Source organism: Pocillopora damicornis, chromosome 4, assembly GCF_964200805.1.
Source record: "Pocillopora damicornis chromosome 4, jaPocDami1.2, whole genome shotgun sequence".
In the NCBI taxonomy this organism is placed as follows: domain Eukaryota; kingdom Metazoa; phylum Cnidaria; class Anthozoa; order Scleractinia; family Pocilloporidae; genus Pocillopora; species Pocillopora damicornis.
Genome location: NC_142673.1, coordinates 16,658,579 through 16,942,248, shown reverse-complemented (window position 1 = coordinate 16,942,248; position 283,670 = coordinate 16,658,579). Strand labels below are relative to the sequence as shown.

General features: G+C 38.1%; 23 protein-coding genes and 4 long non-coding RNA genes across 40 annotated transcripts in view; 15 read left to right on the top strand and 12 right to left on the bottom strand.

Annotated features, from left to right (window-relative positions):
* LOC113672124 (ankyrin repeat and EF-hand domain-containing protein 1) overlaps positions 1-3,102 on the bottom strand; it is a 17,194-nt gene extending 14,092 nt beyond the window's left edge. For both annotated transcript variants that reach the window (XM_027188403.2, XM_027188404.2), the window contains exons 1-3: positions 2,739-3,102; positions 799-993; positions 48-157 (exon numbers count right to left, since the gene is read on the bottom strand). In XM_027188403.2, the coding sequence (XP_027044204.2) occupies positions 48-157; positions 799-993; positions 2,739-2,877 (444 nt within the window). In that variant the 5' untranslated portion in view covers positions 2,878-3,102. The remainder of the gene's footprint in view (positions 1-47; positions 158-798; positions 994-2,738) is intronic.
* Positions 3,103-3,188: 86 nt separating this feature from the next.
* Positions 3,189-20,175, top strand: LOC113672126 (peptidyl-prolyl cis-trans isomerase-like 1). The gene is made up of 8 exons (XM_027188405.2): positions 3,189-3,254; positions 3,546-3,611; positions 6,479-6,526; positions 15,392-15,453; positions 16,078-16,149; positions 17,167-17,228; positions 17,806-17,890; positions 18,702-20,175. The coding sequence occupies exons 1-8, from the start codon at positions 3,213-3,215 to the stop codon at positions 18,754-18,756; spliced, it is 492 nt and encodes a 163-aa protein (XP_027044206.2). The 5' UTR covers positions 3,189-3,212; the 3' UTR covers positions 18,757-20,175.
* LOC113672127 (uncharacterized) lies at positions 3,549-8,720 on the bottom strand. 2 transcript variants are annotated; one of them, XM_089205193.1, is made up of 4 exons: positions 8,017-8,720; positions 7,104-7,437; positions 6,352-6,411; positions 3,549-4,327 (listed from the first exon to the last, which is right to left on the bottom strand). In XM_089205193.1, exons 1-3 carry the CDS (start codon positions 8,575-8,577, stop codon positions 6,377-6,379), a joined length of 930 nt encoding a protein of 309 aa, XP_089061319.1. In that variant the 5' UTR covers positions 8,578-8,720; the 3' UTR covers positions 3,549-4,327; positions 6,352-6,376. The 2 variants fall into 2 exon arrangements, with proteins under 2 accessions (XP_089061319.1, XP_089061318.1); XM_089205192.1 differs by lacking the exon at positions 3,549-4,327 and having other exon boundaries at positions 6,301-6,411.
* Positions 9,311-11,361, top strand: LOC149047029 (uncharacterized). Its single transcript, XM_089205191.1, has one exon. The coding sequence runs from the start codon at positions 9,493-9,495 to the stop codon at positions 10,879-10,881; it is 1,389 nt and encodes a 462-aa protein (XP_089061317.1). The 5' UTR covers positions 9,311-9,492; the 3' UTR covers positions 10,882-11,361.
* A 1,107-nt stretch (positions 20,176-21,282) lies between the features above and the next one.
* Positions 21,283-27,652, bottom strand: LOC113672132 (molecular chaperone MKKS). Of its 2 annotated transcripts, XM_089205190.1 has the most exons (9): positions 27,454-27,641; positions 27,229-27,320; positions 26,557-26,736; positions 25,966-26,197; positions 25,121-25,534; positions 24,234-24,388; positions 23,423-23,679; positions 22,843-23,079; positions 21,283-22,204 (listed from the first exon to the last, which is right to left on the bottom strand). In XM_089205190.1, exons 1-9 carry the CDS (start codon positions 27,499-27,501, stop codon positions 22,176-22,178), a joined length of 1,644 nt encoding a protein of 547 aa, XP_089061316.1. In that variant the 5' UTR covers positions 27,502-27,641; the 3' UTR covers positions 21,283-22,175. The 2 variants fall into 2 exon arrangements, with proteins under 2 accessions (XP_089061316.1, XP_027044214.2); XM_027188413.2 differs by lacking the exon at positions 21,283-22,204 and having other exon boundaries at positions 22,605-23,079; positions 27,454-27,652.
* A 25-nt stretch (positions 27,653-27,677) lies between these two features.
* On the top strand, positions 27,678-29,960 carry LOC113672138 (small ribosomal subunit protein bS16m). The gene is made up of 4 exons (XM_027188417.2): positions 27,678-27,848; positions 28,001-28,071; positions 28,231-28,288; positions 29,377-29,960. Exons 1-4 carry the CDS (start codon positions 27,726-27,728, stop codon positions 29,524-29,526), a joined length of 402 nt encoding a protein of 133 aa, XP_027044218.1. The 5' UTR covers positions 27,678-27,725; the 3' UTR covers positions 29,527-29,960.
* LOC113672137 (ethylmalonyl-CoA decarboxylase) lies at positions 29,847-33,640 on the bottom strand. The gene is made up of 4 exons (XM_027188416.2): positions 33,072-33,640; positions 32,127-32,345; positions 30,879-31,009; positions 29,847-30,366 (listed from the first exon to the last, which is right to left on the bottom strand). Exons 1-4 carry the CDS (start codon positions 33,546-33,548, stop codon positions 30,294-30,296), a joined length of 900 nt encoding a protein of 299 aa, XP_027044217.2. The 5' UTR covers positions 33,549-33,640; the 3' UTR covers positions 29,847-30,293.
* Positions 33,641-40,381: 6,741 nt separating this feature from the next.
* On the top strand, positions 40,382-46,704 carry LOC113672140 (uncharacterized). The gene is made up of 6 exons (XM_089203751.1): positions 40,382-40,827; positions 43,007-43,124; positions 43,633-43,764; positions 44,686-44,926; positions 45,335-45,380; positions 46,167-46,704. The coding sequence occupies exons 1-6, from the start codon at positions 40,471-40,473 to the stop codon at positions 46,500-46,502; spliced, it is 1,230 nt and encodes a 409-aa protein (XP_089059877.1). The 5' UTR covers positions 40,382-40,470; the 3' UTR covers positions 46,503-46,704.
* A 13,458-nt stretch (positions 46,705-60,162) lies between these two features.
* LOC149047028 (tetratricopeptide repeat protein 28-like) lies at positions 60,163-63,890 on the top strand. Its single transcript, XM_089205189.1, has 2 exons — positions 60,163-62,070; positions 62,580-63,890. The coding sequence occupies exons 1-2, from the start codon at positions 60,341-60,343 to the stop codon at positions 62,635-62,637; spliced, it is 1,788 nt and encodes a 595-aa protein (XP_089061315.1). The 5' UTR covers positions 60,163-60,340; the 3' UTR covers positions 62,638-63,890.
* Positions 63,891-65,220: 1,330 nt separating this feature from the next.
* On the top strand, positions 65,221-66,403 carry LOC149047027 (ATP-dependent DNA helicase PIF1-like). The gene is made up of 2 exons (XM_089204214.1): positions 65,221-65,399; positions 65,671-66,403. The coding sequence occupies exons 1-2, from the start codon at positions 65,221-65,223 to the stop codon at positions 66,401-66,403; spliced, it is 912 nt and encodes a 303-aa protein (XP_089060340.1).
* A 1,058-nt stretch (positions 66,404-67,461) lies between these two features.
* LOC149047026 (uncharacterized) lies at positions 67,462-70,946 on the top strand. Its single transcript, XR_016186241.1, has 2 exons — positions 67,462-67,702; positions 70,520-70,946. It is a non-coding gene; the product is annotated as an uncharacterized LOC149047026 (long non-coding RNA).
* A 1,258-nt stretch (positions 70,947-72,204) lies between these two features.
* On the top strand, positions 72,205-74,158 carry LOC113671206 (uncharacterized). The gene is made up of 3 exons (XR_016186244.1): positions 72,205-72,312; positions 73,280-73,317; positions 73,418-74,158. It is a non-coding gene; the product is annotated as an uncharacterized LOC113671206 (long non-coding RNA).
* Positions 74,148-80,520, bottom strand: LOC113671205 (uncharacterized). Of its 2 annotated transcripts, XR_016186242.1 has the most exons (7): positions 80,276-80,520; positions 78,196-78,283; positions 76,988-77,281; positions 75,218-75,270; positions 74,722-74,780; positions 74,565-74,626; positions 74,148-74,307 (listed from the first exon to the last, which is right to left on the bottom strand). It is a non-coding gene; the product is annotated as an uncharacterized LOC113671205 (long non-coding RNA). The 2 variants fall into 2 exon arrangements; XR_016186243.1 differs by lacking the exon at positions 78,196-78,283 and having other exon boundaries at positions 80,276-80,518.
* A 998-nt stretch (positions 80,521-81,518) lies between these two features.
* On the bottom strand, positions 81,519-100,098 carry LOC113671202 (uncharacterized). The gene is made up of 23 exons (XM_027187418.2): positions 99,603-100,098; positions 97,332-97,424; positions 96,480-96,693; positions 95,804-95,968; positions 95,404-95,513; positions 94,836-94,964; positions 94,074-94,170; positions 93,141-93,262; positions 92,012-92,321; positions 91,397-91,646; positions 90,490-90,785; positions 89,932-90,183; positions 89,299-89,359; positions 88,910-89,187; positions 87,967-88,524; positions 87,251-87,502; positions 86,527-86,643; positions 85,749-85,892; positions 85,274-85,360; positions 84,837-85,079; positions 84,364-84,606; positions 83,290-83,981; positions 81,519-83,214 (listed from the first exon to the last, which is right to left on the bottom strand). Exons 1-23 carry the CDS (start codon positions 99,758-99,760, stop codon positions 83,118-83,120), a joined length of 4,968 nt encoding a protein of 1,655 aa, XP_027043219.2. The 5' UTR covers positions 99,761-100,098; the 3' UTR covers positions 81,519-83,117.
* A 1,225-nt stretch (positions 100,099-101,323) lies between these two features.
* Positions 101,324-115,529, bottom strand: LOC113671203 (protein-associating with the carboxyl-terminal domain of ezrin). The gene is made up of 16 exons (XM_089205188.1): positions 115,021-115,529; positions 113,486-113,671; positions 112,393-112,509; positions 111,633-111,689; positions 110,504-110,603; positions 110,023-110,084; positions 109,032-109,075; positions 108,514-108,591; positions 108,032-108,171; positions 107,157-107,220; positions 106,241-106,376; positions 104,939-105,079; positions 104,599-104,626; positions 103,778-104,154; positions 102,649-103,107; positions 101,324-102,064 (listed from the first exon to the last, which is right to left on the bottom strand). Exons 1-16 carry the CDS (start codon positions 115,204-115,206, stop codon positions 102,023-102,025), a joined length of 2,217 nt encoding a protein of 738 aa, XP_089061314.1. The 5' UTR covers positions 115,207-115,529; the 3' UTR covers positions 101,324-102,022.
* Positions 115,530-119,892: 4,363 nt separating this feature from the next.
* On the bottom strand, positions 119,893-134,897 carry LOC113671201 (ATP-dependent DNA helicase Q5). Of its 3 annotated transcripts, none has more exons than XM_027187417.2 (23): positions 133,743-134,897; positions 131,900-132,458; positions 131,608-131,701; positions 131,002-131,098; positions 130,276-130,387; positions 129,711-129,818; positions 129,444-129,498; positions 128,599-128,681; positions 128,398-128,446; positions 127,643-127,830; positions 127,008-127,116; positions 126,184-126,223; positions 125,769-125,830; positions 125,499-125,581; positions 124,875-124,974; positions 124,374-124,493; positions 123,726-123,785; positions 123,064-123,117; positions 122,564-122,613; positions 121,967-122,108; positions 121,358-121,792; positions 120,722-120,794; positions 119,893-120,204 (listed from the first exon to the last, which is right to left on the bottom strand). In XM_027187417.2, the coding sequence occupies exons 1-23, from the start codon at positions 133,840-133,842 to the stop codon at positions 120,092-120,094; spliced, it is 2,886 nt and encodes a 961-aa protein (XP_027043218.2). In that variant the 5' UTR covers positions 133,843-134,897; the 3' UTR covers positions 119,893-120,091. The 3 variants fall into 3 exon arrangements, with proteins under 3 accessions (XP_027043218.2, XP_089060064.1, XP_089060065.1); XM_089203938.1 differs by having other exon boundaries at positions 131,002-131,099; positions 131,615-131,701; positions 133,743-133,966; XM_089203939.1 differs by having other exon boundaries at positions 133,630-133,831.
* LOC113671198 (proline and serine-rich protein 1) lies at positions 133,879-135,842 on the top strand. The gene has a single exon (XM_027187415.2). It carries the CDS (start codon positions 134,263-134,265, stop codon positions 135,052-135,054), a length of 792 nt encoding a protein of 263 aa, XP_027043216.2. The 5' UTR covers positions 133,879-134,262; the 3' UTR covers positions 135,055-135,842.
* Positions 135,843-136,798: 956 nt separating this feature from the next.
* LOC113671200 (V-type proton ATPase subunit G) lies at positions 136,799-140,986 on the bottom strand. The gene is made up of 3 exons (XM_027187416.2): positions 140,834-140,986; positions 139,748-139,848; positions 136,799-137,558 (listed from the first exon to the last, which is right to left on the bottom strand). Exons 1-3 carry the CDS (start codon positions 140,913-140,915, stop codon positions 137,391-137,393), a joined length of 351 nt encoding a protein of 116 aa, XP_027043217.1. The 5' UTR covers positions 140,916-140,986; the 3' UTR covers positions 136,799-137,390.
* A 1,589-nt stretch (positions 140,987-142,575) lies between these two features.
* Positions 142,576-144,240, bottom strand: LOC113671204 (uncharacterized). Its single transcript, XM_027187421.2, has one exon. It carries the CDS (start codon positions 144,099-144,101, stop codon positions 143,148-143,150), a length of 954 nt encoding a protein of 317 aa, XP_027043222.2. The 5' UTR covers positions 144,102-144,240; the 3' UTR covers positions 142,576-143,147.
* Positions 144,241-145,485: 1,245 nt separating this feature from the next.
* On the bottom strand, positions 145,486-169,935 carry LOC113671207 (A disintegrin and metalloproteinase with thrombospondin motifs 6). 5 transcript variants are annotated; one of them, XM_089203931.1, is made up of 38 exons: positions 169,778-169,916; positions 169,479-169,583; positions 169,235-169,340; positions 167,474-167,552; positions 166,778-167,115; positions 165,687-165,876; positions 165,438-165,616; positions 164,488-164,574; positions 163,980-164,104; positions 163,419-163,462; positions 162,833-162,938; positions 161,714-161,842; positions 161,087-161,246; positions 160,358-160,459; positions 159,838-159,989; positions 159,603-159,666; positions 159,253-159,361; positions 158,521-158,645; positions 157,426-157,738; positions 156,884-157,013; positions 156,117-156,321; positions 155,725-155,887; positions 155,311-155,449; positions 154,488-154,732; positions 153,765-153,921; positions 152,923-153,110; positions 152,020-152,109; positions 151,459-151,545; positions 151,083-151,130; positions 150,714-150,770; positions 150,429-150,569; positions 150,050-150,097; positions 149,756-149,809; positions 149,417-149,473; positions 148,411-148,467; positions 147,938-148,015; positions 147,627-147,770; positions 145,486-147,315 (listed from the first exon to the last, which is right to left on the bottom strand). In XM_089203931.1, the coding sequence occupies exons 3-38, from the start codon at positions 169,319-169,321 to the stop codon at positions 147,173-147,175; spliced, it is 4,620 nt and encodes a 1,539-aa protein (XP_089060057.1). In that variant the 5' UTR covers positions 169,322-169,340; positions 169,479-169,583; positions 169,778-169,916; the 3' UTR covers positions 145,486-147,172. The 5 variants fall into 5 exon arrangements, with proteins under 5 accessions (XP_089060057.1, XP_089060056.1, XP_089060058.1 ...); XM_089203930.1 differs by lacking the exon at positions 169,479-169,583 and having other exon boundaries at positions 169,778-169,935; XM_089203932.1 differs by lacking the exon at positions 169,479-169,583 and having other exon boundaries at positions 162,833-162,939; positions 163,429-163,462; positions 169,778-169,934.
* A 1,309-nt stretch (positions 169,936-171,244) lies between these two features.
* Positions 171,245-181,663, top strand: LOC113673196 (uncharacterized). Of its 2 annotated transcripts, none has more exons than XM_089203936.1 (8): positions 171,245-171,665; positions 172,394-172,440; positions 176,310-177,076; positions 177,884-178,096; positions 178,436-179,066; positions 179,610-180,042; positions 180,637-180,701; positions 180,965-181,663. In XM_089203936.1, exons 3-8 carry the CDS (start codon positions 176,378-176,380, stop codon positions 180,994-180,996), a joined length of 2,073 nt encoding a protein of 690 aa, XP_089060062.1. In that variant the 5' UTR covers positions 171,245-171,665; positions 172,394-172,440; positions 176,310-176,377; the 3' UTR covers positions 180,997-181,663. The 2 variants fall into 2 exon arrangements, with proteins under 2 accessions (XP_089060062.1, XP_089060063.1); XM_089203937.1 differs by lacking the exon at positions 171,245-171,665 and adding an exon at positions 172,184-172,311.
* A 5,014-nt stretch (positions 181,664-186,677) lies between these two features.
* LOC113673195 (transmembrane GTPase Marf-like) lies at positions 186,678-202,353 on the top strand. 2 transcript variants are annotated; one of them, XM_089203929.1, is made up of 8 exons: positions 186,678-186,923; positions 187,455-187,499; positions 191,505-191,551; positions 196,676-197,387; positions 197,881-198,096; positions 198,585-199,247; positions 199,662-200,107; positions 201,009-202,353. In XM_089203929.1, the coding sequence occupies exons 4-6, from the start codon at positions 196,686-196,688 to the stop codon at positions 198,639-198,641; spliced, it is 975 nt and encodes a 324-aa protein (XP_089060055.1). In that variant the 5' UTR covers positions 186,678-186,923; positions 187,455-187,499; positions 191,505-191,551; positions 196,676-196,685; the 3' UTR covers positions 198,642-199,247; positions 199,662-200,107; positions 201,009-202,353. The 2 variants fall into 2 exon arrangements, with proteins under 2 accessions (XP_089060055.1, XP_089060054.1); XM_089203928.1 differs by lacking the exons at positions 198,585-199,247; positions 199,662-200,107; positions 201,009-202,353 and having other exon boundaries at positions 197,881-198,309.
* Positions 202,354-204,954: 2,601 nt separating this feature from the next.
* On the bottom strand, positions 204,955-207,861 carry LOC149047025 (uncharacterized). The gene is made up of 3 exons (XR_016185877.1): positions 207,558-207,861; positions 206,788-206,837; positions 204,955-205,593 (listed from the first exon to the last, which is right to left on the bottom strand). It is a non-coding gene; the product is annotated as an uncharacterized LOC149047025 (long non-coding RNA).
* Positions 207,862-217,973: 10,112 nt separating this feature from the next.
* Positions 217,974-228,088, top strand: LOC149047024 (mitofusin-1-like). Its single transcript, XM_089203927.1, has 6 exons — positions 217,974-218,020; positions 222,390-223,149; positions 223,845-224,057; positions 224,478-225,106; positions 225,819-226,209; positions 226,756-228,088. The coding sequence occupies exons 2-4, from the start codon at positions 222,451-222,453 to the stop codon at positions 224,829-224,831; spliced, it is 1,266 nt and encodes a 421-aa protein (XP_089060053.1). The 5' UTR covers positions 217,974-218,020; positions 222,390-222,450; the 3' UTR covers positions 224,832-225,106; positions 225,819-226,209; positions 226,756-228,088.
* Positions 228,089-242,724: 14,636 nt separating this feature from the next.
* LOC149047023 (uncharacterized) lies at positions 242,725-249,807 on the top strand. The gene is made up of 4 exons (XM_089203926.1): positions 242,725-242,849; positions 246,909-247,016; positions 247,725-247,994; positions 249,010-249,807. Exons 2-4 carry the CDS (start codon positions 246,938-246,940, stop codon positions 249,669-249,671), a joined length of 1,011 nt encoding a protein of 336 aa, XP_089060052.1. The 5' UTR covers positions 242,725-242,849; positions 246,909-246,937; the 3' UTR covers positions 249,672-249,807.
* Positions 249,808-269,629: 19,822 nt separating this feature from the next.
* LOC149047022 (uncharacterized) lies at positions 269,630-272,160 on the top strand. The gene is made up of 2 exons (XM_089204212.1): positions 269,630-269,948; positions 271,342-272,160. The coding sequence occupies exons 1-2, from the start codon at positions 269,630-269,632 to the stop codon at positions 271,965-271,967; spliced, it is 945 nt and encodes a 314-aa protein (XP_089060338.1). The 3' UTR covers positions 271,968-272,160.
* A 9,783-nt stretch (positions 272,161-281,943) lies between these two features.
* Positions 281,944-283,670, top strand: part of LOC113683154 (uncharacterized) — a 9,581-nt gene continuing 7,854 nt past the window's right edge. Inside the window, exon 1 of one of the 2 annotated variants that reach the window (XM_027200365.2) lies at positions 281,944-282,096. The gene's annotated coding sequence lies outside the window, so the exon portion shown is untranslated. The remainder of the gene's footprint in view (positions 282,097-283,670) is intronic. The other variant, XM_089203925.1, reaches the window with a different exon arrangement.

The window sequence follows — 283,670 nt, the reverse complement described above, 5'->3', positions numbered from 1 at the left end:
ACCCACAAGCACACCACTTCCTTTATACAAGTAGCATAATTGCTTACCACATAATTAACACTTGCACCATGTTTCAGTGCAATCTGGAGACACTCTATATGACGTTTGGTTGGCTGGATACAATAAAACAAGATTCCTTTACCTTCAATATCCCTCACTAAAAGAAAAAAAAAAGACTTTGAAAGTGTACAAGCATGTAGGTACCACTGCACTCTGGGGCAAAAATTAACAAATAAATTCCATGTTGCCATTTGTCTGTTCAGTAATAGATCACAAATGACATCAATATGTGGCAAAAACAAAAAAGTGGCACATGAGGTGCAGCCAAGACTTTATGATTAATCCTGGTTTTGCCATCATGACTGTTGCTGCTTTTCAAAAATAGGATACTGAACAAATTTGTAAGTGGCCCTTCCTCTTAGCACAGCAGTGCTCTCCTTTTCAGGCAGTAACAGATAATATTTACCACCTGTAGTACCTCTTATTACGGTTTTAAATTGCTTGGAATTCTTGAACATTTAACTTGTAAAAGGATTGCTTTACTGGTTTGAAAATTTATTTTAACCTGTCATATTTTATATTTTAGCTGGTTTCTGTGACAATTTACAACCTGTTTCCATTCCAAGTGCTATGAAAACAAATGGAAGAGCCTAGAACACAACACTTAAAACCCACACTGGGATTGAATCTAAGTACTGGTACATTGGAAAGAGTGCGGTGTAACCCTTATCACAAAAAAAGTCAACTGGCATTATGCTAATTCTGTTAGGTAAATAAAAAATCATAAATTTTCCTTACATGTCAAATCTGTATCTGCCTCTGTTAAGAGAGTCAAGGCCTGTGTGTGGCCAAACTCTGCTGCCCTCATGGCAGGAGTACGTCCCTTTAAGTCCACCATGTTGGGGCTTGCACCCAGACTAAGAAGAAATGAAATCATCTTCTCATTGTTTTTACATGCTGCCAGGTGAAGCCCTGTCTCTCCATTTTCAGGTTCTACAATTTGAACAAACAAACAAGGTTCAACAAAAAAAATTTCCAAGCCAATAATGAATTGCAAGCTTCTTGACTTAAGTGTAGTTTTGAGGAGGTATCAGATTCACTTAGACAAAGGACTTAAATTCTATAAAACTTCTGCCTAAGAATCTCTCTACATTGGCCAATTAAATAATTAATATTTATCACCTCAGTAAATAAAACTAAATTATTTTAGTGGAAGTGAGCTGGATTGAACATCCAGCCATTAGGTAGCTGGTCACTCTGGTCTATTGTAAGATTGTTCCAAGTCAGATAATTCCATAACAGGGTAACATTATTATCAACTGAGTTGATAACATAAAATTAATTGGCCACAATAAAGAGTTTAAAAGCTGATGTTTTAGGCATTAGCCCTTTGTCAGAGCTCAAAATGTCACCTTTTAAATTATTTACTGAGGCCAATTTAAGTTATTAACTCAGTTGATAATACTAAATTACCCTGTTATACTTTACCAGCAATGCAGCACCACAAACGTTAACCCACTTTATTTATATCATCACTGGTTATGTCATTCATTTAACCCTTTAGCACTCATGAGTGACCAAGACAGAATTTCCCCTTACAATATCAATACAATATCAACCAGACAAGTGATGAGAATAATTTGAGGATAATTAATTGATTCAATATTAAATTCTCTGAACTAACATTATAAGAATTGTATGGTTGACAGTAAGGAGAATTACAAACTTGATCTGGAAGTTAAAGGGTTAAACTGATGGATAGATGCACAGATTTCATAGAGAATTGGGCAGCAGAAAGAGTATAGTGTAACACAACAAAACTGTGCACTTTACGAGTATACCCCTTCCTCTAGAGCTATTTTTCCTGTAAAATCTGCAGAATTCTTTGATATTCACCACCTTATAACACCTGACTAAATCATGCTGTGAGAGAATAAGAGCTAACTCAAGATAGTAAGTTTGGTTGATGTCAAAATTCACTGAAATAACTAAAACTTTATATAAATGATATAATCTTCACATGATATACATGAAGACTCTGCACTGATTAGATTTCCATAATTATTAAAGAGTGCTATCAGTTTTCTTATTTTCTGACAGGTGAAAAAAAAAACTGACTCTGAATGATATGGCTTTCCCTATCACAGTGGCACATTGATGATGAACCTACCATTATGGCATGTAAAAGTCAGTGAACCATAACCTTATGCCTCAAATATCCATGTTTGCCAAAAAGAGCCCCACTAAACAGTAAACAACAGCCTGACCCCGGGTTACAAAATATTGCAAGCCTCTTACAATATAGGTTACATGGGAGGGGCGTATTTAATCTTATCCAATTTATTGTCTATCAGTAGTGATAACTTTATACATTCAACCTCATGAACATCGCATTGTGCACTGCAAAGTTAGCGACGTAAATTCATATGTATGTATATGTTTCAAAGTATTTTAAGAACATGCACATGAATTTAAAATTCGCCCTTATCGGAATTGCTACTCAGGCAGACCTCAAGTTTGAATGCGTCTTCTCTTAAACACATTTGAAATTTAATTCTGACTTGAAGTTACTAAACAATTTCCGATAAAACTTTATGGTGTTGTTTATTAAATTTCGCGCCTTCTTATCATCATCAAATTGTTATGTTACATAATTTGCTATGGCGACTGACAAGTACGAGTCGAATTTCCGAAACAGCCACTAAGTATTACCGACAACGAAATCTCTCTGCACTTACCAGAGTAGTTGATCAGATAGGGAACCCCGTGAGTTGTTAGTTTTTCAATCTGGTCCACATCCTCGAGTCGGACAGACTGAAGTAACTTTAGAACTTGAAGTTGTTCTAAACGGTCCTGTGCTATTGGCATTGTCCTCATTCGCCAAAATGCAGGAATTTTAGGTCCACTCTCCTTCGTTTCAAGGCTCAAATATCAATAGATTCCTTATCATTTATGAGTACTCTGCATGCTGTGGAAAATTCAACACGAAATAGATAAATTTTTGAAGTTAAAAGGTCATCTTCCTGCTGAATATTGGACCAAACATAACTTGTCTCGCGTGTCGTTGTTAGGGAATCTCGAGGTTGGAGATAAGTTGATTCTGATTGGCCAATGCCAAGGTCCGCTGGTGAAGGGAACCTGGGAGTGAATGCTAAATACGTCCATATTTTTTACTTACCCAAAATTCCTTTCAATCTCTTAGTCTTTCCAAAATGGCGGCAAATCCATCTCACGTTTGTTTGGAAACTTCCATGGTAAGTTCCTTTGCCCGAGTAGGAGACCCAAAATTTATGTAGAATTTACTACTTTTTCAGCTTCTTTTAAAGTGTTGTCTTCTTATGAACTCTGTTTAACACTGCCTAAAAGAACGGAATTGTGTCAAATTCGCTAATTCCGAATGAAAGAACGTGGTCTTTATCACCGAGTCAGTGACAGACTAAGAAGAGTTCTCTTTTCTGGATCGAAAGCTATAATCTCACAGTATTCATGCAAAAACTCCGAGGAACCCTCATTTTTTTAATATCTTTTATGATTTCTTGTTTCAGGGTGAGATTGAATGTGAACTTTATTGGAAGCAATCACCAAGAACATGTAAAAATTTTGCCGAACTGGTGAGTTCCCGTGCCTCTTATAATATAAATTAATGTCAAGTACAAGTTAACTAACGCGAAATTAATGCTCTTTGATATGTACGAAAGTCACATCTGTGCTTTCCAGCTCCCACGCAATTGAAAAAGTGTTCTGATTGTAATTCACTAGAATCAGCTAAGGTCCCCGTTTGTAACCAGTGGTTACGTTCTGAATGCAAAACCAAGAGTGAATGCTTATTTCATAGCTTTTGTCATCGCTGAACATGCTGTTCTTGAAAACTGGTTCATTCATCTCGCCATTTATACAAAAACTGATAAGTTCTAATCACTTAATTTAACAGTGTTGTGTTACAGTATAATTACCTGTCACAACTATATCTTGTTCTGAATCGTATGCAAATTTTTAAGAGAAACAGGATTTGCTTTTTGTTTCGATATTTCTCAAATCATCAATCGATTATCACCAAATTGCTCTTAAAAGGGAATGGAAAAATTAAATGCAGGAGACATGAAGTTCAAGTTTGTTTAAGACTCGCCAGTGTGTACAATTAGGCAAAACAAATCATTCCGAGCGACGCAAAATGAAACTGTTTACATTCTGGTGCATAAACACTGAAGCAGGCACCGATTGCAATGAATAAAACAGAACATCATTCACAATCTTAAACAGTATATTTTCCTTCTGATCCTTATCGAAGGTGATTGAGGTAGGTTCGCAGTTTTGAAGAAACCATCACCTGCAATGCAAACACCAAATTGTTTACATTCTGTGACATAAACATCTGATGGAACATTGATTTCAATGAATAAATTAGGAAGCATATAAGTGAGTATTTGTTTCGTTACTTGCTCAGTGAGACACATGTTTCGATGTCTTGAGTAAGTGACATTTTCCTTTCCAGCTGATTCATCAACAACTCAAATAAAGCAAATCTACTGCTACTGCTACTGCTTGTTATTCAATAAATTCACCAAGCGACACAACATGCATGAGTGTAACATGATAGCTTTTTTCATTATGTAAATTTTCCATTGTTTACTTGCTGCTTTTTCAAACCTAAAAGTTCTTCGTTTCACACAATGATGTAATACAAAGGAAACTTATAGCACTGAATAACAAAGACACATGAGTCACCCATTTTTACTACTGACACAGTAGCTATGAATGAGAAAACTCCTGTCTATTGGTAATTTGCACTAACAGTGGAAGAACTTGTATCTATATGAAAAAAAATATATATATATATATATATATATATACACATACATATATACATATACATATTTAATAAATAGAGAAGCCTTGACTGTGCTCTGTTCTGTTATAAAGCATGCAGGAAGCAGCTAGAGCACGAAAGAAGTGTAGTGAGAAACACTCGACTACGTCTCGTGTTTCTCCCCACTTCTTGAGTGCTCTAGCCGCTTCCTAAGTGCTTTATAACAGAACAGAGCGCAGTCAAGGCTTCTCTATTTGTTTTATAATAAAGAATCTGTTAAATTTCCCAAGAATTACTTTCAATTTTCAAAACAAACTTTATTTCCAAAGTGAACAACAGTGTTGTCAGCATGCTCTATACTCTCATAGAGCATGCTACAATAGGCCAATCAGAATCCCTGTTAAAATAGTTCAAATAATCTTATTGGCTCTACAAGACAAAAGCTGTCAAAAGTGTCAAACCATCAAAGTTCAAAAACCATCAAAGTTCAAAAACCATTAAAGTTCACAATCTGAGATAGTTTACAAACTAAAATAGTTTGGTAAGTCAAATTTAACGCTTTTGCTTGAAGTTTTTAATACAGAATCCTCAAGTGAAATGTTCAGTGAACTTCAGCTGAATTATGGCTCATAAAAAACGCAAGTTTTTTCACATGACAAGGTAGAAAACAAACTGTTCAAGGCAAGTGTTTTTTGAATGACCGACAGCCGAATTCACCGGAACATTTGCTCAGACACCGTCATGATTAGTATGAATTTTAACAGTTATGTCAGTTTGGTTATATTTTTCATCATTTCTGTTTTGTTCTATTTTGTTTTTGAACTCTGAACTTTATATACTATTCGAGTGTTTGCTTTGTTTGATTTTTATTACCGTACTTAAGCTTGCAATCTAACTGAGCGTGAAAATCTTTGAAACTCGGAATGTCTATTTTGTTTTTCCTTTAAGGATTTTCATATCTGCTCACGTTTTAATAACGTAAATTACGGCGCCTGGTATGTTTACAAACCTTTGTTTGGTTCTTCTGTTGCTACCTGCCGGCTCACTTGTTCTGAAATTTCACTTTCAATTATCGGAAAAAAGCTAAAAAGAAGTCCCGGAAAAGGTCAAACATAGAATAATTTGGCAGATGGTGTGACAGTTTTAGCTCAGTTCTATGCTCTATACTCTCATAGAGCACGCCCTTTCAACCAATGACAGTGTGCGTTATATCCGAACTTTATTATAAATATATATAGTGAAGTGAAAGCCCAATTCTTGGCAAGTACCCCCATACCTGCTGCTCTTCCCCGATTAATGATAAGATAGAGGATTTTTTTAGACTTTTCACAGGTGTGGGTCAAAGAAAAAATTCTGAGTCCCCATGAGGAATTGAACCTCAGACCTTTAGATTCTGCACTCTGATGCTTTACCACTGAGCCATAGAGACTCTATGGTGACCAAGGCTCATTACCAACTTTATATCACATGTCCTGGATACTGATAAGATGATATTTATTCTGTCACACTGTCATTTGCTGTTAACAATAGGGTCTGCAAATTACCTCTCTGATTATACTCCATGCTCTTTCACACATGCTCACTTTGCACACTTCCTTGATTAACTATAAAATGGAAAAAGAGTTGTGGACAATTTATGATGACGCATCTGCCATGTTATTTATATTGCAGGCTCAGAGAGGATATTATAATAACTGCAAGTTTCACAGAATTATAAAGGTATGTTTTAGTACTTTATGTGTTGTCTAATAGGATAATTTGCAATATCAGAATGACTGTGAAAGAGAAGAGTGGAAATTATACCATAAGGTGGTATTCAGTGAAATTACAGATCTTTTAAAGATGCAAACTATCGCTAGAAAGAAAGCCACAGGTTGTAAGCTCCCCTTCCTGAGTATGAAGTGTAACGGAAATATACTTTGTATGTCATGACTGAAGATGGAAGCACTCAATGCGAAAAATTTGCAGAGTTATTTATCTCTCCCTTTGATCCATTAAACATACTCTGCTCTGTGGGGTACTGAGATTAGCAAATAAAGAAGCCTTGTCTGTTCCTTCTGTTCTAAAGCACAAATAATCAGCTAGGGCGTGAATGAGGCGTAAAGGAATACATAACCTAGATGAAAATTTTTTCCTTCTTCTTAAGTGCACCAGTCAGAAATATCTGTTAATCTTTACATACAGAACCTGACTGTTGCATTTCTTTGTCAAAGTCGTATATTCTTTAATGCAGAGTAGTCTAATTTAAAAACAAACAAAAAAAATTATGTTTGTACACAGAGTGCATATTTGGTACCTTCCTTTAAAAAATCAGCTTGTTCTACATCGGAGTTGATGGTCTGTACCAATTCCATCCAGCATTCTTTAAACGACGTCATCTTAATTCGGGTACCTCTGCTTGTGAGTATGCGAACTGAATCTTTCTTCTGAACCAGTTCCACGATCTTTTGAATGTTTTCAGTCTTCACCCTTGCGGCCCTGGTAAGTTCGACTACCTCCTTCCAGAAAGTAACAGCTCGGAGGATGAATACCACCATACTTTTAACGTCACCCAGTTCATTGTGGCGTTCTTTTCGTTGTCTTTCCAGCTGTTCCACTTCCTTAGAAATCCTCCGCATGTCTTCCTCAGCCTAATGAAAGAGATTTCTTTCATGTAGCATAAACACGCATCAAAATCAACACACCTCCTTCCAGTACGTATCAAATGTAGGTTGCACTTTGTAGTACTACCTGTGCGCCTTCCTTAACCTCAAGTGAACCCCAGGTGAACCGTTTTATTGCGATGTGTAGCGCCCTTTAACGCCGATCATTACGTTGAAAATTCGTTATCTGTTCGTATTTATTTCGTCATTTTTTCCAGATCAGTTTACTACGTCTTCTATGATATGTTTTTACCCCTGAAACTCACGATTTTTCGTTCACCAATCGCTTACCACTTTTCTCAAGCGTGTGGTATATAGCTGCTTCATTTTGCTACTGTTTTTTTTATTTTTCGTAAACAGATTGTGGGCACAAGCATTAAAAGCTGTACATTCTCTGTATTCAAGGGGCGTTCAGGAAATTTATCTGCAAGCTTCATGTACGATCGTAAAACCTTCAAAACTGCTAAAGATGTGCAATAAGGGAAACATCGAATGAAGACAAACATACTTTACTGTCTCTGCATTTTATTAAGAGAACATACTTGCCATCGTTAATTTGCAACTTACCTGACGAATTCCAGAATTGGCCCGTTCAATCTCCCTTTCGGCTTCCTCCGCATCCCTTTCATGACGGGCCATTTCTCTCGAGGCAGCTCTTGCCTTCCCATTATTTTCTTCAATTATTTCGCGCACTGCAAGGTACTGACCATAAATAGGCACCCACCAATACGTCCTAAATTCTTCGTCCTTTTTTTCAGCTTCCCTCTTTTCCCTCTCTGCTTCTTGATACTTTACTTTAGCCTCTCGCTTACTTTGGATGTAATGATTCTTCATGTTCGTTAGTGAAGATTTCTTTGCTTCTAATTCTTTTTTCCTTTTTTCGTGTTGTTTCTGTTCCTGATATAATTCGTTTATCTGTCGAGTAATGGCCTCCACTTGTCTCTTGTGTTCATCTTCAGCTTCTTTTAGCCGATCACAATACACAGATGCCTGTTGTTGCACTAACAAGCCATCTTTTCCAAGTGATTTCAACATAACCTCGGAGCTGCGAATATCGCCCGTTTTCACTGCTTTCAGTACTAATTCTATGGTGTTAAAACACTTTTCGCTGACTAAAACGAGTGCCATGAAGAGTAAGCTGTTTAAAAGATGTATATACGTGGCGTTGAATAAGCTGATATTGTGAGAAAGAATTAACAGTGATCTTTGCGTTCAGACATTATTAAAAGTATTTCACTAGCAAAAGAAAGCTATTCATTTGTTTCCAAGAATTTCAATCAACGCTGTAGGTTGTCGTATTTCCCAAATTTGGTAATAAAGGAAATCGTTTGACACGGAGTAGTTACAACAACATGACCATTTAAGGCAAAACATGTAGAACCTGAGAAAGGATGGCAATCATATCTTATCTTTTAATATCAAAAAGATGCCAACACGAAAAGGATTTATTGTGTTTCGACGAATGAAGGTTTGGCCTAAATTGGCTCGTCTTGAAAATAACAATGTTTATGTTTGTAACCACTAAGATATTGATCACTGGAATGGGTTAGCAAGACAGAACAATTCATGTCTTTCTAAGAAAAATAAAACTTCTCCCCGGAGATAACGAATGGGTGATTTGTACCCTGAGGTGTTTACGGTGGGTTGTTTATTCCCGGAAAGAGAAGCTTATTCTACTTTTATTCTTGTCACTGCTTTCATCGGCAAATGAAAATACAAAGTTAAAAGACCGGAGATTTCTTTCTCAAGGAGTTAACGGTTAGCTACGTTTGGATCGCGTAGAAAATCTTATGGGCAGAGTGCCAAAACAGATAAATGTGGAGACGACGTGGCAAAGTTACTAAATTTAGTAACTAAATTTAGTCATCTAAGAGTCCATTGACCAATCCAAACAAGACACGTTGCCACAACGATTCATAAGTTTCTAAGAAAAATAGGAAGTCTTAATTGTTAGCATCATACACCTATAAAATTGCAACGCATCTCATCGTGCGGTATCAATTTTGCTTTCTGATTAGCTGCATACTCAACGTAGGTAAAGAAATGGCTCTTGCTCCCGAGATAGAAGTGGAAATTAACGGAGAAATCTTCGATATTGTTACCCTTCCAAATCCAAAAAGTGTGCTGGTGAGGAAGGCTAAAGAAAATTTCCTTGGTACCCTCGATCTTGCTAGCCTCGTGGATGACCTAGGGAAACTTGGAAACTTTATCCGTGTGGCGTACAATGGTGTAGCAGGTAACACTGAGATACAGATTAAAGTACAGAAAGTTGGCTATAAGATCACAAACCTGGCTGACCAGTCTGCCGTCACTGTGCACAACTTTAAGCGTGCTTCGCAAGATGTACTTCAGGAGCTCCAAGGCACCTATCAGTACTTGCTGGATGGATTGGAAGAGATGGCGCTGGAAACTCTCTCTGTATTGAATGACGTGGCGAAAGAGATGGCTACGGCGGCAGAGAAGCTGCGCGATGACTTTGAAAAGGCAACAAATGATGTAATTGATGCCTTGAAAGATACCCAGAGAGTAAAGGGCACTCAGGAGGAAAAGAAGAGAGATCTTCTGAAAGATAGAGAAAAATTTGAGATGGACAAACAGAAAGCGCAGGAGCTACAGAAGAGTGCGCTCGAAGCTGAAGAAAGGGCGAATGTTCTTTACACCGAGGCTCAAAAAAGAGAAGACAAAGCGATGGATAAGCAGGGAAGTTTGTTCGCAGCATTGACAGATGGTTTGACAAGTATGGTTGGTGCTGCTAAGGAAGGAATACAAGGAAATTTTGAAAAGGCGGTGGAAAAACTGGAGAAGTTGGGTGACCAATCAGGATACAAAGAAGCTATGAAGATGGCAAACGAAGAAAAGATGAAACACTTGGATGAACTGCAGAAGCAACGAGACAAGCGTCGAGAAGCCCTACTTCAGTGCATAGAATTCACAGAGAAGATAAAGAGTTGCCAGAATGATGACGCTCTAGCAGATTCCGCCATCGAAGCCTTGCACGGTTCCATTGGTGCTCTTAAATCTCTCTCAACCACTATGATGAGTGCAGCCATGTTCTGGCGTCAGATGCAGAGCCACTGCGAGGCTTTAGCGAAAGAAGACGTGCGTCGGAAGGTAGAAACAGCCATGAAGCTCCCTGAAGAAAAACGACAGCAAGTTTGGACTTCAAAGGGATTCAAAGTATCAGCCGTGCAGTTCTATTCTAAGTGGGTTGCTCTTGATGACGTGTGCGAAGTGTACATGCTACAGATCAAGGAAACCAGACAAGATCTTTACTCCTACCTGACAGAAAACCCTACCATCGAAGAGGCGAAAAAGAATGTGCGTGAGCTAGCCGACACGTTTGCTGCCGATTTGAAGGCAGCGCAGGAGAAGTTGGCAGAGAAGGAAAAGAAGGCGCTGGAAGAGAGGAAATCGCTTGAGGACTCTGAATAGAGGTGACCTAACAAGCGTCTTTACTTATTGTAGCAGTTATTTGATGAGCTTATTAGCGAGCGTAGCGATGCTTGATCAGACTTGTGGGTTAGAAATGTTTCGTGCACTTTCTCACCGAAGCGTGCCTACTATACAAAAACTATAAAATTAACAAAGCTTGTATGTGTTAATGAAGTTGAACTGACAAGGCAAATGTTTTGTCTTTGTATTCGGAACTTCGGAACTTTACATCATTGCCTACTGTAGTTTTAGTAGAGTTCATGCTCAAAGTTGTCGTGGTCAGTTTACTCAGTAGTTCCTTTCATTGGTGTACGTGTTACAGGATTGAATGGCCCTTCTTTAATATTAGCTTTTCCTGGAATCCACTCTAAGTGACTCCAGTTTAACCTTATACAACAAGTATGAAGCTTTTCCATTTACATGCGTTTATGAAGATCTTAGCACTAAATTTAATGGAATTAAAGTCCTTCGAACAAAGAATCTATTTTAGTCCATGGTCTCCCACATACGAGCAAGAAAGCGTTGTTACTTTCAGATGTACGTTCATTGTGTTTCATTGTAGTAGCAAGGCTGTGCTCTAGCGGCGCCCGGTCGCCTCAGGCGACTAACATTTGGTCTCGGGCGACTGAAAAAGAAAAGCGGTCGCCCGTCCGGGCGCATAGATTTCGGCTTGTGTGAAAACTCGAAACGAAACCAGCAAACATATAGAAACGGAGCGGAACGGAACGAAACAAAAAGAAACTCCATCGTGCTCCCCGGCTCCCGCTAGCCCGAAAAGCAGTTTCAACAGTGGAGCGCGTGATTAATAAAACGAAACCGTCCTTGATGCAAATTTGTGTTTATTTAATTAGCTTCGTCCGTGGCATGCAAGATGTTTATCAGCACCATATTTGGCGACTTGCTCTCAATTGTGATCATTCGATCAAAATTTGACGAAAATGAAACTTTAATATAAGAACCCTTTTGTTTCGAAACCTATTTTAGTGATCTTCAAAGAAATTTTCTCAGCGGTTTTAACATGTATGTAGTTAATTTATAACAGGATTTCATGATATCACAAGTTCGCCAAAATAGAGTACGTGACTGCTAAATATAGTAACTCGCTCCGCCGCCCGTGCCCGGTGAAGTGAATATTGAACGAGAGAGATTAAAGATGAAACTGTTTGGCAATTCTGCGGATTCCCTGGAACTGTAAGAAGTATACAACGCTACTCTTTCAAAACGTCACGGATTAGTAAAGTTTGTCATTTAGCAATGGTTTCCTCGGCCGGAAGTCGCACATTGCAAATAGTAAGTTGCAATGACGAAGGCTTCCCGATTCACTGTAACTTTCTCTAATGAGAGCTAGATAAACTTTGAAGTCCATCCATGAATCAAAATCTTTGAATAAGGATTTTTTTATTGTTAATTATTAACTGATTCAACTATAAAATGGATTATTAATTAATCAATCAATTAATTATTAATCAATCAATTAATTATTAATCAATTAATTATTAATCAATCAATTAATTATTAATCAATCAATTAATTATTAATTAATTATTAATTAATTAATTATTAATCAATCGATTAATTATTAATTAATCAATTGATTATTAATTAATCGATTAATTATTAATTAATTAATTAATCGATTCGGGCGACCAACATGGAAGGCTGGACGACCTACTTGTCATGGTTAGGTGCCCGAAGGGCGCCCTGAAAATTTTCCTAGAGCACAGCCTTGAGTAGAATTGATGCTGAACATTACGGCGCAGCAGTAAACAGAAAATAAGAATTGATGCAAGAAAGTTCATCGGCTACAAACAACCGATTGTACTAAAATATTTTAAGAGTATAGCAGAATATGGTACTTATCCTGGCCGAGCTCCATCCAAATTTTAGACACTGACCTCAGTAAACCGCCAAAGATCCAGTCTATATAGTGTTTTGTTCCTCCAAGGATAGCCATTTCACTTGACACGACACAGTGCCTTAGTTTACGCATTTGGCGTTTTCAAAGCAAAGCGGTTCCTTGAGTAATTGAATATTTTCAGTGGGCACTTACGCTTTTAAAAAAGCGTGATGTCCACTGAAATTACATGGACGTTTTCATTAATTCAACCGGAGAGTTTTTACCGCAGGCTTTCCTCATAAAAGAACTTCATTTTAGCCTTGAAAGCTGTTAACAGTGCGTGCTAGGAATTTGTCCTGACAATGGACCGCTTATTTTTCCTTAGAAATCAGGAAATAAAGGTGATCTTCCACTGGGTCGATACAAGAGCTAGCGGTAGTCTAGACAGGGGCAAGGGTCTGGAGTTTGATTTTATGCTATCCGAGTGAATTGCAGAAAGTGCAGACAATAACTACTCTGGATATGTCATTTAACCGTGATTTTGTTCCTAGAAGTCCTCAACTTCTTTTAAGTAATTTTTTATCACGAGCTCGCGCTAGGATTCTTATTAAGAAGGTTTATTTGAGAAACAGCCTCCAAAAGGTCCGGCATCTTTTCTTTAGCCCGACCACATTACACCAGTTATATTTGAAAACAATGTTTTCACACTTAAGACAAATAAAAGTTCTCAATTCGTACTGGAAAATTGACGAATGTTTTCTATTCGCACCACAAGGAGCCCCTGGATGCAAAGAGCATTTTGCGATTGAGTGTCACATAACCGAAACCAAAGTAATAAAGGGGGGTAAGTTTCCAAAGAAACTGTGGTGCTGCGTCGGTGGGAGAGTATATCAGGGTTGTAATGTTATAAAATGAGTTGATATCGTAAATTTGCCACCGTACAGAGTTTTAAAGCTGACATTTCGAGCATTAGCCCTTCGTCAGAGCGCAAGCGGTGTGCATTGTATTATGGTACCTTAATTTTAAACATGGCAGAGAAAGCAGCAGAAATCGGAAGCTTTTGACTGAACATTCCAGAAAAGTTAGGCCATTCCTTTTTTCTTTCACTATAGGGAAATGTAATTTGATCTGTTCTGAATGTGCAAAAGTATTTTTTGTACGTATTTGTCTCGTATTCTCAAGGACAAACGCAATCACTGTTTTCTAGTATGTAATTTGACACCGGTTTTTCGAGAAGGTCTAATTTGATGTATTTCTTAGTTTGGAGCCTTTCAAAGATTTGGATGGCCGCTTTGATCCTTCATCAACAGCTCTGACCGAACGCTCTCAAACGCTCTCGCATTAAGTGCTAGTGTTAGAGACCGATTATTGCCGAGAAAAGGCCTGTTGTTGCTTTACACAGCGTCACCTTTGTATACTCATTTGTGTTGTAAATCTACTTTCCTTAGTGAAAAGAAATTTACTGACGGCGAGTGTTGTATAGTAAATCTACTATCTTGATCATTGAATGAAGGACAGTTGAATTACAGCGATAAAAGGAGTCACTTGACCAGTGAATAACTCCACAATGCACATGGCGACACGCCGGGTAAGCCGGAAAGCAGAAGGCAGTCGATTGTTTTAAGCTGTTGATAGGCTTCTGCGACTTCTGCCATTCGCTTGCACTTTTAATCTTCTGACCTGAAAGCTTAGCTGTTATAAGGATATCTTTTAATGACTTTCGTTTGCGATGTTGTAGTAAATGTTAGGTTTAAGGTGTCATTTCCCCATCAGTATGTTCTTAAGGTTTGGAAAAGCCAGATGAGATTGTGTTACAATAGTTAATATTTTCATTTGTGCGTGCTATTTTTTTTGTTTTCAAGTATGCTGTCTCTCGCGCAGAACATAACTCCAGAGATACGTTTCTCGTCAGCGGAGATTGAAATTGTTTATACCTTGGTGTTGCTCTTTGTAAGGGTGAGATTAGCGATGCAAAACCTGCTGCATCAAGGTAGCTGTTCTAGCGATTTTTTTTGTATTACCAAGCCAAGAAGAGAGCTAGATGCAGACTTAACACACGTAAATAAAGTTGAAAAGGCTTCATTGAGTTATTTCTTGGCGATTGATAACTAATATTTCCAAAGTCCGAGACCATTACGTGATGTCATTGTTTCATGTGTAGCATACAAGAGATACGTGGATGACTCACTGACTATCATGCCAGACAAAACATCAGCAGTCAATTCCCTTGAGATTTTAAACCAGTGCCATTCCTTTCTTAAATTTACCATAGAGATGGAGAGTAATGACATGCTTCCTATTTCGGGCACCCAGCTGCTTAATAATCACACACAAGTTGAGACTAAAGTATACATTAAACCCACCAATACTGGCCTCCTGCTGCATTACAAGAGCCATGTAGACAACCAATCCAAATGCAGGTTTAAGACAGCAGAAGCTGTTGATTAAAAGTGCCTATAAGGTAGTTCTTTCTACTGTTTTGTGACAACTAATCAAGTAAATAGGTTAACTTGATGTCTTTTATGAGGAGACTCGTATTGACAAGTATTGTAGCTATTGATTGCTGCGTACTACATTTTGATACCAGTCCTGGTAAACAATTACCCCAAGTAACTATCTAATAACATTCTTTGTAAATTTGTTTGAGGGTCACCACTAAATTCTATTTGACAGGATTTCATGATTCAAACAGGAGACCCCACAGGAACTGGTCGTGGAGGAGCTTCTGTGTATGGGTGAGTCTGGTCACTTTATAAGCTTTTTAAATCTACCATGCATTATATTTGTTTTCAATAGTTGTGGTCTGATAAGGTACCATAACTCTTTTGAAGAGTTCTTTAAATAATATTGACAATAATATTGTTTTTGACAATCTTGTTTGAAATTTATAAAAGTCAGAGGACTACAAGCTAGAATGCTTCTTGGAACACCAAGTTCCATTTGTCAGGACTGGCCAGATTTACTGTTCTATTTATAGCTATAGATGGACCTGTCAGCTTTAAAAACTTTCCTTCTATTTGCTATGCATGCCAAGCATTTTTTGGAATGCTATGAGCCAACTAAAGAAAGGCTACAGTGTACAATGTAAAGATTTAAATAAGAAATTGCTGATTGTTTTGACAATATACCAGCTGTACAAATTTAATTTATATTCTTGTGGAAAGTGAAGCTTCACTTTTCATTCATACTGCCAAGAACTGGTTTTCAGAGGACAACTACAATTTACTTTCAGGAGCCCAAATCACCATTACAATGGAGACCCTTTTCTTCTCATTTTTACAGCCTACTTTTCAACACTTCTTGATATCACCTGCTACATTTTCAAGTGTATTGATTTGTTTAACACATATTGTACACAGGCCTGCATTTGAAGATGAAATTACAAGAGATTTAAAACACACAGGAGCAGGAATCCTTTCAATGGCAAACAGGTAAACATGCTCCATTGAGTTAATATTAGCAAATGTGATATCTAGTCACTAAAATTTCATTGGTTTCATTTGTACAAGAAACAATAGGGTAGAAAGAGAGAGGTTACCTTTTATTACTTTTGATCACCTTGCCAAATACTTATAGTAGTATTTACCCTTAAGGATAATCATGATTTGAAGGTTAAAAGCAAACACTTTTCAAGCAAAAGAATAATCAGCTATCAAGAACACATCAGACAGGAAAGGTAATGAATCCCATCTAAACAACATGTTGGCTGATACATTATTAAATGGGTCGGTAGGATTGGCTGACTGCCCTTGAATGCTTTGCCACCTAGTTTCCCAATGAGAAGCGTCAGTTGTGTCAGTGACTCTTATTACATTTAGCTAAGCTTTTGAAAGAGGATCAAGTTACAGTGGGTCTCTTTTTCCATAAACTTCTCACTCATTAGTATAGTATACTTTTGTTACTACTATGCTTTTGTTGCATGTTGTTTATTGCTTGTTAGCAATCAATAACTCTCTCAAAAGAATGCCTTGAATGAGAATGTACTCACCTAAAGTATCAAAAAAAAAATGAATCACATGTTGAAGGAGGTATACAGTTTTATTTTGTTGAATATAGAGTCAAATGATTGATCAATAGCTTTTCGAAACATGACAGCGAAACTTTAAATCAGTCTTTTTAATGATTGAACTTCATTTTTTCTAAAAAACTGTTTTTTCCAAAATTTGAGCCTCTAGACTTGGTGATAAACTGGTGTTTATGGTATTTCAATTCTTCCTGCTTGGCCTCAGTTGGCTGTTGGTGGTGTGTTCAGCTGATGTGTCCTTGGTGTTTTTGGCATTTCATTCCTTCCCATTTGATTTTGTTAGTGTGTCACTGGTGTTTTGGCCGAAGTGTCAGTCAACACATTGGCTAAGGTGTCAGTAAAGATTGGATTCATTACCTTACCTTATCAGACTATGAAAATGGTGTTTCATTCACTGAGTCTTCTGTTATATTGATGTATGTAGTGGTCCAAACACAAATGGAAGCCAGTTTTTCATTACCTTAGCTCCAACACAGTGGCTAGATGGTAAGGAACTTTCTTTCTTTTTTCATACACAAGATAACCACCGATGGAATGAACTAAATAAATGTAGCATACAGCATATTCTTTCTCAACTAAGCAATTTATTTTCTCTTCCATGTCTGACTGATAAAGCTCAGAATTCTTACAAAATTAATGCTTGGCTCAAATCTGACATCAGATCAATAGTTCGATCTGCATTTTTGTTTGAGTTTAATCTATCACATGCTTAGTCTTTTTAGGGATAGGTTTATTAATTTCAGTTTTATTATTTAATCATTTAAACTTTGATTTGATGTTAGTTATGTAAAGTGCAATTGAATATATTCACTTCGAGATATGCACCATATTTACACACTGTATTTCCTCTTATAAGTGCCTGCACTCTAATTAGCACCCTCCCAAACAAGCATCTCCCTCGAATAATCCCACCCTCCTTCTTTCCTCCTCAGCCTCACTGTGACTTTTTTAAGAAGTAGGGATACAAAGTTGCATTTCTCATGATGAGCACTGCTCCTTATTTATTCATGTTACCAATTTTTATGAGAGTACATGTAATAGACAATGATGCAATTTTCTGCAGGTAAACATACAATATTTGGCCGTATTAGCCATGGGATCAGTGTTGTGCGGAGGATTGGACTAGTGGAGACAGACCCTGGTGATAGGTATGCGTGAAATCAGAGCATTTATTTTTCACACAGTCATACATAAAACTTTGATCAAACTGATTAGAAATGAAAACTTTGGCCTCCAACTCCAATTTTTAACTTCATACATATGATAGGTAAATACATTAAACATTGAATCTTTCCTCTCGTTTTAACTGAATCTTACATTTTAAGAGTTTTGATTAAATTTTTATTTTACTGACAATGCCTGGCATTCTTCTATATGTTTCTAGTTGATATATTTTTTCATAAGATAAAATTAGCTGTTTCTGTGGCACACCAGAACTGTAAAGCATTCACACCCAGTGTCCAAATAAATTATATTCCCTACCTTATTGTTATAATTGTGCACAACAAAATTTGACATCCAGCCAACTTTTTGAAGTGCTCAGCTACACTTGTGAGGCAGTGTTGAGAGTCATTATCACAAGCCATATACCATGGTTACCATGGTGGGGAGGGGGGATAAAAGAGTTGACCCTTTAACTCCCAAGATCTCATTAGTAATTCTCCTTACTGTCAGCTATGTAGTTCTTGTGATGTTAGTTTAGAGAATTTGGTATTGGATCAACTAACAATCCCCTAGTTAAGATTTTTCTTTAATCTCGTCACTTGTCTGCTTGATATTGTAATGATATATTAAGGAGAAATTCTGTCTTGGGTCACTCATGGGAGTTAAAAGGTTAAATGTTCTTTATCATTTTTTATTAATGCCCATTTCTTTCCCTTTTCCTATAATTTTTTTTTTTTGTATTTTGATCTTTTGCAGTGTGCATGATTTAACATGTTTATTTTGTCCTTCTTTCAGGCCACTTCATGATATTTACATTTTAAATGGGAAAGCAGCACCAAAATCCACATGAGACATAACAGCTATTTTATCAAGTCCATTGAACCATCCATCAGTATGCAAAATAAGAACTACATACCTGTCAGACTGTTTCTATGTCGATGTAAGGAGATCTATAAATAACATCATGTCAAACTGTCATATATTGATATGTAGATGTTGTTATTTGTAACACGAGCTGAACATCCATTTTAGAACATTAAAAGTTGTCAATAGTGTACCTTATTTTGTAAAAGTAGGGATCAACTTTAAACAGTTCATTTTTTATTAGTTTTCCAAAACACATACTTTGTAATAGATAAATTCTGTCTCGTAAGATGTTTGTTTTTTTGTTTTTTTAAGTTAATTTCCATGTATTTCCAAATTATAATGATGATATACTATATCTGAGAGGTTTGGTGTCATGTTTTCTTTCACTTTTCAATACCTGCAGTAAGCTTTTGATCGAATCCTAACTGTACTTAGCTTACTAAATCTTAGCAAATTAATGTAATTTTCTGATGGAGTGAAAAATGTTTCTCCATTCAAATATCAGATTACTTCACCCTTTAACTCCTAGGATCTCATTAGTAATTCTTCTTACTGTCTGCTGGGTAGTTCTTGTAACATCAGTTTGGAGAATTTGGTATTGGATCAACTAATACTCCCTTAATTTATTCTCATCACTTGTCTGTTTGATACTGTAAAGAGAAATTCTGTCTTGGTCATTCATGGGAGTTACAGGGTTAATAATGATTAGGAACTTCTTTTGTTCCATGATGCTCTTGTGTGACAGGGTTACAAAAATGTTGATTATTGTGTTGACAGTTCGAACCTGTTTCAGCCTCTGGACAGGTGAAGTACCCATTGTTCTTTGCTTGTCCTATTTTTAAATAGCCACCAATAACCAGGAGCCCGATACTAGTTCAATAAAAATCCTCATAGAAAAGTAGACATTAATTGACTCGTAAAATTTGAAGCCAAAACCTTAATTGTATTTGAACTTTGAAATACAATGTGAGAAGTCTTCTCTATAAGCCTTAAGTGAAAAATAGTTGGGTTTTGGGAATGCTATTTTCCCTGATGACGGACTGGTGTAATTTGCTGTCTCACCATTGACTGAAAGTATAGAATGTGCTCTATTTTCCTATGCCAAAACCTGTAACTGGATTTTGATTAATATTTCCGAGTGATAAGTTGTGTTAGGCAGGTTGGAAAAGTCCAGGTAAAAGAGGTGTGGACTCAAGACCTGGCTTGTGCCCAATTTATGTAATATTCTGGGGCACCATACTTGCCAGTAACAAACTGCTGTGAAAATCTGGTTAAAAGCTGAGGACTATCTGTGACGGATCAGAATGACATCTTGAATAAATACCATTGGTGTTCAAATCAGGCCCTCTTGATTTAGCTTAAATTATTGCTTGTAAAATAAAGAAGAGAGAGGAAGATGAAATGCTCTGGCTGATAATGCTGAGGAAATGGTTTCAGTTTATACAGTCCTGTCATCCCCTCAATGAATAAAAAATTTTTTAACTACATACACATGTACTTATAAGCCTGTAGTAAGTTTTGTTTTAAATTGCTGTCCATTTTTAAACCTTACAGGTGCATTTGATATCTGGTCTGGTGTTCACCAAAAGTGGATGACAACCCATAAGAAAATAATGACCTACCTTCTGAGGCTCTCATTGAGTCTTCAATCCTTGCAGTATCCCTTCTTTTAAATAAGTCCCCTCTCTCTCTCTCTTAGGTACTTTCCTAAACCTTTTGTCATAAGTTTTGGAAAAATTATTATGCCTACATTACTCAGTTAAAACACAGCAAAACCTAACATTAGTGACCCCAGTAATAAAAGATTGTCTGAAATGTTACAATTATGACTTTTTTAAACCCAGGTTTATGCTTAACATGAAAAAATAAGTGACTTTCCCAGTTCCCAAACCAAGTTAATTATCAGAGCTGATCTCTTACTTTTATTCAATTTAAATGCTTGATATCTAACTCTTAGAGAAGAGAAAATCAAGGAGATTGTGACCAGATTTACATTTGCTGATATTTGAGTCAATACGTTTGATGGGTGAGCAGCTGAGTATTCGTTTTGCTCCAGTAGAGCATGGAACAGTAGTTTCATCGAAAGAAGAAAAACTCACGGTGATTTGCATAACATATTATCATAGCTGCATTAAAAAGTAACTGTGGGAAGTGAGAAGTATTTTAACTGAAATCCGAACCAACCGCTGAGCCGTCAAATTGAATACAGTAATTACTCCTGAACCCCTTAAGGCATAGGATGATAATGTTAAACGAAAGCCAAAAAAAAACACCAAAAAACAAGCGCATGCAGTTAAGTTTTACGTCTTTGACTTCTATCATTCCCTTCTGTCTAGTTTATTCCGACTACAGGAATGAAGGATCGATACTGGTATATCTCAATTCATCGCTACATCCTAAAGATCATGACCTAAATCTACTTAACATCATGCACTGTCAATCTCATTCAAAAAAGTTCTCGAGAAGCCACCGTTCATTGAAATCTCTAAGTAACTACTTTTGAAAGTGATACATGAATTTATAATTTATTTCATGTCCCTTTTTGTTTACGCTAATTACAGAGTTTCATTCCTGAGGGAAGGCGAAAACTCCATAGTGACTAGACGCACTTCATATCACTTCGGGGTTACCCAATCGATAGTTCGTTCTTTTTAACTGCTCCATGGGCATGTCTGAAACAAATAGATCGTTCAAGACCAAAACGAATTGTTGCGACCAAGAGTATACAACCTGGAGTACTGTAATTGAAACTTGAACGGCGAAACAAGACAGTATCGAATTGAAAAGCCATCCACAGTGTCGTCCAATATAACGGAGAATCTTCAAATGTGAAGCATCTACGGACGTGTTTCCTTCGCTGGTTAAGAGATCCACACGGCTATGATAATCAAAATTATCAAAAAGTTCCTGTAGTACAAAGCAATGAGAGCAACTGCGATCATAAATCCGATCACAAGAGCCAATTTTAAAAACTGTCGAGGACGAATGTTCAATTCCCCGTTCTCCGTGGTCGACACTTGACTGTTGCATCGCCTCGTCATGTGTTATCCGCGTCAAAAGTATTACATTTAGCTCTGTGATAAATTATTTTAAGGCTTTCCTAAGCTTCTTCACTAATTCACCACGACCATGATGCATAAATAACGCACAAATATTTGTACAACCGCCAAATAAAACTCAACAGCTGTCGTATGCTACGAAAAGAAAAGATCAACCGGAAGTTAAGGTTATCCGCTGACCAACGATTGTGCCATTCCAACACGAACTTCCGGTGTCGTCATATGGAATGCCTCTTATTTAAAAACCCGTAGTTCTTCCTCCACGCACGTCTCTACCTTCAGATGAAGGACAGGTAGTGGGGAAGATAATCTTGTGTCTCGTTTCCTCTGCTCTTTGAGTGTTTTAAATGCTTCCAAATATAGAGAAAATTTCTTTGTAAAAAAATGAAACATAATCACAAGAGTAGAAAGTTAATAAATTTTAACGGTAACTATTTTAAAATAAATATCTAAAAACCTTAAATGTTGAATTTTAGTTGATTATCTTTACATTGTGTCTGTTGGGATGTGTTATGTTATCATCTGTAACTCTTTAGCTCCCAATATCTGATTGTTAATCCTCTGCTCTGGCTGCTAAACATTTCCTTGTAGATTAGTTACAAGAATTTGGTGTTAGATCAAGATAACCACTTCTACTTGATAAGTCTGAGTATTCTCATTACCTGTTTGCTAGATAATGTATGGATATTATAGAGAGAAGTAACACATTAATCACTACTGGAAGTTAAGGGTTAAATGGTAAGACAACAGCATTAAGCAAACTACTCAGTTGTGCTAGGTTTAGATTCTATATTGTAAATTTTGTTTTTATCTTCATGTCATCATGTTACCACCAAATTACTATTGTAATATTTAAACCACATTACTATTTACTATACATTGAATTCTTAGTATAGCATTAGCAGTTTCAAATGCAATTCTGTATGAATTTATCTTCATTGAGTAAATATCCACAACAACATTCTCAAATAGTTTGTTACTATTTCCAGTGCAACACTCGTCCCCAGAACCAAATGAGGTATTTGTGATCATTTCTCCCATCACGCTCCACTCCAATGAATGGTCATGTGACACCAATCCACACATGCAGTAAGGCATGCTGGGTTTCAGTTCCAGTGCTCCAGGAGAAAGACTCCAATGATGGTGATTGGCTGAGTCAGTAATCTCAATCCCACCATCATGTTCTAGGCACTTGGCTAAGGATTCCAAGCAGAGGGCTACATTGTTGATACCAGAAATTATCTGACCTAAGAAACAACATTTCTAGAGTTAAGAGAACACTTGCAAAGATACAATTTAAAAATTCTGCAATGTTATGAACTAATATTTAAAATGAATTTTCATCATGATGAAACTTGAATGCACCTTAAAGGAAAACCTAAGGCAGAAATGTGGGAGATTAGAAAAACTTTTTGAACAATTTACATGATTGTATATCTGTAATAATCAAAACACATCACTGTCCCAAAAAATAACAAGTATTCTTCAACAAGCCATTTTCATACTAAGAAATTTGAGTGGATAAAGTGGTTGCTGCAGATCTCCAATAGAATGACTTACCAAACTATGTAACAATGTCAAACTTTTTACCTTTAGAGCAGCCAAGATCTCTGGATTTCTCTGAACTACAGTTTTTCCCATACATTCTTAGCACTGATGCTAAGTGTGTGTCCAGACAGCCAGCACCAGGAAAGACATATGGTTGTTTAAGTGTCTCATGTAATGCAATGATGGATGCTTGGCAAACTGTCTTGAGCTCTTCAAGGGAAGTTTCATCTGGCGCACACAGCACAAGAGTGCACACGGGAGATGATTTTAATGATGGTTGAGGAAACAGATGAATGTAGCTGTGCACAAAGAAATCACATTACTGAAAGCCAACATTTTTTAATTTCTCTCGATAGAAAGTGAGCATCATGTGTACAATTGTTGTAGATTATGGTTTATGAGCATTTTTTTTAAGATGAGTCATTTGAATAAAAAGTAAAAACCTGCTTAATTTGTTGTCTAATTGATAGCTGAAGGCCAAGCAAAGACTTGGTAACAGAAAAAAAGGCATGCAGGGTTGTTAAAATAAGTTGGCAACTGGTGCATTTCTCAGAAAAACTGCTCTAAAAAACATGCCAGTTATATCAAATGCTTGTGGCTCAATTTTCATCATGGAGCCATGACATTCTGCAGCCTACTTTGTATCACAGTCTGCTTACTCAAAATCTTTTTGACAACCCTGGCCAAGTGAAGCCATATCAAGATCCACAAGAAATTAAACAGATGGTAATGATGGCAGCAGGATGATGAGAAATAAACTTAAGCATGACATACTAATATTACTAATAATGATGATGTTAGTGGTTCACTTCCAGTCCATACATGTCGTGACAGAGGATAAACTCAAACAGACCTCTTGTTATTTAACACCATATGTTCAATCCTCTCCAGTAGTCCAAAGTTTGACACAGGAATGTCCATGGTGAAAGTGCTCAAGAGTACAGCCCCAGTCAGTCTCTGTACAGCCGTAATGTGAACAATCGAGACACGATCAATCACCAAAGCACCCTTAAAAAATTCAAACAAGGACAAAATTGAGTTACACTTGATGACTTTGTGTTACATCAAGCCAATCCCGCAGTATTGTGACCTACACTTTAAAATAGAAATGAAAAAGAGTTTTGAAACTCTTTTAGCGTAAATTCTCACCCGTAAATTCTCATAAATTAGCACCCCTCATTCAATAGGCACCTCTACTAACATATCAAATTTTTAAGAAGAACCCTTTTTCTAGCAACCCCCCTCTCTCTTTCCCCTGATTTTCTTTTTCTTTTTTTTTTTCTTCTGTAATCATGTTTGCCACACTCTTTAAGAGTATAATTATATTGCAGTTTATAATTTGCACATATCACCATAATTTCTCAGTTTGTGAACATGCTAGAGTTTGGAATTAAGGTAACTGTGAGCACTAGCTGTGCTATGTGACCACAACTTATGGATAAGCTTTGTAACACACTCTCAGTCTGTGCTGTTGTTAGTATACAGATTTCATATTGCAGAAAAAAAAAACCTTTTGTCTGGCCAAGATTTGGAAAAAATTAAACAAGCACCACCCTTAAATAAATGCTGATATCTCTTGAGGTTATTTCAAGTATTTAAAGTAATTCATTACCAGTGCTTAAGCTTCACAAGCCTCAGCAAGTAAAAAAAAAACAGAAAATTTATATATCAATGAATACTCATCCACAAAGTTCAAATCAAAACTTTGTTTTCACTCAAGACTAAAGAAAAAATGCAAACCTTATCTCGCAAATATTGCTTGACTGCAGGATGTACACACTTCTGGCAAGCAATAACAGCCACCCCAGTACTAATCAACCAATCAGCAACCTTTAGCATTTGACGCACAGTTGCACTTTCTATGTTAGCATCATGCCTAAACATTGTTGCCTCTGTCTTCACACTATCACTGAACCATTCATCAGTGTCTCCTGCCATTGATACATTGTATAAAGCAACCTTGGCAGCAGGGCTTACAAGGGTCTTGTTTTGTCGAAAGGTAGGAATATCAGGGGCTTGTAAAAGGACACCTAGTAAAATTTTGGATTCATTCACAGGATCTCCCTCACAAGTTACTATTTGGACTGGAAGAGGTGCCAAAGGTGAACAGGAAGAATCTTTACATGTCTTACTTGGCAAAGATTGGAGAAAAGCCTAAAATCAAAACATGACAGATAAATGTAAATACAAAAATAAATTTCATTAACAATCATCCTTTTGAATCTGTTCTAACTATGTCAATCATTTGGTGCATGGAAAAATATTCTTTTTATTTGTCAGGTTGTGTAACTGATGATAAACTTCAGTATAAACATGTAGCCTGGCTGCAGAGTACATGCAGTTCTTTCCTGAATGCAATATATCAAGTAGCTTTCTTCATGCCTCAGTACTAGAGGTACATAATCCTACAGTACTGTATCTTTCTATCCTATAGGTGATTTCCTTAATAAAATATTGACTATAGGCTTCCACTAGGAAGTATAACTACAATTGACAATTATTAATAAAATTAATCCATATCAATCAGTTTATTGTTGTGCTACAAAAAGTACTGTACATGAAGAAAGACTTATCAACTATCCTACCTTGATCAGTAACACACTGATATATTGCTTTTCTGATTCACTAAGATGACAAGCAGATTTGGTTCCAATAATACTGTTCACAACAGACATCATGCTTTTCATGTGTCCAATATCCATCTTCATTTTCCAGTGACATGATTCAAGGTGATCAGACAAGACTTCCAGAGAATGTTCAAAGATCTGTGTCACTAGCACTCTTGGAATTTGCATGTCAATGGCTGATTGTATCAAGCTAATAAAATTGAGTTAATTTGAAAAAGATTGCATTAAAAAATGTAAATTGTACAGTAAATATAACCATATGAGGTAAATATACTAGCCTGCAGTCAGCATGACCTGATAAATGACAAGGGCTTAACCTTCAACTCCCATAAGTGACCAAGACAGAATTTCTTCTTACTATATCTATACAATATCATGTAGACAAGTGATGAGAATTAAGAAAAGTAGCAATTATGGAATTACCAATTGATCCAATACTTCATTCTCCGAACTAACATAATAAGAATTGTTTGGCAGACAGTAAGGAGAATTACTTATGAGATCTTAAAATGTGATCTTTTTGCTGTAGATTTTAAGCCAGAGAGTTACCTTAACATAAGCAATGCTGTCCTCAAACCACCATCATTATAGGCATCTAGATGCCCTCTTACAGCAGAGAGAATCAACCTTGATATAGGATGTGACAACCCAGACAAACTATGAAGAATTTTGCTCGATGTTGATGTTACAGTAACATGACCACCTCCAGATGTCTGAAAGAACTTTAGTCTGTAAAGGTGATGTACAGAATTCATTATTGATGATAAATACCAAAGTAATAAGCAAAGTTGGAGAAAACATCAACATAACAACATTTTTCAAGCTCCACCTTAAAAAATATATTTTCTAAATCATGGACTGGGAACTGTGGACCAGATGCAGAACATGAACCACATTTTGATGTTACAGAATTAAAAGCTTAAGCATTGTGCAGATCACAAAAGAGGAATCTAGAAACAAAAACAACATTGTTGATTTTCTTAATATCTCATTCCCAAAAAGTATGTTTAAGGACGGTACTAAATGGTAGTCCACGTAGTCCACAGTCCCAAGTTCCTTGTCCACACTTTGTACTTTTCAATGACCCAAAAAAGCACTCAGCTGAGCCGAGCTGGGTAGATGTTTAAGGGTAAATCACTCGCATTTGATTAAAAGAACTTTGGCAGAAATGCTAAATAGTTGACTTTCCAGACACAAATGCAATGTGAAAAAAACAACAACCTGCCAGAAGGTCCAAGAGATGATTTCACTAAATCCTCTAAAGTATGCAGCAAATTTCTTATTTTTGAATCATCCAGAGGCTGCACCAAAACCTAGTTAAAATAAAAAAAACACTAAATTCTATAAGAGTAAGCTTAATGATCTAAAGAACTCTTAAAAATCAACTCTACATACTGCAAATTAAACAACTGGCATCATGATGATGCATGCCATACAGTGGAATACCTGAGAAGTCTTCGAAGAAATTCTCGAAGAATTACTTTTATCCCCCATCAAGAACTTGAAACGCACAGTTATCTCTGAATTTCATCGCTCCTTTCATGACATTGAAGTAAATTTACCTACATCTCTACAACAGACGTTCGAAGTGTCACATCCGCCGCCATATTGTTTTCTCCGTTTGGAAAGAGTCTGGGTTCTACTCCTACCAGATCCTACGCGTTTACTTAAGGAAAGCCTGGTAGATTTCTTGTAATCGGCCATCTTTCCCGCTGAACATGAAGAAGCTTAAAACTATCGTTACGTTGCGTTTCGCTCTTTATGGCTGCAAGAACAGACCTTTCTTTCATATTGTGGCAACGAACAGGAAACGACCCCGAAACTATGGAGCTCTTGAGCAGGTATATATCGTACTTTAGTTAAAAGGAAAAAAGTTCCTTGAAGACGGAGAAAATTAGATGGTTGTGTGTCGATGTACATGCCTGGATTGGAACTGTTGTCGGTGCAATTTTGTATTTGTGCTTTCATTGAAATGTGGAAATCATATTCCTAGGTGGGAACTTATGATCCTTTGCCAAACACTCGAAATGAAAAGCTAGTGAGCCTAAATATGGACAGAATAAGGTAAGGTCTATAAAAATGCGCTGAATTTTTATTTAATATTATTGATCCATATCAGTAGCTTATAAGCTTTTGTCTATACCCTCTCCATACCTTTCAAGTAGTGAGTACACCTGAAATTTCAATGTGATCGTGATATCCTCTTTAATGCATTTTTTTCAGATACTGGTTATCAGTTGGAGCTAGACCTTCCCGACCAGTGGCCATTTTATTAGGCCTGGTAAGTTGATGACAAATTTTGGCTTGAAATAAGTTCTTCCCCCTTGAGGCAGGTTTTTCCTGGGTACATAATTCTTGGCCACAGCACTCCTGTATTTAGCCCAAATGGGCATGTGACCAAATTGGGGTATATTATTCTGGGGCTTGAGTCTTGGGTAAGGATATTGCATGATAGTGGTTGCATAGTTATCTCTTTTCTGTAAGAGATATATTTTTTTTATCACTAGAATATAAATTCGTATCCACAGGCAGACATGTAATGTTCTGTGTATTATTATACTGATACTGATATATCAATCTAAAACAATTTTAAACACTTTTTAAGAGGACTGAATACATACTAGATCACCTGCATGTAAACTCAGCTCACACAACTTCAACTTTCACATGAGAATAAAACAAGCACTCTTTGAAAAATATTTACCCTTCTTTGTGCAAAAAGTTGAATTCATCATGGAAATATTGATAAATGAAAAAAATTCTCATTGAAAAGTAAAATCACCATGATACAGTAAATGGTTTAAGTGTGGGGGAAACATTTTATAGTGAAGTCTGATTGTCTGAGTGAGTGTAGTCCTGGGAAGTACTCTTGTTAGTAGTGGTGACTGTCATTTCAACAACCTGAGTGAAAGTCATCATCAGAGTCTGTTGAATAGTTGATGTAAGTCACATGTACTAAGTCCAGTTTGTGTAAACCAATTGGTCATTCTAGCTCTGATGCAATGGGCTGCAAGACTCAAGTGGCGTTAGTCAATCGTTATTGGTCTGTTTCAATCTGTTGGCCCCTTTACCGATGGATCAGTAAATCTGGTTACCATGATGTGCTACTTATTTATATGTATTAGTTCAGTATTTTCCCTTATACAGTGACGACATCATTTTTTTTGAAAAAGAGAAATTCCTGTATTTCATCTATATCTGTATAATAATACTTCTTAGCATGTTGTGCACCATTTTGTTCTGAACTAGAAGCCTTTGAAAAGGTGTGGACTTATCACCCAAACTATCACTGACATTAACTCAATAGTACAATTAAATGTCAACAGAGTATTTTAACTTATCAGAAACAAACTAATTTCTCTTCATAAGGCTGGAATTCTTCCACCTCATCCTCGCAGCCTGGTTACAGCAGCAAGGAACCGTGAGGCTCTTGCCGTGGGAGCTCTAACCTTAGATGCTTTGGATGAGGCAGAAAAAGATGAAGAAGCTGAAGATACTGAAAAAGGCACTGAGAGTTAAATTGGTATCAAAAAAGAATTGCAAAAAGACAGATTCCTGAAAAATGTTTCCAAGTGCTGTCAAGTTTTCTCAAAGTGATATCAGGAGCTGTATCATCACATGTAGGACTGAAGAGAATCATTTCCTCTGGTCATGATGTCGTGATGGGTGGAAGCAAACATCAGCATCAAAATGCTTTACTTCTTGCACTTATTGTTGCTTCATCAGTCTAACTAGACATCCTCAGATTTTTTATTTTCAATTACAACTGGGAATCATCGAGTTAGACTCATGTGAGTACATGAACATATTAGTAAACTACAATGGAAGCATCAAAGGTGTTACAGCTATGGTTATTTTAATCCTGTAAAATAAATACATTCTTTTTGCAAATTGGAAGAAGTTATTTTGACCTAAGTTTGTAAGAGGACAAATAAAAGGCTTCAAAATACAAACATTTGTCTAAATCAGTTGCTCACCTTATAGTTCAATTTAATTTTACGCACTGGTATATTATAATTATAGTAACATTATGGTATGTGTATTTTTAATTTTATAGAACTTACTGATGTGTACATTTTTAGTGATACGCATGGAGGTTTTGCAGGAAGTCTGACATGTTTGGACATTAATCAGAACAAAAGCTTCTGATGTATATGCTTGAGTTACATACACTCTTTATCTCTCTCTCACTCTTCAAAGTGAAGGGACGAACACACCTTTGAAATAAAACTACTTTTGATAACAATTTAATTGGATTTAAATTACTTCATTTACAAAACATTATGCTATTTGTGTTTTCTTGAATTTTCCAAAGCTTTCCTATTAGCTTCTGCTCCAAATAATGTTGAAAAAATTGATCTGCAATAAAATGAAATACTAACATTAATATTATTACCATCTGGGAAAATTCCATTATGATAATCCTAATATTATCATTATTATACTATTCAGCACCTAATGGTATTGAATAACGGAATTTCTACATGAATAGTCATGTACAGTCAAACCTGGCATTCCCACAGGGTGACTGCTTAATGTCAGGTTCCACAGAATTGAAGTTTTCCATTTTATGCCATAACTGTGCACCCAATGTACAAAAATGTGCTCAGAAATACAACTAGCATTAATTGCGATAGATATCTTGGATTAAGGGGACTTGAAAGCTTGTTCTTAGTAAACACCTGTTGAGATTTTACTTGTTAATTTATTTGGTAGTTATAAAGTACAACCACCGACATTAGCTGGTGACTGTAATATGATGTTCTTATTCCTTGGTACATGTGACTGTGAGTGGAAATGATTCTGTTTTGACTATCACTTCCTTATAATAACAATCATGTCAACTTGCACACATTGACATAGAAACCTACCTCTCAATGTCCAGTTCATCTTTAAGCCTTGAGTTGTCTCCTATTGATACAACATTCTTAATAGCTCTCAGAACTGAAGTGTCTGCTGCTAGGAACTCTGACAACCAGTTGCAACTTCCAGTAACCACATCCTATAAGAAAAGAACTTGTAATTAACTATGATTTTTTAATTTGTAGGATATAAAAATGCAACAAATTTATTTTTTTATTCAACTAACAATGCTTAAATGAACTCAAGCTTCTTCAGCAAGAGGATGAAAACAAATACTGTACTTCTACAGATTTAGGTTCTGTGGGTGGAATGGCACAGTTAGTATACCACAGCATACCTTTGGTTTAAGGTTCCCCAACAATTTCATGGTAGTTCTTTGTTCTTGTGACTTTTTATAGAGGTAGTTTTTCAACAAAGTGATGGGTTCAAAATTACAAAAAAAGGATTGTTCTATACAATTCTATGCTGAATGTTGGGCTACCACTCCACTGACTAAACCTGAGATCTGCTCTTAAACTGATCATTTTTTTAAGATGCAATATCAAGAGAAATAATAACATGAGAAAACATGGGATCACTACATTAGAATTATCACTTGATCATCCATTAGGTAGCTCAAATAAAATTAAAATTTGCAATGCTGGTTTTCATGGCTGACGGAAAAACTATGTGCAAGGGCAAGATCCAACAACAAACTCTATCTTTGTGTGATGCCAAGTTTGAGAATCAAGTCTGTACCACAGTAGGGGGGGGGGGGGGAGGTGAGCCTCTCCCCACAGTATCCATTTGCATGATCCCAAACAACAGGTACCTCCCACATTTTGATTACAGTAAAACTGTCAAATGTCAAGTGTGAGCTATGAGATCAATATTGGCTGGCTGTCTGTCAGTTTATTGTCTGCACAACATTTCACAGGAAAACAATTAATAGACAACTGCTACCATACAAAATAACCACACAAACATTGAAATGTTCATAGGATATGTAAATGGAAACTAAAACAGACAAAAAACATTATACAGTTTTAAAACACCTTGACTTGCTGGCTTGTGAGTGTGTTTACAACTCTTGTGAGACAACTTGGTTTGATTCTGACAGCCCTAACATACTCAACCTTGCCATAACAATGTGTACACATACCAGATCATTTAATTGCTGTGTTAATCATTACAAGATCTTAAATATCAAGATAAAAGTAAGGTTATTAATAAAATGAAACATATATAATATCGGTAGAGAAAGTATCAGTAATTACCTTTGTATTTGGTAGCTCACCATCAACCAGTCCCAGTTGAAGTGCATGTGGAAGGGTAACCTTTTCTCCTCTTCCCAGTAGCTGCAGTGCTTTCTGTTTCCCTAGTAACCTGACAAGCCTTGCACCACCACCCCACCCTGGTGACAAACCCATCTTGACCTGAACAAACCTGATCTCTGCATCCTGTGACATGAGTCTGAAGTCACATGCTAATGATAACTGGTGAAGGAAGAAGATAAGATTTGCTTGACACCAAATTATCAACAAGAAGAACAATGCAGTCTGGTCAGCAAAGCACTAAACAATTCATGATCCTCTTTACCTAAGTTACATCCATTAGTCATACCCTAGAAAGAAACGTCATCAGATGATCCGTTCGTCTCGCCTATGGGAGATAGTTTCATTCTTTGTACCAACCAAAAAACAAACAAATAACTTGTGGCAAAATAGTTTCTTATTAGGGTCTCCGAATATGTTTTTGGATGATATTTAATCAGTACTCAGGAGTGGAGGGGGGCAGGGGGCTGGAGCCCGGGAGAAATGGGATCGGGAGAGGGCGGGAAGTGGGAGCAGAAATCAAAAGGCACTCGTTTGCTGTTTATTACTGCTCGTCACCCAATCAAAACCAGTTCCCAGCAAAGTTTTTTTTTAACTTCCTTTTAACGTCCACCGAGACGTAAAATAAAATTTGACAAGTGAGAAAACGTAATTTTTTTTTCAGGCAGAAAAGAAAAAACCGCAAAATACTGGTGAAATTGGAGTCGTTTGTGTGATAGGTTATGAATGAATTTGTCAGTGTCTCGCGAGCAGTAACAGTCGAAATTCTCCCGCGAACAAAGTGCGGTCTGCGCGGTGTACACAGTCTGCGTTGCCTGCACGATCTGCGTTCAGCGTTTTGGTATGACTGCCCTTAAGCTACCCTCTTTATGCATTTAAACTACTTACCTCAGCTCCTCCACCAAACGCTTTTCCTCCAATAGCTGCCACGCTGACAAGAGGAAGTCTTCCCAGGCGACTCAGAGTTCTTTGCATAAAAGCACACATTAATTGTCCTTCTTCTGGGGTATTGATCGCCTTTATTACACTCAAATCAGCCCCTGAACAAAAAGACCCTTCACTGCCATGCAAAACAACAGCTTTTCCATGCTGCCATTGCTCAAGTTCGTCAACTACTTCTGCAAGTTTAACCATCATGTACCCTGTAAGTGCATTTTTTCTTGTAGGATTGGTAAGAGATATCACTGCAACTCCTTTGTTATTCCCTGTTAGCTTGGATAGAGTCACATCACCGGTCCCTAGCACTCTAAATTTCTCTCGTACCTCAGTTTCGTCAAAGAAATTGTCTCCGATTCTTGGCGCAGAGCAAAGTAACCTTGTAAAATTATTCCTAGCGACTCTAATTCTTGGGAAATGAAAATGCATGATTCTTCAATATCATTCAATCACGATCGGCGAAAATTAGTCAAAAGACACAAATTTCAGCCGCCATATTGGCCGAGGTAGGAGTCAGGAGCCTGAAAAAGTCATACCTAGTTCTCCTCCTCATAGATGCCCTCCACAGGACTGAAATAGAGGAGGATTTTCCTTATACTCTAATTTTTTTAGAGAAAAATGCGACATGCACTCGGTTGGACTTGACATCTCAGTTTTGCCCAATTAATGTTCCGAGTTCAGTAGCTCCCAGCCACTTTGATTCACGGAAGCATATAACTCCTATATGCTCCTTTTTGCCACTATGAAGTCCTCGATACCGCCACCTCCTTTCTATCGCCCCTTAACAAGCTTCGATTTTTCTCAGAGTTTTCAAGGAAAAACATACAATAAAATATTTACACCTGTAATCTACAATTCGGACCATTGTATTTTCAAGTCTAGACGAAAATGAGTTTAATAAACATCGTTACAAGTCCAGGTTACAGGTGTCCGACTTGAAATTATAGGTGTTAAAGATGGCAAGTATCAAGTTTGTTAAAACGTTTACACGCGGGATACTAGGATCGACTTTCGCTATTCACAATTGAACTACATACACTTGCTCTATATATAGTACGGTCACTGACGATAAAATTTTATTATTCTTCTTAAATCATCGATACTTATTACATTTGCTTGAGTTACAATGAAAGTTTGACTTTTTTAAAGCAATTGTTAATACTATTTACACAAACATGATAAGAGAACCGTCTAATCATTCAGAAATGATCCATTTTCCATAACGTGGCTATTTTGGATTTAATTAAATTAATTTAATTAAATTTCGCCTAATTTAAAAAAATTAGGCATCCTAAAGTCTTGAAAGAAAATCTTTCTTGTAAACTTTGTCTTTCACAGTTAGTAAAGAAGATCTATTTGACCTACGTAAACTGTTAAGACATTTTAGATTAAATATTTATGATTGATTGAAATAAATCAATTTTTATCAATTCACTTAGGTAAATATCTCAGTACAGTGTCATTTACATTTGCACTAAACGTCACGAACTCAGTGTTCTCACATGACTCCACATTCAATCGAATTTCACTCTGTACGACAATGCGTTTCGCCGCAGCATAACTTTTTCACCTGGGTCAGTATTGTTTGAAGGTGACATTTTCTGTGCTTACCACATCATGACTACTTTAAGCGATGGTACGCTTCCATGACAAATATTTTCAAACTAAGGGAATAAATCAGTAAATCAATTAGGAAGGAAAAGAAAACCAGCATTGATTTTGGTAGACTATCTCGCTGATGTTATCTTACAAAGTCACTGGATTCCATAACACTTAAATTTTTCCTTAGATATGGTAGCCCTTTTCGTCGATATTCATTATCTCGTCAGTACCTGTATCTCAAAACCCCAGCTGTTTAACTGGTAGGTTTGTCTTTTCAATGAGGAGACCACTATTTTTAAGCCAGTTTCTTTCACCTGTAAAAAAGTTACAAACTTTCTCTTTTTTTGGACAGGTGTTGTTCATTCCGCTTGTGCCAATTCATAGGACTATCTGGATCAAGAGCTGCTCCGCCCCAATAGTTCTATTGCATTATGTGACACCCAGAAAGCATCATGCATTGTAGAATCGAGGCACTCGTACTTGATAAACTGCTCATTCTGTTGGGAAATGTTGATGAGACTCACTAGCTGAGAGATGTTCGCTCCTTTGTAGTATATGTTGCGAGAGTAGGATCCCCCGGCTTCATATGCGTCTACCAATGTCCTGTTCTCGCTGTCGTGACTCATGTCAGATGTGACGTGAAAGGTAGCAATCCTCGTTCACCATCAGGATCAATCAGACAGATTCCACTTGTTGTCTTGGGTTAAAGCTTCTTTAAGTCACTGCAAGATTTTGATAAAATTGTGAAAAGAAATGAAACGTTAGAGTGAGAAATCGGCCAAGTTGTATGAGGAATTTTTTTGTATGAGAAAGATATCGATTCAGCTATCTAAACTCTCAAAGCTCCTCCACTTTCGAGCGTACGTGGGTATCATAAAAATGCCACGGAAACATATCCCTGGATGGGGAATTATGTGTTATGAATTAGTTGGAGGGGCCACAGTAAACCCAATCTCGTAAGAACAAATTCGAGCTTCAGTGTAACTCTCACCTGATATTCAGATGGCGCACCACTCCAGAATGTCATTTCTATTGAATCATGTGAAATCCAAAAGCCATCTTCCAATGTAGATCCTCTGAACTCGTTCTTGATGAACTGCTCACAGTGCAGGGACACGTTGATGAGGCTCACTAGTTAAGAAATGAGGATAGATTCCGTGGGTTCATATCCGTTCACCAAAGTCCTGTTTTCGCTGTCGTGTCTTATGACAGTCACGCCGATTTCATTTTTTATCATTCATGTCTTTGTCGGGTGAGCCAATGTTCACAGATACACAAGAACTTTCCAGATAACACTCGTATCTACAGTCACCGTGGGCTCAATTCCCATGGTTAAATTTATTTCTTTAACAATGTGTTCTTGAAGAATGCATCCTCCTAAAGGCCTATTTACACGGTACGACTTTGTCGCATGCGACAAGCTTACGACAGGCTTACGACACGAATTGTTTCGTGTAAATCAAACCTACAACTCGCTTACGACTCTTAAGTCATGTCGTAAGCCTGTCGTAAGCTTGTCGCATGCGACAAAGTCGTGCCGTGTAAATAGGCCTTAATGTTTTCACCTCCCAATTCGCAAACCACAGATTTTGGAAACCAAATCCTGCAACGAAACGAAATGCGTAAAACCCAGGCTAAAATTTAAAAAAACCCTAAGCTACTTAACGTAAGCGTAACGACCGCAACGTGCTCAAAGTTTACCCAGTGAGCGTCAGCTGGTTTTATCATGCAAATTTGAGATAGAAATTTGATATTTCATCCAAATTCTTATCAGTCCTTATTTATGTGGCTGCTTTTTGCCTCAGAGCTGCTTTTCCCGTTTACTTTTTACTGACTACTGTGAGTGAGTACCTTTGATCAACCATGTTATACGTGTCTCAGTTATTTATAACTGAAACAGTTATTCCCTAACCAGCAGATTCATACTAACCTGGTAAAAGATCACCTGTCATGGCTTATATGCGAAACTACTACAAAAAAATAGTCATCTATATTTCGTAGCTGAAGTCGATCAAAAAAGAAGGCAATTGACGAAGAGTATTCATCACAAACTTTCGAGCACTTTAAGTCTTTAAGAGTAACCCATCAAGACAAGGCAAAAACTGCCTGTCGACATTCTTGTGAGAGGCATGTACATCTTCCTTTCATGCCTAACTCACTTTTAATTGAACTGGTGTTCTGGTTTTATTTTGAGGGCCGAGTGAGATCGCCCACACGTTTCCATTTCACTCTTGAAAATGACGGCGCGTCTTGAGTTAGGAGTAGGTCTTATTCTTAACCAAAATACCTTGCCATTGTACTAAAGCTTTGTAAATGGGCAGTCAGCGATGTAAATGAAATTCGTTTCCGCCTTGCACTGAGAGGATTGGCTGACATTAGTCAATAACACAATTTTGGCGGCATGTAGATCTCCTTTCCTGTTTCGAGAAATTACTCGTATAGCTCGTTAGCCTGTTGTTAAGTTTGGTCTCTAATGTACTTAAGCTTGCAAAGAAGTCTAATATCACGAGGGGAAAGATTTGCTTTTCCGTGACAGAGTGATGACCATTATCCCGCGCTTATTTTCTTACCAGTAATTATTACATAAAACGGACCCTCGAAACCAAGCTGAGTTCGGGATTAAAATTTTCCACAAAAACAGACTGATGTTGGACCTCATTTATCGAAGAAACATATTTGGCGCTTACGCACAAGTAGACTCACATACAATGTGGTGTCGTGAAATGCAGCTTTACGAAATTCGCAAAACCGTACTGAGCCAGGGATCAACTGAATTAACGAAATTTGTATAGGTAATGACATGATTTTCAGTGCAATCTGGGATAAATCAGCGCGCATAAATTTTTCAAAGGTTAACCGAATTAGCCTGTAGGGCGAGTGAAATTTGTAGTCTATTAAAAATATGATAATCATGCGATTACTAGTAATAATATACACGCAAAAATGTCGAGCTTTTTCGTCAAGAATTCGTTTCAAACTTTTACAACCTCTTCGAGAATAATTGAGCGTTTGTATTCTTTCTCTGTTAGGTATCGGTCGACAGCAGTAACCATTACATGAAAGCCATCAAGCTTGTAGTCTTCCCCGTCTTTCGTAAGAACAGTTGCCTAAAATTCCTCGAGAATTTTTATCCAGGGCCTCCGATTCATACTTTCATATCCGTTTTTGGAAGCCAGACTGTGTTTTTCCTATTTCTCTCTCTTTCCTATATTGTTTCGTAATGAGAGGGTCAATACTCAGCCTGACAAATTCTCAGTGTCTTATGTCAACTACATATGCCGATACGTCTTTCCTAGCATGTAACAATAGTCACAAACTCACATAAACCAGTAAAACAATGATCGTCTCATAAAAGCCCAGTGAGATCAGAGATTGCCGGTATTGCTGAAACTTTTCTCAGAATATGCTTTCAGTCAACCAGAAGTTTGCTCTTAGTAATCGTGTTCTCTGTTCACGAAATTAAAGAAGAAGAGGAGGCAGAACGTGAGGAACAATTTTACTGAAACAAGACGTAAAAATTGCAGAAGCTGAAGAATATAATACCACTATCACCTCTTTTCACAGAGGTAGGATTATTTCATTTGTGTCTTCAGGAACACCTCCCATCTCACGGATGTCTAAAACTGCACATATTACCGCTATCCTTAGGGCAACACTCTCCTGTGCCACCAAAACCCAATGCCGATCTGACTCCAAACAAAATACTAAGAATAAAAGACAAAATTGCAGCTCCAACGTTGAGAAAAGCTGAAGAACTCATTTTGGAGAAGATAATTGGCCGTGTATTTGAAAAAAGTATGCAAAACACCGTCGCTCGATTATCTCTTTAAACAGGAAGGCTTAATATTAAAACAGGTGCCATAAAATTAGTTTTGAGAAAGAATGCAAATTACAGCGTATTATGATAGCCACCGTCAGATAAAACAGTTGTGCCATCCAGTGTCCTTAGTAAATTAGAGATCGCAGACGTCACGAAACGTGGCTTATGTTAACTGAATTATAGGGAAAGTTTTCTTTCAATACAATTTTACTTAAAATACAATTACAATGTTACGCCTGCATTAATTTTCTGAAGAATTTAAGATGTCGTGATAAAACATGCAGGCTGAGTCAATAAACACACATGGTATTATCAACTTGCGATCTTTTCGTCTAGTTGCGAAATATGTTTTTCCCAAGGTCTGTTGAATTTGGTAACAAAGGGAGATTTCTAGAGGTGAATGTAAAGTATCGTGTTTACTTAAAAGGGTAAGCACTCCCGCATCATTGCATCAATGATCTGCGTTACTGTTCTAACGAGAAGACCCCAAACAAGCGTTGATTCTTCTAAGTATTCATAAAGAGTAGTGTACTCTAGAAAGCAAATTATTTTAAGCATGTGCTTTCATTTTCAATGAATCATTGAATGGATTGATCAATTGATTGCCCGCGCTCGGTTCATACGTCTGCTATGTCGAATTTAATTTATTTAAGTGTGACAGAAATGCGACTGTTGATTCAAACGTCGCTCTTTCACCGCTCTTAATTCAGAACTGAAACAGTGCTTAGCAGTAACTGCAAGAGGAGAGGTGGAGTATGTTGTTACCTTTTTATTGAATATTTTCACTTGTTAAACGATTTTTTATTCTAGTGTTGGGAGACATGTGCTTCCCACAAGGCATAGCAGTCTTAGAGCGAACACGAGGAGAATGAGTCGCCATGTTTGCTGTTGTTTTTCATTAGTTCGACCGCGGATTTCCAAAAGCTCCCTCATAATGTAAGTTCTTTAGTTGAAAAAAAAGGACAATTCAGTGTTTGAAATTCCCAGGTTTACTAATCGCTTGTATATTTTCCATTTAGCGAATCGTGCAAAGGTTAAGAAGTGTATGTGGATCTGACCTGATCTCGATTGTTGGGGTTTGTGAATAAATTGTGGATTTGCGACTACAGAGTACCATTACAGCGGACGAAAATGCGCAAGGGCTCTTTATTTTGCAAAACATTCTTCACAGGTACAAGACAAGTACAGCTAAAAATGCAGCAATATGTGCAGCAATATGGGAAGGAAAGAAGAATTATACTTAGTTGTATGAGACAAAAAAGAAAAAACTTAAGTTTATGGAAAGAATCCTTTCTCTTCAAGTTGACTTAAAATACACCTTAAAATGTTGCTAGTGTACAGGGCTACCATGAATCACGATTAGACTGCATACACTTGCCCAAACGTCTCGGAAGTTTTCTACAAGATGACAGGCAATTTGATGGGAAAGATTTGCTTTTCCAACACGAGGTGATGATCTTAATTAGGCGATAATTTTACATCCAACCCTGCAATTTGGAATAAATACGCAAGCATGGGTAGTTTTTTTTTCAAAACTGTGACATTGCGCAAACCCTTACGGTGCGTGTAAATGTCGAGAAATCGGGGAGTGCTTGTTTCTTCTTAAGGGCACAAGAAATAAGCTCAAAAGATTTCTGAGAGTGTGCAACTTTGTATTCTCAATCTCAATTTCCGCGCTGTTGGAGTTTAATTAATGTTCTCTCGAACAATCGACACTTTTGGTTAATTGAAAATCGGCATGTTTTTCATTCCACACTGTAGTATTGGCAATCAATTACGAATTTACATTGCAAAGCGTTAATTGCGTGGGCGAGTATAACCGAACGTCTCCGCAAATTTTCCCTAAGTAAATCGACCAATGAAAACATCGCAAGTGGTCGTGTGTAAACTCTTGGCGGAAGCCTTCAACAAACATTGAAGGTTGAGGCGATGGAACCTGTAAACGCTCCTCCATTTATTCTTTTTCGAGGATTGTTGCTCTACGCAGTTTTCATCACCGCAATAGAGTCATCCACTGTTTCTCGATCAGCATACTTCACAACGTTGACAAATAAGCAGCTTAAAGGCTTTGTGGTAAAACGGTTTGAGTCTCCTGGTCAAATTTGGTGCAGTCAGTCTTGTTTGAAAAACACCTGGTGTACTTCAACAAACTTCAAACTTGCTCCTAAAATTTCTAAATCTGATGGCAAAGGAACTTTCGAACTAAACAAGCACAATGGCTCTGTTGTCAAAGAAAACATGCATTTGCAGTTCGAGGAAGGTGCCAGTTTCTCAATGCCTCTTAAGGTAACAAGCAGCCTAAAATGCCTCATTTGGCTTTAAAGGGCTCCTTAAGATTAAGTTGATAAAACTGCAGTTTAATTAACATTTACGTTGTAAGTTGGCGTTTAATTTTGAAATTAACCTGCCGTCTTCATATCGCTAATATTTCATTTTTAAAATGAATTGACTCATTTGGGCTAAAGTCTTTGGCGCCACATTGCTTTTTAGCAATTTTCAGAATTGTAAGGCTGGAAAGTGAAAATTTATGATCACAGCACTATAATTGAAGTTGAGCAAAAACCTAACTTCGATGTGAGAAATAGATGTCTTGAATTTCCTCAAATTATGGGCGCATATGATTGGAAAAAATGACTGCTCTTGAACAAAAAAAACCCAGAGCATAGCTACTTTATAAAAGCGCTAGTCGGCACTTTTCATCGATTTACCAGCCTAATAACTAGTACGAGGTGTTGGGAGAACACGAGTATTACTGTAAATCATGATTTAAAAGGGATTGTTGTGCTAACATATCCCTTGTGCGATATCGTCGCTAAAATGATAAAAGGCTCGATTTATTGCCAACTAGCCAACAGGTGCTCTTCACGGCAAAGTGTGTTAGAGAAAATTAGCATACATTTTTAAGACTACTACGCTTCTCAACGCTTTTTTTCGTTTTTGATGTGCTAACAATGAATCTCCTTTACAGAGAAATTATTTACGCTAGATTTCTGCATTATTCTTGAGTATTCTGAATTACGAGCAGCTGGCATCAGACAAAATTGAATCCTTGATTTCGTGTATGCCACGATCTTAATACAGTCGAAGTGCGAGCAATAAAAATTTAACTTTCCGTTTTTTTTTCTGTTGTTAAGTTTTAATCAGAGCTGGTATTTTTTTGAAAGCGAAATGAATGTATGCCTTGAATAATGACATGAATTGACAAACAACGAGGAAAAGACAAGAGAGCAAAAATTAGTCACCATTTCTTAGACGAAGGGCAAACCTCACCTTGACTAAGGTAATGCCGGCTTATATGAATCATCAGTTATACAAATATTTCTGTTCATAAACTTCATTCACCATGATCAGAACCACAGCTTTTTTCTTACTTCTGGAAACATGCTAAATATTTCGCTCAGGAATTAAAGCACGGAGAAAATAAAGCTATCAGACGCCGCAAAGACTGATTAATTTCAGCATAAGCCGAAGAAAGAAGACATTGACCTGCCTCTGTTAGTCTTGACAAAATATGTTTCTGGCGTGTAAAAATTCGTTTAACAAAATCTATGGTCTTATCGGCTACTGTTCAGTCTACGTGCTAGCTTTTTGAATTCTCATGAAAAATCTTTCGGACCGAAGGTAACATATACTGTGCAGGTCTCAGAAGCTATTTTTTCTTGAGGAGTCTAATTTAACAAAATTGTAATTTGTGCCGGCGACGGGTTAAGCAAACGGGTTAGTTGTTTTTGTTTGTTTGTTTTTTATTTAAGTTCTGCCAAAACAGATGATAAATTTTGGCACATAAGGCTTGCGGCATCAAAACAGCTATTCAGTGAAAGGCGAGCTCAATTTTCTTTTTGAAAGTGGTATCAGTGCATTATGGAGATCTTCTCTAATTTCATTTCTATACTGATATGAAATGGATGGATGTGTAGATGGGTGATTGGATGGATCAGAAGTGACCCATTAGATGAAAGGATGGATGTTTCAAAGAAAACACTTAACTTTCCAGTAGTCTTTAGAATCTGTCAGTCGGTTAAACAAGAGGAACGCATAAAACTTTAAATGCCCTGTTTCGAAGCTGACGTTAGCCCTCCATCTTTCGCTCTGACGAGGGGCTAACGCTCGAAACGTCAGCTTTCAACTCTTGGGAGGCCAAGTTACGTCATCTACTCAGTTGATAATATTGAATTACCTTGTTATACTCTCCTACAGAAGCAGCACTTCAGTTTCTTTAGAAACTTACCCTCTTTATATAATTTTAAATGCATTATTCTTTGTTACAGGCTAAATAACGGCAGAAATCGACTATTACATTTTCATTGATACGGCAATAATTTTTGGTCCGAAATATTACATCGAGCTCGAATCATTAAGTCCAAGAAAAAAGCTGAGCACTTCTTTGGAATAATTCCAAAGTACATTCATATTCGTGTTCTGAACAGTTTTTTTACGCGTATTGTCTGTCACTGCTTCTTGTTAGGGCTGCCAAATAACCGACAGTTGTAAAAATGGAGGTGCTTGCGTGTATGACGAGAAGAAACAAACTTATTCATGCAAGTGCAAGCCCCTTTGGACCGGAGAAACTTGTGCTGAGCTGGGTAAGAACAACTTTGAACAGTAGAATGCAGGTGGTCAAGTTCTTTCGGTCAAGTCAAATACAACGCAAAATATTTGTCTCCGAGACTTGAAAACAAACAGATAAAAAAAAACAGAAAAACGAAACGAAACAAAACGGAGCTTTTTAAGAGAGAAGTTAAATAGAAAACTGACAAGAATGGAAAAGATATGAGGGATTCAAAATTTATCTGTGTATGTATAATTTTTTATTTGAAATAAATCGCAAAATGTCCAACATTTCATATTTTTTTAAGTTAACAAAATCAGCAGATCTAAGTTTGATATTTATTGAAAAATGACCGATCACAAAGCGTTTTGTACATGGCATAGCGGAAAAATGACTGAGCGTCAGCGGAGTCAAATCGGCCCCACGCCTTTCATGTAAGGGTCCACAATTTTTCTATATTCCTTTTGCATTAACGTTGCCTAGGACGTTTAGCAAAATAGCGTTGACGAAAATTCTAAACGTTATCTTATACTCCCAAAAAGTTACTTGTGACAGCCATCCCTGCAAAAACAATGCAACTTGCACAGATGGAGTCGACGGATATAACTGCAGCTGTGCACCAGGATTTTACGGGACACAGTGTGAAAAGATTGAAGGTCTGTCTTGTTCATCAGGTTTGTAGAGACATGTATCGTATTTTGATGACATGTTCTGAGAGCGCAAGCTTCCTTCTACAAAGCGAAGTGTCGTGGAGATGGGCGTGACCATTCAACATTTTAGAAAGTTTTAGATTGGACATTAATTATAGGTTATACTGTAGCTGTGCATCAGGGTTTCATGGAACACAGTGTGAAAAGATCGTAGTTTGTCGTGTTCAACAGCTTTGTAGAGACGTGAAAGATAATTCATATGATCTACACGAAAATCATCTGTATGGATCCCTGGAGTTCAGCAACAGGCTTTGGTGGTTTTTTGCAACATATGTGCTTTTGGCAATCAGACTAAACAGAGTTACTACAAACAACTGCATGTCATTCAACAAATTATGCATCTACTATACATGTGCCTAAAATGTAATTTATAACTTTAAAATGGTTGATCACAGTAGTATAGTTAATAATATATCACCTGCCGAAAAGCAACAATTGCTCTTAGGCCTTGTCAATCTAAGGTAGTTTTTGGGCTAAGTGGTATTCCTCTTGTATTCTGCATAGCCATAAGTTTCAAAGGCTCCTAAGTGTTTTTCTTTTTCGGTTGAAGCCAATTTTTTTACTGGATCTCTTATACCCCCCTTTTCGCTCATTGCGTTGAAACACGGGTGCATGGCGACCATTTATGCCGAGAGTTCCGCTGGAAACCTAAAATAATTTATGCAGATGTCAGAATATTTATTGGCAAGATGTCCTAATATTTGCTTGTGGACTGTTTGAAATCTAGTCTCTTGAGGTATTAATTATCAATAACAATGGTTGACGAACGATATATACAAGGTACTCAATCCTGGACCGTTTCTTCTGAATTGATTCATGAATTCTCTTTAGAGAACGTAGGAAGGGGCACTTCCGCTTTATAAATCATTCATTTTTTCCCCACAGCTTACCTGATTATTTTTAAACAGTCTACCACCGAAAGTTATGCCATCAAAGCAAATGCCATTTCATCTAATCTCACGGAATTTACGGTGTGCCTTTTTGTTAAAAGGAAGGATATAAATTCAAGTCATTACCAGTGTGTCTACAGCTATGCAGAAGCTTCTGGTTATGATATTGGAAATGCCATATATGTCTGTTTGAATACTCCAAATATTGAGATCAATGTGGATAACCGCGGATACAGGTAAATGATGTATCAAACCCAACTTCTGACAATGGAATTGAGAAAATTCCAACTCTCCGCGGAACTCTCTTTGACTTTTTCCGGGGCGCTTAGCATTGTAATGAAGCAATTTCTGTGGAACTAAAGGATGGATGGAAAACGCAGTGCCATATTATGATAGAACGAATTAACGAGAACAGCCAACGAAAATGCTCGGGAAATGCAGGAGAATTTTGATAAAAATATACTGGCTTTTATCGAAGTCAGAAAACTATAACTGTAATGTGGATAAAACAGTGCATGCTTTGGTAAGGGGTATCATCGAGAAAGAAACCAAAACAAAAAACAATGATTATTTCAGCCATTCTAAAGCATGATGTTCTTCCTCAATCAACGTAATTGATTGATGTCTTTGATCATTTTTTGAAGTGGTACAAACACCGGAGTCAAGATCAATGACACTATGTGGTATCACATCTGTGTTAAGGGGTAAGTTTCTAAAGAAACTGTGGTGCTGCGTCGGTGGGAGAGTATAGCAGGTAATTTAGTGTTAACAACTGGGTTGAAAACGTAAATTAGCCACCGTAAAGAGTAAAAAAGCTGACGTTTCGAGCGTTAGCCCTTCGTCAGAGCAATTAGAGGAATTGTGGGTTGTGTGTGGATTTATATGTAGAAAGTGGAGCTACGTCATTGGTGGGAATATGGTGATATCGGGACCCAAAAGATCCATTAAGATCATTGATCACTTTACGTGTACCTCCGCCAATGTTATTTACTGCATAACTTGCACTTATTGCAATAAGTTATACATCGGCGAGACAGGAAGACGACTGGGTGACCGATTCCGAGAACACCTTCGCGATGTGGAAATAAATGACAAGGACGCATCCAAGCCAGTCGCTAGACACTTTAATCTTCCTTATCATTCTAAACAGCATATGGCAGTTTGCGGCCTTTCCTTACATCTAGGCAGTTCGGAAAGCCGTAAAACACTAGAACAAAAATTTATATTTCAAATCGGCACCCTTAATCCCCACGGAATCAACGAGCGCTTTTCATTCAACTAATTTATTCCTGTTTTTTCGTCACCATATTCCCACCAATGACGTAGCTCCACTTTCTACATATAAATCCACACACAACCCACAATTCCTCTAATCGCTCTGACGAAGGGCTAACGCTCGAAACGTCAGCTTTTTTACTCTTTACGGTGGCTAATTTACGTTTTCAACCCAGTTGTTAACACTAAATTACCTATCACATCTGTGTTACCTGGAGAAGCACAAACGGCGCCTGGCAGTTTTATCTGGATGGACAACTCCAAAGCAATGGAACAGGCTTGAAAGAAAATCACCAGATTCCAGCTGGCGGAACAGTTGTCATTGGACAAGATCAAGATACAGTTGGAGGGGGCTTCCAAACCGCTGATAGTTTTGGACCAGGTGAGGTTACAGAAGTTAATCTTTGGAGCAGAGTCTTATCAGCGAGTGATATTGCAGCACAGTATGCAAACTGTCACATAACCAAAGTCGGCCTGATGCACTGGTGGGAACAATTCAAAGATGGCGTTTCAGGTGTGACAGTAGTCAAGCCGTGAATGGCGAAATCATTGACTTTTTGCGCGTAGCAGAGTCCAAGAGTTATTGTGAGAATTCATGTTCTTTATAGGACAACAGCAATAATACCTCTTCACTCCTTTATAATTGTTAAGCTAATTTAGATTGATATTTATGATGCGTATTACTAATTAGGTTACTGCAGCTAACTCATCAGAAGTAAATCAGAATAAACTAATGCTGGAACCACGCTCTGTATCATCCTTGACTACCTTAAGCCAAGTGATGCCTTTATGATCTATTATTTCCAACTCCGACACCCTATTAGGCGTATTTCTGAGAATATCGAGAGTCAATGGACACTCAAAAAAACAACAAATGTTTTTGTATTTTACCAAAAAAATCTTTTGGAATAGTGGAAAGGGTTGACTCACCTCGTCTAGATCTATTCCCGATCTTTCCTCGCCCATAGCTCCCGCTCATATCGAAAAACTGGAAAAATTATTGACTGCCAGTATTCTGCAATTGTCTCAAGTTTTTTTTAAATGAATGTATTAAGTTTTCTTTGTTTATTTAGCAATGTTATGTGTTTATTCATGCCGCTTCTATTTTGAGTCAATTTATGTCGGCTTGCCTTCAGTCTGAAGTTAAGGTTTAAACATCTGTTAAATAAGGGGAGTCCCTTTTTTTATACAATACGGTATTTTCTCCCACGAAGTTTACAGGTGGGCTGCTCTTTGATTTACTCGACCCAGTATTTCCTGGTCACACTTAACATATGGTAGGTAAGCAATAGCTCTTCAACAATCTCGTTCCCACATTGTCCCACGGGCCTCTTCCCTTCTGCCTATTCTTTCGCTGGCTCCACGGGGAGAACCTACATGTAGCCGTATCCTACTCCCCAAGGTGAAACGGAAGCAAGGGAACACTCGCTTCCATTTCACTGTTTGTGTGTGCGTGTGCGTGTGCGTGTGCGTGTGCGTGTGCGTGTGCGTGTGCGTGTGCGCGTGTGCGTGCGTGTGCTTGTGCGTGTGTGTGGGTGTGTATCAGACAATTTGTGTAACTGATGTTTTCCATTTGTAAAGAAAAAGAGTACAACTTTAAAAAGCACCAAAATATCGCATTACTTTACCTTAACTTAAGAAAAAAGATAACTCAAAAATGCTCAATTTTTTAATCGAGCTCTACAGGAACGCTCGAGTCGAAAAATGCAAGCCGTCTTTTCTCTCTTTTGGTCACCAAACCTGCACCATGGTCCCAAGCGTTCCTAGCGGAGATGCTAGAGTCTGGGGATGAGAATCGCGAGCCTCCCTCAGTAAGTTTGCCTCTGTCCCTGATATTACACTATTTTTTTCTGCTCAAATATCTGGGGGGTGGTACAAATTTTTGCCTGATTACATGGAGTTATTAACATAATTTAAAATGACAGCTGTCGCCCCAGGATAAAATGATATGGCTGGTTTTTCCCTCTTTTAGCTCCATCCTTGATGAAATCTCTTATTATGTCTTGATCACGTTTACATGATAGATGTGGTAGCCTGCCTTGGCTGGTGGCTCGGTCTGTCGGGTAGGGTTACCCTATCAGCCAAGGTCGCAATGTGCCATGTAAACGTCTCAAGGAGGGTAACCCTCCTAGCCAGGGTCGCGTTCATGTTACATTTAAAAGCGCGCCAACAACCTCACCCCGGTATCCTGAGGTTGTAAAAATTGTTCGTAAACGCAAGCTTTTCGAGCACGGCTAGGCCTACCTGGAGTACCCCACTTTCATGCAAACAAGCCCTTAAAAGGAAGACGATATGACTCCTTGAATGGCGTGACGCAACAGACAGCTGGTAACTGCGTGACTTTGATCTTCACTCCCAGGTTTTGGCATGAGAGAAGTTCTTGCCACGCATTTGTGGCCTGAAGGAGAAAGAAATCCGGGAAATTTTGGTGTACTTCTCCCTAATTGGAATGTAAGGTACCATAATGATTCGATTTAGCGCCCTCTTTCCAATAAGCACTCCCTCTCTAAGAGAGCCCCCTTCGAGTCTGTTTTGCCAGTAAGCGCCCCTGTTCTAATAAGCGCCCTTATTGAGTAAGCACCCTTATTCCAATAAGCGCCCCTTTTCTGTTTCAGTAATAGCACTGCTAGAGTGCTTGTACACTGAGATCAACCGTGGTACATCTTCCTTTAATTGCTCACGTGAAGCTTCACGACAAAAAAGTGGTCTTCCTCTCAGTCTCTCAACTATTATGTCGCTGTTAGTGCTCAGTTTCTTAAAACGAAAGATCCTGTCTTAAAATTTTGCAACAATTGCTCGGCAAGTCGTTCTAGCAAGGAAGGGCCCACGGACAATAAGTGAGTTTTCCAGTCTTTTTGATCCCCAGCCCAATAAACATCAAAGCTTTTTTTCACATTCTGCTGATTCTCAAAAAAGAGATAAGCACCTTGTCCCCGTGAGGAGAGCGTCCTGTTTCGAATAAGCGCCTTCCCTTCAACTACTAAAAGTAAAGAAGCGCCCGTGGTGCTTAATCGAATCATTACGGTTGTACAAAAGCTAACTCTTATGATAAATTGTTGAATGGGAGAAGGATGATGAACTTTTTTTCATGCAGTAGGGAGCTCATCACTCAAAGAGAAGCCACCTCTCATTAATGATGCAGTAACAGCGTCGAAATTCGTGAAACGTATGCCAGGAATCTGGTATTAGGACCCTACTCAGACCTCTGGCGGGCTTAGCCGCTCACACAACAGTGTGAATAAGACCTTGCTCGCAGGCCAGGTTCGAAACGAGCACCTCTCAAAAATCGTCGACACTCGTTGGTAAAGTTCTGTACTTAAAAATTGTTGATGTAATCACCGGCGCTCTTCTTGGTCCAGGTCAGGACGATGAAATGTGTATCAGAGGACCAACAATTATGAAAGGTTGTATTTGATTATAAGCGAACCAAAGTACGCGCCAGAAAGCTACGTATTCAAGGCCAGGTTACCCGTGACTTCCGATGCCACACCTGTTTTCTCTAAACTGAAAAGCCGCGGGCTTATTCACTCAGGTTTCCATCTTAGCGTGAGGATCAGCATAAAAATTTCAAAACAGTCAGTGCTTTGAGAGGGGTTGGGGGAGGGGAAGGGGGGGGGGGGGGGTTGGAGGGTGGAGGGAAAAATATCTTTAGCACAATAAAGTTTTATTCTTAAACTCGCCGTAAAACTAGCCGGAAACTGTTGTATTTTGATCTCAAAAGCGAATTCATTACTTGCGCATACTTTATTTTGCTCTTTATATTCTTTTTGGAAAGCATACCAGTCAGTTTCACGAAGTTCGTCGCTGTGTCCTGATCGGGTAAAAGTGACTAAGACAAATGACTAAGTTTACCGATTCAATGACGAAACCTGACGAGAGTTTAGCAATCGTGAACGACTACTTCCGAAAACCGTACGAAAATTGGTTCTTTTCTGTCTCGGCAAAAGCGGTAAAACTCCTCTTGGAGGAAAATCGCTGTACGCGTGTCCTCGCTATTTGTCCCCGAGCGGTTGCCGTCCCCCGGCCAAACGTTGGGCTAATGTCGAAGTAAATTTGTATATTCGCTTAATCTCTGTCTCGGCAAAAGCGGTATAATTTCCTTTAGTGGAAAATCGTTCTTTGGGGCGCGTCTTCGCTTTTTGTCTTTAAGCGTCTGTATGAAATGACAATTTCTCCCTGGTTACCTGAATAATCCTGAAGCTACCGGCCAAATGGTAGATACGGACAGATGGGAGCACAAGGGTGATACGAGACATAATGGGCATTTATCGTGGACAGGTTGAAAGAACTTATCAAGTACAACGCATTTCAGATACGGTTTTAATCCTAGTCCATCTTGCAAACTTTTTGCCATCTTGCGACCTCGCTTTAGGTCTAACATCCTAAAGTGGAGAGGAGTTTGTGTCTGAGAAGGAACCAAAAATACTTTGTGTTTTTTCGCGTGAAGTTTTAGATGAGGAACGCCTGAGTATGAGTAGAATTTTGGTTCGGAGAGCCGCTCGTTTTCAGCTAAAACAAAAAAGAAATTTAGATTTTAAATATAATTATACTGTTTACTTGATCATCAAACTAAAATATCTCTAAAATTGCACGATGAACAGTGACGTCGTCAAATAACTGTCTTTGTCTCCTTCACACCAGCATTTATATGAGAAACATTCTCTCTCCATATCGAAGTAAACGTATTTGAATAGGGAATGCAACAGACTTGATATGTCGACTTTGCAGGGGACATTTTCTTCGATGAGAATTTCAGACTAAGAAGCGTTAAAACTTTCATCATTCAGCGTTCCATTCGTAATTTCCATGCATTTCCACGTATTTCCTGGGTATATTTATATACGTCAACATACTCGAAAGGTGATTCACCTGTAGCCCGCCACGGTATTACTTTGAAGCGATATCTGACATGGAACTCAGACGTTTTTCCTGGCCAAAGCTTGCAAAAAAACATCCCCATCGTCTCTTTATTTCAAAATGATTCTTCATCCTGTCAGCGTCTTTTTACGAAATTACTTTTTTCTACTAACGGCCTCCGGCCAAAAGTTATTTCGTAAAAAGACGCTTCAAACGGCCCAAGGATGCTTTAAAATATCACAGATGCGTCGATTTACATTCCATTTGACTTCATTGAGATATTCAGACCGACATGTAATTTAGACAGGCAATTTTCAGAGCTTTATTCATTACCCTCATAGATTTTGTTTGTCTCACGTCAACAATTATTAACCACGAATACATAGTGTGGTATGCCCGTGTTCGAACACTCTACCAATGAGCTATGGGATATTCGTGGCTGGCTATGGTGGACCTCAATGAATAAGCTTTTTGACTTGATTTTCTCTGGAAAGGAGGGAACAAGCAGCAAACACAAGCATGCATTCCGAATTAAAAATAGCACAACTTTTTGTGTTGCTTGTAATGGCAAAGTTAGTCATAAAATTCATCGAGAGAAAAACTATATTCTTTAATCCTCAAGATCAAATTAGAAATTCTCCCTTATAGTCTATTAAATCAGTTGAGAGAACTTGGCGTTCTATCAATTGAACGCTTTGGCTGAAAAGCTTGGCTTTTTTCTGTATCTGTTTATTGGATATTATAAACGAATTGATATTGTATTGCATGAGAAATTACTAGTTAATTTTCAAGAATTGAAGCGAATATATCTGATAAATATATAAAAAAAATATTGTTGATGTTATTTGCGCCCGCTGCAGCACTAAAGAGGACAAGCCTGCAGGCTTACAGATCTTTAATCGCATTAAGCGTTGCGTAAAACGACGCAGTAAAACGAGATTCTTCTCCTCTTGGCAACGCAGTGTAAACATAGGCATGCAACGCATGCAAGCGTTTTGTGGGTTGGGATGGGCCACCAAATAATTGACGTTTGCATTCTTGTACCAGAAAAAAATAATTACTTTTCTTTTGCAGTCTATTGTCTTTGTTGTCTAAATAATTGTAAGCAAAAATAAACTGCATTGGTGCAACACTCACTGTTGTCTCCTTCAGAGCCATCGTTTGGTCTCGTCACGCAACACGTTCTCTCTCCTCCCGTTGCGTGACGAGAGCGAACAAAGGCTACGAGCGACGATACGCTAGCATGCGAGACCTCATTATTGGCATTTGGCCACGAGCGCTTCTTCGCCCGCGCGAATGTATGAGGTCCTCAGGAACATAAGCCAGCGAGAGGTCTGTCCGGGCTTTGGTACCGATAATTAGTGCCAGTTTCCCCGCGAACCTCTTCCCGACTTGTCTTACAATGAATACTCAATCTCGGCCCCTCGGGGATGGGCTGAGATTCACCACACGTCTGTAACCTTAAAATAGACACATGCTACTGATTCTAATTCTAAATTTGGCTGCTTCACTATACAAAGCAATAAAGCGTTCAGAGTTAGAGTCGAGGTAAGTACGATATTTAATTGTTAACCTGCTGATGTGTTAATGTGACCTCACATCAGTATTCCAATTCATATTTCAGCGCCTTTATAATCAGAGCTGCTGTTACATAGACCATTATTATAATGATTAATATTCTTACACAGCATGAATTGCCATAGAAGGACGTCGTTTTTAATAAACTCCATCCTTTTTCAAAATTTTCTTTGTATCCCTTGGGTAAAGAATATCTGACGCATTAACATCGGTACTCCTACCGTGTTGAGTCAAATTCGTTTCATTCATACCTTTCCATCAGTTCTTAACAATCAAGCCGCTTGTGTGAATTTAATCAAATAGACATGCCCAATCTGTGCCCTAACCGCCATGAGAAGTTTACAAATGCTAATATGATTTACACAGTACGTTTTACGCGGGGAGTCAGTTATCTTCGGCAAAACAAGTTTTAAGATTCAGAAAGATGATAACCGTTTTGATGTTCCCAATGTAAACAATGGGTGAAGTAAGGCCATTCGAAATTGAAATTTTTTTTATGAATATGTTCGTCAAATGAGCAGAAATTCTTCTCATAAAATCTCCGTTGGGCCCGGCTCTTCTAATGTTGTCTCCTTGGCCGTCCTAAGTAGCTTAACTTTTTCTAGTGTCAGTTGTAACGCAGGTTATGATATAAATCACACAGTATTGCTAAATTTCAAATGAATTCAAGGCGGGGAAATCTAGTCTGTTTGATAATTTAACCTTGTGCGCTTAATTTATGGCGAAGATGGTGAGCGATTGATTTTCAAGTTCCTAAACGGCCTTTATTTTTTGTTCTGTAGAAATCGAGCTCAATCTTTACACTTGGTAACCGTTTGTCCCTCTTCGGTTCATCAATTTTTTATTCAGCCATTTTACTTGTATTTTAAGAAGGTTTCACGTCTTTCTTACAATAGCTATTATTCGCATTTATCTTTGTTTTGCAGGGGAAGTCGTATTTCGGTTTCTTGCTTTTGGTTTCATCAGTCATACGACTAGAATATCAAACAATACAAGCTTCTTGTGTAAAAAGGTTAGTAGTAAAAAAATAAATTTAGAAACAATCTTTCCCGCTTTACAAAACTGAAATGTTTTGCACGGGACATTCAAAGACAAAGTATTTAACCTCCAAATAGTCTTAGATTTCGGCAAAGATTTGTTGCTTAAAACTTAACTTAAACCGAACATAGTCTGCAAAATAAAATGATGAACTCAATGTTAGGACTTTAACTTTCATGATCTTACAAAGTCTCCTTTGCAAATGTAACAAATATCTCAGTAAATAATTTTAGAGAATGAAGTGTTGCGTCAATTTGATACCGTTTTTTTTGTTCTGTAGAAATCGAGCTCAATCTTTATACTTGGTAACTGTTTGTCCCTCTTCAGTTCATCCATTTTTTATTCAGCCATTTTACTTGTATTTTACAGAAGCTTTCTCACGTCTTTCTAAGAATAGCTATTCGCATTTATCTTTGTTTTGCAGGGGAAGTCGTATTTCGGTTTCTTGCTTTTGGTTTCATCAGTCATACGACTAGAATATCAAACAATACAAGCTTCTTGTGTAAAAGGTTAGTAGTAAAAAAATAAATTTAGAAACAATCTTTCCCGCTTTACAAAACTGAAATGTTTTGCGCTGGACACTCAAAGACAGAGGATTTAACCTCCAAATAGTCTTAGATTTTGGCAAAGATTTGTTGCTTAAAACTTAACTTAAACCGAACATAGTCTGCAAAATAAAATGATGAACTCAATGTTAGGACTTTAACTTTCATGATCTTACTAAGTCTCCTTTGCAAATGTAACAAATATCTCAGTAAATAATTTTAGAGAATGAAGTGTTGCGTCAATTTGATACCGTCCAGCTGATAAGTTTCTTTATTCTCCAAAACTGTTGGCTGAAGAATATATTGAAGGGGGAAATTGCACGTTAAACAATTCTTTGGTGTCATAGTCTGGGAGTGAAAGTGTCAAAGCAGATACGCGATGAATGAACCGGAAAATCAGATTTTCAAATCTGAAATCTTTAAAAAAAAAAACATGAAGATGTCATGTTTTTTATTTAAATTACGGGAAAGTTAGTAAGCGATGTAGTTCTGTTTTAGGTTTTCTAAACGATTCTTTGTTTCACCGATGAAGCTGTTACATTTTTTCCACTCTTTTCAGATTGTCATTCATCTCTGTTTTGCAAGGAAAGCGTTATTTCAGTTTTTTACCCTCGGCTGCCTCAGTCATTCGATCAGAACACGAAACAAAATAAAACTCCTTGTTCAAGAGTAAAGCAGCAAAAATAAAGAACATATCTGCCTACAGTCCCATCTCTCTCTCTTTTTTTTATTGAAAAAATTCCTTCGGTGCCTGCTCAAATCAGGCGTAACAAAAATTGAATTCAAGGACAGAGATTTTTGATGTGGAAAGAAAAGCGCTTCAAAGTTTACAACGACGCTATGGGCGAAACAGAAAGTTATATTGATATCTGTCACACCAAGAGATTATCAACTGCAGTTTGTAGTTTCTTGTCTTAGACCGATCAAACTCAGAAACCTTGTTCTCACACGAGCTGCTTGCATTTATCTTTGTTTCTCGCCACTTTTGGTCTCATCGCCCAAACAAAGCGTGTTTATTTTTTGAAAGGGTTACCAGCAAAAAAAACTAAATTTATAGTAATAATTATTCTTTTCCTGATTCGAAAAAATATATTTCTGGTTTAAATATAGCAAAATCAGTGATAAGAAAGAGTTGTAATTCCAAACAATCTAGTAATATTTGTGGAGAGCTTCCAAATTGGAATCAATTTTTGATTTGGATAACAAAATATTAAAGGTCTGCATCATCTTTACCTTTCAAATTTATGATCTCATCAGGAATTCTTCCTTCTAACTCCCTCACATTACCTTGCTTGCTCGCGCAGAATTGTGTGACACATCTGGGATATTTACGGGTGCAAGGGCGCTAAATTTAAAAGACCGAAACGACAAATGGCATGACACAGTAAAGAAAAATGGCCGCAATAGGCAAAGGTCCCCTTGCATTTAGTTTTTTTCACAGCTTAACTATATAAAATATCGAAAGGGTTGCATATGGTTTTCAAAGAAAAGATTTTCATAATAAAATAACAACCATTTTTTGACTCGGTACCATCTCTTTAACCTTTATCAATTTTGTGCTCAACTTAACCTACTCAGGGTAAATTTTAATATGGGAAATAGATTTATGATAACTTTCAGGCCGAATTTCTCCTAAATGAAGATATCAGCACGTTGGGTTGCATATGGATATGTTTTCTTAAAAAGTAAAAAGGGCTCATGCAACATATGAAGGGAATCCGATGTCTGGAAATAGTATCAAATCTAGCATTTCTGGAACATTCATTTTCTCTCTTTGATTCTTCACCGTCCGAAGGGCCTTTGGGAGTTGAACTGATTCATTTTGAACCTCGCGCGTGCATATTAATTACTCTAAGCTCCGCCTCTATGAACAATGACAATGTTTCGCCTCGTTATTTACTTATTTAAGCACGAAATCAGTAATGGCTGTGAAATGGCGGTATATTTTTGAAAGTTAAAACATGATAAGAACTTTTACATCGAGTCAAATAAAAAATATCGTCGCACACGAATCTGCAAACGCTTTGTGAACAGTGCGGCCGGCCTTAAATTAGTGTGCTATTGTTAACTCTATCGCACCTTGGGGACTGACATCACGCACCAAACCGTTTGATTGACAGAAGCTGAAATCTGCAGTGCGACTCAAGTATTCCCAAAGCTAAATTTGTTGACCAATCACAGCTGATAAGTTCTAGACATGCAAATTGTATCCGCTCGTTGATAAACTGGGCACTGTAAATACATGTCGCGAAAGACAATAGCATTCTGCGCGGGAGAATTTAATGTTGTATAAAGAAAAAACCCTCAGCTTATAAGCATTCTCGTCGCTTGTTCACTGAATAATATGTTGATTGTGGAAAGAGAAGCAACATATTCCTCACTTCTGTAACTTGATGGCTTTACAAATCGAGCAAAGCAAAATTAAATCCACCAAACTCTTATCAACGATATGTGAGCTCCAATATTTTTTGAGATATCTTATGGGCAAGCTGCAATGCAGGTTCCATCCTTATTAGGTTTATAATGATTACTTTTTTAACCGATAATTTTCCTATTTAATCTTACAGTAGCTCTTCGCATTCTTCATTACTTTGCAGAGAAAGTTTATTACATCAGTTTTGTGGTTTTGGTCTCTCACTATCTGAAGATATTTTAGATTTCACTGAAGGTGAACGGCCAATAATTTATTTCATAAACATTATGAGTTAACATGGATGGAAACTTGCTACTCATAGAGATAACACCCTCTGAATGATGAGTCTGTTTAGTCTCAGCATTGCTATATGGTATATTGATATTGTAAGGAGAAACAACAAGTTCATCACTTCTGTGATGATTAAAACTATTGAAGAAATGTAAAATGGTTTCCGTGTTTACATAGCCTGATGTAAACACTTGGGAGGTTAGGAGAACACGAGATAAGCGTAGGAAACCACGACGCGAAGCGGAGTGGTTTCCGGCTTATCGAGTGTTCACCCAACCTCCCAAGTGTTTACATCAGGCTATGTAAACACGGAAACCATTTTACATTTCTTTTATAAAATAACTAATGAAAGAGGAACGAAAACCGTGTTTACATACGCTCATGTAAAATGGTTTTATGGCCAATCAGAGCGCGCGTACTATTTGAATTATTTTATAATGTAAGATCTTATATGTTATTTAATGAATCTTATAGGCAACTTAGGAAACAATCTCTCTTCCATCTTAGGTTTTTTTTTTCTTATTCTGATGATTTCTTCTCACCAACCGTGCGAGTAAAATGTTATTACATCAGTTATTTGCATTTACGTTTGTTTGCCTTGGAAATTCTCATTTCATTTCATTTTCTTATTTTTGTTTTCATTAGTCACGCTATCAGGCACCAATGTAAAAGGCATGTTCTGTTTTGAAAAGGTGAGCTGTTCGTTTTCTTTAATTTCTGCATTTGTATTGCCACCTTAGTTTCATTTTTTATGAATGAAATTGACTTTATTTTACGAAACAAAAAATTTGGAGAAGTTGGCATAACAGTTACTGAAGTAACGCGTACGTAATTGAATGAAATAGAAAGATTTTCCTTCGTCTGAATAACAAGCATTTTGTAAGCGGTTGAAACGTTGGGTATAATTTTTGCTCTTTTCCCAAATTTATGCGGTATTAAATCAAATAATAGTTTTTTTCAAATAATTGATGGGCAGTTAACCATTGGCAACGCTTACATGTTCTAATTTCTTCATCTCAAATTAATTAAGCGAGTTCCTAAGACTGACATGCCGGCTTGATCTCTGTGGGACAAACGGTTAGAAATACCAACACGAATCTTATACAAATATCTTCATCTGGGCTCAACTGAACAGTTTTATACTTCGTTTAGTTGGAGAATGTGATTTTTTTTGTTAGATTTATGTCCATCAAATTTTTCCACCACACAACGAAACCAGATCTATGTCATGCACAGGTAGCCCAAGTTCCAGCTGTGAGATGATAATCTTGCGCAATAACAGTCATGGCGGAATTATTAGAGTTTGTATGGGAATATTTACCACCGCTTTAAGTAATAAAAAAATACGTCAAACTCTCAATAAAAAATACCTCAACTTACTTCCACAGCGTATCGCTTGTTATCTGACCGCTTTCTTTGACGAAAAGAACCTATTTTAGTGAGTTTTCCATTTCGAGGTTTTCTACCTACATAAGAAAACCTCGAAATGAACAACTCACTAAAATGGGTTCTTTTCATCAAAGTAAAGATAACAAGTGATACGTTGTGGAAGTAAGGTGAGGTATTTTTATTGAGAATTTAACGTATTTTTATATTCCTTGGAGCGGTTGTAAATATTCCCATTCAAACACTTGTAATTCACGACTGTTATTGCGCAAGATGATCATCTCACAGCTGGAGCTTGGGGCCGCCTGTGCGTCACGTAGATGGATATCTCCAGATAGATCAAGATATATTGATTTGCCTCGATTTTGAAACATATAACAACGGAAATCAGAGCTTAGTTAGTCCCTGGTTTTTGAAGGGCAGCAGAGTGAGGATCCTGATCTTGTTTCACGTACAAACTTTTGGGAAAATTCCCTGGTCATGTTTAAAAACTCGAACATTTCTCAGTGTTACTTTTTTTTAAGCTTCCTCTTTTTGCTGATTCTATCTTACGACAACAAATAGGAGAGAGCCGTTATGAGTGACGCTGCAAAAATCCTAAAATCAGTCCAGATAGGTTTAAACGTCGTCATATTTCTTCTGAACACTGATCGTGGCCTACGAGCGACTGAGTTATGTAATGAATGTGTGATCCTACTTCACAACCTTGACTCTGGTAGTCACCTTGAAATCTCCGATGTACTATTCAATGCGTACTACGCCATCTCTGGTTACACAGATGCAGAAGGACATGCCACCAAACTTCTTGACAAATTTAACCATGCTTGGACACTAATCATGGAAGTAGGAGACATATGTAACACACAAAGCCGGTTTGTAGAGGCAAAGCAACTCTTTAAAGCCGCACTCACTATCATAAAAACAATTGGTCACAAAAGAAAAGAAGCACAAGCTCATGGAAGACTCGGAAATGTCTGTACTAGCCTTGGAGAATATCAGAATGCTAAAGAATATCACGAGAAAGCACTTGCCATCGCGATAGAAATTGGCGACAGAGAAGGAGAAGGAACAACATACGGGAACCTTGGAAATGTGTTTAATCCCTTGGCGAATATCAGAATGCTAAAGAATATCACGAGAAAGCAATTGCCATCGCGATAGAAATTGGCGACAGAGAAGTAGAAGGAAGAACATACGGGAACCTCGGAAGTGTGTTTGATTCCCTTGGCGAATATCAGAATGCTAAAGAATATCACGAGAAAGCAATTGCCATCGCGATAGAAATTGGCGACAGAGAAGGAGAAGGAACAACATACGGGAACCTCGGAAATGTGTTTCATTCCCTTGGCGAATATCAGAATGCTAAAGAATATCACGAGAAAGCACTTGCCATCGCGATAGAAATTGGCGACAGAAAAGGAGAAGAAACAACATACGGGAACCTCGGAAATGTGTTTGATTCCCTTGGCGAATATCAGAATGCTAAAGAATATCACGAGAAAGCACTTGCCATCGCGATAGAAATTGGCGACAGAAAAGGAGAAGGAACAACATACGGGAACCTCGGAAATGTGTTTGATTCCCTTGGCGAATATCAGAATGCTAAAGAATATAACGAGAAAGCACTTGCCATCGCGATAGAAATTGGCGACAGAAAAGGAGAAGGAACAAGATACGGGAACCTCGGAAATGTGTTTGATTCCCTTGGCGAATATCAGAATGCTAAAGAATATCACGAGAAAGCACTTGCCATCGCGATAGAAACTGGCGACAGAAAAGGAGAAGGAACAACATACGGGAACCTCGGAAATGTGTTTGATTCCCTTGGCGAATATCAGAATGCTAAAGAATATCACGAGAAAGCACTTGCCATCGCGATAGAAATTGGCGACAGAAAAGGAGAAGGAACAACATACGGGAACCTCGGAAGTGTGTTTAAAACCCTTGGCGAATATCAGAATGCTAAAGAATATCACGAGAAAGCAATTGCCATCGCGATAGAAATTGGCGACAGAAAAGGAGAAGGAATAACATACGGGAACCTCGCAAATGTGTTTGATTCCCTTGGCGAATATCAGAATGCTAAAGAATATCACGAGAAAGCACTTGCCATCGCGATAGAAATTGGCGACAGAAGAAGAGAAGGTTTAGCACACTTAAAACTTGGAGTGGTGTACTGCATTCTTAATAAAAATCGGCAAGCTAAAGAACATTTGGATAAAGCAGTCGGCGTCAGTATTGCAATTGGTGACAGAGAACTGGAAGCAATGGGTATTGTAAATTTGGCAAGTGTCTCTGATTCTGTAAATGACAGTCAGAAGGCAAAAGAACTTTTTGAGAAGGCACTTACAATCAGCAGAGAATGTGGCAATAGAATGCACGAAGTACATCTATACCTACGTGTTGGAAGTCTATCCCAATCGTTTGGTGAATATGATAAGGCAGCATATTATTTACAGAAAGCTTGTTCCATAAGCAGAGAAACTGGAGACAAAATGGCTGAGTTTCAAAGTCTTCTCCTTATTTCAGTGTTAAAGATATCACAGTCCGAGGTTGTGGAGGCAATGGAATATCTCCTCCAAGGCATTGAAAAATGTGAACAAATCAGAACTCTCCAGAAAGGAAACAGTGGATTTAAAATTTCTCTGTTAGAGAAACACACTTTTCCCTACAAGTTACTCACTGGCCTCCTTTGCTGCACTGGAAACTTTCGAGTTGCTCTCTATGTTGAGGAGCTGGGACGAGCAAGAGTCCTCGCAGAACTCATGGTAGACAAGTACTCCGCCGAAAGTCTCATCTCAGCTGATCCACGATCACGGTTTGAAAACATCGCGAGAAGGGAAAGTAACTGTGTTCTTTTGTACATTTCGTATGAAGATCGGCAAGTTCTTCTCTGGGTGTTGAAAGCAAATGGAGACATTTTCTTTCGAAGAACAGACGAAGTGAAAATAGACACTCTTATTGCTGCGCAAGTTTGCGAAGTGGAGGGAGTTTTCAAAAAGAGCGCCGAATGCTTTGGTGTTTTACCCCAAGGGAACTGCGAAGACCGATCGCTGAATGACAACGTGACGACATCTCTTCATGAAGAGAGCCAAGCAAATTCGCGAGGTGACGAAACCGAAGATACCGGAAGAAGTCATCATTTGTGCTACGAATGGATCGTCGCACCTGTGGTAGATTTACTCACAGAGCCTGAAATCATCATTGTACCGGATCGTTTTTTGTACCGAGTCCCATTTGCTGCCTTGCGTGATGAACAAGCCGGCAAGTATTTATCCGAGAAGTACAGAATACGCATCGTCCCTTCACTGACAACTATCCGGCTCATTCAACAGTGTCCAGCAGACTATCACAGTCAAACTGGCGGACTGGTTGTGGGTGATCCTTCGGTTGGCAAAGTGCAATATAATGGACGTCTTATTGACATTACACCATTGTTTTATGCAAGTAAGGAAGCAGAGATGGTTGGTAAACTGCTGGGTGTTCAGCCTATATTGGGAAGTCGCGCAACAAAGCAGGCGGTTCTTCAAGCAATACCTTCAGTGAGTCTGATACATCTTGCCGCACATGGAAATCCTGAAAGAGGAGAGATTGCCCTCTCTCCTCAATGTACTATTAACAGTACTCCACAAGAGGAAGACTACCTCCTGACAATGTCCGACATTGAAGGAGTTCAAGTGCGAGCTAGACTGGTAGTACTCAGCTGTTGTCACAGTGGGCGTGGATTGATTAAAAAAGAAGGAGTTATTGGAATCGCTCGAGCATTCCTAGCATCTGGTGCACGTTCAGTGTTGGTAGCATCGTGGGCTATAGAAGACAAAGCAACGGCGAAGCTCATGAAACATTTCTATAAACACCTTGTGCGTGGAGAAAGTGCCAGTGAATCTCTTCACCAGGCCGTTCAATGGTTGAGAAGTAATGGATTTTCCAAACCTTCCCAATGGGCTCCGTTTGTGTTGATGGGGGATAACGTGACATTTGATTTTATGAAAAAAGGGTAAGTCTGATTAGAATGAGCAATTTTCTACGATAAACCGATTAGCACACTTAACTTATTCACTTTACTCAGTTGCCGTAATTTTTTTGTTTTTTTTTTTGTTTTTGTCTTTCATCCATAAAATGCCAGGAAAAAGAACTTGATTTTATCTAGCGCTCGGAGCCAGAATTTTTTCACAGAAGGCTTTCTAAAATTGGCTTTGAATTAGCGTTTCTTTTGTATGCAATATACTCGGAAATAATTAGTCAAAGTCGATGCGATACTACATAAACGTTATGACGATGAAGGTAACTTGAGAAGCTGAAAAATTAACTTTATTTGTGAAAAATCAACAAAAATAACAATAAATCGACAATCTTAAAGTCACTTTCGTATCAAGCATGGTATGTTTGACAAGTTTAGACAATCATAGCCAATGGAATTGAAGAAGAAAGTAATTTCTCTGATTGGAAATCTGTTTCGTTTACTTTAAAGCTGAAATAGTGACAAATTTATGATGCTTTTTTTAGGAAAGAAGGACTCGAGGAGGACAACAACGAGGCGGAGAAGAAACAGAGTGACTACTGATCCTACACAAAGATTCTTCTTCCTAAACATTGTCGTTCAATGGACACTGGTATTACTTTGCGAAGACATTTTAAATTTTTTTTCAGTCAAGTAGTAGATTTTGTGTGCTTTTGTGATGATGATGATAATGAAACCTGCAACTAAGTCGTTTGATCTATTAAGTATGCTATCAATAGGGATCTACAATAAATTGGGATGGGAAAACTGAACGCAGGAAATTAGCTTAATGTATGAAAATGTGAGGATGTGGCAAAGTTTCGTCAGAACTCAAAGTTAATCCATGATTTAAATCATTATAATTCTGTCTTCAATTCTCCCGCTGCACGCGCACGTGATTATTAGAGAGTGATTAAGACTTTTCACAGGTGCAGGAAGTGATAACATAACAAACTAATAGAAAATGGAACAAAAAGAAACGAGATACTGAAGAAACAATCAAATAGAAAAGAGGAGGTAGTAATGTAAAAATCAGACAGAGAAGAGAAAAATGGTTGAGAAATACCGAAAAAATCAAACATTATTGCGAGGTAATAACGCCAAACAGAAGGGTGCAAACAGTTCGTAGGATATGCACGTGAAAATCAGCCAGAATAAACCCTTTAACTCCCAAGACCTCATTAGTAATTCTCCCTATTGTCTGCCATAAAATACTCATGATTTCAATTTGGAGAATTTGGTATTGGATCAACTTGTAGTTCTCTAATTGAGTTTTCTTCTTTATTCTCCTCACTTGTCTGCTTGATTCTGTGTTGATATTGTAAGGAGAAATTCTGTCTTGGTCACTCATGGGAGTTAAAGGGTTAAGGAAAAGAACAGAGGGCTAGATTCAAATATGGGAAACAAATTTAAGTTGAAACAAACAATAAGGTAGATATTAACTTGGAAATCAAACATAGACGAGAAAAGTATTGTGCAAGATTTGAATGGAATATTTAATCGGAGGAGAGAACGAGCTATGCACAAGATTCAACTAAACAAAAATACCAAACATAGCAGAGAAAAAAAAACAGTGCTCAATATTATCGCAACAAACAAAGTTAAAAGAAGAAACAGTGGACTGGACAAAAAGTAAAATCATAGGCATGCAATGCATGCAAGAGTTAATTTTTTGGCTGGGTGAGTTGAGGTGGGACACTGTGTAACTGATGTTTTCATTTTTGTAAAAGAAAAAAAGCCTCAACCTCAAAAAGAACAAAAATAACGCATTAGTTTAGTTAAAAGAAAGGAAAAAAAGTGCTTATTTTTCTGAAATAAATTCACACGTAGTTATTTCGTGGTCCATTGTCTACGTGGTCTGAGTTATTAGAAACAAAAATAAACTTACTTTAGCTTAAGAGGGAGGGGGAGATAGAGGGGGAGAGAAAATTTATTTTTATTAACCAATTTTTTCGGTCCATACAACTTGATTATAGGGGAACTTTTTAGTTCCTCTATTTTGCCCCAACTTCAATACTGTTCCTAATAATATACATGAAAAAATTACTCAGTTCTGATTGGTTAAGATAAACGCAGTTTTCAGTTAATTCAGTGCAAAGAAGTAACAAACCAGAATTCCGATTGGTCAATAATCAAAGAAACTCACAGATAGTCAAACAAATGCGAGCCTCGGATGTCGCAACATTTGGATATGCTGAAAATTTGCGAGCGAAACAATGGCTCGCGTTTCAAGTAGGTTTTCTTTCGCCAGCGCAACAACAATAAAGCAGCTGAAAAACAGCTCTAACAACGAAAACACTGTAAAACGCACTACTCTTTGGTTATCGGTTTGGAAAAAGTGGTGTTTAGAGAGGAGAATTGCCGAGGAAATTGAAAATTACATGCAGACCCGGCTTAACACTTTGCCCGAGCGGCTCTACGCCGAAATTGAAAGCAAACATGATTAAACAAAAAGTGATTCGGACACAAACTGAGCAATTCCTTGAACTGTTTAGCCGAACTTTGAACAATTTGTGCCCTAACGATGTGAAAATATCATTTTATATTACTGTTTTGATCGTACGCGGTTGTTTTGACCGAACGCACGGTTTGAATAAATTATTTTTTCACTTGGTGCGCGCGCTTTGCTTCTCCACAATAATGATAAGTTATCTGGTATTTTTTCATGTATGTTATTAATACGTAATCACATGATTTTTCTCGTGCAGTTTGGAATAAATAAGCACTCACTTAGTGAGTGACCAATTCACTTCTACGCATTGACAAACATTGGCAGTCGAATCCCTTGGAAGGAATCTAAATGTCCAGATTCATTCTCTGATGAGACTAAGAGCACATTTGAAAGTTCGGAGTGTCCGACGTATCTCTAGCCTTCTTCTCAGATAACGCTCAGGTCCAAACGTTCCCTTAAAATGAAATAATACAAAGTTTATGTTCTTGAGCATAACTATGTTTTGCGCCCGACTCAGAGTCATTTTAGCCCTTTCCGTTAGGCGAAGGTTATAATGACTCTGAGAAGGGCCCGAAACCATAATCATGCTTCAGAACATAAATTGCTTTACTATCATTTATACTTTTGGAGGGTATTGGGGAAATAAAAACCGAAACAATGGGGGAAAAGTCAGAAGGGTGGAGAGGGGATTCTGGATGGAGTGGGTCAATAGTATTCTGGCCATCCCCGCCCCCTCCTCTGCTCTGCAGGCTAGTAAGAATGGCAGAGCGTTACAAGGCATTGCAAAGAAAGGCTATACATGGGAAAGCCCACGAAAGAAGAACTGGGGTATGCAAGCTTCCACAGTTCGCTGCGCAGATGAATCAATCCAGGGGTATTCAGGTGAGATTCTTTGAATAATCTGGAGGCCCAAATCACCGGAATAGACCGAAGTTAGGACGATAGAATATGGAATTATTTGTGACATTCTTGCTAAATTTAGCCGGTTTTTAGACCCCGACAAAGAGGACTGGAGACTGCTTACCCTTTGCATGTGATTGGTCGATGTCTTGGGACACCAAAGTTTAAAGGTGAAAGAGACGACTGATTCCTTTCGATTAAAGCCTCCATTTCTTTCAAACATTTTTAAACTTTTATTTCGATAGATTGATGGAAGCTAGTGAGTTAGAATGCTGTTTGACAGTGGAAAACCTCAATTCCAATGGTGTGGTCACGAAACGGCCAACCTTCAAGAGTATTACAGTTGTCTTGGGTCGAGATGAATTTCGCGACATCGTCAGTAGTCAATCTCCGTTGGGAAAGACCTTTCTTTTGAAGGAATTAACCATTCACAAACGGTTTTTACAAGAAGGGAAGGCTACCATTAAACCTCTAACACAGAAGATTCAAATAATGTTTCGAAATTGTCCACCGAATCAGCTCGCGACGTTTTTAAAATGTCTGTCATTGAAACTTGCTCAAAGTAAACAAAATGGAATTGCAAGTAACAGAAGACGGCTTCTCAGTGATAAAGCGCGGTCGTTTGAAAACATAAGCCCTCTTACAGATAAGGATTTCACAGTGGGCTGCAAGAAAAGACCTCTGCAAGATAAGAACGTTGTGACACCGAAGCTATTTAAAACTACAGGTAAAGAAAGCGATTCGAATTGTGGAGACGACGAACACAGTGGACCGGCAAGAAGACGTCTCAGCTCTTTTCATATGAATCTTATACCTGAACAAATGGCAGTGATAAACACCATAAGAGCTGGAAAGAGTGTGTTTTTTACTGGTAGTGCAAGAACTGGCAAGTTATATCTCTTGAAACGTTTGATAACAATGTTACCACCACAGAGTACCTTTATAACTGGAAGTAGCAGCAACCGCTTGTCACATTGATGGGACTACACTTCATGTGTGTGTGTGCGCGTGCGCGTGTGTGTGTGGGGGAAGGGGGGGGAAGGGGGGGGAAGGGGGGGGGGAAGGAGTACGGCAACGCGTAGGCTACTGGGAACAAGGTTGACCCTTCACATGTTATTATAATTTGTTTCCATTGTCCGGGTGGCCTTATAGGAGTGTAAATAAATTGCACACTTCACCATAATGAACCACAACAAAAGCAAGATTGGTATTAGAAATAATCTGCGGTGTATGTCACTAAGAACATGTGAAATAGATATAATATCATACGTTAGGGACTGAACAAAGTGCAGCAGTATCTTGGCTATGACAGTGGAAGCCAAACCTGTGCTCCCAGCGACGTACAAAGAAATTATTCATAGCCTCGGCTTTGTCATGAATGCATGATCAACAATAATTTTACCTGGAGCATTTCAGTTTAGTGGACCAATACTACTACGTCTCTTTTTGTGAGTGGTTTTTTTTTTTAATTTACCAAAGTCCTTGCTATTTCTTGTTTTTCTGAACTCTTGCTTCTGATTCTGTTATAAGTTTAGTAACTTCATTCCTCAGTTTGCGATTAGTTTTCAGCTGGAATGACAAGCAGCGTAAAGGCTGTGATCAATCCAGAACTGCGAAATATCCTTCTGAATGAAGGTCTAATGCCGGGATTTCGGCTCTTACTTGGTGTAGAAGACACAGTATACGTCACACTATTGTTTTCATTGTTTTCTTATTCCCAGATGTGATGAAATTCTATTGTGACGTATACTGCGTCTTCTACACCAAATAAGAACCAGGATTTCAATAACATTCGTAGACACTGAATTTATGACGGTGAGACAACTCATTTCTTTTCCACGCTCGATTACGTTCAAATCTACAAAGGGAGCACTTTTCTGTGATTTTTATACCTGTTTTTTTCTCCTTCGGGCACTCGAATAAAGAACAATGGCTAAAAAATTTAATCTTATTTGGTGCTTGGAAGGTCTTCACGCGTGTTGCCGCGCATTTGCGCGTGTAGCATGACTCACTTTGGGTCACAAACGAAAAAACACTGGGATCTAGCAAAAAGTGAACACAAGATGGCGGCCTTTTTGAGTTACAGCGCCAGTTGAAGATGGAAAGAACTGCCCAGTCTGGTACCACAACAGGAGCAAAAATGGCAGTTAATCGATCTCGTACCTTCCATTTTATGTTACCTGCTGTTTATGGTGCTTGTATGGAAAATGTGACTTGCAAAGCGGCTGGAAAACTTTCCAAAGGAGACCACGTGAGACAGTCAGTCAAATACCAGAGGTGAGGAAGTGCTTGACGGGCACATTGAATCGTTTATCTTTGCTTCTTCTTATTTTAAGCTGCGAAGCAAGCCTGTGATCCTGTCGGATTATTCTGAAATTCTGATCGTTTTATACACAGTTTTACGGGATATTCAAATACTGTACTCCGCCAAGGAGCCGAGTTTGCTTTAAAAGGTTCTTAACCACAAAACAAAACACCAAACAATGTTTGGGACAAAGACAGCCTTTTAAATTACAAATCACTAATTTACTGATGCTTTCTCAAATACACAACTCCTATATGATACAACCAAGCTAATAACAAAATAATACTTAAACATAAGATTAACCCTTAAACTCTCATGAGTGACCAAACCAGAATTTCCCTTACAATATCAATACAATATCAACCAGATAAGTGATGAGAATGGAGAAAAATATCAATATGGGGATAATAAGCTGATCCAATACTAAATTCTCTGAACTAACATTATAAGAGTTGTAAGGTTGACAGTAAGGAGAATTACAAATTTGATCTGGGAGTTAAAGGGTTAAACAAACTGAAAAGATAAAAAATTAAAGACTGTCTGTTGGAAAACTCAGACAGATACTAAGATCAGCAAGATGAGTTACTGGGAGAAGTGGGAGGGGAGCAAAATAGCTTCTAAGAATGCAAAAGCGGTTTATGTATATGTGCAAGTTGAGAAATAGAAAAACTGATCTTATTTACTGAGAACTGGTAATCACTAAAGTATCTATCACTGTTGCTGTGCTTTCACTTAGAGTAGGAAACTTAACTATCAGGACAAGTATGCCGATGTTAAATTACTTGTCAGGGCGTGAAATTAATTTTTTTTACTGATAGCCACTTGGCTCCTAAATTTTCAAAGTGGTAGCCAATTCAAAATAAGTTGGTCGCCATTTTCAAAGACAAACAAAACCTTTTGTTTTTTTTACGCTGTCAGCGTGCTAAATAGACCCTCTAAAATTAGGTTAGAAAAAGATCTTTCATATTACAAAGTGGACATTAGGAATGATGATATACAACTCTCAAGCTCACCTAAATCCAAGATGGTGTCATGTTATTGATTGAGATGCATGTGCTGTGTTTTGGAAACAAACTTAACGAGGAAGTTTGCTGCGGATTTATCTTTGCAAATCTTTTTAATTCACTATATCTCCAGATAAGGTTATGATGAAGCATTCTAGGTGCCAATTTGGCGACTAATTTTCAGGATTTGGTCGCCAAAGTGAAAAATTTAGTCACATTGGCACCCTGCTTGTACAATTAGTAGGCTAGCTTGATCACAAATATGTTGGAAGACTGTCCTGTGAACCAATTTACTCTGTCTTCAACCCTCTAACTCCCATGAGCGACCAAGACAGCTTTCTCCCTACAAAATCAATACAATATCAACCAGATAAGTGATGAGAATAAAGAAAAATATCAATTTGGGGATGATTGGTTGATCCAATACTAAATTCTCTGAACTAACATCTATAAGAATTGTGATCGACAGTAAGGAGAATTACAAATTTGATTTGGAAGTTAAAAGGTAGAGGCACATTACAAGTATGCTGATTTTCAATTAGTACTGACTAGGCTAGCTTGATTACAGTTATGTTGGAAGACTGCTTGTGTATCAATTTAGTATGTTTGTTATTTAGAAGCACATCACCCAGTAGTAGGCAATTTTCCCCTTAAATTTAGAAAGTGGCACTTTTTTAACAATTGAGTTATTTTCATCCATGCCTCTGAGTACTTTGTCCAGTTTTTTAATGGGGCTGAACTCAATTCTTGATAGGTTTTGAGTTTTATGTGATCTGTTAAGGCATTATTTGAGAAAAAATTGCACCTACATGTAGTCTTAGGTGAACTTTAGTCCTGGTTGCTGAGGCATTTCTTCTTCCCCTGGATGGGATGCTTCTCCATCCCAAAGTTACCCTCAGGAATTTTGTCAGCTTTCCCTGACAGATCTCTTGTACTTACTTGTACTCCTGGGTGGGGGGAGGCACTGTGAGAGGAAATATCCTGCCTGAGAACACAACATTGACTCAGCTAAGATGTGAACTGGGACCTCTCCACCCCTAGTCCAGGGTGTTAACACTTAAGCCATCTCATCTGCTCATAATTATAGGGATCACATCAAGAATTTTATGATGAGATTTGCCTTTTGCTGATGCTGATGTACAGTGTATTGTCGGAAATATTGTCATACTTTGGTCTTAAGTTATTCAATGTGAGTGATATCGGCTAAAACATTATTCTTCCTCACCTTGTTGCAATAGCTGGTTATCCATAGTTGTTATGAGATGGTCGATGTCACTCACTTTTCACCTCCACTGTGGTGAAAAATAATTCTTTAAAATTTAATGAGAGCTATAAAAGTTTATGAGGAGACATTGACTGTTACAATTGCAAGGCAGAGGTTTTACTGCACAAAGGAGGTACATTTATCTGCTATAGGCTAATACAACTTATATTCAGAGTTGCAAAAAGTGGCAGAATACAGTTCAAACAAAGAAACATGAATAACTATTCAGGAGTTTATTGTGCTACAAATGGTGTTGGTTTTCTTTTCCAGCTCTTGAGATAAACAAGTCATTCTTGATTCTTATTAATAAAAGCAAAATATGTTTGCTGTATGATAAATCAAGCTTTAGTGATTAAGATGACTAGATGTAATGGCTCCGTAGTTCCCTTGTTGGGTTTTTGTGAAAAACCAAACAAAAGAACTCTGCCAATATTCAGCATGTTAACTAAATGAGTTGATGGTTTCAAACAATACAAAATGACACCCTAACTCAATGGATTCTACTTGATTTTTTTTCGCAGGTATCTCTGACCCCTTGGAGAAGGAGGCAATAGAAAAATGTCCACCTTGGAAGGCAAAAAAAAAATTGGGGAACCATTAGAGCACTGCCTCCCACCACATTTACCTCTTTTATGGATCTTGATTTGTGTACAAGAGATGGAGGACAAATAGCTGATCAACAATGGAGTTGCCTTTACCCATAAAGTGTCATTCATGGTCTTGATCTGGTAGGCTAAGAGTCTGTCTGACAAAAAACAAAAGAGAAAAGTGTGAAAACTATTTTGGAACTTGGACTGTCTTGTTGCACTAGACAGATTTTGAACTTTGCTTAAGAGACCAGTGACTAACAGCTGACCCACAGTGTAGGTGGCTTCACCCATGAAGTCTCTTCCTTAGTCTTGATCTGTGAATTGCTAAGACTTGGTCCACAAAAAGCAAGGTGAAGAGTGTGAAAACTATTTTGGAAACTGGACTGTCTTGCTGTGCTGAACAGATCTTGAACTGTGTACAAGAGATGGGTGACTAATAGCTGACCAGCAATGGGGTCGGCTTCATCCATGAAGTCTCTTCCTCAGTCTTGATCTGTGATGCTTAGACTTGGTCCACCAAAAAATGAAGAGAAGAGTGTGAAAACTGTTTTGGAAACTGGACTTTCTTGTTGTGCTGAATGGATCCTGACTTATGTATCAGAGATGGGTGACCAATAGCTGACCCACAATTTGTGGAGTTGGCTTTACACATTAAGTCTCCTCTCAGTCTTGGTCTGTGATGCTAAGACCTGGTCCACCAAAAAACAAGGAGAAGGGTGTGAATATAATTTTACTGTCTTGCTGTGCTGAACGGATCTTGACTTGCGTATCAGAGATGGGTGACTAACAGCTGACCCACAATGTGGAGTCAGCTTGACCCAGTAAGTCTTCTTGCAGTCTTGATCTGTGATGCTAGGACTTGGTCCTACAAAAAACAAGGAGAAGAGTGTGAAAATAATTTTGGAAACTGGACTGTCTTGCTGTGCGGAATGGATCCTGACTTGTGTATCAGAGACGGGTGACCAATAGCTGACCCACAGTGTGGAGTCGGTTTAACCCATGAAGTCTCTTCCTCAGTCTTGATCTGTGATGCTAAGACTTGGTCCACTTAAAAAAAACCATGAGAAGAGTGTGAAAACTATTCCAGAAACTGGACTGTATCTGTGCTGAATAGGTATTGAATTGTGTACCAGAGACGGGACACTAATAGCTGACCCTAACTTGGTCCACCAAATAGCAAAGAGAGAAAGTTTTTTCAGAAACTGGGCTGTCCTGCTGTGGCGAATGGATCTTAAACAGTCTACCAGAGATGGGTGACTTATAGCTGACCCACAATATAGTCTGATTGCCGTGTTAAGCCACTTCCTCAGTCGTAATCGGAATGGGACTTTTATACAGGTATCTTGCTACGTTTCTTTCTAGGGATTTTTTTGAAATCTGAATTAAATTCTTGTTCAACATTACAATGTCCAAAAATCAAGAAAAAAGACGTATGATGTTTGAGATGAATAGTTTTAAGGAGAAGTTCTTTTTTCATGCACATTGAACAGCCATCTTAATGACGCAAAATATCCTTCACAGAGACTAAAGGTTTTGCTACAACACAACGAGTATCGTCAATTCGAAAGTATCCAAAACTATCAAATATTGAGTTATCATTTATCTTTTCAATTCCGGACCCCAGGACTAAGTACATGATTACTCTTTGCGTGTAGAGTGAGGTTCAGATATCCTGTTGGGTTGTACTGGTCAATGAAGTAGAAGGGAAGTGTATCTCCCCAGTGGTAAGTTCATCGTTATTCTACAGAATATAGCAACTTTCATTGCAATGTGTCCGAAGTAATCTAGGCTTGTGCAGGTTTAATTTACTCCACCGCATTAGTGAGTGGTTGAAAACCCTTGAATCACTTTCTTCAACGTCAGGATGAAAACCCATAATCAGTATTATAATATGACCCATTAAGGCCCGCGCGCGCAATCCAGTAGAAAACCATAATGAAAGCTGACTAGTGTAGGACCGGACGGGTGGACTCTGATCTGTCTGGAAAAAAGCTATCCGGCTCAGCACTCCACGGCTTTTTTTGCAAAAAAATTTAAGTAAAACAGAAAAGAGTAAGAAAAGTTGCGTTTTTCGATGAATTGAGTTTCTTGTTCTGACTCGAATAAAAAAAGGAAAGTTTGATTGTTGATTATTTTTTGTGGTTGTCCCGCATGCGCCCGTCTATCGCGTCCTATCAAGGTTGAAAGGCAATTTCGAAATTTTCAACAGTCCTGTGGTCATATACTTATTGACTGAGTTTGGTCGGGCTGGACGAAAAAATATTTGGCTGTCGCTGCGCTTAGTTCATACGTCACGACTACGAGCCATATATTTTCCCATTCGGTCCTCCTACTCAGTCAATGAGTACATATTATTGTTTCCCCGATCTAGAGTAGAGTTGTGTTCATTTACTTTATTATTTCACACCATTTTAACTTGTAAAGGAACCGAAACGCACCACGGTATCATATTTTAAAACGGGGCAAAAATAAACGGAAAAAATACGGACGGAAAGCGCATCAGATTTTAGTATTTGTTGGTCACAAACAACACTGAAATGTTTTCGTTTGTGTTATTTCACTTTTCACTTAGTATTGGTGTGTACTTTAAAATAAATTTGAATCACATTTTCAATTGTAAATTATTTTAAATCGGATCCAGTAGAGTTGTAATTTTTTAACATCTCGCACTTTTATTTCTAAAATTACAAGATAGAAAGGTCAAGGAGACAAGGAAACTCAACATTCTGGTGAGTATGACCGTTGTGGTATAGTTGAACGGAAAATGAAGCCCTCTCCTATACTATTGTGGAAGCTAGTAATTCGTTCACATTTCTCTCTATTTCACAGGTGCCTCTGCTCCCTCTATGAAAGAAGCCTACGAAAATTTTAATCTTGGAAATAGTTATAAATTAGGATACTATTACCCTCTACCAACTTCGTCCTTGTGGTGCACTTAGTTAACGTAAAGTACGTATGAGCATCCATGTCTTATTTCGGGAAAAAAAAAGTCTTTTAGCGGGAAAGGTTTGTATGGCTGATTTGAAGCTCTCTCCTTCTTACTTTGTAGATGTCATACGAAATGACCATTTCGAGCAAGTGACTAAGAAGAAATGTCAATCTTGGAATGGACGAGAAATCGTGGGTTGACCCGCCATCGTCCCCCACCACACCCGCCTCATATAGACCGTTGTTTTGTAACTTGAAACAATTTCGTCCTTATGGTAAAACTACATCTTTTAGAACACATGCGTGTTGTAAGACGCATGTTTTTACGTTATGTCGTACCACAATGTTAAACTTGTCTCAAATTGCAAAACAACTGTCTATAAGAGGTGGGTGTGGTGGGGGACGGTGGCGGATCGACCCCCGATTTTTCGTCCATTCCAAGATTGACCTTTCTCTTAAGTAATTGCTTGAAATGGTCATTGCACCATGACACCCACTAAATAAGGCAGGGTTTCAAATGAGCCATAAAATCCTATCCTTGGTCTTTTGAAGTCGACATGTTTCACAACATCTTTTGGGTTCTCAAGTTCACTGTGTGAAATTTAAAGTTATACCAAGGAGAATAAATAAATACATTACAAATCGCTTTATTCTTTTACATTCCGATGCCCTAAACTGCACCTTTTACGAAACCAGATTCACTGTGATTTACAAGTGTAACAGGCGAGATAACAACAACCATTATTTTTCCTCTCTTGGCCCTATTTGGTAACTTGTAATCTTTGCAATATCTGGAAGAGGTAAAGTGGAGCAAGGTATAAATAACAATTCGCCACTTCTGGTTCGAGTCAAAATAATTAATTGCTGGACGACATTGGAAATATTTGGAGATGCAAATTTCCGAACGTGGAATACAACAGATCTGACACCAAATTTTCGTAACTTAATGACAAAAGGAAATGTGTAGCAGCTAGAAGGGAGAATTAACAATCAGATCTTGAGAGTTAAAGGGTTAAGAGGCTTCAAAAGTTAGACAAATTATACTCACCAACGTGTGAAGTATTCTCCTCTCCCTTGCGTTTCCTTTTAAACTTATAATCTTTGAGGTGTCTGAAAGACGAAGAGAACGCGTGAAGAAGAATTTACCCACCATATCTAGACATGCAGATTTAATGCCCACGGTAAAGAATCATTATAACACTCACCAAATATATTTCACTTTGGTCTCCCATGAGTTTGATCCAAACTTGACCTTATTTATGCTCTGAAAGATGAAAATTACGCTTCTTCACTTAATCTAAAATAAATTTAAGAATACATGTGAAACACCTTTCTTCTGCTTATTTGACGAACCAAAAAAAAAAAAAGACGCAACCGTCACTGAAAACCGGCCATCGTGTATAGGTCTTTAAAGCCATAATAACTGCAGCTAGAATAAAATCAAGTAAATTAGAACCTAACTCTCTCTTTGCAATATTAAATAATCAGATATTCATTCCTATTATCACAAACATGCAAAATAAACACAGAAATCTGTAAATGGCAAACGTAGGAAATAGTCCGTCTTCCTCTATGGTTTAAGTCTATAGTAATCACAAACATTTATCTTCAGTACAACTAGGAACTTAGAGATCAAATCTCTTTAACATGTATGGGATAACATGCCTCTTAACTCAAAACAAAATCAAATTAAAGTCATACTTGATCTTCCATCCGATCTGATTCCTTCAGTTCTCCAACGTTTCCTCCCAAATCTGAAATAAAACAAAAGAAAATGAGGCCAAAACCTTTATTCCTACAATATTCATCTTCAAATAAAGGAACCAAAGTCAGTAGGTAACAAACTGCAACGAGCCTAAAGTAACAGATACAACACTCTGAAAAAGGTGGGAAAATAATTTAACATAAATTTGTGTATAACATAACCACTTGGCATACCCCAATTCTGTGGAACCTGTAATAGGCGGTCATTCTCCGTGGGTGATTGCTTAATACAGGTTTGACTAATCAGATAGATAGATAGATAGATAGATAGATAGATAATCTTTATTTACCCACGAACAATTCATCAGCCATAAAAACATTCAAATATATAAACATACATAAAATGGATAGCATACTATAAAAACTATACTTAAAGCACAAATTTAGCTAAAGCTGCTTTCCACGAATGCCTTGCCTGAGCGTACTTCTTTAATTCAACGATTAAATATCCCAAGGGACTCTGCTTGTCTTATGTAACAAGGAAGTCTGTTCCAAAGAGTAGCGCCACTATAGCTAAAGCTATAGACATGTGTCGGTCAGTCCATCCATCAATTAGTAAGCCATTCAAACAAAGGGGGTAAGTTTCTAAAGAAACTGTGGTGTTACGTGGGTGAGAGAGTCTAACAGGGTAATTTGGTTTATCAACTGAGTTGATTATCTGCAAATTGGCCACCGTGAAGAGTTTCAAAGCTGGCGTTTCGAGCGTTAACCCTTCGTCAGAGCGAATTGCAGCCATTTAGCCATTTAGTCTATCAGTTCGTCAGTTTGGTAACCAGCTAGCTTGTCAGTTGTATTGAGAAGCAGCCAACTAGCTAATCAGACAGTCAATCAATCAGCCGCCAGGTCAGTCAGCAAGTTGCCAGTCGGCCAGTCGGTCAGTCAGTCACCCATTTGGTCAGACAGTCAGCTGCTGGCTGGTACACGTAGTCAGTCAAGCTGTCAATTGGTGACTTGGTTACTTAGTGTACAAACCTTGCAATCTGTCTGTCAGTTGGGTATACCAATTGAAAAACCAGTTAGTGGGTAACACAAATTAGCAAGTCAGTGGGTCAGTCAGTAGGTTAAACACACACCCAACACACAATTCCTCCATTTGTGCTGATGAAGAGCTAATGCTTGAAACATCAACTTTGAAACTCTACGGTGGTCAATTCATGTTATCAACTCGGCTGACAACTCTAAATTACCCTGTTATACTCTCCCACAGATGTAGTACCACAGTTTCTTTAGAAACTTACCCACTTCAGTCAGTAGGATAGTTTGTTAATCAATCAGTCAATCAGCCAGCTAGGAATCCAGGCAAACAGAAAGTCAGTAAGTTGACCAGTTAGGAATTCAGTTAGGCAGGCAGTCAAGAAGCTAGCTATCCAGCCGGCTAATCAATTGATCGGTGAGTACGTCAATCAGCCTGCCATCCACTCAGGATACTGGTTGGTTAGGCAGTATGACAGCAAGTCAGTCTGTCAGTCACTCAGCCAGTCAGTAGATCAGTCATTCAGAGTCCCTCATCCAGAGAGCTATTGGCCTGTCAACCAGTCAATCTACCAATTAGTCAACCAGTCAAAAAGCAAACTAGCTAGCCAGCTGCAAGACAACAAGCCATTCAGTCAGTGAAGTAGTCAAGGAACCAGCTGCCAACAAGCCATCCTGTCAGGTTGTCTGTACGTCAGTCAGTTAGGTCATATAGTCAATCAGTGACTTAGTTACCTTCTGGAAAATCTGCAGCCATGAAGTTTTCCTGTCTGTTGTCAGTCACTGGGTATGTCTTTCACACCAACCAGTCAGTTTTTCAAATGGGTTAGCCAGCTAGAAGAAAACTAAGCCTAGTATTATACACAATGTAAATTAACATGATATTTAAGATGGACTGCATTACTAAGCACCCTGGACTGGAAAGTAAAACAGCAACTGCTAGGATGACAGCCACATCCAGATTACTGGGGCTCTAGTCCACATTGTCTCTCAGTTTCAAAACCATATCCCTGTAAATTAAACCATCACCTGTAAATAATAAGTTAAATATTAATACTTACACTTATAACTATTTGACTATTGAAGAGGTAGGTCAAAACCATATGGATGCCAGGATGAAATAAGAAAAATGAAGCTCTCTGTCAAGTGAAAGACATATCATGTATTCATTACATTCAAAATGTGTAATTCTGCAAGGCCTGTTTAACTGAGGGCTTGCAAATACATAGATGTAGCTATTTAAATAAGTTTTTTCATCAAATGACCTTGAAGTGTCTTGTACCATAGGAAGTTAAAAGTAAAACAAGCTGAGGAGCAAGTACAATACACTACATTTTACTTGACTGGTTTGGGAAGAATCTTATTGGAACTGATTTTATTACTATTTATAAAGAGCATTTACTTTTAAACAAATATAATGCAAAAGGAACATTTCCCTTTAGACAGGGTTTTTCATTGACTGGTCATTTATGGCAAATTAGTAATTTGTAACTATTATTCAGTAGCAAATTTAGATGTTTCTCATGTTTGCATGTCAAGAAGTTGTTTTCACTTTATATAACGCCGTTCTCTCAGGACAATTTTATTTTGAATTATATGGGTACCCTCATTTTACCCTTATCACTTACAATATACCACACAGGTGAATAGTGCTTATCACACTCTGATTGCCTAGTTCGGTAGTGGTTGGTACATGCCATTAAACTCTAAGCAACCTTAGAGACAGAAGTGCACATCAAAAGTTTATTTTCTAACCATTTTTTGGTTTATTAACACAAATAATTTCATGTCTTCTATTGTGGTTTAAACTAAAATAGTTATTATTGAATGTAAAGTCGGACAAGATTAGGACAAATTCACATCCCTTCCATTTTAAGTGTTGATCTCAAAATTGATTTGTCAAGTTACTGACTGGGCATACTTTAACACAATTTAAGACTTACATGTACACAATCTGGTGAAAATAGTACAATGGCTACATATGCCTCTTCAGATTCACATCTCATCAGACATCAACAGACCTAGACCTGCCTAAAAACAGAAAAAAAACCTTTAATATAATTTTTCAACAAATGGAACTAAATTTGATCCAATTGATGTAAAAATTGCTTTACTCAGAAATAAAGAGACATGGTGCTAAGTTAGACCAAATAAAAGTGACCAAAGAAAACCTTGATTGATTGTGATTAAGAGTGCCTCTCTCTAGGGGCTGTAAGATCACCTGAATATTCTGAATAAGCATTGACCATAGAAAAAGAACCCTTTCCCTGTAATTCTACCTGTTTGTCTCACCTAACTGATTGAAAACAAGCATTATTGACCAACCTAAGCAGTTTTAAGGAAAATGAGGGACTGATACATTTAAATTCTTTATGAATAGAGAGGACCTGATATATACACAGATAATAGAGTTTAAACTTTTGACAGCAGCAAAGAAGTTAAGTGGGTGATATCAGCCTTTATTTGTTCCAAATATGGGTTTTGTTTGCAAATTGACTAATGGTATTAAAAAAATTATTGATAATTTATTAGTGAATTAAAAAAATTAATAATTGTTGATCATGAAGCAATTACCATCCCTTGTAAAACCTTGTAGCTTTTAAATAAAAGTCTGCTTTATTTTGTGAATAGTTGGTTTTGGCTGGAACACTGAGGTACACCAATAAATCATTAAAACAAATTATTTGCACAAGGTAAGGTCTTAAAAGACTGCTTTACTGTATTCTTCCACAAGTTTGATTTGTTGCTCATACTGTGTCTTTATCTGTAAGCTCTGTTTTCAGTTTCTCCTTCTAATGGGTAACACATATTTGCAAAATACTAATACAAATTGTAGTGAGCAGTTCTCCAGGCACATCGCTATGATATTGGTGTATCATTCCCGTTAGTTTTTGTGTTATGGCATTTAGGGAAATGATAAAAAAATCACTTTCATGTCTAGGAAACTTTCCTACTAGGATGGTTGCATGGACACAAAATTTTATATAAAACTATAGTCACCATCAAGACAGGAGGGTAAATTTTTTTTTTCGTCAAGTTCAGAATCAAAAGTCTTGTGAACAAAATAAATTCATCGAACCCTCTATGCCTCTTCCTTACAGTGATGTTTTCTAAGATTTTGAAATCCTTAGATCAAGGGACAATGACCTGAAAACTACCCACAACACCATTCAAGGTTGTTGCATGGACCTAAAAGCTTTTTTCAACAAACTTTCTACAAACAGCTGTACTTAGAGGACTTTTAAGCAACATCCCTACAAAGCCCCATACTACACAATTCTTGGATAAAGAGAACAATAGATCACCTTTGGGACTGTGGCTTTGCTTTAGAATAGTATGGTGTAACACAGCAATCTTTCTGGCCCTGGTTGTTCGAAGATTGGATAGAGCTATCCATTGGATAAATCTCTATCTGGCAGATAATGCTATCACTTTTGCTATCACTTATCTGCTGGATAGCAATTAATCTGTTGAATAATGCTATCCGCCCTTTATACAACTGGGCCCTGAACTATAATTTTAGGAGCTGGACAATTTAGTGATAGCAAATTTGATACCTGGTGTTCAAAACCACTACTACAGGTGATGCCAGCCAGAAGCAAAGTATAGAACTACTTATCACCTAGAAGTGAATTCTGATAGATTTAAGGGCGGTCCAGGTGTCCATGAGTTAAGAATGTGTTTGCAAATAGGGTTATTTTTAAATATAATCATTAGCCTTTTTACTACTTGTTTATTTCTCACATAACTTTGGACTAACATTTTTTCATAAATTGTGAATGTCACTTAAGATAATTTTTTTTTTTATCTTGGGAGGAATAAAATTATCATTATTATTATTTCATTATTATTTTAAGGCCAGGTGTTTCTTTGAATTTTAAGTTTTGAGATGTATGCACATGTTTAGAGAACATCAAGACAATTTGTCACAAGCTTTCCAAACCAGTAGGAATCATACAAAAGATAGTAGAGATAATGTGGGAACGACATGTAAAAAATGAACGGTTTGAACGTTTTTCTTACCTTCAATTTGACACGCTGCTTGACTGTTTACATAATTTTCATCACGAACATCAGCTCCATTTCTGTTTTTTTTTTTAGCCACTGTAGACACGTTTTTGGAATAAAACACCCCAAAAGGGAGAGAGAAACGTGTTTTTCTCGCCAAGTAGTACTAAAGGAATTACTTCGGTCAGGTTTGCCGTCAAAGGTTAACGTTCAAGTTTGTCTTCCAAGCCGCCATATTGGATTTGTCTATTTGTTCCCAGAGCTCCTCCGGAGGGCCGGACTGTGTGTCAAGGAAGTTTGGGGCAAATGCGCATGGTTCCTTGATCTCTCTAACATTGCACAGATCTTGGGAGCACCAGGTGCCTCTCTACTGAATCTCTCTTTTTAAACGGTAGAAAGAGATCATTGGCTTCTCGGTAATAAGCAAGGTTCGGACATCATATTCCACTGCAGTGATAAGTGACTGCAATGGTACTAAGTTCATGTACATGGTCAGCTGAAACACTGAGAGAGGTAGGTTTCGTGCAGGATTCGGGGACATTTCATTTTGACATTATTCTCTCACGTATTACTCTTTGCTTTCATCTTTTTTCGTTTGTTCCAATACTTTGCCTTCATGCTGGTTCCCTCTTCAGTCTCTACTTCCATCTTAGCGCATTCCAGTTAAATTCCTGTTTCTTGTACAATGAAGAGGTCCCCATCTAGGTCTGCCACTTGATCTATTTCCTTTTTTCCATTTCCTGTTTGATGTTTCGAGCATTTCAGAGTTCTTTTCAATAGAGAAGAACAATTTATTCCATTTCCAATTCCGTTCTCCAATCGTCAGCTTTAAGCTTCGAGCGGGCATTTTATAACTGAATTTGTAACAGGATGGTAAAACAATTTCAACCCCACCCAACAATTCAAAGAAGACACCATTTAAAGAGGTCCTTACTCGATTTTAGATTCGCGATCATAAATTACAATCACTCTAATGGTGAGACACCAAACTTGTTTAATGACATAACGTAAGATGTTAGCTTAAAAAACGCTCAGCTCTCTCGATAGTATGCATGGCTGGTTCGATTTGTTTAAGAATAGGAGGCAGGTTTTCGGTGACAACGCGGCCCCCATGAGTGCGAGGTATTCAACAAGCTTCGCGTGCCTCACATATCGTTTGCGCATGCTCCCTCAACCTACGTCATTTCGGTTTTTCCCCAATATCATGTTATCGGACACTGTGGCTCTCAAGACGCCATATATTAAAAATACAAAGGCACAAAATCATCCACATTTTAATAAATTTCAATTACATCTACGTCTGTCATAATCTATGAATCAACTAAAACAGATCACTTACGCGAAAATTACCACAGAAATATCTTATATATCAAAATATTATGCATAAAAATATATTACATTTCTTTGGCTTCATTTTCTTAACGCTGAAGATGGCGTCTTCGTTTTGTACGAGAAACCATACATGACTTGTAGACCCACACTGAGGGCTAAAGTGGACGAGTAAACCTAGGGTGGCTCAAAATGGTTCTTTGATAGAGCGATGCTACACAGTTTTACGAGTTTCTTTGTAAAATGATTGTCAAAATCTGTTTAATTATTTCTCACCAAGAAATAATCACTAACATGCAAGGTTATTAAAGCAACTGTAAGCCTCTGAGCAACGCACTCGATTGCAGGTCTCCACCAATTCACTGCCTTCCTTTTTATATTATTGAATTGCAATCAAAAAGTAAGATCATCCTTCTGAAGAGTTCTAAAAACAATTCCAAGGAAGGTGAAGAGCCACTTCATTGTTGGCCAATTAGGCTTGCTCTGAACCAACCACAAAGGTTTTCTGAGCCACCCTAAAGAACTGCGTCATTAGTACAGAAAGTTACCTTTAATAACATGTAAACCCCGAAAAAATCATTTGATGAAAACAAATATCACCGAGGTAATAGCACGGCAAAAGAGAACGAAGATGACGCACATTAGAGTGCATTGTATTGAGTAAAACAACAGTCAATTGGAGGAAAGGAAAATAATACAACGAGCCAACGAGAACTCAAAGTAACAAAAACTAAATTGATTTACGCGCGGGAAACCGCGTGGAGCCAAGTCTCGATTGGTTTTAATTTTCCTTTAATCTAATTGGTTGAGAAAAGGACGCAGGCTTTCTGGACAAATCACCCAATGAAGTAAAGCAAAACCAAAACAATCTCGGAATACTTTCCACACTCTCAAAATTACTCTACCACAGACTGCAATTTGCAAATTAAGAGCCATAAAATCTAGGCTACACTAGTTAGGATGGCTAAATGAACCGTAACGCGCGTCTTTCGAAGAAAACACTTAATAGGATTTTTCAATCATAAAGGCACCATATAAATACTTGACTGGAGAAGAACGAAAACCTCAAAGAACTTGCATGACCGGGAGCGAATACGCAATATGTGAACTTCGCACACACTTTCCGAATAAAAATATCTATTCGCGTGAATGTGATTGAAACTAAGATTAAAAACAGTTTTGTTGTACGTATGAACGGCGATCGAGTGGTGAATGAGATGTGGCATATTTACACCGCAAGAACACGTCAGAGTAATAACCATACTTATTCAGTTGATCAAGAAGCAATTCGGTGCAAAATGTCGTTCAACTCCCTGAAAGTTGGTCAACGCTTATGATGATATCAAAAGTGGCAATCCTGATAAAATATGTAGGTTAGACCTTATTTCCGTATAATTCGATTTTAACCCTTTTAGAAATTCCAGGAAGAAATTGATATGTACTAACTTTAAATAACTACTTCCGCAATGGGAATGTATTAGGAGAGACACACCCATCAGATCCTGGAAGTTAAACGGTATCGGCGCTCTCAAGAAACAACATTCTGTTGCATTTCCAGTAGCTGTTGGTCTATGTTCTTTCTTCTTGCTTCATTGAGAGCCAAGCGTTGTTGAAGACTGGCGCGACTACAAGAAAACAGAAATCAGCGATGATATTAGACAGAAATCAAAAAAGAAATGTCAGTCGCACATATAACTCACCATTTATCAGGGTCCAGAGAATCACTATCGCTTCCCCTATCACGTGACATACCCAGCGACGCTTTCTTCTTCTCTAATTGTTCATGAAGATTTTCGTACAATCCGCTGACCTGCCCGCCGTCGCCATCAATTACACTAGTATCTTTCTCAGCAGTTCTGTCACGCTCTTCCTTTTGAGGTGGAGACGGTTGCGTGGTATTAAGGTCAGCGGCAGATAGAGTGACGTCACCGGCTTGTGACGTAGAGTTATTGAGAAGCAGAGGTAAACTATCTCGAGCCATTTCCATGTTTGCTTGTTTAAGAAGTCCCTCGAGAGTTTCTAAGCTTGACTGTACCGATCTACTCTGGTCGTGAGGAAAAGAGTACGGCTTCTGACTGTGTGAGTGATGTTGGCTCACAAGAATACCTGGCATTTGAGGATGAGCGTGGTTTTCCATCATGTCTTGAGTATCCAGATGGCTGAAAGTCACTAGTGTACTGTTGCTTGACACGTTATTAAGGTTTTGGTCCGAGTTACTTTTCTTCATACCGCTGGCCGAAGACTTTGACACAGTTCTCGGTGAGGTTAAATGACGCATGTGCGACGCGTTTCTAGTTCCTCTCGGAGTAATTCGGCCTGTTCCGTCAAGACGAACACTCGTACCGAACGTAGCTCTCTCATAGCCGGACACTTTGGCCTCCAGACGAGCGATCTGTGGTGTGAAAAGACGACAGATGTCAGAAAATCCACAACCATAAAATAAATATTTGATCTTGAGGAAATAGCGATGAATTGGAAAGAGTGTGGTTGATAAGTAAATCCTCACATTAAGCTGTAATAAAAGGCTTTCAGGGTTCAACGAGGCTTCAAAACATACAGCGGTTAGGCGCTGCTATCAACTGATTAAAAAGCCAAATAAGAGGGAGCGAGGAAAAGTTTAGTAGGTTTTTTGTTCCCAAAGAGGAGTTTGATCACAAATAATGGTGGAATGGACATTTGCTATGCCCTTGGAGTTTATATTCGGCGAGTACTCCACCTCAGGTACAGCGTTTACTCAATTACATTTTCAACTAAAGACCGAGCATTAAAAATACCTCTGCATCTTTTATAACAAGCATCTCACTCGTCGCCTTCGCATCTTCTTGGTACAACACAAGCTGAGATGCCAAGCTTCTGTTGTCCTCTATTAAAGTTCCGTTTTGTTCTTGTGCTCGAGCTAAATCTTGGGCGTGTCTTCTTTCCTGATCTTGAAGTCTCTGAATTTCTATACGGTGAGCTGCATCGCTTTCATCTTTCTGTGCGAGTGCTTTGGCGTGGTCTTCCTGAAGGCGTTGTACCTTCCACAAAGAAATTCGAGAAAAAAGAACATTATAATCATGAAAGTAACGACGTTGCGTTTAATGAAGTAACCTCCACAAGTAAACTGGTACTTAAGAGCTCTGCATTACTGAGGAACATAAACAAAATTACATGGTAAATAATATGATCCCGTAAAACTTATTGCAGAGACGAACTGTCAGCCGTTATTTAAAATAACGGGCCCAAAGTACTATTATATTTTTTTTACCTCTTGATCCTGGGTGGCCTCTTTTAACTCGTGCTGTTGATGTGCTTTTCTCATTTCCTGCACACACCTTGCCTCAGCCTGAGCTTCCCGCACCTGAGCCGCTCCAAGTTCCTTTGCAAGTCTTGTACAATCCGACTCCTTCGTGTTCAAGAGTGCATGCGCGTCATCAAGTTCACGAATAAGCTCTTGTTCCGTCCTCTGACACTTCAAAAGATCGCGGCGAGCTTCCATCAGTTCTGCGTGCTATGGAAGTAAAAATTTAATTAAAGCTAAATTCTTCTTTAGAAAAGTATCTTTTAAAATTTCTCTCCTTGAACATGGAATTCAAATAACAAATGGCTCCTAATAGGGCTACTTCTCCAGGTTTAAAGAGATCTGTGGAAAAATGTATGAAAAATCTTCCTAAAATTGACTCGACAAAGTCAGATAGCAATTACCGTGTTTTGCAGCTGCTCACGAGCCAAGCGTAATTCTTGACTTGTCTCTTCTGAATCCTCACGTCTCTTTTTCCACTTCGAAAGTTCCTGACAACCAAAACAAAAAGTTGGTCTCACTTGTATCAATAGTGACAAAAAGAAACAGAGATTCTTAGTCGACATTATTTTCCCATTGGCTCGAAAAATTGCGCGACTTACTGCAAACAATAAGAATAAAACTGTTCCTCCCTCAACTACTTAGAAGCAAACTGTTAATCAATCTTGACAAACTTTCGCGCGTTCTAGCGACGCGATTGGCAGTGGTTGCATATTTAGGTGTCAATTCTCCCGCCTTAAACGACTTTGGACAATTTTTCTTTGTAGCGACTAACCACTAGCTCCGTGGCAAGTTTCTGTTTGCAATTCTGATTAACTGATTACCAACATTGTTGAACTGCCATGTAAATTACAGAAAAAACAACGATGCAGCACTTACTCTCTCAAACTCAGCCACTTGAGTAGCGCGTTTCTTTAACTCTTGCTGCTGATGTTTTACAGTCTTCTCTAAATGTTCGATTCTGGTTTTCCTTTGCCTCTCTTGCTCCTGATTTTGATCCCGTTTAGCTCTAAGCTCGGCAATCTGCAATAGTAAACGATATAATCGAAAAAAACGGCAACTTTCTTGGTGTAAATCATGTAGATTATTACCTAGGATTGTATCTCTGGACAAACAACAATGTGACTTAATTCCTTGGAATAAAACCTTCAATGCTGCAAAATACTTTATATTACGCCAGTAATGCATCACGCCACGGAGTACACAATATATAAAAAAGTTAACATTTTCTCGTCACTGGGATGACTGATCTTATTTCAACAACTACATTCAATATGTCTGTACGAGAGCTAGGGAACTGAGTCGAATACATGAGCCTACTGGGGTTCTTCCCAAGAAAAAAGGCTTAAAACACAACTACATTAACAACAGTAACAACTGTCGTGGCTCGACTTGTGAGGTTGGACTTTGCTTTTCTTATTCTAAATTTCCACAACAGATAACGAGTTCGTACAATTTCCCAGGTAGTTTACTAGTAAGCTTCCTCTCTATGCATAAGACAGAGTGTAGGATACATTAGTATTTGTGTATGACTGAGAATGTTTTTTGGTTGCAACCAAAAGATTCCAAACTCATTTCGAGCAAATAATTTACTGGCAATAACAACTTAAGGGTAACACAGTTGAAGAAAGTGACGCATGTCTTCAGGGTTAATTACCTCAACAGCTCTCTCGCTAAGTTCATATCGAGCCTGGTTTAACGCATGCTCTAAAGTGATGACCTTCTGTTGGAGTTCACTCTTGTGTTCCTTCATGGTCATATCAAGCTGGGTAACCTGGAAAGTACAGTGAAAAACGTGAAGCTTTGTCTTAATTAGAGACAAAGAAAACTGCTGGTACAGTGGTTGACATCAAATTCAGGATATGGAGTAGAAGAGGAGGGACGAGAATGTTTTTATCCCTACAAAGGCGAGTTTCAGTTTATGTCAAATCGTTCTCCATTATTGTAACTCGATGTCAAATCAATAGTTCATTATACATCTGCCAGAGGAAAGAAGTACAGTGCTAGTACAGTGGTTGACATCAAATTTGTGTGTAGAGTACAAGAGGAGAGATGAGAATGCTTTCATCCCTACAAAGGCGAGCTTCAGTTCATGTCAAATCATCCTCAAATTAGAAGTCGATGTCAAATCAATAGTTCATGTTGCATCCGCCAGAGAAAAGAGGTACCTGCCGTCACGTATTTGCGGACCTCTTTGAAACAATTTTGTTATCTTGTAAACATAAAAAGGTCATAGAACTCATTTGCGCTTGAAAAAAATTTTATCCGTTTTCTGCTTTAAAATGATTGTCACAAGAATCATTGACGGCAGCACGAAAAGAACTCGCAGTACTTGCTCTGAACCTCTGAGTCTTATGTTAATGTGACGTTCAGTGACTCACCTGAGCGGCTTTCTGCTTTAGTTCCCATTGTCTCTCCTTGAGCGCTTTGTCGAGTTCAACGACTTTATTCTCCTTCTCTTTCAAGTTCTTATCTTTCTGTTGTAGTTCTTCCATGCTCTCGTTCAACATTCTGTCCAGTTCTTCGACTTTCTTTTCTTTTTCTTGAACTTCTTTTTGACTTGTCTGCAACACCTCTTGGAGCGATTTCAGTTGGGATATTGTGTCCTGTAATTCGGTCTGAATTTTGTTCACCTAAATGACAATTGCAAAAGATGTTAGTCTGCGAGGGAGACGTATAATCACGACGACGTGAACAATGACTAAGAGTGTACTCCCCGAGAACTAACTGGGCTTGCTTACGTCATAGGTACGATTATAGCACCAGCACTTGACCGATCAGAAAACGGGAAAATACTACAAGGTGGATATGGATACTCAAAGTAATTACGTGTTACGGTCCACGTGTACATACACATAAACACACGAGTGACTAAGTCGCCACTGTGTTTAGTTTGACGCACTGTATGACTGTTTTATAGGATGACGCGGGTTTTGCGACTAATCACAGAGTGGTAAAACAAAACTTAAACAACGCGCTATAGATACCGCATTGTATGTCACAATCTCAATGAACCTCAGTGTTTACTTCACGTATTTTCACTTCTAAGAGTCTTCAGCATCCAACAGAAGTTACAACAAATCCATCGAAATATTACCTCGTTATCCAGTTCCGCATTATGTTCCGTCGTTTCCGAAAATTCTCCCTCCACCTGACGCAACCTCTCCTCCAACTCCCCGTTTTTCTTTGTCATCTCGGACAGTTGCTTTCGCGTTTCCTTAAGAGCTTGCTCCAGCGTCTGTGCTTGCGCGGTCTTCTTGTCACACTGGCTTCGGGACTGTTGCAGAAGCTGCTCCAACTCCACAATACTCGCTGAGCTGTGTTTCATGTCTTTATGAACTTCTCTCAGAGTCGAGTTAAGTTCGTTAATTTGCCGAGTTCTTTCGTCAATATCTTCTTTGGCTCCTTGGAGTTTCTGATGTAAGTCGCTCGATTCCAATTGCGATGTGTTTCGTTCCCGAGCAACTTCTTCTTCTAAGATGGCGACTTGTTGTTGCAGGTGAGAGCGCGATTCCTCCAAATCACGTATTCTCTCTTGATCTCTTTGTAGCGCGTTTTGCTGATCGGCAACCATACGTTCTAGCTGAACATTCTGTTCGTTTTTTTTATGGACGTCTGACAGTGTCTGCTGCAATGCTTTTTCCAGCTTGGATATCTAAATAGGACAGACAACATTAAAGTAAAATCAGATGCAGGGGTCTTGGGCTGACCGCACTGATCTTCATATTGTGAGAACTGGGTTCTAGCTTGCAGGTAGCTGTCATTAATTTAATTAAAAGCTTGGGGCCTGGGTCAAAGCAAGCCGGTGAGAGGTCTGCAAGGGATCTGGCACTGATTACGGTTATTGTTGAGCTTGTTACAATTAGTTCTGTCCTAAATAAATTCCAAGAGACTCAAAGAAGCTGCAGGCAAAGAAGAAAATTCCCTGCGATTTTTGCAGGGCTATAGCGAAAGCGTTTCCCTAGGAACCTTGCTACGAATCTATGGAATAGTACACATCTATCATAAATAGCTAACTTAGTACTCCTCTTGAATCTCACCTCTAGTCCCTTCTCTTCCAACTCCTGTTCATGTGCACTGCGAGCTTCTTTTAACTGCTCCACGTACATCTCGATTTCCTTGTGACATTCTGCCAACGACACTTCCATCTTTCTGACCTGCTGTGTGGCCTTATCAGCCTGTTCTTCCAGTTTTTCCAGTTTCTGACTGTGCTGGACAGACTGAGTGTCCCGTACTTCGATCTCTTTCTTCTGTTCCTGTAGAGCTCGCTCCATTTGATCGCCGAGTGACTTTTTTAGAGTCAGTTCTTGGCGGGAGGCTAGAGACGTGACAAAAAACACATTATCACAAAGGAAATCCGATAATAGATTCTGCGACATATAATGTGAAATCAATGTAGAATTGAAGCGAGCGCTCATCGATATCGTACCTGCCAAGGAAGTCTCAAGATGAGCTAAGACAGCATTTTTCTCCTCAAATGATCTCTGCAACTGAAGAAAAAAACACTTTTCTTTTGAATACACACAATTTTATTGCAATGTCAGCGAGAAAGCATGAATCTACGACTGAAAAAGAAATATCTTTTTCAGACAGTCTTTCTTCCCAGCTTTAACATATGACTAGCGAAAAAACGAAATTTTACTTTAAACAACCACGTAGTTCCGAGCCTAGCTGCACTATGCATTGTCAGAAAAAATGCAGTAACATTATAGGCACTTTCACTCTATCTGGACTGAATCCTGTGCTTCTGGGGGTTTTCGTCGTGACAAACTAATTCCTTAAAAATGACTGCTTCTAACATAATAATTTCAAAATTTTGCGACTCTTCCACGATCAAAAGAAAGTATCTTTGGACATATAAATATAAAAAAAGAAACAACACAGTTGCAGAGTTATGCCTCTCATAATAGGAATCCTTTTCATTCATTGTCGCATTTTCCCCTAGATAACAATAAGGCACTAACATTAACGCCACATCAAAAGGACAAGTTCGAGAGCTTTCTCCCAAAATATTTTGCGATCCGTAGCTATAACTATGATGCATTGCTCATCTTCGTCTTACCTCCTCTATCTGCCTTTGCAGTTCGTGACACTGTTCACCGTGTAACGCTTTCACTCTGTCTACGAGTGCGGCAGATTCCTTCAGTTCGATGTCCTTTGCTTCCAGGGATCCTTCCAGTTCCCCGATACGCCGAGTCTTAGATTCCAGCTCCTCTTGAATCTCCCTTAATTTAGCTTCATGTAAGCTCGATTCAGATGTCCTGTCAGTTAGCTGTCTCTCGACGGTGCTAAAGCGTGACGTAGCTTGTCGAACCTTGTTAAGATTAAAGATATAAAAGAGACAATTAGGGAGCGAGACTCAAGATCATAAGTGCTATCTTGTCTTATGCAGGGGACCGGAGGCTAGAATCTCATTCAGAAGGAAGAGCAAAAAAGCAAAGAAATAAAAGAAACAAAAGTAAGCTATGATTTTGGAAGACATAAACAACTTTTCCAGCGTTATAAGGCCTCATCAGAAGGGAAAAGCTAACGTGATGGCCTTAGGTTCCCTCATAGAAAGCCTTAATGGGTATTCTGTGCCTTTAATAAGAGGGCAATGACGACAGAGTCACTCTACTACCTCACGCTGTAGAATTCCATTTTCTGAAATCTTTGCTTCCAGTTCGTTCTGTAAATCAACCACTTTAAGATTTCTTTGACCGAGCTTGCTCTCCAGAGACGCAATCTGCGCCATTTTGTCCGCCAGTCGCTCTTCCAGTTGAATGGCTTGAGCCGAGTACCGCGCCACTTCATCCTCTAAGCGCGAGATGATCTGTTCAAGTTCCTGTTGCTTACGATCACCAATACGACTCCGTTCCACAATGGCCGACAACTCGGTTCTCAAACCATCCATAACACCACCATCACCAGCTAAACCTGACAATGAAACAGACGAAAATGCACCATGAACACGAGGACAAACGTTCCCGATTGCCATGAAACTTCCTAGCATAGTTCTCAGAATTAATTTATAAAAGCGTTCAATCATGATTTCAATCTGTGCTTCCAGGCTAGGGAGTTTGTTCGGACGATGCGAATTTGGCCAACAAGCTCCTAACTTGCGCACAAAAGGAGGCAGGCTTCAAATACAAGGTAGGTGCTTCCTCTCTGAAAAGTCCGTCTTGTCTGCTCATTTTGAACTCCACTTCAAATATCGATAGTTAATATCGATAGTTAGGAGTGCTTGAGGCCAAGGGATTCTGCAAGTTGTCGCGTTCTTATTTCACGTCGTGTCTGCTCAAAATGATATGACTACTGCATGATCTTCATCCCACCTCCAACCAATATTGACCCAGTAACTCCCACAAATGATTAACAAGTAACTTCTCCCTAAAATATCCATACATTATCCAGCAAACAGGTCATGAGAATACTCAAACTTACCAGGCAGAAGTTGTTTTCTTACTCTAACACCAAATTCTCGTAACTAACTTACAAGGAATTGTGTAGTAGCTAGAGGGGAGAATTAATAGTCAGATCTTGCTCACCCGCTATGTGCTTCTGCTGAGCGGCCGCCCGTGCTACAGCAGTAGCCTGTAGTTTTTGTATCTCAGCTTCTTTCATTGCCAGTTTCAGTTTCAGATCGGCTATCACCGCTCTCGCTGTTCCCCCGCTGCCCGTCACGTGATCGCGTTCGTTGTCTACGTCATCTTGTATGTAACTACCCATGTTGCGAGGACTGATGCTATGGTAACCGTTCATTGTCTGGGTACTGCTACAAATGCCACTGTCACTGGTCTGAGAACAGAAGAGTAAGCGAACATTTAAGACAAAAGGCGATCTGTTTTGTGTATTTGTATAGAGACTAGGCAGGCACGTCTCAACGGAAAAGGATTGCAAAAATTTCTACAGAAATTTCAAGGAAAGTATTGGCCATGTCAAACAAAAAAGCAGCTCGAGCAAACGAAATGGCTTACGGGGAAAAAGGCTGGCCTCTTGCTACAAGTTTGGTAAATTTGGAATGACTCTACTTCAACCAAAATAACGAATCGAAGCAGTAAATCTTCGGTTCAATTATCAGAGCGAGCAAAAACTTGCCTCGTTCACGCAATGCTGGCGTTGTTACGGTACAAGTTTACAATAAACCTCTCAGAAATACTCACAGAGGGCGTGGCAGTCACATGCTCTTTCATGCTCTGTTCCTGAACCTGATGAACTAATCCTTCTAATCGGGCCATGTGAAGTTTTGTTTCTTCGATCTCTCGCTGGTACTGGATGATTTTCTCCTTTTGTTTCTCCACTGTGTTGTGTAGTTCTCCTTGGTCTTTCAACAAAAGCTCGTTTTTTCTAAGTTCGTTTTCAATTCTTCCAATTTTTTGGCTCTGACGCGAGATAGTGGCACGTAAACTGGTATTCTCGTGTTGCATAGACGTCTGACTGTCTTCCTTGGCTGTCCCTTCGGCTTGGAGAAGTCTACGTCAAAAAAGATTAAAGTATACCATAGAAAGCTACCTCCTAACGGATCTTATGTATATAAGCGACGTGATGTAAACTGTATTTCATACGTCAGTTTCGGTGCTCAATGCCATGCGAGTTCGATACCCACACCAACAAGTTTTATGTAGTTTCTACCCAGTGAAATAAGCTATTTCTCTTCGCTTCCATCCCAACTTGCGTCCGAGATGATGAGAATACGGGACCGCCGGGCAGTTTTTATATGAGTGTAGTGAAATTACACTCGCAGTGGCCAATCAAGGCGCAAGGAATCACAGAAGGAGGAGGGCAATGAAAACTCAAGAATAACAATTTAATTCTGGCTTCATGCACGAGTAAACGCGATCGAAATAGTCACGATTGCTGTTTGCTTTTCACTTGCTTGGTTCGATTTCAAGACAATTACCCAACGTTACGATGAAAAACCAATTAATGCAACCCAATTCAAACAATGTGGTCAAAAAAAGGATTTCATGGAAAAGAAAAACAATAAAAAAGATTCGAAAAAATTTATTTCTTTTAGTCTTAAAAAATCGGACACCCTTGACAGTAAAAATGACAGATCCGTGCCCCTGTTGACGATTCAACATGAAAATTGGAAGTAGTTTTGGGGTTGTAAATTCCAATTTAAAAATCTTAAGGTTGTATATTTACTGTGTCTTACAAGGGACTGATAACTATGTTTGCACCTCCTTTTCTTCTTTCTAAACTCATTCACATATACATGTGCGTACTGCCATTAGAATATAGTTAAAGACAAACGAACTGCATTTAATTATTGATTTTGACGCATCTTACCTTATTTCTTCCTGTAGGTCTGTTATTTGCGCCTGTAAAGTGGCTTCTCTGTCCAGCAGATCATCTCTTTCTCGCTGGGATTGGGAACTAACGTCTTTCCAGTGTCTCTCACGGTCTGAATGCTGCAACCAAAGAGACAATAACGTAACTAAGTTGATTAGAAACTAAACGGTTTCCACGAATCCTCTCTGATTATCTAACTGTCAGTCACAGAGGAGCCCAAAACAGTCCGTTGCTCTCATCCGGACGACAACACTACACAATGAACTGTTAATTCTTGGTTCAAACCATTTAATGAAATGTATAATTTCTGTTTCATCTTATGTGCGTGTAACTGACACATCGAACAAATAAATTAAGAAACAACAAATAGAATGCTTTCGAAATTTAGTTATACCACAAATAATCCAGCTCAACGCTGAAAAGATGATTGAAAAAAAAAAATGAATATGTATTAAGAAATTTTAAAATAGTTTCAAGTCTGATTTGTTTTCAAATAGAGGAAAGAAGATGAGGTGTGCAGACGAGACTGACTAGTACATGCTACTGCCTCCAGGTGAAGAGGGTGCTGCTGTCTATTGCAGGTTTCCACAAAATTTCACCGAGTACCCATAACATTTTGCTAAGGACACTGTGTGATTGGTTAGTAAACTTGCACCACCCTCTCAACCAATCAAGTGCAAAACTGAACCAGTTACGACTTGGTCACTCGCGTTTTCCCGCTCTTTAGGGATTTGGCGCGCTTTTACTTAAAGTTCCCATTGGTCCCTTGTTAGATATCATTTGCTCTAATTGGTCGCTGTGACTACTTTGGGGCCTGGCCTTACAAATGCCAATCAAAAAGTGCTCCAGCTTCACAAGGTGAGTACCAGTCCTGAAAATGATTTAATTCAAGCGATGTTGAATAAGTTACTCTAACTCCATGCAGGTTACCTGTTTTCTTAATGATTTTATCGTGGTATCCTGTTCTGTGAGTTTGTCTGAAAGCTCTTCAACATTTCTTAAAGCTTCTTCAAGCTGATCCTCCAATCTATTGACAAATGATTACAGAATTTAAACAAAATTATCAGGCGTGCACCAAATGACAGAAAACTTATGCCCTAACATCAGTATGCATATTCTCCTTACTTCTCTCTCCACATTTCCTAGGGTGCTGACAAGGAGAATCTGTTTAATAATCAGGAGCTCTCTAAGTTCATGATCATTTCCTTTATTATCATGACTTACACGTTTGATTCAAGAGTGATATTGTAAGGAGAAATAAGATCTTAGTCACTTACAATGCAATGGGAGTCTAAGGGTTAACTGAGAATCTGAGAAAGGAAGATCACAGTTTGTCTAAGAAACTGTGTCAGCAAAGAACTTGGTAGTTCTCAGGTACACAGAACCCATTTATTAATAGCAAGTCGAGGCATTGTGTACGTATTGTTTATTTTATTTTGTCACTATTTTTTTACATTATTTGGTGATATCACCATCTGCAGGTGTGGAGAAGAAACTGAACAACAGCTTAACTACTTAGACCGTGATCAGGCAGTACCACTATTTGGTACTACGATCGTTTCAATGACCTTGCAAGAACATGGACTGAAACATTTTGTACAGGAGATAAGAGGACAATGGAAAGCCTGAGGGGTTAAAAACTCTTTGGAAAAAAAAAAGTAACAGACAAAATTTGCTTTGATTCTTGCTTACCTCTTCCTTAATTTTGCTTCTTCTCTGAGTTCATTTTCAGCTGCAGTTGCTGATTCAAGAACACTTCTAAGTTCTTCTGTCTTTGACTGAAGCTCTTCCCTGCATTCTTGCATGGTTTGTTCTGCAAATCTGTAGAATACAAGAAAGTACCCATTGAAAGACAGCCACAATTAAAATTTTTGTTCAGAGATGAAACATACTTTAGCTGTCTAAAGAATTAAAAAAAAAATGTAATTAAAAAACAATTGTTTTCAGAATGTCTCTTACTCTGTTTGCCCGTGCTTGAAGAGGGGAAAGGGGAAAATTGATGGTTGTAGGAAACATTGCCCAGGTAAAAGTGAAGCTTCAAACTGATTGATACATCGTAGTGGTTTGTTATATACTTAGCTGCACTTGAGGTAACCTCCCCTACAATCAGGTAGCTTTGTAGATGTTGTTTCCCTTACTAGCAGTTTCCTTTTGGCTTAACCTAACATTCCCTTAAGATTCCCTGTAAATCAGGGCTAGGGATGTTAAAGTTGGCTGATAATAAATCATAACCAATGTGCTCAAAAAGACAGTGTTCTACCTCACAGCATCCTCCTGTGAAGCCAGGTCCGACTCTAAACTCACAATCCTGTCTTCCATAGGAGGGAATCTTTTCCTTTCAACGTCTAACTCTTGGCTTAGAATCTTTACCTGAAAAACAACAACAACAAAAAAAATCAAGTTTCCACACATATGTGTGTTTCTATAACTTCAGAAGGACTGTAAAAGAAGCAAAATGGTGAAAAATCTTTATTTGCAGGAGTTTGACCAGTTGGCCATTTACAGATTGCAGCTACTGAGTTGAGTTCAATGCAACTGAGAACAAATCCAGTGGGTTGTAGGGTGGAAAACTCTAAGACAGGAGGACCACAAGATTACTAGTCCTGCAGGGCTCTAAACATTGGGCAATGCTGCCGTCATTTTATCATGTGCTAACTTGCCTTGTTTCTTGCCTGATGTAGGTCATAGCTGAGATTTTCAAGTTCTGTCATAATCTTGTGGTTCTGGTTGACAAGTTGGGAGTTTTCCTCGCGCTGTTTAGAAAGTTTTTTAATCATGGTATCATGGTCATAGTCACTTGCACTACCAAATGACCGGCTATCAAGCTGCAACAAGATTTTAAGATATTTGTAAATAAATAAGATAAAAAAAAGAGTAAAATAAAATTAACTGCCCGTCATTGATTCTTTGAGGATAATGCATCCCTAGAGCAAAAATGTCTGTTGATGATGAAGCTACAGCTCATATTATCGTGAAGTGATTACAGTGACCTAAAACTGGAATAGTAAACTTTCTGTTATCTTCACTTTAGGCTGTGCACTTGGGCACTGAGAGCTGTGTCTGTGCTTGTCCACAAGCCTATACTGAGGAAACTGCTCTCAAGTAACAAAGTTAATCTTTTCACCCTAAACATCTGGTTAACATCAGTTCTTCACATCATATACCATACAGTCTTTCCAAACTCAGTGTTGACAGAAACAATATCCCCCACTTTATGTTTCCTTCATCCTTATCACCTTTCTAGTTGAAAATGTATTGATATTGCATTATTGTGAAAGTGTTAAAAAAACCCACAACATTTTGTAAAAATTTAACTGAATAATACACTTGGTATACCTCTTGGTCTCTTGGTGACAAGTGAGTTGATACATTTCTGAGGTCTGTGTATGATGACCTCAAGGGCTGGGAGTTAGTTATCAATGGAGTCCCTCTGCGACCCTTGGACAAAAGATTTGGCTCAGAGCCAGCTGGGGTAAGGTCAGCTAAGGTCAACACTTGACCCACAGCACTCTCTGGTGAGGATGAAAAGCTTCTTCTCTGGCCATTTAGACTGAAAAAAATGGACACTTTCTCTACACAAGAGCCAAGATTTGCAGTTACAAATAATCTGTCTATGTTATACTTTTGGTCGCTTTCTATGCAACAGGCAATTTCAACTTAAAGAATTTAGTCTTCAGAAAATTTTTAAGCTCACATATAGCTTTCTGTTTTAATCTTCATCATCATTATAGCACTCTTTTATCTTTACATTTATTCTTTACCAAATGGGTGATTGTCCATCCTTGTAAATTGTTATGTCAAGGTTTTGTTATATTCAAAGGTAATTCTTAATCCTAGCAATCACTGTAACTACTTTTGACATAGGTTCTGTGATATACATGTATTAAATATTAGAACATCATTGGTCCTTCATAATCGCCTTACTAGACAAGAAATTTATTCATCAACATGCTAGTAGATTTGCCAGAGTTGTGCAACAGTTTGATTCCTAAATGCTTATTAACTGCCTTTAAACCCTCTACAGTTTAACATCTGTAAGCACATTCTCCGTACTGTTCTTAACGAAGGTGCTGACAGTAAGGATTTGATTAACAATCAAGAGCTTCTCCAGTTAGTAATCCTTTAGTCTCATGACCTTAATGTGGATACAGGAGTGATATTGTGATATAGGCTAACGAGGCCACTTACCCAAGCTCTTCAGCATTGGCACGAAAGTTTCGATCTTTTGTTTCAGCTCTTGTTTCATAAGAAATTTGCTTCTGAGGAGGTTGTCGTGATTTGCTGCAAAAGGCAAAAAAATTGATTGACTAAGCAGTTTTTCCATAAACAACCCCCTCATACAGTTGAGTGCTAAGTTGCCAGGCCTTTTATAGGGAGTTAGGCTGAAGTTGACCTTGTTCTTGTTATAATGGAGAATAGTTAAACATAAATAGATTCCATGTTGCTCTATCTATCATGATGTCAGTATCATTCAACTTATTATAAGAAAGACAATAGCTAACATTTTAATGCAGTTTTAAATGCAATTTAACAGAGTTGACAATAAAGAGCATCTGCATTCTCTATGAGTCAGTGGTTTTTTTGCACATGCACATGTATGTGTTGGAATTCTACATGTACTTTCTTTGAGGTGTTCTTGCCTGTGCTTTGAGTGTGAACTTGCAGCATTGTGGCAGCTCATTGTCCAGGCAGTTTTCCCCACCCCTTCCCTCCCTCTTTCCACTGTTTATTTAGTGTGATGGGTGCCTGTTTCCCTTTCCTGTATGGGGGCTCATGGCTGGGTTGCCAGAATCTGCCAACCATGGGAGAAATCTCCATCTAGGAGTTGGCTGCCAATAGAGGATGCTCCTGGATGTATTAGGCACCCAACCTTCACTTAAAGCGATGCAGTTGTTAAACAGAGTAAATCATGTGAGATACCAACCAAGGTTTAGATCATGGCAAGTTTATATTAACTATACCTCACTGAAGAAATAGGGTTTAGTATGCAAATTGCAGTGTCACAACTGGGCCTTATAACTACAATAGCTGTATTCAAAACTGACAAACTTCTCCTTTGAATGGTACACATACTGAAATCTACTTGTGGTATATTCCAAATTCATGTCTTTCTCTTACCTAGAAATGAGCTCAAACATGAATAAACTCACATCATTATCTAACCTGGGCAGAAAATACTCACTGATAGTAAATAGATTCCTGAGCTATTATCATAAAGAAATCAATGTCACTTCTTGACAAACACTTCCATTTATTTAGATAAGACAGTAAAAATTAGCCTTCAAAATTCAGTTGTCAACAAGATCCAGTGCTACTCTTGACAACATAAAATTCCCTGTTAGTATGTTAATCGCTTTGAAAGAGTGCAGTGGATCACAAAAATTAACCCTTTAACCTAATCTTTCCAAAAAAAAATATATATACGATTTTGATCAAGGTAGACGTGTCTAAATTAAATAACAATTACATGTTTGGGTGCACCTTAACAAGACCATTTAACCTCTGGAGAAATATTTCAAAAGCGGACATATTCAAAACATTAGTCAGAGCTGTGAAATGCATTGATCCTTTTGAAGGACCATGAAATGTTCATGTCTGTGTGATCAGCGATGACTTAGAGAAGAAGACAAATACTTTACTATGATAACAGCGAACATCAAAATTTGTTGATTAAACAATTATCACCCTGACTGTTTTGCACAGCTTATCTTCAGAGGTAATCCGAAGTCTTTAAGATAAATCTACGGAAATTTCCTCCGTAAGATTGGAAAATTGCAACACCTTGTCGAAAAAATCAAATTCTAAGTAATCAAAGGAAAACATAGTACACTTTCGAGCTTTGTCAATACTTCGTACCCTTGGTTACGACACACCAACTTCGGAACGCGGACAACATGTGCATTGTCTCGTGTTAGTATTTCACTACGACACGAATTTTCTATTCAGTCCTCTTGTTGTTTTGTCTGTCAAACACAGCAACTAAAATACCGCCATTACCTTAATTTAGTCAGAATCCAAGATCCTTGATCAAAATAAAATCAAAACGCGTGTAACGTGATTGTTTACACGGCATTGATTAGGAGTAGAAACTTCTAAAGCTCTTGTAAATAAGCGACTACCACTCTCGCACGAATCAACAATTAGGAATGGCATCGAATGTTATTTCCTTTTAAAAGAGCTACATAGTAATACATAAATTTTAGAGACACAGTAAGACTAAAAAATTTCCCTTCCATCAAATTCTAGTACAAATGACTCCTAATGATCGCGAACGAAGGCCCATAAGTGATAAACTCACGATTGTGATTCACTGCAGGACGTCCAATCGCAAAATGAGAATTAACTGTTTGGAAATGATCGTATGGATGAACAAAAGGAGCTTACTGAGCTGCTACTGTAACTTCATTTTATCTATTCCTTATAGGGGTGAGTGCGAAGTAAATAAATGAAAATTCTTACCCGTTTGTCGCATGTGGTGGATTCAAACTTTGCAGTGACTGTTCGGTCTGGAGCAATCTTCGTCTCAAATCATAGCAATCTCGCATCAAAGGATCATCTTCAACGCCAGATCTAGCACTGGTGCTGACACTACTGCTCACACTCGACCTCCGACTCATCTTTCAAGATTTCCTCTCCACAATTACATACTGTAAACTTAATTTATTGCTGAACGCTTTCAGAGGTGACGAGATCGCAATGGACGCGAATCGCGTTCTTTTGGTCTTTAGCGTATCATTAACTCGACACACCGTGGCAAATCAAATTTAAATTAGAGTCATTTCCCCCACTGTACTGATACTGACCAGTTTTTAACCAGTAATAAAGAAATAAGAGCGTTTTCGACTCCAGTGAAGTTTCCCTTGTTGCTCCTACGGCGCTGATAGAGGTTAAAATTTGAAATTTGTTCCGAGTCTCTGTTGACATATGCAACGAAAAACCGCCGCGGCAGTTGAACGACTTTCAGTTTCCCGTGATTTCTGTACACCAATCAAAACGCCGCATTCTGGCGAACGGGCCAATCAGCTAAGAGCGAGCACAAAGCTCCATGGTTCATTAAGCAGGTACAAAACGACGCGGGTCGCTATTATAGCAGGCTATTGAACATCTTTTTAGCACAGTCGCAAATTAAAACGGCGTCGAAATCTCCAATGTACGATATAATGAAGTTGGAGAAACCATAGCCGTCATTTACGGTTTTCAACATTGCTATGTTTCCTTCCTTGGCTTGATTTTGGCGAAATAAGTCAACCACTTTTCACTCAAAAGGAAAGTTACTCGAAAAATTATGCTTAAGTATAGTAGGTTTTCGCTGTTTCTAAGATAATTAAGGCGACTGTGTTGTTTAAAGTAAAAGATGAAATCTACTTTTAAATATAAACACAGGATGTGATAATTTGCATATTATAAGAAATAATAATTTCTAAAGATAAAGGTGCCAAGACATAAATGGCAAGGGTAAAATTTGTGGTAACAGTTGTCCTGTTCCCATAGCAAAAGGTCTCTCTTAATATGTTCTTTATATTTCAAACGTCGCTAATACTTAACCTGTTTTTAGTTAACAATGCAGCCTTTGTCTTTCCCCAGCTAAAAAGTCAAACGGTGAAAAACCCACCCACGCAACAATTTAGCTCCTCGGAAGCCGGAACAATGATCGTGACTTTAATTTATTTTATATTGTACCAACGTAACTCCTTGAGGAATAGCTGAGTTCGTGGAGGAGTACAATGGCGACTGGAGACTTAAATATTTGAAAAATGTGGCCTCCATTGAACACTTCTTAAATGGTGCTTCTTAGGGCGCAACTCAGAAAATAGGTCTGAGTCACTTGAATCAGGGGTTTTTCATCACTCCTGGTGTTTCTGCCTCTAAGAATTGGAATTGAGATAGAAATTTGCACAAGGCAGGGGATACGAACAAACTTTAGCCTTGGAAAAATCGAATTCTCAGTCCTCTCCTTATGAATCATAAGAAATATCTTTGCAACAGCTATAATTACAGAATGATACAAATTTAAATGAGGGGTGAAGACGGTCAACAATATGGAAGAGTAAACAAGCAACTATCTTCCACAAGGAAATCTGAGACTACACCATTCCCGTGTTTGCTTTGTCTAAATGGAAATGGTATCAAGGTGTCATGTTACTATGAATAAGTAAAATTACAAAATATAATACGTGTGTGTCGATAAACAATATTTCATTTATTCATCTCACTCGAACGTATTACCTTTAAAAATACTATAACACTTTCGCCAAATAACTTTATAAAATATGCAATGGTCTTTATTTATTCATTTTATTTCTCGATAATTCGATAAAATTTCTGTTTGCAAATTCAATAAAACCTATAGCAGAGGAAAATAGATTTGAAAAAGGAATTAAATTAACAGTCACCGCGAAGAATGACACATTGATAAAATGGTAAAAGGTGTACATATCGGAAAAATTAAGGATTGCGAGTCCTTTTTTTTCTTGCGGTCGATATTAACAAGGGCCACACTTTCACTTATCTACACAAGAAAAGGAGTTGTTTCAAAAACGATGCTTTTCAAAACACTCCTTTCTCTAAGCTGTTTTCAAAAGGCCCCGTTTTCATGAGCCTTTTTGGATCCTTTTTGTTTGGATGTTCGGCAAAAACGCATAAAAAGGATGTGTTTTGAAACAAAATCGCCTCGGTGTAGATGGGACCCACAGCTCTTTCGTTGTGATTTTGAATGATCACAGTACTGCGTTTTTATTTGAAAACAAACAATTTTGATGCATTTTCTTCAACCTTCCACCTAAGAGAATTGGGAGAATGTCAAATTGATCAATCGTTTGTTGAAAAAACCTACGACCTGATCAAGGGGAGATTGAAATAAATTTTAAAAGAACTCCTCGCTAATCAAAACCATCCCATTCATCACCCCAGCCACTTTCCACCTGAAAAAAAGAAAGAAAAGAGAGTCTCATTTTAACACTGAAACAAATAATTGTTATGATGCTTTAACCATACCACAGGAGACGTAACTTGACTTCTAATGACAAGATTGCCAAAGCGCGAGATGAAAGGCTAAGGAAGGGCGCTAAGGCAGGTGTACGGCAGTCATAACGTTAAGGTTCTTAGAGAGAGAGAAACAAAAAATATCCGCGATTAATCTGGACTTAGTTTTCGAAGGATTTAAAAGAAGCATATTCGTTAATTCCTAGACCAAGTTGTTATCCCTTATCTTAAGTCCTAGAAAATCACTTTTCTATGGTACACCAGTTTGTTCGCGTTGATAGCAGAGGAAAAAAATTGAGAGTAAAAACCCTGTTGACAGGCAAATCAAGTCGATGTTTTCTTTCTTTTCCTCCTAGCCCCGGTGGTTCGAATGATGGCTAACGCTATTCCGCAACTAAACAGAAACAACGAAGAGCGCTGTCCGCCCTTTGAAGAACTGGGCCCTGAACTAAAGTATTCACAGGTTATCCACTCATTCTCAAATACGAGCCCGTGCACAGGCCACCCAATCTCTAAGCCATACCTGTGACGTATCTTCCACCATCGCCAATTTAGAACTTAGTCCTGCGCCTTGGGATTTTCCGGGTTGAACATCTGAATTTTTCTCCTTAAAAGTCACTGACGGCTCCATATCAGCGAAGTAATCGGGCTCTCTTGAGCGAACTTCTATTCGCGTGATTTCAAATTCACTACCCAGTCTCTCTTCACTTCGCCGTCTTGATTTCGAAGACTTATCTGTTTTAGTTGAAGATTTTTTAGAACAAAGTTTTAATGCGTTCGAGTGCGTTGGCGCACTAGATTTCGATGGATAGCTCTCTTTATTGCGAGAGAGAGAGGAAGGTTCGTTTGATTTCCCCGCTTGCAGGGAGATATTAACATCAACATTGTTCATTTCTAATTTGTCCTGTTCGCTGGTAACACTCTGATCATCACTCCAGTAGTTCACACCATGCTCAGCAGTTGCTTGGCTTGAACGACTGCTCTAGAAAAAAAAAAATGGCAAAAATTAATAGTCGATGAAAATCCTTCATTATCATCTCTGTGCAACTACTGGTACTGTTCTTATATGAATATAAAACTTGCTTAAACCAATTCAGAAAATGATTGATGAGTTCCATCTACATTCTACAATATGAAAGATGATGTTATTCGGTAAACGACAAAGCACACTCGAAAAAGAACTCGGGGTGTTGCCATCAAGAGCCATACCTACAACCATCCGACCTACCAATTAGTAATTTGGATGCTCTACCACTAAGCTATAGGAGGTAAGGTCAATTGTGACGGTGATAAACTTCCTGCATACAGCTAGGGTAGGAATGTCAACACGCAGTGTAATGCTTTTGCGCAAACATGGTGTGAATTACAACTGGTAAATTTCTCTTATAGCTCGAAAATGCGAAGCAAAATGAAAAGGTTCACTTACGGGAGGAGCGAAAACAAGATTAAGCCTCCAAAAAACGACACAGTTACAAAGTATTTGGGGATAAGCCTTACTAATAAGGGCCTTTTTTAAATACATGTTCGACAGTCTTAAACATGTTAGTTTTTTTCTTTTATGGCTTTGATCCGTGAAGTTGTCTCTAAAAATACAAAGTCGGTGCTCTTCTAACGGTATAAAATGAAAGTAACTTCTATTCATGTTCCCTTACCGTTACGTCTGACCGCGGGGAGCTTGGGGACTCATCAAGTTCTTCCCATTGTTCAAATTCTCCCTGATCAGGGTCCCCTTGTGGGACAACTAAATCTGTAAATCTCTTAGGAGACGACTGTTTAGCTATTCTTTGTTTCTCTCGTTCCAATCTGCGCTGTTCCATCTCTTTTTTCCTCTCCTCTTTCCTCTTCTCCAGTTCTTGTCTCCGTTTTTCCCTTTCCTGTTTTCGAATTTGGTCGTTAGTATTACGTGTGGATGTCTCTACAGTTACGTCTGATTCTGGGCTCAACTTGTTCTCAAAGTCGATGACTCCACTGACATTTGTGGGACCAATGTTGCTAATCTTCTTTTCCTTCATGACATTATTTGTAGATACTGAAAAGCAAGTGAAGGCTGCTGGTCGTTTTTTTTCGTCTAGGGGGATGGGGAAGATGGGGGGCAGTCGATTTTCCAAAATTCCCCCTTTAGACTCCGTTGGTGACGACCGATTTCCCCCCCCCCCTTCTTCTCTCTCTGAAAACCATGTGATCTCCCCAAAATCCTCCGGACCCCCCATCTTCCCCCCTGAAAACCATGTGATCTCCCCAAAATCCACCGAACCCCCCCCCCCCGCATCTTCCCCTCCTGAAAACCATGTGATCTCCTCCCGACCACCCCCCATGCGGTAAATAATTACTGGTCCATAAGGACAAAAACCGAAAATGGTTATGATCATGACTGAAACATCATGATGAGAAAACGAAGAAAAAAGAGCTTAAAGCTGAAATAGGCGTACGTTATTTAGACAGGAGACAATATGCCTGGATTACAGGAACTTACTGGTAGGCATGCTCTCAGAACTGTTAAACTGAAAAGAAAAACAAAACACGAAACGTCAAAGACTGACAATAACTATAGTAAATCTCCTCCCCCTCTCTCCACCTCTCTATTACTTCGTGGTTGTTACAAACAATTATACAGATTGCTAAAAGACACTGCTGTTCCCAAGCAAGCGTAGGGACTTCAGCTGCTGATCCCAAGCGAGCGTAGGGACTTCAGCTGCTGTTCCCAAGCGAGCGTAGGGACTTCAGCTGCTGTTCCCAAGCGAGCGAAAGGGACTTCAGCTGCTGTTCCCAAGCGAGCGTAGGGACTTCCCGTTTTCATTCCAGTTGGTTTATACCTTCGGTCTCCCTTCGATGAAGTGCTTTTTTCTCTCTCCACCGACAACAACATTCGCTCCTAACACGGGTACCATGACCGATAGGGCAGAAAATGTAGCCGCAACTATTCTATCATCTGTTTCTCGCAAACCAATCAACATCTGCGGGAAAAAAATTTTAAAAAATCAAAATTGTGGTTCAACAAAGAAACAACACTATGTTACAGTTTTGATAGAAACGCGATTTTCTGTTATAGGAAGAAAAGGCAGGGAGAAAAGAAAGAGCATTTTGGTATACAATGAAACACCACCTTACGACGGTCTCATAACCCGTATGACTCCTCCAAACTGTTTCGATTTTCTCCCTTTCTGTTGCTATACTTATCCTTGTAAATTAGTTGGGACAATTTAGTTTTACTTCAAGACCACACCCTCGAGCAGATAATTTAGTCCAGCTTCGTCCTCTTTTTGCTGATTACCACATTGACGTTGTAACGAGAAGTACCTTGCTACTCATCTTTAAGTTATTGACCCCCCCCCCCCAACCTCATTCTTATAGTTTTCGTGTCCCAAACGACTTGAGAGGCGCGTCACATTCTAAGTCTAAAAGCCCATTAAAAGAGTAAATCCTGCTTTTGATCTGCTTATGATCAAATATTCATGGCCTTAAGGTCGTCGTATTCGCATAATGGTGCGAAATTTGGCTTCTCGTTCAAACAAGCTGTAGCCTGCGTAGCTACAATTTTTCTCGTGTGCGCGCTTGAAAGCGTTGAGCAGCAAAACGTAGAACACGAGAGGCGATAACGCGAGAACTTTGCGATCCGCTGCCAGTTTTACGTTTTCCCGTTCTTATATTCTATCATCTATCGGGAGGTTTCGCCTCATTGCAAGTTCGCCCCTACCACCTTTGCGAGCTCGCCTTCTGTATCAAAGGAAGTTCGCCCCTACACCTTAACTTGCTGAAAGATTCGGGGGCAAAATGGTAAAGGTCGGGGCGAAACTGTTTTACTTTAGGGGGCGAACTGGCAAGGTGGTTGGCGTTTGGGTAACCTGAATGCGATTGTAACCGAACTCCTGCTTTGACGTAAATGCTTTTCGTGCGTCGGCATTTTGAGGAAAGCAAAACATATCTTCCAGGTAGCAAAACTTCACTAAGGCAGCTCCAACAGCTGTCAGCTATATCGCTATACGAATTTCAAGCAAGCGAAAGGAATAGTGAGAGGCGTCTCAAGGATATCTGGTGTACCGTGTTCAGAATTTGATACTAAACTCCGGCACAGTGTCTTTCAGTAGCCATAAATCTCTACTGCAGTAAAACCATACCTGAGGTAGAATGAAATTTTCCAGAGCTTCTTCCTCAAAAGAGGTGGCATAGAGACCAAAATATTTGAGAAGAATCATCCGGACATGTCCGTCCCTGATGGACCATAGAGTCATTAAAATGGGAATACAGTGTTCCCTAAAAGGAGATAACAAGTTAAAGCAATTTTTAATTAAGTGTAGAAAGTAATCTTGGATTCGGTTTGTTTTGCTTACCTTTGCTCTCTGATCGGCCCAGAAAACTCGAACCTTTCTCTCAGCCAATCTAATTCAAGACTAAGCCAAATCATTTCTTGATGACTAGAGATTTCCCGCGTCTCACGCGGCTTACTTGGTTTGCGTTAGTTCTCATCTGTTTTCCGGTTTTTTTTTTTAACGGCCGTTAGGGTAACCTCAGTTTGGGTTTTACGGCACTAAATCGAAAAGCACTCTATTAGCAAAATGTCTCTGTTTGCCACAGTGAGTACTGCACACCAGGAGTATATTTCACCTTTTCACTTAAACACAATCTGACTGCTTGGATTTTTTTAAAGAGAAATCAAGAAAATCTGCCAACAAATATTTTTAGGAAAACAAAGATTTTGAGGAAGCCTCAAAGCCCCAACGACCTTCTCAAGTTAAATTAGCAAAATGGCTTGGAAATATGAAAGACAAATATTAAATGAAAAACATATAAATGTTACTTATTCATGTTGCTCTATGTCCTTTGAAAAGACTTTGGAAAACTCAAGAAACTGAAAAGTGCATAAAAAGCTTTATAGATCCTTAACTTCTAGAAGAATTCTGAAAATTAAGAATTCCTCCTTACGTTGGAAAAACCCGTCGTTGAAACGAGGTACACAGAATACAAGCTAAAACCCACTACATTTTGACAGTTTGGGTGGTCCGTGGTAGCCCCACAGAAAGGAGAAATTATTACCTGAACAGCTCGTCTGGGAGAACTGGGGAGAGGTTGCTTGACTGGTAATCAGCATCATTACCATCTGGAGGTAAATGGATTATTCAGCATTTAAAATTGATTACCACAAATAAAAAATTCCTGATATTGGAAGAGTTAAGGAAATCCTCCAATACGAGCAAATAGACGGAAGAGCACTCTTCAACAATACAGGCCTCAGTCAAACGAGGACCTCCCTCGCATAAAAGCGCTACACAAAGTTTTAAGTAAACCTTCATTGCCTTGTGCATTATCACTTCTGGGATGGTTTCTGTATGATGAGCACGGGATTATCTTACATTTGAGGATAGATAAAACAAGAGGGAGGCACTTCAGACATACTAAATAAACCGCAAGGAGGGAAAAAACATAGCTACAGATGACAAGGAATGACGCAGATTGTAGGACTCGATCCGTGATACGGCGAGAACAAGAACAAGGAATATAAATGACAACCTGTGTGAAAGGCAAATTGTGGTATATAGCAACGATATTATAAATAGTGAGTTTTGTCCTGTATCTGATGAGATAAAACGTTTTCCTCAGTTCTTTCATGAACCACTGAATTATTCCAACAGAACAGAATAGAACAGTTGGAATAATTCAGCTGGAATTCCGTTGGATCAATTTATTTTACGGTGACTTATAAGTCACCGTAAAATAAACATAAAAAAACTCAGTTGGTATTTTCCAACAGAGTTTCTCTCAGCTGTCAATTTAGTAAATTCTTGCAGATTTTATCTGTGATTTTCCGTGAGCAAAGTTAGGTTAACTTCCACTTGCAACATTGCGTTTCACCAAAAAAACCCCGCTGTAAACGACGATGGGTGCGTTTTGGGTAATAAACAACACTTTACCTTTGATAGGAGTCAGGAGATGAGGGAGGAAATTTTTCTCTGCACTAGGGTCAGCCAGAACAAATCTCGACATCAATCTCGGAAGCATTCGCTTGGCAACAAGCCTTGGTGGAATTGTTGTCAACTTGTAGGCAAGAGAACTGAAACGAACACACCCTTCGTTAAATAACCTACCATGCCAAAACCCTGAACACTTACAGCTAGGGGTGAGGCTGAGAGAAAGATTTAATTGGGGAGGGGGGGGGGAAGAAGGCTTTCAATCCTGCCTTTTCCCCACACATCCCACTTCGCGTCTGTACTAAATAGTAAGTGATTCGTGACTGAATAAAAAGGTAACATAGCTGGCAGTGAGAACACTCACACGTGTAACAGCTAGAGGGGAGAATTAACACAAAGGGCAAACTCCGGGAAACAGGTCACCCCATGGGTTTTAAGGGTTAAACTTTACCTCCCGTAATGAAACTTATAGGTAACTTCCATACCTGAAGAATTTTTCTTTCTCGACATCAGTTTTAATGGTTATTTGGTTAAGAAATGTCATTATCTCCAGAAAGCCGCTCCTAATAATATTAAAAATGCCCTATAATTAAAATCTCACAAATTACAAATTATGCAATTTAAAATGATTGATTTTCATGTTGAAGGGATATACATTTCTCTAAGGTAGGCTGTGGTCGGGGACTAAAATTAAATAAAATTCATCAAAGTCTTTTTAAGATAGAAAAGGTGAAGATCATTATTGCCTTCACTGAAAATCATTTTAAAAAACGGTGTGGTGTAAATTTTTAGTTTAATTTGAGGCATCAAAATTTTGAAAAACTTTCTCAAAGTCTTGTTACTTTCCTAGGACATTGACTAAGAACTCTTGGTCATTTTTTATCAAATTGAGAACGTTTTCTCCACCTCTGCCATCTATCAGGGAATGTATGAACCTTTTTATTCCTTTGCTATGAAGTTCCTAACCAAAATTTCAGATAGAATAAGATTAGCTTTGACAAACCTGAAGAATTCATCACCAAGAAGACTGGAAAACTGAGGCCGCATCTGGAACATATATCAAGAATGCAAGTGAACATTAATACACGAACTGCATACATAAACACATAAAATATGTAACTGCTTGGAGGAAACCGTGATTGAGATGGAGATGACTCAACTTGTGTATGCACAAGGTAAGCAACTTTTAGCCTACAGACCCACATAATAAACTAGAATAATTTTTACTGATTATTAAAACAATTTAAAATGTCTGAAGCTCACAAACAAAGAAGTTGTCATGCCACCTTAACAAGATAGTTTTAGAAACACAAGCAAAACAAGATAAGCTTGAAGACTTGATACAGTTTTTGCTCACAATCATCAAATACAAAGGTGACATTTGTTTCTGTTGTTGGCCTCAAATGGTTCAAATTACGTAATTCATAATGTGGTTGTATCATCAGCTAATGACTGCATGGACCATGATAAAAATCATATTGTGTAGAGTGGTTGTAAAAAAAGTATGACTGTCACAGCTGACTAAGTGGAGCAAATATCACAGTGGGTATTTATTCAATAAAAAAGGGGAGCAAATATCACAGTGGGCATTTATTTAATAAAAAAAAGTGGAGAAAATATCACAATGGCTATTTATTTTAATAGTAAAAAAATCTGTGTATGGCGTGTAAAACTACATAAATGCCGCAATAAGCAGAAAAAGTAGTTAGTATGTCTCCCATTTGTAGGTGGTTGTCAATTCTCCACTCAACATAAAAAACAGATTTACCTATTTCCCCTCAAGAAGTTAGTAACAATTTTGTCAACACCAGGAAAAAGAAAAAAAATTATGAATTTAAAAGTAGAAGAGCCACTCAATGTAGCAGTTTCATTAAATTCCTACACGATGTTGATGCAGTATTGTTTAAATCCATAAAATTAAAATGAATGGAAACCCTCTAATTAAAACCAACAATAAAATGTATCCAGAGCATTAAAAAAATATAGATATGTACCTGAGGGTTCTCATGAAGAAATAAACTCTGCATCTTTTCTCCAAAATTTTCACCTGCATCTCCTTAGGGGAGATAAATTAAAGACATTCATTGAGTGCAAAAACAAATAAATGTGAAAAGGAATGGTCTGTTTTGAGGTTAGACGGAAATCACATGTTGAATGAACAAACTTATGCTAGTGCTGCAGTTGGTTAAAAAAACCATTGGCAACTTTTCATGGCCTGAATTTGTTGGAAAAAAAAGACCTGGGAATCAAAATTTGTATAAAAAAACTGATTCAATATTTTCAGGACTTAGAGTGGAATAAAGGTTCACACGATACATGTATCACAGGTGTTAATTAACTGACTTCAGTATTCCATGTGACTAGATCAGATCATAGTTATCGACTAATGGAATAAATATTTTCCTTTCCTTAGTTCAACATTATAAAATTGCAATTTTTCAATATTGTCAATTTGAAGGAAACATAAATAGTTACCTAAATCTGTACGAGTGTCCAAGATGTCACTGACAAACATACCAAAGCCATATGCATCAAGGGCATGACCTGTCTTAAGACTAACATTTACTCGACCATCCTGACAAGAGAGACAGTAAATCAAGAAGTTTTAGTAGAGATACTAGTAAAGAAAGTTTGGGGGTTATGGTGGTGATTGCTAATTGATCAGTGATGTTGTTGACACCATAATAACCTTTAAACTCCCAGAAGTGATTAACATGCAACTTCTCCCTATAATATCCATACATCATCCAGCAAACAGATAATGAGAATACTCAAACATATTAGGTAAAGGTTTTTATCTTGATCTAACACCAAATTCAAGGAAATTTATAGCAGCTAGAAGGGAGAATCAACAATCAGATCTTGGGATTTTAACCCTTTAACCCCTAAGAGTGACTGGCATCTAATTTCTCCATACCATAACACCCCTGAATCAAAAATTAAGGTTGCAAGAATGAGGAAAATGATCATCAACTACAGAAGCTCTTGATTGTTGGAAAAATTCTACTTGTTAGCCCCTTAGGAAGTGTATAGAAAACAGAATGGAGAATATGCATCCTGATTCATTTCATCTTTCCACCGCAGTGCAAATATGTGAATTTTCATATATCTAAAATCTTCATTCACTCGGATGTTTATTTGGACCCAATTCATTGACCAGCTCCCAGTTGGCTTGTTAGCTCAATTGGTAGAGCGCTGCACCGGTATCGCAGAGGTCATGGGTTCAAATCCCGTACGGGCCTGAAATTTTTTTTTCAGGTCCTATTTACAACTACTAGTTTCAGTAGTGTTCTTAGCTGCGAGGATCTCCTAATTTCATCTTTCCACCGCAGTGCAAATATGTGAATTTTCATATATCTAAAATCTTCATGCATCCTGGTGTTAGGATGTAAAGGGTTAAAGGTTAGAGCACTGAGGTGACTTAGGTCTTCATTGCCAAAAAAAGTAAGCTATTTACTTAGCAGTCATGAACAGATGTTGCAGTATTGCTGGCCTTGCTGATACAGGAATAATTCCTAGCTTCTAATGCTAGGCAGTGTACAGTCATAGTTTCAAGAGACAACACCCTATTGGTAAAATACAAGTTACTTGAAGCAGGAATAACCTTTTCTTCAGGAGAAATAGACTTGGTGTCCCTTTGTGCTCTTGTTCCTGACAAAAACTTGAGAGACAAGAAACACACTACATCAATTTTGCAATAAAATTATTCACGATATGTTAAATAACTATACACAGATTGGAGAATGAATTACAAACCAATTAAGTTAGAGGGGTAAACTAAAAACAAAGCTATATATTCTAGTACACATTTAGTTCTTAACTTATGTAGATAGGATCTTCATTTAACACTTTTGATCATGTCAATTTATCCCACCTGTTGCCCTGAATGTCTTTTGTGGTTGGTCAATTTATCCTAGCTGTTACCCCAAATGTCTTTAGAACCACTACAGCACTTTCTTAATTAATTTATGCAAAATCATCTTGCTTATAGAAAATACTAAGTGAGGGACAGAAAGAGTCAATGAACAAACCAGAACAAATTAAGAGATAACTGGATTATTGAAATTTGCCTTCATATCCATCACAAATAAAACTATGGATTAACGAGCTGTTTCATTGAAAGATTATAAAAGTTGACCATTTTTTTCCTCCATTATTAATAAAAGTAAATTCAATTTTGACATAGGAAAATTTTAGACAGTACTACATTGCCATAATTTACAATTTCACATACATGTTACTGCTAGAAGTGTAATTATACATCTTTTAAACTTTTCTAGAAAGAAGAAATGCCATCTCTCTCTCATGAGATGTAAATTAATCTACAGACATAATGTTACAAAAAAAATTTCACATAATTTTACCTCATTTGTCAATTCAGAAAATCTGCAGACATGTTCCATTCCACCAAGTCTCCATCCCCAGTCATTATCACTTACATACACAGACGACATGCAGACATTGTTGTGTGACAGACCACCCTTAAAATTTCAAGAATAGAATGTTGCAAACTATCATAGGATATGCATCTGCACAGAGTTATATTGTGAGGCTAAATCCTTAATACTAACAATGCTCTCACTGCCTAAGGAGCGATACTCATGGTTGCTTCTTGTTAACAAAACTGGAATGAGCTTTGACAGGGTGAGCTTGTGAGACCTTACCTTACACAATTGTCCAGTTCATACCAGGCAAAGTTGCCCTCTGAACTATACACAATAGCATCTTATTTTAATTACAAAATGTCTGTTGAAGACATGGAGAGCCAACCTGCCACACACTTATTAAAACACCCACTTTTATAAACATTTGTAAAAGGGTAGGTCCCAAATAATTATTTTCCGCTTGAGCAAGCAAGTTACACATGTTGAAAATTTTCTGAGGAATCCTTGCCTAATTTTAGTATGTAGTATTTGTGGGGCTAACTTCTCACTAACCTAAGCTACATGTACTAGGGAGAAAGGGCAGTGCCTCAAGATTAGATATTTTTCTGACAAACCTTTTTGACCAGAAGTTTTCAGCCGAGAACACTGATATTTGTATTGTGATGTTCTGCTACCCATAAAATTAGTTAGCATCATGAAAGGAAGGTTTATTTTGCTAGCAAAACAGTTTATGTGTTAGGGTGCAGTTTCATTCTTAGGTTTGTTTTTGTGCGAATTAAGTGTGTGACTTTAGTGTGACTTCAGTATATATAGAGTTTGCCAAGTGAATATATTAGTTTGGCAGTTGTGTTAAGTTGCAACTGGTTATAACAGTTTTCTTAGTCCTTGGAAATGGCAAGATATAACAATCAGTTTGAAAAAGAGGAAAGTGACATTTCAACTACTGCCAATGTTTGAACTAAGGATTAACATCAATCAAATAATACTAAAACAATCTCAACACAGGTACTAAAAATAAGAACTTAAAACAGATCACTCACTGGCAAAAGCATGAAATAACTCTTGGACTTACCCTCTCGTGCAAAAATACTAGAGCTTCAACAACATTATAGAGTCCAGCAATTATCTCCATTGTGTCTAAACTCTTTATAACAGATTCTAAAGGCCTGACTGGTTCTGTCACCATACAAAACTCTTCTGAGTTATCATAGGACCAATGGTGTTTAAGAATGGCTGGATGTTTAAGAGTTTTGAGACACTGAAAAAGAGACATTAAGTCATGCATGTAAAAATGATTATCTCTTTCCTCTTTCGCCAGTGAAACTATTGTATTGTGATGATAAGAAAAAAATTATGTAATGATTTATCCTTAATCATTTTTAATCATTTATCATGAATTAGTAATGATATCAGGGGTTTTAATAACTCATAAGCAGCTGTGGATAGCATGGTAAGCACCCATGCCAGGAAATGGCATAGTAAGCTAATACCAATCACAAGAGCCTGCTCTCCAGCAAAACAGATGGCGCTAAGGTAGACCACTGGTAACCTTCTCTTAATGAAACCCCTTGATATCATTACAAAATTGACCCATTGACAGTGGTTTAACATCATCTGTACTCTTGTTGACATGGATATTCATCACAGTAGTCAAAATGTTGTGGAATCACAAGATGCAGCTGATTCAGTGCTCAACAAAAATTTTGACCACAGTGTAAGAAATATCATTGTCAATAAGAGTAAACACCACTCTAAACCACTGTCTATTTGTTTTTTACTACAATATCTATGTCAGATAAACAGTCATTCATGTTTGAGAGTTGTTAACCCTTTAACTCCCATGAGTGACCAAGACAGAATCTCTCCTTACTATATCAATACTGTATCAACCAAATAAGTGATGAGAATAAAGAAAAATATCAATCTGGGGATAATTAGTCAATTCAATACTAAATTCTCTGAACTTATACTATGAGAATGGTATGGTTGAGAGTAAGGAGAATTACAAATTTGATCTGGGAGTAAAAGGGTGAAAGGCATTGCATGACAGGTTTGTGCCAGCAGTACTGTCTGTAGTCTTATTGACAACAGCAAACTCACCAATCAGATTGCAACATTACTGCCCATTGGGTTAAAATTCCTTTTTGGCTCTGGGCACAAGATATTTCTTTTTACAGGTTAGATTAGTTGGCATTTCCTGTACAACTACATTGCACAATGACTGATTTTTTTGTAACAATAAATTGTTTGAAGCAGGGAATGACAGTGCATCATGTAGTTGATCATCCAGCATGGGTGAGGGAAGTCCTGAAATAGACTGTTGTCACTATACTATGTAAGATACTGATGTTTCTGCCCACAACATCAAAGGAACATATCATCAAAGTCAATTGCCTGACTGTAACCTGACTTGATTTTGATGACGACTTATAAGGTTTTGCAAATTTCAATCACGAAAATTAACGACAGTTGCTTTCAGAGTTACCCTCACAAGGATGATCAGACTTTCAGTGGACGTACATCATTAACGAACGTTGTTTTTTCAGGCAAAACCTCTAAGGCTGACGTGACATGACGTGACTCATTACCCAGTATAATCTGCCTTACCTGTGCAGCTTTAGAAATCCTTTCATAATCCCTATTCTTTTCCTTCCCTTTCTTCTCATGGACAAAAACAGTAACTTTGAGGCCATCTTGACTCCTTCTCGCTGTGTAAATACTCCATTCTTTGCTATTACATTCGACAGGTTCATCCAGCTCGTAATCCTTTTCAACACTACATTCTGATCCCATGGCAAGCCAATCGCACCATAAATGATTCAACCCAACACAAAGTAGATGTTCTTATCTTTTTGCCAGTGGATAATGTAAGACGAACCATTCATTAGTGAGCGTGACGTACGTCGAATGACACGTGAAAAGAAAAACTTCTCAAAACACCACGACGAACAGCTATTTTTTTAAACTTTCAAATGTTCAAGGATAAACTTCTTGGATGAAAAACGGAAGACTTCACTTTGCCATCGTGGAAACGGAAAAACATAAGATTTGAGAGGGCTCCTTACAACCTAAAGTCAGCAGCCATGTTTGGGAATATGCGCTCTACATATGTCAGCGGTCTATGCGTACTTTCTTCGTATCTCGGGGGTGGGGGGGACTCGTTTGTGTTGCTTTAAGTTATGATCTTTAACTGGTTCGTGTTAACGTCACTAAGATGACAAAGATCATGATGAAAAAGCCTTAGATCTAATAAGTTATGCAAACCATTAGAAGACGAAGGAAGTAGATGATAGGTAAATTTGTACATGTACCGTAACTGAGAATCTGTAGGCTGAAGAGAAGTGTGCTGATCACAATACAAAACATAGGGAAGCATAATTATTCCGGGCCTGCTAAATTATACTTACATTCGTGATGTCCGTTGTTAGTACTCAGGCTACATACCTGCTAAATTTTGTCGCAAATTTACGAGACATGCAAGCATTCTTTTCATCAAAGCCGACTTGAGGGTCCAAAATAGACTTCAATCCCGCATCCCGCAGCTATTCTTCATCCCGCCATTCCACTGCAATGAACATTTTTATCCCGATCCCGAACCCCCCGGATTAAACCCGAGTTTCTTTAGCTCACCACCAACTGATTACGTACTCTCGTCATGGAGAAAGGCAAGGACTTGCTGAACGCATACTTAACGCACATTTAAGCCTGGATAAACATTGCGCAAGGAAAAGCAAAAACAAGAAAAAAATTCCATCGTTTGATAGGGAAAAAAATTGTGTACTTCTTGGTACAACCTGATCGATTCGTAAACTCTGCAAAAGACGATTTCAATATAATATATGGTTAACATAACATAAACCTTCACTCATATCTGTAAACTAAGATCAACAGTTTAAAATGTTTTTGTGAAAAGTTCATAAAGTTCTGCTGTTATCCTCAACTCCCTTCTGTCGTTTTCCTTCTTCGTGTAAAGATCTTGGAGTTTAGGAGTCATAAAAAACATTTTCCCGAGTAAGAAGAACATAAAATCCCAATTGTTCGTTCTTGCTTTCTTTTCTTCAATTCAGTACCTCCCCCCCCCCCCCCCCCCCCAACCCTGAACTAAGACTAGAAGTATGATTGTGTTAACTTAAACAGTACATATGCAGCTACTGCATTAAAAACCAGGAAACAGCCAATCTTCAAATGGCGACAAACACGACCAGTTAATGTGTTCCGCTCAGCGTTTCTAGCCGGCGGTTCAGGCAATTTCTCGTCTGCCGCACTTTTCTCTTCTCTGACTTCCACTCTCTTTCGTTTACCCGTTATTTCTTGGATGGCAAAATACAAGTTGGCTCGGAAGACGGCATCTCTTTTTATTAGCTCTCTTTTGGCTTGAGCTTTCAGTTGAATTCTTTCAACTTCTTGTTTCGCCCGCTGGCACATCTCCTCGACTTTTTCCAAGTCGTCAAAGTACTTGTCTGAGCGCTGCTTGAGTTCGCGGAATTCTCTTTCACATTTGCCAACAAAACTTTTGTCTTTATAAGAAAGATTCCGCGAAGATTCCATTCTGCTTTTAATCGAAGTTGAAGCCATTTTTCGTTATGGAAACTTGCAATTATTCAAAACGATTTTTCTTCAAAAAACTGGCAGCTTAAAGGCTGCTGATAGAAAGTTGTCTCCTTTGCGTACGCTAACTTTTCAACAACTAACGTAACAACGGATTTATTTTCTTTGTTGTCATAGCGCGCGCTTTTACAGGAGGAAACGCTCGCGCTCACGCTTAACTGCATGCTTTTTGCGTACTGCATAGGAAGCGGCGGTTTTCATGGTCAGCGCGCTAGTCTTCTGAAGGCCTTGGTTAAAACTCTCATCAGATCATAGCAACGGATCTTATCGCTCGGAAGTTGATTCGCCGTGAAGTCGATTCACATGAAATGATTGTGACAGAGTACTACGGTTTTATTATATCAGATGACGCGTCCCTCCCCGCTCGCGCAATCCCATCGAAAATCACAGTGAAAGCTGACGTGTGTAGGGCCGGACGGGTTACGTGAACTACGGCCCCTTCACTGGAAAAAAAATAGCTCGGAGCTTAATTCATCTGTCAGCTTTCCGTATTTAGTGTGTCCGCTTCTTTACCCAAATAGAGTATTACCTTGTGAGGTAAATAAAAAAGTAATAATTCGATTAAAGAAATAAAACTTTGAATTTTCACCGAAGTTCGCTTTGAATTGTAAGTTTAACTTTTTAAAACCTTACAAGCTCTTAATCCATGACTTACGCAAGAAACAGCGGGCGAGACGATCATGAACCTTGGGGGTGGGGAAGAGGAGGAATAGCACTACTACTGAAAACAAGATAAGCATTGGTAATTAAGTTGAACGATCATGCTCCTGTTCAAATTTAATTTTTGTGGCATTTGAAAATTTATACGTAGAGTAGTCGCCTGAGGAATTTAAAAACTTTACTTACAGCCCACTCTCAGAAGTGAAATTTTAAGGACGTTAACGGGCCCTCCTCCAACAGGGAAATATAAACAATCAAATCTTGCCATTTTGAACAATGTGATAATATCCAACACATCCAAAGCCTAAAAAAATCCTTTTGAACAAGTGGCATTTAGCACAGCAACAACCATTGTTAAGAGAAATCTTCAAAGAACCGCTGATAACATCATAAAGAAAGGGGCGTTTACTCAGACGTACTAATGAGAGCAAAATTATTACGAAGGCGGGAAAATCGGACATAATAAGGGTCGTGTAAACACTTGTAACTGTTACGGAGAAAACTCGACGTACTACGGAGTCATTTGGGCCTGTCAACCCCAGTTTACACGGTAGCATCAATTAAGCCTGTTTCTAAAGCAGATAATACTTTCTGAAGTCTCTGAAGCCCGGGGTGACGCGTAACTTTGGCTTAATTATGATCCCGCCTATGCTCGTCTTATTCCCTATCCCGCCTCCGAAACGGAGCACATCCCGGTCTCTCCCTCCAATTTTCATACCGCATCTCTCGTATCCCATATCCCGCCTCGATTTTAAGCCTCATCCCCCATCCCGCCAAACCTATGTTGGACCCTCAGACTTTGTACAGTCGACTCAAACCGAAAATGTCCCGAAGAGTTCCGTCCCAGACTCGTCTACAGTCGGGACTTCAGGACCCACGGCAGTAAGGGGAAGGGTGAGGATCTAACCTATGTTAGACCCTCAGACTTTGCGCAATCGACTCAAACCGAAAATGTCCCGAAGAGTTCCGTCCCTTACTCGTCTACAGTCGGGACTTCAGGAACTAGGGCAGTGAGGGGAAGGGTGAGGATGGTTCTTCTCTATCTCTGCTCGATAGGTGTGGGTCGCCCAAAGGCTTTCAGGTTTGTAAAGGTTCTATAAGAAAATTAAAGTATGTCTTTCAACTCCCAACGAATAATATAGAAAAGGAAGTAATAAAAATAAATAAAAGAAATGGCAATTTGGTAATGAACACTTCACCAGGTGGCTCTTCTTGTTCACTGTTTCCAGACTGAACTGGAACTTAAAATGTTGGTTTTTGTGGACGGATGAAAACTGGAGGACCCGGAGAAAAACCCTTAGAGCAAGGAAGAGAATCAGTAACAAACAAAACCCACATGTGACGCCATGTCCGGCCAAAGTGGCGGAAGTAATTTAGTATTATCAACTGAGTTGATAACGTAAACTGGCCACCGTAAAGAATTTAAAAGCTGACGTTTCGAGCGTTAACCCTTCCTCAATCGCTGTGACGACGGGCTAACGTTGGAAACGTCAGCTTTTAAATTCTTTACGGTGGCCAATTTACGTTATCAACTCAGTTGGTAATGCTAAATTACCTTGATATTTTCTCCCACCGACGCAGAACCGCAGTTTCTCTAGAAAGTTACCCACTTTATTCAAAGTGGCGGAAGGCGAGCTCTCTCACCATTGCTTCATCCCCGCCGGCTCCAGAAATCCAAACATATCACGTTTTTCGAGAAATTTTTGCGGTAAAGCCAATTTGAGGACCTGCAGGATGTATATTAGACGGAATCTAAGTAAATCAGCTCGGCGAAAAAACGCTTGACGGCAACAGTTTTATAAAGAGAGGTTACTCAGTCTTGGGGCTCTTTCTCATGTTACGCACTCAGGTAGACACCCCGAAATCTAAAGGTATTCTATGAAGCAATAATTTGCGCTCCATCGCCAGTGAAGTGCTCGCATATAATTATTTTTGTCCCGTTTTGGGTCTCCAGGTGATTATATCTATTTTAGCAATTTTCTTGCATGCCTACATGGGCGTCACTTTACCAGATGAGAAGATTACGTTCTGTCTTTTTTTGTGAGTCGTATAAACGACTTTTCCGAAATCGCTCATACGTTCATTTTACTTTTTTCTAGTATTTCGTGGGAAGAAGCAAAAGGCGGAGATTGGAGTTTTTTTTCCGGGTATTTGACATCGTCACTTTGACCTTCCATAAAAAGTGAAACGGAACACACTCACTACACTCGATCAGTATGTCAATCTCCACTTTATCAATTCTTATAATTCAATAATTTTACTTATAATTTTCATATAAATAATGAGTTTGACTTAAATTGTCATATTCAGTGTTTAACACAACCATTGCAATAACAAAAAATATTTCCACATTCCTTCGACAGAAGAAATATCTGATGAATGAAGATTCTTCAAATTAACTTCCTAATCATTATGCCTTGCCAGATTCTTCAGCTCGGACGTATTTCTCCCAGTCACTTTCCTTTTCAAATTTCTTGCAAACCTCAAACAACTTCTTTACTGTCGTCTTAACTTCTTGTTTTCCTTTAAAGAGAGAAGCACGTAAAGTATTACATGCAGCACGACTAAGTAACGCTGTGAGGTGTCATTCTTCAAGTAAGACATACAGTCGACTCCTGATAACTTGAACCTTCAAGGGAAACTGAAAAAGGTTCGAGTTACCGAAGTTAAATTGCAGTAAATGTATGACAGAAATCCAAAGGAAATCGTTTTTGGTTCGAGTCAGCGCGAGGTTCGAGTTCGAGGGACTCGACTGTACTTTGTAACTTTTCTTTGGCTCTTGTTAAAGGAGCACTGGCACTAGTGGCGCATGATGAGAAATTTAAACTGCATTTTCAAGTCGTCGTGAGCAATCTGTGTCAATCTTATGCATTCTACAACACTTTTCTTTATACCTCTTTGGTGCTTTGCTACTCAAGAAAACTATCGTTCAAAGAGAAACTTCTAAACCCACGCAACCATTCAAGGCTTCAAGGGAAGAGTTGAAATAAGGAAGGACCTGTTAATTGACACTATGCAGAAAATGCCGGTAGGCACTTACTTGAAGAAGAAGACGCTTTGCCAGATCCCATGAGTCTGTGAGTGATGCAGCGAGCCAAAAACTTAAACAAGGCCTGTTATAATTTAAATCGTAAGATACAATAGTGAAAACATTAATGTGTTGGAAACTACAGCCAATAGTGCTGCTCTAAACATGAAAAGCCTTCTGCAAGATTGCTCTCTAGCAGTTGCTATTCAACAGAGTGGGGCAGGCAGAAAAGTCAAAAGATGGTATATACAGTTTAAGTCAGTCATTGGAGCGAAGGACAGGTTTAAAATAACTAAAAAAAAAATATCCGGCAAAGTTTAAGATCGCATTCAAATTTCGAGACAAGCTGACTGTTGGATGATTTGAAGAAGTAGTAACGATAGTTTGCAGGTTACAGTGAATCCATTAAGGAGAACTAGTAGGTTAAGAAATATTCTCAACTATCGTTAACTTAGAAGTCATTATAAATAGCAAGAACGCTGAAAAGGTTTTATAAAAATAACAAACTAAGTGCTTTCCATTTTTCGGCGTGGCAAAGAAAAAAGAAAACTCACGTCGGTGGCTTTGAGAGAGAATTGGCTTTTCTGTCTTAACCCCAGTTCCCTCGCGGTTCCACTAAATACATTCAGGAGTAATGCTGGAACTTACCTTGGAGGTAATAGAGCCTTGTTTGAGGTACGGAGACAAGTACTTAACAACCACATTCGCAACATCCTTTACACCCACAGAGTCTCCTGGTGAGACATTACCATGGATACCAAGTGGCGAGCCATCACTAGACCCTTTCTGATGAACGCCTTCGTTAGAGGCCGTAGTGTTTGTCTTTAACGAAGGACGTATGTTCAGCAGAAGCTTGTCCTTGGGTGAACAACTTTCAAGCATTTGCCATGGAACTGAATTTGTATCATTAAGCTTGAACGAGGCACTTTTGCTGACGCGTTTCAAAGGCTTCAACTCCGACGCTTTGCTGAAGAAGACGTCACTGGAAGTCGCAGCATTTTCAGTTTTACTACGATGTTCTGAATGATTATCTTCTAACCTGGTTTTCTTACGAAGAGGTGAATCTTCCAACCACCAAAAGCCCTTTTCAAAGATAAATGGTAAACAGAAAAACACTAACAAAATTAGCTATTTACATGATTAATTGATGGCCTGAATTTCAAGCAGTCAGAGGGAAAAACCCTCTACTTTCCAAACCGAAAAGGGCAACCAACTGTTCACCAATGTTTAAACAAGGCAAGGGAGAGGAGCACCAACCTCTGACGCAACTTGTTTGTGATTTTTACGCTTTTTAGCTGACTTTCTTGCACCTTTTCCTACGTATCGTGATTTTGGTGGCTCTTGCTCGGGCGGCTGCTGCGGTTGCTGCAAGGGTTCTTCTTTGACTTCACTATTACCACTGTATTCAAAATAAACAACTGAATATAAAAATAAACGAATGACATTATGACAATTCCGTGTCATCAGTTTCAAATTCAAGTTAAGGTACACTATACGCATTCGTTGAAGTGCGAAAGACGCGCGAAAGACGTACAAAAGACGCAAATGACTAAAATGCAATGTGACGCGCAGAAATACTTTGTTTCTCTCTAACGGAGTTAGACTGAGTGTCAAGTTTGGGTATCGTCCTTAAGGAAGAAAATTTTGTACATTAAAAAAATTAGTATGGTGAGTTGTTCACGGTGACCAGTGGTGATGATTTCACTAGGATCGTTTCTGTTTAGTGATTGTGGGTGTCCCGCTGGTGTGTCTCAACAACAAAATGCCTTTTGTTTTTCTAATTCATTTGCATGAAGTTGATAGAAACCGTATGGTCGCTACAATCTAACTAACTACAATAAGTCTTAACTCTACCCGATTTCGAAGAAGTACTTTATTGTTGGAATCACTCTACGAATGGGAGCCTACAAGACACAACATCAAAACATAAATAAAAGAATAAAATAAGAGCAAATATAGACCATTAGTACAATTGATCCGGAGATTATAAAGATGCATGCGCCCTGATTGGTCGAGGATTTCGTCATACCTCGATATAATCACCTCGCGCGTTCCTCGCGCGAGATGATCATAGCAGGAGCGCTAAATTTCAAAATGGCTGCCTCGCGTTTTGTCAGTGTTACCAGGAAGCGATGAACGCGATGGAAGAAAATTCCATTTCAAAGAGCACAAAAAAATGCTACTGGGTTTGGCGGAACACTTTACAAAAGAAAGATATGAAGTTCTCTCTGACTGAACTAAATAAAACTGCTAAGACTCAACAATATTCACTGAGCTTTTGACGAATAATTGTTAATTGGTTTGCCTGATTATCGCTTCCTTGGCATCAAAGGAGCCATTGGTTGGAGAATTACCTTAACTGGTTGTTTGGATTCAGCCGGCTCTTTTGTTATGGTATCCCTTGATTTCTATGTGCAGAGAGAGATACAAACAATTTCAAAGTGAAACAAAAATAATTCCGTCAAATCTTTTTAAACGGATTTTTAATTGTTCCAACAAATCGGCCAGAGATGAAAAAACGAAAGAAAAAAAAAAGAAAAAAAAAAAGGAGAGAGACTGTCTTGACTTACAGGTTGGCGGCCAGGTTACAAAGAAAAATTTTACATGGCGGTGACCATAGAATTTTTTTTGTTTTGCATATTTGAAAGCAATTTTTGAGTGATATAGAAGAAGTAAAATTAAACAGTTACTAGGGCACTTTTACCGCTTAAATTTAACCTAAAAAAAACCATTAAGACGTTAGTCGTGCTAAAACAAAACCAATTTCCGTTGTAAATAGTGTCATTATTGCAGCTGCAGTAGACATGGAGTACTGCCAGTTAGAAAGAGACCTAGCGTATAGTTAGAAAGAATAATAATGAATCAAGCGGTGACGGATTTTCGTGCTTTAATTAGACAAGCCTGTTGTGACAACGCCAATACTGAAGCACTAATTCTTGAAATGACGGTCTCAGAATTATTTTATGAATAATGCCGACGAAGAAAGAAAGAAATACGCGATGGAAACTCCACCTACCATCAACTGTAGTGCAGACACAAATGAAGTGCATCCCATGTTGTCCCTCTTCTCTGTTTCCTGGAACAGTGAAAATTTATTTGAGCGGAGAGTAACACTTATACAAAATGGTCGTAATGGAGACCTTCAGATTTTACGACGAGTACAAGTAGGATTTTCCACGCAAAAGCATCTTTTGTCCTGGAAAGTGCGATCACTGTCCTTAGCAGGAGCGAAAACAGTATACAACACAAAAAAGATATGGTGAACCCGCGGTTTTATTTTTTTCCGACCAAGAAAGGGCTCCATTGCCTCCTGATTAACGCGCCAAGTTTTTTGCTTAAAAAGACAAAAATGATGCTTCCTAAGGTGTTATTCTTCCCTATAAAATGTTGCGACAACTTTACAAATGGGGTATAAAGTGGTCCGAAATTGCATTGGTTTTTGCCTTTATCTTTTCTGTCCGCTACCATCTCAGTTGCAATATTAAAACCAATCGCGATTTGATAATCCTGATTTCCAGCACTTCAGGCGGTTTGTTTCATCGTTTGTTTGAGATCGCATTGGCTCCTTGTCATACGTTCATCGTTCTGATTGGCTGTTCCTGTTGTTTTGTTTGTGGTTTAAGAGATGACTCCTATCGGACGAAGTAGTAACACAGACACATACCTCGTCGAAGTCTCCGTTTTTTTCATCCATGACTGAAGTTGAAGATGTTGTGCTGTTCGAGTAGGCTCCATCCCAAACAAAAACGCTGCCATTACTTGAACTAGACTTCACCTCGCTCACCTAAATTAAGTTAAACCAACAATCATAGTAAATGTAACCGCTACAGTGATAGGACATTTGGTGACTATAAAATGGAAGAGAAAGGACTCTAAGTCATTCGTAATACGACCATAAGCAATACTAAATGAATAAAAACATATTGCTTACATTGAAAAGGAATTCAGCCACAAAAGTGTTGGATTTGTACATCGATATGGCCAAGTACGGTGCAACAGTATGGCTGATGCTGAGTTACTTAACCAACTTGTTTTTTTTTTTTTTTTTTAATATCGAACGCATCTAACTCCAAATATGGCAAAAGAAAGATCAAGTTTGGATAAGAAAGGGAAATGACTACCGAAACTGAAATGGCCACGATTTAAGAACATTAATTCATGGTACCTTTTTAAGCATGGTAGTTTTGTATCCGATATCAGTCTTGCTATTCTTGAAGATAGTATGTTCAATGTCAACCAGAGTGGACTCCATCTCAAACAACAACCTTAAGAGGACAAAAATAAAAGGGAAAAAGTTAAGCATATCAATATCTCGTCTTCGTCGCAGTTGCTGTTCGGGTTCTCGGCCCAAAAAACGGCTGTGACTGTCATTGTGTTTCTCGATTGTACTGCACAGAAAGCGCAGTGAAAGCAAGCTGCCATTTTTGTCACTCATAGAGCTGTCACCAGAAGTCAAGGAAACTTCGTCGTCTTCTTTGCGCAACCGGTTTGATGCAACAAGAAACGCTGGGACATAAATGTTTGTCGTTTTTTACTTTTTCGATTAATTTTTTTCAGCATCAGGTAAGTTGTAAGAGAAAATCCTTCTCGCAGACTTGCGCAATTTTTCCTTTCCTTTGTCGACATGTGAGGTAATTGACGCAATACAACTCGACGCCATCTTAACTTACAAGCTTAGTGCACAAAGTGATATGGTTAGGACAAGTTTTGAAACTCTAAGGCTGTTACCCATGCAAGACTACAAGTTTGTTTAGTAACAGAACAAATTCGTGATCGTATTTTGGCATACCTTGCAGAATTTTCCATTTTGGCACATTGATTTATATTTGCTTTCATTGCTTCGTCCAACAGACCGAAACAATGTTCTCTCACCTGAAACAAAAGTAGGGATATAGTGAGTGCATACAAAGGGTTAACAATTTCTTGGTCAAAAGAGCTCATCTGCCTCAAAAGCTGACGGCCACACTGCTTCCCGACATGGAGAGAGCAGAGCCGGAAGAAGCTTTTTTGAGACAAGTTCTACACGATGATGAGATTTACCCAGACTTTACAATCCTACCTGGACGGAGAGCTTTGGAATATGTGAGTAATTTGTCGCTTCTTTGAGACGACAGTCAGAACCTATTGCAAACGAAAAACGAAAAAAATATGGTTGGTACTGCAAGGGCATGACCAGGATATTTTAATAGAGGGTCTTTGATTAGCGCCCTTCCGTCAGTCAGGTCTGCCATATTTTTTGGTGCTTTGTCGCAAGCACGCAACAACCGAACTCAAATCGCAAGCATCCATGATTGAAATTCTTCTTGAAAGGTACAGATCCAGCTTAACAAAGGTATTCCCATGAATGCGAGATTTTTACGATTCCATCTGAGAAATAACTGCAATCCTGCATTTTCTGCGAAAATAGCTCTGGTTTGCTTTTTTATTAGGAAACTACGATCTTTTAACTCCAAAGAATTTATTATTAAACTTACTAGGTGATTGGTGACTGATCGAAGAGAACTGAGGCTGTCCCTGCACAAGTAAAGAAGAGAGATTAAGAATGAATTTTGATGCTGAACTTTGCACTTACTAAAAATAGCTGAATACTACATGTTACTCAATTAAGTAAAGCGCTGAACACTTAATTACACAACTGTGAGTCTGAGGCTGTAATTTTTCTCTTCTTTGGAGATTAAGACAGCTAGTATTTATTTAGCGACGAAGCTAAACTAACAATACAGTGGAGGTAAAAACAAGGAGACGCCAGGTTTTGCTAGAAAAAAATCTTTACCTCAAAAGAAATAAGAACTTCCAAACGAGAGTTAAGACTTTGCGAGAAACTACGTCTTTCCTCGAATGATAAGTTAAGGCAAGTGCTATCATTGTGGAACGTTGACTGCGCATAGAAGAACGTTTTCAAGTATTGTACCACCATATTTCAACCTTTCAGGCCAGATTGGTCTAGATTGCTGTGCTCTGTTTTGCTCCTGGATTATTTGGATTTTGCTCCACTTTGCCTTGTGATTGATTGGTCAAGAAAACTCGCGTCACCCTCTCAAATAACCAAATGCAAAACTTAATCCAATCGCGACCTGGTTACTTTCGTTTTTCCGCAACTCAGACAATTGGCTTGTATTTACTTTTAGCTCCCTCTGTCACCTTGTGAGTAATTCCTTTGCTCTGATTGACCGCTGTGAGTACATTGGTTTTCGCTTTACACACGCAATTGAAAAGCGTTCTTAAAGCGCACAAGTTTTTTTGTTGAAAAGTATCTTTCGTGTTGGTAACGTAACTGCGTCTTCATCGTTAACATTACCCTGCGACGTTTCCTGAACTCATCCGCGATCAATTTACATCGGAAAGCACGTTCCTCCTCACTGGCTCCTGCACCGCTATCATCATCATTGTCTTCGTCTTCAAATACCCTGGAAATTTCAAGCATCAAGATATCACAGGACTATTCGAGCGCGCTCCGTAACAGCGAAGAAGAAACAGAACAATACGTTACTCCCTCTCAACTCAGCACCACTGCCTTACCAGTGACAAAAGATAAATCTACCCCGGCGACAGATAGAAATAATTAGATTTTTAAACGGCGTAAGCTACCGGTTGTTATTTTCAGCAAGTACTCTTTTTCGCACGATGAAACACCATAAATCGTCTCAAAGAAATCACTGGTAAAGCATCTACGGTCATTTTTCTTAAGAACACTAATAAGCCATTAGAACCCAGCGTGTTTACCATCTCAAAAGGCCTCAACCATTTTGCTCCAGAGCCAACAATAAAGTTGCGTCTATTGAAACAGCGGACTACACTTCGTTTGAATATACATTAATTTCTCTAAGGCCTATGAAAGTTTCATTTTGAATTTTTCTTAAAATGTTACCGTAACTACTGTTTGGACTTAGAAGAGTTCAAACCTCATGTATTATATATGTTATATATTCTTACTTTCTGTCGTATCCCCACTTTCCTCCTCCATAAAGCTCATCATCTTCTCCGCTCGACAGACCGTAAGCAATGTACGTTCTTCCAGCGGTCACGTTCCTGTTGCGAACTGCTATAACTCCGCGGCGCCAGTGATCCACAAGATTGTCTACTGCATCAGGATCTTTACAGTAGTCACAGCCTTTGGGACACTGTAAATAAAGAGACGAGGAACTCCATTTTGAAAAAGGGTAACATGGCAAGGGTTAAGCATGGTTTTCCATACGCTACAGGCCCACCATGATCGCTTTGGTTTCGCTTTAAAAAGCTCTGTGATGGTTTCGTAACTCACGTGACCCCTCAACCAATCAAACGGAAGAGTAAAACTAGTCGCGACTTTGTCATTTGCGCTTTCCCGCGCTTGAGCTTTATTATGAATTCTCTTTGGTTCTGATTGGCTGTTGGGCTCTGGTGTAAACACGCTTAATCAAACCGCGCTCTACGTTGACTAGCTCATGAACGCCTAGTCGCACACAATACTTTGAAGAAATGTAACATCCTTCTCAACGATACTCCACACTAACTTTGAGATGCCGAGATCCATTGGTTGATTCTCGGCCACCTACACTCACAAATCCGAGAGGGGTGAGCATCCACCAGATTCTCCTCTTAATAACTGCGTATTTTAATGAGCATCAAGTACGTTTCGAAAAACAAACAAAGAAATAAACAAACGAACAAAACAAACAAAACACTTAGTACGCTGTACTTAGACGAACCTTTGGTTTGCTGTCTCCAAAATAAGACGCAATCGTTGCGTGTCTACAGCTGGAATATAAAGGCAATGAACATTTTAAATCAAATTCTTACACCGTAAAAAAAAAAATACTAACCATTGTTATGAACTTTCTCTCGGTCAGAGATGTTGAGAGTTAACAAGCACTAACGCAGAGGAACCACTAAAATATCATTGTCCCTACCTGGGTTGTTCGCAATATTTTATAATTGCCTCGTAACTAGACTGGACTGCTTCATCCTTCCTTCCACTAGACAAAGCGCTTTGCTACAAGAAAACAAACTGCCATTTAGAAAAGTTTACCTTGCGCCCCACGTACTGAAAAAGCTATGTTATTAAGTCATGTTGCGCAAAGTATCGAATTTGGTTGGACTCGTGCAGAATGACATGTAGTATGGACAGAGGGAACTACTCTTGGCCTATTCCAGATGTTTGTAGCATACTGATTTCTCGGGCAATTGAGCAAGACACTTTACCCTTACATTACCTCTATCTTACAAGGAGAACAAATGGGAAACAGTAAACTAATGGCAAATCGTAACGGAAACAGCTTGTGATAGACAAGGAACCCATCCAGAAAGAGTATTTACCCTCCTAGTTGCATTATTTTTTTCAAAAGATAATTGTTGGCCAAAAGGTTTTTTCAGAAAGTCGTTCTTCACAATGACCATGTGCAAACATGAGATAAGCTTTGGCAATGTGTAGAACCCTTAGCCCTTGCACAAATCTAAACGCATCTAATCCACAATTTATTAAATGCGTGAATAGCGAGCCTGATAATTACAGTGTGCCTCCGTGTAATGTTTAATAAATGCTGACATACTCCTCCAATTGTGGATTATAAAAAATAACCTTTCAAACAAGGAAATCTTCAATCACCATCAAATTTTAAGGAATATGTACATCACTTTCCAACTTCAAAACAACAAGCACAATGAAGTTTGAAAGTTTTCAATTGCGGGCAGAACTACAATTACAGGTTGTACTTTGGGAACATTTTTGTCCCATTAATCTTATTTAAACCTCTACCTTCTTTTCCTTGATTCCTTTTTTAATGAGAAAAAATACTTGATCCCTTTCAAGCCTGAAATCAGGGGCAAAAATAAATGAAATTCCAATAGATTTCCTTCTAACAATCACTACCAGTTCTTCTGAGAGAGTTACTTTATCGATAAGAATATCATGAAATGCTGTCAATAGTACAAAAGGTGATAGGCAATTAACAGTAGAGGTAAGACAAAATTATAAAGATTTTCATTGACCACACAGGAAACATCACAAATCACTCTGACTCACTTGGAATAATACAATCTGCAGAAGGAAGGTTTTCCATCCCTTCCAGCTCTACCTGACTCTTGGTAGTACCCCTCCATTGACTGTGGCAATGTCCAGTGCACAACAAATCTGGAATAGTGACAAAAAGACAAAAAGTTGATGAGCTGTAACTGAAAACAGGAAGGTGTCTCTTAGTAGAGAAGAAAAAATTACAAACAATAAAACAATTTACAACGAGAAAAGGCAATGCCCCAGGTGCATGGTAATAAAAAAATGATCAAGGCATGTCATCTTAATGTATTCATGTAAGGTAAGACAAAATTGTTGCTAAACATGTTTACAAAATTATGCATTTTCTGTAGTTATGTTTACCACTAAAATATGAAAACCTTATAACCACTGTCTCACTGTCCAAATTTCAAGTAACCTTCAATGGTACCTTCTCCCCTTTCCTACAAGCTTCCAGTCAGAATATCATCTCTAGACATTTAAGAAAACAAAATTTAAAAAAACCTGTGATGGCCACTTAGAATTAAGGCTAATAGCATATATAACCAATACACTTGTCTAGAAAAAGATTATTTACCTCACAGAGGATTTGTCAACTCCCATACCAAAACTTATAGTAGCCACAATAACTGAAACTTTTCCATCCATCCACTCCTGCTGGACCTCATCTCGTTTAGCTGGTTTCAAACCTGTGTCAAACACTTGCATTACAATCTGTGCCAGTGCCAAAGATCATGCTTTATAGAAACATACTCAGGAAATTTTAGAAATAAAAAAGAATCTGAATTGAAGTGAAAGATGGGGAAACAAACCCATGCAATGCTACATTGATTGCACCCATCAAGGGCTCTGTTAACCAAAGGGCGAAGAATTATCCAACAGATAAATGGCTATCCAACAGATGAGCTAGTGTTAACAAAACACACTGCCCTATCAACCCACCAAAGATTTATTCATATACTCATACTGGTAAACTATCAGTGAAACCTAATGAAATTCTGAGGGTAACATTCTTAAACAAGCATCCAATCCAAGGAGAGAAACAATAGTCCAAGTCACCTCACTCACTATGGAAACTGAGATACACTCCAGCCATGCAAGCCACTCAGCCTGTGTGCAAGAGTTTTAGGCCTCCAACCCAATAACAGCGATATAGAATTAAAGTATTTCTGGCATTAAGGATGACAGCTGGTTAGGGAGAATGACGTGTGTGCTCATTTAGGTTGTTTGGCATGTACCTCAGAATCAATAAAAATTTACTAATACTCTATTTTACACTTATAACAAACTGGTACAGCCATACCTGCATGATAAGCTTTTGCAGAGAGTCCCTTTCTACTCAGCCTTGAAGCCACTTCTTGACAGGCATCACGAGTACGACAGTAAATAATACCACTACCCTAAAGGATAAAGTGAATAAATGGAAGAGGAGATTAGATATCAGATTTGACAAGCTCCTAGAGAAGAGAGGCAGGGCTTACTTATTTCCAAGGTCACAGATAGACAACTTAATAGGGTGGAGGATGGCTAATCAAAATTCTCTGGGAGCCTAAATGGGATTCATTAATTATTTTCAAAATTGCCACCCATATTGAACCATACACACTACACATTTCAGGCTTTCATCAAAAACACAGAGTGTATAAATCAAAAACCTATACAGGCTTTCAAATAAAAAATACAATTTGTACTGTGATGCCACTAAAAACCCAAATTAATAGCAATAAGTCTATAACTTTTTTTTTCATTGTTTTGTGGGAAAAGGGAGGAGGGTGTGGCAGGAGTAGAATTACTATAGAGAGAGGCCCATTGGAGAGTAGAGGATTAAAAGAAAGAGTACATTCAGTCTGAAAAGTTTCACCACATTAGTTTGAAGGAGAAATGTGTAATAACATTACTTGGAAATCACCTTTAACCCATCTCCACTGTTGTCCTGTTCTGATAATGCTGACTCAACAAAACCTTTTAGGTCAGCATATGGATCATCAAGAAGTTCTTTGAAACTTTAAATGCAAAAAAAAAAACTTATTAGAAGAAACAGCCATTGCACAATTAATATCCTAAAGCACAAATGTATCAGAAATAATTCAGTTAGAAAGAGATTTGATATGGAAACTTTCTTTTAGCTAAAAGGAAAAGTTGTAACTTTTTAAATTTACAAGGATCAGACCTCTTAAATTCCAACGGTCGGTTCTACATACCAAACATCATAAAATAAATTTGGCCGAAAACAAGAAGTCTTGAAAATTGCTGTGGGTTTGTGGAGCTGGAGAGAGGAGAGCACATCTTCTTGAACATGAGGTGTAGCAGTTGCTGTGAGGGCAATCCAATGTACATCACTAAACTGTCCTCGCAATGAACCAAGCTTCAGGTAATCAGGCCTGAAGTCATGTCCCCACTGTGACACACAATGTGCTTCATCCACAACAAAGTATGACAAAAGCTTCCTCTTGTGCAGAGAGCTTAACACTTTCTGAAATCCAGGTGTTGCTGCAAGTTCGGGAGTGATGTACAAAAGCTTGATCAAAGGCTTCAGTTTATAAATTTCTGAATACACCTTCTTTCTCTCAGTAGCTGAAAGTTTTGAGTTAAGTGTTTCAGCTTTGATAGAGAGTGATTTTAAGTGTGATACTTGATCCTGAATCAGGGCAATCAGAGGAGAAAAGACAACTGTTATTCCCTCAGCCACAACTGCTGGAAGTTGATAGCAAAGTGACTTTCCTGATCCAGTAGGCATGGACACAAATACATCTTGTTTTCCTGTTTGAAAAAAGATATTTTTTACAATGAAGTCCAAAAATGGAAATTTCCAATTTAATTCTACATGAACAACTTCCACTCAAATGTATCTATTTGGCCAAAAATAACCATTTGAAAAAAAAATTATCAAAATACATGATCTCTTCCTTTGATTCTTTGTAGAATATTGCAGTCATTATTATTTAGAGCCAGTGTGAGATTTTTTGTACTTGTGTAGAGGCTAAAAAATAAATTTCTCAATAAATTTCTCTTGTTACAAAAATTCTGCATGCTATAGCATATAAAGAAAATTGTCCTGGTAACCTCTGTCCTTGTAATTTAATCCTTAATGTGTTCTAACAGTAGAGCATGCCAGTGATTTTAAGTTGCCATTGGTCTTTGATTTGCATCTGATTAGTTGAGAGGGTTGGGAAAGTTTTCTAGACCAATTACAGGGCCTTGTAATTTAAACCTAACCCAATCCTTGATTACTCTGGACTCATAACTGAAATAAAACATTTGTTTGCACAGGTCGATACACTATATATGTTGCAGAATTATCTGGCCCCAGTCTTAAGAATGACATAATAATATAATTTAGTATATACCACACAATTGAATAATTTACTTTCTAGTTCAGAAGTGAATAGCAAGTACTATTAACTTCTGAACAGCTGATAAGACAAAGTCGTGTGTAAAGAGTTTAATTTCCTACCATTTTCTTGTATATTGAAAGAAATATGGTAATTTTTTGGTATCTGTGTGATGTATACTAAAACAATAATGTGAATGTCGGTGTGAGTGGTGGATATTTAATTCACCACGTCACCTCTCGGTATTAATCCACCACTATTCACCTCCTCTTTGGCGAATGATTGTTAAATATAGCATTGCATAAATCCCAATGCTTCATAAATTTAAACGAATTAACATGCACAGATACTGACAGACAGAAAATTTTACATCTCCAAGTATAAGATATAATGACAAATGATCAGATTTCTATAGGTGTAATCATGCAAAAATTAATCTCCGAAATGAACGAGTCTTCAGCGAGAATTTGAAACCTGTCTTCTACACAAACTTTCTAAAATTTTTAAATGCCACTCAGTTAATTATTGCATACTCCTGCTGTTACAGAAGCTGCCAGATGACAACAAATTTGTCATTTGGAATTAAGTATGATACAGACCTGATCACTTCGGAGTCTTGCTAATTTAAGAATGTTTTAAATTTATCTTCAATAAATAATATCACGGGCTTTTTAAAATTAATATGATAGACTTGTCTATAAAAGTGGCTTGCCTTCACAAACACATTCTATCGCTTCTTTTTGGAGTTTTGATTTGAAATCACTATGCTTAAAAACAGTCTTCAAACATTTCGCCAGAGCTTGAGTTTCCATACTGTCCCAGCAACAAGTTCCACATACTAGAGTTTCATGATATAATCACAGTCGAGCCATTACACGTCCAACCATGTTTTTAAATCTTCGTTTGACTTTCGGTTTCCGATTAATTTACGAAGAGGAACCCAAGCGATGACGAAGAAGTGACACAATACAAGGCCCCACGCTCTTGACCTGAGTTTACAAGGCGCGGCCAAAATAGCATGCGTTGGTATGGTTTGTAACTTATTGTGAGTGTTTCAGCTGCGTATGTGCTAAAAGTAGATGATGATGTAAGCATATTTTACGCGAATCTGATAAGATTGTTCTATCAAGCTACTATATAGAACGGATTCCACAGCGTAGATTGATAAATCTCTCACAGTACCGCTGTTTATTTGCTCCAGTTCTAAAGTTAGGTTCTTAAGATATCGTGAGATGGATCCTACATCTTTTGGAATGGTGAAAGGAGAGGTTCAACGCCTTCCTTTCAAAGACGATAAAGTGAAAGCAATTGCTTATGCTCAAGGATATTTCTACGCAGAGCAAGTCGGAGAACTGATGAGAGAGTTCGGTTTTGACGATGATCGCCTTAAAGGACTGCAAGCTTGTGTTGGGAAAATGTTGCCAGCGACGTGTGCCAGCGTAACATCGATTCTGAGGGCTTTTTCCGTCGACAAAAACAAGATTCAGGCGCTTGAGCTGGTCGTTGTACAAGTCACCGATCCACTGAACTTTCTTGTTTTTAACGACGTATTTTCCTTCATGAAAGATCGGCAGCGAGTCAGCGTTATTATGCAAAGGAGGGTAAGTATGCCTCCTCCACAACCGCCTGCCTTTGTGAACCCCGCTGTAGCAGGCAATCCTTATCCATACGGTAGACCTAAGCCGAGTGTGGATCCCAACGACCCACTTTACAGAGCTGTTGACGGTGCAGTAAGTGGTGTTGCATCTGTAGTTGACAGTGCTTGTGGTGCCTTGTTTGGTCGGCCTTCACGTCCTGGTGCTGTTGTTGTACAGCGGCCAGTTGCATACCAAACAACAGCCACTGCCTATGTTACACCTCCAGGGCCAGGGGTGCAGATTTTGAATGTTCCACCAGGTGCGACAGTGACAACCATTCCACAAGCAGCACCAGGGTACCAGCATTACCCACATGGTTCTTACCCCATGGGACAGGCACCACCTCCATATCATCCTGGAGGATATCCAACCCAACAATGGAAGTGAAGACAGTAGTGACTTTGCTCTGATTTTTCTTTAAAGTAAAGATGTATTCTTTGAAGTAAAGATGTATTCTTTGAAGAAAAATTTCATATTTCTCTTGAAAACAACAAGTACTAATGGACTGGTTGGCTAATTTTCTATGTACAAACCTTTTTATGTTATTCACACTTGATAGAATCAAAGAAACATTTTGCCCTTCCTAGTTAGAAAAGCAGTAGGTTATTTCCTGTTCCATCTTTGCACTATAAGAATGATATATAACTTGATTTGGCACTATATTGCTTTTACTTGACTTCTATTAAATAGCTCAGCAGACTCCAGCTTATTCCATAGTGACACTGTAGTCTATAGACTAATGATATATTGTGGTACAGGTTATACAGTACAGCTGTAAAATTATACTTACTTGGAATTTGGAGTATAGGGACTATAAAGATTACCATTTTTAATTATGGTAGAGTTCCACACAGTGATAGATTGTACTGTAAAGCAAGAACCACAACAGGGTCTCTGGTCATTGTTGTTTCTAAGATACATCATCAATTTAAGTTTAAATATTTAGATTACTTTAAGGTTTTTGTTGCCTTAGTTTATTCTTTTGTAGGTGGGGGATATGTTTGTTTCCTAATCAGTGTTTCTTTTTAACATCTCTATGGAATGTTATTAGGATATTTGCAGTTTATGGTAACCTTTTTTTCTAGAATCACAAATTAAATATATGTATAACAAAAGGATTCTTATCTTGTCTTTTGAAGAGTATAGGTAAATAAAGAGGCAAATAAGTGAAACAATTTCAAGAGCAAGAATCTTCTCTATCATTTGATGCATACCCTAAACTTTAAGCAAATGATCCCCTGCAAATAATTCCAAAACCCACTCTTCAGTAATTGGAAGATAAAATAATAACTGAACTCTGTTGCTGAAAAATATTTTGAGTTCAGTAACAAATATTCTTGTTCCTCAATGGTATCCTAAGAGTATCGATTATCTGTTTGGGTTACAAAGATTTTGCTTTGTCCCACTTTGATGTTTTCATGTAGCCTGAGGCACAAAATTCAACGAGTACATGCACATCAAAATTGGAGTTCACGTAAAAACCTGCCAAGATTGTTCTATCGGCTTGAGGAGGAAGCTGTGAGCAAACACATAAATTTGCCATCCCTACCTTAGACTTCATGTTGTTGCTTTCATCCAACTCTCATACAATGCAAAATAATTACTTGTCTATAGTTTTGGAGGGTCAAAGAAAAAAGAGCAATAAAGGTGTAAGCAGGAAGGCCACCATGTAAAGTAATCTTGAATTACCATCAAATTGGTGCCCTTAGTTAAGAATCAATGAAGGTGGTGGGTTATAGAGAACAAACTTAAATTCCTTTTATCTGTTTTTGTGAGTCATTTACATATTAACTAAACATATCATTTCCTTTCTGCAAAACAAAATGGTGGGGTTGGTTTAAGTTTGAAAAACATCACACTTGTGAACAAGTTGAACAAATCACTGGAAAAATTAAATAATTCAAGAATCAGTGAAACTGACTTTCCTGTACAGGTGGACTGGATTGTCTGCAATTAACAATGCTAGTTAAATTGAGAAGGATAGGACATCAATACTGTGCAAAACCCTACTTCAGTGTACAACAAACAATAAAAATTTTTATGGAGAAATTGCCTCAAAAATATGTGGTCATGTGAGACATTAATGTTCCCAAACTGAATGTAACATAGGATAGCAGGCATAAAACTACCGTTGATCATACTATGTAGTTTTATTGTAATAGCATCAACTACAAAGTACAGGATCAGCTGGAGGTGATGGCTTACCTGGAAACAATATTACCTAAAGAGGTACATGTATAAGTTTACATTGACATTAAGGCTTCTCCTATTTAATGGTAACCTTTACGGAAAGACAGGGATATCAGTTCTCAAATTCTCTGAGAAGAGAAAATGAAATAGAGCTGAATCTTCAGAGAAAGTACTAACTTCAGGATCTGTTTAGGTGTATATTATTATTTTTCCTTTTAATTTCCTACTTGCAAATACCTCACAATGTTCAAATCATAGCTAACAACAATCAAATACCTTCATTATATCATTATGGCATATTTCTTGCCAGTATTTTCATCCACAAAATTTTCAAATGAAGCAACATTTTGCCAAACTGAAAACCCATTCTTCTGTAACTTGCAGGATAAATCATACAGTTTCATAGCTAATACATTGTCCACATGAAAAGACAAACACTCATTCACTCAATTACATATTCCCACATCTTGGAACATAATACAATATTAATCATTATTCTTTGCAAAGTTCTTGCCAAATTTTATCATCAGAGCTTATGTCCTCAGATTCTGGTGCAGTTCAGGTTTGATGTCATATACAAGAGTTAAAAGCCTCTGAATAACCTCCTCCTTGTTTTTCTTCACACTTTCACTGATTTGGTCAAGTCTCACATTTGTCTGTTCCTCGATTTTAGCTTGAAAATCATCTTTGGACCCCATGTGCTGTTGAAAAAATTGCATCAAATGTGTTGAATTTCATAAGTAACACAAAGCCTTCAAATAGCTAATCCACAAAGATGGAAATTCATGTTCAGTTGTTTGGAATTCTTTGTATAAAAAAAAGCATTGATATTTTGCACTTATTTAGATATTCAATCACTGTATTCAAGGTTAAGTTAAAAAATGTAAAGACAGGAAATTAGTGAAAAGCATCAGGAAAATATATTACATAACCACTCCATGTCTCAATAAGAACAGCTTGGTCCATTAACCCTCTCACTCCCAACATTCCAAATCTGCACTCTCAATCCCCATAGTAACAATTATTGCTTTTCATTTGATTAAGTTAGTCTTGTTTTTTAGTCACCATATTCCCACTAATAGCAAAGCTCCATTTTCTGCATATAAACACTCGCACACAACCCACAATTTCTCCATTCACTCTGAAGAAGGGCTAATGCTCAAAACGTCAGCTATGAAACTCTTGACAGTGGCAATTTATGTTATCAACTCAGTTGTTAACACTAAATTACCTTGTTATACTCTCCCACCAACACAACACCACAGTTTCTTTAGAAACTTACCCCCTTTATTCATTTGTCTTATAATATTAGTTTGCAGCATTCAGTATTACACCAGCTAATAATCCCTAACTGATATTTTTCTTTATTCTTACCAATTGTTTGCTTGATATTGTGTAGATATTGTAAGGAGAAAGTCTGTTTTGGTCACTAAGGGTAAATTAAAGATTAACCCATTGACTCCTACGTGTAACACGTGCCTACCCAAAAGTTAAAATTTTGGAGAAACCGGAAAAGTAAACACAATGCGCAGTAAAGTTTGACAAATCTTTTTTTCCCAAAAACAAGCTCACGTGAAAGAAGACCATTTAAATAACTTACTATCAACGAGGAAAGCAATAGATGCATATTAAGTTTTTACTCTAAAATCAAGATAAAAGATAAAAATCAGTAAATTTTTGCGCACGTGTGCAAAAAAAGTATGCGGATTGGATTTCAAAGTGAATTTGCAAATTCATCAGTGTGTGGAGAGATCTCATGTTACATGGAAATTATAAATGAGGAGAAAGACAAAACTGACCAAGGAACGTTTCGGGAAGAAAGCTTTATTCAAAACAGTTCTTGATTTTCTGTTAGAACCGAAAAACGTACGAATTTCTTACGTGTGCGAAACCCACGAAGTAGAATTCATCATGCTTAGATCGATGTTTACTTGACTTCACGGCTAGAATATTGCGCAGCGTTGTGTTGAAAATACTGAAAGTTCTACGTTTTAACACAAAATCTTCTATTAAACAATACTTTTTGGACATCTCATTACTCAAACGTGATATTTACCGTGCCTTTGAATCTTCATAATGTCTCTTGGCCTCGCTTGAAGTCCGATAGTTTGGTTTTCGCTTTACGGCCCTAATTCGCATCGCTCTAGAGAATTGTAGTGTTGTCGACTCGAAAGCTTATTTTGTCGCCTTTAAGACCGTGATGTCCATTATTTTTCGAGCAGATTATTCTATAGCATTTTTCCTTTTCATTCTGTGTTCCAGAAGGTCTAAAGTGGTGGGAAAGGAACAGAAAATCCGACTTGAAAATATTGAAAGTCGGCCGCGCGTACGCCATTTCTTTGTAGTTGATCATTTCTTGTGAACGCATAAAATGACGCCTCTGTACTACCCCCTAAAGTTATCAAAATAACTGCGCAAAAAACGGATTCTGATTGGTTTATAGATCCTCTAACAACAGAGGAAGTTTGGAGACAAAATTCTGCTTAGTTGGGGAGATAGGGGGGAAAGCGTCTCTCGCGCAAGTCCCCCACGCGGCACGGGCGGTTACGGGCGGTTCAGGTGTCAATGTAGCCAGATAATTTTTTCTCATGGAATTGGGAAATCGGTTATCTCCAGTTCTTAGTGAACACCTTGCCATTCATGTTAGTTTCCCTCCACTCTCTCAAATGAACATGAAAAGTTTTAAAAAAATAAAACAATTGATAGTACTTGCTTGCACTATGAAAAACTCAAAACCTGCATTTTGGCTATTTTCTAACATGGAACTTTGTTTTAAGAAATATCACAAATTAGATCTTAACAATTCTCACTATAGCACATTGCTAATTGTATCTGTATTTTGTGTAAGTGTTACAGCTTGCACAAAAGAAAAATAAACACATCGAAGTACCTCTTGTTGATAATTCAGAAACTGTTTTTCACGTTCTCCGCGGTAAGTCCTGATTTCAGCCTGTGCTTCTTCTTTAGCCTCTTTCAACTTTCTAGTCTTTCCTGACAGGAAATAAATATAATATTTTGCAGTGGGACAGATTTAATGAAATAGGTTCAAAAATGCTCAAGCTTAGCTAAATTTTGGAAGATGGGAGACCCTAATCAAGAGGTTGCTAAAGTTTCAATTTCTTTGTTTCCTAAATTGATTCAAAGTTTTCACCCAAACACTTCATGACATAGGTTTACTCCCATTTCAAGGATTTCATTATTCTCAACATTTCTTATTGTGGGAAACACTGATGTCTTAAGAAAATTTCTAGAATCCTAAATAAATTGAAAAATATACAAAACATGAAACCATAAGAGGGAGTTTCACTACCTACATGTAAATGTTGGAGGCCTCAATACAAATAATTATTATTTGACTTTAGGACAGCTACATACAATGTAAAAACTGTGCTATGCATAGAGAACAAGACCGTTTTCTACTTAAAACGGAGATGTGGTGAAGCGAAACACGAGCAAAATTTGGGGAGAGTTTTAATGACAGAAAAAATCAGCCAGTTATCTTTTCAAGCATGGGAAATATTTTACCATAACTGAATCAGATCGCTACCTCAGTAGCTCTGACGAAGAGCTAAGGCTCGAAACGTCAGCTTTAGAAATTATTTACGATGGCCATGTTACACTGTCAACTCAGATGATAAAACCAAATTATCACAGAATACAAAGCTCGTTCAGTGAGGGTAACTTTCGAGCCAAAATTAGAACTGCGGCCAAGATCATGTAAACCTAACTTTTGAAATCTCTTTATCACCCTGAATTGAAAAAAACTTATTAAAAAGTTAACCCTATTCAAAAATGGCTCCATAATCTGTAGCACCACTTGCTAAAACACAAGTTTAAAAACAACCACTGTGCCTTGGGCTGATGGTTTACCATCTTCCGTCATCACTGGTTTGCGGCAATATTTGTATTTTTTGCCTTTTTCTTTAAAAATTTTGATAAAATATATTAAAAGAGATATTTAAATGTATTTTCTTACGTTTTCGAGCTTCAGACACCATGGTCTCAGCCTTTTTCTCGGCCTGTAACAGTTGTTGAATTCCTTGAGATTGCGACGCCATCTTGAAAATCTTACAGAGATGTCATGTGAGTCTAGAAAATGTTACTAAGTAGGGAGGGTACGGGATTGGTTTCGTTTTCTGAGTTCCAGTCTGTAGTCTTCAACTCTACATTTGATAGTCAAGTTTGATCCTGTTGCTTAATCTCGCTGGAAACAGATTGTTTTGGAAGACTCCGTCCGTTTTTGTATACAAACAAAATTGAATTCATGTTACCGTAAGGGAAATTAGTAGCCCTAACTACTGATAAATCATAGGCCTCATCTACACTTTTGGGAGGAATCTTATGTCGTTCGCACTTATCTAGCATGTGATAGGTTTTTTAATAGACTGGAGACAAATCACAGAAGAAAAGAGGGAATGCAGTTCGGTTGTGAAACTTATTTTTCAGGAAAATTCCGTGGCATCCTTAAAAGGCAACCTATAAAATATATTAAAGTTCACATGGCAACCAGGTGGACTGGACAATCAGACATAGTTTGATGCTACTCTGGTTTGCAGATTTAATGAATGTAACCAAAGAAGTTACAATTCATAGACCCAACTTTTCGACACTCCTGTCTAGTGCCTTCATCAGGAGTTATCTAAACGCTGCAACAAGAGGTCCTTTTATATGATCACTAATTAGCGGCCTTTTTTTCTGACGAGGTGTAAATAGGCATCAGGAAGCAAACCGCCATCGTCACGATTTAAAGGAGCGTGGGCGGAGTTAATATGCCAAGCCTCCAAACAAAGGCGCTGGTGGTAACGCCGATTAGTGGTAATAATTTAAGAATTATCCCACCCAATTGTATGGTTGGTTAAGCATGTATGCTCCGATAAAGCTGAATTTTCCTTTTTGCAAAGAAAAACCGCTTTTTGGTGCTCTTTTAACCGTGTACCAAACTGGCGTTTGGTATGGTCTGTCCGATGTATTCGTTGTCACAGTCATTGCAAGGAATAGAATGAATGGCGTCGGTTCGTTGTTCTTTCGTGACAGGAGCCTTAGGTTTGGCGAAAATATGCCCCAAAGTCTGAAAAGGTTTATGAGCAACTTTAACGTTGTGGCTACACCTCGTCAGAAAAAAAGGCCGCTAATTAGCTATCATATAAAAGGACCTCTTGTTGCAGCGTTTAGATCACCCCTGATGAAGGCACTAGACAGGAGTGTCGAAACGTTGGGTCTATGAATTGTAACTTCTTTGGTTACATTCATTAAATCTGCAAACCAGAGTAGCATCAAACTATGTCTGGCAACCTATAAGTTATAATATTCTCTACAGGGCCGTTCTGGAAACCAATTGTGAGATCGCCTCTTGTATAAATTTATTATTATTATTATTATTATTATTAAACGGATGCTAAGGAAAACCAACCGAGGGCCTTCCCATGACCTGATAATGGAAACACAGTGGTCCTATGTTTGCAAATGCGAAAAATTTGAGATTATTAGGAAGGGGCTTGACACTGATCTTTAAAGCTTTTTTAGAACTAAGCTCTCTCACACAGGCTATGAACAAATATAAAAGCTAACCTTTGATTAGCCTCTCATTAGAAGCAACAAAGATTGCTAGTTTGGAGGCGGGGAGCAATACCAGCGTGCGAGCGTGCGAGAGGTCTGCGAGGGGTTGTGTATAGCCTACTCACAGGATACACAGAAGCCAGTAACTCATGGCGTTCAAAAGCGTATTATATTTCTTTTTCAGTAAACCTCGAAAGAACATGGTAAATCAAGAGAATACCCGTGATCAAAAAAAGTTTGAGAATGTATAATCTCAGTTTTTCCTTTTCTCTACTTTTGTTGCCTTTTGCAGATATCTACGAACTTTTCCATTTATTTTCGTAAAAATTCTGCATGATGGCGGTCACTTCTTACATTTTCTTTCACGCAGCACCAAGTCCTGCATTCGGAGGAAAACAATATAATGCAACCGGCTGAGCCCAAAATAGTTTTAACCGCTATCAAAAAATTTGTGATCTCAAGAGGAAAACAGAACAAAGGGAAGCCACCCTAAGATCAAAGAGAGAAAGATTTCCTTAATACCAAGGAAGCGTCCATTATGGAAACGTAAGCGAGCCTGTTGAAACTCAGATACATTAGTCAGGCATAGCTCTTTCTTATGCACATCAAATGAAATGTGATAAAATTGCATTTCTTCAGTTCTACTTGTAAAATCCACTTTTTAAGAGCTTAAATCTATTTCATGGCTTCTCAGTTAAATTCGATCGAACAATAACAGTTTTGGAGCTGTTTTCTCACTCCATATGCTCTACCTCTTTATCTTTTTTCCGCGAGAGTACATCTGATCCACCGAACATACAGTCATTTTCTTTTTCTTCCAGCTCTCGGTCCTCCAATTTTTCCGGGGATCCCGAGCGAAGACTTTCATTACATTTGCTAAACTGCTCATCCGTTTCCTCAGGCCCCTTAATTTCGAAAGTTTTTTGTAAGACATCCGGTATGGGGAACTCAAAAAACTTCTGGAAGAAGAAGACGCACAAACTCCCTCTATAGAATACATCCAAAGCTAAAAGAATGCTGTCAAGCTCCCGGTACTCACTTTGGCGGGTGATATGCCTTGCTACCAGAAACGAGTCGTACAGGAATAAAGCAAGCATTCGAAGGCCATATGTAAACAAAATTGTTCTGTACAAGTATGTCAACTTGCGTGCGGCTTTAGTGGGAAAGTGTTGATACAGCCAAGCTTTTACTTTGTCAAAACCTACAAATGCCAGCGCACAAGCGAAAACTGTTGTCAAAGCGAATTCTAATGGCAACGAAAAACCAAGGACGATGAGAACCGAGTAGCTCTCCTTAATGCCTGGGATAATTCCTATTAGAACGTTTGTGAAAATTCGCGCAATCCACAGAGCAGTCCACATCCAAAAGTGTCCTTGTCTTGGAAGAGCCTTGAGAAAGTTCCTGAAGTTAAACGGCTTCCATCGAAAGATGAGAAAAATGAGAAATGATGACACAGCAGTCTCCACAAAGGTGCTAGTTGTGTTGAGACTGTCAACTGTTTTTTGAGAGAGGGTAAGATGACCATCGCACCGTTCAACGCGGCTCTCTGCATGTATAATACAAATGACACTGGAAACGAAGAATAATATCGTGAAAAAGACTCGCATGATTGTCAGGATAATGACACAAATGACAGCAGCGGTCAGCCGCTGGCTTTTTTCCATGACAATTCTCCCTGATATACACATTATGAGATTCCGTGAGCGCCTTCCAGAAACGAAGTCACTTTCAGTACTGATCTAACGTAAAAAAATGAAAGCTGTAAACACCTTCATTATGAGGGTTAAGAACCAATTCGAAAGAGGTAAGATTACAGCGGTACCATAAAAGGACAATTGTAGAGGAAGTAAAAAATATTGGTCAAGTTTTGTATGAGAACCTTTTCAAATGTTTTGAATGAGTGCTTAATATCTCTTTCGGTTTCGGGTGGGAAGTAAGACTTTTAAATATGAACTCATTACAACATAATTTTGAATTTCGATATTTTCTTTATTCTTTCCAAGAATATTGGAAGACTGTCTGACGTCTCTGAAAAATGCGGAATTCAACGCATGCTTCCCATGAAAGAAATGCTTTCTTTAGCAAACATACGAGAAATATCTTCTCTACAACTCTTACTGAATTCATAAACTCTTTCCATCCTAGTTCGGTTTTATCATTCTGGCTTCGTTCAATCCATAAAAAGACATTTCACTTTCTTGTCGGGGGTAATTAACTCTAAATGGTTGATGCTGTTGAAAAATATTTTGATAACTAAAATAATACAGATCATAGAAGCAAGAACTCTTCGGCGCTCACGCAAACTAATGTCGAAAATAATCAAGACACAGTTCAATTTGAGAAGGAAATCGACGCAAGTTTCTTCTTTGGAACAAAACAAAAACCCTGGCAATTAATTAAGCCTCCAAATTTAGAAATATTGCTCATTCCATCATGCCGTGTAGAAGAATGACTTAAAGACTCAATGCTGTGCTTGTTAAACGTCGATTGCAGTCGCACGGTTTGAATCTTACCCTCAGTTTCTACGCGCGTCGTGCTTAAGCTCAGAACTCACATTGTTAGCACAACCCTACGCTATTTCAACAATGAAAAATAACCATTTTGTACTTTCAGAGAAAGCTAAGAAAGTTAACAATCTTGAGGAAATTGTCATTTTTTCTTCTTTTAATGATCTGCAAACCTTTTAGGTAACGGTCGGCTCTAGTCTCCCTTGCAGCCGTTTTTCGGATGTTTGCCACTTTCTATTACATGTATAACTAGTTAAATATTAATTTCATTAGCATGCGTTTCGTATATTTATAACTGAGTGTGGTGAAAATTCTGTCAGCTTTCACGAGGTAAGGTATATTACTTTTCACTGTAAATAGTGCTTGTTTGCTCTCTTGGTAATTACTTCGCTATTTTGAGTTTGGAATTGAGGAGAACCAAATAACAATGATTGCTGGTCTAACGACGCACGCATTACCTTTCGGCTGAGGTTTCATTGCAACTAAATTGATAAATTGTTCATAGACATTTACAAGGCGGCCGCGGGTGTCCATCAATCAACGTAGACTTGATAAACGAATATAATTCTTTAAAAAAAGTGACTTTTTTATTATCATTTTTGTTGATCATTCATACTTCACAAGTGATGCGAATTATTGCAAGGGACCAAACCTTTAACTCACGCGAGTACACTTACAAATACAGGTGGAAATTAAATTAGCTGAAAATTAATGAAACTAATCAGTTATCGTCGATAGATTGAACCCACTGTGATCATACCTCATGATACTGGCCGACATGATAGATATTTGTTACGCCGAATGGGTGTTAAATGTTTGTTGGTCAGCTAGTTTTAGGGGTTAAATAATTGCTGGATATTTTAAGCAATAAAGAAGCTTTTGTACTTTTCTCCTTCCTGGACTGGAAAGCGTGCGCAGCGTAATTTTCAGATACAAAAACGTATCTGCAAAATATCATACGTCCTTGAAAAAGTATGCTTTTCAGATTTTATTATGGTTCAGAACTGAACGAAACTTTTTAAGGTTTAGAGACCGTTATCTAAAACAGAGAATTAATGAGTTCGAGAAGGAAATGCAATTTTTTTTGTAAAGTTCTGGAAAATTAGTATAAATCATTCACCTTCAATTTGACTGTCATAATCTTCAAATCTCGTTGTTACATCTTTAAGTAAGTAAAAGCCAAAGAAATTATTATGGTTCGTGGATACGATCATGGTTCCATAAGTGAATAAATATATGTGCAAAATATATCACGAAATTAGTTCGTAAATGAAGATTCTTTCGAAAAAGCGGTAGGAAACGATTTTGTAGTCGTCAAAACCTTGAATTGAACATCATTTCATCGTCTTAGGAGCTGCATCAGTCTATCACATGTTATTTTAGTGACACTATATTCACATTAAAAAATTTTTGTACCATGATATAAAATATACTTATGTATTTGAAATATATGTATAATTTCTTTAGTGATCCAGTAAATGCGCAGCTCGTTAACAATTGCCGCAATGAATTTAAACCTATACTGAAGGTAAATCCCGCGGTGAAATCAGATGTATATATACTGACAAGTTGTTTAATTCCAACTTGTGCACCGGCTAGAGCATGACTTCGTTTCACTAGACAAACAGATGCAAATCTCCGTTATTAACCCTTTCAGCCCATGGAATGACCAATAAGTAATTTCTCTCTAAAATTTCAATACTATGTCAAGAATACAGATGATGAGAATAAAGCCTCATAAACACTGCTAGATTACAATCCAGATTATCAGATCTGCTTCAATGTAAGAAATTCACGGCAGATGAGAATAAAGCCTCATAAACACTGCTAGATTACAATCCAGATTATCAGATCTGCTTCAATGTAAGAAATTCACGGCAGACAGGGAGAATTTTTAAACCTGGAAGTGAAGTGTATGTATTAGTTTTTTGACACGCCTGGCTATCTTAATGGAGTTCAGAAAATAATTATTATACAAAAAAGCATCATTTTTCTACAGGCAATATGGGTTTTTATATACATATTGAGCAGAGTTACGATTCAGCTTGTGTCCGAGCATTTGAAATCATAAATTGAGCTGTCGCATTGAAGCCGTCGACGAAAGACGAAAGGTGTTCTTTCTTGAGGTAACGCATAAAATCTTTCCGAATTGATGTGTCCAAGGCGAACGTGAGTGATGAAAGGAAAAGGGTCTTGCTCTTGTGATGTTGATATGCTGAGCTCATGTGTTCGTTTTGTCGTTCACAGGGTTTTTATTCAACCGAGCTGAGCTGATGGCAATAGTGCCTTCCTGCCATATCCATGCAACACACTCCTCCTGTTCCACAATCTCCTGAGTCTTTGCATGTTTCGAATCCAGTGTAATATGGAGTTCTAAGCGGACAAACTGCTGAAACTAAGAAAACAGAAGAAAGTTTCAACCTTAACACAGAGAGAGACAGGATCAAAATGATATCCAAATTTAGGTAGCTCCTTCGAAATATCGCTTTATGAAGTGTAGTTGTCATGTATCAAAAAAAAGCAAATGGAAGCTATGTCTTTCCCTTCTGATTTAGTCAGGTAAAGATGTTAAATTGATGCGCGGGCTTTCGATAAAAAATAATCTACCTAATCTAATTGATCCATATGATCTCTTGAATATAAATTTCTGGCAAGGGCGCGTCATCATGAATTTGAGTAATGAATGAATAAGTTTGGACGACTCACCTCGTGGAATACACATCTTTTTACCATATACACATTTGGTGTTGCAGCATGTCATACCATTCTCGATACAATCATCATCATTGGAACATGGAAATGAATAGAGTAGATTCAGACAGCTTAGAGACTTGATTGGGGGACACGACCCTGGAATTTTTATGAAGAAAAGTTACATTTACTTCCTAACAAAGATAAGATAACATAAACTTATCTTTTTCAGTAATCGAACATGACGACTTGCTCTGCAATTAAGACACTTTTCCTTAATTCGTGCGAAATTTTGCAAAGTTAAAGGCAAAGGAGAAATATTTCACCTTGGTTGAGGATGGGTTTTATGAGTCCGGCCAGCCCTTTTCCCGGGATGTCTTGAACAGACGATAGGTCATTTGATGCTGTCAACAAAAATGATTAACTTAATTGTACAAGATTGAATGAATTCCATTTTAATTTTGGAAAGTTTATAAGATTTGGGAATTTCAAGGTGATGCTTCGAGAGGATTACTTTGCACATTAATACTATGTGTCTAGTCCATAATCATAATGTGATCGTGCGAGAGATAATATCCCATGACTCGAAAGGTGCAATGTTCGTACTATTGGAACGTTAGTACGAACGCTTTACGCAAAGCTGGTTGGCTTGGGGTCTCCGTAACACAGCTTTTATTCAGCATCGATCAAGGAGGGTGAGTGACTTTGATATCAGAATCAATTTGATTCTCCTAAAGCTCTGACTCGAGAGATACTCGGGGTAAAAGAAAGATGTGTAATTAACCAAACACTGACTCACCCGATGAATTCTTTGAAGTTTGTAAATCATCGATCGTTGATTTATTTTCAGCATTTTCTGTGAAAAGAAAACAACTCAGTAAACAAATTTAAAAAGCGAAACTTATGACAACTAATTATGATCTGGTGAAAATGTGTTACAGGAATATACTGAGAGTAAGTGAGAGTAAAAGGTCCCCCGCCTGAAATTTTCATGGTTGACATCTAAATCTCATCTCAGGAGGACCTCAAGTTGTACAATTTAGGGCAGGCTTGCTCGGCATAAACTCGTTCGTTGAGCTCCTTTCGATAACAGGTATCAAGGCTTAGGTCTTCTTGCTTCCGAATTGTTCATCGCGACAACCGAAACTGTTTTAAGTGAAAACGGATGGATTCTTCCGACATATCCCTTTATCAACCGCTCTCGTAATAACCTCTTGGAATGTTCATTACCAAACTTCTCCGCATTGTCAAGTTGAGACAAAACAACACCGCGACTGTTAGGGGGCCGTCCTGTTGCGTTCTTTCTACTTTTAAAGTTTTAGAATTTAAGAAGGCACTGTCTCAAATTACTCTTACTTGATGACCAGGGCTCTGTTGTTCAGGGTGGATAACGCTATCCAACCGATAAATCACTATCTAGCGGTTAAGTGCCAACAAAATGTACTGTGCTATCCACTGGATAGCGATTTATCCAAAAAAAAAAAAAAGCGCTATAGATCCTTCGGACACCCCCCCCCCCCTTCTTTGTTTCTTTTTTATGATTGCCACATTGTTTGTCGTCATAAAATGGAACTAACGACTGACTTGAAAAGGCCGAGTAACATTGCAATATGAATACACTCTTAACGTGTGTGGATATAAACTCATATTATGTATGAAGGAGCCTTTTGGTTCGATGAAAATTATTTGTCGAAAGCGAGCAAATCCAGCAGAGCTCAGTGCATTTAAAATATTTGGATAATTTGATCCTTTAATCTTGAAACCAAATGGCTAGAAGCGATAGTGTCAATAGTGAAAGTGCATACCATGTGATTTGATAGCTTCCGCAAGAGCTCCCGCGAGAGTCTCGTTACTGGATGTTTCTGTGAGTGACAATGAACAAAACGTGGAAGCAAATGAACATAAAATGGGAGATGGATGAGAGAAAATTGTGAGTTGAAAGATAAAAGATAGGTTGTGGGTGGAAATAATACTTTAAAAGCCAGTAACACCGTATGGTGGAGAAAATGTATCTGTCGGGGTCTTTACTGATGAAAACTTATGATTTACCATCATATAAAATATTTTTCATGTAAAAGTATTTTGGAAATCTCAACACATGTATGTAAAACTGTGACTAGAAGAGAAATTGCGTGGTATGTTACCGTTCATCTGGGAATCATTAGTGCTATTCGAAGTAGTTCCATTAACAGCGTTTTCTAAAACAAGAAAAAAAATAAGATCCATAAGAATTTTCCCGAGATCATGTCGTTTTGGAAGGGCTGAACTGAATTTCAAACAGGCACCAGTGTCAACATGTTGCCTCTTCTGCTCATGTTTTTACTTTGCTTCTATGTTTTGGCTAGAAAGTATACACCCGCTTTCATACATATATAGATCGGGGATGGCTCCCTTTCACAAATTGCAAAGCCTCTCCTTTTCCCTTACTCCAAATCTACCTTGGGTCTCTGGTATTGTTTCCTTTGTGACATCATCACTATGGTTACCTAAGTGGCAAAAGAGATTCACTAAATATTATTATCTGACTATCTATTAGCATGTGAGAGCTAAACGTTAGTTTCAGAGAGCAAAGTTTTTCAAACATGAACAAAATTGTCCGTTCTTCATGTGTGTGGAACAAAGCAGAATCTAATTCTTTCGTGGGATGTCAAACCCTACTATGTTCCGAATTCACGCTCCGACACATCACTGAACTACTTCTGATTCTTTGGTGAGCTAGGTCACACACATAAACTCTTATTCTGTTCACTTATTTATACCCTGCAACATTGTTTACTTCATCTTGAAGGTTAGAGTGACAATAGAAAGCCATGTTACCTTCTGTCTGGTTCTGTTTTCCACCATCCTGTGGTACGTCATCCTCTCCGCCGAGTGTTGAGTTACTGGCTTCTGTTTGGTTGCTTTTTTGGTCATCTGCACTACCACTGCCACTCAAGTCACCGTTGAGTTGACTAAGTGCTTCGGTTTTAAAAATTTCAGTTAATCATATTAGCATATGCATGCTGAAAAATTATCTTTAAAACAATTACCACCGTAATCAGGTGTACTAGTTATCGTTCTACACAGTCATTTGGACTTAAAACTGCAGAACTTGACACTTACCACTCTGAAGACCACTAGTGGGCTTAGTTATTATATCGTCATCGATATTCTCTTTGTCTAAAAGAAAAAGAGCGAAATTTACCTCAAATTCACCAACAAATCACTCCTCAAAGCTTAATATCTACCAGGTAGAAAACCTGAGCTGAGAAATGCTTGCATTAATTTCCATTCTTTCCTCTCTAAACAAATTGTTTCAAGATATGTCAAAAATATTTCAAAATCAATCAGAGTTTCTGAGGGGGATTAGTCAAGGCTAAGACCCTGCACAAGTGAATATCAATTTATATTATCTTGCACTGGTAAAAAGGACCATTGCAGAAGAAGTGAAATCAATACAATGTATTTTTCCATTCCGCAAATACCACTCACCTGTCTCTCCGATACCAGCGTCAATGTCTTCTCCTTCTTCCTTTGAGACTACGACAAAAATAAAATTGAGACCAATTTTCTAAATGCAGATGGAGAGATGCAGTAGGCCTGCAAACTATGGGACAGGGGATAGGTATGGGGCTCCCCTCGCACGCGCCTTTCAAGCGCTAGGAACAAGTGCAGGATGTCACAAAAATAGATTCAAACAAACGGACTAAGAAATCAACAAAAAAGAGAACAATTAAATCACATCAAGTTACCACGTCGTTGCTGTAGTTGAATACAACTGATTATCATTGATAAACGAAGCAATTATCACTGTCTTAGGGAACCATGATTTCAGACTATCAGCAACGTACAAAAACACCCGAGATACCTTCTTTGCTGTCTTGTCTTGAAACAGGTAAGAAGTCCACTCCCATCCCTGCCGGAAGCCCAGTACTAGAAGGTTTCGGGATATGTTCTGCGATAAATATCAAATGTTAATAGATCTTAATAATACTCTGACGTGTCCAGTGGGAAACCATTTCGGCATAAGAGAACTACTAAAATTGACATTGGTAGGTCGGGACCATCTGATTTTGATGATTTGAGACACTCAAGTTAAGATGCGAGAATTACGAAGTTTGGTTTAGTCATAGGTTTTCGAACTGATGAGTCCTTTGCCAAACGCCTGACACCACGCCGTGTTCACACGGAATTCAGGTAAACTCAGAAAAGGATGGAGCCGTTTTTTGTTGTCTAGTTTAACAGCGAAGAGAATCATTCACCCACTGAGACCCAGAAAATATTCATGTTAAGAGAAAAAAGAATTATGAGCTTCTTTAGAATGAAATGCGAGCGAGATAATCCCTAACTGTACTTAATAATATATATAGTGTTCTGGGAAAAAGAATTAAAAGGAAAAACATCGGAACGTGTTGGGTAAATACTTCACCTCTAGTTACTGCATCCGCCAAGAGTCCTTGATCTAGTTTAGAAGTAAAAGTTTTTATTCCTGCATTTCCAGCTGACTTTCGTATTTCATCTGAAAATGGAGGCGTGACAACTGTTAGCATTGATGAGCAGACGACAAATAATATTTTTTTATTGCTTACGAAAATGTATCCTCTGAGGACCACATTATATAAAAAAAGGTGTGAACAGATCATTAGGCAACATGCTTATCGAAATGAAAACTTATAGTAGGAAATTTTACTCTGTGTGACTTATACCAGGGCAATTTGCAGTTGAGTGTCGACAGTACTCCGCAACTGCATTGGTTTTGCCTCACCCCCCTCTGTTAGTATTCTAACAAAACTCCTAACACCCTCTAAAACAATCAGATGCCGATTGAAACCAATCTTTATCTAGTTACTGGAATTTTCCACTCATCTAAAGCGGTTTGCTTGTTTTTAATTTGAATTTTCAACTCGTTAAGGGGAAAACTTTGCTGTGACTAGCTGTTTTAATTATTTGGTTTTGGTCTCATAACGGGGAGAAGCGAGAGTCTAAAATTGTTCATATTTTCGGACTTAACAAGGTATATAAGATGTCTCCTGCTTTTAGAAATGTCTCAAACATTTTGAGTTCTCGGCTTAAAGAAATGTTATCAAATGAAACTTTTTGAAATTGTTAAATTAAGGAAGTATACGGTTTGATATCTACTGGTCTTACTTTCCGGCCCTAATTTCATTGAAGCGTAAGCGGGTTGTTGTAATCAAAGCGAAGCCATGCCAGTTTGAAAAGAAATGAGCCTTCAGTGGCTGTTTCAAGAGCTTCGTTTTGATGATTAAAAAGCTTTTGAAGGAACTTGATAAAAATTTTACATCAAATCTAGTTTTCAATATTCGCAGATCACCTGGTGTAGTTCCTGATGTGTACGTCGCTACAAATCCTGGTTTGGGTCTTCCAAGGCGCTCCGCCGACTTGAAAGCAATCTTGAGCTCGTTTGACGAAATGTTGAATGATTGTGGGATCTGATTTCCGCAAAGCTTTCTTGTCTTTCCTCGAATGGGTTCGTCCACAACCACATAATCATCTTCGCAACTGTGGAGATGCATAGTAAAAAGCTGTAATACTGAATAACAATGATGACAATTGGGGAAACAGCGGATATCAGAGCTTGCTTATTTGTGTCTCAAATTTTAATACATGAGGAATTTTAGCAACATGCAAACGACTTCCCTATGACGTGAAAAAAGGCAACGAACCTACAAGAATGACTTAACTTCATCTAGGCGGCTGATCGAAGGTGTCCTATCATCACGGACGTACACCACCTAGTCTGTCAGCCGATAGCATCAAGGAAAAACTGACCAACCAGGTTGGTCAGTAAGCTAGATACAAATAAGCCATCTCAAGACTACCATCACTCGCAAGATTCAACCACTGATATGACAGATTAATTAACTGTTGAAGTCAAGGCAAAACTGACCGATCGGCTTTCACGACTTATGGAGGTCAATTGACAAAGAGAGCAAATCTCCACTCCGGTGAGGTCTTCCTCTCTATTGCTCGGAAAGTCAATCAAAGTCATTAACATGAGCCCTTTTCAAGACATCCCTCGCCAGGACAATCCAACTGTTATGATCCAGATGTTGATTTGCTTGACATAAAGAAATAGGCAAATAACTCTCTTTGTCCGATGAGATTAAGTTTTACAATATTTCTAAAAAAGCAGACTCTATTATATTTGCTTACTTTGCATTCCCTACGTCAAATGCTTGAAACGCAACTTTGATTGGTCCCTTGACGACTTTGATAGTGGTATTACATTCCTCATTGCTTGGATAAGGCTCTGGATAGTTAGGTGACGTAATCAAACCAACTGGTGACGTCAGAGTGGCACCACACTGATCTGTAAAGAAACGTTGGTGATGGTTTTCATGACATAAAGCCCTCATAACCAGGAAATAATCAATGTCAAGCTGCTTTTGCATCGTCCATTCAAAACATGAGGTTGGTTTCGATTATTAAATAATAATTTCAGCTAAGGTAAAACAAAGGTAGATGTTGCTTCTCGTATCACTAATAAATCGATGTGTTAGTAGGCTATCAGTTCTGATTTGTAAACTGGTTTTTCAACCATGCAATTATTGAAAATAGAATATAATTCACCCTAACTGGTAATAATGAAAAATTTCTTACACTGTCTTTCGCTTTCTTTAAGAGTGAATTAAGTTATGTACTATTACACCATACTGTACTATTAAACACGAATATACTTGTGGCCTCAGTTGTTCAAATGGTGAATAACGCTATCCACCGGTTAAATATCTTTTATATCGATAGCGCAGTGGATGGCAGCGCATAGTTCATCTTAACGTTTATCTCCCGGAAAGCGATGTATCCGTTAGAGAGCGTTATCCACCCTTTAAACCTCTGGGTCCGAGTATGCGTTACATTTCCAATGCCCCCTCTCACCTCCAGGGTTAGTTGGTCGATCTACAGCCTCATAACTTGCACTGAATCCCTGAGCTGTCTGAGACTCGTCAGAAAAGAACTTAACACAGAGTTTGTTTCCGGTGGAAAAGAATGGAGCAGGTTCCTGTTTTCCACAGTATCTCGTTTCAGCTTTGAATGCTGAACAATCGCCATCCATAACCTTTACAAAGTCCCCTTTACACTTCTCCGATTGCGAAGTGTCTTCTGGGGAGACTACTTGCATGCTGAAAATAAAAGTCTGGTAGTTACGTCATTGAGCCATAGAATTACATTGAAACATCGTATAAATGCAAAAAGGTTGATTTGTCAGTTCGTGTCCTTCTGCCTGCTAACAATTAGAACAATTCACATATACTTGCGAATAACTTATAACCCTTAGAAATTGTTAATAAATAGCATAGCAATTTTTTTAAGAATAGCTAATCATTTATTTCAAAATGGTCATCGATGTGCCTACAGACGGATTTACATTAACAAAATCCACTTCTAAAACGCACCTGTTGGTGGCAGAGAAAACTTTCTTACTTTGAAAATCAGAGACTGGAAAGCTTGTCAAAGATGGTTCTCCTCATAGAGTCACTGGAGAAGAAGTTTCCTTAACCTTCATACGATTTCCTCATCAAGTGTCTATATCTAGTCATCAACACAAGCAGAGTTCATCCCTGACAAAGTTTCTCTCGACAATTCTCTCTTTTCAGAAACTGGTATTCAGTTCTTGGGGAAGGCTACTAAGTTACAGTTTCTTAGCAAAAGTGGCAAGGTGTACTACATGCGGCTTATTAGTGATTGAATCCAGTTATACCTGTGAAAGTTAAGCTTGATGACCTTGCTGGGGTTGACTGTGATAGTAGTAACACATTCTTTGTTGTCCGGGTAGTCTGCCGGGTAGCTGGGAGAGGAGAAAGTGCCAACGTCTGTTGTAAAGTTTCCACCACAATTGTCTGAAATACAACCGAAATTTTAATTCAAATTTGTCAGGCAAAAGGAACTATTTAAGGTCAAGGGCTAGAAAAACATGTAAGGTCATGTCAGGTTGTACCTCGAGACTTACCCTTATGAACCGTTTACATGTGATTTAACTTGAAGTTGGCAAGCTCAAACGTTCAAACGTTGAAGTTTTCATGTATCGGATAATGAACATGTACTTCCCTCAACTCAAATAATAAAGTACGAGGGTTGGCTTCTGTAAATAATGGGATACTTGCTATAAACGTACCATCTCCAGGACAAGGATTATGCACATTGCAGTATTCATGTATCGGTGGCTTTAGAGTCGCATCACATTGTGCTTCCTCCATGTCCATTAGGTTACCTCTGTGGTCAGCCCTCATGCATTTCACTGTTCGCTTCTGAACACCTCGCCCACATCTTGTGGAACACTATTGAATTAACAAAGAAAGAGAACGTCAGCTCGAATATATATTTTCCACACCCGCCTAATGATGAGACACGAACTTTGCTGTCCACCCTTGGTTACGTTATGTATAGGGTATGTTGCAGTGGTTTTCAATTCTTCATCATGTTGACATTGCATCACACATTCTCAAGAGCCTTCTGCTTCTTAACTTTACATAATTACCACTACGCTATGAAGAATCATATGAATACCTGTCCAAATGGCTGAGCCACCCACTCGGGTGGACACGGGACATTATTGCACGCTTCTACCATGGATGGTTTAGGATCCGAGCAGAGTCTGGAATCAACGTCATATTCAATACCATCAGCTGCTACCTGCATGCACTTTATTTCACGGGTTCTGTTTCCTCCATTACAGGTCTGAGAACAATCTTCCCAACCTTCTGGTTTCCAGCTACGATGAAAAGTAGATAAAATTGTATTACCTTCTGAAAGGACAAACATCAATTATTTTGAGCTCATTACTTTTGGAGCTAAAAAGCCTTTATCAGGGAGCAAGAGTAAAATTTATATATCATTGGTGTTCAAAATTCATGCTTTATTAATTTCATTTCAAAATTAAAGAATAAGTTGACCTGCAGTTGGCAGATTTGCTAGTTGAGGTGGGTCAATTAACTGGCTAACATCTACTTAACTATTTAACGGATGAAGAAGCAAAAGAAACTAAATACCAGAAGTTAGGGAAGTTAAAGAACTGAAAAACAAATAGATAATAAGTGGTGTACATTGAGGTATTTCTATGGGAGCGGTAGAAAACAAACAAGTTGATCATTCGATTTAATTTTACAGTCTTAAAGTGTTAACATTTTTGAGAATGTTTCAAGAGGGAAAAATGCCACAAGCATCATAGGTAAACTGACCGAGGAATTTCTTAGAACTTCCAAAACTAAAATTGAGTAAGGTAAGTTTTAATTAATAATTTTTTTCCGAAATAGAAAAAACTCATGATAACTTACACAGGTGGGCACGGTTGATAGTTGCAGTGGACTGTTTCTCTTGGTGGTCTCAAGCCAGAGTCACACTTTTCTACGTTAACTGGAGAACCATCATCTGACCTTCGACACTCAGCATAGGACACTTCCGAGCCTATTGGTGAGGAGTGGATTAAAAAAAGCGGTAGCTAGCCATAGTATTTTACCTCAATTATCTTTAAGCGATTGGAACAGAAAAATAGGGTTGTATGTAGTTGTTTCTGAAGATACAAATGTATAGCTTCGGTAATCTACACCATCGTTGTTGAATATGTTACAAAGTAACCAGACAATTACGATTCTGTCCCAGTAAGAAAGAGAAATATAGGAAGTAAAGAAAACATGTTCTGTTTTACAAACTTAACTTTTGGTCAGTGATTAAAGAATTATGATTTTGAAATGAACGTAACCCCTCTGAATAATGCTGCGTCGGAGACGCTAGAAATTTGATAGATGCCGAGGCAATAAATCAAGTAAGTGCGGTAATGGAGAAGTGTAGTGTTTTTAAAAGATGATCGCTTCTTTACCTCCACCACACGAAACACTACAGCCAGACTTAACCACGGCCCAGTAAAAGTTATCTTTCTGCGAGTCTTTTGTTGCGCTTTCGGGAGAAGCGATTTGTCCACGCCTATCTACATCATAACCCATTCGCTTCAACCAATCCAAAGCGCTTGTTATAAGATTGACAGCTCCTGGAGTGACCGCCTTCTTTGTGCTAGTGGTGTTTCTTTCCACACTATCCCTGGAACCGGGTGCGCATGAACTTCCGTCTCCGTTACATACACCGCATCTATCGACAACTGCTGTGGAACCAATGATTCCATCACAGCCCACTTTCTGTTGTAGAGACAATGATGCATGGATTAATCGTTATCACACCAACAACAGGTTTTAAAATGAGGATTAAAATATATAAGAAATTGAAGCGCAATTTACAAACACTCATCGAGGCTTCTGAGATGTGAACACAACATATTGGTGGATTCCAGTTTTGGACATAATTAGTATAGGCCTTGACAGCGACAAAAACTCTGCTCTTATCACGGCATCGGGCTCTGTCTTCGTTGAAGTGAGGTGGAATTATGGGCAGTATCTCTACAATACCATATCGCAGAACTACTCTTTGCCCAATCGTATAAATGGTGTTTTGTAGGTTAGAACTGCAGCCGTACTGTACCTGTAGGTCATCAACAACTTGACAAAATGCCGATGGAATGCCCGTTAATTACTATCAATGGTCTATCAAGGGAGATCGATCAACTTGATACGAAGGGGCAAATCTAGAGAAGCTAGTCTTAGACTTAACGTTTGAGGCATTTTGTATCAGAAGAGTAATATTTATAGTGCGTAAACCATTTCGGTAACTTTACTTTACTTTACCTTTACCTACATAATCTGCCATACTTGATGTCGTTGCACCATTTAAAACCGACTGGACAAGAGGAAGGATGGAAATTTTCTATCTATGAGTAGGTCTTACGCCCTATTTGGTTCAAGAGGGTTCGTACAAGTCTGCCGACTGATGGTTTTGAACATTACGAGTTGTTTTGAAAAATTGAAACAAAAAAAACGAGATAGCCCCTGACAGCTATCGAAAAATTAACTTTTTATCGTCTTACCGTACACTGTCCCTCAATACATTTATCAAGGGAATTCTTTTCACAGTCTGTACCATCAGCAACATTTCCAAAAGCAAAACCTAACCCAGTTCCTTTGATAAAGCATCCTAGAACACACTTGCTCTCTGCAGATAGAATATTTCTGTTAACCCTTTGGCCCCTAAGAGTGACCAGAGCCTTATTTCTCCTTAGAGTAATACTCCTGAATCATTCAATAAGATCATGAGAGTACAGGAAATGATCGCCAACCTAAGAAGCTTTGATTGTTACATGAATTCTCCTTGTCAATACCAAAGGATTAGTTTGGAGAGAAGTATGGAGAATGCAGATACTGATGTCAGAGTGTAAAGGGTGAATTTTTTTTAACTCTAAACTTATGTTAATCTTAAACTAAACAATCTAAACAAATGGATGTTCAAAGTTTGAAGAAGGCAGCCACTTTTTTTTTTCTTAAATTAAATGGAACATACTGAGATTAAGAAACTCTTTACGGTGGCCGATTGACATTATCAACTTGGTTATTAAAACCGAATCACTCGAATAATCTTTAAATCTGATTATGTTGTCAGACTTGTTACTATTTTGTACCTGTTACATTCTCCCGAAAATACTTTCACAATTCCTTTTCATTTATGTCTTAATTTTTTCCCATACTTCAGGCAGAATTTTCCAGGTAGTAACAGTTAAAAACCAGGCAGGAATTTTTTTTTGAGTTTGCATGTAGTCTCTTACTTAGAGTTGATGGTTTCCATTCCCACTCGTAATACTGATCATTGAACAGCTGAGAATTCTTTAATTGACACTGATGGTTTCTGTATTCCAGTGTATCAGATGAACAGCCCTAGAAATTAGGATAAGAGATTGTCAACCTTACTTTCATTTAGAAAAAAGGAAGCTTTCAGTCATTGGTTCTATTCGTAAATCTGAGAAACTTAATCTGCGGGGTTCAGGAGCTAATTAGAGAGAAAATGGAGTTAAAGGATACAGTCACGAGAAAATTCTGCTCCGTTAATTTTCAGTTCTCTGGCTACGATTATTTGGTAAATGCCATAAACTGAGGTACAACGGAGATTAAAACTCACCGCAGTATTACAGAGCCTGTATTTTCTTTCTTCTCCTTCGCATCGTTTCCCTCCATTTTTGGGGCTGAAGGTAGAGGAGAGAAGTTATTAACTGGATAATTCATCTTTGGAAAATAAACAGCAAGTATGTTGCAAATTTCTATTGAAAGAAAACTAAAATAAAAACAGTACAGAAGAACTTGCCAATGATGACAACAGAAACAAAACAGACACCGAAACAGTTATTTTTTTTTACCGTGGTGCTATACATCTCCGTTCTCTGAACTGCACCCCTCCCCCACACGATCTACTGCAGTCAGAATACTCAGCGGACCACTCTGACCAACCACCATCCACAGTGTCGGCGCCCTCAGTACCAAGCTGAATACACTGACCACGCCTACACCACTGGAGAAACCAAGCGGGGAAAATGAAGCATCAATAGACGACGACATTTTTTTAATTACTGGAACGTTTGCTCAAAATAGAGCTAGTTTGCTCCACACAAATTTCCTCAAAATCTTTTATAATTCTGAACTCTTTTATCAAAAAATCCAATGTGGAAAAAATTTAGGCCAACTGAGAGTTGTTCACCCGGGAAATTTTCGATGGATTCGGATTGGTGAAGGAGCAAATTTGAACCCAAAATTCTTTGAGAGAAAACCTCGTGGAAGGAGACTGACCAACAGACTACAGGTTCTTGTAAAGTTGTTTCCGGTAGCCACCCGTTATCGCCCCATTCAAACCTCTCTCTATTTACAAACTGATCTTATCACCTTGCTATCTCCGCACGGTGTTCCATCAGCTGCCGGCATCTCCGCCGTCTTGCAGTTTCCGCTTCCGCCAGGTACCTCACACCAAAGCTTCACGCAGATTTGCTACAACCCACGCATTAATGCAAAAATAAGCATGGGTGGTAACTTCTTACTTTTTATAAGAGAGTTGCTGTTATATTTGTCCGATAGCAAAATTTGTGAAGAAAGGTAATGTTGTAACAAGGTTACTTTTTTAGGGAAATTCCTTTAGTATAAGCTAGTATTGGACATGTGTAAGTAATGTAAGGTCATGCAGGGCACATAGATGATGTAAACTGTCTATTCTACTATTTTCAATAAAAAAACGCAATATAAAGGACTCTAAGTAAAAATGTAGCAAGTGGCTAAGTCAACAGAAGAAATAATTTTTTTACTCTGTCTAAAACTGAGTATTTTGATGTCAGTAACTGGAGCATGAAGCGCACATTCAGACGTATCACGGGGTCCAAAGACATCCCAAAGTTAATATTCGTAAAACTATGAGCAGGACATCACGTGTAACCAAGTACAACTTTAGTGTCATGTACATGCAAGTTTCACAGCTGACTGGCTGAGAGCTTGGAGAGTAAAGCAAAACCATTCCAATCCCGGAGAACGTTCGATAACGAATTAAAAATTGGTCGCAACGAAAATGTATGTTAGAATTTTGAGTTTTGATGGACAATCACATTTATCACTCTCAGTACTCACGTCCAGAAACTTCCCTCCACCACAGAACTTAGCAGCTTGGCCGTAAGCCAGCTGACATTGTTCATCAGCATCGTACAGTCTGCCAGGTTTATCCAGCGTCCTGGTCTCTATCACATTCTTTTTGGTTGGATTATCATCCAAGCAGCGGGAATCATCTGAACTGGAAAAAGATAAGAAGGTTAAATCTCCCTAAACTGAAACCTTTGCGCGATGGCCTCTCAGAGGTTAAAGTTGATGAAAAGTTCTTCGGTCACTGCTGAGATCACAACAAGATTATAACCAAATTGATTTTGGAAACGTAATATCAGTAAATTGTCGCTTAGCTATAGTACCTGGATCCTCGAAAACATAATAGAGGCCAGTTCCTTCCTCAAAATTTTCACATTTTTTGGATTTATTATTGTAATGTTTTAGTATGAACTGGATTGAATCTTTATAGCATTTTTTCCCTATTGTGCTCAATGGACCTGATGAACACCCTTTGTCTATATCTCAACATGAGCAACACCACACTCCCACTGCATATCTTACGTCTGGATAGAACTATCCAAAACTAAACACAGTAGCCGAAATACAATCTGTTTTAGCAAGTTTCCACTTTTTTTCATTTAAAAGAAAGCCACTTACTTTAAAAACTGCTGAAGGTAGTTTTTACTGCAGGGTGACCAAGAGAAAGCAGACTTTTTCCCAGCCGGCAAAGACGCCATAATGTTTACACCATCAGGGCACGCTCCTCTGTCGTGGTTCATTCCAAGACTGAAAAAGAAATAATTACACATGTCCTGTCGGGCTACGTTACCCTACTACTTTAAGGATGTAAATAATGTTCTTTATTACAGGAAACAGACGAGTAAGATTAAATCATTGAAAAAATCCAAACCTTTCTTAAGATCATAATCGATATTTTGAATATTTAACAAACATTTGCCAATGAAGTGGCTAGTTGTAGATATTATAAATATCCACCGCTTGCCAACGACACCGAGGTGAATCTTCGCTTTAGCATGTACTAAAACAGTGAGACAATATAGCACAAAAAGACGATTAAAATATTTTCGGGCACGAAATTTGCTAGTTGAACGGAGGTGAATAGCAATGGATATTTGGAATTTGAGCAGCGATCAGAGCGCACTTCAACGCTATCCATTGTTTTATTATATACTAACTTTATATCATTTATCAGCTAGATTGCCCTTTGAAGACACAAGCTCCAGGACTAAAAAACATATATATTCAACCATGTAAAACCTTAAATGAAAAATATACTTTTAAACGTTATGTTTCTAGGTTAAGAAATTTTATCAATTAATACACGGGGGAGCGCTTTTCGATCGATTGCCGCAAAATCAAATTCAAACTTGTCACCAGGGCCGATCAGGACAACGGAAAGTATCACAAGCAACCGATGCGGACCCAGAGTGGATCTATTAGTGCGAGCCCAATGCGAGCGCCTAAGTCATGATGAGTGTTGGTTTTGCAGGTGCTTGTTTCAGAGGATGGCGCGAGTTTTCTTCACCAATTGCCGAGCAAAGTAAATGAAAACTAATGCAATCTCCGTTTACTTTCCATACGATATTCTTAGCTTTGTAGTTAAGATCGCGGAATCTCTTATGTAAGGAAGTAAACCCCAACTCATCAAAATTGTCTAAGTCATCTCAATATTAGAAGAGACAGTTATTCGTATGGAGAGGGATTTGAATTCTCGGCAACTTTAAAATAGGAATTTAAATCAGTTTCCCAACCCACCTGTGTCCTGTCTCATGAGCTAGTGTCATTCCAAGCATCAAACCATTATCTTGACCAACACATGCCGAGTTTGGAAAGTTGCACATTCCACGTGTCCTTGTAAGACCTGCCCGAGAGCCAGAAATATTACAGAAGTCAGCAAAGTGCACCAAACATTTTTATTTATTTCATGTATGTGAGTCCGAATTGGAGGCAAGTTGTCTATCGTGTAAGAGCTTATCCCGATTTCATTTGCATGAGGCCTTTGAGAGAAATACCTTCCCCCTCGCGTCTCCTGGATGGGATTTGAACCCATCACAGGTAACCTTAAGCAGTCACGTACTCCTGACAGACAGTCAGTACCCATTCATGCCTCTGGGTGGAGAGAGAGTTTTGAGAGTGAAACTTCCTAAGAAGATAACCAGGTCAGACTGCGAATGAAGATCTCTCTACTCGAAGTGCACCGGGCTAACTAATGCGCGCGCGTCTCCCAATTTTGAAATAGAGAAAAGTCTTACATAATGTGTTCATTACATATTGCCAAATATAAGATGTCAGATTAAATATCTACGTTTGAGAATAAATACTAATATTGTGATTATGGTACCTAACGTATCACATGGTTGGTTCTTGTCCTTGCAAATGTTATATCTGTATAGAAAAAAAATCATACTCGCATGGGAAAGAATTAAAAAAAATCAACAACGAGAAAACTTTAAGCGACAACTCTGTTAAATCAAGTTTAAATAATCAAATTCTTTCGCAATCCTTCATCTAAATTAATTTTAAATCATCCTCAGATAATAACATTTTAAATAAAATTTTTTATTATTAATTTTATTTTCTTCTTAGCTAAAAATCCTATTTGAATTTTTGTTATTGTCACTCTTACTACTCTTATTTTAATTCCATTTCTATTGATTCTGAGGACCATGAGTTCATCAGTTTAACAACAGTCAAGTATTACCCTCGTTCAATAAAGTCTACTCCTTTTATTACTTGATCAAAAAAATTATCGTGGACGTAATTATTGTTTCAAGCGGAAAGTGATTTTGTTAAGGAACTCTCTGTAATGTGACACGTATTCAAAATTTAAAAAACGTTTTTCTAGCGTAATAATTGTGCATTAAAGAACATCAGCACGATTCGTGTTCCGGGATCGACTCACCTTGTAAAGAGGGTAGCGTAGTCGTAATGATTTTCATCGTTATCCAGTGGATTATTATTCCGTTCCGCCCATCTGCCGAAGCTTTCCAGTGTGTTACTTGCATGGTGGTTAATAACCAGCCCAGTCTGAAGAAAAAACTTAAAGTAGTTATTACTGAAAACTATGAACCCATACCTCATTGCATATTTGAAGGAGTGAAGCGACTGAAATCGTGACCGATGGACCACGATTGATTGATACCATACGTTTCGCAGTATTGCATTGTTATGCAAAACTGCATCAGCATTTCAAGCTTCAATAACACAACGCTGACAGAGTATTACCTATAAAGATTGCCTTTCCTCATAATTTTGAGGATAGACGCGTTCCAATTTATTGCATTCTTTATGGCCTCTGTAGTTTCTGGTTGGTTGACTGTTCTCGTAAATACTGCCGTTGAATTTGGAATACATTTTCTTTTCTACACAATGTCCATGTCAAAAACAATACCAAAAAAATATTTCTTTACCTGTGGAGTCGTGAGAATCTGCATTCTACTGACAACAAAATTGATAGCATTTTCGCCAATGCTTCCATCTCGAAGAAGGTTTGAGGCCTAAAGAAATAAATTGATTAAAATATTGGTGCAACTGGACTAAGTTAAGTCGCCATTCGTTTTAAATTGACACTCTTGGCTTCGTATGTAAATTAGCCATTTCGGATAATGTGTTGTTTTGTGCGGTATTTTTTTCTCAAATGCACGCAGAAATATTTGCATCCAAATTTATTACAATATAGAAAACAATGACTTTCGTACGGCACAAAATATGTTCAGATAGTTCTTTGCGGAGACTTGACAACTGCTGGAAATTTCAGCAAATTGTTTTAGAAATCTCGTCTTGTTTAGTTAAAAAGAAGCAACTGAGCGTTTTGAAACGCAAAAAGGGAGGGAAGACAGACTCGACTCAGCCTAGTTAGACTTTGTAGCAGGCTTCTTAATATTTTGCTCGATCAAGAAAGTGAGTCGATTGAAATCTTCTGGAAATACAGGTCGATAAGGAGCAGCGTCGTCAGCTCAGTCCAAGAAAGAGCACCCCCTCGTCGTTGTTTGATTTGTGTAGCCAATAGGCTGAAGTAATTCTCATAACATATTACCTCGCCAAGTGCAATTCTGATAAAACGATTTATGGAGAGATCACGAAACTAAATATTTCGCAAGACCAATTTCATGTCAAGCGAAGATATTTTCGGTATCGAAACATGAGCGCCCTTCCCCACCCACCCACCCACCTCTTCCGTCAAAGTTGAAAAGATTCAAGAATCAGTTCCGAGAAAACTTTGTTTAAAAATTGCAAAATGTTTGCTCAAACTGTCCGCCAATTGTAAACCATCCCGAGGACACTGTGACTTCTTTTCAAGTTGATAAACCAGAACTAGTCCTGGGATATCCCCATCTCTTTGACTGACTAAATCACTTACTATGTTACAAGCAGACAGTGCGTATTGTTTGGCGGCGTCCTCTCCGTGAAAGTTCGTCATCTTTGGATCAACCACCACCAGGGTCTCAATGTATTTCTCTTCCCCAGGTCCTGCTGGTCTACGTCGCGCAGACTGCTGCGTTTCATTCAATGCTCGTACTAAGCGAATACGCGGGTCATCTACACGACGGGAGAGAGTCCTTAGCAAAACTCTTCAGAACGCATCCGTAAGTAATAACTGGTCCCTTACCTGCGGTTCCGCAAGTGTGTATTTCTCTTTTTTCTTTAATAACATGAAAGTTCTGTTTTGGATTTGAGTTAACAGATCTTCTATAGATGATGTGAGGTTTACTTCTGCCGCTTGTTGTTACTTTGTTGTGCAAGTGAACCGGAAGCGGTTCCATGAAGTAAGCTTCGTCCTCAGTGTGAATAAGTCCGCTCTGGAAAAAAAATGGCCTCATTAACTATATGTAACCACAAAGAAAGAAGTTATTTACATACCACAAGTGTGGGATAAAAAAGAGCTGAGTTCCCCTAAGATTAGAAGCTCAGACCTTCTGAGCTGCAGGGCACTCGTTGGTGTGCTAAGCCTTTAACCCTTTAACTCCCAAGTGTGACCAAGGCATAATTTCTCCCTACATTATCAATACAATATCAAGCAGTCAAGTGATGAGAACAAAGAATAATATCAATTAGGAGACTATTAGTTGATCCAATACCAAATTCTCCGAACTAACAACACAAGAATTATATTGCGCACATTAAGGAGAATTACCAATGAGATCTTGGGAGTTAAAGGGTTAACAAGGCGCAGAGCCCGCTGGCAGGATCTATAAAGTCGTTGTTACTTTCCCTGTGTATACATGATGAATCCATGCTTGATGAATGCTTTATCTTTGAAATTATTGATAGATGTTTTAACGATAGAGCGACACTGGTGTAACAGTCAGCAACTTACTAAGTGGACCACAGAGGTAATTTCTGATTTTGTGTTAATTAACAGAACTACATTTATTTTGCTATTTCGCACGCTGTTTGTACATTCAAGCTTTCATGCTAACGAAAAACAAAGAGTTGCTATCAACACAGCCATACTTTCATTGAAAGCCGGCTGTAACGTTTTCTTTGACGAACAACGAGTAACGTCCTAAGAAAGAATTATTAAGGAAAAAACTTACATCTATCTCTGAAACAAATTGTGAAGTTATCGATTGGTTTATGAACAATTCTTTGGATCGATCGAATAGCTAAGGTATGGATTAATTGAGTGGTTATTAATAAAAAATCTCGGGAGCATCATATTATTAAATTGATACATTCATGATGGTATGAAGTACTTACCAGTCCGTTACAATTACTAATTGCTACTGTTGATCTCGACTTGGCTTTTAATCTTCCAACATAGTGGCAATTTTCCATAGCATGTCTTTTCATAACTCTACCGTTCTTTCCTATAACCTCAACCTTGAAACTAGGCGTTAGTAGCCTTCTGTTTCGCTTTAAGTGAAGGTGCAGATTATTCCCAAAAGCTGACAGTTTGTAATGTACTTCTTCGCTGTCAACTTCATCCTCTTTATCCGAAGAGCGACGCAAACGTATTCTTGGATGTGATAACTCGTGAGAAACGAAAGCGCCCACTTCGTCTACTTGAACAGGATGCACAACGTTGTATTCAGGGACTGAAAGATATTTAACAAGAAAATCTGTCGATGAAACGTCTAAGGGAAATTTAGGAGCGTACCAGTATGACCGGAAGGGGTCATATGCACCTCTGCAACTCGAATGAGTCTGGCAGGTCACATGGATATTAGATGCACGGAGTAAAACTTCAAAGGTTTTAACGATCAGGATGAATATGAAACCTTTGTCCGACTTTTGATTCGTTGATTGCTTGTTAGAATGCCTCTTCGGCCTAAAACGCAAATCAAGAACCCACGTTGATGGGAATCTATCTTCTTTCCTACCTTCGGGTTTGTTCCAAAACTTTTGTTCACATGGAGGTTTTCAGTAACATTAAAATAAGAAAAAAAGTAATACCGTCACTATGCGAATCTACTCCAAATAGGCGGGATAAGTCCCTTGTAGTCATGTGTCTGTGGATACCATTGCGATGGGGCTGGATAGAGAGATAAAAAAATCAGCATCTTGATCTTGGAGCTTTATGTAATCTTTTGCTTTTAATCGCATTCGTTGGCGTGTGAAAAGCTAAAATTTTTGGGGCTGCTCACTGAAACGATGTTGTTTAGTAAATCAGCGTTGAAGATGAATCTTCTATTTAGCCAAACGTTGTAACTAAACTTGAGCTCTTGAGTACACTGCCAAGAAGGCCTATAAATAACACTGAAAAACATAATTTACTTCAAACAACCCACCAAGAAAGATATTTCTATGTATTTTTTGAGTGCAGAGCCTTTCCCTGATTTCTTTTACACTGTCTATCCTTCTACTATTGGTGAAAGAGCAAGATATATTTTTACGCATGATTTGATCTCTATGTTACTTAAAATCTTAATGAAATTTCTTACGAATTTGAACTCTTATTCATGAATCTGCGAAATTCAGGAAAGACTGGAAGGGGCTGTTTCATATATTTTTCAATAAAAATGAAAGCTTTAAAACGATGCCCACCATCACATCCAGTACCTAATATTGTCAGTGATAGTGGTGCATGTGGGCTGAACAGTATGATACTGTTTTCGTTTTAAATCACTAGATCGTAGAGCACATATATTTCCAATACCAGAGTTTTTTCTTCAAAAGAAACGAGAGACCGATATCCATAGAAGGGTTAGAGGGTTTCGCCAATCAAAATTCAGCTTTTATGGCAAGCTACAAGGCATAGGAATCAATTTATTAGTTTATTGCTTTATCTATCACCTTATTATTATCTCCCACTTTTCAATATTATCTAAGTTTTTTTATATTTGTTTAGCCATTGAGAGCTTCGTGTTCCGCGGCGTTACTAAGTTTGTTTCAACTCTTGCAGTGCCTACGGTGATTCATTTTCCATAGAACTAATCACAAAAAAACTGTTCTTGTCCTAAAATCAAATGAGAAAAGAAGAGGCTGCTGTTGTCATCTTGGTGATAATTATGTTTTGCTTTTAATATTGTAATCATCTTTTCCGATAATTTTCCCGCCTCTTCTATTTAACATGGCTGGCGTAATAAAAGCCTTTGTGAGAAAGGACTTCTTAGGCAATATTTTTCAGCATTTTTAAGAAACGATAAACTTGTCAAACGTTGGTGCAGTTGGTCGAGAAAAGTGTAGGTAGACCTTAAAGCACTACCATGCAGTAATCAAAATAAGTTTCTGATCATCCAAATAAGTCTGCACTTAAAACGATGGTGCTATTCGCTTACCGGCAATGGTTTGTTATCATTAAATGAAGCATTAGATAAAATGAATTTCAGCGATAACCATTTCTCAATAAACGAGAGAAATGACCCGAATGGCCCGAACAGTATGTCTCACCAACCGAGACGCACAAAAAACCAGGTAAAGCTAACACCAAAAGTGCATCAAGGTGTGTAGAGTCAAAGATAAGTTGTCCATATACAGGGCTCTACCGGGGGGCATTGAAGCGTACATGTCTGTGCTCGTCTGTCGTATAATTAGTAGTTCATCATCTAGTACCGGCACGGGTGAAGCTAATGCATTCTTCTTTACTTTCCAAATTAGTGATTAATTTCAACGCCAAAACAAACATGGGAAACAAGCTTGTTGTGCCGGAGAAATTTTCTTAGCAAACAGTCTTGTATACTTTGTTTAATCTTGAACAAATGATCGAATACTTACGTGCATCGCTGTAACGGATAGCGAAAGGAAGCATAAAGCAAATTTGACAATCTTGAAACATCTTTCTTGCACGTTATCCATTTCCATCGTGTCTCAATCACTGCCTCTTAAAAAGAGAAATGAAATGAGTCACAGAGAGGAAAAATTATTGAAAACTCCTATTATTTGGGAAGATATGAAGAAAATAGTTCTTCCTTAGTTTATCACCAATACTTATTTTCATTCGTACGATTTAACGCCATACCTTTGATTTTCAGGCCAACAGCATGTTGTATTTGTGTGAAACTCTGCTCCCAGTCGAGTAACGCAAGATGTCAGATTCTTTATCATCCACAGTTTACTCTTTCCCCTAATTATTACGGCGACTTGAAAATCAAATTAACACGACACACAAAACCATGACCCTCGACAAAGATATGTTCAACACTTGCGAAAACAAATCTAAACAAACTGATCAGCTGATTAATGTGGACTTAAAACGCTTCGATTCACTTGAGTGCCTTAACATTTGGGTTCAATTTGACGGCTGGGATACAAGCTTACCCTTTGTTGCGACGTTTGTGTTAAGCTCGGTTTTTCTCGTCTCCTTTGGAGGTTCAAGGTATCAAGAAAATCACGTATTTTTGCTTCAAATTATTGCCAAATATTCGATTCCTGTGCCATATTTTTTGGTTGTTTTTTGATCGCAAAGTTTCTAAACTGGTATTTTTTGGTGTTTATGACACATAGACCTGCAATTGCGAATATGATTGGTTGATTTTTATTGCTTTGCTTGTGGCATTACAGCAAGGGGTCAAGATGTAATTAAAAATGTATCTTAATAAAAAGATTTTTTGCGAAGTTAAACTAAATGAACGATGGTTCGTAGCGATGTTGACTAGTTTTTTATTTTTTTGTTTTATTTTAGTTATTTGGGCTGTTAAATTAAATCCCGAAGAACTTCTGAATTGTAGAACCGAAGAAACTGTGGATGCAAACTCTAATTTCCAATTCTTATATCATACCATTTGTATGCTGATAACCGTCATGATACTCGATTAGAAAGACAAAAAGCATTCCCTTTCATTGTCTATAAAGGGCGTTTAATGGCGGTGGTGTCTCGTTAAAACAATTCAGTAGAGCAGGAAATTTCTCAGAAATTATCATAAACAACATAGGTTCAATCCAGAAAGAGTTCACGTTTTGGAAAAAGCTTGTACTTGCGAACAAAACTGTGTTAAAAACACTTAATTTCTTGTTAAGAAGCAATTCATTTAATTAACACCGTGGTGTCGATGATGTTATGAGGGAACATCATCGACCTCTCTTTTAACAACACAGAACGCTTTAAAACTGATTAATATTTCTACAACAGTAATATTTACAGTGTGAGGAACAACTTATTGCAATTACCACTAGATTTGATAGCTTTTAAACGCTACGGTACACGACTGGTGATGCCCAGGGTCACCTCTAAGAATATGCGGTAAGGTAATTAGTTTGAAACTAAGAATATCAATAAAATAGGTCGACTCGAGGATTTCAAATCGCTTCCCGTATGCAAACAGGAAATTGATAGTTGAGCCAACATGAATTTCTTAACCGAGCCATTCCTTAAATAGAATGCAAACGTCAGACCGTGTTTCTGATATTTTCGTCAAAGACAACCCTAGCTCATCGTCAACCAACGCTTGAGATTTATAGGAATTGTATGTCAAGATTTAGCTCATTCAAGTCTGGTCTACAATAAAGTGGTTCCGGATGTATGCATAAGAGTTAAATTTGTCAACGCTTAGTTGTCTTTGTACTTGTATATGAACAATCGGTAATAATACGCAGAGGTCATTTCCCCCATCTGATGAACGGCTATTCAAAATGCCAAGAAATCGTGTATTTTTTTGGGGATTTAAAAGGATTACGATTTTAAAGTAATGAACTGTTAAATAGGTTGAAAATAACCACGAGAGGCCATTAAGAAGAACCTTGGAATATTTTATTACACAAAACCATCCCTGGAATAACTTGTCATTTTTTTGTAGGTTAGAATCACTGCGGTTTGCTTCAGTTTCCCATTGTACTTGCGGTTAGTTTGCGGGTCACTGAAAAAGATAATCACTTTCCTGAAAAGAGAGTCTATTATTCTTTATTGCTAACTGACCTTATCGGTCAATTTTGTCCTTCGTCGTTCCAAAAAAAAATTACGAAAGTATTCGGGTTATCTGTACGTCGCGACAACACATGAGTTTCGGGCTCCTTTGACCTCAGCGTATCAAATGAATAGATTTTCCAAGTTTATCAGGAAGAATTTTCGGTGTGATCATTTATTTCTAAAGTGCTCACGCGTTTGGCTTCTTCTTGGCGCTAAGTAAGTAAACTGAAGAGGCGCGCAATACTAAGCCATTATCGATACTAAACATCCCGTTGGAGGCTCTAAAGGAAGCTTCAAACCTAGGTAAGTTGTTCTCTTACTTTGTTTGTTATGACACATCTCGAAAATCAATTTCAAAAATAGCGTTAGCATTTAATGTTTTCTTGTTTTGAGAGGGAGGACTAGCTAAGTAGGTGTCTCTTGATTCAACTTGAATCAAAGGCCTTAGGCAAGAATCAAGCTCAGATAATTTAAATGAAGACGATGTTTGGTGAAAGGTTTTTCAAGCGCCGCCATTAAGATGGGCTACAATAAAAACTGTTCCTGATGTATTTTAAAAAGGCCGAAATCGAAGCAAGAGGCTCCCCAAAAATGGATGGCTCTCTGTAATTAGCGTATTGTGTATACTTGGAAAGAATGTTCGTCGGTTGAAACCAATTTCTTTTCTCGATGGGGAATGCTTGCATGATATCCCAAAAGAGTGTCTGCGAAGGTGACTAAAAGAACTGCCTGTTGTGAAATGATATGCCTAAAATTGAAGGGATCTCTGGAAGTTATCAATTGCGAATGCTGACCCCGAATAGTGGCTCTACGCCAAAAGTGATTATTAATTGCATTTTCTGACTGTTTGCACGCAAAGCTATTGGCATACAATAGCTCCTTCAAGGCCTCAGGAATAGCTTGCCTTTTGAAAAATAAGTTTGCTTGAAACCAGCAGGGGATTGATTATGTAAGCATATGATAACGAGATCCTAAAAACGAGACGATATAATTTTTGAGTTTCCTAAGCTGTCTCCTCTTTTCTTAAACAGGAAACGTTTCCATTACCAATCCACAAAGTAGAGCAGGACAAGAAAAGGTAGTGTCTTACTTTCCATTGCTCATGCGTAGCCTACAATTAAGGGAGCCACAATAATTATGTTATTCATATGACTAGGATATTCCTTGTTTCAACCAGTGAATAAGTTTGGCAAATGCAGTGACGTTTTCGTTTTGGGCAAAATTTGACCGAGAGGTCACTTTGTTATGAAGAGCTTGTAATCATCCGAACAAAAAAATTCAGTGCTGCTATTTGGGCTTTTTGCTTAATACAGTTATAACTGCATGAGTAGTAGGAAAAGAATTGAAGACTTATCTCTTCTCACTCTTCTAAGTCAAGCTGCCGGCGTTAGATGCTCTGCTAATCTAAGTTGACCTCTCCTGTGTGAGTGAGTACGATTAGGAAAAGATATTCGAGAGTATCACTTGCTTTTTTCTTTCTCCAGAATTATCAAATTCAGCCTGTTTAATAAACGCAGCGAATCCAAAATTTAAGAATTTTGAAAATTGTGTGGGTGAATATATAGAAAACTTCTCTAAAGCTAGACTATGGACGGAAATGTACTTCCTCGTATGAATTATTTACTTTATTCCTCTACAAAAACCTCACGGGAAAGTCTAAATTTCCTTCTCGCCTGCAAGCTTATATACTCCGTGGACCAAAGGACCTTGAAATGTCGAACTCAATTTGTTATGTAAAATCGACCAACATTGAGAGCTTAGCGTTCCTAACTGAATTAGCCTTACTGTTCGCCTCAATGATTTCGTTTTTCTTGCATACTTGGTAGTGTGCATTGTGACATGCAAAATGTTCAGAGAGATGTTTACGAGTCTCACCTGTAAATTGAATGCACAAGTCATGTGGTCATTGCGAGCTTTCATGGCAAAATAAATAAACTGTCGTGCAAATTTAACGAAAGGTGAATTATTCCCAATCTGCTCCCATTTTTCGTAATCACTGTGAGACGAAATTGAGGTCAATCAAAAAACGGAGAGAAGAATTACGCTATTATTCAATAAAGGATTTATTACATGGCCAAAAAGTTACACAAACTTGACATTTCGATTTTGAGAGAAAAACTTAAAGCGGGAATCTAGGTCACAGAGTCAGGCACAAGGTATCCTGTTTTAATTTTGTTAAACAGAAGCATACAAGTACAACTTTTGAAAGGCAAAATTTAGCTGAACGCTTAAAAGTGTCGGTAAGTTCAAAAGCGTAATCGAAGGCGGTAGGACATTATCGTTTTAAGCCTGTCAATTATCAAAAAACAACAGGAACCTTTGCAAACAGTTATGCATATAAAGATATCGTTCCTGTAGAAAAGCAGAAGCAATATAATTTATTTAGTATGATAGGAAATTTTACTCCAGAAGATCGATCGTCACTCGCTATGAAGTAGTTTTCAGTTGCTGCTATTCCTTACATTCATCGAGCTATATTCCTAATCGATTTACATCGCGTTTTTAAAAAGAATTTTCTGTATCTCTTATGGTTCGAAGTGGCCTTTCGAAATTTGCATTAAGTATCTATCTGATAAACTTGATAAAAGGGGAAAAGTTCTTCTAGATCATGCAGTTATCATCATCATCATCATCAACTCACTCAACCTAGCATGGTTGTCTGAGGACAACCCCTTGTATTGTGATATCCTCGCACTGTTACATTGAGAACTGCCATACCAGCGAAGTTCCCTGCAAAAAAAACATACGAAATCTAATTGAAATTTCTTACATTGCACTAACCAGAAAGACTTAGAAACATCCATGCAGGATGGATTTTGGATTCATCATGTGCAGTTTAAATTTTTTCAACCCTCTAATTCCCATAAGTGACCAAGACAGAATTCCTCCTTACGATATCAATACAATATCAACCAGACAAGTGATGAGAAAATAAGGAAAAATATCAGTCAGAGGATTATTAGTTGATCAAATACCAAATTATCAAAACTGACATCACAAGAACTGTATGACAGACAATAAGGAGAATTACGAATAAGATCTTGGGAGTGAAAGGGTTAAGACTTTAACAATAGTCTGTGTTATTAGGGTTCACCTGCAGATTTGAAAGCTACATGTATACTGTAAGAGCACAATGTTAAATAGACAAGAGTAATATAGTGTCTGTATTGAGATCTAAACTGAACTGAAAAAATAACATCTGAATTTGGAAGCAATGTTGATTTTCACCACATTACAAAAAGTGCTGAATGACGGTATTTGTTATTCGGAAACCAATCTATATCGAGTTCATACTAATATTGCGAGAAAGACGAGGACTGTTCGAAAACCTTGCCGCTGTTGGTCGCTGATGCCAACCATTTACGTTGATCGTTCTTCGCTGCGCCTCTTCGGTCCAACGATGGACTTAAAAGGGATGGATGAGACGAACCATGAGCACAAAAGACTTCAAAACTCTACAAACAGCAAGAGTAATATGCTACTTGTCAAACGTCCTATTTTGGTATCAGGACGTGTGCGAGTCTCACTGGGAGCTCCGGGAAAACATCAGAAACCAAACATTTTCAGCTGAGGAATAAGCCACAAAGTGGTATGTTGTCATCCAAAATATAAAGCTCTTGAACAGCTTCTCCTTACTCATCCTACTTAAAAAACTGTTACATATTGCCTGAATCTTAAATATTTCAAGATTAAGTAACGAAACTATCCAAATCGTTAAAGATTCCAAATTTCGTGGAAGATAACGAATTACTTATTCGTTCGCCATACACTAATTACGTGCGTAGCGTCATATTGACAGTAATTTCTCAACCAATGTTTAACTTGGAGACGCTCCCCCCCTCCCTCCCGATTCTTGTCTTCAAGTATATTTTCCTCTTGTTTTGCAGCTGATTCACCATATTTTGAGGTCTTAAAGATTTTATTTGATCTGACTTTTGAAAGCATCTAAATTATTTCTTCAAGTTGATTCGTGTATCTGTTAAGCTGTATATGTTTTATACATATTAGGCCGCTGATTTACCATGTTTTGAGGTTTAAAGAATTAATTTGATTTCACCATTGTGAGGTATTTTATTTCTTGTCCTAAAGGATAACTGAAGTCCAAATTCATGTAATTTTTTCCCTGTAGATCGTACATTTATGTATGATGGAACAAATTTCCGTCATGTTTTGTTCCTCGAACGACAGTATATTTCGTGTATATTTTTAGCTATCATTATGCACGATTTTGGACAAATTTGGCAGATGATTATGAGGTTTGAGGTTTTACAGATTTCTTTTGATTCACCTTTCTTTTTGTCCCGCAACTACATTGTGAGCTACTTCGCTCCTTGAGCGTGAATCTTATTAATCGCAGTTTTAACGCGCGGTCAGTTTTTATTTTTTGCCAGGTCACAGATTGAGTTTTCTGTATCAATTTGCTCATCATTCCCCGAAAGTTTTGTCACGTTTGGCTGTAGATATATCTGACTTTTTTGGTAAAAACTGTGTTAAAAGCTCATCTTGCGTCTGTTGATATCACGTATATGATTCATTTTTAGCTCCAAGTTTTAGTGCACTGGCTACGCTCTTGGAGTTAATAATTACATAGTTACTATAGAGGGCACGGTACCGCTACTGGAGGGAGATGGCAAAAGTATAAATTCTCACCACTATTGAATAATTTAGACATACCATGAGGTAGCTCCAAGGAGCCTTTGATTAGTCCTCCTGGTATCATTTCAGTTGGTTCAACAAGGAAGCCCATAAACTTATACATGTAACTCTCTGAGTTTTGAGGATGTTTTAGTGGAAGTAAAAGAGCTGCCTAGATACCAAAGATGCTGGGAACTTATTTGAAATTGCAAGAATTCTTAAATATCCTTTTCCATGCATGAACAAATGAGAACTGCCGCCTTAAAACCAAATGAGACAATTTCAATGATAGTCTTTAATATCTATTTTCAGACGCAAACGTTATTCCTTTGTTACAACATAAAAGGTGAAGTATTAATTGAAATAGACCCTCGCCAGTCATGGAGGGAAAGTGGAGAAAGTTTTCACTACTAATCGAGGACGTGAAAAAGTTAACAAAACCGCTACAAGAAGATACAGAAAAAGTTGCTAAAATTTTGAAGGATTACGAAGAGATACTAAAAACTGAGGGAGCAAAGCCTGAGGAATGTGATGAATTGAGCCAATTATCCCAAAGCCTCAACAAAGTAATGGATAATTTGAAGAATGTTCGGGAAAAGGAAACCTCGAAAGATATAGTCATTCAATTTGTTGGAGCAACCAGTAGTGGCAAGTCATCCCTTATAAACGCCCTACTCGGCGAACGTCGTCTACCTGTTGGATTCATGCAAACAACCATGTGTTCCATTAAAGTTTGCATCACTGAAGACAGCGAGTGGAGCATTGAAAAAATTGACGACAATGGAAACAAAGAGCCTCTCACAGAGGGAAGTGACGAAAAGAGTGTAAGCGATCTCTTGAGTAAAATGAGTGGTCAAAGAAATGAACAGCAACGGAAAAAGAAGGGAATTGGTCTAAGAACCATCATACAGATCAATTGGCCTGCCAGCAAATGCAAAAAGTTACCACGAAACGTTATCTTGTGTGATACACCCGGCTTTGGGGAGAATAATGAAGACATGGAGCTTGTCACCCAGACGTGCAAAAAAGCAGACATAATTGTAGCCGTAATGGATTCCATGTCACCGTCAAGAGGGAGAGTGAGTAAAATGCGCATATTTCCTTTGTTCACAGAATCTATTGTTTTTAATCAGGTTGGTGGCATTGTGACCAAATATTAAAACTCCGCTCCATGGAAACTGCTAATTACCGACACCCTCTTTCCCAGCGTAGACAATGCTTATCCGGGAAATGTCTGTCGGAGCTATCTCAATTATGATCGAATCATAGAGAGTAAAGTCTGTTCCCCGTTCAAACTAGGAATACTTTCTACGACTTACAATTTTATCACCGGAAAAGTAAGAAAATATTATAACGAGTCGATTTTTATGTTTGTCACCGGGTGTTCTTGCAGCGTAGGCTTTAAATGTGGACTTCTGTCTGCTAGGCCTACAAATAGATTTCATTTCCTTCCTTTTCCATCACATTGTTTCATCTTTAGTCCTCCCCGCCATGCCGCAAAATTAAAGCTTCAATATAATGTAAGTTCGTGTTTCATTGATAAGTCAAAAAAGAATAACTTTATAAACTTGAAATACTTGCAGATAATATATGATTATGAGATGGCACCTAGCTCTATAATCTTAGAACACAATAAACAGCACTCTTTGACGAGGTGGTTTCTGTGGTACATGAGAAACTTCGTCTCCCCTTTTTTAAGCAACGTTATTCTGGTACATATGGAAACACGCCACACTGGTATTTAGAAACAACCTGACATGCCCTCAAATACCAAACGACAGCAGTGATCCTCTTTAGGAAAATATTGTCTATGGTCCTTCATATTTCTCACATTTCGATGTCTTTTTCTAATTTGAAAACTGTTTTTAATATTAATGTTCCCGTAGCTCATTAACCTGGTGAAAAATGTTGGCTGCCAATTTACTTTTGGAATCTTCACCAAATGGGACGAATGCATAAGAAAAGCGCGGGAAGAAGGACAACAGAGCATCCGAAATGTGGTAAAAACGGCCAATGATTACATGAATGAGTTCTGTGAAGTGCTTCAAGGGAAAGGCAAAGCTTACTTCGTGAACGTCAAAAACTTTGAAAATCATGATGTAAGTACTAAGTCCATGCATGCTGATTCTTGCTTAAATTTCAAATTTAAGTGTAATGCAATCATTTCAGCAAGAAAGTTCGAACATGGAGAGGCAAGACACTCCTATCAAAACTTCGAAACATTCTTACCTCTGATGACATTCTTTTGTTCATTCTTTTCTGAATTTTCCTTATTTGCACTACAAGTTGGTAACAAAATAGCCACGAACAGAAAACGAAATACAAGTAAGAACGCGCACGTTCTCCAATGCCGGAGATAAGCAAGGATGGTAAGCTGTTATTATTCTTCAATGAAATTCTAAAAGGAAGGCGTATTCCTTTCTTCCTGTTATTTTCAGGATACATTTCTTCAGTTCGAGAACAAACTGGCCACGAGTGCAACAAAGTTGAAGATAGAGTCATTAACACAGCAGGCAAAATCTGTAGCTTTGCATTCCAGGAAGGTCTGCGAAAAGCTGAAAACTGTCATTGAAACCAGAAAGAGAGAAAAGCTAACTTGTCTGGAAACAGAGTTAGCTTTGATGGTAGAAGACGGCGTGAAGCTACAGGACGCTTTTGATGGCATCAAGAGTAAGGATGAAGACCTGGAAATTTTAACCGACGACACGGTCCAACCGTTATTAAAGGAGGTTGAAGACGAATTGTTGAAAGGCACATCAGAAGAAGAGGCTGTCAAACACTTTCTCGACGAAATCAATAGAGAGATCCAAAAAAATCTGACACACAAAAGACATATAACTGGTACTGCCCTTCAAGAATGGAAGAAAAATATGCAATTCCACAAGTTACAGTCTCTCAGTACGCCTCCGTCTCAAGCACCTCCTCAGCTTACAAGTCAAGGATTACCTGAAGACCAATACCAGTGGTATCGCGACTTTAATTACTACTACACGAACAACTACATCTGTGCAGCCTTGGTTGGTGTCGCAGCCGTCGCAACACCTGTATTTTTAGCTGGTGCTGGTGTAGGTATGTGGGTCAGAATCAAACATTTCCAGTTATGCGTCCAGTCCTTTTCAGTTACCTTGAACCTCAGATTCACTTTAACATAAGCCGCCCCGGGGACGAACTTTTCCAGTGAATTTGCCATGTATCTCACGAAATTAGGGCGTGTTTCTGGATTTAGACTCTTCTAAATTTGGGCTGTATTCCAGGATATCGATTTACATCCTCTAGATTTAAGTGAGTAAATCTTTCCTATTTCACTTCGGATATCTCCAGCTCAGCGAGTGTCCCTATGTGCAGACTCTTGTCAGTTTATCACCGTAATTTTGCTTCGCATTGGGAAATTACAGTGCAAGATGCTGTGTATGAAATAATATGTGAAAAGGATGCCTTTTTATTAACCGCTTTAAAAGCCACCCCATTATTTTACATCAGCTTATGTAAGGGATAAAAAACAAGGATGTCTATAAAAATGCCTCATTCTCAGTTATGGTTTGAGTTTATAGCCGAAGCATCTTGTTTTACGTTATCACACATGATTAAGACTTTCTCGCTTTGGTTTCTTAGGGGCACTCGCAGGCTGTGCTGGAGAGGCGGTCGCACAAGGAGTGATGACGGGTGGAGCATGGGCAACTACCTTAGGAGGTCCTGTTGGAGCTGTCGGAGGATATATTGGAGAATGGTTTCGTGGCTTTCGTTTGGGAGACCAGTTGAAGAGAAAATTCCCGATAAGTCAATACAAAATTGATTGCTGGAAAAGTCTCCTCGCAAATCAAATAAGAAAGCTCCGCCAAGACTGCAAGAAGCTTTTAAGGGAGGAAAAGGACGCTGCTCTTGCGAATATCTTAAAGAAATTGGAGAGCGTCGCACTTGAGAAGTCAGACGAGATCGCAGGGCTTTGTAACAAGTCACACATCTTGAACCAGCTAGCTGCACAACTGGGAAACATTTGTGACCGAGTACAGACAACAACAGAAGAGTTCGACATGCTGCTGGCTGCGTGAGTATGTTCTCTTCGCATAACTCTTATAAAGAGAAACATGGAAATTATCATTAGGTTTTGCGGATATGAGGGCTTTATATCTGCCAACTTAAACAGTTTGATTAAAAATATTCAAATACAAATTTCACGGTTTTTGTTCTTAATCAAAGGAAAAGCCAAGCATATGAAGTAAATTGAAACATTATGAACTATAGGCGATTAGACACTGTGGAACTATGGGAAAAAGGCAACGAATTGCTCCTAAATGACAAAATTAAGATAATTGCCTACGCGTTTTACTTTTCTGAATGTACTATTTTATGATAATTTTCACAGTATCTATAAGCTTCCAAAAAGAAATTCTTTTTCTGATTGCCAGCTAAGCCTTTCGATCGTATTGTATACGATTTTAAACTTTAACGCAAATTCTACTTACAATAATGTTCGCGCTGATAGAATACACTAAACATGACAAGCTGAAGAAACATAGGAATACACAAAACACAAATTTCAAATGCACGGGTTTACGACGACCCCTGCATGCAGCCTTGACCATGTTGAACATGTATTTCAGTCTCAGTTGGTTATTTAAATATTATTTTTCAATTCTAGTTTGCCGAAGGCCCAAGATAATACGGTCGGTGAAATTGATCCGGAGATATATATCTCTCAAGCAGGTATATTTTAAGATAATTATTTTCTTATTTTAAAGGGTCTTTTAACTTAGTCTAATTGAGCAAAAATATCATAGCATGGCTCTGTATTGATCAGTGGGTGATTGATCGATCTGTTGTTGTATGGCAACCAGAACAATATTTCAGCATGTAAACGTTTTATACAGTTATAATGCTCGTCGCGGGTATGAGGGCATGCCGCAATTATTGCTGTGGAAAATTGAAGAAGATATTATGTTAAAACTGTCTTTTCTTTTTTCTTTTAGATGGTACAATGCACTCTGAACGATCTGGCTAATGACGTAATTCAACACAGGGAGCTGTTCAGTGCTACTCTGTGTCGGCATGAATTGAATTTTTTCTGTAAAATCTCAATGTATGGATGCCATCCTTTGATCACAGGAGTCCTTGAGCCCTTCACTCGTGGGGTTGAGGGGACGGCGAAGAGAACTGGAACCTTGCCTCCCTAAGATAATGAACATTTTTTTAAAATATTGAGTTCATACGAAGGCGCGAAAATTGTAAAACAAAAGGTGCACTGAGACAATTTTGCACAAACCCACTGCATAGAAAAATATCTCATTGGAGGCCACGTTGCTGGTACCTTCAAATCCACAAGACTAGCTTTTTTGTTTTTCAAAAGGCAGGTTAGTTTTTGGGTTTACCACTGTAATACTTGGATTCATCACAAGTGTTAGTATAGGTTTTGACATTTTAGAATTTGACTTCTGTTTTTTCATGAGAGATTTATACCCCTTTCATAAAGCAAACAAAGTTTAATTAAACCGGTTTAAACTGCATGAAAAGCAGAAAGAGGAAATTGAGAACCTGAATTTTATATTGGATTCAAGTAGTCGCTAACTTGTATTTACAAAGCGCAAACTATGAAGTTGACAAACATCGGCTTACTTTCCATAAGTTTTCCCTGTCTGTTACGATAAGTACAATAAAAAAGGGTTACTATGCTTGTCCGAGAGATGTTATTAGCCATTCTTATCCATATATGCTTATATTGGCACTTATCACGTGGGTCATTCATCGGGTCGCGTTACATTTTGCGATAGCTGGAAGGAAGGGTCTTTAAAGTACCACTTGAAAAAAGCTTGATAGTTAGAAATTCTCGAGCGTATGGAACAATTTGATCCATAATTTGTGGAAAAATCATGTAATTTTAAACGACATCGACTTAAAAGGTTCGTTACTTTCAACTTTTTAATTTGCGTCGTTAAGTAACGGGCCTCGTGCACGCATTCAGCTATATCTTTCTTTCCCTTGGAAAAACAATGCAATTATAAATATAGGTCACCCTACTCGATCAAGAGCCAGAAACCATCTTATCTCTTTATCTGGTCTATTGATTGAAAAACAGTATCGTGTTCTCGGAATGCGTGCGCTTATTCGCCTGATTAGGTGATTTTTATGCGTAGTACAGGATGTGCAATGCAATACTGAGAAATCACCTTAATCTCTGTGAAAGCCTCTGGAAATGACGAGGCTCATGACCAGAACAACTTGTTTTTAAATAGATCTTTGATAGATCGTTGCTTCCACATTTATCATCAACCATTTGGCGTTAAAAAATGACGAAACTACTCTGCGTCATATTAAAAAGAATCTGCCCAGCGTATATTATGAATATAATTGAATTATATTTTACGAAAATGCTTTCTGCATTATTGAAGCGGTCCCGTTAAGACCTAAGACATCAATCTTTAGCAGAAAAAGTTTAAATAAACGATTGGCTTAAAAATTTAACTAAATTAAACCAAAGCCTCAGGTTAGTAAAAGTGGCCGGTAGACTGAAAGAAACTGCAGCTACAGCAACCCATGTCGCTCTTCTCCACTTCAATCGTTGGTGAATTTCTGACTTTTATTTTAATCTAGCGTATTCAAGGCACCAGAATGTTGCGAGTGTATATAACCTTTACCTTTACGCCTCGGAATTGTGGGTGAGTCTTGTTTAAGTGAGATATTTTAGTTTTATTATGGTATAAATAACCTCCTTTACAGTGCACTAATTTACCAATAGAAAACCATTCATCAATGGTTTTAAGGAAATGAATTCATCAAGTTTCAAATTTGATGATTCTTTTTTTCTTTCAGGACCTGAATGGTCTCGATAACTTTGTCCTGAATGAAATTCTTTTCCGCTTTGGGGGTGAGGGGGGGAAAGAGGTGTTCTTTACGATCGTGAGACAAATTAAATTTCAAGAAAACGATAGAGATTTTATTCGTTTATAAATGTAGTGGATTGTACATCTTTAGACTTAATACCCCATTCACAACGGCAAAACAGATCTAGTTACGCCGGGTTTAACTGAAGTAAAATCAGAAACAGCGAACTGGAAACTGCATTTTCCAAAGGTTTCAAGTAGTCAGTGAATTTTATTTTCAATATGTTATGTGCTTTATTTGAAGTCGGTAAACATCAGTTTCAGCAGCTTCGACGAAGAAAAACGGGGTATGAGTCGACTTAACTTTAAGTGTTGTTATGGCCTGAAAGCAGCTAATCAATTTATTTGGAAAGCTTAATAAAAGTAACAAAAGCTGTAAGTTTCTACAGAAACTGTGGTGCTGCGTCGGTGGGAGAGTATATTAGGTAATTCAGTGTTAACAACTGAGTTGAAAACGTAAATTGGTTACCGTGAAGGGTAAGGGTAAGGGTAAGGGTAAGGGAGCGTTAGCCCTTCGTCAGAGTGATTTGAGGAATTGTGGGTTGAGTGTGGGTTTATATGCGGAAAGTGGAACTACGCTATTGGTGGGAATATGGTGACGAGAAAACAGGAATAAATTAGTGGAATAAATAGCGCTCGTTGGTACCGTTGGGGTTAAGAGTGCCGATTTGGAAGATAAATTTTTGTTCTAGTGTTTTGCGGCTTTCCGAAGTGCCTAAATGTAAGGAAAGGCGGCAAACAGCCATATCTTTTTTTGAATGTTTAGGGAGATTAAAAACATTGGCGCCAAAGTCATTTACACTAGACACTTTAGTCTCCCTAGAAGAGGGGGGGGGGGGGGGGTGTGTCCCGTTTTTTTCGCTTTCCTTGCCGGCTTTTCTGATTTCTGCGATTCTTTTTTTTTGACAAAATAAGGGGGGGGGCGGCCCCCCCGGGCTCTTCCCACAGATCCGCCATTGCGGACATCGTAAGAACGAGAGTGCATTTCAAGTAGTGTTGCGAAACTCTTGGCGATATACCTTTCTAGTCTTGTGGGTACTACCGTTGGCGACTCGTCTCTTAAAAACATGTCGGTATATTGAAGTGTCAGTCTGGTGATTGACTCGTATTTAACAGGATTGTTGATCAGCTGTTTTGGATACAAACCATGGAAAAAGCTTGGGGCAGCCAACGTAAATACTCCCAAAGTACTCAGACCGCATAGATCATATCTGTGTTTCACTCTTTTTCTGCAGGATTAAGAGGGTGCTAATGGACAAAGAGCTTTTCTAAAGTTCGAGAAAATTCTAGGAAAAGATGCATGAGATTAAAAGGCTAATCTTAATATAAGAGGCTGAAGCAGTATTGGAAGGATCAGATGCAGTGGGTGAAACTACGGAACCAGAAGCAGTTGTACTAGTTAGTTGATTTTTTCATAACAAAATTTTTTATCATAATTGTTTATAACTACTTTCAGTGATGCAATCGCTAGATCTTTGACTCACCAATATCCACTCATCAGTTTTGGTTTATTCTGTAGATGCGTAGCTCGAAATTAATTTTCTTTCAATCCGTTCCCGTAAGCAGTGGCTAAACCCTCTCATAACGTGTAAAAAAACCGTTACTGTTTGTAACTGTGTAACTTCCACATCGAATTATGAAAGTACTCACGAGACAGCAATACACATTACGCAAGTCAGGTGACTAGGAACATGAGGAGGTCGAGCTTAAGCTCGACCTCCTCATGTTCCTAGTCACCTGACTTGCGTAATGTGTATTGCTGTCTCGTGAGTACTTTCATAATTCGATGTGGAAGTTACACAGTTACAAACAGTAACGGTTTTTTTTACACGTTATGAGAGGGTTTAGCCACTGCTTACGGGATATAGCTAAATAAGGAAAGTAAATAATATCAAATTTTTGGACTGCTATTTTTGTGCAACTTGCCCGAAGAATAACATACACTACTTCTAGTTTGAACTCTATAGGCCTTGTGTGCTTTTGAAATAAGAAGCGTGCGATTTGAAGTGAGCCACTTTAGTTGTTTGGCGTGACCTTTCGGGTTCCTGGAATTTCTCTTAACGGGAACTTCATGTTTCTTTTAACTTCCTTTACCCCTCCACCCAGAAGGGTTGATTTCGTCATTTCTGTCATCAACGAATATCTTGTGAAAATCTTGTGCTTGGATGTGTGGCTAAACGTCGATTTCTTCAAGTCTTTTATATTCTAAAAAACATTATACCCATCTTTTTGGCTGCAATAATACTGATAGTCTACATCAGGCGTTAAGATCGAATGATGACACGTCGTCTAATATTACGCGTAGTTTAATATTGCGCGTCGGTTAACTGCGATTAGTGCGTTTAGTAAATATGTCATGATACTCGATTAGAAAGACAAAAAGCATTCTCTTTCATTTTATGTAACAGGGCGTTTTATGGCTGTCGCGCCCCATTAAAAAAAAATTCAGCAGAGTCGGAAATTGCTCAAAAATTATCATAACCAAAAAAGATTCAACCCAGAAAGAGTCCACGTTTTGGAAAAAGCTTGTACTTCCAACAAAGCTGCGTTAAAAAAAAACACTTTTAACACTTTTAAAAGAATTGCTTCTCGTTAAAAAGGAATTCATTCGATTAACATTGAGGTATGGATAATCTTATAAGTGAACATCATCAACCTCTCTTTGAACAACACAGAACGCCTTGGAACTGATTGAACTTTCCACTACGGTAATGTGTAGAGTGTGCGGAACAACTTATCGCAATTACCATTAGATTTAATAGCTTATGAACGCTTCTGTAGACGACTGGCGATGCCCAGAGTTACCTCTCAAAAAGGTCGATTTGAGGATTTCAAATCCCTTCCCGTAATAACGGATAAAAGCGAAAGTTCTACAAAGAATACCAAATGAAACTGTTTGTTTTACAGCTACAGCTACATTGCAACTATTTGGGCTATTCCGATATCTTTTAACTAAGATTGGACACAACCTTGAATTTATAGGCTGAAAACTTTGCTATGAATTTTTGTAAGACTATTAGTAATTTTGTACAGAGAAAGGAAATGTCAAATAAACCATTTCAGTTATGCAGATCGTAGATCAAATGACAATATACAAACAGGAAATTGATTGTGCCAAGATGAATTCAAGTTGTCTTACTCGGTGGTAGACAGCAAACATTAGACAGCGCTTGTGACATTTTCGTCACAGAAAACCCCAGCCCATCGTCAAGCAGCGCTTGGGATTCACAGGGGTTGTATTTGAAGATTAAGCTCACTATTATCTGTTCTACATTAAAGTGGTGCCGGATGCATGCGTAAGAGTTAGCTTTGTCAACGCTTAATTCACCTTTTAGGCTTTAGATTTCACTTGATGTAAACAAACCGCGAAAGTTCGGACATTGAGTCCACCACCCTCTACCCGTGTACAAACTTCCGCTTCGGCATTTTGTTGTTAATAAATTCCAATGTCGTGAAGCGTTTCGGTGCTTAAAATTGACTTCTTTCTTGTCTAATATGTTTGATTATTTTTCAAGCGAGTTGATATTTCGCTACCGCTTAAGATGATTCGAAGAATGTGGCAGGAAGTGTTACAACATGAAATGTTCAACTGGTTCTGCGTACGTACAGTGATGTATTTGATCAGGTATTTTCAGGGCGTTAAACGCTTAGTTTGTCAAATAAAACCAAGTCTGATGGGAAATTAGTGCTCACGAATCGCTGTAATTAATCTTTGTACTTGTGCATGTGTATATCTTACCAATTCCGATAAAAACTTATTGATTGACGTTTAGATCACATGATCCAACACGTGACCTTCGTGGTCAACATTATGGTCTTACGATGAAAGATCGTACAGAAAACCATCGTCCTCGAAAGTTTCAGCTCAATCGGCTGTAATTTTGCGGAGATATAGCCGTTTATTTTCGTAACGCAATTTACCCTCCAGACCCAGGCCTTAAACTACTTGAGTTCTGGGTGCTAAATAAATGAGCCATAGAGGCGCACCATACAAAGACATCATCAATTATAAAAATCCTGTTGGAGGCTCTAAAGGAAGCTTAAAACCTGGGTAAGTTGTTCTCCGACTCATTTTGTGATGACACGTCTCAAAAATCAATTTCGAAAACAGAGTTAGCATCTTATGCTTTCTTGTTTTGAGAGGGAGGAATCTAAGTGTCTATTGATTCAACTTGAATCAAAGGCCGGTATACCTGGTAAGGAATATTCATCGGTGGAAAGCAATCGCTTTTTCTCGATGGGGAGTGTTTGCATGACTTCCTAAACATAGCAGCTGCGAAGATGACTTGAGAGACTGTTTGTTGTTAAATGATGTGACTGAAATTGGATAGATCTCTAAAAGTTATAAGGTGAGAATGCTGACCCTTAGTAGTGGCTCTTCGGTAAAAATGATTCTTCATGATCTCGCTTTTAGCACGCAATAATTTCCAAGACACTGGAATAGCTCGTTTCGTGGAAAAATCAATTAGCTTGAAACCAGCAATGAAATGATTATGCAAGCATACGTGGCGAGACCTTGAAAACTGGACGATCTAAATTGTCTGAGTTTGCTAAGCTGTTCGTCTCCTCTTTCCTTATTCAGAGACGTCTTCGTTACCAATCTACAAAGTTTAGCAGGATAATACAGGTATGTCTTCCTTTAGCTCATGCGTTGTCTAGCATTACGAGAGCTACTGTATGCTATTCATCTAACCAGGATATTATGTGCTACAATTAGTTTAGAGTAAGTTTTGAAAATGCGGTAATATTTTCGTTTTAAGCGCAACTTTGATCGAGAGATCATTTTGTTATGAGAGAGCTTGAGATTATGCGAACTCAAACTTCAGTGTTGCTATAAGGGCTTTTGCCTAATACAGTTATAAATGCACGATTATTAAGACAATAATTAAAGAGTTGTTGATTCTCATTCTTCGAAGTCAAACTGCCGGCAGTAGATGCTCTGCCGATCTCATACGAGTATACCTTGCTATTTGGGTCTATTTGACTGCATTCCATTAGGAAATGATATTTGAATATCAAACCCCCATTTTGCTTCCTATACAATGCTTAAATTTGACCTGTTTACTGAACGAAACGAATCGAAAACCTCAACAATTTTGCATAAAAATTGCTTAAGTGGCTAGTATGAAAAAGTTTCACTAAAGCAAGACTACAGATACGAATGGACTTTCTTTATGGAAAATGCTTCATTCCATTCCTCAGTTAAAACCTCACGGGCAAGCTTTCATTCTCTTTTCCGTCGTAAGTTTGCCTTTTAGATTAAACGAATTGGTTCATTCCTTGATATCTTGAGCTTGATATGTTCCTTAAAATCGAGAAAATGCACAATTATTTCGCTTTAGAGGAGTTTAGTAGTTTAAAATTTTAAAAGTTTAGGAGTTTAATTTTACCAAGAGATCATTCTGTTGTGAAAGAGCTTGAGATCATTCGAAGTCAAAATTTAGCGCTGCTATTAGGACTTTTACCTAATACGGTTATAAATGCATGATTATTAGGAGAAGAATTAAAGAATTGTTGATTCTCACTCTTCGAAATAAAACTACCGGCAGTAGATGCTCTGCCGATCTCATACGGGCACGCTTTGCTATTTGGGTCTATTTGACTGCGTGCCATTAGGAAATGATATTCGAATATCAAACCCCAATTTCTATAGAATGCGTAGATTGGACCTGTTTACTGAACGAAACGAATCGAAAACCTCAACAATTTTGGAAAAAATTTGTTTAAGTAGCTAGTATTGAAAAGTGCACTAAAGCAAGACTACAGATACGAATGGACCTTCTTTTGTGCATAATGTTTTATTACAATTATCAGTTAAAACCTTACGGGCAAGCTTTCATTCTCTTTTCCGTTGTAAATTTGCCTTGGAGATAAAAGGACTTGATTAATTTCCAGAGATGTTGAGCTCAATATGTTCCTTAATTTTGAAAAACTGTTCTATGATTTCGCTTTAGAGAAGTTTAGCATTTCTAGCAAATGAGAGAGCTACTGCAAGCTATTCATATGACCATGACTGAATTTACAATTAGTTAACTTATATATGAACGGCAGTTATTTCTTTTGGGGTCGCTATCTTAGGTACGCCCTTTCTTCCTTGAAGTCCTTGTCCATTCTGTTGTTATGTAACAAACTTCCAAGGGCTATTTTCCCTTTGAACAAAGTTCAACACCTTTTTCTGTAACGTGACTCAAGGCGTAAACAACTTGTACTTTTCACCTTCCGCCCTGAATTTATGATAAGTTAACTGATATGAATGGCATTTGGGCACGCCCTTTCTTCCTCGAATTTTCTGTTTATTCAGTTGTAATGTAACAAACTTCAAGGGCTATTTTCGCTTTACTCATCTTTCTAAGTGTGATTCTAATTTACGTAATGGGTCCTTTATAATCTTTATATTACCAATCTTGTTTTTGTTTTGGCCGACCTTAACCGCAACTTGAAAGTATGAAATGTTTAGGTAGCGATTCGTTTAGGGAAGAATCAACAAACCGAAGGTACATACTTAGTATGCAGGAACTGTTTCGCAAAACTCCGCATGACTCGCTAGCTAAGTGACAAATAATGACGTTGGTTAAATATTGAAAGCTGGATGACTGTCGCCTTTATAAGTCGGAAACCAACGCCTTCCTTGAGAGAGTAGAATTAGTCCCTGAGCTAGCACGCTGTATTGCCTTGAAAACTAGACGATATATTTTCATATATATTTTTTGTGGCCAGTGCCTTCTATAGGAGGCGAAGCTACATATGTTGTTGAGATGAGTGAGTGAGTGTGACAATAGAATTCCGATCTTGTCCAATTTTGAAGTATCGGAGTATCTAAGTAGTTCGACATTCGCACTCGATGCACAGTTGACTTCATTCCTAGCTTTTGTGATTTCTGGCCTAAAGCCAATAAAGCGTTATATTTTCAGTTCTTACCTTGCCACTACGGAAGACAGTAGAAGACGATAAACATCCCTCGATCATTTTAGGATTGCGCGCGCAGAAAACAAAATTTTTCCTGTGATCGACGGTTCATGAAACTCAGCCTGAAAATTCTTTTCTTCCAATAGAGAGCATTTTACTGTTTAAATCAGCAAATTATGTAGATCCAAATAAGTAATCCTTCCGGTTTTTGCCGTGACACTACAAAAGACGATAAACATCTCAAAATAATTTCTCAGTGGCACCCACCGACGCATAATTTAAATCAAAAAACTTTTCCTCGCAGAAATATATCAGTAGATGTGATATTCTCATCATGGAAGCTTTCAGGAAATTTGCTTTCTTTAAAAAGAGACCAATTTACTGTCTGAATCATCGAATTTTGCCGAAAAGAGCCGCTAAATTTGCGAAGCAAGCATGCTGCAAAATACGTTACTCTGAGTTATTCAACCGATTGATGGAAGGAGGAACGGTGGATCGGAATATCCAAAAACGCGGAATTTCTTTTTGTGTGAAACAAAAGTCTCGAAAAGAGGAATTACAATAAAATAAGGAAATTATTATAACTAATAGGCGATATTAAAAGAAGTAGCGGTAATCATTGTTAGAACCCAGATGATTGGGGAACAGTGAGGCTTTCGAGCTAGCCCTTCTAAAGTGCCTATAACACGAAATTTTTTTTTGCGTGTTTATTAAGTTTATCATATGTAAAAACCAATTTTTTCGGGCCCGAAGGTGCTCTTATTTTGTTTTTCTGGTGTTCCGTAGACTTTTAACTAGTTAGCGGTTGATGACGTAGAAAACTGTGAAAACTCTCAGTTGACACTTACAAATATCGCACATCTCTTGTAATTTTTTATCAGTCAGCGTTGATTTCAACAAAAACTGGCAAACACAGTTTCTCGCCTGCGGTGTTCAGGTGAAGGTTAAAACAAAAGCCCCCTTTACTGAATGTTTTGTTCGTAAGGTTTGTGTTTTGTTTTCCGTGGCGAAATCTATGTAAAGAATGGGTAGCTGTGTTCGTTTCTGTTGCCATAACATATTCCTTGGCACTAAGAGCGGCGAGGGTTCCCCTTGGTTAGTGCTCTCGAGTTTCGTTCCTGTAGCTGCTGTAGAGTAATTCCCTTAGCAAACCAAACGCTAACTTTTGGCGGAAGCATCGCAAGGATCAGCTTTATCACGAGGCACAATGATTTTTCGCCGAGAGGTCATCGGGCAGTTTTACTGGGAGTTACACCTTTCCTCAGAGATTGCAAAGGCAGAGGCTATCGCCGTCGGGCCGTCAAACGGGAACGAGTGAGTTTATAGTCACCATAGTTGCCGACGTGTCTTCACAGTTTTCTCGGGAGAGCTTGCTATGCGCTAAGGTCGATTATTTCAAATCTTAAATATAGCTATTAAATAACCAGAAAACGCAAAAAGAAATCTCGTGTCATGGGCACTTTAAATTATCATTATATTATCATTGTTAATATTATTTTTTTCCAATTCAATTATTGTTTGAATTTCAGTTAGACAATACATTCTTGAATCATTTTGTCTTGCATGTGAGACAAATATTCTTCAACACTACCTTCTAGCGTCATTACACAACCTCTATTTCTGTTCAATGCGTAAATGTGCTATACCGGTAGCCAAATAAAGCATTTGACTGTCAATTTTCTGAGTTAACTAAGCTAAGCTGTTTGTCTCTTCTTTCCTTATATAGAAAACGTCTCCATTACCAATCCATAAAGAAGAGCCGAACAAAAACAGGTATTCCTTTCTCTTGCTCATGCGTTGTCTAACATTAAGAGAGCTACAGTATGTTAATCATGTAATCAGGATATCCCGTGCTGAAATTAGTGTATAAGTTTTTAAAATGCGGTGATGTTTTTGTTTTGAGCAAATATTTGACCCTAGAGGTCATTTTGGTAAAAGAGCTTAAGATCAGCCTACCACAAAATTAAGTGCTGCTATACGGGTCTTTTCCTTACTAAATACAGCTACAACTGCGCAATCTTTAATTGAAGAGTTGTTAATTCTCGCTCTTGGAAGTCAAGCTGCCGGAAAAAGATTCCCTGCCGATCTCATACGAGCGTGCCTGTGTAAGTGGACGCGATTAGGTAATGATATTTGAAAATCAAAGTCGGTGCCTGTTGCCTTCTTCAGAATTCCTTAATTCAACCCGTTTACTGAACGCGACGAATCGAAAACTTTTCAAATTTCCAGTGTTGTAGTAAAGAAAAGTTCCTCTAAAGCTAAACTATGGTCACGAATGGACCTTCTCTTATAGATACTGTTTCATTTAATTCCCGGATCAAAACATCAAGGGCAAACTCTAGTCGACAAAATGACTTGACTGATTCCTAAAAATGGCGACCTCAGCAAACAACAAATTATTTTTCTCTATAAGGGTTAGTATTCCCAAATGGATTTGGCTAACAGTTCTTCTCTAACTGTTTTTTTTTCCTTCCTGCTGGCTAAGAAAATTAGCTTGTTGTCAGGGTTTCAACTGATATTTGGTAGCCATGCATTGTAATATGCAAAATGTTCAGATATGTTTGCGTGTCTCACCTGATATGCCCAAACAGTTCACGTGGTCACCACCAGCTTTCATGGCAAAGTACAAAAATTTTCAAGTAAATTTAAAGGAGGACTAATATTTCCCAATCTCTAATGAATTGCGTACTTATCAGTTCGGGCCATAACCATTTCTGGATATCGGTTTCGAGCTTTGTAATTGGGTGAGATCAAAACCAAAACAAAGCAAATTTGGCCGAGAGGTGCTGGAAACAAGAAGAAGCTGATTTTTCTTTTTTTTTTTTTGTGGCGGCCATGTTGTAATACGGTAGTAAGCTGAAACAAAATTCGCTAATAAGGACTGGACGTAAGATACCATTAAAAATATTCGTTTATTTCAAACATTCAACATGCATGTCCTCGACATTCTCGCATTCTGGAAGAGTAAAGCGGATTCTTTCTAGCACAAATTCTTTGCAACGCTGTGGTCTTTCCACCAAGAGCGTCACAGGAATAAAAACTCCTCCGCCAGCCTGTTTGTATCTGGAGAACTTCTGGGTTGAGCTTGGCCTCGATGTTAGTGTCCGTTCTCCGTTGATTTCCCTATTTTGGGTTACAAGAAAACCAATTAAATAAGGTTGAACCAATTAACGCGCACTGATAACAATTGGGACGAGTGAGGTGTGAGATCGCGGAATCTCACGATACTCCGATGGATCTGAACAAAGGAATCCGTCTGGTAGTTTGCACGCTAACAGACTTTCAACATTCGTGCACTCGAGCAAAAACCTCGTGCACTCGATTGGAATTTTGACAAATTGGAAGCAAATTTATTCTAGTTTTTTAAAAGATTTTTTTTAGGAATCAAAAAAAATGTTGCATACCTGAAAACCTCAACTAAATAGAGGTTATTCCTCGATCGAGCCCTTCGCAACATGGACCTCCACCCGACTTTTCATCTGAATTTTTCCTTCTCGTCATCGCGACCACCATTAGTTCTTTGCTTGTTGTGTGTAATTGCTTGTCTTCTGTAATTTTGCAAGGTTTCATGGGATATGGGTCGGGAACTAAGTCGCTAGGGCTCGAATAAAGTAATGAGTGAGTTTCCTCGATGTCCCACTATGACATCCATGTTTGTGACATCATCAAGTATCCAGAAATGGTTATGGCCCGGACTGCTTATGGACGAGCCGAATTTGAGGTCGACAAAAAAAAGAAAACACTGAAAAAGAGCTAAGCTAGGATTTATTATACAACCAAAATTTTAAACAATTTTGAGAGAAAAACTGAAAGCGGAATCTAGCTCACAGAGTCAGCCTTGAGGCAGTATGTTTGAATTTTGTTAAACAGAAGCATTCAAGGAGGAATTTTGAAAGGCAACTTTGTTCAGAGTTTAAAAGAGTAACCTAAGACGTTTTCGTTAAGCTTGCCAGTTATCAAAAGATTACAGAAACCTTTTTCAAACAATTATACATGTGAAGATATCGTTCATAAGAAAAAGCAGGAATAGCATAATTTTTCTAGTATGATACGTGTCCAGTTTACTCTAGGAAGTAGATCGGCAAATAGATAGTCATTAGCTATGAAGTCGGCCTTTATAGGTGAAATTCCTAACGTTTATCGAGTTACATTCATGACAGATTTAATTAGCGATTAATTAACTGTACTAATATATGTATTTTGTAGTTTTGGAATTTTCATTAATGCATTATTTTGCATTAACTTGGATAGAGGGCCACTGGATTGTTGGCAACGGTCTTGGTAAATTTTTTTGCGCTTTCTTTTTTTAAATATGCTTGAAAGGCAGATTATCATTCCTATAAGGTAACACTAAAATAGCCCGACGCTATTTATTCTATTCCGTGGATTACATAACCGTGATCACGAGTATATTGGACAGACCATCTAGGTCCACTTCGCAGGTTTCATAGGTTTTTTACGCAAGAACTGATCGACAGCGGCTCGGGCAAATTGGAAAACGAACCTAGGGGAGTCGCGAGGAATACCTGGTCGAGATTTCCGGTGTCGGTGATTAACTCCTTTGTTTGCAAAACAGATAAAATCGATATTTGCACTTTCCCATTTTGAGAGTACAGCAGTGATTTTGGTCGATTCGAGAACATGGATTCCTCTTCGAAGTTGTTCGCTGATGATTTCATATAGTAAAGATATAAACTTTAAAATTTCCATAACGCTTATGAATTCTATATGCTGCTAAATTAAGGGCTAAAGACCGGAAATTCCGTGATATCTTTTGATAAGATCAATGACAAAAGGAAGATAGTTAAGGTTACTAATTCTATACTGTATACACAAAGGGAAACGTGAAGCAACTGATGGTGTACAAGTTGACTCAAAAGGCACATGCATAACTCAACAGTGAAGGATCGTAAACGCGATATTTTCAATGCAAATTAAAGTCCAGTGTTTACGTGGCAGTTTCGCTTTCGCATGACTAAAAAATGAAGAAATGCCGCGGCCCAGCGCTTAAATTTTGACATACAAAAACTCATTCGAAAACCCGATTAAAATTGTGTGTGCGATCGAGTAAAAGCTCCATTAACCAGTAGTGTTTCCTATTACAGCCACCTCCCACCCCTCCGTGCGTAGTAATAGTCCGTCTCACACCCCTCCCTGAGTAATAACACTCAACCTCCCACCCTCCCTCAGTACTGATAGACTTCATCCCATCCCTCCCTCAAGACTAATGGTGTGTTCCCCCCTTTAAATGGTCCAAAAAATGGTCCAAAAAATAGTCCAGTCCATGTTTTACCCTATGCCCTATGTCGGAGCACGCCTGCCTAAAAAACCGTACAATTAGGTGCGATAAGTCTAAAAATTATCACAACTAATCGACGTTACCACCGGCGCCCTTGATTGGAAGCCTGACATATCAACTCCGCATACTCCCCTTTAAATTGTGATGATGAAAGCTTACTAACTGACGCCTATTTACACATCGTCAGAAAAAAGAGCTGCTAATTAGTGAGAAAATAAGGGGACCTCTCGTTGCAGCGATTAGATCACCCCTGATGAAGGCACTAGACAAGAGTGTCGAAACGTTTGGTCTATGAATCGTAACTTCTCGTTTAAATTCAATAAATCTTTAAACCAGAGTAGCATCAAACCACGCCTTATTGAGTCATGTACTCCTACGCATGTGCAGTCGTACGGAAACTGTGGCAATTCAGAGATACTTTTCAGTTCATTTTACCAGTCGAGAACTATAATATATCTGGGCGAATTACAGCTTCGTCCACGATTCGTCATTTTAGAGGCGCGTTATTTTCAGACAAGTTAGCTTTTCGATTAAAAGTTTTAGTTTCGCAGAAAGTTATCAAAAACCTGACAAAAGTCCAGAGAAATGAAAAACCAAGCGAGTAACTTCAAAGTCGACTTAGAATCGCTCCATACCCAAAAACTATCAATGGAAACAGACAAAGTAGCCGAGAAGTGTTTCGAGACAAAAGAGTAATTCAAAGAAGTACTTAACCTGCCGTATGCTTAAAGCATTTCAGGACACGATCAGAAATTGTTGTGCAGCGTAGCGCTTAATATTCTGCAAGTTGTTTGAATTATACAAACTCTTTGACATAACCATTCCTTTCGGACTTATAAGTCCCTGAATAACAGTTGTTGAGCCAAAAGCTTTTCTAAATGTTTACGTGAAGTCAGCCACTTCAGTCTTCATTTCCAGAAGTGATTCCAATCCTTCTTGAAAATTGAGTAATGGTGAAGTTGAAAGTTTATTCCTTTGCTTTTTAACAATTTTTGTCCAGTGTTTCAAAATTGAAGTGCTTCAAACAAAATATACACTTGGCATTGAGAGCTCCGAAAGATCATCTCGATCAAAGAGGAATGGAAATGAAAATGTAGAAAATTGTAACGAGTTTGTAAGAAAGAGCTGAGACTGGTCAAATTACGGCTCATGGAAACACCCACTTAAATTATCAGCGCAATAACAGAATACAGAGCTCAAAGCTTGCAAAAAAAAAAAACACTCGCGAGGTGTGGAGCCATCTTTGAATTTAAGAACAGTTGCATTCACGGCAGCAAAAGGATTGCAACATTGCAAAGACATAACGACCTCTTCTTACACCAAAGATGATGACATCTACGTTGGAGGTTGCAACCATCGAGCTTCATCGAGATGACAGCCACTTTGGCGAACAAACGTACCGTTCATGAAAGTACAGAAATAATTCTGTTTGAACAATGTTTAAAAAAACTAAAGCTTTCTATCGGAAACGCAGACCGCTGAATGAACCTTGTAAATGGTTTACAACTATATTGTTAACTCTACCTTCGAGGATTAACTCTAGTAATTGTCTGATTTGGGAGGGGTGACGGTCAGTTCTTTTTTTTTTTACTTCACAGGAATCAAGCAATGGCAGCCGAAAAATCAGCTGTATCGGAAAGCGTAAAGACGTGGGATGGCTTCAAGGAAACAGCCGAGAAAATTGAGGGGGGTTTGACGGAAGCAATAGAGGAAGTTCGAGGGGTCTGTAATGAGTTCTCTAAGGAGTACCTTGATAAAATTCCTCGCGAACCAGAGGAAATCCAGATGTTGCGCGACAAATTAAAGGAAATGGTGGTTGAATTGAAAGATGAATTTAAAAAGGCGGTATCTGAAGATATAGCCATTGTGTTTGTGGGACGTACAAGCAGTGGCAAATCATCCTTAATAAACGCCTTACTTAAAGAAAGCCGTCTTCCCGTTAAAAAAGCTCAGACAACGATGTGCAAAATTCAGGTTCGCCCTACGGCTGAAACAGAATGGAGTGTTGAGATGTTAGGTTGTGAAAAGCCAGTCTTTAGCAAAATGAGTAAAGAGGACGTAAAGGCCCTCTTGAGTAAGATGTCTGGTAAGTCAAACGCTGCAGAAAGGGAGAAGCTCAACATCGACTCTCACAGTGTCATACAAGTGAATTGGCCTCGCCGCCTCTGCACTCTACCAGAAAATGTCGTTTTGATAGATACACCGGGTTGTAGTGAGAGCACCGACGGCAACAAAGTTGTCCTCGATTCCTTCAAGGAGGCAGATATACTCGTTGGTGTGATGAATTTTATGTCACCTTCCATAAAATTTGTAAGGAAATGTTTACGTTACCTTTATTATCACTCCTGGCATGCGGGGAGTACCATTCAAATTAATCATGGAGCTTTTGCTGAACAACCTTACATCGATCACGTGAATCGTTTTTAAGAGCTTAATTGGACGAATAAGAGCAGAATTTTCTCACTCATTAGCGATTGTAGGCAATCAAAAGAAATTTTTGAAGTGGAGGTCGAACACAATGCCTTATTTTCGCAGCTGTTTAATTAACGACGCCACCAGGTTGATTCACTCAGTAAGTTCTCAGCTGGTCGTTCGCTGTTTAGTCATCAACAGCTTGCTTTTTCAACTAAAGAAAAAGATTAAAGAAATAAGCAGACGAATTATTAATTTGACAAACACCGTCAAAAATCAAACCTAAAAAAGGGCAGAAAATGGGAAACAAACTCAACATACCAAAGTTTAAATAAATGAATTAACAAATAAAACAAATTTGTTCCCTTATTTATTGTATTTCGCTTTTTAGATTGCCGATCTGCTAAATAATGTAAATTGCCAGTTCAAATTTGGCGTCTTTACAAGATACGATGAAGACTTACAAGATGAAGAAGAAGAGGAGAATATAAAAACAACAGACGATACAGGCGAGCGGCAACAAATGCGAGAAAATTACAAAGGGGATTTTCAGAGTTTCGTGTGCGAGGTTTACTTCGTTGATGCAAAGCATTTTATCACAGCAAAGGTGAGGTTTGTGCGAATCGTATTCTCGCAATCTGATTGGTTACCTGAACCCTGGAAGCGAGATAAATTGAGGTATTGGAGAGTCCTGTAGCGAGCGGAAAGATTTGCACGTTTTTAAGTAACAAAACCATATATTCGAGAAAGAAATGACATACGAGGAGCGAAAGAGTTCTGCATGGTGCAAAAAAACGATTTACAATTTATAAATACACACATTGAAAAAAATAGATTCCGTGTTGTCTGGTGTTGTCGGCGGAGGGAGTCGAATGTTTCTGTCATGCTCTGATTCTGTCCAGCGTTTGTTTTCCATTCTCGCCCTTCGCATTTGGAAGGAGTACTGTAAATCACACCACTTGATCGGGCTGGGTTAACTTTCGACCTAATCGCCTAGAGAAGACTGTTCTATTTTTACTAAGAAAGAAATGAGTGCATTGCGAGATAAACAATATCACTTCATTAAAATTTGGTTTTCGTATAATTGTCTTCTAGGAGACCCCACAAGGAATTGATGGAAGAAAGGATTTTTTAGGTTTGAGACAGATTTAGTGCGGAGTGCAGAATCTGTCAAAGCACGAAAAGGTTTGGTTCTAATAGAACATGCTGAGGCTGTCGTTTCAAAACACGAGAAGACCATAGAAAATTTTAAAAGCAGCCTAGAGAATAGGGGGAATGCCATTAAAGGTGGTCTGAATGAGATAGATAGCAAAATCAACACTTTGGAGAAAGAACGCCGTAGCGAGCTCAATGATCTGCTAAACCGTTACCTCACTGAAAAGGAGATTAATCGATTGATAACGAAACTTAGCGACAAATTCAGAAGTTGTAGCACTTTGGAAAGTGAGGATGAAGCTGCTGAAGCATTTTTTATGCAAGAGATTGATGGAATTAATAACGTTTTACAAGTACAAATTGTAAAAATTAAAGAAAAGTATGAGGAGTGCAAGGATGATCTCCGACCTCCTTTAGCAAACTCTTTGAAAGAACTATTGCCGTCCTATAAAGCTATAGAGCTGAGGACAGCTGAAGATAGCAGTTATAACGATAGAAGAGACCTTTAAGCCTACATTACAAGCAACAACGTCTGGACTTTCTTTCTCGCTTCTGCAGCCGCTTTAACAACTGCTGCAGCAGTACCAGCAGCGGCGGGTGCTGGTAAGTGATGGAGTTATTTTGCACGAGCTTCTCGGGAATGGAGGCATCTCCTCAAAGGCCATACACATTAATCGTTTCTTTCTTAACGCATTTTTACGAAAGGAAAATGGCTCTAATTGAGAAAAGTAGAAAATGGTATTTTTTTAAAATAGTGTTCCCAGAACAGTGAAACTTAGAGCAAAAACAACAATTATACTACCATCACCCCAACCGCAACCCCAAAGCCACTGCCACCACGACTGCTACTGCTATTGCTCAGTACTGTTATTGCTACCGCTATTGCTATTGGCACTACCACTATCACTTCCACTACTACCGGTACCATTTATATTACTTATACTTATACATGAACTCATTCTATTTTTTTTTTGAGACAAGACGGTTTCCATTTTTATTATTCTTTGTTATTGACAGCTTTGGCTGCAGCGGAAAGCCCAAAAGCTGCTGCTATTCTTGTTACTGGTGGACGAGCAGCTGCCGCGGCAGTTGGAAGCGGAAGTACCCTGGGATTTTCGAAGTTGCTGGGAAAAGTTGTAGGAGTTAAAGGAGTCGGAAAAAGGATAAGGAGTCATTTCGGGCCCAGTAATATGAAGGTCGACAACATAACACAGTTTGCACGAGAAATTTTGATGGAAATCAAAACACAGTTTGCACATTTCGAAGCATCAACATCAACAGGAATTCAAATGATCGCTAATGTGATCTCATCAGAGATAAAAAAAAGAAAACGATCGCTTGTCAGAAGAAAAGTCAGTACTGAATAAGGAATTACATCAACTAACGGAATGGTCAAAAAAACTAACTAAAGGCACGGAGCGTATGCAGGAGGTCCGAAAAAGGTTTGACGAGCTGAAGTGTGGGTGAGTATTGCCGTCAAGAATATTCAGCAGTGTAAAGCTTCCTTAGATCACAAAGTTAGATAAAAAGGTAGTTGAGGGCATCTAAAGTCCAAACAATTACAAACGCAGTTGTCTAGTATGTTCTGCATGGTTGATAGATTTCGCGTTCCAGGAGTCCTCGTTTCTTTTGAAAAACGTGACCCTTCGGTAACAAAAAATCACCAAGTGTCGGAAAATTTCTGGTACCTGGAGTGGAAATGGCACGTTAGTGAGAGCGATCACCTTCCACCACTGTGGTCCGGGTTCGATTCCCGGCCCTGAGAAACAACGTGTGGGTTGAGTTTGTTGTTGGTTCTCTTCCTTGCTCCAAGGGTTTTTTTTCCGGGTCCTCCAGTTTTCCTCCCTCCACAAAACCAAAAACCAACTTTGCAAATGTCATTCGACTTGAAATCAGTGGACAAAAAGAGCCACTACGTGGAAAGTCCACCGCTAAATTCCCGTAGTTTACATTATCATTACAATAATAATGATTATTATTATCATTATTATTATTTTTAATATTATTATTATGATTATGCAAAGCGGTTAAAGAAGTGATACCATCTACGCGTTTTATTAAGAGTACTTTCGGTTTTATCGACAGCTCTAGGCAAATTTTTAGTTTCATCAGCAAAGCTTCCTGAATTGTTGTTGGACAACAAAATTGTCGTTTTTATCTTAATACCATGATTCACTACCAACGAGAGTAACTTTAAGACGATTATTGACATTCGCAGTACCTGTCGTCTCTCAAGTGAGATAGATACATGCATGCTTAACCTTAGGCACTGTCTTAATGTTCAATAGTTAGTATCTTGGTAATTTACTTGTTCGTTCAAGACAGAACGGTCTGAGGAAAATGTAAGTGTTTTATGTTCTACAGGTTGAGAGACAAAGACACGGTTCCTGTGGATGACCAAACAGAAAATCAGTCACTCGTTCAACCAGAAGACTTACAACACTAATCAAGAAGTTCTACTTACCCAGTACCAAATAAGTGTTGAATTACAGCAAACTGATGAGATTACGGATTTAGAACTTTCAGTCAAGGAGGCACTGTAGCAGAATGAGTAGGGCTCTGGACTTGTAGTTTGTTGGTCCCAGGTTCAAGTCCTCCACCCTGCTACCCAATGGATGTGATCTTGGCCGCACTTTGTATATATCCAACATCGTGATTAAAATCACTGTTTATTTGCAATGTTAATGTACAATTTGTTTCTGTGGATAAGAAGAGCCATTTCATTGAATATCCAATGCAAAATCCCGTTATCTTTTATAATTATTATTTTTCGATATCCAGGTTTCATATCGATCTAGAGCGGAATCATCTAATCATTAACAGAGCTCTATCTGCGTGGCCTAGCCATACCATTAAAAATCTGTTATTTTACCTTTGTACCTTTACCTTTAGCGAGCTCATCCGGATTTTAAAGGTTCATTTCGTTTGATATTTCGTTATTAGTTTTAGGGCAACATGCGAGGTAGAACGACTGATAATCTGCGGTACCACTAATGCTGGATCAGCATAACTGTGTTTTGTAAAATTAATAACCAATCATATTTTTAATTTCAGTTGATTTATTTCATTGTTTGTTTCGGTTGATAGTCGTTACTACTATTAGGGAAATATGCAGAGGTAGATTGAAAGATATTCTGTGGTACTAGTAATACTAGGCCAGCATAATGGTGTTTTGCAAATAACCACTCATATTCTGAATTTCAATTGATTTATTTAACTGCTCATTTCGTTTGGTATTTCTTCACTAGTTTTAGGTCAATATGCAAGGAAGAATAGCAGACATACTACGGTGCCCCTGATGCAAGTCAGGATAATTGTCTTTGGTAAATGACGAGAGTTTCAATTGCGACTGTAAAACTACATCAAAAAAGTTGTGTCCAGTAATACGGGCACCCAGCAAATCAGGAATTCGTAAGTTACAGTGATAAGTGTTTTAGTAACTTTAGTCTCTCTGCACAAAGCACTACGTGTCACAAGTTCGCTAGCTATGATTTGAAACAAACTGGAAAAATTTAAAATATGCTAAGAAAAATATAAATGCAAAGAGAATCGACGAAAACAAGGGAATAAAGTTTACGGCTTCGACAATACATTTTGCTTGATACCTATGTAAACATAAGGTTTTTGTTAGTTTAATATTTTGACCAGAGTAATAGACACTTGTAAAATGCTATATCCAAACCATATTAAAGATATCCCAATAACTCCTTTCTCATGTCTCAGAGATGAAATGGTTTGGTTTTACACCACACATGTACCGGATTAATGCTGTACAAACCATTGTGATCGGTGATACACCCACCAAATAAAAGTTTAGACAGCTATGAAAGAAAAAGCATCTGAGGAAAGCTATCATTCCCCTTTAATGAGAGACACCAGAGAAAGAGGCATGACCAAAATGGCCCCTAAAATATGAAAGCGATCTTCGCGGTAATGAACACTACTTGAGCAGTAGTGAAAATAAGGCCTGAAGAAAAAAAAAAAAATTCAGGCCTGTACGGGATTTGAATCCATGACCTCTGCGATACCGGTGCAGCAGACTGATCTGAAGCTTTAAGTAAGTTATCTATGTTCGCAAAGAAAGATATCTTCAAATACTTGAGTGGTTTTAATAAAATGCTCAGTTCAGGATATTCTCTCTGAAAAATAGTAGGTCTAATACATTGATGGATGTCGCAAATACTTGGTTTGACCGCAGACTAGTTTCCAACCACAAATAAGTGGAATTCAAGATAGTGAGGAGTATTTATTAAATTTCAGACGTAAATACCTTACAGCATCCCATTTACGTTTCACCACGATCAAAGGGAAATAAAAAAATGACAGTAACCTCTAAAAATTCAAGGTCCAGCTCTTAATGTGGAAGCTGGCGTTCTGAAAGCACAAGGACCTATAGCAGTTCAAAATATTACTTCCTATACTGCTTGCTCGTAAGTCGATATAAAAAATTTACTGCGCTGCTGGTATACAGACAAATAATATGCAAATTTAACTAAGCCTAAAAGCTGAGCTCTTATTAAGTTATTTTCTAGCAGCTCACTATAATAAAAAACATAATAAAACCCTTAAGCAACGGCTGTTGAATAGTTTCTTCAAGGGGATTTAGAAACCACTGCAGGGTGGGGAATGGACGGGGTCTGGAACCGAGGGACAATGTTCTCACAACTTGCAAAGCGATCAACACGCACGCTAATCGGCGTTTCTTTTAAGCAGCTGAGGAACTTCGGTTTTGTTCTTGGAATATTTTCTTCTTCACAGGCGGCCTGAGCTCACGTCTCGAGAAAAAGCAAACGATTAATTAATGTTAACATGAAACACAATAAAAAATTTGGTAAAAATTTCCGCACAGCCCCATACTATTGTAAAACAAATCTGTTTTCCCAAAGGCAATGTATTATTTTGTCACTGCTTTCTCTATTCAAGAACTGAATGCATAATGTAGTATGGGGCTGTGCGGAAATTTTACCAAAAATTTAATTAAAAAGTACAAAAAGAGTTCATTTGACTATCTCCTGGTAAGTCGTTGTATAACATGTCAACCCAATCATTTTCCACAAATTGTAAGCACCATTCACTATGAACTGTAGTTTTATGAAAATTCCATGAATTTCTCGTGAAAAACCCATGAAGATCATTTCATGGCCCATGAATACTGCAAAATTAAATTTCATGGGGTTATTTTTGGCCCTGAAATTTCCATGAATTAGGGGAATTTTTTTCATGACCCATGAATTTCTTCAAAGTCTACTTTCATGACCCATTGATTTGCCATGAAGGTCACCAGAATTAATTTCATGACCCATGAATTTCTTTATAAGCCTACTTTCATGACCCATGAATTTCTTTAAAGTCTACTTTCATGACCCATTAGTTTCCCCAGAAAGTCATCAGAATGAATTCCATGCCCATGAATTGCAATCAAACAGCATTTCATGGGCTAACAATTCATTTGTTTTGGAAGAACAAAATAAATGGGCCATGAATATTCCCAGAAATCTGTACATGGGTATATATATTGCCTATGAATTTCATTGATAAATTCATAGTCCATTAAAAGTGGTTTTATTGAGTTCATCACAGTTACTGATTTATCAACGAGCTGACTTGAAAATGTCCCTAAACATCTTAAGTGGCCTGTATTACCGTTAAAAGTACAGGAAATCACAAATCAATGGCTAACCAATGGACCTTCAATTTGCTCCTTTGTTACGACAAATGGGGTTGGAAGCAATGACCCAGATGTTTGATCTTCACTTTGATTTTTTGGCACCTTTTTGCCTTCGCCATGCCTAGACGACTTTGTTGAATTTTATTTGCCTCAATGCTGGCTTTGATTGTTAGCCATGATTCTGGAAACCTGTTCAAGGCCTTCTCTTACATTCTTACAGCTGAGGAATCTTCTAGAGCTTTTCCGGTAAGGCACCTGCACAGTACAGATGCTTAAGTTGCACGGCAATAGTACGCATTGCATCTACACGAAATGTGGAACAAAACAATGAAAAATCAATCACTTTGTCACCTGAATTTGGAACTTTGAATAGTGTGCAAATGTAACCTGAAAAAAATGCCATTTTTACCTCGTTCATAGAGTCGCCGGTTATCAGAGTCAGGCCATCTTCTCAGTCGCAATGAAACGTTACCTTAATGCATTCATTGACATCGCCTTCTACATTGGAATTTGGACCTAAGGTCACCACGTGATAGTACACATGTTTTACGAAGAAGTGGCGGTTTTTTTGTACCTCGAGCGGTACTTTCGGTACTAGTGTTTGCGTAGCAGTCCCTTTTTTCCAGATCAACTTAATGGACTGTTTGAAAAGTTTATTCAAAGAAGTTTCCTCAAGATGAATGTGTCGATACATTACAACATGAAGGGGTAAGTTTAAGCTTGGTCATCTCACTACGCGTAGACATCGGAGCGCGCGCACTAAATATTGATTTAGAATAAATAACATTACATGTTACAGTGTGGTAACTTACACAGGAAAATTATATCATCACACAATTCCAAACAAGGGAAGTCAGGTTATGAGGGCTTAAGGTACAGAGAAATAGATATGGTAAACAGTAACAATTAATACAAAGTTGAAAGTTTGAAAACTGGGAGATATGCATTACAATCATCAATTATCCAATGCATCCCAGAAAAAATAGGGTCAATTACCACCATACCTTCTCTTAAACATTCATGCTTACAGGAAATCAATAATTTTAGTCATTAGGTGGTACTTACAAAAGTTCTACCAAGGAACACAAATGCATTTTTTTTCAGTTACCTCATAGCATATGACTTTTCAGGTCATGTGGTAGGTACCTGCATGGGAACTAACATTTCAATTACCTTAGCATACTGTAATTATCAGAATTGAAGGCCAAGGTGTATAAACCAAGTCCTCAAGTTTCCAAATCAGTCACAGTCAAGCTCACTCCTTTCTGCAGCTGGACCATCCTGTTACATGTGAAAACATCAAATGTTACTTTTGCCAGCTGACGTCTGAGAATAATCACATCCACACTGATAATTTGACACATTGAAAATAAACCCTGAAACTGATTAAATTTTATTTGATCAGAAACATGAAAGGCAATGGAGGAATTTAGTTAGCACAATTGAAGTTTCCCTTCTTCAGTATTCTGGTGTTTTTCCCATCATGTGGCTGAGGTTCTCATTTCACTGTCTTCAGTTCATTTGTTTGTTTGCTTTCCTGACAATCTTAACTACTGTAGCCAATAAATGTGAAGGGTATATAAAATGTGTACAGTTATTACAGGCTGTAGAGTATTGCTTAAATATATCATTGCTGTAAGTGCAAATGCCTAATAAACATAATTCTATGGTCTTCTATTCTTCCACCTTGGAAATACCTTTTGTTCATAAAAATTGAAGTTCAGTGCCTTTAATAGCTTTTTTTAGCAAAAAAGATCTACAAAGAACAAAAGCCATGCCCAAAAATATTATTTAAGGCACCTCTACTGTGGTAAATACATACAACTGACATGTATGAGTGAAGCATGTCAAGCATAAGGTATGATTGTCAATTTGCTTTTCATTACTTGCAAACAGCCATTTCTTTGAAAACTTTTGTATCTCCAGTTTCAAAGAAAGGCATTTCCCATGAAAATTTAAACATTAAAGAGATAAGCTACCAACAACAGGTTTTTCCATTGTAAGTGCTTCATAACATCAAAGTTTCATCTCATTTTTTTGTACATTTTTAAGCATTCGTATATTTAAACCATTACAATATAATGAAATCCCCATTTTAAGACACATATAGTAGTCATATGTACAAGAAAGACAGTAACTAAATACATGTAAAACATACTACTTAAGTAAAGTGTTCTTGTGTATAATTAAGTTTCAACTCATTGAAATTAAGTTGACTTCATGATTCAGATTTTAGTTAAAGAAATGTGTAATGCCTCTTTAAAAGGATGAAAATGCCATTTATGAATTTTAAGAGAGTAAATGCAAAAACTTCAATATTGAATAAAAAAAACACCAGCTCAAAAATCTGACATATCTATTCACTAATAATTAGCTGGCACACATTGATGTAAAAGAGGCTATAAAGAACAGGGCAATAACATTAAGGATTCAGGAGAAGCATATGAGCATCAACTAGTTCACTGATCTGCTCACCTCAATTCAAAAAGAAGACTCTGCAACACTTCTGTTTTATCTTCTCACACCTAAATTAAAACATAAAATTTAATTATTTGCGGACAGGTTAGGGAAAATTAAAGGAATGGGTACACGTTACGTAAAAAGAAACCCATTACAATGAAATAAAGCAGAAGCATATTACCCACATGTTTATGATTCTGAACACAGCTACAATAAGATTATTTAATACAATCGTCTACATATGTAAACCGGACGCAATATATGTCGTAAAAGCAATTTTATTCTAACCTTCCCCCTTGAGGCTGCCTGGTGTATCAAATATATCAAGTTCAGTACCTCTAGAGTAATAAGCCGCGCTTTTGAGGCTACAAAATTATGAAGTAATCAACGAGTTATGCCAGGCTAAGTTAAGGGGTCCACATTATTAAAATTAAGTATAGTTTCCTAAAATCGTATGGAAAGTTTAAAATGTCCTACAGTTGTGCTATATTTACGGATTTATCGTTCTTAATTACTGCTGAAATTACGAGGGTGTGACTCAATTTATTCAAAACATCCAAGCAGGTTACAAAATGGTTCGCGAATTGTAAACCGAAATGTGTTTTAATGATGGTGCTGATACGAATTTATCGTTCATAATCACTTATGAAACTCTGAAATAGTGACACAATTAATTCAAAAGATTATATCCAGGAAGTTTATAGAAACGGACTCGTGAATTCTCAATAACTGCTTTTGAATTCGAAAACTATACGAACAGTTATTTACGCTAAACATGTGCTTACCAGCGTGCTTGTGAGCAAATTGTGATGCTGCCAATTTCAGAGATCGATTCTTCAGTTTCCAGCACTGAGAAAAATTATTCTATCGCAAGGCTGTCCATCATAACCCGATTATTAAGTACACCCCGAGGTGTTTAGAGAAGAGAAAGTGGCTACATGTTCAGTGAGACAAATCATTTCCTGAAGCTAGAACGAATCGAGAATAAAGCACGAAAACAGAGCGCTGAAAAGTACCATGACTCAACAACGAAATTCACTCCTTCCGCAGTGGAACTACCTCCATTTTACCCGTGAGTTTGTATGCATCACATTTGCGGTTGGTTGTGACAAAATCCTACAAGCCAGCGGTACGACCGAAGAGCACTAGTGACGAGTTTCTGAGTCGGGTGATCGGAAATTGTCGTCTATTCCAATATAGCGGATTATTCCGGTAAAACCAAAGCGACGCGATTGAACCAGACATGAACATTATTACATGCTTTACATGTGATGAATACACTGTAGATTTTAAATCAAGGAGGTCTCGCTAAATCTTGTATGGCTGTTTCCTTCACCCTCGTCGATCTTAAGTTTCTTGTTGAGCAGAGTTTTAGCTTAACACTGCAACCGCCAAGACCTACGCTTGCAAAGGTAAACAAAACTTATAAATAGTATCGCCACTATAATGCCTTTGTCATAGTGCTACCGGTTAGAAATATCTCCATGATGAAACTTCTATTGTCTTGTTCCTCCAGACGGTAGGACCCTAGGAGGCATAGGAAAATACTACCGGCTAGAGGTACAGCTTGCATATTTAGTCCACTTTCCCAATTGTTACTACAGGTTGTTTCACATTTCACTTATTTGGCACTCCAAATTAGTCTTACACTCATTTTTTCAAGAATACGTTTACATTTATTTATTTTTATTTGGTCATGTACCTCTAGCCGGTAGTAACTGAAGGTGCTTATAAAATAGAGGTACAGCTTGCATACTTAGTCAACTTCGCCCGATGTTTATTACGGTTTGCTCGACATTTTACTCTTCTGCACTCCAAATTAGTCTTTCACTCCTTGGAATCACTTTTTACAAGAGTATAATTACATTTGTTTTTTTAATTTGGCCTTTTACCTCTAGTTGGTAGGATCCTAACCCTTTAACTCCCATAAGTGACTAACACAGAATTTCTCTTTACAATATCAATACAATATCAACCAAGAATAAAGAAAAATGTCAATTTGGGGATAATTAGTCATCCAATACTAAATTCTCTGAACTAACTTTATAAAAATTGTATAGTTGACAGTGGGGAGAATTACAAATTTGATGTGGGAGGTAAAGGGTTAAGAGGCTTAGAAGATACTACCAGCTAGAGGTAAAGCTTGCTTCTTGTACCACTAGCTAGTAGGGTCTTAAGAGGCTTAGAAAATACTACCAGCTTGTGGTACAGCTTGCATAGTTAGTTGACTTTGCCTAATTTTTACTACAGTTTGCTTCAGTCTTGCACTTCTTTGAATCACTTTTTTCATGAATACGTATACATTTAGTTATTTCTATTTGGTCTTGTACCTCTACCAGGTAGGATCTTAGGGGGGCTTAGAAAATACTACTGGCTAGAGGTACAGCTTGCTCACTTAGTTGACTTCAATCAATTTTTATCATGATTTGTTCCACATTTTACTTTTCTACACTCCAAATTGTAGTGTAACACTCCTTGGAATCAATTTTTTTTTTTACAGAATACATTAATTTTTTTTTTATATTTTGTCTTGTTCCTCAAGTTGGTAGGATCTCAGGAGGCTTAGAAAGCACAACTGGCTAGAGGTAAAGCTTGCATATTTAGTCAACTTTTTCCTATTTTTACTATGATTTTCTCCACATTTTACTTTTCTGCACTCCAAATTAGTCTTACACTCTTTGGAATCACTTTCATTAAAAATATCTTCTTGTTCCTTGGTCGTGTACCGAGGTAACAATTGGGCAAAGTCGAACGGCTAAGTATGTAAGCTCTACCTCTAGCCAATAGTGTTTTATAAGCCCCTTCAGATCCTACCAGCAAGAGGTGCAAGACCCAATGAAAATAAACAAATGTGAACAAATTCTTGAAAAAGGTTATTCAAAGGAGTGTAGGACTAATTTGGAGTGCAGAAAAATAAAATCAAACCGTAGTGACAATTGGACAAAGTTGACTAAATATGCAAGCTGTATCTCTAGCTGGTAGAAATTTTCTAACCCTCCTGATATCCTACCAGCTAGAAGTGCAAGACAACGAGAATTTTATTTTAGGGATCTCAGTTCTAATCTGTAGCACTGTGACAAGGGCATTATAGTGGCGATACCATTCATAATAAGTGAAATGTGAAGCAACCTGTAGTAACAATTGGGGAATGTGGACTAAATATGCAAGCTGTACCTCTAACCGGTAGTATTTTTCTATGCCTCCTAGGGTCCTACCGTCTGGAGGAACAAGACAATAGAAGTTTCATCTTGGAGATATTTCTAACCGGTAGCACTATGACAAAGGCATTATAGTGGCGATACTATTTATAAGTTTTGTTTACCTTTGCAAGCGTAGGTCTTGGTGGCTATAGACTGTTACAGCTAAAACTCTGCTCAACGAGAAACTTAAGATCGACGAGGGTGAAGGAAACTCTCATACAGAATTTAGCGAAACCTCCTTGATTTAAACTCTACAACGTAATCATCACATGTAAAGCATGCAAAAATATTCATGTCTGGTTCACTTACGTCACTTGACTGTTGGTATTACTGGAATAGTCCGCTATATTGGAATAGCCGATAATTTCCGATAATTACTTGACTGGGGAACTCGTCACTAGTGCTCCTCGGGCGTACCTTTAGCCGGTAGGATTTAGGCACAACCTTTGCGGTCCGTAATTTAATTCTCCGATGTTTGACGGGTTCTCACATATTGTCAAAATCAAATTACCGCGTCAGACTTAATGTAAACATGAACATCGCTCACTCAATCTCATTTCGTTTCAATTTACAGAAAGACCATTACTTCATTCTTAAGGTAAAACAACACATCTTGGACAAAGCGCGTTTTTTTAATGAATATAGTTAGCCCTGCGATAGTTAACTGAAGAGGGAATCATAGAAACTTGCTCACGTCGTTCGCTATCATTTGAAAACTTTCAAAACTCAAGAAATATCTTGAAGAATACGAACACTTTAAAATGTTATTCGAGCGATGAACCGGCGCGAAGATTTTAAAGGGATGAATGCTAAAATTTTACTGAAACGTGATTTGAATTATTAACTGAAACTAGTATCAATCAACAATTGATAAAGAAGGTTTGAATTTTTCCGAGCCTTAATGTAAAAAAAAAAAAAAAAAAAAAAACCAGAGAAAACTCAACTTACCTCCTCTTTTTTCTCCGATCCTTTGTAGTTCGTTTCTTTTTGTTGATGACCTCTTTTTAGTCTGTTTTCTAGAGCTCTTTGTATTTCCTTCCGACGTTGCTCTGCGCCGATGGATATTCGCCTTTTTACTGAACGCCTTTTCTTGTTCTCTTTTGCGTTCCTCTCGCCGTATTCTGCCTATTTTTGCGTCCTTTTTAGCTCCCTTTACGCCTTTTACTTCTTGCTTTCTTTCAGTCACTCTGTCTCTTTCTTTCCAAACTATTTTAACTCAAACTCTTCCTCCACGAACATAAACAATAATAATTTCCTCCGATTGTAAGAGCTTTAGCAATGCCGGTATTAATGCTTTGCAAATTGATCAGAAATTGCAAATTACTGAGAAGTACTGTTCAATTACAACCTCATCAGTTTGATTTCCCGCTCAAAACTCGGGTTGCAAATAATCGATTTTCGAAAGCCATACCAGCTTTGTCCTTGTCAGAGTATCCTTGAACTTAGCCTTTTTACTCTTCTGCAAGTTTTAACTGAACACAAAATATCTCAAAAATTAGAAATATAGCTGGCAATTTGAAATGTGTACGTGACTAGTTAGGAAAATGCAATTAGGTTCCTGTGGACTTTAAATGTGCTTTCGTTCGCAGATATTATTATAGTTCTATTCCTCAATTAAGCGATGAGCAAGATATGATCCAGTTAGTGGTCGTTCAGTTGTTGTTTGGATAAAGTAAAAAAAGTAAATAGAAACAAATTTCTACTTAATTTTTATTTTGAAAAACGGAAGTAACATAATTCTACGAACCCCTCTGCGTGTAAGGAATAGTTAATTGGAACAAAGGGTTTTATCTGTCTTAAATATAACTGCACGACAAGCGTCATCGTTACTTCTTGCTGCGTCTATCGTGAGTCATGGTTACGGAAAATAGGCAATCGTTAGTATTAACGCTCGAGATCAGCCTAGATTACATTGATAGCTAACATTGAAACAACAGATATGTGATGATTTGAGCTTTTTTAAGCTCCATCCACATGTCGTGCACAAAACTATCGAGCGAAGGATTTACCGTCCATCACAAACTCTCGCCGATTCTGAAGTTCCTTTAATTTTCTCATTTATGGATGAGATATACGTCTCATTAGATACATTAGAAACATATTTGAGCCACTAGCTCTATGTTGCAACTAGGGTAAACTGTATAGGTGAAGGACAGGTAACTTGTAGCAGGTCGATATATTCCTTCCTAAACTGTCTGTTTGAGTCCATTAAAAGAGACTTCAAAATAGATTTCTTTAGTAGATTAAATCTAGATTCTGCAAAGAAATGGATCAGCTAGATGACCATCACCGGCGCCCAGCAAACTACGAAATCCAAGACTTCAGTCATAGGTGTCCTGGAAACTTTTGATTCTCTGCACAAATTATTTGATTGTTTCAATTCTGGAATTGGTTGTGATGTCGGAGATACCGGAACAATTTAAAATATGCCAAGAAAATAATAAATGCGGCTGGTAGTGAAGGCCCTGAGGAAGATTAGTTCGCTTCAGAAGCATTATCTTCCACCCTACATATTTAGAAACAGACTGTTCGTTTACGTTCACAAGATCCTTGTACCGACGTTGTCATGGAAATGAAAATTGCTCGTAAAATACACAATCTAATCCATATCAAAAGTGTCCCAATAGGATTCATGCATCGCTTATCGGATCCAGCGGAACACCACCCCCCCCCCCCCTTCCCCCTTAGCTCAAGGTTGAGGGGGGCGGTATTTCGTCGCCGGCTCTTCTTCCTTCTGCGATTCTTTTTTTTCACCCAAGATAAGGGGGGCCCCGTTAAAATATCGCTCGCAGACAGGAATGTGATGGTAATGTTGGTAGCTGTACACGTAACCTTGACCTTTTGCAAATGATAGAGCAAGTCAGAGTGTTCGCAGCGATTTTTATAAATATCAACAGGACGATCACTGCCGATCCTTTAATTATTTCGTCTGTTTTGATCTAATCTGCAGCTGGAGTCAAATTCGTTCTCCTTCTCCTTTGCGATAAATCAAAACTACTATTCATGACCTTACTTGTCAAAAACAGTTGAAAGCTTTGGTGCTTGGTCCATTGTGCAAAGGCATTGGTCATGCCTTTCTCTCAGGTGTCGTTAATCAAAGGACTTTGGGTTATTTTCTTTAAAATACAATCTTTTCTTAACGGTTATTTATTTGGTGCGTCACTTATCATAATTGCTTGCACATCAGTAATCCGTACATGTGCATACAAATAAATTGGAAGAGTGATGCGCAAAATTTTATATGATATTCATTGGCGAAGAAAGTGATTGACAGTCAACTATCCAGACTTACAATTGCGACATCAATAATAATTTGAGTTCCCCTAATTCTCGTTATTATTAACACCGAAAATGAAAATAATTCCCTTATTTTCAATTTTACTTTCCTCTATGGCGTTCATAAATGGAATTTTGAGTCATAACGAGACAATCATCCTTGATTCTTTTCAAGGAAGATGGTCTGTATAAAGCTCACAGCTTGTGTGATGGAGTCCAAGAGAGAGGCTATATTTGCAGCCATAATAGAGCATAAAAGAGCATTTAATCAAAAGTGCATTAAATGTCTCCTGACCAATGAAAAAGTTCTCTTTTTGAATCATTGAACCAAGCAACGTGATAAGCAGGCAGGGAAAGGTAAGCGTCTCGAACTTTAGTATCGATTGAACCCTTTTCCATTTTAAAAACATAATCAGAGAAAAACAAAAGATGGATACCGCGCTTTTTCCAATCAAAAAATGCTACTTAGAACTTCAAGATTTAGGGCGCAGCTAGACTGGGAATTCAGTCGTTGATGCAGGCAAATATCAAGTTAAGCTTATGCGGTACAATGCACTCATGTCGAACGCCGATCCGGATAGCCATTCGCACCTCTTTTTGTAAGGTGACTAAAGGTGTACACAACTCGTACTGTTCACCTTCCGCACTGAATTTAGAATTAGTTGACTTATATGAACGGCAGTTGGGTATGCCCTTTCTTCCTCAAAATTCCTCTTCACTCTGTTGTCATCTAACAAACTTTAAGGGCTATTTTCCATTTAGTTATCTTTCTAAGTGTAAATCTAATTTACGCAATGAGTCCTTTGTAATTTCTATATCACCAATCTTGTTTTTGTTTTGCCCGATCTTAACCGCAAAAGTATGAAGTTTTGGGTGGAAAGGCGTTTTGGAAAGAGTCAATAAGCCGAAGGTACATACTTAGTATGCGGGAACTGTTCCACGTAACGCGGCATAATTACCATAAAATCATTTGGTGCTCAGGCCACGCAATACGTTCGTCCCCTCTTCTTGATTTCTCCTTTCTTCGCTATAGTTGCCGACGTGTCTTCACAGTTTTCTAGGAGAACTCGCCGAGCGCTTAGTTCGATCATTTCAAATCTTAAATACAGCTATTACCAGAAAACGCGAAAATAAATTTCGCGTCATAGACACTTTAAATTATTATTATATTACTATTGTTATTGTTATTATCATCCTAAAATTTTTTTTTCACAATATAATTATTTTTTGAATGTCAATTAGACAATATATTATTGAATCATCCTTCTTTTGTGGGACGGGGTACTCATAAGTATGTGTGATGCGGCAGGTTTTCTGTTGCACAACCTCTATTCAACAAGATTTGAAGTGCTATCAGCGCAAAAACAATGGCGGCAGGTTATGGCGGCATAATAGGGCTCGGTTGCTATGGCTATTAACTGGATGAATAAGAACGTAATAAGACCTTCACACTGCATTGGGTGGATACGTTCACTTACTATTTCTATTATACAACCTCTATTTCTGTTCGTTAAAAATTGTGCCATACACATGCAGTAACATTAATGCATAAGTGTTTAAAATGTGGTGTTGTTTTTGTTTTGAGAAAATATTTGACCCCTACGTTCATTTTGCGTCGAAGAGCTTGAGATCATCTTAGCACCAAATTCAGTGCTGCTAACGGGTCTTTTCCTTACTGAATACAGCTACAACTGCGTAATTTTTAATTGAAGAGTTGTTAATTCTCGCTCTTGGAAGTCAAGCTGCCGGAAAAGATTCCTTGCCGATCTCATACGAGGGTGCCTATGTGAGTGCACACGATTAGGAAGTGATATTCGAAAATCAATGTCAGTGCTTGTTGCTAAGTCATGAACAGAGTTGCAATCGATTCCAGAATATGCAGAATATGCTTTTGGATCGATGATGAGAGAGCATTATCATGGCACGCGTCTTCCACATCCTATCAGGCATATTGTCTTTTGTCATTTTTCATATCTATCTAACCAAAAGAGTCTATAGGAGCAGGATCTTTAAATGTCGGAAACTGCAGCGTAATAAATACGGAATTTGTAACATTGTATATAAAATCAAAATATTTCACTTTCAAAAAAAGCTATTCAGTACTATGTTTTAAATGTGTCAACTTTATTCGAAAAGTGTCTTGCCGATACAGAAGACAGCAGAAGACGATAAACATCCAACGATCATGTCAGGATTGCGCGCGCAAAAAAACAAAATTTGTCCTGTAATAGCCGGATCAAGAAACTCAGAAAATTCTTTTCTTCGAAGAGGTAGCATTTTACCGTTTAAATCCCCAATTATGTAGATCCAAATAAATAATCCTTTCAGTTTTTGCCGTGACACTACAAAAGACGATAAACATCTCAAAATAATTTCTCAGTGGCATCCACCGACGCATAATTTAAATCAAAAAACTTTTCCTCGCAGAAATATATCAGCAGAAGTGATCTTCTCATCATGGAAGCTTTGAGGAAATTTGCTTTCTTTAAAAAAAGACCAATTTATTGTCTGAGTCACCGACTTTTGCCGAAAAGAGTCGCTAAATTTGTGAAGCAGGCATGCTGCGAAATACGCTACCTTGAGTTATTCAACCGATTGATGGAAGGAGGAACGGTGGATCGGAATATCCCAAAACGCGGAATGTCTTCTAGTGTGAAACAAAAGTCTCGAAAAGAGGAATTGCAATAAGATAAGGAAACTATTTATAACTTAAAGGCGATGTTAAAAGAAGCATCGGTAATCATTGTTAGAACCCAGATTATTGGGGAACCATGAGGCTTTCGAACTAGCCCCTCTAAAGTGCCTATGACACGAATTTTTTTTTGCGTATTTATTAAGTTTATCATATATACAAACCAATTTCAATACGTAAAAAATTTTAAAAAACTCTGTTTTTTCGGGTCCGAACGTGCTCTTATTTTGTTTTTTTGGTGTTCCGTAGACTTTTAACTAGTTAGCGGGTGATGACGTAGAATACTGCGAAAACTCTCAGTTGACACTTACAAATCTCTCACATCTCCTGTAATTTTTTAACAGTCAGCGTTGGTTTCGACAAAAACTGGCAAACACGGTTTTTCGCCTGCGGTGTTCAGGTGAAGGTTGAAACAAAAGCCCCCTTTACTGATATTTTTGTTCGTATGGTTCGTGTTTGTTTTCCGTGGCGAAATCTTTGCAAAGAATGGGTAGCTGTGTTCGTTTCTGTTGCCGTAACATATTCCTTCGCACTAAGAGCGGCGAAGGTTCTCCTCGGTCAGCGCTCTCGAGTTTCGTTGCTGTAGCTGCTGTAGAGTAATTCCCTTAGCAAACCAAAAGTTAACTTTTGACGGAAGCATCACAAGGATCAGTTTTATCACGAGGCACAATTATTTTCCGCCGATAAGTCATTGGGCAGATTTTCTGGGAGTTGCACCTTTCCTCAGAAATTTTAAAGGCAGAGGCTATCGCCGTCGGGCCGTCAAACGGGAACGAGTGAGTTTATAGTCACCTGCATCAAGTAGGGATTTTGATTGATAAGAACTTTAGTTTAAGTGCAGCATTGCCACATAACCGATTTCGCACTCTGGCAAATAACTGACATCAGTGTTGCAAATGAACATTTCGTTTGCATCGACTTTCATATAGCGCATCGATTCGCTACTATCTAATTCAATAATATTTGTGGTACACTATTAATCTCGTTGCAGTGCTGTTATCACGAAGACATTGCTATTGTTGCTCCTTTTAGTTTCTTGTGGGTAGGGGGGAATTGAGGGCTCATGAGCAGGATTTTCGGAGAATACACGGACCCTACGAGCTTGTGTTTATGCCAGTATCCGGCAGGGGTTTCGCACTGTTCAGGAAATCGGTCAACTCAGAAAAGGGCTTAACCTTGATTACAAATGATTTTTTTCTGTTATCAAAATACGATGGAAACTATTTTGGTAGGATTTTCATACGAAAGGAAAAGCGCAAACGTGCTTATGTGGAAAGACAAGGATCATGACTACATCTCAAGCGCGTGAAATAAACAACAATTTGAATCTCACCATTCTTCGCCTGCGAAATGTCAGCCAAACAGAATCAGGAATAGTAGTGTCCAGTGTGGGAACAGGCCCCTAAATCAGCATTCTTTTTAGTTGAATTTGATGGCCATCTTCCCCCGATTTGTCCAGTTATGCGTGTTCGAAGTAGTGGATAGAAATACCCGGTGTATGTGTATTATAATTGTGCATAACATCATTTGTCGCTCCAGCCACGCAATACGTTCGTCCTCTCTTCTTGCTTTCATCTTTCTTCACCATAGTTGCCGACGTGTCTTCACACTTTTCTAAAGAGAACTCGCTAAGATAGATTATTAAAAATATTAAATACAGCTATAAGACCCAAAACGAAAATATCGTGTCATAGGCACTTTAAATTATAATTGTATAGCTATTGTTATCACTATTATCATTGTTAATGCTATTATTTTTTAAAATGTAATTATTGTTTGAGTGTCAATTAGGCAATATATTTTTAGTCATCTTTCTCTTGAGGAACTGGGTACTCATAAATATTTGTGATGCGGCGGGTTTTCTGTTTTGAATGTGAGACAAATATTCTTTAACGCTACCTTCTAGCGTCATCATACGACCTCTATTTCTGTTCAATGCGTAAAAAATCGTGCTGCACCAGCAGCCAAATAAAGCCTTTGACTGTCAATTTTCTGAGTTTACTAAGCTGTTCGTCTCTTCTTTCCTTAAACAGAAAACGTCTCCATTACCAATCCATAAAGAAGAGCCGGATAAAAACAGGTATTCCTTCCTCTTGCTCATGCGTTGTCTAACATGAAGAGAACTAATGTTTTTAGAATGCAGTGATGTTTTTGTTTGAGCAAATATTTGACCCCAGAGATCACTTTACGTAAAAGAGGTTAGGATCATCCTAACACAAAATTCAGTGCTGACATACGAGCCTTTACCCTACTGAATACAGCTACAACTGCGTAATTTTTAATTGAAGAGTTGTTAATTTTCGCTCTTGGAAGTCAAGCTGCCGGCAGAGGATTCCTTGCCGACCTCATACGAGCGCGCTTGTGAAAGTGGATGGGATTAGGAAATGATATTCGAAAGTCTGAGTTAGTGCCTGTTGCCTTCAAAATTGTTTAATTCAACCTATTTACTGAACGCAACGAATCGTAAATTTTTCAAATTTGCAATGTGTGCCGTGTAGTAATGAAAAGTTCCTCTAAAGCTAGACTATGGCCACGAATGGACCTTCTTCTATAGATGTTTCATTTTATTCCTGAATTAAAACATCGAGGGCAAACTCCAATGGACAAAAGGATTTGATTGATTGCAAAAAATGTCGAACTCAGCAAACAGCAAATTATTTTTTAGAGCGCTTCGCATTTCTAAATGGATTTCGTTTACTGTTCGCCTCATTGTTATTCTTTCCTCCCTGCTGACTACGAAAATAAGCTTGGTGTTAGGCTTTTAACTGGTATTTGGTAGCATACATTGTAATATGCAAAATGTCCAGAGATATGTTCGCGTGTCTCACCTGGTACGCCCAAAAACAGGTCACGTGGTCACCACCAGCTTTCATGGCAAAATACAAAAACTTTCATGTAAATTTAAAGCGGAAGGGCGAATATTTCTCAATCTCTATTAAATTGCATATTTATGGATGAGCCAAATTTGAGGTCGATTAAAAAAAAAGCACTGAAAAAGAGCTAGGCGATCATACACTGAAGGATTTATTATATAACCAAATTTTTTACACAATTTTGAGAGAAAAATTGAGAGCGGAATTCACGCTCACAGAGTCAGGCTCAAGGAAATATTTTTGAATTTTGTTAAAGCAAAGCATACAAGGAGGAATTTTGAAGGCCAACTTTGTCCAGAGTTAAAAAGAGTAACCGAAGGCGGTTGGACGTTTTTGTTTAAGCTTGCCAATTATCAAACGATTACAAGAACTTTTGCAAACAGTTATACATGTGAATATATCGTTCGTAGAGAAAAACTGGAATTGGTTAATTTTTGTAGCATGATAGTATTCAGTTTACTCTAGGAAATAGATCGGGGAATAGATAGTCATTAGTCGGCCTTTACAGTTGAAATTCCTTACATTTATCGAGCTATATTCATAATAGGAATTTATAGCATGGCATTCCCGTAGACATGACATGTTACCTTAGCAACAATTTCCTTCTTCAAAAATGCTGGCTAAACAAAGTAGAAAAATATTGGGGTGAGGAACAATGTAATGTCTTGGATATCATTCAGTACTCGAACCTCTGTGTCTCAAATTTATTTTTTTTCCCTTGGTTGCAAGGCTTTTTTTAGGGTTTTTATTACATTGTATGCCTTATTAGTTTGAGGTAGCTGGGTCATCAAGGGCCCCAAAATCGGGCCGCACGTTTCCTGATTTTGATCGTTCCCTACTGATCTATGAAACCTGCTAAGTTATGATCAGAGCTGCAATCGATTCCAGAATACGCTTTTGCATCGATGATGCACCTCAATCAGTCTCTTTTCAGGATACAGTCAATCTGATTCCAATGCCTACCACAAGATGACTACATCGTGTATCTTCCTTATTTATAATACTGAAAAACTATGTTGGTAATGTAGAGATCATTATCATGGCAGGCGTCTTCCACATCTATTAGGCATACTGTCTTTGGTCATTTTTCATATTTTTTTAACATAAAGAGTCCATAGAAGTAGAATCGAAGTGTCGAAAACTGCAGCGTATTATAGACAGAATTTGTAACATTGTACATAAAATCAAAATCTTTCACGTGTAAAAAAGCTATTCAGATGTATGTTAAAAACGTTCAACTTTACTCGAAAAGTTTTAAATCCAATTTACGCGGCGTTGTGGGGGCTCGGTTTCCATGGCATACCAACTGGCGCAATTAGAACTTTTCACGCATCTGGCGTAGTAGTAAGATCATGAACGTAAATCATGTAGCCTCGAGGCATATCCATTCCTTATGGATCAATTTTCTATCAAACAGCATTTCAATCAAAAGTGCATCCAATGTCTCCCTACCCATGAAAAAGTTCTCTTTTTTAACCATTGAACCAAGCAACATGATAAACAGACATGGATCACGTTATCACAAGGTGTTGAGCTTAATTGGTCAATGAGAAAACACCTAAGATACCGGCAGTCATTGATCAAACTACACCACAGCTTCCAATACTGATTCTGAAATAATTTCATGCCAAGCTTAGGAGAGGTGAGTCATATCTAACGGCTCCCAATACTTTCCCGGAAGAAGTTTAGAGCACTGAGGATCAGGAAAGCTAAGCGGCTCGAACTTGAAACAACTCTAGAGGGCCGAACACTTTTCCATTTTTGAAACATTATTAGCGAAAAACAAAAGTACATTACGCTTTTTCTAACCAAACAAGCCACTTAGAACTTCAAGATTTAGGACTTAGCTAGACAGGGAATTCTGTCGTTGATGCAGGTTAAAATAAAGTTACGCGTATGTGGTACGATGCACTCATGCCGAACGCCGCTCTGGATAGCCATTCGCACGCATGTCTAGTCGTATCTACCAAATTTCTATATATTTGTGCTGCTGGTACGAATTGTGGAACCTTCTTGAAGTGTGAAACTTTTCCGGAAACTTCATCAAACCAAATACCATTAATACCAGTAATGTCAAGATCAACATTCCTTTTCCTATCGATCATCTTTTCAGTTCCACCGTTAATTTATCGAGACATACCCTGTATACCCCTTCTCCTTTCTGCTTGTGCGTTTTGTCAAAAAAATATATGCTTAAGCCAAAACCTTTGGACTCTGGTAGAACTTGCTGTTTAACTTATCAGAGAGCGTGTTATAGCGAGCTTTATCAAGTTGACAACTTCGGTCAGGTATTTTTCCATGCGTTTGGATATTATTTCAATCAACGAACCTAGCAAAATGAACAGTAGGCTGAGATCACGTTATCAAAGAAAAACTTTGGTAAAGAGCAAAACATCAGAATGTTAACGCCGTCAAGATGTCAAAATTGATCGAGCTACGTAGACACATAGACCCCACAGTTAACAGCAGCAACTCTAGAGATACTTATTTTACTATTAAGCAACATTGCTAAAACCCTTAATCACCAAGTCTAAGGGAAGCGAGAACTATTTGGTAATTCCCAACACAGGATCAACAAGCTGATCGACTAAACCTGAAAATTCTGATATGTTGAACTTTGTAATATTTGACATCATAATTAGGCGAAAAAAGAATTAGATGACACTTTGGCCTATCAAAAATGCTGGTACAGACAAAATATTTAAGATGCAACAAATCCCAGAAGCTGGAAACGCAACTAGAATGTCGTTGTTAGCGCAGTAAAAGAGAAGTTCAATTTGCCACACAAGGCAAGTCTGTATAATTCCGTTTCTGAAAAAGAATTCGCGTTCACATAATTATATCAAATCGTATACAGCATTATTGATTCTGCGGGGAATCTTTCTTTAGTGCACAACTTTTACTTAACATGACCTTACTAAATACAAGTACTGCCCGCAAAAAAAAATTCATAATTTATTGGGTCATGTACTTCTGCGCTTGTGCAGTCGTACGGAAACTATGGTAATTCAGAAATACTTTTCCGTTAATTTCACCAGTCGAGAACTTAATAAGTCTAGACGAAGGACAGCGTCGCCCACGATTCGTCATTTTAAAGCAACGTTATTTTCTGACAAGTTAGCTTTTCGATTAGGAGCTTTAGTTACACAGAAAGTTATCAAAAATCTGACAAAAGTCGAGAGAAATTGAAAACCAAACAAGTCTCTTCAAAGTCGACTTAAAATCGCTTCATACCCAAAAACTATCGAGGGAAACAGACAAAATAGCTGAGAAGTGTTTCGAGACAAAAGTGTACACAAAGAAGTATTTAACCTGCGGTAAGAATAACAAAAGTCCAGGCATAAGAGAAATTGTTATGCAGCGTTCTTGGATTGTACAAACTCTTTGACATAACAATTCCTTTCGGACATATAAGTCCTCAATAACAGTAGCTGACCGAAAGGCTTTTCCAAACGTCGTTTCACGTTAAGGCAGCCACTTCGGTCTTTATTTCCAGCATTGATTCCAATCCTTCTTGAAAATTGAAGGATGGTGAAGTCATAAAAATTAAACATTATCTCTATTATTTGTTTTCAGGTGTAAACTTCATTCAAAATACCTCACAGAAAGTGAAGTATTAGATAGACCATCACCAGTTATGGAGGGTGAGTGGGGAAAATTTGAAATCCTACGTGAGGAAGTGGAGAAGCTAACAAAATTACTGCAGAAAGATACGGAAAAGGTTGAAGATATTTCGAAGCAGTTCGAAGAGACCCTTAGTGAAGGGGAAAAAACGTTCAAGGAATGCGCTGATTTGGGAATACTATGCCAAAGCCTAACCAAAGCAATGACTGAGTTAAGGAATGTACGCGAGAAGTTGGCCTCTAAAGATATAGTCATTGAATTTGTTGGAACAACTAACAGTGGCAAATCATCCGTTATAAACGCCCTTCTTCGCGAACGTCGTGTGCCTGTTGGATTCATGCAAACAACCATGTGTTCAATTAGAGTTCGCGTCACGGAGAATAGAGAGTGGTCAGTTGAAAAAACTGGCGAAGACGGAGAAAAGAAGCTTCTCTCGGAGGCCATTGAAGAAAAGGCATTAGAAAATCTCTTGAGTAAAATGATCGGTCTGAAAAACGAAAAGTTACGGAAAGAGGAAGGAATCGATCTATACACCACTGTACAGATCAACTGGCCTAAGGAAAAATGTAGAAAGTTGCCTGAAAACGTCATCTTGTGTGATACACCGGGCTTTGGAGAGAGTGAGGAAGATATCCAGCTTGTCACTGAGAGGTGCAAAAAAGCAGACATAATTGTAGCTGTTATGGATTCCACGTCACCGTCGAGAGAGATAGTGAGTAAAACTTCAATGTTTTCCCTGTTAGCATAATTAATTTTTATTTTGATTATGTTGATTACATTGAAGCAATATAATTAAAACCTGCTTACTCTTTTTTCAGCAAAGACACCGCGTTATCTGCGCAAAGCCTGTTCTAATATTCAATATTATTATCACACCCTGTTCCCTGATCAAATCAGAAGTGATTCCTTCGAGTTAATCGAATTTATCCACTGGTGTAAAGAGTTGCATTAAATTTTTTTCTTTTATGGTTAGTTTGAAGCGTTTTAAATCACCTCCGAGTCGCAAACAAAAAGCTTACCACATTTTTTAAGATAGAGTTTAATGAAGTTTAAGCAGCAGTTACAGTTACCATAAAAAGTATTTGCTTTGATCTTTGCACCGATGGCATGTCCCTTTATTGTCCGTATTATTCAGGTTTTATTTTAGGAATTTGGCATTCTCACTTGTTTAAGCCAGAAATCCAGCAGTTAAGGGATGACCTTGAACATCTAAATCACCACAAACGTAGACCTTGAGCCAGGGGTAGTTTCAAGGGTGCGTTTCCAAGGGAAGTCATTTTAATAAAAACACTGGTGTTGGAATCTTTGAAAGAAAATCAAGTCCATGACCCTATTAAAATTATTAGCATTTTGATGTCTATTCGTAAACTCGTGAAAAAAACGTTTGTTATTTTTATGATATCGTAGCTCATTGAGCTAGTGAAAGACGTAGGTTGTCCATTCACTTTTGGAGTCTTTACAAAATGGGACGAGTGCTTGAGAAAAGCGGAGAAAGAAGGAGATGACACCGTCAAAAATGTGACAGAAACAGCCGAGGTCTTCAAAGAGGAATTCTGGGAGGCTCTTCAAGGGAAAAGCAAAGTTTACTTCGTTAACGTGGAAAACTTTTTAGAACCTAGCGTAAGTACTCACATTATATATAATGAATCTTAATTTATGCACAAATTCTCAATGCAAACAAAGATACCACACACTGTAGACAGAAATGTCGAATAAGGAGAGCTATGAAAAAGGTCTAATATGAGGCATGAACAAATATCAAAGTTTCAACTGAGCATAGAACCCTCTGAACCTTTAAGAGTTTCTTCTTTTCCTTTTTATTTTTGGTTTTTTTCCCTTTAACACCACATTTGGCAAGGACAGCGCCAGAAATAATAGATTAAATATTCTTAAACTAGTGTGCTCAACGTTGTGGACTTAAGAGAACACCACAGTATAAGGGTAAAATTTAAGAAAAAGAACCTCTCGCTGACCTCCACTAACGTCTTATTGTCGATCACAACAATTTTGCTCTGATATTACGCTACCCATTCTTTTCAGTCCAGTTTTCAAGAGTTCGAGCGCACCTTGGCCACGAAGGCAACAGAGATAAAAGGCAAGTCATTAACAGAGCAGGCGAAATCTATCGCTTTACGATCCTTGGAGTACTGCGATCGGTTAAAAAAAGCCATCGGAAAGAAGAAGACAGAAAAGCTACAGCGTCTAGGTGAAGAGTTGGCTTCCGCGAAGAAAGGTAGTAAGACTCTACATAATCCTTTTGAAAGCATCAAGAGTGAAGATGAGGATTTACAAGTTTCCACCAGCGACACAAACCTGTTAGAGGAAGTAAATAAGAAATTAAGTGAAGGAGCATTAGAAGAACATTCTGTCGAATTCTTCCTAAAAAAAGATTAACGAGAAGACCACAAAGGCTATTGCAAGCAAAAGAGATGAAATCAGTAAAGCATACCAAGAGTGGAAAAAAAACACAGCATGCCGCAAGTTTCAGTCTTTCAATTTGCGGTTTCGTGAACCTCCACAGCTTCAGTATCGAGAATTACCTAAAGAAGAATACAACTGCTTATTTGACCCTCATTACTACTACACAAGTAACTTTCTCTTGCCCTGCACTTTTGGTGTTGTAGCTTTAGCAAGTCCAGCTGTTGCTCTCCTTGTTGCCGTCAAAGCAGGTGCGTGAGTCAATGTCAAACATTTCAGATGAAGTGTCAAGTCCTATTCAGATATCTCGAACCCCAGATATTCTTAGAAGCGAGTCATCCCGGGAGTGGACTTGAATTACCAACGCAATTTTAAAATCGATCTTTCGAAATTAGGCCATGTCTCTGGGTGTTAATTTGTATCAACGAATCTTTCGAATTTCAAACTAGATGTTAAAACTTGGGCTGTTCTTAGAAGCTCACAGTTGGTACAACTGACAAACATCTGTACATGTTCTCGCACCACGTGGCGGCTATTTTTTAATTTTAAATACATGCCATTTACAATAAAAGGGCGTTTTCACAACCAAAACAGGAAGCTGATTTTAATTTTTGAAACCGACACCGATACGTCGTGTATTTCTGCTTTCATGGTAGACCAAATTTTTTTTAATTAGGGATGAACACTTGACTTTGGCTAAGAGTTGTCTATTCAGGAAAGCAACCAAAGCTAACAGCATGTAAAATTGCTACTGTTAATCAGCTGGGTTAGGTGTATAATTGCTGTGGCGCTTTACACAGGCCGTCGAAGGTAAAAAGTACTCTTTCCTTTACTTTATGATATTTTTCTCTGGGTCAAATATACGGAAGTCTCTCATTTACGTATTCCCCTCCTCTTGATATTGACTGTCACAAATAATTAAAATGCTCTCTTGCTTACAACCTTCAACCTTTGGCTTTCTAGGGGGATTCCAGTTCCTAAGTACACTGGCCTGTGGTGGAGCAGCCGGAGGAGTCGGAGGAATTACCTCTCTAGTCACTGGTATTTTTCGTCTCGGCGACAAAATGAAGAAAAAGTACCCGATTAGCCCCTACAAAGTAAAATGTTGGAAACGTTTCCTCGTAAAAGAATTAAAGAACCACCATGAAAACTGCAAGAAGATGTTAAGGGAGGAAAAAGGGGCCAACCTTAAGAGACTAAAAGAGAAATTGGAAATTATCGTGGATGAGAACCCAGTCGAAATCGAAGAGCTTTGCAGCGATTCACACTTCTGGAACGAACTGGGTTCACGATTGGGAATCATAGAAGACAGTATACGGGCAACAGTTGAACAGTTGAAAGAGCTGCTGGCAAAGTGAGTATTTCTCTCTTCGTGATTGGTACAATAAGAACCCAAAACACGTTATTTTTTCGCGAAAAATTGTAGAATTTTATGGAAAATCACTTTACACTAATTTAAACACTAAATTCGGCACATGAGAAGCTTAACGTTTCAATTGGTTTGGCACTTTTTTCCATCTTATGTGACTTGCCTGGTTAAATTAATTTGCTTATCGCGCTTGTTGAAGCAATTGATTCGGCGCATGAAAAGTTCGAAATTTGGTTATGTAAATGCTATTTTTAATTCTAGCGAGGATATGGGCCAATCAAGCGCTGGAAGGTATACTTTCAAATCATTTCTTCATTCTAAAGCCTCTTTCTAAATCTAAGAAGAAAAAAAACAATCAAGTACGCAAAAAATAATTAAATAAATAAGACGGGTCTGTATCGATCCACCTCTTGTCATTTTGCCAGCCGATCAATATTTTCTCATGTAAACGGATACCTAACTCAATAACCCAGATATCATTGTAACTGAAAGAGATAGTTATGTAAAAATCGCTTTTTTTTCGACTCACAGTTTTTTTTCTGAAAGAACTCTATCCATCCTATTCGCCTGAAAGTTTACAGCACTAAGGAGCGAGGATGCACTGTGACTGCACAATACACTACCAACATTTCTGGCTTTGATGGATGATTCTTTGTAGCAGACGCTAATAACACTCTAGTTATGTAATTGGGCACGAAGAGCTGTTTAGTTCAACTCTGCATCGCATGTAGATACGTTTCCTTCAACATCTCAGTATCCTTACACCATAATATAAGTGTGCATGCACGCCATCCTTTTGTAAATAGTTACATGATCATAACTGCAAGAGTTTTTGGCTTCTTCACATGTTGTCGAGTTCATAAAGACGCATAGAAAATGTAGAACAAGACGTCCATTGAAACATTTGTTCGAGATCCTGCTTAAGGAAAGATATTTCGATTGTGACCAGGATTCGCCTATGGCATATACACGTCTGAAATGCCATGACCGGAATAAGATAATTGATAAGGATTGAGGAGTGTATGTGGGAATAGGTTCGTTTGTTTGTGTCATTTAATGTGCCAATTGCTCTTGTGGCCAATGTTGTGACGAGGTTGGGCAGTCACGGCAAAGGAAGGATTTTTGCAGGCCAAAAGATTTAGGGGAAATATTCAAAGCAAAAGTGACTTTCTTTAAACCTGAAAACTATCATCGTGATAAGCCATACTTGTCCCTGGTAACTCATTCTTATTCTAATGAGCTAGTCAAGTGATAATGATAAAATATTTTACTACATTAATGTGATGCATAGGCTGTGCACAAAACTTAAATTAGACTATACTTTTAGAGCTGCTACCAATCCCTACACATAACAAAATTTTAGTGAGGAAAATAATATAAAATTTGGTTGAAAAATTAGAATTCGGCGTGGGCTGCATAGACAAGATTCTTAGAAAAAGAAATGTGCACCAATGGAAAAGCTAAGGAAACTTTTTCACAACACCTGCCTGTACCTGTATGGCATGTAGTAAAGTCATTCAGGTTTAATCTTGAAAACACATGTGCATGCCGATTTCACATTAACCTGTAGTTCAGGCCTTCCATGACTTTATTCTTTAATGCATACCTCAAAAAGAGAAAAAAATATTAAAGTTTCTATTTATTCAGTTTCATAGAGACTAATAGTGACCATGTTTTTTGAGCAAATATCCAGAGGTGGATAAAAAGTAGGATATGGTCTGCAAAACTCTCATATTTTAACTTTTTAACCTCTAAAGCCATGGCATTTATCATTATTCTTGCCTTGTGCATTATGAATGTCAATTAATTTAACTTTCATACATCAAAATACAGGAAATACAGAAAAAAATTTTTTAATTTTATTTTACAACATGATACTTACATTAACTATATCAAGGTTAATTTCACGGGACTCTCTACGTACATTGTGTTATACTACTTACTTACAGTATTCTTAAGATACAATTAATATTTATACTACTTACATTGTTCTACTTACACTACGTACAATATGCACAAATATTTAGACGCCCATCATTTACACACACAAAAAAAGAGAAACTTATTCACAAAAGAATTACAGCTACGAAAAACAAAAAGGCTAAATTGTGGGTGGGATAGATAGGAGTAAGAGCTTGAAAAAAAAAAACCAAAAATTCAGCGTTTAACAAAAATTGATTTTCAGAGGCTTAAGATCAGCATAAGGAGAGTAAGATATAGCCTGCGAGCAGGCTCTTATTTGGAGCCCGCCTGCAAACTATATAGCAATTGTAGTGCATGAAGTATTTTGTCCCACTTCTGTTGAAATCTATCCTGTAAATCAGTCACGATAGATACTTGTTTTTCAATTTCTAAATTATATTTCAGCCGTTGCTGATATTCTCTGATAGATGGAGATATGTTCTTAAATATACAGCAATAAATATAATACCTTGCGAGGAGCAAACAATGACTTACTAAAATATCATCTTTCTTTCCTCTAAAACCTAAACATTCATAGATATCCAAAACGTGTGAGGAAGGTTTTCGTTACCGAACATTCCCCGAAAAAGATGGATTAATGTTTCCTTGTCTGTTTTGCGCAAATAACAGAGAGCAGTCCCGAAACTCCCATTTTAGATCGAAAGGAATTCGTTGCTATACGTCTGTGGAGAAATTTGAGCTGGAAGTGCCTTATCTTAGTACTGAACGTACACAGCCCTTGTGGTAAAAAATTGACTTTCAGCTAAAATCCTCCACCACTTCAAGGTCACAGTCCCTTACCCATTTTTCTTGACTCTTTCGGGGGCTTGTAGAAATTTTTTGTATTAGAATTTTATACGCTAATTTAGTAGGCTTGGTTGCTGCAATCAATTTTTGCACCGAAAACCCCTGATCCTTTCCATCTGATTTTTTCAATTTCAGAGATTTCATAGCGCTCCTTATGGCCGAGGTCACTCCATAAAATTCAAGGAAAGAGGGAGATAAGCAATATTTCTCTCTAAACTCTCCATAAGTTATGACCTAAAAATCGTCGTTAACAAGATCTTTGATAATTTGTACACCAGCTTCTGCCCAGTGCTTGTTAAAGAAAAGAAAAGGCCTATAAGCAATTCTAACTAATGAGCTATACCATATTAATACTACTACTACAAAAGTCATGTTTGGAGAGGAAAGAGTCTCTAAAATTAAAGTCCACCCAGATTTCGATAAGTTTTCGAAGGAAGTCCTCCTTGATGTCATGTTTGGTAGAGTCTTGTTTTTCTAAGTTCCCAAGAAAAACTAATTTTCCTCCCCATTGTGAAAGAAAGAAATCCCCCAAATTTTTTCATTTGGATTTACAATCATCAGAGATATAGATATACTTTACTATCCACGCGATCTTTAAAGACTTATTGAATGCCATGATGTCCAACATTTTTTGACCACCATCACCATAGTCAGCAATCATTTCAGACCGTTTGATTTTGGCTTTTTTCCGTCCCAGAGAAATTTGAAAAGTAAAACATTTATTTCTTTTAACGATTTAAGACACGTACGTAATGAGGACAAAATGTAGACCAATTGGGATGCAGCCAACGTCTTTATAATTGTAATCTTTCCAGGAAGCGTTAATCTCTTGTTTTTGCCAATTGTTAAGAATATCTTCAACTTTGTGAACCTTGTCTTCATAGTTCATTTTCATTTCTTCATTTTGGTCCGTACAAAACCAAACACCTAAGGCCTTGACTTTACCATCCGCCTATTTCAAGTTCTTTTTCAGAGCACATAATTTGATTTTAGCCTCTCTTTGATCGTATCCAGAGAACTTCGGTTTTTCCACAGTTCACTCGCAGGCCAGGCAGTTGACCGAAACAAAAGACCTCTCAAGTGACGCTTGTGAACCATCTAATATCATCGTGGTGTCGTCCGTATAGTGACTTAATTTACACTCGACATTTCTCACAGAGATTCCTTTTATCTCATTGTCTTCACGAGTATATGTAGCACACCTCGACACAGAGGATAAATAGGTAAGGCGAGAGCGGGCAGCCCTGCCTTACACCTCTACCGAAGCTAAAGAAACTCCCTGACCATCCATTATTTATTATGCAGCTTCGGATATCAGAGTAAAAATAAATTAATCCAATTAATTAAAGAGGAACCAAAACCAAAATGCTCCAACGTTTTCCGCAAGAAAGTCCATTCAATGGTATCAAATGCTTTTTCGAAGTCGATGAACAGGAGTAATCCAGGAAGATCTTTCAAGTGGGTATAGGAAGTAACATTATTGATCAAACAAATATTTTCTGCAATAGCACGGCCTTTCTGAAAACCGGTCTGATCGTGATCTATTAGATCCGACAACACAAACGTGAGACGAGATGCGATCGCTTGTGATGCAATTTTGTAATTACAGTTAAACAGGGTTATGAGCCTCCAATTCTTCAATTCGTTTAATGCTTTGTCTTTTTTCTGGACCAAAGAAATGATACCCCTTCTCTGAGTTATGGCTAGATTTTCATTTTGATAGCTTCTATTAAGGGAACTTATAAGGAAAGGAGATACATCTTTACAGAAAACTTTACAAAATTCGGCAGGGTGACCGTCTGTACCAGGCGATTTACCGGATTCCATTGACTTGACGGCTTCTAGACATTATTTTTCAGTAAAGAGATCCTTGCATTTTTTCTTATCCATTTCGTTGAGTTTGTGGTGTTCATAGCCGAAAAAAGGTTTTTCCAAAAGTTTTGATATTTTGGTACTTTTGGTTGTGTAAAGATCAAGATAAAAAGAGTTACACTCTCTCAGAATATCTGAGTCATTTTTAAGATTTGCTTCATCCTTTGCCTTGATTTGCATGAGACTATCTTTTTTTGCAGTAGCGATTTTCTCGGCTCAGAATATATTTTTTTCCTCACCTTCATTATACCATCTCGTTTTGGATCTAATTATGGCTCCTTTTGTTTTGTACTCAATGATGCTCTCTTATTCCCTTTTCTTCACCCTCAGTTGTTCAACAAGAGCTTCTTTGTCGTTGTTTATGCAGTTCTCCAACTGCCTTTCGAGAGCGGCTATAATTCTCAATATCGGTTTCCTTGTTCTTCATTTTCTTTGTTTTCGCCTTTGAATATTTGACTGAAGTATCTCTAATTTGAAGCTGAATCATTTCCCATAACAACGCTTCGTCTACTGTTTCGCTTCTTTCGTATTGGTTGACCGTTTCAAGAATTGTCGATTTAATATTGTTTACGTAATTTTACTTTTCCCCATAGGGATGAGTTTAATTTCCAAAGGCCTGGTCCTCTGGGATGGGTCTGATAATTAATAGCGATGTTGCACAAAGAATGGTTGTGTCCCCGTGTACCGGTACACAAAGGAACGAAACATTAACGAACTGCGTCACAACTCCATGTATGGATATGAAAACAATAGGAATTCCCCCGTGTACCGGTACACCAGGACAGCCCCCAAAGAATGGTTCGTTTTGTAGCCGGGAAGGATGTCAACATTTAAAATTCTTCTAGCGAGACTTACACTTACAAGAAAGGTTGCCAAAGCGGCAGGTTAGGGAGGATATTAAAGAAATGGATATATGTGACATGAAAAGGAACCCATTACAATTAAATAGGCAGAACGTTATTACCTTACCTTTAGTCTATGCTTCAGAATTGATAGCTGTAATAGAAATTTTTCTCGGACGCTTCTTGCAAAATGTGATGACTATGAATATCAGATATTGGTTCTTCAGCTTCCAGCATAAAAATAAATAAATAAAAATGGTATCGTAAGCGTGTCCATTATGGCCCGAGTGCCATAATAAGTACGTCTCGAGATGTTGTGCAAAGAGAAAGTGGTTCCATGTTTTGTGAGACAAACTATTTGCTGACGTTCGAATGAATCGCGTAGAAAGCATAAAAACATAGTACCGCAACCAAACAATGAAATTCATTCCCCATTTGTGTGCACCAAACATTTGCGGCCCGTAAGTTAATTCTCAGATGCTTGACGGGTCTCACATGACAATTTTGTCGTAATCAAATAACTCATCAGACTTATGTAAACATGAACAGAGCTGACTCAATCTTATTTATTTTATTTTATTCCAATTTTCGGAAAGGCCATTACTTCAGTCTATGGGTAAGACCTCACATCTTTGACGAAGCGCGATTCTTTTTAAATGAATGAAGTAATCTGCTCGATAGTTTAATGAAGAGAGGATGATAGAAACTTGGTCACGCCGTTCGCTATCATTTAAAAAATTGCCAGGCAAAACATAATCCACAATATGACTTCCTTTCCCTTAACACCACGACTGTATTAAACATTTCGAACAATAGGACAAGATACAAATTGAAAAATACGAACACTTTAAAATTTTATTGGAGCAATGAACCGGCGCGAGGGTTTTAATAGATGAGTGCCAAAATTTTTACCGAAACGTGATTTGAATTATAAATTGAAGCTAGTATCAAACGACTATAGATAGAAAAAGGTTTGAATTTTTCTGGTTCTTAAAGTGTCCATGACGTGACAAATTTTTTTGGTGTAAATATTTAGCTTATTATATTTTCAAACCAATTCCGATAGTAGAAAAATTTCGAAGAGCTTTAAACTTGTTTTTTCCGGGCCCTAGAGTGCTCTTATTTTGTCTTAAAAGTGTCCCGTGGACTAATAATGAATTCGCGGGTTATGACGTAGAAAACTGTGAAAACTCTCCGTTGGCACTTACAAATCTCTCTCATCTCTTTTAATTTTGTTTCAGTCAGCGTTGAAATACTCATGAAATAATGTCCGATAGCGAAGTATACCTACCTTCAGCAGCAAGCTCTACCGAGAGTTGATACATCGTATTCAAGTGCTAAAGAAGAAATGGAAGTTGAGAGCACGGTTCAGCCCTACGAAGGAGAACCGCGTGCAGCAAACGAAGATTTTGACAAAGACTGACTAAGACTGTTTCTCGCGTGCGGTGTTCAGGTCAAGATTAGAACAAAAGACTCCCGTTACTAAACGTTTAGTTTGTTGCGTTTGTGTTTTGTTTTCTATGTTAAGAATGGGTAGCTATGTTCGTTTCTGTTGACATAACATTTTATTCCTTCTCACTAATTATAAATGCAGCGAAGGTTTCCTTTGGTCGTGCTCTAGAGTTTCGTTGCCGTAGAGTAATTTCCTTAGCAAACCACAAGCTAACTTTTGACGAAAGAATCTGCACTATCACGAGGCACTTTTTCGTATTTTTTTAGCGGGTAGTTTTACTGCAAGTTGCTCCTTTCCTCAGAGATTGCAAAGGCAGGGGCTATCGTCGTCAAGCCGGTCAAACGGAAAACGAGTGAGTTTATAGTCATCTAATTCAAGTTAATCTCAAGCAGAGATTTTAATAGAGAACAACTTGTTTAGTTTAATTGCAGCATTTATGACCCATTTCTCTCGATGGCAAATAACTGACATAAGTACTGTAAATGTATATTTCGTATACATCGACTTTCACATAGCACTTGGATTCGCTACCATCTAATTCCATAAAATTTGTTTCTTTATTTATCTCGTTGCAGTGCTGTTATCAGATTGGCATTGCTACTGTTGCTACTTTTATTTTCTTGAGGGCAGGGGGGAATTTATGGCTCGTGGGATGCATTTTCGGAAACTTAGGTCAGAAGAATACACAGCCCCCTCGAGCTTGTGTTCATCAGTGCCAGTATCCGCCAGAGGTTTAGCACTGTTCACACAGGATATTAGTCAGTTCAGGAAAGGGCTTGAACTTTATTACAAAAAATGTATTTCTGGTAACAAAATACGATGGAGACTACAACTGGTAGGATTTTCATACGATAAGAAACGCACATATGTGGACACTTGGAAAGACAAGGATTATGAGTACATTTCAAGCGCCTGAAAAAAACAACAACAAGGAGCTCACCATTCTTCGCTTGCGATATCTCAGCCGAGAAGAATGTTGAACAATCGTTTACGGTTAGGAAGGTTCTTTAATCAGCATTCTTTAAGCTGATTTCATTGATCATCTTCCCCTGATTTGTCTAGTGGTATGTGTTGGTAACAGCCGTCTTCAAAGCCGGTACGAAGCGTAAGGCCAACGACATTGAAGAGTAAAATCTCCTCGGTGTTGACGATCGAAACGCATCCATTTGGCCATGCAACTACATCCTTTGGAAAGTAGAGTATAGAAATACCCGGTATATGTGTATTATTCTTGTAGCTAACATCATTTGGCGCTCCAGCCACGCAATACGTTTGTCTTATCTTCTAGATCACTCCTTTCTCCACCAAAGTTGCTGACGTGTCTTCACAGTTTTCGACGTCACAACAATGTAACATGATCGTTTTGGCCACGCACTTCATGGGAACTTTTTTTGGCCGCCAAATAGTACTTTCAATGCACAAAGAAATGGTCAAGGAGAACTCGCTTAGGGCGATTATTTCTAATTTTTCGAAAATACTGATAATTACTGTTCAACTACAACCTCACCGTATGATTTCCCTCTCATAACGCAGGTTGCAAATTATTTCCTCGTGCGGCTTCACATCAACTACGCGGTACGCTGCATTGAAGCTGAGCACTCGAGTATGCGTACTTTATTGTCACTCGCTGGTGGTTCCTTGCCCACACTAATGGGTATCTGAGTTACAAACGCAATCACTCTTGCGCATTACCTTCTCCCTCACCCTTCCCTTATGTAATGGCTAGAATAGTGCCCGCAACGCAGTTGGCCGCGCATGCTAAAATCGTAACCTTGTACGGTCGGTCGTACGATCTTAAGTTACTATCATTTCATATAGGGTATGGGGCTATGCTACGCGCCCTGAGTGCGCTGCGAGCTGCGCTATGATTAAACTCCAGAAAGCAACCCTGAGGCATCGTCAACTATTTTTAAACAAGTACCTGGGTGTTTGGAATGTTCATTTACACTGTATTGATTTAGTCCTAATCCATTAAAAATTTCCTTTATCAATCACTGAACCCAACAAAAATGAAAAGTACGTTGGGATCACCTTAACATAAGGAGCATTTCGTCAAGAGCAAAACATATAAAAGTTGACGCCGCCAAGATTGATCAACCTGGATAACTTGTTTATAAAAACCCCACAGTTAACAGCAACAAATCTGAAAGATACTCATTTTACTACAGCGTGACGTCGCTCAATCCGTCGAATGCCAAGCCTGAGGGAGATAATTGACTAAACGTGAAACTTTCGACGTAGGAAACATCATTTGAAAGCTTAACTAGGCAAAATAAGCATCAAATGACCCTTTGGCCTCTGACACAATGCCGATAGAGACGGTACTAAAATGCCGTTGCTAACGCTGGAATGAAAGTTAAGTTTACCTCACGAGGCGCGCATACATTTAGTTACACGAAAAGTCTGACAAAAATGAAAAGCAAACAAAGTAATAATGATAATAAAACATTAATATAGCGCTAAAACTATGCAGATACTCAAAAGTGCTTTACATTATATTGAGCATTATAAACTAGTGCTGAACGCTTTCGTGAAAAGAAATGTTTTGAGTTTCTTAAAAGTACCACGACTGCTAGGGGATCTGATTGGTAACGGGAACGAGTTCCATATGGTGGGAGCAGCATTAGCAAAAGCGCGAAGAGCATAGTTAGAAGCAGGTTTAAGAGATGAAAGAACTTCAATGCAGGGCGGGCTTAGATTGTTTAACGACTTAAAAACAAAAAGAAGCTACTTAAATTGTACTCGGTCTGATACAACTGACAGCCAGTGTGATGTGGTCAAATTTCGTAATTTGGAAAATCACCTTAGCTGCATGCAGCATTCTAAACTTTGAGTCGTTTGATAGCCTCATTAAACCACGGCACCTTTGAACGGTTGATTAAAGTTCTTGTTGTCAGTGGGGCATGTTTATCCATGGTGTCAACAAGAGTCGAGTGGAAACAAACTTAGAGTACATCGACGTTGTTCCAGTTTTCGGTTGTGCAAAGCATAGATGAGGCAATATAGATGAGGACGCGGCAGTAGTAATCTTTTTCAGACCACGAAAACTCAACTCTATGCATAATAAAACGGGTCGTAGAAAGCCAACAGGACACCAAATAATGAAATCATCAGAGATGAGCAAAGTGGTTCTATGAGAAGCAAAAACAATCTTATGTGAAGAACGGGTAAAGATTAAAATCCAAGTTATGGCTCCATGTATGAGTGGGGCCGAAAACGTGTTGAGAAAGACTAAACATTTAAGATGGATCCAAAAATCTCTTGGTATCATTGTCACGGAGGTCATCCATGTGAAAGTTAAAATCTCGAAAAATAATTAGCTCCTCAGGGCACATGACAACATCTTCTAAAAATTGCAAGAGTTCTGCGAAAATTTAGCTCGTGCCGGAAAATTTAAGTTTTGCCGGAATGCTTAAGCCGTACCGGGAAAAAACTGGGGTAGTGTGAAATAAAGCCCAGGTTGTGAAAAAAACAAGGTGATGAGAAATACGAGTGGTACCAACTGGGCTCCTTAGATATTAGACATGACCACCATTATAGCGAATGAGCGTACCCTACATGAAAATATGTTTTAATATTGTTACAAAAATAAAGCTTGCCATCGAAAACGCAGACAGCTGAATCGATGTTTTCTCAAGCTGGTTTACACGTACATTGTTAACCTCTACCATCCTAAAAAAGAAAAGAGGAAAACTGGTCATCTAAGCGTTCGAAAAGGTTTAATACTGACGCTTCATTTTCTGATAATGATCTCCACTGACCTTTCAGGATGTTACAAAGCAATGTGTCGTGCCCAGTCTGTTATCTTGGGCAAGTAAACCTCTTTCGTTTGCTGATGAAACGCAATCACCCTAGTCATCTGTTCGCAAATGAAGGTGCTAGGAACTATTTGAAATTTCAAGTTTCTTAAATACCTTTGTCCATGCATGAACAAAAACGAAGTGTCACCTTTAAGAAATTCAATATTCACAATACTCTTGAAAACATGTATTCAGACGTAAACTTGATACCTTCATTGTATCACTGCAGGTAAAGCATTAATTAGACTCTCACCAGTCATGGAGGATCAGTAGAAAAAAGTTAACAGAACTAACTGAAGAACTGAAAAAGTTCAGAAAACCGCTGCAAGGAGATACAGAAAAGATTGCCAATATTTGGAAGAGTACAAGGAGATACTTAAGCTGAGGGACCAACGTTTTTGATGAATCGGGCCAATCATCCCAAAGCCTCACCAAAGTAACGGCCGATTTAAAGAATGTTCGTGAAAAGGAAACCTCGAAAGATATGATCATTCAATTTGTTGGAGCAACCAGTAGTGGCAAATCATCCCTTATAAACGCCCTACTCGGCGAAAGTCGTCCGCCTGTTGGATTCATGCAAACAACCATATGCTCAATTAAAGTTTGCATCACCGAGAATAGCGAGTGGAGAGTTAAAATAATTGACGAAAATGGAAGCAAAGAGACTCTCACAGAGGGAACTAACGAAAAGGCTGCAAGCGATCGTTTGAGTAAAATGAGTGGTCGAGAAAATGAACAGCGATGGAAAGAGAAAGGAATCGGTCGACGCACCATTGTACAAGTTAACTGACCTCTGAGCAAATGTGAAACGTTACCAAGAAACGTTATCTTGTGTGACACACCCAGCTTAGGAGAAAATGATGAGGACGAGGAACTCATCACTCAGAAGGGCGAAAAAGCAGACATAATTGTTGCCGTTATGGATTCCATGTCACCGTCATTAGGGAGAGTGAGTAAAATGCTCTTGTTTCCACTGTTTACAGAATGTATTTCTCTTCTCCTCTTGCAAGTCTAAACCTTTTCCAAAAGTTTAGACTTGCGAGAGAAAGATTGTGAGTCTAAGCGAAGCAGAGGCTGTTTTCGTTCACAACACGCCTTTAACGCCTGCAACATATTGAGGTTTATGATAGGTATGTGATTTAAGGAGATCAGGTCAGGAGATTTATATTCACCATCTAATTGTTTAATTATCAGGAATTGTTAATTGGTGACAATAATTACAGAAAAATAAATACTGGGTAAAAAAACAAACATAAACTATTCTCTTTGAAATCTCTTAGTTATGGCAAAGAAACAGAAAACAGTAACATTTCTACCGAAAACTTATTAATCCAATTCCTTTAGTACAATGAAATCATATTTCGCAACGACAAAAATCTAAGCAGTAGCCATTCCGGTGCTCCTTGCGCTTCTGAGGTATTTTGTCCTCTAACCTGACCTTTGTTGAAGTCCTAAATGTAATAACTGTCCTAAATGTAATAAAGTCCTAAATGTAATAACATTTGGTCCTAAATGTAATAAAGTCCTAAATGTAATAACATGTAGTCCTAAATGTAATAAGCCTCTTATGCAATCGTTTAACTCCTGCAGTGCATTGTTGTTATGGCGGACATCCACATTGATATGTTAGTGACAGCTGTTGCTAAAAAAAAAACCGCTGACCAGTATACATGTCACATTATGGGCCCGCTGATGTCAATCAACGTCTTTTTACTTGCTAGACATAAGAAATATCAGCAGTCGAAGTATGGTCCTTATAGCGGTTTATTGATCGAGTTGAAGAAAATCATTTCCAGCCCAAAGTGGGCTAGTGCTTGGCTGGAAGCTCAATAGGATGGAATCGATTGGTACGTAACCATTCAGACTTTTTGGAAAAGAAATTTACTACAATTGATGATGAACTAGCATGCTGTTGTTGATGTTATCGTTCGTGTTAAAGTCTTTAGAAGTGATGCACCATTTTAGAGCAGTTTGAATGATTTCGCTGTGTCACATGTTAATCCAAAAGAAAATTATTATTATCAGTAGCGTTATTGAAATTTTGCACATCAATGTTATTCAGTGTCAATTGATTCTAATGAAGCATTTGAGTTCATTTTTAAGAATGACTATCCTGATTTATTAAATTTTGAACCTGGGGTGTTGCATTTCCAGCCCTCTATGGCTTTACTCCACCTCAGTAATCAGTTCATGTACCATATGACTATAAGTGGAAACTGTTGAGCTTTGTTTTTTCATTCATCTATTTATCCATTCATTTTCTCCCCTCACGGCGGGGAGAAGAGGTGAAGACAAAAAATGAAATATAAACTTGAGATCAACTTTAAAATGTATGTTTTCCTAATATTTCGGTTCGGGAACTGATGAACCCGTCATAAGGGGCTAAAGGAAAAAAATTAATGGTTCATTAGACCGCCAACTGACCATCATGTGTTGAATGGTGTAGCTCAATGGTTCAATTTGACTCTTGCGTGGATAAAAGGCAACATTTCGAGACCTGTGATCGTGAAATGGGATAACATATCATTGGTCAGTCGATATCTTGCTCTGCAAGTCACATTATTATATAGCTAGCAGCGCACGCGGGCAAGATGAAGTGAATCCTGTGTTCTGATTGGCTACCTGAGCGGGCATGATGGGCCCACCCTCGCCCGTTCGGGATCCCCTGTATTGATCCCACGCAAGAAAACTTACAAAGTTCGTAACTTTTGGACAATGTTTTCATATATACATAGAAAAAATAAACGACCCTCTCGGGTTTATTGTGCTGCAAACACAGTTGGCTTTCACTATCGGCTCTCGAAATAAACAGGCCATTCTTGATTCTTATCAAAGCGAAATCTTTTGCTATACAATGAATCCTTTAATGATTAAGCCAAGAGAATATAAACTCTCTTGTATGGTCAAGATTACTGGATATTAGCCTCGTTCTTTTTCTACTTTTTTATGGACCGTGACTTCGTCTCAGTCCATAAAAACGCAAACAAAAAAAAAAAACTCGGCCAATATATAGCCATTTTGACCTCACGTTCGGTCAATAACGCATATGAATATATTTTATGCAAACACGTACAAATCTGGCAAGGGAAGACAGTACAAAAAATGCCCTTCTGAGCCCAAAATTTGTCTAACGTATAAGTCGGTGGACTTCTTTTTCCTTGTAATTTGGTTCATCAAGTGCTAACTTCAGCACTGAGGACAGAAGTATTTCGTCAAAATCTGTTACACTTAAGAGTCTGAGCCAATGATATAGAGAGAGCTATTAGTCAACGTTCTCGTTGCTTCTGCGTCCGTCAATTTGATGCCAAAAGCACATCAATATTAGAATAAGGTTTTGTAGCCAATGCTTCTCAACCTACGTCTTTAACAAATAAAAAGCCGCTGATTAATATCAGTGAGCCCGCAATATCCCATAAATATTGGTCAGAGGATTCTTTGGTGCAACAGCCGTCACTTTAACATCTCAATGTTAGCGCAGTTAAACGATTGCATAGGAGGCTTATTACATTTAGGACCGAACGTTATTACATTTAGGGCTTTATTACATTTAGGACCAAATGTTATTACATTTAGGACTTTATTGCATTTAGGACAGTTATTACATTTAGGACTTCAACAACCTTCGGGAACCATTGTTTACTTTTCCTATGCGTGTTTTGCTTGCCAGTAACCATCATGAAAGCAAGTTTCAAATAAGTCCTTTTACGAGTCTGCGCACTTTTTGGTGCATTTCCAGTAATTCATGAACACAGCAATTTGGAAAAAAAAGATTTTCTGTATCACGGGATGACTTTTATTTTCCACAATTCATTGCCTCTTCAGCCCCAGTTACTTGAGCATCGCTGAACCTTTAATCTAAGAGCGATCTTCCTTTCGAAAGTTCGGAGCCAGCTAATCGTCGTAGGCTATTTTATGGTGCCGAGATACAACGAACTCGAAGTGTCTACTTTTTCAAAATCAGCAAATGAAACAAATCAGGCCCAACTAATTAATTAATACAAGAAATTTACCTTTTGTCTTTTACAATAAATTACCGTGTACTCCAAAGATAAATCATCGTTTATAATACACCCTTACATTGCAATGCAGATGTAATTTCACCTACCTCTCACGAAAGTCTCCTAATGTAAATTCTTTGCACTCAGTGATTCGTTGCCGGTCGTCTTCTAAGCAAAAATGGGTATTAAGAAGGTCGATAGGTCGAACTTCTCGCCCACATGCCAGGACTTGCTATTGGTGTTTGGATTCCATAGGTCGATAACAAACACCTTTTTGGAGTTGATTAGGCTGAGGCTGTCCAGTTAGATAACTAAAGAAACGAAAGAAAACTTCAGTTAAACAGGCAGACTTATAAAACCAATATAACTAATGAAAAGTGGAGGAGGTAGAAATAAATTGCAACTCGAAACGTTATTGGCTGATAGCCTAAGCCACAAGCGGTTCTTAAGTGGACGATGGAGCCGTAAATACAAGCGACGCGACTTCAAGAGGACAAAACGCACGCTAGATTTGGAAGTTTATGAGATGAACACCTTTTGAAACAATTTTTCCTTCCTGTGATATTTCTCCAAACTTATCTGTTGAATATTCCCACAAAACCTCCGGCTGTGTATGCTACTCGACTACCACAACAACTGAATCCTTGTCATTAGTGCGATGGCTCAGTATCATATAAAGACAAACTTGTTACCAGGAAAGCATTTCGGAGTACGTTATTTTATAGACGTATTTGTTGCCCTCTTGAGGGGTTGGAAATCGAAGAGAGATCTATTTTTTTCTTAGAAAAAGATTTTTTTTGTCTTGTCACGAGCGTGACAAGACAAAAAAAGGAGGAATCGAACCTCAGACCTTCGGATTCCCCGCTCCGATGCTATACCACAGAGACTCTACAGTAAGCAAGGCCTACTACGAAGTTCTTATATGACATGCGTCCTGCATAATGCATCCCTTCGTAATGGGCCTTCCTCACCATGGAATCTCTGTGGTTCAGTGGTAGAGCATCAAAGCGCGGAATCCGCAGGTCTAACGTGCGATTCCTCAAAGAGACTCAGAATTTTTCCTTTGTCCCACGCTCGTGACATGACGAAAAAACTTTTTTCTCCATTTCTTTACCGAGCTCAAAACTTGCCATCTTTCTTATTCTATTTTTTTCTTTGTTTTTTAAATAGAAATGCTTTCCTCCTTTCTTGATGCTATGAGATGGATCATTTCTCGAGAGGAAATGCGTTCATATTTTCCACAAAATTTAAATGATACGAAGTAAATATTCAAATGAGTCTGACGCAAAAAATTGCCGTGATTATTCACATTTAGCTCAAAATGTCCTTTTGAATTTCTCTGAAAGTTGCTTTGAGGACTCGAGTCATTTCTTATGTAGAGAACGCAATCTAATCTGACACCCGATTTTAATTATTCATGGCTCAACATGCTACGCTAACAGATCTTGTTTCAGATTACGGCAATGTTTTCAAAATTTCTCAGAGAGGTTCAACCACGATTACATTATTCAGTTTTAACAAGAAATGTTTTCAAAAAGAAATCAACTTTCTGATTCTCGACTGGCTGATTTCCTTCGATGAACTTTCATTAATGTTGAACTTGAAAACCGTGAATAGTAGAATAATGTTGTATTTGAATAAAGCCATCAAGGTGCCTCGCGCGTTCTTGAGATTGGTTTGTACGCAATTGACCAATCAGAATCGATCAAAGTGTTCACGCTTTTCTTAGTTTCACAGAAAAACCTTTTAACCTATGCTGGTTTAACCTGCTACTAATTGTAAAAGCTAATTTTTCAACAGTCAAGAACGAATTTTCCTTCATTCTCGTAATTCTGAGCTTCAGTTCTCAACAAATCTGGACTTGAGAAATAGCCGCTAATTCTAAAACCTGGTAAGAGACCGCGACTTTCATTGACACGAATTTTTATAAACACTTTTCCGTATGATCTGGACAAATTCAAGTTAAATATGGGTTGTAATGTTAAACTTTTTCTATAAAATTTAATTTGCATTCTTTTCAAAAGAGATTCTATTTACCATTTCAATTAGGGTAGAGGGACCTAAATTATTATTACCCATATTTGCTTCAATAAATCTACTCTAGAATCAAAATCTAATTTGAACAAATCGAATAAGAAATTAGGGCACTGTTTAATTGGAGGGTATTACAAAACAATTTGCTTTTTGTAACCTGAGTTGATGACGTAAATAGGACACCGTATAGACATTTTGAAGCTGGCGCTCCGAAAACGAAGGCTTTTTGCTAGCTTTAGAATCTCTTTATGATGGTGAATTCACACGATAAACAAAGTTGATGAAGACTAATTATCTAATTAGAATAATATAGCTGCAAGAAGTGAAACTAACGATAATTTCTGGAAATTCATTGAAACAAATTTCCCTGGGTCAATGTACTACTTCTGAGAAAGACACCCAACTGCGTTCGGCTTCGGAAATGTAGCCTGAATATAGAATTAGACACCACTTTCATAATAAATTCTTGGGCTATCGTACATAATTCTTCTAAATTTCAGGTCTTCGAATAATCATATCTGAGGCCGAAGGTGTCAAATAAACATGTCCTCTAATTCTTTGCACGTCGGTATGGTATTTTAGCCTTCAGTAGATTACAGGACGGAACACGGAACATTTAAGATTGTCGCCATGAAACGGCTTTCATTGTGAAGGAAATTTCTAGCTAGGCATGTCAGAGGCTTCTAGCCGTGAAGCGATTATCTTTGTCTGAGAGCTGAGATTTATTTGAGAGTGAGCCAGCCAATCAGAATTTACTTCCTAAAATGGAATTGTTTATCTTTAATGTTTACTGAATGCGTAATAAGCGAAACTTTTGTGCGGCAATTATCGGTATTACATTAGGAAATTGCAATTTTCAGACCGCAAACTCGACCATAGTATAGAGAATCCACCAAACTTATATTTATAAAAGGATGCAAATTGTAAAGTAAATATTTAGAGCGCTTTGCACGCTTTGCGAATTCAATTTACGGCCAAGTTTATTGTCACTCCTCACCACTTGAAAATAGCCAAATTATCGTCGCGTGCGCGCAAAGTCTTCCTTAATTCTAAGGAGCTACCAAGGTCAAAATCCTTATGTTCCACACGGCCGTGCATTCATAACACGACAAGTGCAGTTTGGCAGGTACTAAAACCAACACGAAACAACCGAAACGAAACAAGTGATACAAGCGGAATAAGCGAAACCACCTAAACGACCAAAACGAAACGATCAAATGACCAAAAAACACACAAAAACAGTTAATAATAATAGTAATAATAATAATGATAATAATAATAATCATAATCATAATCATAATAATAAACGAGTGCTTAGGGTTGTCAGGGGTCAGCTGTCATATTCGTCTCCTTTAGATTATGGTTTACTCCTGATCTACCTTAAAGAGAAATTCAGTTTCAACTGCTCGCGTGGTGGAGAAAAAAATTCAGTTTCGTGAGGAGGCCTTAATATTTAAAAGCCTTAAAACCTACACAATTTTCTGGTCTTATGCTTTAGTAAGCAACAATTCAAGCAGGGTAAATCTACAAAAGGGGGCTCGTAAATGCAAGAAATTTTCAAGTTTTTCGCTTCGTTTTTCGAACGATTGACATTATTTTTTCGCATTATTTCGCACAAGTATCCTTCAATACAATTTTATAATTTTAAAACCGTACAACTTCAGACTTCCCAAAATTTTCAACACAAATCTACGCATTTTTCCGGTCGTGAATTCCTGTAAACAACGATTCAAGCACGTTGCATCTATTACGCATAGTTTTCTGATAGAACGCTACTAGCTGGTAAACCCGACAGAGTTGTAATAAACTCTTTTTTTCTTTATTCGATCTCAACTTGTTTCTGCATGCATTGTTATAAAATAATTATTTCATGCTTTAGCTGTGTTAAAGCATGAATACTTACATGCGTATATCGAGTTATGGATGCACTTGGGAAGTCTGGATAGCACTCAAGAAGCTAGAGCTGCTCTCAGCTGTGCCTCGAGCGACTCTAGCGCTTCTCTCGTGCTCTCCAAACTTCCTACGTGTATCCATAACTCGATATACGCACGCAAAGCTTTGTGCACACTTTGAATTTTGCTGCAGGTGTTGTTTTAGTGTAATCGACCGAATTTTCACAACTTTATCACTCATCAACTTGTGTTCTACGTCTGAAATTTTTAACACTACTTTCAGTCAGCCTCAAACATTCAGTCAAATAATTGTTTTTATTGTATTCGTGAATCGTTAGTAAAGATGGGAGGATCTTTTCATGTCCACATGAATGAATCTATTTTATCTAAACGTGACCTGCGAGTGAAGAGCTGAATTAATTGTGATTTGGGAACCATTTCGCTCCGTGTGATGAATTTTCAGCTATTTTATTTTTTTGAAATGTAAGTATTGTTATCGGATGGTTTTGCTTATGTTTTGACCAGGGTTTTGACTGTACATGGATTTCATATGAATTGATAAAAGTCATAAGACAGACTCTAGGTAGTTTTTTAACTGATAAGAGAAGAAGTTAAATCCTCTTTTGTTGGTCAAGAATGGCAAATATAGGATATTAATTTTTGAACTTGGTTTTTAACTTCTGTGTTAAACGTGACCGTCTCGAATTTTGCGTAAACGTGAAAGAAGTTTGGATATAACTATGAAAAATCCAAATATTTTTACAAGACTGAATTTCACTCAGATAAATGCCAGGCTTTTACTTCTGGGGCAGATATTTCGTCCAAGATAGCAACAACGACATGGAACACAACTTTGTTTACCTCATTCAAACCCGCCACCATTTAGTTGACCGAGAAACTTCTGGGTCGAGTCGGGTTACAATGTTGTGTAGACCTGCCCATGGCACGACAACTGAAACTTTTCCAAGAAGTCAGCGAATCTATTTTCAAATGGTCTAATCGGGGAAGCTTGCCTGAATTGACCGACAGGAAGTCCGATTATCAGTTAATAGTGACAATGAAATATATGAGAAACTCGGGAGTGCAAAAATTAATGAAAGAGTACATAAACTTGACATGGTTTGATGCTACTCTGGCTTACAAATTTAATTAATGTAACCGAAGAAGTTATAATTCATAGACCCAACGTTTCGACACTCCTGTCTAGTGCCTTCATCAGGGGTGATCTAAACGCTGCAACAAGAGGTCCTTTTATATGATCACTAATTAGCGGCCTTTTTTCTGACGAGGTGTGAATAGGCGTCAGGAAGCAAACCGCCATCGTCACGATTTAAAGGAGCGTGGGCGGAGTTAATATGCCAAGCCTCCAAACAAAAGCGCTTGTGGTAACGCCGATTAGTGGTGATAATTTCAGAATTATCCCACCCAATTGTATGGTTAGTTAGGCATGTGTGCTCCGATAAAGCTGAATTTTCCTTTTTGCAAAAGAAAACCGCTTTTTGATGCTCTTTTTCGTTACCACCAGCGGCAAAGTAAATTATAACACCATCAGGTATTAAAAGTGTTTTATACCTGATGGATTTAGACAGTATAATACTCTGTACTGCAATGAACGTGACCTGCTATAGCCAATCAACTACCTGATCAGTTTGAAAAGTATCATGCTCTGTAATACAGTGTACGTGACAAATTGTAGCCGATCGGGCGTGAACAGAAATACCTGATGGGTTTGAAGAGTACTATGCCCTGCACTACAATGAACGTGACCTGCTCTAGTCAATCAGGCGTGAACACAAATACTTGATAGGTTTGAAGAGTGGTATGCTTTGCAATAAAGTGTACGTGACCGATTCTCGCCGATCGGGCGTGAACAGAAACACCTCATGGGGTTGAATAGTACTATGCCCTCTACTACAATTAACATGACCTGTTTCAGCCAATCAGACGTGAACAGAAATACCTGATGGGTTTGAAGAGCACTAATCAATATACTCTGAGTAATTCACTTTATTTATGTTTATTAGCTCAGAAATAGCCAGAGGGGCCAGACAAAATGAAGACAACATCCGTTTGGTGTTTTGTTTTTTCTGTCCTTGTGCTGTCTAAGACTGTATTTTCGAAAAATATATCTGGTAAGTGTCGAGTAATGCGAGGAATGCGTTAGGATTATTATCAAATTTCGACAGCATAGTTGCACTTATTCTTACCTATAAATCATAAGAACTACTTTTTTCTTAACTTTTTATCTATACATGCATCTACCTTGAATTTTTAAACACAATAAAATACGCTACGTCAAGAAACCAATCCTCAGATTTGTATTCTTGGGGGCAAACCCTTATCAAACTAATGCCCCCTTTCAAATCAGAGCCTAAACAGGTTTTAAAGCTCTTTTGTTAATATGGTCTAAATTGTTTTCTTCATAAAACTGCATGCTTAAAACCGATGTTGGTCTGCTTCAAATCGATGTTTGACTACTTGAAACCTGTGGGAAACTGAATTCAGTTTCTCAGTTCCCTGTTTCTGATTTTCATTCAGTTAAACCCGACTTAACATGTTTTGCTGGTGTTAGTGGGGTATAGGACTTCAACAGGTGTAATACTCGCGCCGTTTGATGCATTATCATCTGAGCTCTGCGGTGTTAAATTGAGTTAAGAAACTTGAGTACGTAGCAAGTTCAGCCGTTTACTCCACTGAAACACATTTATAAAAGTATTTTCATTAACCCGTCATATTAACTGAAATCAATCTTACATCAGCTTCTAAAATAAATACGATTTTTTCAGATTATTTAAGACTTTTTTCCCTCGTCTGATTCTTCCAATATCTACTTTTTTAAGGATCTGCGACTTCCCCTCAAAAGAAAAGTGTTCAACGGCCATTTTTTGCTGGTGGTAGTCCTCCAACAGGGCTACCTGGTACTTCTCAAGGGATCGAGATTCAGCAGACGCTGCCTTATGATCCTCTAGGCACTCCACCTTATTTTGTTTCTCTCTTTGACTCAACCACCAATACCCCGTTTTATTCAGCTTACAAAGTTACGCCTGCTCAGTCAACGGGCATTGGTAATGAAAGAAGGCCGGGTGGAACACAGTGGAGAGAATCCCCAGGTCTGGAGAGAGTCATTAAACATTAATAGCTGAATGATTTAGTCCACATAGTAAAACCTGTTCAGGCAAGGGACCTTAAGAAGGAAGAAAGGCTGGGTGCAATGAATAGGAGAAACCCCCAGGTTGCAGATTGTCATTGAACATCGACTTGATATTGAATATTGAACAGCAGTATGTTATTATTGAACCAACTCACCTATGTCCTCGGAATTTCACAGATTAATCAAGATCAAACTGCACGTTGTCGCACGGGGACCTTATCGTGAGCGTAGATGTGAGAATTTATTTTGTAAACTAATGCCCTATTTCTAGCTTTTTTTTTTCAACAAATAACAAACAATATAGTTCGTTACATATGCGATAGCTTTAGCTCTTTAGCATTAGAAGCATTTGTCAACCGACAAAGCAGAAAAACCTGCGTAATTTTATCATTTAAAGTCGAGTCTTCAAATCGTTTGATTCAGTTTTCGATTAGTTTACGATCTGCGGAAGAGGGGGGTAGAATCAGTAGAAAGTGGAAATAACGCATCACGAAATATAGGATAAGAACTTTAGGGGTTCCAGTTCCGAAAAGCAAAAAATTCACAGTTCACGGGATTTCAATTTCGTATTTTAACTGGCCTTGATATTTAAAAACACTTATCCCGTATCACGCAGTAACTCCTTTCCCCACCACGTTAAGCTAACAAGCTTTGCAGAGCACATAAACATCCTGTGCCTTTCCAGCAAGACAAGCCAAGCAATCAAGCGCTAATGATATAACGAAAATGCTATGCAGCGCGAAAATGAGAACTGTCCATCACCGAGCGCCGACCTCACCTATTTCTGGTCTGTGGGGCAAAAGAGTGAGTGATCTCTAGGATATTTCTTGCCTAACGGAACACCAAAATTGACTACATAATCCCACGGTTATACAAGAGTGGGGATACAGTTTTAAAACACTGGTCACCAGTCTTTTTAAAACTGCATAATCAGGATCTTTTTGTTTATAGTTCAATATCATCTGTGTTCACAGGCGTTCCTGAACTCAAAACAGCTTACAGAGAAGCAATTGAAGAAAACGGACGACGTCTAAGAGGACGAAGTCCAAACCAACAATTGACCAAAGGCCATTTGAATCCCTCAGCGATAAATTCCTTTGACAAAAAATTCATGATCGCCACCTATACTTTTACCAATGCAGTACCTCAGTTTGCAGCGTCGAACTTCTATCTGACGAAGTTTGAAAAAAAAGTTGAAGACTATGCTAAGGAAAATTGTGGCCAGAGAGATGGAACCCTCTACCTTTTGACCGGCAGATCAGAATATGGCCTACTCATTAGAGAGGGGAAGGCTGTTCAGGATTCCACAAATCAAATTCCTAAGCCCTTTCTGACGGATACGTTTGTGCAAGGTACAATAAGACTTGTAACTCCTCGTTCTATTTGGACAGCTGTTTGCTGTATATGGCAGTTACCAGGTGAGGAGAAAAGAGCAGAATCCTTTGCAGTGATGAGCAACAATCAAGACAAAAGGTCGAATGTTCATCAAACAGAAATGAGTGTACGCGAACTAGAGGAGCTCCTAGTGACACCACACGATGCCGAAGTAAATTTGTTTCCGGGGGAAGAGAAATGTCGACGACCTGAGAACTATCTACACTACGAAGAGAGTATCGATGAGAACAGACTGTTCTAAGTCAAGTAGATAAGTCAAAACCCCTGAATAACGAGAGACGTGAAGAATTGCCCTCCTCTTTGGCCTACACGTGTTTCCTTGGTAACAAGACGTTGAAATGATAACGAGATATCATTAAAAAAACTTTGGAGCCAAACTGCTTTTTTGTGTACAGACAGCTATTAATGGTGAATTCTAAAACAGCTGCCCCAGTCACCGAATCCCGACTCACCTCAGTCCACTCTTATCCTTGCCAATCCGCCCTAATCAAATCCTATCAATTCCTATTCACTCCAATCCTTGCTGACTCATTCCAATCCACAAAAGTCAGGACCAGTCTTGCTCGATCCTTCTAAATCCACCTATCTTTACCCCAGCTACGACGGAAAAAGAGAAACAATGCATGACAACCAAAGAAAGGTCTGCGTGGCATATTTGGGTGTGGATCTCGCTAAAATGTTGTTTGCTTGTCAACTTTAACACTCGTCCACAATTTCTCAATGGAAAGTACTCTCTTTTTACTTTCGACCAGAGCCCTTCCTTTTTTTTTTCTTGAACGTCGGTTTTCTGTGCAGTTTTACTGCATACAAAAAAAAAAAAGAGAATCTGTGGGAAGCTCGAAATAATACAACAACGTTCAAGCTTAAATCGTATTTTGATTTCATCCATGCATAAGTTTTGGGCAATGAACAATATTTTTTGTAGTGTTACAAGGCGTTACATTCTAAGTTTTTTTAACATGAACCCTCAGTACTATGATAAGAAAGACAATCAGCTATATTGACTAACATTCGGTCCCCTTGCCTATCTTTCTTTTGTTTTGAGACAATGTAAATTTTCAGATGAAAACATACGGAGAACATGAAAGTGAACAATGGGTAGAGAGTGCTCACAGGTAATATAGTCAAGCCAAAGCCAAACTGATCGATAGAGAAATATAAATTGATAAAGAATTATAGAAGAAAAATTAATGATGGGGTGCAAAACAAAAATATCACAAGCCATGTTGGCTCGGTCACTTCTTAGAAACACATTTAAAACGGTAGAAACAAAGTCTGTCGAACAACTTTTCTGACCAATGTTTTAAAGGCAGTGCTTTCAATAAGACCCAGCACCCGCCGGAGCTCCGGCGGGTATTCTGTTGTGAATCGCCGGGTATATTTCACAGCGTTCAAGTCGAATTCAAACTAAAAAAGAAAACAGAAAATAGTAATTAATGTATTATTGGACCATTCACCTTATTTGGATGGTTTTTTTTTCGTTGGGATAGCAAGAAAAATGTTACAATTTCGGTTATCTGTCTGTTTGATTCATTCATTTGCTAACGGTTTTTTTGCCGTTGGATGTAAACCAAGCCATGTACTTCTCTTTGTGTCGCTTGCTTTTGCTTAACTTAACTTCATTAAGCTCGTAGACATGGCGGAGAACTTTTCGGGGAAGCGTGTGCGCCAAACCGGGCTTTTTGAGTGCGGCATTGTCAAGAAATCTCGTGTGGTACAGGAAACAGTTTTGAATATGAAATATCTCTCATTAATTCAAATAATTTCATCAAAATATTTATAATTCCAATTTTTCATCGTTTTGTCATCGTGTTGTGCTAGATACTGGAAATGCGATTAGCGGCATCGAAGCCATTGGAAGCTCTAAGAAGACTCAAGTAACAACCAAAACAGGTACAGAAAATACTGTTTGTTTCTTTTGAGGGAATATATTGATTTAATGATCAAATTCTACAACAAATCCTGAAATTCAAATGACGAACAAACCATGTGCGATCTCACTACGGAGACTGGAAGTAGAGCTACAAAGTCTTCGTTACGTGGGCCAGGTAATAAAACGGCTTTGGGGTGTGAATGAGACGGCAGCTGATGCAGGTAATAGAGGGCCAACCAAAGCAAATCCAGTTCCGGCAGATGAGATTAAAAAGTTATTAATTAAATCCTTCCCTACTAATGCTAAAGTCTACAGCTTTTACAGCTGCCAAGCAGGCAAATGCGTTACCGTGAGTAAAGAAGATCAACAGCGAATGAAAGGGAGAGATCGTTTCCAACATCAGTGGATCTCGGATACAACCCTTTCCTACTATGAAAAAACCAGCTATCACTGGCTCCTCTTTCAAGGCAGAAAAGGAATGTTCTGCATTATATGCCGCAAACATGACACTACCAATCCACAAAACAAAAGTAAGAAATTCAACACAGGCCCTCCATAAGATATAAGCGGAAAACGGTTGAAGAACATGCAAGCCACCAACAGCGTTTAGCAGCCGTGGAGGCTGCGCTTCTGAGCAGAGTATCGGTGATTCAGCATCAGGTCAACTACAGGGGAAAAGTCAGAAAAGCTGTTTATTACAATACCTTCCTCAGTCTCTACTGGGCAGCAAAGGAAGAACTTGCTCCACCCCAACTAAATGGCTACTCCAACATTTGTTATCAATACGGCACTCTTATCAGCCCTTACCCCCGTCTTCTTGAAATAGCAGAAATTTGCCTTTCACTACCTGTCTCCAATGCATGGCCTGAAAGAGGGGCGTCCGCGGTCAAGCGGTTGAAGTCACGATTGAGAAGTACCCTAAACAACGACATGCTCGCTCTCCTAATGCACGTGAGTATCAATGGGCCTGAACTGTGTGCAGTCAGTGTGACAACCTCATTGCAGAAACTGAAACACACAGAGTTACTCTAGAGCAGAAACTGTATTAAGTAATGATCAACAAATGAAATCGCCATTCAACCGCATGCATATTATTTTTGCATGCAGAGTGTTTCATTTTACTAACTGTCTACGTTAAAAGTTAGCAGGATTTTACGTGACCCTTTTCATCAAGTCTTTGTGTAGACGTTTCACAAACTACATGTAACATGACATAATTTCGTTGTTTGTCTTAACACTGTAATTCTTACTAGTGAATTTCTATTACTTAACGTTTTGAATGCCGACTTTAACGGAAAATAAACTCTGTCATGACCTCATGTGTTTCAATGACAACACAATGACAATTTCTCTGTGGCTTACGTATTATTTTCCTCGAAAAAGGTAAAACAGCCTTTACAATGATCACAATTTGTAAACATTCTCTCTAGAGGGAAATTGTTGTGGGCTTCTCGTATTGCTCTCCGGCGGGTGCTGTACCGAGGTAACCACCTACTTCAAATCTTAATGAAAGCACTGGAATACATTATGAAATTGCAGTTTTCAGACCAGAAACTCGACCATAGTACAGAGAACCCACCAAATTTTTATTTATAAATGGATGCGAACCGTAAAGTTAACATTTCAAGCGCTTTGCACGATCTACCTCACGGGGAAATTCAGTTTCAACTGCTTGCGTTGTAGAGAAAAAAGAATTCAATTTCGTGAGACGCCCTAAATATTTATAGGCCTTAAAACCCCCGTAATTTTCTGGTCATAGATTCTAGTGAGCAACAATTCAAGCAGGGTGAATCTACCATACGCGGCGCGTAAATACAAAAAAAAAGGAAGTTTTTCGCTTCGTTTTTCGAACGGTTAATATTATTTTTAAGTGTTATTTCCCACAAGTATTTTTGAACTGAATGTTTAAATTTTAAACCGTACAATTTCAGAATTTACGAAATTTAAACACAAATCTACGGAATTTTCTGGCCGTGAGTTCTAGTAAACAACGATTCAAGCGCGCCGAATCTACTACGCATAGTTTTCTGGAAGAACACGATTACCTGGTAAGCGCGCCTTGTTTCTGCATGCTAGGTTTTTCACCTTCTTGCTGTCTTGAAAGCACAAGGATTGAAATGTTGAAATATCCTTTCGTCTCGATAAAAACTCAGAAGCTTATTTTCGCTGTAGTTAAGTTTACTTGTAGAAGTCCCTTCCATCAGGGATTTAACACCGTCAAAACAATCCTGTTGATTTATTCGCATCCGCCGCACTATCACCGGTCGCTGCATTTAAGTGCGGAGTTAAACTCAAAATTTTTTCAGAAAATGCTATCACAGATTCCCTTGAGGGAAATCAATTACCATAACTTATCCAGTGCATCCAAATGTAAAGATTATAGCTTTATGAGCTTTTAGAGCTCTTTTTGAGCCTCTTTGTAATCAGCTGTGAGTTTTTATGAAATGAAACACTTCTAGAACCTCTAATTCCATATTTGGGCAAAACTTGCACCCTTGCTTCTGATCGGTCGTTTAATAAACCCCAGCTTGTGTTCGGCAATATAGGGGAATTTAGACGCTTCAAGGTCATAAGCTTGTGGCACTATGGATAACCACTCGGTAGCAGATCAGACCAGTAGCGAGGATCATTCATCCTCAGTTTAACCAGGACATAATCATTTACGTTGTTAGAACTTTACCTAAAGAATGTAGTTGAGTCTCTAAATCATAATTCGATTCAAGTTATAGAGCTAAAAGATTGCCTTCCTCGTTTTGAAAGCAAAAGCACTTAAAGTTCCGTGTAAGAATCAGAATACGGACTGAGAGTGCGATTCTTTTAGTACCCTAAATTTTCCTAGCTTGGTGGATTGTTTAAGCCAAGGCGTTAACTCGATCCGTATCGCTATCGTCACGAACTCCTACTTCAATGCTGGCAAAATCAGGTTTCCTACTACCTTGCAAATCCTGTTAGGTGATTTGTTTGAGTAATTTCTCTTAACATGTTTGCTGGATAATGTATGGATATTACAACGGGAAGTAACATGCATATCACATCTGGGAGTTAATGGGTCAAGGCTACAAGATTATCATGCACTGTACCCAGCAGTTGGGCATGGACACAAATCATGGTTTAGGGTGAATATGTATCCAAAGTATGTTAACATATGGATCATGTAACCAAATAAAGGGACGTGGGTGAGCATGTACTCACATTGTGGCTAATGTGGTTGATCAGGTAATCACACTATGAGGACAGGATGATCAAGCATCCCAATGAAGGTAAGCAGATGATTCCAAACCCATATTAAAAGTACCAAGTGAGTATGTACCTGAATTATGGGCACTGGGTAACCTTCAGTAAATCCTACAAATTCTTCTTCAAAATTAATGTCAATTACAGCACTATTAGTATGATAACTTACATGTAAAGACATGAAATTAGTTCTTTTAATTTCTATTTCCTTCACTGAACCTTTAATTAACATTTAGTGGATGTTTTTGATCCAAGTTCAAGTGATTAATGTAAGTTGCTTCTTCCCACCATGCATCCTTTTGTATCTAACTGTCAACAAAATCCCTTTTGAATTGTATATTAAGGTTTTTATACTTCACATTTTCAGCAGTTTTTCCACACAGCCCCTGACACTTCAATATGCATACAGTGTTGGATAAAGAAATGACGACAAAAAAGTTGACTACCTGGGGTACCAAAGTTTTGTTTTGCTTTGCAATTACCCCTGCAGTGATCAATTAAATAACAGCAGTTTACGCACTTGCTAAATGTGAGAATACTGTCTGGTAGATTTTCAGGATGGGAACATTATTCTACAAGACAGTAAAGATAAGATCACATCTCAGTTTGGTGTTTTAAGTATTCAGAGGTTCCCATTTACTCTTTACATGAAGCCTAATTGGATGTTTTTTGTTTGTTTTTTTTTCCCCAGTAAATTGTTTGAGTTAATTTTTTTCTCATTTGTGATTAAAGATGATAAGATCTTTTTCGTGTCCTTAACAATGAATTTCTTTTATCTAAATATGACCTGTGAATGAAGAGCTGAATTAATTGTGATTGGGGTACCATTTTGCTATGGTCAAGTTTTGATCAGGGTTTTGACTGTACATGGAATTCATATGGATTGGCAAACATCATAAAACAGACCAAATGTGGTTCTAGAGAAGAAATCAAATCCTCTTTTGTTGCATAAGACTGGTTAAGACTTGCAAAAAAAAGTATATATAAATTAATAAATTCTTTTTTTTAGTGTGTGTGTCTTAAATGTGATCATCTCCAATTTTGCATTAACTCGAAAGAACTTGGGATGTTATCTGTGATGGGTAAAAAAGTCCACATGTTTTTAAGTGAATTTCCCATAGGGGTATAGAGGACCATCTATTCAGATTGTACTATTTCCATGTGTTTCTTTCAATAAAACCACAAAATTATCAGGTAACAGTGACATTAAAAGGGAGTGGATGGGGTATTAAAAAACCCCATTGAATAAAAAGAAAATCTGACAATAAAGGACAGAAGGTAAATTTTCAATTTTATAATACAACTTTAGTCCTTTTTTAACACTGCAGCTGCCGGAGCTGCAGAGGCTTTTTATATAAATTTATTCACAGTGTAACTGCATAGAGAAGCCATTCTGCATCTATAATTCAAATGAAATAACTGCTGCGCCCCTTCAAGTTCTCTATAGGAAATTAATGTGTCTAAGTACCAATTAAAGTGAGAATTCCTTCACTAGAAAATATCAGCGTTATTACGACATTTAAATTGTATGCACTTAATAAATACCTCTTAGAAGGATGAGCAAGGACAATGAGCATGACTAAGCTCTAAAACTTTTTTCATGAACCTGTGGCTTACATACATTTTTATTACATAGAATTTTAAAACGTCGGTAAATTTACAGAAGTTTCAATTAGCACGCATTTAGTGTAACCATGTAACTAAAATAGATGTACTTTGAAAAGTTTATTATTCATAGCTCACAAAAACACGAGTAGGGCTGGAGGGAAAATTCAGATAACTCCCAGGCTGTAAGAGAGCTATTCTGTAGAATGCAACTCTTTCATTTATAAAATACTGGCCTTTTCTGACCTTCCCATGACAACAACCAAGGTAAATTTTGCTCATACAATTACATACAACACAACCAAATATAAAGAGCAACTCACCCGGTTCGGACAATTCTCCTATGCCTCATGTCAAATTGAAACTTTCTCTTGCTGAATTAAAATCCCATTATGCTTCCAACGTCAAAAAAGGGGCCATTTTCAGTTTGTACAAGAAGCTTTTTGACTTCTGCGGCTGATATTTCTTCCAAGATAGCAACAACGACATCAGGGACAACTTTGTTTACCTTATTCAAATCCGCCGCCATTTCGTTGACAGAAACTCCTGGGTCGAGTCGGGCTTACCACGTTGTGTAAGCTTTTTTAATAAAGAGCGATAACTGAGATTATTCCGAGAAGTCAGCAAGGCGAATCTATTTTTAAATGGTTTGATAGGGAAACCTTTCCTGAAGTGTACGAAAGGAAATCCGATTATCAGTTAACAGAGTCAGAAATATACGAGAAACTCGGGAGTGCAAAAATTAAATTAAGAGCACATAAACTTCTCATTGATAAATACTTAGACAAAGTTTTTTATGTCAATATCTTATTTTCCTGTTTTTTTGACTGCAAATATCATCTGCATTTGCTATTATTTTCGCTGACCGTCATGGCCTTTCTTGCGTGCACGTGCGAGCCAGTTCATATAGAACACTCTTTCGAGTTTCTCTGGGTGGTGTCGGGCTTAGGTGTGTAGGTCTGGCTGAAAAGATATCAGCACGCTGCAACACGGGTTCCTATGTTTTCTACTTTTTCTTTATTCATTCTCTTCCTTGCATTATCACACATTTATGTTTTTTTATTCCCTCAGCGCGTTCCCTCAGATTTGGAAGCAGGCTATGAAAAGTCAATATCGACCAGAGCTGAAATCCTTTTCTATCACTATTTGTTTCAGAGAACCCCCGTTATTTGTAACTTTATTTCTCAAGAGAATGTGTTTTTATTTGCTATTTCTTTCCATTAGAACATGAAACTAGGTCCTGATAAGTTTTTTTGTTTCGTGACTCCCAAAAACTGTTTGCGACAACATTAATTGAGAAATCAAAGGCAATTACGCCTGAGAAATTCGCTTGTAGCCTTCTACCCGCAGAAGGCAAATCCATATAATGAAACGTTCTAAGACCTCTGTAAACTAAAGAAATTGCGTGGTGTTAAGGGTTAAATATTTACACTAAATCTGTGACCCTCAAACGGATCACGTACTCGTACATGTAACGTCCGGAAAATGTCACGCATGTATAACGCTTTAGGCGCACCTGGCGAATTCTATCCACTGGCTTCAATAGTAAAGAGAAAACTTATTTACCATTTGTATACGAGCAAGCTTTTTTACCCTAATTGAAAATATCCTTGATGAAGTCTACTATTGTCAGACGAAACGCGTGGGAGATAAATACAAGTTTTTGCTTTCTCAGTTCGTGCAGTGATGCTCACTAGTTTGTTCAGTCAGAAACGCTTTTAATGTGAAGTCACGTGGGTATACAGCTTTAAAAGAACATTTGAAAGACGTCGATGTATCCCAAACATGCGTTTCGTCCGAGAAGAAGCTTATTCTAGCGCGTATTGGTTTATTTGGAGATACGAAGGCCGCGATTACACGATATACCTCAAATATCGTGCACAACTTAGTGTGAGATTTAGACCTTGGGATTCTTAAATGCCAGTATCCTCCTTATAAAAATCGGAGACTTAAAGTTGAGAGAGAGGTGAATCTGCAGATGGCAGAAGAAATCAAAGCTGGTGGCGAGTCTTCCTGGTGGCAAGGTGACAGTAAACCTAAACTGTTATCTTAAGTCGGCAAGGAATAAGGAAGAAGGGTAAGAAGAGCGCTTATCTGAACATTAGTTTTCCTAACTGGTGATTTGTGATTGAGATGAACTTTATATCATATGATTGCCAGGGATACGCAGGTACTGTAGAGGCGCTCACATAAATAGAGGTGGGCGATCCTCCCTCTGACTTAAGAAATGCGACAAGTTTATAGCGCAGACCACCTCGCACAGTTTGGAGTACCTCTGGGTCTCACGGGGCTCATCACATTAGAAACCTTCAGCAAAATAATCGTAGAAGCGGGTGGTTATCAGCAACGTGCACCGATTTCTGAACGCGGGTCATCGCGAGAACTATACCCAATCCGTCACAGACAGAACAAGAAAGCGAGATATTCTTGCTAAAAGGAAGGATGTATCAAAACGTTTCAGTCATTGGCTGCCATCCAAAAGCACCCTAACAAAGACAAACACAGTGAAGCTGACAAAAAAAAAATCCGCCTATGATAAGATCAAGAGGAAATGGACGAAGACCGGCTTACCATTCTATAGGGGATGGCTACGTTCAAGGTCGGACCTCAGGTAAAATTCTGGCGAACAATCCCCAACTAGCCAAGTGGACTTTCGATGGTCTCTTCGGAAAACACAAAAAACAGCCATCTTTTCTCAGAAAGCAAAGAATTATCTCCTAGACGTGTGCTGGACAGGGGAGGAAACTTGTAAGGCAACCGCCTCTAATATGACTTCCCAAATATCGAGTTTAAGAGATGACACCAGCCAGAAATGTTGTCTAAGAATGACCGGTTGATACAACAGCAAATCGCTCGATACTTTAGCTGGTTATCTATCGTAACAAAAATTGGTTTATTGACGAGGTCCCCCTCTGTAAATATGAATGAGGACGAAGAGGCCGATGCCAATGATCTAACTTCAGAAGTCGAAACGGACCGAACAAGGCAGAAGATAAGGAGGGACCTTGCAAAATTTAGACGAAGACTGCAGGAGAGGGTACAGCTGCTATTAGGCTAAAAAAAATAATAATAATAATAAAGACATTTGCATCTCACTTTTCTTTCTTATTCATTGTCTTTGCTCACGAAAACAACTGAATATGTCTTGGGATTTCATCAAGTGAAATTTGCAGGAAGCCTACTGATCAAATTACTGCTGGCTCATTCTTAATTAATTTTACAGGTCGCGTAATTAAACGCCGGCAACACTCGATCTAGAGAGATGTAGATATTTTACGATCGAAGCAGGCAAATAATCATAGAGATCTGCAGATTATTCTGAAATTGTGATCTAGCAGACTGCATGAACAACGCGCTTGTATAATTCCTACGGAGAGTCTTCGGGTCACGCAACAGATGTTAAGTTAGCGGAGTTCTGCATGGAAATGTTCGATGGCGGTAAGTGACAACGAAAACACTATTTTAGTTTTATTTTCGGAATAGAAGCACAGTTTTTAGCCTAATAGAACTATTGATATTTGCTCTAGAGCGAGAGCGCAGAATTTCTCGTCTGTAAAAGCCGAAGTTGTAGCACACTGAAACTTGTTGTAATATCAACCAACACGCAGCATGTGACTTTAAAATCTCCTAAAATGAGAAGTGATGATAATAAACAATCAAATTATAGACTAATGAATGTTTTGTGCCGTACAAAATCCATATCTGCTGATTTTAGCAAATCTCCAAAGTAACAAACGACTGAAGAAAGAAACACTACGATTTTCTCTTCGATTTTTCGCCTACATGCATTTCTCTAAACATGAAATTTTCCATTCCTACAAAAAATCTCGAAAGTTTTTCACATTTTTTACCTTTCTTGATTAATCATCTTGTATAAAGAGCTAAAAAATGTAGGTTTATTTTTTCAAGTGACCGCCTAGAGCAAGAATTGCGTGACAAGTGTTGTTGAGAGAAACTTGTCACAGTCGCAGATTTTAAAAGCATCCAAGGCAAAAATACGGTAGTGCTCAAATATTTTTTTGATGATTTTCATAGATGAAATAATGGGTTATAAAGAGTAATTAAGATTAGTGTTGTAGCTTTTTGGAAACGGGAGATATTTGACCTCAAAGTTATCAAATATTTGGATGAATCGAAAAGTCTAAAAACACAGTCGTATATTTACCCCTGTTGATTGACAAGCCGTCAATCAAATTGACAGATACTTGCGGTGGACATTAACTAAAGGTGTAAAAATATGTGTGCAAACTCTCAGAGTAACTGGTTAAATAACATCGCAGTGAGAGCTTCATACATTTTACCTATTTTGAAGCGATTTCCCAAGAAAAAAAACCAAGAAAAACTGGGGGGGTGGTCTATCTCCCCCCGGAATAACCCAAAACAGGAACAAGTTTGTCGTTTTGAGTTTTGGGGCAGACCCTTTAAACTGGCAAAGTTTCATTGAAATCGGTGAGATGGCATGTAACACGACTGCCCGGTGCTCTCGTGGACACGCTCTTAAGTTACCATGTTCTTCACAAAGAAAATGAGTTAAGAGTTAAAAGTTCAGGTGAATCGTTTGAAAAACGTAATTATCTTCCCGGCCTCACATCGCTGTAATTTTACTCTCCACAAGTCAAAGTGAAACTTTGTTCTGGGATCCTTTTGGGAACAGCGTTTGTAATAACTTCAGTTGATAATGCAACATGTGCTGGGAAAGAGGATTCCTCTGCTTCTCGTAAAGACCAAGAAGATCGAGCATGTGCCACGCCGATTAGTTCCGGGTTCCTGCGCGATCCAAGTACGGGTCGATTTTCGACATCGAGCAAAACAGGAAAGGCAAAACAAAAAGCTAATGGCTAATAAAAACATCAAAGCAGGAAAAGCTAAAACGAAGTTGATGATGGATTCCAAACAAGAAAGCCTTGATGAGTCAAAAAAAGTAAGAAGAACTAGTTTGGTAAGTTTATTGTAGGTGCTGCAAATACTGTTTATAGTGAACGTTACAAATTATAAATCATCACGAAACTACCTTCCAGGGCGAAGATACAATTTATTGCTACTGTAGCGGTCGTTATTTGTTTAACTTTCAGAGGCTAAAAACTGTGGATGATTTTCCACTTGGCACTAGAATTGTTGATTTGGAAGTAGTCAGACAGGGACTTCAAAGGTGTAGTAGTTGTAAACAAGATACAAGAAAAATACTCATAAAATTTTGCAGTAACCATTTTCCACTGTCCATATGTATAGTGGTGAGAGGTGGCAAATAATTTTTTAGGCAGGTATCTAAATACACAGAAGATCGATTTTTCTAATTGTTGTAGTACTAGCAAAATTTCAATGGTAAAAAGGCCATTCATTGATGATGCAGAAACTGGCACAAGTAATTTGGTGGACTTCCATAGATTTCATACCAGTGATCATATTTAAATGTTTTAACAACTTGTCTATGTAATGACCTTTCTCTTCTTGCAAACACTATAATTTTGTCACGAGATGGTTTCTTAAATGCAAATCCCCATACCGTAATAGGATATCTAGAATTAAAATCCCTCATTTTTATAATTTTAAATGAATTTCAAATTTATTTTTCTTAGGCCCCTTGCCCTTTAGTCAGTTGTATGGTGAAAAAAAGTTTGGTCTTGCAAGCATCTTCATGGTAAACTGTCTGTTCTGCGTTGCACAAAATAAAATCTCCTCATCAAAGTCTCACAAAACATACCACAGAGGGCCACAAGCATTTGATGTTGACACTAGGGCAGTACTTGGTGCCTTGCATGCTGGTGTTGGACACACCCATCTAAGCGCAATAACATCAACACTAAACATTCCATCTATAAGTCATGTTTCATTCAAGACAAGAGAACTGGTGACGATGACATCACAACTCATTCTCACATACGCGAAAAAGTTCCCTATGACGTTGAAAAGCAGTCTGATATCATTCATACAAAACGGTCCATGACTTCGAGGCTGTACAAGCTCAAGTCAGAAGAAAAATTTCCAGGCTGCTCCACACTTTCAACAAAAGTGATTAATTACTTAGGAAAATGTTTTGGATATTGTGTGGCCCAAAACAAAGATAATGCAGATTCACTTCAAGCAGCCATAAGAAACATTGTGCCGCATGCATTTAGGAAACATGAAAAGAGTGATGAATTATGGTGTCAGTTCAAAAATGATCCGCAAAGTTATAGACACAGTGATGGTGATGCATTGGAGGCAGCCTTGAATGCTATTTTTGGTGACTATTGAAGAGATATTGTAGTTAAAAAACTAGCCCTAGCAATAAATTCACAACGTAATGAAGCCTCTAAAAATGTCGTGGGGTCAAAAAATCCCAAAATCAGGTTTTACGGTGAGCGTGACAGTAACGATTTTCGGGTTGCATGTGGCGTTAGTCAGACAAATGAAGGGAGAGATTATTTCAACCAGACTTTAAGGGAAGTAAATATACAGCCTGATGATCACTGCATCGCTCATAACAAAGCTACAGATCAGAAGTACTTAAAAGATAAAATAAGAAAATATTCGATCTTATTCAGGAAGCGACGATCACAACCACATCGTGATAAATTGAGTGCAAACAGCAGAAGTGAGGCTAGAGAAGGCACCACATACCAAACTAGTGTTGGTCTAAATTTGGACATAACAGCAAACGATTCCATTATAAGATTACTTCAGTCAACTTTGTCTGTGCCAAAACCTAAGTTTTTGGAATACGAAAGGATGGTACCACCGTTTAAAAAACGCCCAGTACAAACAAAAGTTTGTTTCAACAACTCAACTAAATATAAATTTGTTGTATTCGATACATAGACAACTTCCTTACGTAAAGATGCAGAAATTTGTCAAATAGCTGCAATTACAAAAGGAGGAAACACCTATAATAACTATATATTATTATTATTATTAGTATACTACCAATCCACAACATCAGCCACTATGCATCCTGAGTAAACAAACTTACAGTCAAAATCACAAATGGCCGGAGAACATTATTCAAAGGAAACGCTCCTGTGAAATCTGTACCTCTAAGCGAATGCCTTGCAAATATCGTAAATTTCCTCTCTGGTGTTGGCCCAAGTAGCACAACTCGCCACACTGTCTTGATCGGTCAAAATCCTTCTGTTTTTGACACTCCCATGCTATTGCAATGTGCTGGACTGGATTTCAAACAAATGCTTTCTTCGATGAACGTTTCCTTCGCAGTCAGCCTTCACCTCGTCAAAAACACTTACCAAAAGTGGACACAAGTCGCTCAATCCAGGTGAAAAGCGTCCAAAAGCAATCTTCCATCTGTTTTTAAGTCACTGTTTGACGAAAATTTTCAAGCACACAATGCTTTAGAAGATGTATGTGCTCTCAGACGCGTACTTTTTGAATCCTCGCTCAGGTTGACAGAAGCAGATATCGTAAACAGCAACAATCTAAAGCCGGCCTCCTTCGCCTTCGAATAAATGGTGTACTTGGACGAACGTTTAGTACGTATGCAAACGTTCAAGGATAAACTCTTCTCACAAAGTGGCAACGGGCTAATAAAGCAAAGCCTAATTCAAAAACTTGCCGAAAGTGGCCTTTCCAGGATCTTCGCCATTTATACTCAACTGGTGGAAAAGAAGCATTAGTGGCAGTTTTGAGTCGGGCGCTAACAGGAGCTAATCGATCCACGCCACGAGGAACAAAAGAACTGACGACTTTAGCAAAAATTATTCATCATTTCGGAGGCAAATGACACCACAGTCATTAACAAACACCATTCATCCAAAAGGTAACAGTTTCTAGCCAAAAAAAATTGAAAACAAGAAAACAGGAAGATGCGAACATAGAATGTCCCGTGCGTCTTGCATGTTCTCTCTCGCGTACAGCCTCTGGGTAAGCGCAGTTGCCTACCTTGTCGTGTCAAAATGTTTGGAAATTTGAAACTTTCGACGGCATTATTTCCGCTTTCGCTGAATAAATTTTTTCCCCTTTTGGCATGTTGTCTTCGCTCCGCCCAATGTCTTGAGAGCGACTTTTAAAAATTCTGTCGACAGAGAAAAATATTAAGAATGAATTCCAAAACGCGGGGATTTTCCGAAAAATTTCCGACAGAATTTTATTTACGTTGGCTCTCAGGTAGATTGCATAATGCCAACGCTGTATGCAAAATTTAAACACATTTTACCGTGGATCTGTCGAGGGAGTTGTATCAGAATATATCTTTTTATCTAATTTAGTCGTTCGTGTGGTTGTTTCTGCGGAGAAAAAGACACGTCTCATAAAATTGACTTTTTGCGTCCTGATTGTTTCCAAAAAAGTTGTAATTTTTCAGCAGGAGACAACTTGCTTTCAGTCTCTCAAGAGAGTAAATCCGTCTACTAAACGAGCCGACTACACGAAAATTGACTATGAGAGTAAAAACCCTTCCTTCAAACAAACTACAATGTTTGTCTTTGAAAAAGAAAAAGCTTGTACAAAGTCTAATTGACAAACCCTAACTTTGTGCGCACTTTGAATTTTGCTACAAGTGTTATTTAAGTCTAATCGGCAGAATTTTCACAAATTTCTCACTCATCAACTAAAAAGTGTGTAGCTATACGTCTGAAATTTAAACACTACTTTCATGCCGATCAGTCAGTATCAACCATTCAGTCCAAGAAAAGTTATAAGTAAGTCAGTTCTTGAAAATATCATTCCCCTCAGTCTAGTTAACTTCTGATCACAACTTTTACAACTCTCGAAAACTCGAAGGAAATTGTAGGTTTGCCATTCATATTTATCACCTTGCTGACTCGAAAGCACAAGGATTGAAATGTTGAAATATCCTTTTGTCTCGATAAAACCTCAGAAGCTTATTTTCACTTTAGTTAAGTTTACTGGTGGAAATCTCTTCGATCAGGGATTGAACATCGTCAAAACAATCCTCTTGATTAATTCGCATCCGCTGCGCTATCACCGACCGCCACATTTAAGTGTGGAGTTAAACTCAAGTTTTTTTTGAGAAAATGCTATCCCACACTCCCTTAAGGGAAATAAATTACCATGACCTATCAAGTGCATCCCAATGTAAAGATTACACCTTAATCTTCCATTCTTTTAAGCTTTTCAATACCTCTTTGTGATTAGTTGTGAGTTTTTACGAAGGAAAACACTTCTTGAACTTCTAATTCAATATTTGGGCAAAAATTGCCCAATTTTTCGGCCGACTAATAAACCCCAGCTTGTTTTTAGGTAATATAGGGGAGTTTGGACGCTTCTAGGTCATAAGCTTGTGGCACTATGGATAACCACACGGGAGCAGATCAAACTAGTAGCGAGGATCATTCATCCTCGGTTTAACCAAGGCATATTTACGTTGTTATCAACAGCAGCACCAGGGATCTGAACTTTAGCTAAAAAATATAACAGACAGAGTCTCTAAATCATATTTCAATTTCAGTTATAGAGCTAGTTGATTGCTTTTCTCATTTTGAAAGCAAAAGCACTTACACTTTCCACGTCAGAATCAGAATACGGAATGAGAGTGCGATTCTTTTTGTACCCTAAATTTTGTTAGCTTGGTGCATTGTTAAGGCCAAGGCGTCAACTGAATCTGTTTCGCCATCGTCACGAACTGCTACTTCGTTGCTGGCAAAATTAAGTCTCCTAATAACTCGCAAATCCTGTCGTGATTTGTTTGAGTCATTTCTCTTGACCTGCATGCTGGATAATGTATGGATATTACAAAGAGAAATTACATGCCATTCACTTTAGGGGGTTAATGGTCAAGGCTACAAGATTATCATGCACTGTACCCAGCAGTTGGGTATGCACATAAATCATAGGTTGGGGTGAATATGTATCCAAATTATGTGAACATATGGATCAGGTAACCAAATAAAGGGAAGTGGGTGAGCATGTATTTACATTGTGGCTAATGTGGTTGATTATCTAATCACACCATGAGGAAAGGATGATCAAGCATCCAAACTGAATGAAGGTAAGCAGATGATCACAAGCCCATATTATAAGTACCAAGTACGTATGTACCTGAATTATGGGCACTGGGTAACCTTCAACCCAAATCAAAGGTAGAGAGTGATTATGTGGTAAATCCTACAAAATTTTGTTGAAAAGCATCGTCAATTACTGTTAGTAATTATGATAACTTACTGAATGTAAATACATGAAGTTCGTTCCTCTAATTTTTATTTCCTCCACTAAACTTTTAATTAACATTTAGTGGACACTGGTGATCCACTTTTGTGTTAAACGTGATCGTCTCAAGTTTTGCGTAAACGTGAAAGAATTTTGGATGTTATGTATGACGTGTAAAGAAGCCAAGTATTTATATATGCCAGGCTGTATGAGAGCTATTCCACAGGTCAGCCTTTGCCGACCTGCCCAATAAAACAACCTAGGGAAATTTTGCTCATGCAATTGCATTCAACACAATCAAATATAAAGAGTAATAACTCACCCGATTCGGACAGTTCTCCTTTGCTTCATTTCAAATTGAAATCTGCTCTTGCTGAATACACCTATCATGCTTCCAACGTCAAAACAGGTGTCATTTTCAGTTCGCACAGGAAGCTTTTTTACTTCTGGGGCAGATATTTCGTCCAAGACAGCAACAACGACATAGGAGACAACTTTGTTTACGTCATCCACACACGCCGCCGCATAGTTGACAGCGAAACTCCTGGGTCGAGATAGGTTACCACGTTTTGTAAGCCTGCTAATAGCGCGCAACTGACGTTATTCCAAGAAGTCAGCGAATCTATTTTTTAAAATTAATGGTCTAATAGGGGAACCTTACCTGAATTGTACGACAGGAAATCCGATTATCAGTTGATAGTGACGATGAAATGTATGAGAAACTCGAGAGTGCAAAGATTAATGAAAAGCCGGAGTACTTAAACTTCTTATAGCTAAGCGGTTATAGACCAAAATTGTTCAAATTAATGATAAAAGCATGAAACTTTGCCACAAAACTTATGACCCTAAGACTAACATTTTCTGATATAGGGTCAGTCCAAATTAACTTCTGGTGACGAGAACCATGCATGTTAGAAACTGGCTAACATAGAAACGAGGCTAAGAATAAAAGAATCCTCTTTAACGACATTGCTTAGGAAAATTTGCGACAAAAGCCTTCAAACATAAGAACCGACTCATTTTCTATCCATTTGTATCCATCTTATGCTATTATGGTACTATCCTCTTTGATATTTATCATAATGTTTGGGTGCCCTGAGGTTAAACGTTAAATATATCTGTTTACGTTATTTTCTGAATCACGATTGGTAAAACTTGTTTACCTTAGAAACAACAAGCTTATGTCTTTGGCTGATTTGACGTTCTCGTCCGTTACTTTATTAAAATTAACCAGCTATTATAAATAAGCTTTGGTTAACAGATTTGGGATACTTGTAGTAAATTGTTCAGCTACACCTCTCTGAACGGCGCTTTGGGTGAGATCCTAAAATGTTCTCCTATCTAACCAAAATTCAACAAATGATTAATGTAATGAATAATTCTTAGTCGATCTACTCTGGTCGTCAGTGACACCGTACTTTGTAAATATTTGTGGCTGTTAGAAGTTGCCGCCACAGTCGCACAAACCAGAACATGCCGAATTAGCCTTTAAGAACTTGCATGGTTCTCTACATGAGGCTCTGCATCCACATCAAATGAGTTCGCTGTCCAGAATGGCGACCAGTAGTTGCTGAGCTGTCGCCACCCCCAGGCTGATGGGCTTGGAAGCACTGGCTGATAAAGGAGGGTTTGGCACCATACGTAGCCTCCTTGGAACACTGCTCTTTTGACGTGTTGCTCAAGTCACGATCCAGTGGGAGGGATACTGTCTAAGCTTCTAGACCTCTTTTAAAAGAGCTTTTGTTGCGCCTCGTTTACTTTCGTAAGGCTGCTTTACGGTTATATATAAGGACAACAAACCTCTCAAGGAAAGCCATGTATTCCTCTGTGATCTCTTGTGGTGATGCTTTGAGGACTTTTAGCACTAGCGTCAGTTGAGAAAACAAGTTCCACACATCCTAAGCCGTTTTCTTTCCACGCCCTCTAAAAAAAGACGAAACAGTATCACACCCAATTGGTGCATGGAAAATTGGTAGGGTCGAGGCCTTATCAGGACCCAGGGATATTGCTAGGATATTTTGTACATTCTTTCCAGATCCATAGGTGATCCAGAGTTCATCTGTTGGAGGAGTGCTAGCCACTGAAATAGCAAGTACAACAACATCGGTATCATTGTTTCTAATTCTATTTCATCGATGTCCGCTTGAGGCTGCATAGAGTGCCTCGACCGTAAGGCGAGTATCTTCCTCTTCATGTGTGCAAGGCGCAAGTAAGCTCATCTCTGTTCTTTCAGTACTCGATAGGATATTCTTGTCATAGGTAGAGTAGATGCTCTTATCCTAGGGAACCTTCAGTGAAACCACTTTAAATAAAATGAATATAAATATTTGTGATTAAACCACTCATAGAAAGCCTTTTCAGTCAGCAGGAATTCTTGTTGATGTTAGTATATTGCTCCTTTGTCCAGAACCCCTCTTTTCTCGCAGCGATCTCTTCAGTGAATCATCCTGATAGACATCCCAAATTAAGTCAGCCCTTCTCGCCGTTGATCTCTGCTGATGTGCTGGGCAAACACGTCGTCCTCTAAGCTAACCAAGCTGCGAAAGTGATGGCGGCCATGGTTGATTCTCATGCTTGAAGAAATGTTCCGTGTTTCCATCATGAATTTGACAAGCTATGTAAAGCCGTAAAAATAAAGCACAGTCATCCTTCAAAACTCCCACTTTCATCTTGTCTTTTGAAACGATCTTCTTGTTCGTCGACGTGAAAGTGGGAAGATTATTCTTCTTGAGTAGTTGCGTAACAGGCTTGCTTCTCTCGACGAACTGCTCATTTGCAAACGAGTTGGACTGTTTCTCCCAATTTTTGTAACATTGCGAACAGCTTTGGTCCGTGTACTTGATGCAGCCTACGTATGGGACCAAACCTTCTTTTGCCAGCCAGTGCTTCCAAGTCCATCAGACAGGGGGTGGCGGTATCTCAACAACTCATGATCACCATTCTTGACAGCTCTACCGCGTTCCTTTCACCGTATTCTGCCTATTTTGGCGTCCTCTCTAACTTTCTTGCCCGTTTCTCTCGACTCGCTCTACGTCTTTTACTTCTTGTCTTTTTGGCCGCTCAGTCTCTCTCCTTTCATCCTATTTTCACTCAAAACCCTCCCTCCGCCGGCAAATTTGAATCACAACAATTTCCTCCCCTTTGACAACGCTTTAGCTCTTCCGGTATTGTTGCTTTGCGATTTGATTAGGTATTGCAAAATACTGAGATATACTGTTCAACTTCAACCACAACCCGCGTTGAGGTGAGGTTTTATTATCCGTTGGATTTGCAGTTTTCTTTATGGCCGTCGCCAAGCTGTTAAGATTAAGAACATTGTATCCCCTTGGTTGCCCGTGCACGCTGGAGTCCCGCAGGGCACTAAGCTTGGCCCCATCCTGTTCCTCCTGATGATTAACGATCTCGCGATTGAAACTCCATTACTATCGAGCCACTGGAAATATGTAGATGACCTAACAATATCCGAGGTCATCCCATCAGGCGGTACATCGTCCCTTCAGAAAGATCTTGACGCCATTGCACAGTGGTCGTCGCGCAATAATATGAACCTCAACCCAAAGAAGTGCAAGGAACTTGTGATTTGTTCGCTTAAAACACGGCCAGATCTTGGCCCTTTGTGCGTCAATGGACGTCCCTTAGAACGGGTCTCCTCACACAAGGTCCTTGGAGTCACTATCAGCGACACTCTTGGGTGGAATGAGCACGTGCGTGAGATTGTCTCCAAAGCCTCAAAACGTCTTTACATCTTAAGAGTGCTCAAGCGGTCCGGAATTCCACCCGAAGACCTTATTAACATATTTTATGCCTTGGTACGATCGGTCCTCGAATACGCCTGCGTCACTTGGTCTACTAGCCTACCAATTTACCTCAAGGACATGATCGAAAGAGTTCAGAAAAGAGCTCTGCGTATATTATTTCCGGCGCTGAGCTACAAAGACGCCATTGTGGCTGCAAACTCCACTCGCTTAAATGTGAGAAGAGACGAACTCTGCAAGAAAGTTTGGGACGGTATCTGTGTGCCTGTGTCACGGCTGTACCACCTTATTCCACCAAAGCGCGCCGATTGCCACGTTTATGAGTTGCGCAACAAAAACCATGTATCACTCTTTAAATGCCGGACCGAAAGATTTAAAAAATCTTTCTTTCCAACAATGGCGTCTAACGCCCAGTCCTTGTAGTCAAGCAAACCTAAGCGTTTTTTCATTGGTATATAACTACTGACTCTTGTAATTCCCAGTCCCTTTAGACTCTTAATTTTGAAGTCAAATGTAAGATTTTCGTATTTTTTAAATATTTGAAGTATGCTTGTAAATTCACATGTATTTCACCACTTGGGTGCTATTTTTGAATACTTTTAATAAACCTTCTTCATCATCAATGTATTTTATAGACTGATGCCCCTCTTCTACCCCCTTTTTTTTTTTTTTTTTTCCAAAAAGTAACAAACAATACAGCTCGTCAAACATGGGAAATCACCGCTTTAACTCTCTAGCATTGGAGGCATTAGTTAACCAAAGCTGAAAAGACTGCGTAATTTATCATTTAAAGTCGAGTCTTCCTTAATTTTCGATTAGTTTTCGATCAGCTATAGAGGGGGTAGAATTAGTAGAAAATGTAAACAACGCATCACGAAATAAAGGAGAAACAACTGTAGGGTTCCAGTATAGTGAAAAGCAAAATATTCACATTTTACGGGGTTTCAATTTCGCATTTTAACTAGTCATGAAAATTAAAAACACTCATCCCGTATCACGCAGTAACCCCTTTCGCCTCCTCGGTAAACTGACACGCTTTGCAGAGCACGTATACATCCTGTGCCTTTCCGGCAGGACAAGCCAAGCAATCAAGCGTTAATGATATTCTGAAAATGAGAACTGTCCATCAGCGAGTGCCGACCTCACCTATTTCAGGTCTGTGGGGCCAACTAGTGGGTGATCTCTAATATATTTCTTGCCTAACGGAACACCAAGTTTGACTTCATACCCTCACGGTTATACAAGAGGAGGGGATGCAGTTTTAAGATTAGTGTACAACACTTCTTTGATACCAAAAAAATATCATAATCTTTTTGTTTATCGTTCTATAACATCTATATTCACAGGTGTTCCTGATCTCAAAATTGCTTATAAGGAAGCAATCGAAAAAAACCGAGAACGTCTTAGAGGATCACGTCCAAACCAAGAATTAACCAAAGGCCATTTGAATCCCTCAGCGATAAATTCCTTTAACGAAAAATTCATGGACGCTACCTACACATTTACCAATGTAGTACCTCAGTTTGCAGCGTCGAACTTTTATTTGACGAAGTTTGAGACAAAAGTGGAAAATTATGCAAAGGACAATTGTGGCAAGAAAGATGGAACCCTCTACCTTTTGACTGGCAGATCAGAAAATGGCCTTGTCACTAGTCCGGAGGGGATAGCTGTTAAGGATTCTACAAATGTACTTCCTAAGCCCTTTCCGACGGATACGTTTGTGCAAGGTACAATAACACTTGTAACTCCTCGTTCTCTGTGGACAGCTGTTTGCTGTATATGGCAAGTACCAGGTGACGAGAAGAAAAGAGCAGAATCTTTTGCAATGATGAGCAACAATCAAAACAAAAGATCGAATGTTCATCAAACAGAAATGAGCGTGCGCAAACTAGAGGAGTTCTTGACGACACCACCAGATGCCAAAGTAAATTTGTTCCCTGGGGAAGAGGAATGTCGACCACCTGCGACCTAAGAACTATCTACATTACGAAGAGAATGTCGATGAGAACAAGCTGTTCAGAGTCAGGTAGATAAATTAATACCCCTGATTAATGAGAGACTTGTGAAGAAGTGTCTTCCTCTTTGGCATATGTGTGTTTCCTTAGCAACAAGACTTTGAAATGATAACGAGAGATCATTAAAAAATAAAAAACTTTGGAACCAAACTGCCTTTTATGTACAGACAGCTATGGTGAGTTCTGGAACAGATGTCCGCATCCCGATTCACCTCAGTCTACTCTTATCCTTGCCAATTCGCCCTAATCAAATCCTATCAACTCCAATTCACTCCAATCCTTCCTGAATCACTCTAATCCACATCTTCACCCTCCTATCTTTACCCCGGCTATGATGGAAAAAGAGAAACACTGCATGACAACCAAAAAAAGATCTGCGTAGCATATTTGGGTGTGGATCTCCCTAAAATGTTGTTTGCTGGTCAAATTTAACACTCTATCACAAGTTCTCATTGTAAAGTACTCCCTTTTCACTTTCGACTAGAACAACTTCTTTTTTCCTGAACATCGGTTTTCTGTTCAGTTTCATTGCATAAAAAGGAGGAAAGAGAAACTGTATGAAGCTCAAATATTGCAACAATGTTCGATCTTAAACCATATTTCAATTTCATCGATTCATAAGTTTAGAGCGTCGTAAATTATTTTTTGTGGTGTTACAAGGCATCACATTTTAAGTTTTTCATTTTTAGTTTTGAGACAATGGAAATTTTTAAATAAAAACATACCGAGAACACGAAATTGGACAATGGGTAGAGAGTGCTCACAGGTAATATCGTTAAGCACTCAAAGCCAAACTGATCGATAGAGAATTAAAAATTGTTAACAAATTATAGAAGAAAAATTAATAATGGGGTTTTTATTCTTCTTGCGATACTAAGAAATCTTTACCACAAGCTGAGGTATTAAGAGTGTGTCTACGAGAGCATTGGGCAGTCGTGCTACATGCCATCTCACCGATTTCAATGAAACTTTGCCATTCTAAAGGGTCTTCCCCAAAACTTTCTTGATCAATCATCTTGTATGAAGAGCTAAAGAAAGTGGGTTTATTTGGTCAAGTGACCGGCCAGAATTGCGTGACAGGTGTAGTTGAGGGAAACTTGTCACAGTCGCAGATTTTAAAAGGCATCCAGACAAAAATACCAATGGTGCCCAAGGATTTTTTTGATGGTTTTCAGAGATGAAATGGTAGATTATAAAGGGTAATTAAGATTAGCGTTATGGTTTTCTGGCAACGGGAGATATTTGACCTAAAAGTTGTCAAATATTTGGATGAATCGAAAAATCTAAAAACACAGTCGTTTATTTGCCTCTGTTGATTCACAAGCCGTCAATCAAATTGACTGATACTTGCGTCAGACATTAACTAATAATGTAATAATAAGTGTGCAAACCCTCAGAGTAATTCGGTAAATACCATCGCAGTGAGAGCTTCATACATTTTACCTATTTTGAGGCGATTTCCTCAGTGAAAACCAAGAAAAACCGGGGAGGGGGTGGTCTATCTCCCCCCGGATAAAACCAAAACGGAAACTACTTTGTCTTTTTGAGTTTTGGGGTAGACCTTTTAAACTGACAAAGTTTCAATGAAATCGGTGACCAAACCTTTTATCTTCAAGTGATCACGAACCGTTTTTCTTCTTCTTCTCGAAAATTGGCAGGCATCGAATCATTCTAGACTTTTTGTTTCGCGTTAGATGATGGCTGCTCCTGGTTTGCTGAATATAGTTATGTAACGATGGTAACTAAGGTAATCGATAAAGGTTAAAAATGTTATTTTCAGCAATAGCGACGGTGCAGCACTGGTGGTGTAGTTTTAACGGTTATGTATTACCGAAGCAATAGTCGCACTGAAGGTACAGTGAAGCCGAAGAGTTTATCACCCTGCGTCAGTGACAATGACTTGGACGTAATTGTAATAGATGTTGTCGTAGTCCATGATTATAGTGACAACGGTGAAGATCAATATTAGGATAGTGAGGATATGGTACGAATCATCTCATATCCGTCATTGCTCAACGGCTCATCCAAGGTCAAAATTATTTTATACCTCGGAGTTTCAATATTCTGACTTCGATGTCTTCAATGGCTTGCTTATTGGAATCACTTCTTTGGACCAAAAGCCAGATAAATTCCAAACTACTTTAACTCAACAATTGTAAGTACGGTTTGTAATGTAATTTTGTGCTGTTTTTTCTACTAAACGAAAAAATAAAAGAGAAAATTCCACAAACTACTTAACAAGGCCCGGTTTTTCATGGGTTCGAGTTCTCTTTCAAGAATTTAAATCTCATCATGCTCTTTCCCCTTTTTCCGTTTATTAATCGCCACCCGATAGTTAAAGTTCAAGCTTTTCCGCAAGCATTACCAAGTACTAAATAAAAAATTAAAAATAAAATCGAGAAATCCTAAGAATAATTCTGAGAAAAATCGTGAGGCCTCACTATAAATTACAGTAACCCACTAATCTTTCGTCCTCCATATGACATAATACCAGATCGTTAGTTTTACATATCATTTTCGCATTCCACAATCATTTGAGGACTTACCTTGTGCTCTCTGGACAATATGAATCAGTTTTGCTGCTATTTTGGAGGGTATTGTATCATTGTTGTTCGGTATATTGCAGAAGACTAAGAAAAATAATGAAGTTAATCATGCAAGGAAAAACATATTCTTATTGAATAATAAGACTAATAAGTGGATGCAAACCACCAGTATGTTGGTAAATTATGCAGGTAATAGGAAATTTCGGCTGAATTTTCAGTCCTGAAAATGCGTCTGAATATCAAGACCCCGGTCATAGTTTTACCTTATACAGACCTAGCAGCCGGAAATAACGCAATTCATTACGCAATAAGTTTAGAGATAAATTATGTAACTTTTTTGCTTAACAAGTCGTTGTTTTAAGATCCCAGTCATTGTTCCAGAGAATCCCATAGACTGCGAATTATGATTAAATGCACCTCACAGTTCAGTTTTTACAACCACACTCTCCCAATCTCTCCTGGCTAGCTCTCCAAGGTGAATTTCCATATAGATAGATGAGTGAGATTATGCAAACCATTAGCAGAACAATCTTCATCTTGACAACTTTGAGCCAATTTAAAGCCATGATTTTATTCCGCTTTTTATAGTACCAATATTTGATCCACTATGATTATACGTTGTACCTGGTGCAATCAGAGAACTTATAATAGAACTTATCATATTTGCGAAACACCAAGAGATCAAACCTTATTAGTACAAATTTGTTAGTGAAAAAAAAATGAATCATAGCATTATTTAAAAAGAACCTCTGGGCAATCAAATGAAATCAACGCTGTGAATCTATGTACATGTAGTGCTTTTTTAAGGAAGACTTTGACTCTGCCAACAGAGCTATTTATCGTGCTAATGAAGGATTCATGGACATTTTCAGTAGGTTCTTGAAAATTTCCAGGTTTTAGCGTTACCAATGCCAGAAGCTTGCCGTGTAAATAGACACCCTCTCTGTTCGTTTCTACGGCGGTTTAACTTACATTGTTGGGGGTTAGTTCTTATAGAGTGAAGTTAATATTAAGTTGTGGATTTAATGTTTCTGAAAAAGACGTTCGAAGGGAAGAAGTTCAACTCCATCGGATGGAATCCGATGGAGACATTAAGCAAAAAAATTCATTACAAGGGCGGATCACGTGAACCTTAAACTCAATAAAGCTTTGTCAGGCATAAGATGGTAAGTTTCGATCTGCCATTAGAGGTACATTGCTGTGTTCAGGTTTGTTGGTTACACGTCAGTATGGCAAATAATTCAAGATTTATAGAAATCTCCTTCGTTGTCAAATTGTCACTCGTACGTATTTCACAGCTAAGAAATACTTTTACAATTGAAAAATGAAACCATGAACATAGAGCTATGATAAGTCTCTGAAATCTAGAACATAATCAAATCTGTGTTTAGGCAGTTTTTCCAGGATGTCAATATTCCACCATTCTTGTGAACTGGCTGAGGACCGGAGATCGATTTTTATTTATAATGATAGCACTGTACCAAAAAGAAGCGGATTGAAGATGGAACCGAGCTGAGTGCTGTTTATCTCCTCATTTTCCTTTTTGTGGATGGCTGGATTCTTACATTGAAGAAAAAAACAAAACAAAACATAACAAACGAACAAACAAAACATAGCAAATTTGGTCCAGAGTCATTTATTCATTTTGCTAATTAGTTATATTTAACACAATGGAAAGCTCTTCCTTTCTTCTCAAGCAAAATAATTTGATTCCTTGAAACTATGACATGAAGGCTTTACCATTAGGATTCAGCAAAACAAATTTCTCCTGAAGAATGTTTTGATCCGACGATGCTGACACAAAATGTAAAGAGAGATATCGGTAAAGATCATAACAAAATATTTTATTCCAGTAAGCAATGATTTATAGCGATCCTACGAAGAACTGGTAACAACTGGTTTCAGCAAGGTTCAAAGATCACCAAAAACTGAAAAACTTGAAATAAAAATGTACCTATTGTATAAATCTCGATTGATTGTAGTGACAAGTGTTTTCAAACCCACCAATTTTTTTTAAGCAATGTTTTTAGTCAAATCCACCAACCATAGAATTGATCACAATAACCATAGCAACAACCACATATCGTAAAAAAGTTGTGGAATTTCCAAAGTTGAGGAATATTTTACTTAGACATTGTCTCTACTGCACATATTTGTCCTAAATGTATTTGTTGTTTTCGGAAATTGTAACAGTTATGATTAATTGGTAACAGGACTTTGTGCCGTTCAATTCTGTCTGTAATCATACTCATGATTACAGACCGAATTGGACTCCACTCAGTCCTATTACCATTATAAATCAGGCTGGTGATAGCTAATCACGTTCGATATATAATTTTGATTAATGATGTAATACTGCTGAAATAGTTGTGTTGTAAGCTTCAGGAATGAGAGAGAGAGCCACTGTGGAAAACTGTTCACTTCAAGAAACTTTGGAGACAACAGTGAGATTGTGTCAGTGAGGAGCTAGCTAAGATGTAGTTTTTAAAGGGCTCAAAGATAGCTTAGTAAGGATAATTACTGTATTGCCTTTGGGAGTCGCTCCTTCGTGTTCTTTCTGTCGGTTAAATTATACCGTAACAAATGCCGTCAATTGCTGACTTCTATGCTTGACTAGCTATATAACTCCTAAATTTTACTTTGGTAAATAATTAATAGCGGATGACTGTTTTTCAAGCCCCCCTAAAGTTTGAGGGAAAATTAAAAATCTCAATACAAACGGAATGATTGTGAGCTAGGCTGATCTACGGTTAGGCGCGGTTTCTTATCGATTCACGCACCTGTGTGTCGAAAAAATTTATCATGCTTGGTGTTTGAATCGTATATCTATCGTAGAAATGGAGGTGTCAATTTGATTTAATCTGAAGTATCCATTCATGCAAAATTAGCGATTTACGTGCAATCTGGTACAAAGAGTTGATCGGTTCGATCCCGCTGTCGAAACAATGATCTCTAACTTTAACGTTTTAAAGTGAAATTGATTAGCCTCTGGCTAAGTTCGATTAGCTCTACGGCTTAATAATTTTATGAATTGATAAAGAATTGGTAAGTGATAACATTTACATGAGCCCCTGACGTTTTGCAAATAATTGAAAATATCAATGCCATAGCCAAAACTAAAGTTAGGCACGAATTTTTGTTTTTTCTGAGATGTGTGCCTATAAATCAATAAAGATAATTGTTATATCGCTGGCAGTGCCAGTGGACAATATGAAGCAAATTCTGTATTCTGATTGGCTATTTGAGGGGGACAAGATGAGCCCATCTTGCCCGCTTGGGATTGCCCGCTTTGATCCCGTGCAAGAAAAAGGAGGGGGCCCATTAGAAAGCGCAAATCCGTAGAACAATCATCCAAAACTGAAAAACCAAAAAAAGTCGACCAAAACCGAAAACCGCGCCCAAAACTGTCAAAATCGATACATTTTCACATCCCAGTTATTAAAACCCTGATCGATCCGATACAGTGGTGACAAGTGGAGCATGAAGAGTAAATTACACTAATTTCATGACAGGATTTATGAATACCATGGACTTGGCATTCGCATCTTCTAGTATCTGCTTAAATTGACAGCTGTGCTCTCGAGGACCTCGAGCGTGGTCGCTGCGGACTCAGCAGCTGGTAATGGGGCCCAATCAAATTAAAGAAATTCCCACAAACGTCCTCGACAGGATTGCAACTTTGCAGTCGCAAAAAGCTATAGCTCTGAAAATTTTCATCCAAAATCCCAAATATAATATTTCCATTTGCGAACTAAGACCTAAAAGTTTGGAGATTCTATTGGAATGTTGAATCAATCAGGCACGTTTGGCCTGTAACTTGGTCACCAACTTCGAGGTGGCGTTGATAAAGAAACTCTGGCAATGATCGGTGCTTAGCCGTACCCTACGTGTAGCCGTACCCTCCCCTCCCCTTCCCCCCCCCCACCTTAGGGGAGGGAGAGGGTAGGGCTTCACGTAGTGTTCGATAACATTTGCGACGACGATATCATTTGCGTTTAGCGGCTATTCGAGATCAGTGGAAGCGCGTAATTGCCGCTCAGATGGAAGAGAAACCGGAACCCAAATAGATCTAATTAGAAAAACCAAAAACCGCATCGCATATCAAATCCGAAAACCCGTTGGAGTTTTTTGCGAAAACCGAAAACCAAATGCTAAAAAACGGAAAATTCGCAAACCGTAATGAACACCAAAACCGAAAAACTGAAGTTTCTTGACACAAAAACCGAAAAACCGATCTAAAATAAATCTTACTTTAAACAAAATTGTTTGGCCTAGATGGTTAGATTTAAGTCCCGTTCTTTTATTCATTCAAATGCAAAAAAAGAACTCGCCCACAATCCAGCCATTTATAACACTTAGAAACTTCACTTGAACTTAAAACGACGTTTGGCTTTGCGTCACTAACGCGTTTTGACTTTGCGTTAAGACTTTTGTAAGAGACCATCAAATGAAAGAGTCGTATAAAATAACTGACGCAAATTTAAAGCCATCACCTTAGTTAATGTGGATGTTTTCTCGATTTTGAAGGTTTGCAAAAAGCTAATGTTACTCAATATGTTCCCAGGAAATACTAAATGTGCTCAGAACAAGTTGAAAGTGAAATAATCAATATTAGGCTATACAAGCAATAACCCGTATGCCCTCTAAGATCACAAAAAGTGTTCAATCAGTTTTTCACTATGCATATTACCAATGGTTTGTACATTTATTGGAATACTCATTTTTGTTTTGTCTCACTCATATTTTGCCCAACATATCTTTAGCAACGGAAAAATTCGTTCGACCAAGAGAGCATGGTCCTATTTCAGTTACTCGCATTATGTAGCTATGCTTGGTGACAACAGAATTAAAAATAAAAAACAACAAATCAGCGTTTCAAATTTCTCAGGCTAAATCTAATAATCTCCCCAGAGAGAGCGGTTTAGTAAGAAGATAATCCTTGCCTTTACAACTATAATTGTTTACAACAATTATAGTTGGATATAGATTCTAAACCTGTATTTATGATGGTGACAATTTTTTTCAAAACCCACCAAAAGTCTATGAAAGATTGATATGAGACAATGTTCTTGTAGGCTATTCATTCATTTCTGCAATAATTTTCTCAGTTTGAAGCTTTTAAGCAGGCGGAGTAACTTGATACTCCGGCTTTCCAAATTATATAAGACGAGAAGTCCAAAGAATATCATAAACTTACTTAAACCAGTTACCTTGGAAGTTCGGCTCATCATTATATAAAGATTATTCCATGGAAAGTGCGCTGCGCTCACTCGTTTGTTTTTTCGATGCATCACAACGAGTGTATAATCGTTCCTGCGCACTTTGCAAGGTAACTATGGTTCAAGTATGGTAAGTGTTATTTCATACACACGGAGATTTTGTGTTGCTGATCGATTTATTTTAAAAATTGGAAGCCATTTATGAGCTACTTTTTTTCAGGACCGTGCAAGAGGTGGCACATCGACCAAAAAGTGACCATCCTTATGTGTCAGACAGTGATACCTTATAGTGAACTTACAAACGCGGTTAAGTTTTTTCGCCTAGAGTTGCTTCTTTATTGTAGAAAATTCACGTAAACTGAAACGAGCATCGGTAGCGGTAAAATGGCGGAAGTCAGTGCCCCGAGTAGAGGCAAATGATGATTAACACCTTTTCAAACAACTTTTCCTTCCTGTGATATTTCTCGTGAGAAAATGCGTTGATATTTTCCAGCAATATTTTAAATTATACGAAGCCAATCTTCAAACAAGCCTGACGCAAAAAATTGCCGTGATAATTATCATTTAGCTCAAGATGTCCTTTCAAATTTCTCTCAAAGTTGCTTTCAGGACTCCAATCATTTCTTGAGTACAGAGCGCAATCTAATCCGACACCCGATTTTAATTATTCATGGAGCAACATGCTACGCTAACGGTCAATCAATTAAAGATAACTAAAGAAACAAAAGAAAACTTCGGTGAAACAGGCCGACTTGTAAAACCAATATAATTAATGATAAGTGGAGGAGATAGGAATAAATTACAACACGAAACGTTATTGGTTGTTAGCCTACGCCACAAGCGGTTCTAAAGTGGATGATGCGAGAGCCGTAAATACGAGAGACGCCACTTCAAGAAGACAAAACGCACGCTGGATTCGGTAGTTTATGAGTAACACCTTTTCAAACAATTTTTCCTTACTGTGATATTTCCTCAAACTTATCTGTTGAATACTCCCAGATAACCTATGGCTGTGTATCATGATGCTACTCGACCATGACTAAAGGACTGCCACAACAACTGAATCCTTGTCATAAGCGGAATGGCTTAGTATCATATAAAGACAAAATTTCTACCAGGAAAGCATTTCTAAGTATGTCATTTTAAAGACGTATTTGTTGCTCACTTGTGGGGTTGGAAATCGAAGACGAATATATTTTTTCTTTGAAAAAGATGTTTCTTCGTCTTGTCACGAGCGTGGAACGAGTGAGGAATCGAACCTCAGACTTTCGGGTGCTCCGCTCCGATGCTCTTCCACAGAGACTCTATAGTAAGCAGTAAGCAAGGCCCACTACGAAGTTCATATATGACACGCGTCCCGCACACTGCATCCATCGAAAGGGGCCTTGCTCACCATGGAGCTCCTGTGGCTCAGTAGTGTAACATCAAAGCGCGGAATCCGCAGGTCTGATGTGTGATTCCTCAAAGAGACTCAGAATTCCTTTGTCCCGCGCTCGTGACATGACGAAAACCAATTTTTCTCCATTTCTTTACCGAGCTCAAAACTTGCCATCTTTCTTATTCTATATTTTCTTTGTTGTTAAAATAAAAATGCTTTTCTTCTTTCTTGATGCTATGAGATGGACTATTCCTCGTGAGAATATGCGTCCATATTTTCCACAGAATTTTAAATTATACGAAGTAAATCTTCAAATAAGCCTGACGCAAAATATTGCCGTGATTATTATCATCTAACTCAGAATGTCCTTTTAAATTTCTCTCAAGGTTGCTTTGAGGACTTGAGTCATTTCTTAAGTACAGAGCACAATCTATTCTGACACCCGATTTTAATAATTCATGGAGCAACATGCTAGGCTAACAACCCCCTTAGTTTTGTGCTCTTATAGGTCTTGTGTCAGATTGCAAAATATCTTAGAGAGGTTCATCCATGATTACAGTTTTAACAAGAAATGTTGTTTTTAAAACGAAAGAAACTTTATGAATCTCGACTGTCTGATTTCCTTCGATGAACTTTCAATAAGGTCGAACTCGAAAACCGTGAATAGGAGAATAATGTTGTGTTTAAAGTAATTCAGGTGCCCCGCTTGTTCTTGTGATTGGTTTGTGCACAATTGACCAATCAGAAACAGATCAAAGTGGTCACGCTTTTCTTCGTTTCACAGAAAAGCCTTTTAACCAATGCTGGTTGAACCTGCTACTACTTGTAATAGCTAATTTTTCAACAGTCAAGAACGAATTTTTCTTCACTCTGGTAATTCTGTGCCTCAGCTTCATTTCTCAACAATTTGGACTTGAGAAATAGCCGCTGATTCTAAAACCTGGTAAGAGACCACTACTTTTATTGACACGAATTTATACAACACTTTTTAGTATGATCTGGACGAATTTAAGTTAAATACGGGTTGTAATGTTAAATTTTCTTATAAAATGTATTTTGTATTCTTTTAAAAGAGATTCTATTTACCATCACGCATTTTAATTAGAGTATAAGGACCTAAATTACACAGTAGTGCCCATTTTTGCTTCAATAAATCTACTCTATAATCAAAATGTAATTTTAATAAATAGGATAAGTTCCTAAACAAATTGGGGCGCTGTGTCGGTGGAAGGTGTCACAAATAAATTTGTTTTTATAACCTGAGTTGATGACGTGAATTGGACACCGTAGAGACATTTTAAAGGTAACGCTTTGAGAACAAAGGTTTTTCGTCAGCTTTGTAATCTCTTTACGGTGGCGAATTCACACAATCAACAAAATTGATGACACCAAATTATCACTTTCATAATAAATTCTTAGGCCATCTTAGATAATTCTTGTAAATTTAAGGTCCTAGGATAATCATATCTGAAGCCGAAGGTGTCAAATAAACATATCCTCTAATTCTTTGCACGTCGGTATGGTATTTTAGACTTCAGTAAATTACAGGACGGAACACGGCGCAATCATTGAAGAATTTCGGAAATTTAAGATTGTCGCTATCAAACTTTATTTTGGGAAGGAAATTGCTATGAAAGCATCATCAGACGCTTATAACCCCGAAGCGATTATGTTTGACTAAGAACTGGGATTTGTTAATGCGTGAGCGACCCAAACAGAATTTACTTCTTAACATAGGATTGTGTATCTTTAACGTTCTCTGAAAGCGTAATAAGTGAAACTTTATTACGGTACTAATAAGGAATACATTATGAAATTGCAGTTTTCAGACCGCAAACTCGACCATAGTATAGAAAGCCCTACAAACTTTTATTTATAAATGGATGCGAACCGTAAAGTTAACATTTTAAGCGTTTTACACGATCTACCTCACGGGAAAATTCAGTTTCAACTGCTCGCGTTGTAGAGAAAAAAGAATTCAATTTCATGAGACGCCCTAAATATTTAAAAGCCTAAAAACCTACGCAATTTTCTGGTCGTAAATTCTAATGAGCAACAATTCAAGCAGTGTAAATCTACCACACGGGACTCATAAATGCAAAAAAACTGTAATTTTTTCGAACAGTTGATACTATTTTTAAGTGTTATTTCCCACAAGTATTTTTCAACAGAATTTTTAATTTTTAAACCGTACAATTTCAGAATTTAAGAAATTTTCAACACAAATGCACGCAATTTTCTGACCGTGAGTTCTAGTAAACAACGATTCAATTCATGAACTTGTGGCTTGCATACATTTTTATTACATAGAATTTTAAAACGTTGGTAAATTTACAGAAGTTTCAGTTAGCACGCATTTAGTGTAACCGTGTAATTAAAATAGATGTACTTCTAAAAGTTCCTTACTCATGGCTCACAAAAACACGAGTAGGGCTGGAGGGAAAATTTAGATAACTCCCAGGCTGTAAGAGAGCTATTCTGCAGAATGCAGCTCTTTCATTCATAAAACACTGGTTT

Excerpts from the sequence above, each read along its gene's own strand:
- LOC113672126 (XM_027188405.2), top strand. The coding sequence starts at position 3,213 with ATGGCGGCAAATCCATCTCACGTTTGTTTGGAAACTTCCATG. Across the intron at positions 3,255-3,545 it reads TTTGTTTGGAAACTTCCATG|GGTGAGATTGAATGTGAACT; the intron begins GTAAGTTCCTTT and ends TTCTTGTTTCAG. Across the intron at positions 16,150-17,166 it reads ATCCTTTCAATGGCAAACAG|TGGTCCAAACACAAATGGAA; the intron begins GTAAACATGCTC and ends TGATGTATGTAG.
- LOC113672127 (XM_089205193.1), bottom strand. The coding sequence starts at position 8,577 with ATGGCACTCGTTTTAGTCAGCGAAAAGTGTTTTAACACCATAGAATTA. Across the intron at positions 7,438-8,016 it reads CCAATTCTGGAATTCGTCAG|GCTGAGGAAGACATGCGGAG; the intron begins GTAAGTTGCAAA and ends CTCTTTCATTAG. Across the intron at positions 6,412-7,103 it reads AGCTGATTTTTTAAAGGAAG|TTAATCAAGGAAGTGTGCAA; the intron begins GTACCAAATATG and ends TCCATTTTATAG.
- LOC149047029 (XM_089205191.1), top strand. The coding sequence starts at position 9,493 with ATGGCTCTTGCTCCCGAGATAGAAGTGGAAATTAACGGAGAAATCTTC.
- LOC113672132 (XM_027188413.2), bottom strand. The coding sequence starts at position 27,501 with ATGGGGGATAAAAGTAATTCTTCGAGAATTTCTTCGAAGACTTCTCAG. Across the intron at positions 27,321-27,453 it reads TTTCTTCGAAGACTTCTCAG|GTTTTGGTGCAGCCTCTGGA; the intron begins GTATTCCACTGT and ends TATTTTAACTAG. Across the intron at positions 23,080-23,422 it reads AGATCTTGGCTGCTCTAAAG|GTCAGATAATTTCTGGTATC; the intron begins GTAAAAAGTTTG and ends GTTGTTTCTTAG.
- LOC113672138 (XM_027188417.2), top strand. The coding sequence starts at position 27,726 with ATGAAGAAGCTTAAAACTATCGTTACGTTGCGTTTCGCTCTTTATGGC. Across the intron at positions 27,849-28,000 it reads ACTATGGAGCTCTTGAGCAG|GTGGGAACTTATGATCCTTT; the intron begins GTATATATCGTA and ends TCATATTCCTAG. Across the intron at positions 28,072-28,230 it reads CTAAATATGGACAGAATAAG|ATACTGGTTATCAGTTGGAG; the intron begins GTAAGGTCTATA and ends CATTTTTTTCAG.
- LOC113672137 (XM_027188416.2), bottom strand. The coding sequence starts at position 33,548 with ATGCATTTTCATTTCCCAAGAATTAGAGTCGCTAGGAATAATTTTACA. Across the intron at positions 32,346-33,071 it reads CGTTTGGTGGAGGAGCTGAG|TTATCATTAGCATGTGACTT; the intron begins GTAAGTAGTTTA and ends TTCCTTCACCAG. Across the intron at positions 30,367-30,878 it reads GATGAACTGGACATTGAGAG|ATCAATTTTTTCAACATTAT; the intron begins GTAGGTTTCTAT and ends ATTTTATTGCAG.
- LOC113672140 (XM_089203751.1), top strand. The coding sequence starts at position 40,471 with ATGGAACCTGTAAACGCTCCTCCATTTATTCTTTTTCGAGGATTGTTG. Across the intron at positions 43,125-43,632 it reads AGAAACTTGTGCTGAGCTGG|TTACTTGTGACAGCCATCCC; the intron begins GTAAGAACAACT and ends ACTCCCAAAAAG. Across the intron at positions 43,765-44,685 it reads AGGTCTGTCTTGTTCATCAG|CTTACCTGATTATTTTTAAA; the intron begins GTTTGTAGAGAC and ends TTTTCCCCACAG.
- LOC149047028 (XM_089205189.1), top strand. The coding sequence starts at position 60,341 with ATGGGTATTGTAAATTTGGCAAGTGTCTCTGATTCTGTAAATGACAGT. Across the intron at positions 62,071-62,579 it reads TTTGATTTTATGAAAAAAGG|GAAAGAAGGACTCGAGGAGG; the intron begins GTAAGTCTGATT and ends TGCTTTTTTTAG.
- LOC149047027 (XM_089204214.1), top strand. The coding sequence starts at position 65,221 with ATGGAGTGGGTCAATAGTATTCTGGCCATCCCCGCCCCCTCCTCTGCT. Across the intron at positions 65,400-65,670 it reads GCAGATGAATCAATCCAGGG|ATTGATGGAAGCTAGTGAGT; the intron begins GTATTCAGGTGA and ends TTATTTCGATAG.
- LOC113671202 (XM_027187418.2), bottom strand. The coding sequence starts at position 99,760 with ATGAGTCGGAGGTCGAGTGTGAGCAGTAGTGTCAGCACCAGTGCTAGA. Across the intron at positions 94,171-94,835 it reads GAAGCAAAATTAAGGAAGAG|ATTGGAGGATCAGCTTGAAG; the intron begins GTAAGCAAGAAT and ends ATTTGTCAATAG. Across the intron at positions 93,263-94,073 it reads TAAAATCATTAAGAAAACAG|CATTCAGACCGTGAGAGACA; the intron begins GTAACCTGCATG and ends CTTTGGTTGCAG.
- LOC113671203 (XM_089205188.1), bottom strand. The coding sequence starts at position 115,206 with ATGGGATCAGAATGTAGTGTTGAAAAGGATTACGAGCTGGATGAACCT. Across the intron at positions 111,690-112,392 it reads TTTCTGAATTGACAAATGAG|TTTTTGTCAGGAACAAGAGC; the intron begins GTAAAATTATGT and ends TTGTCTCTCAAG. Across the intron at positions 102,065-102,648 it reads TGGTGGAAGATACGTCACAG|GTGGAAAGTGGCTGGGGTGA; the intron begins GTATGGCTTAGA and ends TCTTTTTTTCAG.
- LOC113671201 (XM_027187417.2), bottom strand. The coding sequence starts at position 133,842 with ATGGAAACTCAAGCTCTGGCGAAATGTTTGAAGACTGTTTTTAAGCAT. Across the intron at positions 131,702-131,899 it reads AATTTATTTTATGATGTTTG|TTTCAAAGAACTTCTTGATG; the intron begins GTATGTAGAACC and ends TTGCATTTAAAG. Across the intron at positions 124,975-125,498 it reads AAAATGGAAAATTCTGCAAG|GTTGTTGTTTGAGATGGAGT; the intron begins GTATGCCAAAAT and ends TGTCCTCTTAAG.
- LOC113671198 (XM_027187415.2), top strand. The coding sequence starts at position 134,263 with ATGGATCCTACATCTTTTGGAATGGTGAAAGGAGAGGTTCAACGCCTT.
- LOC113671200 (XM_027187416.2), bottom strand. The coding sequence starts at position 140,915 with ATGGCGTCGCAATCTCAAGGAATTCAACAACTGTTACAGGCCGAGAAA. Across the intron at positions 139,849-140,833 it reads GGTGTCTGAAGCTCGAAAAC|GAAAGACTAGAAAGTTGAAA; the intron begins GTAAGAAAATAC and ends ATTTCCTGTCAG. Across the intron at positions 137,559-139,747 it reads TTCTGAATTATCAACAAGAG|CACATGGGGTCCAAAGATGA; the intron begins GTACTTCGATGT and ends TTTTTTCAACAG.
- LOC113671204 (XM_027187421.2), bottom strand. The coding sequence starts at position 144,101 with ATGTGTATATCAGGGAGAATTGTCATGGAAAAAAGCCAGCGGCTGACC.
- LOC113671207 (XM_089203930.1), bottom strand. The coding sequence starts at position 169,321 with ATGGAAATGGATAACGTGCAAGAAAGATGTTTCAAGATTGTCAAATTT. Across the intron at positions 153,111-153,764 it reads TTTGACGTAGGGAATGCAAA|TTGCGAAGATGATTATGTGG; the intron begins GTAAGCAAATAT and ends GCATCTCCACAG. Across the intron at positions 152,110-152,922 it reads CACATCAGGAACTACACCAG|ATGAAATACGAAAGTCAGCT; the intron begins GTGATCTGCGAA and ends CTCCATTTTCAG.
- LOC113673196 (XM_089203936.1), top strand. The coding sequence starts at position 176,378 with ATGGAGGGAAAGTGGAGAAAGTTTTCACTACTAATCGAGGACGTGAAA. Across the intron at positions 179,067-179,609 it reads TTTAGCTGGTGCTGGTGTAG|GGGCACTCGCAGGCTGTGCT; the intron begins GTATGTGGGTCA and ends TTGGTTTCTTAG. Across the intron at positions 180,043-180,636 it reads TTCGACATGCTGCTGGCTGC|TTTGCCGAAGGCCCAAGATA; the intron begins GTGAGTATGTTC and ends TTTCAATTCTAG.
- LOC113673195 (XM_089203928.1), top strand. The coding sequence starts at position 196,686 with ATGGCAGCCGAAAAATCAGCTGTATCGGAAAGCGTAAAGACGTGGGAT. Across the intron at positions 197,388-197,880 it reads TGTCACCTTCCATAAAATTT|ATTGCCGATCTGCTAAATAA; the intron begins GTAAGGAAATGT and ends TTCGCTTTTTAG.
- LOC149047024 (XM_089203927.1), top strand. The coding sequence starts at position 222,451 with ATGGAGGGTGAGTGGGGAAAATTTGAAATCCTACGTGAGGAAGTGGAG. Across the intron at positions 223,150-223,844 it reads CGTCACCGTCGAGAGAGATA|CTCATTGAGCTAGTGAAAGA; the intron begins GTGAGTAAAACT and ends ATGATATCGTAG. Across the intron at positions 224,058-224,477 it reads AAAACTTTTTAGAACCTAGC|TCCAGTTTTCAAGAGTTCGA; the intron begins GTAAGTACTCAC and ends CATTCTTTTCAG.
- LOC149047023 (XM_089203926.1), top strand. The coding sequence starts at position 246,938 with ATGAAGACAACATCCGTTTGGTGTTTTGTTTTTTCTGTCCTTGTGCTG. Across the intron at positions 247,017-247,724 it reads ATTTTCGAAAAATATATCTG|GATCTGCGACTTCCCCTCAA; the intron begins GTAAGTGTCGAG and ends TACTTTTTTAAG. Across the intron at positions 247,995-249,009 it reads ACAGTGGAGAGAATCCCCAG|GCGTTCCTGAACTCAAAACA; the intron begins GTCTGGAGAGAG and ends CTGTGTTCACAG.
- LOC149047022 (XM_089204212.1), top strand. The coding sequence starts at position 269,630 with ATGATTAACGATCTCGCGATTGAAACTCCATTACTATCGAGCCACTGG. Across the intron at positions 269,949-271,341 it reads TGGGTGGAATGAGCACGTGC|GTGTTCCTGATCTCAAAATT; the intron begins GTGAGATTGTCT and ends CTATATTCACAG.